The sequence below is a fragment of the Budorcas taxicolor genome, chromosome 4, assembly GCF_023091745.1.
Source record: "Budorcas taxicolor isolate Tak-1 chromosome 4, Takin1.1, whole genome shotgun sequence".
Classification (NCBI taxonomy): Eukaryota; Metazoa; Chordata; class Mammalia; order Artiodactyla; family Bovidae; genus Budorcas; species Budorcas taxicolor.
Genome location: NC_068913.1, coordinates 11,208,952 through 11,452,890, shown reverse-complemented (window position 1 = coordinate 11,452,890; position 243,939 = coordinate 11,208,952). Strand labels below are relative to the sequence as shown.

The 243,939-nt window shown below is 38.8% G+C and overlaps 3 protein-coding genes across 5 annotated transcripts; 2 read left to right on the top strand and 1 right to left on the bottom strand.

The window, feature by feature from the left end:
- The first annotated feature begins 4,588 nt into the window (after positions 1-4,588).
- LOC128046414 (lanosterol 14-alpha demethylase) lies at positions 4,589-70,251 on the top strand. 3 transcript variants are annotated; one of them, XM_052638493.1, is made up of 10 exons: positions 4,589-4,603; positions 57,533-57,631; positions 59,911-60,087; positions 61,297-61,423; positions 63,193-63,367; positions 64,247-64,366; positions 64,759-64,954; positions 65,975-66,070; positions 66,627-66,795; positions 69,936-70,251. In XM_052638493.1, the coding sequence occupies exons 3-10, from the start codon at positions 59,935-59,937 to the stop codon at positions 70,112-70,114; spliced, it is 1,215 nt and encodes a 404-aa protein (XP_052494453.1). In that variant the 5' UTR covers positions 4,589-4,603; positions 57,533-57,631; positions 59,911-59,934; the 3' UTR covers positions 70,115-70,251. The 3 variants fall into 3 exon arrangements, with proteins under 3 accessions (XP_052494453.1, XP_052494452.1, XP_052494451.1); XM_052638492.1 differs by lacking the exon at positions 4,589-4,603 and adding an exon at positions 55,422-55,588; XM_052638491.1 differs by lacking the exon at positions 4,589-4,603 and adding an exon at positions 55,422-55,705.
- On the top strand, positions 19,989-38,211 carry LRRD1 (leucine rich repeats and death domain containing 1). The gene is made up of 5 exons (XM_052638490.1): positions 19,989-21,935; positions 28,288-28,486; positions 34,843-35,004; positions 37,265-37,382; positions 38,025-38,211. Exons 1-5 carry the CDS (start codon positions 19,989-19,991, stop codon positions 38,209-38,211), a joined length of 2,613 nt encoding a protein of 870 aa, XP_052494450.1.
- Positions 70,252-73,562: 3,311 nt separating the features above from the next.
- Positions 73,563-226,764, bottom strand: AKAP9 (A-kinase anchoring protein 9). The gene is made up of 51 exons (XM_052639055.1): positions 226,624-226,764; positions 217,271-217,525; positions 203,822-203,866; positions 193,197-193,250; positions 192,666-192,836; positions 191,716-191,871; positions 190,858-191,055; positions 185,639-188,017; positions 182,095-182,308; positions 180,034-180,110; positions 177,399-177,537; positions 174,954-175,039; positions 170,352-170,466; positions 169,844-170,042; positions 163,000-163,096; positions 161,914-162,006; positions 151,582-151,932; positions 149,956-150,180; positions 148,723-148,863; positions 148,186-148,289; positions 145,479-145,684; positions 134,859-135,085; positions 115,105-115,267; positions 114,098-114,310; positions 112,927-112,965; positions 111,297-111,529; positions 110,227-110,346; positions 108,499-108,675; positions 107,779-107,883; positions 102,689-102,841; positions 102,153-102,332; positions 100,124-101,200; positions 98,797-98,937; positions 97,821-98,309; positions 97,345-97,408; positions 97,133-97,254; positions 96,394-96,585; positions 95,938-96,126; positions 92,195-92,339; positions 87,848-88,067; positions 86,605-86,755; positions 84,577-85,245; positions 84,157-84,362; positions 83,748-83,853; positions 82,098-82,280; positions 80,648-80,848; positions 79,568-79,800; positions 77,630-77,715; positions 76,165-76,315; positions 75,196-75,335; positions 73,563-74,098 (listed from the first exon to the last, which is right to left on the bottom strand). The coding sequence occupies exons 1-51, from the start codon at positions 226,762-226,764 to the stop codon at positions 74,064-74,066; spliced, it is 11,856 nt and encodes a 3,951-aa protein (XP_052495015.1). The 3' UTR covers positions 73,563-74,063.
- Positions 226,765-243,939: the final 17,175 nt, after the last annotated feature.

Here is a 243,939-nt window from a genome sequence, read left to right as displayed (position 1 = left end):
GTTGCCATTTCCTTCTCCAGTGCATGAAAGTGAAAAGTGAAAGTGAAGTCGCTCAGTTATGTCCAACTCCAAGTGACCCCATGGACTGCAGCCTACCAGGCTCCTCGGCCCACGGGATTTTCCAGGCAAGAGTACTGGAGTGGGGTACCATTGCCTTCTCCGTCAGTGGCTTCTGTTATTACCAAATACTCTGTTGACTCCCAGACCTAAAACTCTAGCCTCAACCTTTCTTCTGAGTTCTTGATCTTAATTTCTTGCTATTCCAGCTCCCCGTCAGTGGTTTGGACAAGGAACATCTATTTCATTGTAGCTGGAAGCAGTTTGTTCCGTCTCCTGCCCCATTCTCTCCGTATGCTTGTTATTGTCTGGTTAATGGCATCAAACTGCATGTGGCTGCTTAGCCTGGAAATTTGGGAGTGTTCTATAGCTTTTCTGCCTTTAATCATCCTATACATTCCTCTTACCAAGTTCTGTCAAATGTCCTGTGAGTCCTTTCCTGTTCCCTGCCTGTGTTTGCACTGCAGCCACCATAGTTCAAGTCCTTGCCGTCTGTTCCTGGGCTCACTGTAGTGTCTTCCCCTGGCTTCCCTACCCAGAGTCTACATTCTGCCCACCTGTTTCTCCACAGCTCTCTCATCAGTCAGTTATTTCATTACCCTCTGAAAACCCTCCTCACTGCACGTAAAGTTAAATTTCAGTTCCTTCGTACTGAATATGCTAACCTGCCTATCCAGATTAATATCTGTCCATTTCCCTCACACTCATTCTGTGCTTCCAGCCCAGTGTTTCCCAGCCCTGGCTCTGCAGTAATGTCGTATGGGGAGTTTTACTACTTTATGACTCAATAATCTGAGGTAGGGCCCAAGCATTTCTGTATTAAAGTATCCCAGGTGATTTTTATATACAGCTTAGGGTTTAGAATTGCTGTTCTAACTCACTCTAGGAGATAGCCAAATGCTTTCTCTTTCATAGAGGGAGGTGAGGATACATTTCTGCTACCTCAAATAACTCCCTCCTGTACTTAATCCCACGTACCCTCCTGGAGTTGTACAGTATGGCAGCTCTGGGAAAAGGGAAGAGGAAATTATTAGAGCAGCATGGCTATTAAAAGCTTAAAAATAAACAGCATTAAGTCAATTTCAAAATTAGTAGGGATAAAATGCATTACTGTCAGACCATAACAAACCAGAAATAATAAAGGGGAAATGCAGACAGCATTTAATGAGTGCCTAGGAGTATGTGAGCACTGAGGGTGAAAGATACTATTTTCCTTTTCATCATTCTTTCAAGAAATTTGATTACCTCTTATGTGCCAGGGAGCCAGTGGTAAGGAAAAGTCTCTGCCTTCAGGGATTGAAGTTTAATGAGAGAGGCAAAGTACTCATATAAACTATAATATAAAAGTTAAAATTACTATTTAAGCAAAATGAAGGAAACTTGATAATAGCTCAGAAGAGGATTCCTCGAGCCAGCGCTGCTTGAGCTGGTGTCCAAGGGATAAGCAGGAGTGAATGGTGTGAAGACAGCTGAGGGGAGAGGAGATGAGGTAAGGTGTTTTGACCTTAAGGATGGTCTTGGAGAATTGATGAGAGGAATTACAATTTTCTCATTTTTAGCTAAGAAGTGAATTCAAACTGTTGTTTTATCCAAATCGCAGCAAATGAATTTCCATTATAGAAATAAAACCAGAATAGGTAACACTGTGTATGATGACTGCATTAAAAAGAAGAAAATGTACTGAAGAACCACATCGTATAAGATTATGGACTCTAGAAAGACTTGATGGAAATATTTAACAAAGTAAAACTACCCACAGTTCTTGATCAAATTTAATAAAGGATTACATAAATAAAATTTAGATTTTATTTGATCCTGAGGAACTCAATAGCAAAAACTAATCAGAAGAATTTGCTATATGGAAAAAAAACTGACTTATTAATCAGTTTCTTACTTTATAACAGAAAAAAACACTTCCAGTGAAATTATTTCAAGTAAGATGAAAATGAGAAGAATTTAAATTGTTTTTGCTGTACTGTGTGTATAGAAACTGAAAAGTTGGTGTGAGTACATGCAAAAAATAGTACCTCAACAAAAATTCATCTGTGATGGTATGATTCCTCTTTAATGTTGTATTCATAAAGCCAGAATGCCTCTATGATCATACTTGATATTTGAAGAGGCAGGGATAAGCAGACTGGAAAGGACCTAAAGCAAAAGAGGGGTAAGCCCTGGAAGTTCTTAGAAATAAATAAGAGTGCTTGAGGCAAAGAAATGTATTTTGGACATGTTAGGGTGTAGATGAGAAAAGCAATTTCAATACATTCGGACAATTTCTATGACAGGAGGAAGTACTGGTGGTTCAGAATCCATTGGAAGGGCACCAAAGATAAGCAGAAAATTAGGCACCTACTTCCCCATTAGTTAAATAATACAAATAGCTAATACTTTAAAATGGTGTTTACTATAGGCCCAGCATTATTCAGAGCACTTTTAGATATATTAATTCATTTAATCTTGATAACAGTCACTGAAGCAGTTACTATTATTCCCATCTAAAAGATGGAAAAACAGTTAAATAGCTTGTGAAAGAACGTATCTAGCCGTGGAGCTGAGATTCATATCAAGGCAGTCTGGTTCCAAATACAAATGAATTAGAAACATACATGATCATAATAAAGACAGTATTTGTTTTCTTTTAAAAAGCCTGAGTCAAATTTCCTAACAGTAATGTAAATGTTTTCATTTTCTTATACTGTGTAACCTGAGTACAACCACGTATTTAGAGGTTATGTGGTTTCATATTTCACTTCAAAGTGAAAGTCGCTCAGTCGTGTCTGGCTCTTTGCAACCCCACGGACTATACAGTCCATGGAGTTCTCCAGGCCAGAATACTGGAGTGGGTAGCCGTTCCCTTCTCCAGAAGATCTTCCTGACCCAGGAATCTGCCTGCAATGTGGGAGACCTGGGTCTGATCCTTGGGTTCCATGGGTCACTCAAAGACAATGCTTAAGACAGGGAAGGGAGGAGGAGGGTTTGAAGAAATGTTGAAAATCCTGGTGCCTAAGGGACATGTAGGTGGAGATGCCCCTGGCCTGAAGCAGGAGTGGCAATTGAAACGACAGGAACAGATTTAAAGCCACCCAGGAAGAGTAGAATGAGAATCAAGCCAAAGAATGCCATTTGAGAAATGGGCAAAGGAGAGCAACCCACAAAGCATCTTGTTAGGTACATGGTTATCAGTATGGAAAAGAAACATCTTGGCACCATCCTGCCCATAAATTTCATATAGGCAAAAATTAAGAATTAAAATAATTTTTAGGGAATTCTTTTTTTCTTACCTTCATCTTGGGGGGGTTGCTATGCTGGGCCTTCCATGTGGTACTCGGGCGTCTCAGTGAGCTAGCTTCTCTCTGGGGAGCATGGGCTCCAGATGTGGCTTCAGTAGTTTTCGCCTAGAGGCTTAGCTGCTCTGTGGCACACGGGATCTTCCCGGAGCAGGGATCAAACCCATGTCCCCTGCACTGGCAGGCAGGTTCTTAACCACTGGGCCACCAGGGAAGTCCAAGGACGACCCTTTTAACATTTTTTTATTTTCCTTCCTTTTCTAAAAGCTCTTTGATCTGGTTCTTCAATTACATCCTCATATTCTACAAATGTTTCTGGTTTTCTGATAATGCTGTTATATTGGTTATATCAGGCTAGGACTAAATTAGTCATATAACTCTTCCTTGTCTTGTTGTCTAGATGATGAGGTTTGAAAGGAGGTCACACTCACCTCAGGACCTTTCTCAAAGCTCAGCCACCTCTCCTGCCCATATTCATTCCCCAGTAGGCTTCTTGGAAACTTCAAAGGCAGCCCCGCCTTCAAATCAATTCCTCTGGGTCTAGGGGACCCCGTTAAACACTGGTGCAGTCGCCACCCCCGGAGTTGAGCATACTGCTTTATCCAGAGCTCCAGTCGCTCACCTTCAGCCTGGTTCATGGTCTGGGAGCCCTGTCCGGCCCCAAGAATGGCCTGGAAGTAACTGAAACAAAACAGGGTGGACTCCACGATGCCGTTTGGTCAAATCAAATGAGATGGTTTGGTGACAAGCTGCGTCCTCCGTGTTACTAAATGCCATTGTCCCCACCCCCGCCGCTCCCACGTATCGCCTGCCGTTTACCGCGCAGGCACGAAACCAGGCTGGGGAGCAGCACCTCAGAGCACGAGGCCGCCAGGGTGCACCAGGGTGGCTTAGCGGGCGGGAACCTCTGAGGGCCAAGCCCTACCCAGTGACTTTCCCCTCCCGCTGCTCCTTAGAACCGGAAGCCAGGGCCGCCGCCGACCCGCTCAATCAGAGCCCGTCTCCCTGGGAAAGGCCAGTGCTCATGCCGAGGGCCCAGACGCGCGCGCTCGGCTCCGCACGCGGCGGCCGGCGCGCGGCCCCTCCGGGGGCGCTCGTGTGACCCGGGGCCAGCTCACAAACGCGCGGGCGCGGCGGAGCCCAGGCGCCGGGCCCCTGTCGCCGCGGGCCAGGCTTGCGACCGAGCCGAACAGCAGGCGCATCCGCCGCGGGACTCTTGGCATGCGACCCCTCTCACCACTCTCCAGGGGAAACTCCAGGTGACCCGAAGCTCTCTGACTTCACATCAGCGACCCTCTAAGCCAAATCCAGGTTATCTCCCTCTCCGTTTCCCAACACCTGCAGCTCTGCGTGTCCTCCCTTTGTTCCATGTTTCTGGGATACCCACCTGGAGCACGTGTGCATCCTGTCGCACGTCGCTTCTTTCACAGTCTAGGAAGTAATTTGTCCAAGCTGCACTGTGTCTTTCAGCTCTGTAACAAATTACATTGGGTCACTGTTCAGCTAATTAATATTTAAGATAACAGAAGTTGGGATCTATTTTTGCCTATCAAATTGGCAATATTTAAGATGAAACTCTCAGTGATTGTGATAATGAGGGGGAGACTATATCCTATAGCTTTTTAGAGTGCTATTTAGTTGTGTGTGTCCGTCTTAAAAATATTCACATAGGAATGGTCAAATAATTGATGGCATATCATTCAGTGGGATATTTTTCAGGCATGAAAGATTAACTTTCAAATATTTGATAGCAAATCATGGTATATTAACTATGATTTATATTCTGTGATAATGTAAATGTTTCATATCCGAACTGTTCAGTAAGCGAGTCAGCACTTAAGGGTAATCAGCCAGTCAGTGGCTTCTCAGCACTTGAAATGTGGCCAGTATACTGAAGAGTGAAATGTTAATTTAATTAAACCTAAACTGAAATAGCCACATGTGGTTACTAGCCACCACACTAGATGATGATGCAGGGTCTCATTTTGTTTTTTCAAAAATGTATGATATTCATCATTGTTATCTCTAAGAAAGGGACATCATAGTTGCTTCTCCAGCATCTAATCTTCCTTTGGGTTGCTCTAACTCCCTGATATGTGTATATATGTGTATATATATATTCACACACACACACACACACACATCTCACTTCTGAGTCAGTTTCTCCTCCAATGCCAGTCCACACTGGGGGCAGTATTCATGGTCAATCTGTAGGTGCCTTCACGTGGAGACCAGAGCCAGCAACCCTGTCCAATTCTGTATCTTTTAAAAACAACCCTTTTGTTACACACAGCAATGTAAATGTACATAATGCTACTAATTGTACACTTTAAAATGATTAAGCTGATAAATTTTACGTATATTTTACCACAATGAAAACAAAAACCAACCCTTTTTCAGAAAAACAGCCAGAAACCTGAGGATACAACTACCATAAACCATGATGACCCATCAATATCACGACCCCAGGTCTGCCGTGCTTACTAAAGCACAAAAGCTAAAGCCACTTGAGGAAGCTATCCCCACAAAAGCCAACTGCACAATCTGGGCTGCTATAAAATACCAAGGTCAAAACTCTAAAGCTATAAAACATGAACCCTCACCACCCCATAGTCTCAATTTCTCTAGTTGCATTTATTTTTCAAAATGTTCAGCCAGTACACCAGATGTTGCAAATTGTGGCAAAGAATGACACCCTTTTTCCCCCTCCCAAGTTCTTTATCATTAACGATAACCAAGTAGAAAAGAGTCAAAGTGACACAATTGTTACTGGTAAAGCAGTTTAGAGATAGTGGTTTTGGTGTGCAGCTAAGTGAACTAGTAATAACTCACCAATGAATTCGACATAATTACTTTGTCATCACACAGATGGACAACCTCGGCTCCCCCAGCAGTTATGCAGCACTCTTATTCTATGGAAGACAACCGCGAGCGTGCATGCTAAGTTGCTTCAGTCGTGTATGACTCTTTGTGACCATATGGTCTATGGCTCACCCAGCTCCCAAAAGGAGCTGAGCTCATCTGTCATCCAACTCTTGTCTTGTCTATAGAGGAGGTATAGTGGAGGAGACTCAAGGCCAAGGGCATTGCATGAGTAGTTTCTTCCACATGGAAACCTGAGGTCAAGAGAAAGCAGTTACTCCCCCACATGTCTCAAGAAGAAAAAAAAATTTGGACAAACCAATAACCATTAAATCAAATGCATGAGCAATGACGAAGCAAATTTTACAGAACCTTTAGGAAATAGATTATTCCTATAATATTCAAAATGCTTTAAGAAGCAGATAATTCGTATGCTACCCAGTTTGTTTTACGAGCATGGTATAACCTTGACAGTAAAATTGAACAGGAACAGTACAAAAAAGGGAAACTGTTAGCAAAATTACTCTTAAAAGCATAAAAATTCTGAGTAAATGTTATATTTAATTCAGAAAAAGTAATCTATCATGACCAAGTCTGATTTATCCAAGAAATGCCACATGTTCAATAAAGAAAATCTATTAATATACCACATTAGCAGATTAAAGTAATAAGATAGATAGCAGCTGTCATTTCTCCACATGGTGCTGAAGGGCTTAACAAATGTATTAAGACCATAACAATAAGCAAAAGTCAGAAAAGTGGAAAAGAAGAAACAAAAATTGCCAATATTTATTATATTGTCCCTATAGAATATCCAGGAGAATGTGTAAAGTTATTAGAGCTAATAAGAGAGCCCAATCAAATTGCTGGATACAAAATCAACATACAAAGATTAGTAGTATTCCTATATACCAATATTTTAAAAACTGAAAGAAGAAACATAGGAAACATATCATTCCCAATAGAAATAGAGCTATATAACATTATTAACTAGGGAGACGTAATGACATAAATACATCATTTTTTCCCAAATTAATTTATAAATTTAATTCAATACTTATTGAAGTATAAGCAAGAGATTTTAGGGAACTTGATATACTTATCTTGAAATTGATCTGGCAATGTAAACAGCTTGTGGGATCTTAGTTCCCCAACCAGGGATTGAACCCAGGCCTTCAGCAGTGAGAGTAAGGTCCTAACCATTGGACTGCCAAGGAATTCCTTGCAGTTTACTCACAATTCTGGGTTAGCCATTCAGGGTTGGGTCAGCTGAACAGTTCCTCTGATAGCCCTGGCAAGGTTCCCCCACGAATTTGTGGTCAGGTGGGTCACTCTGCTTTGGAGTGTTGGCTGGTTAAAAGCTGGAGCGACAAGTCAAATGTCTCTCATCATCCAATAGGCGAGCCCAGTGTTGAGAAGCCAGTTCGTAAGTTCCAGTATCTGTCAAAACTCTGCTTGCGTCATGTTTGCTAATACTCCATTATCCAAAAATAAGTCACATGGCCAACCTGAGACTCAAGAGGTGGGGAAATGGATTCTACTACTTGGTGGACATACAGAGTTAGGAAACATTTATGACCCTTTTGAAATTTCTGATTCTGCTTTCTGCCCTCGGGTCTGAACTATATGGACATCGTCAAATGTTTCTCATGCTCTTTGGCTTCCCCTGGGCTCAGCCAACGGGAACAGCAGCACAAAATAAGTGGAGAGTGAGATTGAGGATTTATTCCCTTGGTTCTCTTGCTGCAGACTGACTGGTTCCTCCAGCCAAAGGCCCAGCTCCAATCAGGTGGTTTTTCTCCTACAATGTGACAAAACACCTTGTAGAAATAGAAAATTATAGACCCAATTACTTGGGCTCAGCCATAATTGAGATTATAATTAAAGCCTTAAGCCATACATTTTGAGAAACTTTGAGTAGAAATCATCTGGACAAGGACTATTTTAATAATCTTTAATACTCAGGTGTTTTGTTAAAGTTCAGTGAGCAGATAGGTGACTCAGATGGTAAAGAATCTGCCTGCAATGCAGGAGACCTGGGTTTGATCCCTGGGTTGGGAAGATCCCCTGGAGAAGGGAACGGTTACCCACTCCAGTATTCTTGCCTGGAGAATCCCATGGACAGAGGAGCCTGGTGGGTTATGGTCCACGGGGCAGCAAAGAGTCGATTATATTTGGGCTTCGCTGGTAGCAAAGACGGTAAAGAATTTGCCTGCAATGCAGGAGACCCCAGTTTGATTCCTGTGTCGAGAAGATACCCTGGAGAAGGGAACGACTACCCACTCCAGTATTCTTGCCTGGAGAATTCCATGAACAGAAGAGCCTGGCAGGCTATATAGTCCATGGGGTTGCAAAGAGCTGGACACGACTGAGTGACTCACTCACTTCACTAATACTCAGTTCAAGCAAAAGCCAAAAGTGTACTGATTAAACCCCAGTCCAGTCTGGTGTGGTTATGGTTCTATTGAAGTTAGATCTATGCATGGAAATAATATAATTTAATATGTATCCTATTATGGACCTCTATGTTATTGCCAATCTATTACTATCACAAACAATGCTTTTTCTGTCCACTTAAGAATTCATTCTCCTTTAATCAAAATAATACATTATGATAAACAGTAAGGATTCACTGCATAGCACAGGGAACTATATTCAATATCTTGTGATAAATTATAATGGAAAATAATTTTTTAAAAGAATATATACATATATATAACCAAATCACTTTGTTGTAGACTTTTTAAAACTAAAATGATAGTGTAAATCAACTATACTTCAATATAAAAAGTAATAGTAAAAAGAATTCACTCTCTGTTCTCATGTCATGGAGACATCCTCTTAATATCATGTACTTAGAAGTCTTACTGTTTTACTTTTCACATTTAAATCCATAGTCCACCTAAGACTGACTTTTGAGGATGGCAAGATAGGGGGTCAAAAATCTTTCCCTTTCTGTATGGATTCCCAGTTGACCCAGAATCAAAAGCCATTCTTTCCCCATTATTCTTAATGCCATCTTTGTCATAGATGAAGGTCCATATATGCATGGATCTCATCCTCTTAATGTCAACCTTTCTGTGATCTTATACTTTAGAATCATCTTACATAAAGAACAATTAAGTTTTGTTTCTTTTTTTTTTTAACAAATTGGTTCCTTTTTCCATTCATCTATTTGATTATCAATATATTTAGACTGGATATTCAATTCTACATTGATGGTGACGTTCACCAAAGTTGCTAGGAATTCTTTTCTCATTTTGGTATTCCTTTTTGTTCAGTGTTCCCTCCCATCTGGTTGCTCTCGTGATATTTTCATTGCTTATAATGTTCTATAATTTTAGGATAAAGCTTTTTATTTATTCTGTTTTGGGTATTGTTGTACATCATGGGTATTGTTGTACATCATGGATCTGTGGATTCATCTTTTTCATCAGTTCTGGAACATTCTTAGCCATTATTTTTAATTTTTTCATAATTTTATGTATTTATTTTTGGCTGTGCTGGGTCTTTGTTGCTGCACAGGCTTTTCCTCTAGTTGCTGCGCGTGGGGGCTCCTCTCCAGTTGTGGTGCGGGGGCTTCTCATTGCCGTGGCTTCTGTGTTGCAGAGCATGAGCTCTGGGTGCAAGGGCTTTGGTACTTGTGGCACATGGCTCCACAGTTGTGGCCCCCAAGCTCCAGAGCACAGGCCTAGTAGTTGTGGTGCATGGGCTTAGCTGCTCTGCAGCATGTGGGATTTTCCCAGACCAAGGATCGAACCTGCATTGGCAGGTGAATGCTTTACCACTGAGCTACCAGGGAAGCCCTCATTATTTTTAAAATATTGCTTTTGCTTCATTGTCTTCACTTTTTCCTTTTGAACCTCTAATTAGATATATGTTAGCCCATTAAATTTTCCATGTGCTGACTTATAATTTCCATCTCCTTATCTCTCCTTACTACATTCTGGATATATCTTTCATATTTTCTAGTTAAATAGTTGTCCAGTTGTTCTAGCACCATTATTGAAAAGATCAGTTTTTCCCCAAAACTACAAAGTCCCATCTTTTTCATAAATCAAGTATCTGTATGTCATAATCAAATGTCTGTTTCTGGGACTTCTATATTTTCTACTGATCCATTTGTATACTCTTGTACCAATTCCATATCCCCTTAATTGCTGTGGCTTCATAATGAGTCTTAATATCAAACAAGCAAGTCCTCCCACTTGATTTTCCTCCTTCAAGAGTGTCATAACTGTTCTTGGCCTTTTGTTTGTCCAAGCAGTTTGAAAAATCAGCTTGTCAAGTTCCACAAAAATAAGGTTAGGGTTTTGAGAACAATTTTACTGAATGCATACATCTGGGGCAGACAGGTCCTGGGGGAAGACTGCCACAGGGGCAGTCCAGAGCCCAGGCAGCTGCAGAGCCACCTCAGTTCTTGCAGCTCTAATTCCCTGACCCCAGCACTAGGCTACTACACACCATAGCCTTGCACTAGATTTGGGACAAACACAACAGCGGAAGGGATGCAACCTTGGGTTTCTTCTGTGTGGAACTGCAGATGCCTACATAGGCAGCACATAGGTTTGCTGTGACCACATGTGCCTCCCTTGCTTTAGCAATCATCTCCTTTGGAGCAAGGCACACAAACAAGGGCAATGGAGTCTGATCAAACTGGGCCTGCAGAGCTTCTCCTCCAACAGCTGGGGAGCAGATCCCATCCCTAATAGGGCAATGACAGCCACAGAGGAAGCCCCACTTCACATCCAGCACAATCTCTAAACACAACATCAATCACACTCCCTAGCAAGGGATAACAGTCAGCACACTCTGAAGAAAGACGTGGTTGTTATCTATACCAAAACCAACCTTTACACCCAAAATACTGAAAACACATAGTATTCACAGGGATGCTCTCACATAAAAACACCCCTTTAAGACCACAGGAGATAACTATTTCTCCTAAATTCTGGGAGACTTAGAGTTAAGTAAAATGAAAAAGCAGAGAAACTACTTTTAATCCAAAGAACAAGAGAAATCCCCTGAAAAAAATAATGAAACAGACCTCAATAGTCTACCGGACCCTGGGTTCAAAAAGCAAGCAATAAAAATGCTAAAGAAATTAAGAAAGGTTATTGATAAAAATGTAGCTCACTGTAACAATGAACTAAAAACTATAAAGATTAGTCAATCAAACAATTCAACTGCTGAAATAAAAACCAATCTAGAAGCAATGAATAGCACTATATGACAAAGAAGAACAAATAAGTGATCTGCAAAACAGAATAATGGAAATCGTGCTGTGGATAGCAATATATGGGGTCTATGTGATAATCTAAAGTGTGCTAACTTACACTTAATAATAGGACTTCCCGAAGAAAGAGACAAAAAAGCGGGGATCAAAAAGGTATTGGGAGAAATTATGGCTGAAAACTTTCCAAATGTAAAGAAGGAAATAGATATTCGAGTACAGGAAATACAGAGAATCCAAAATGATATGAACCCAAACAGATCTGTAGCAAGACACATCATAATTAAAATGCAAAAGTTAAAGAGAGGATTCTGAAGACAGCAAGAGAAAAATAAAGATTAAGTTATAAGGGAACTCTCATAAGGCTATCAACTGATTTCTCTGCAGAAACTTTGCAGGCCAGAAGGGAGTGGCTTGATATATTCAAAGTCATGAGAGGGAAATACTGTAAACTACACTATTCTGTCCAGCAAGATTATCATTTAAAATAGAAGGTGAAATAAAAAAATTTCACAGGTAAGCTAAAACTTAAAGAAGTCAGTAATACTAAACCTACCCTAAAAGAAATACTGAAAGGTCTTCTCAAAATAGAAAAGAAGCAAGAATCTATAGGAAGTGGAAAATCATGATAAGAAAGGCAAATGAATAAAAGATTTGAGGATATTTAAATAAACCAGTACATAGTTTAAAAAACAAACAAAAAATTTTTGTAAAAGTGATTATAACTATTACAATAAACAGCAAACGGATAAGCATGAAGATATGAAGCAAGACATCAAAACTGCAGAGTGTGGGGAGAGAAGTATAAAAATTAGATTTTTAGAATCTGTTTGAACTTGTATAACTGTCAGTTTAAAGCAAGTGGGTATAATCATGGGTAACATACTTGAAAACTAGGTTAACCACAAATCAAACACATACAACAGATTCACAAAAACCAAAAGAGAAGGAACTTAAGCATACTACAAAAGAAAATCATCAAACCACAAAAATAAAAACAAACAGAAGAAGAAATGAGTAAACTACATAAGCAAAGTTTAAAATGGCAATAAGTACATACCTACCAAGAGTTACTTTAAGTCACAATGGAATAAGAGCTACAATCAAATGACATACAGTAGCAGACTGGATTAAAGAAATAAGAATCTACAATATGCCACCAACAAGACTCTCACTTCAGGGTGAAAGACACACACAGCATAAAAGTGAGGGAATGGGAAAATATATTTCATGCAAAGCAAATGGAAATTATAAGAAAGCAGAGGTAGCAATACTCAAATCAAACAAAATAGAGTTTAAAACAAAAGTCATAAAGAAAGATAAATAAGGGTATTAGATAATGATAAATGGATCAATACAACAAGAGGATATTATACTCATTGACATATATGCAATCAATATAGGAGCACATAAATATATAAAACAAATGCTAACAGACATAAAGGGAGAAAACAATAGCACTCCACCAACATTAATGGACAGATCATCTGGACAAAAATGTCAAGAAGGCAACAGCGGTCCTACATGATACACCAGACCAGGTGGACTTAATTAATAGCTATAGGACACTATATACAAAAAAAAGTGGAATACACATTCTTTTCAAATGCACATGAAACATTCTCTAGAATGGACCACATACTAGGTCACAAAACAAGTCTCAACACATTAAAGAGGATAGAGATTATTTCAAGCATCTTCTCTGACTACAATGGTATAATACTAGAAATCAACCACAGAAAGAAAAATGGGAAAAGGATGAATGCATGAAAACTAAACATTTTACCAAAACACCAATGGGTCAACAATGAAATCAAAGAAGAAATCAGAAAATACCTCGAGACAAAAAAAAAAGAAACTACAACCTAACAAAAGCAGTTCTAAGAGGGGAGTTCACAGTGATAGAAGTCTACCTCAAGAAATAAGAAAAATCTCAAGTAAACCATTACACCAATCACCTAAAAGAATTATTCAAAGAAGAACAAACAAAACCCAAATGCAGAAGGAGGAAGGAAATAATAAGATCATAGGTGAAATAATGAAAATAGAGATGGAAAAAACACTAGAGAAAATCAATAATACCAAGAGCTGTGTATGAGTCTGTGTGTGTGTGTGTGTGTGTTTAAAAATAAAAAAATTTACAAACCTCTAGTCAGGCTTCAGTTCAGTTCAGTTCATTCGCTCAGTCATGTCCGACTCTTTGTGACCCCATGAACCGCAGCACGCCAGGCCTCCCTGTCCATCACCAACTCCCGGAGTCTACTCAAACCCATGTCCATCGAGTTGATGATGTCATCCAACCATCTCGTCCTCTGTCGTCCCCTTCTCCTCCTGCCCTCAATCTTTCCCAGCATCAGGGTCTTTTCAAATGTCAGCTCTTCACATGAAGTGGACAAAGTATTGGAGTTTCAGCTTCAGCATCAGTCCTTCCAATGAACACCCAAGACTGATCTCCTCTAGGATGGACTGGGTGAATCTCCTTGCAGTCCAAGGGACTCTCAAGAGTCTTCTCCAACACCACAGTTCAAAAGCACCCATTCTTCTGCACTCAGCTTTCTTTATAGTCCAACTCTCATCCATACATAACCACTGGAAAAACCATAGCCTTGACTAGACGGACCTTTGTTGGCAAAGTAATGTCTCTGCTTTTTAATATGCTGTCTAGGTTGGTCATAACTTTCCTTCCAAGGAGTAAGCGTCTTTTAATTTCATGGCTGCACTCGCCATCTGCAGTGATTTTAGAGCCCAGAAAAATGAACTCTTGACACTGTTTCCGCTGTTTCCCCATTTATTTGCCATGAAGTGATGGGACCAGATGCCATGATCTTCGTTTTCTGAATGTTGAGCTTTAAGCAACTTTTTCACTTTCCTCTTTCACTTTCATCAAGAGGCTCTTTAGTTCTTCTTCACTTTCTGCCATAAGGGTGGTGGCATCTACATATCTGAGGTTATTGACATTAGCTTGTGCTTTTTCCAGCCCAGCGTTTCTTACGATGTACTCTGCATATAAGTTAAATAAGCAGTGTGACAATATACAGCCTTGATGTACTTCTTTTCCTATTTGGAACCAGTCTGTTATTCCATGTCCAGTTCTAACTGTGGCTTCCTGACCTGCATACAGGTTTCTCAAGAGGCGGGTCAGGTGGTCTGGTATTCCCATCCCTTTCAGAATTTTCCACAGTTTATTGTGAGCCACACAGTCAAAGACTTTGGCATAGTCAAGAAAGCAGAAATAGATGTTTTTCTGGAACTCTCTTGCTTTTTTGATGATCCAGCAGATGTGGGCAATTTGATCTCTGGTCCTCTGCCTTTTCTAAAACCAGCTTGAACATCTGGAAGTTCACAGTTCACGTATTGCTGAAGCCTGGCTTGGAGAATTTTGCGTTATTACTTTACTAGCGTGTAAGATGAGTGCAATTGTGCAGTAGTTTGAGCATTCTTTGGCATTGCCTTTCTTTGGGATTGGCATGAAAATTGACCTTTTCCAGTCCTGTGTCCACTGCTGAATTTTCCAAATTTGCTGGCATATTAAGTGCAGCACTTTCACAGCATCATCTTCCAGGATTTGAAATAGCACACTGGAATTCCATCATGTCCACTAACTTTGCTCATAGTGATGCTTCCTAAGGCCCACTTGACTTCACATTCCAGGATGTCTGGCTTTAGGTGAGTATGAGTGATCACACCATGGTGATTATCTGGGTCGTGAAGATCTTTTTGGTATAGCTCTTCGGTGTATTCTTGGAGAAGGAAATGGCAACCCACTTCAGTACTCTTGCCTGGAAAATCCCATGGATGGAGGAGCATGGTGGGCTACAGTCCACAGGGGCGCAAAGAGTCGGACACGACTTCACTTTCACTTTCACTTTCGGTGTATTCTTGCCACCTCTTCTTAATATCTTCTGCTTCTGTTAGGTCAAGACCATTTCTGTCCTTTATTTGCCCATCTTTGCATGAAATGTTCCCTTGGTATCTCTAATTTTCTGGAAGAGATCTCTAGTCTTTCCCATTCTATTATTTTCCTCTATTAGTTTGCACTGATCATTGAGGAAGGATTTCTTATCTCTCCTTGCTATTCTTTGGAACTCTACATTCAAATGGGTATATGTTTTGTTTTCTCCTTTGTTTTTTGCTTCTCTTTTTTTCTCAGCTATTTGTAAGGCCTCCTCAGAGAGCCATTTTGCTTTTTTGCATTTCTTTTTCTTGGGGATGGTCTTGATCCCTGTCTTTGGTATAATGTCACAAACCTCCATCCATAGTTCATCAGGCACTCTTTCTATCAGATCTAGTCCCTTAAATCTATTTCTCACTTCCACTCTATAAATGTAAGGGATTTGATTTAGGTCATACCTGAATGGTCTTGCGGTTTCCCCTACTTTCTTCAAATTAAGTCTGAATTTGACAACAAGGAGTTCATGATCTGAGCTACAGTCAACCTCTGGTCTTGTTTTTGCTGACTGTATAGAGCTTCTCCATCTTTGGCTGCAAAGAATATAATCACTCTGATTTCAGTGTTGGCCATCTGGTGATGTCCATGTGTGCAGTCTTGTGTTGTTGGAAGAGGGTGTTTGCTATGACCAGAGCATTCTCTTGGCAGAACTCTATTAGCCTTTGCCCTGCTTCATTCTGTACTCCAAGGCCAAAGTTGCCTGTTACTCCAGTTATTTCTTGACTTCCTACTTTTGCATTCCAATCCCCTATAAAGAAAAGCACATCTTTTTTGGGTGTTAGTTCTAAAAGGTCTCGTAGGTCTTCATAGAACCGTTCGACTGCAGCTTCTTCAGCACAGACTTTTCCTGGTCAGGGTATAGACTTGGATTACTGCAATACTGAATGGTTTGCCAAGATGAAAAGAGAGGGAACCCAAATTCAACAAAATAAGAAACTAGGAGAAATAACAACTGATACCACAGAAATACAAAAATAATAATAATGCTATGAATAATTATATGCTAGGAAACCTAGACGAAATGGACCCATTTCTAGAAACACATAGCTTGCCAAAACTGGGTCAAAAAGAAATGGATAATTTGAACAGACCAATCACTAGAAGTAAAACATAATCTATAATAAAATTCTGTGCAAACAAAAGTCAGGACTGAACAGCTTCACTTAGGAATTCTACCAAACATACAAAGATCTTACACTGATCCTTCACAAATTATTCCAAAAAACTGAAAAGGAGGGAAATTCACTCCATTAAGTCACTATTACCCTTATGTCAAAACCAGAGAAAGACACAACAAAAAAGAAAATTACCAGTCCATATATTTGATGACTATAGATGCAAAAAGTAGCAACAAATATTAGGAAACTGAATCCAACACTACATTAAAAAGGATCATACACCATGATCAAGTTAGATTTATTCCAGGGTCACAAGGATAGCTCAACATATGTAAATCAATCAGTTGATACACCACCATCAACAGAAGAAAAGACAAAAACCACATGATCATCTCAACAGAGGCAGAAAAAGCATTTGACAAAATTCAGTATCCATTCATGATAAAAACTCTTACCAAAGTGGGTAGAGAGGAACACATCTCAAAATAATAAAAGCCATTTGTGAAAAAACCCACAGTCTACATAATATTCAATGGTGAAAAGCTGAAAGCCTTTCTACTAAATTCAGAGACTAGACAGGATACCCACTCTCACCACTTCTGTTCATTATAGTATTAGCAGTCCCAGCCACAGCAATCAGGCATGAAAAAGAAATAAAAGGCATACAAATTGTAAATGAATAGGTAAAATTGCCACGATTTCCAGGTGTCATGATAATCTATGTACAGAACCCTAAAATATCCATACAAAAATTATTAGAACTAATTTGTGAATTCAGCAAGGTAGCAGAATATAAGATTAATATATATAAATCTGTTGCATTTCTTTACACTAACAAGGAAATGCCAGAAAGAGAAAGTTTTTTAAAAATCCTCTTTAGAAGTAACTTAAGAAATACCTAAGAATAAACTTAACCAAGAATGGAAAAGATTTATACAATGAAAACTACAAAACATTGATAAGGAAATTGAAGGTGAGTCAAAGAAATCAAGAGATACCCTATGCTCTTGGACTGGAAGAATTAATACTGTTAAAATGGCCATACAATGCAATCTACAGATTTAATGCAATCCCTATCAATATATGCATGACATTTCCCACAAACTATAATAAATAATCCTAAATTTTATATGGAGCCACAGAAGACCTAGAATTGCCAAAGCAATCCTGAGGAAAAAGAACAAAGTTGGAGGCATAACCCTTCAAGACTTCAGACTATACTACAAATATACAGTAATCAAAACAGCAGAGTCCTGACACAGAAACAGACATATGGATCCATGGAACAGAATAAAGAGCCCAGGAACAAACTCACAAACTCACCTATAGTCCATTAATCTACTACAGAGGAGATAAGAATATACAAAGGATAAAAGACTCTTTTAACAAGTGGTGTTGGGAAAACTGGACAGCTACAAGTAAATCAATGAAATTAGGACACTGTCTCACACCACATACAAAAATAAACTCACAATGGTTTAAGGAACTAAATATAAGACATGATGAACAAAATATGGACAAGACATTCTGACATAAATCATAGTAAGATTTTCTTAGATCAGTCTCCCAAGGCAAAAGAAATAAAAGCAAAAATAAACAAACAGGACTTAATCAAACTCAGAGCTTTTGCAAAGCATTTAAGAAACCACCAACAAAATGAAAAGGCAACATACAGAATGGGAGAAAATATTTTTGAATAATGCAACAAAAGATTAATATCCAAAATATACAAACAGCTCATATAACTCAACATTGAAGAAAACAACCAAACCAGAAAAAAAAAACAAAACCAGAAAGCCTAAATAGACATTTATTCAGAGAAGACATACAGATGCATAAAAAATGCTCAACATCTCTAACTATTAGAGAAATGCAAGTCAAAACCACAATGAGGTAGCACTTCACATTAGTCAAAATGGCCATCGTCTACGAATAATAAATGCTGGAGGGGATGTGGAGAAAGGAAACCCTATACATGGTTGGTGGGAAGGTTAATTGGTGCAGCTGCTATGGAAAACAGTAGGGAGGTGTCTTAAAAGATAGCTACCACATAATCCAGCAATTCCATTCTTGGGTATATATCTGGAAAAGATGAAAACTCTAATTAAAAAGATACACACACTCCAATGTTCACGGAAGCACTACTTACAATAGCCAAGACATGGAACTCATCAACAGATGACTCCCTTAAGATGTGGTGCGTGTGTGAGTGATGGAATAATACTTAGCCACAAAAAAGAATGAAATATCACCAGTTGCCGAAACATGATGGACCAAGAGAATATTATTCTTAGAGAAGCAAGTCAGATAAAGACAAGTATTATATGGTATCACTTACATGAGGAATCTAAAAAAAAATACAAACAAATATATATACAAAACAGAAATAGACTCACAGGCATCAAAAAACAAACTTATGGTTACCAAAGGGGAAAGGTGGCAGAGGGAGATAAATTAGAGGAGTATGGGACTAACAGATACAAAGTACTATACATAAAATAGATAAGCAACATGGATTTACTGCATCACACAGGGAACTATATTCAATATCTTGTAATAACCTATAGTGGAAAATAATCTGCAAAAATATTACTGAATCACTTTGCTGTACACCTGAAACTAACACAATACTATAAATCAACCATATTTCAATTAATAATAATAATTTGTTAATATAGGGAGTTGTGTAGACAAGTATTGGAGTATTGAAAAGGTAAAGGTGAGATGGTAGCAACAGAGACAATAAATATAAGAAGTAGCTACCACCCCTGGGGATGCAGATTGGGTTGTTAAAACCCATAAACTTGACAGAGGGACCTACAGAGATCAAATTCAAACCTCTTGAGGAGGTTGGTCCCTAGCTGTGAAGGTTCCTTAAGAGTTACACAAAAGACTTAAAGTCAGGCATTAATCCTTGAAAAGGTGGTTTTACCTCTAGTTTACTTGCATTGAAAGCATTCCCCCTTCCTTAAGACATTTTACTGTCACCTATTGGAGAACTGTCATACGCAAGAATTTGTTGGGACAAGATACTTCAATACCAGATGTAAATCTACCAGATGTAGACAAACCCACAGTGAGAGTGATAGTCTCTACCTGTGGCATGAGGGAGTCTCTGGCTACACCCTGTCTTCCAAAAACTTGAGTTCTTTCATTCCCTTATGCGTCCTTTCTCATTTTCTTTGATATTTTTATTCCTTTCTATAATCTTAATGTGATTTTAAGAGTATCATGTGATAAATGCATCCAATCAATAAACTGTCTTTAGCCAGTAATTATATAATTATAAATGTCTGTTAATGATTATGAAATTATTCATTACAGAATAAAAATTATTGTATTAAAATTCTTTTGTAACTTTAACATCTTTATTATATCTCTTAAATCAACGTTTGTTTTGTAGGTTCAAAGGAAAAAATTAAACATGAAAATTATAACTGAGTTACAATCTTATATTGGTATAAAATATACCCACAAATAAGATGTCTGAAAAGAAGCGTACTTCAGAAGAGCTAGAGGATATCATTAGTCGATTTAGAAAAGAATCTAGATCACGGTCAGTGGAGGAATCTGGACTCACTAAAGAAACATCCGACTTGTTAAAGGAAGATTTTGATGAGACATCTTCCAACCAAATTTATGAAAAGCATCCTAGAAAGAACACATTTGCTATACATGATGATGCATCAACATCCTCCTCTGGAAGTAAGTCTAAGATAAATGAAGAACAAAGGAAAACTCTCCAATTTTCTGAAACAATTGTTACATATGACAGCCTGCAGTCAAAAACTGGAATTTCACAAAGTTCATCATTATCAGAAACCGAGATGAGGGCTGAATATCAGGCTTTTGTTGACTCCCTCTCTCATGAAACATTAGGAAAAATTAGTCCACAACTCTCTGAAGAAAATCAGGAAGGATCTGGCTTCCCATCAGATAACTTTACAATTAACCTCAAAGCCAGGGGTTTACAAGAATTCCCTAAGGACATTTTAAAAGTCCAGTATGTAAAATATCTGTATTTAGATGAGAATGAAATCAAAAGTTTTAAAGGGGCAGACTCAAGGGATATGCTAGGACTTGAAATTCTATCCATACAAAAAAATGGGCTATCAACACTTCCATCTGAAATTCAGTTACTTCATAATTTAAAACTATTAAATGTCAGTTACAATCAAATATCACATATACCTAAAGAAATATCACAGCTTGGGAATATCAGGGAACTATTTTTAAATAACAATTGCATTGAGGATTTTCCTTCTGGCTTGGAAAGTCTTAAAAACTTGGAAATTTTAAATTTGGCTAAAAATAAGTTAAGACATATACCAGATGCCCTGTCTAGTTTGAAAAATTTGAGGGCTCTTAATCTGGAATATAATCAGTTAACAATATTTCCTAAAGCTTTGTGCTTCCTTCCCAAGTTAATTTCACTAAATCTTACTGGAAACCTGATAAACAGTTTGCCAAAAGAAATTAAGGAGCTTAAAAATTTAGAAAAACTTTTACTGGATCACAATAAACTTACTTTTTTGGCTGTGGAAATTTTTTTATTGCTCAAAATGAAAGAACTCCAACTGACAGACAATAAATTGGAAGTTATTTCAAACAAAATTGAGAATTTTAAGGAACTTAGGATTCTAATGCTTGATAAAAATTTACTGAAAGACATGCCAGAGAACATTTCCCACTGTGCAGTGTTGGAATGCCTTAGTCTTAGTGATAATAAATTAACAGAACTTCCTAAGAACATCCATAAGCTTAAAAATTTAAGAAAACTCCATATAAACAGAAATTATCTAGTGAAAATACCTGAATATATTTCACATCTTAATAATATGTTCAGCCTAGAATTTTCAGGAAATTTTATCACAGATTTTCCCATTGAAATAAAAAACTGCAAAAACATAGCTAAAGTTGAATTGAGTTACAATAAAATAATGTATTTTCCACTAGGTTTGTGTGCTTTAGATTCACTTTATTATTTGAGTTTCACTGGAAATTATATTTCAGAAATACCTGTAGACATATCTTTCAATAAACAACTGCTTCATTTAGAATTGAATGAAAACAAACTCCTTACATTTTCTGAGCACTTATGTTCTCTTATTAATCTTGAATACCTGGATCTTGGTAAAAACAAAATAAGGAAAATTCCTCCTTCTATTTCCAACATGGTATCACTCCATGTTCTTATTTTATGCTATAATAAGTTGGAAACTTTCCCCACAGAAGTGTGTGCTTTAGACAATTTGCGAGTACTTGATCTTTCCGAAAACCAAATACAGACTATACCTTCAGAGATCTGTAACTTAAAAGGAATCCAGAAATTAAACATCTCAAACAATCAATTTATATATTTTCCTGTTGAACTTTGCCACCTTCAGTCACTGGAAGAATTGAATATAAGCCAGATAAATGGGAAAAAGGTAAGGGACAGATAGCTTGGGCTTTGTGGGGAAGGGAGGGCTGAGGGGATCAGAATCTAAGCTGCAGTGTGTGTGTGTGTGTAATTTAGCTGGAATGTTTTATTTTTTAACCTCAAACATGGCTTACAAATAAACTTTTCAACACAAGAGTTTAACAGGAAAACATTTCATTAAAATGAAATACCAAGTAATTAAAGGTGACAAATTTATAGATTTATTTTCACTTAACTTACAGATGTAACATAAACACATTATTGAAAATTTGGAAAATTGACAAAAAAGAAGTAAAAATAAATTCCAGAAGCATACCATCACAATATAACTACTGGACATATATTGATACAACTTACTTTTGCTTTTCCTTATTTATAGGATTTTATAAGCAATTGTGGAAATACTGTATACTCAATTTTAAAGTCTTCTATTTTCACTTAACATATAAGAATTTACCCAGAACATAATCTTCCCAATAATTATTATAACCAATGCATGATATGTGTAAATAATCCTCCGTTGTTAAGCATTCTGTGATGTTTTAATTTTTCATCATCATAAATAATGCTATGATGAACTTCTTCATAAATGTAGCCTTTTCATATTTTACTATTTCCCTATGGAATTTCCCCTAAAGAACTGCTAGATCCATGGGTATAAATGTTCTCACAGCATTTCAGTTTACTCAACACTGACTGAATTTTATGGAAATATTTTTTAAAAGTCAAAGAATTTGATTTATATATTAAGATCTGATTTATATATTAAGATCTCAGTAAACAAGTGAAAAGGACACAGCTATTACCTAGCTATCTTTGACTGCCACAGTCAAATTAATTTGACAGAGGCTGGGACTATTATCTGGAGAGGGGACAGGCCACCCACTCCAGTATTCTTGGGCTTTCCTGGTGGCTCAGCTGGTAAAGAATTTGCCTGCAATGCGGGAGACCTGGGTTTGATCCCTGGGTTGGGAAGATCCCCTGGAGAAGGTAAAGGCTACCCATTCCAGTATTCTGGCCTGGAGAACTCCATGGACTGTATAGTCCATGAGGTCACAAAGAGTCAGACACAACTGAGCGACTTTCACAAGTCACACAGGTCACAAGGGACTCTTATGGACAGCAAGATTTCCTAGTATGTGTCATGTGTCCAACTCTTTGCAACCTCATGGACTAGAGCCCACCAGGCTCCTCCGTCCACGGAATTCTTGCTCCTCTGTTCAGGCAAGAATACTGGAGTGGGTTGCCAGCTCCTCCTCCAGGGGATCTTTCTGACCCAGGCCTCAAACCCGGGTCTCCCAGAAGATTCCAGGCAAATTCTTTACCGTCTGAGCCACAAGTGAAGCCCAAGATTTTCCAGAGTCTGTTACTGAAAAATACTAGGCCCATGAGCTTTGAGAAGCACTGGGCTCTTAGAGAATCACAATGCATTCAGCATATTAAAAGCTCTCAAGTGTCCTGCACAAAGAGATTGGTTTATCTCTATTTAACCTACATTTCCCAAAGTCATTTGACTTTTTAAACCTATCTGCTATATATACTGGAGAAGGAAATGGCAACCCACTCCAGTGTTATTGCCTGGAGAACCCCAGGGATGCGGGAGCCTGGTGTGCTGCCGTCTATGGGGTCGCAAAGAGTCAGACATGACTGAAGCAACTTAGCAGCAGCAGCAGCAGCAGCTATATATACAATTTCCAGAAAGACTACTCCAGAAAATACTTGCTTAAGTTTGTACAGTTCTTCTGTGTATTCTTGCCACCTCTTCTTAATATCTTCTGCTTTTGTTAGGTCCATACCATTTCTGTCCTTTATCGAGCCCATCTTTGCATGAAATGTTCCCTTGGTATCTCTAATTTTCTTGAAGAGATCTCTAGTCTTTCCCATTCTGTTGTTTTCCTCTATTTCTTTGCACTGATCGCTGAGGAAGGCTTTCTTATCTCTTCTTGCTATTCTCTGGAACTCTGCATTCAGATGCTTATATCTTTCCTTTTCTCCTTGGCTTTTCACTTCTCTTCTTTTCACAGCTATTTGTAAGGCCTCCCCAGACAGCCATTTTGCTGTTTTGCATTTCTTTTCCATGGGGATGATCTTGATCCCTGTCTCCTGTACAATGTTATGAACCTCAGTCCATAGTTCATCAGGCACTCTATCTAACAGATCTAGTCCCTTAAATCTATCTCTCACTTCCACTGTATAATCATAAGGGATTTGATTATGGCAAAAGTGAAGAGGAACTAAAAAGCCTCTTGATGAAAGTGAAAGTAGAGAGTGAAAAAGTTGGCTTAAAGCTCAACATTCGGAAAACGAAGATCATGGCATCTGGTCCCATCACTTCATGGGAAATAGATGGGGGAACAATGAAAACAGTGTCAGACTTTATTTTTTGTGGCTCCAAAATCACTGCAGATGGTGACTGAAGCCATGAAATTAAATGATGCTTACTCTTTGGAAGGAAAGTTATGACCAACCTAGATAGCATATTGAAAAGCAGAGACGTTACTTTGCCAACAAAAGTCCATCTAGTCAAGGCTGTGGATTTTCCAGTGGTCATGTATGGATGTGAGAGTTGGACTGTGAAAAAAGCTGAGCGCCGAAGAACTGATCCTTTTGAACTGTGGTGTTGGAGAAGACTCTTGAGAGTCCCTTGGACTGCAAGGAGATCCATCCAATCCATTCTGAAGGAGATCAGCCCTGGGATTTCTTTGGAAGGACTGATGCTAAAGCTGAAACTCCAGTACTTTGGCCACCTCATGCGAAGAGTTGACTCACTGGAAAAGACTCTGATGCTGGGAGGGATTGGGAGCAGGAGGAGAAGGGGATGACAGAGGATGAGATGGCTGGATGGCATCACTGACTCGATGGACCTGAGTCTGAGTGAACTCCAGGAGTTGGTGATGGACAGGGAGGCCTGGCGTGCTGCGATTCATGGGGTTGCAGAGAGCCGGGCACGACTGAGCGACTGAACTGAACTGAACTGAGATGGAATGAATAATAATACGTGTTATGTTTTTAAAGTTTCTCTTATACTAAAAGACACGTATTTAGTTCTGTACCATAATCATCAACTAATTCCTTGGCTGATTTAAAATCCTGTCTTTCTCTTCCTATACCTTACTATGGAAATCTACAAGGTTGTGTCTTTAATTTTCTCTTTATTAACTGCTTCCTAGACCTCAGCATGCACATAACTCTCAGATCCACATATCTGGAGCTAATCTTTTACCAGTGCACTAGTATCACAGATTCCCAGGGTATTCTCTGTTCTCCTATTCTTCTATTGTCTCAAACTCAATATAACTTCAAAATCAAGCTCACCTTCCTTTCTAAGGCAAATCCCTTCAAAATTTCCCCATTTCTGTTTGTGATGCCACTTTCTTCTGACCTGCCAATCTAGAAATCATGGAAACATCACCAGGCATACTGAATCTTACACCAAAGCAATTTCATTTTTCCTCTGAAAAAGCTCTTGGATCCTCTCTCTGATTTTCCAGTGTCACTGGCTCCATCCTGGTCCATGCTCATTGCTCAGTTCATGGCTAGACTACTCTGGGAAACTTCTGCTATTCTCTTTGATTCTGTCTCCTTCCTTTTCTCAGGACTCATCAAAACTATCAGCCTTCATTTCACAGGGCCATTCTTGGGAATCTAGATTCCTTGCCAAAGACACCATTCCAAGTCATCAAAACATCAATTTGAAGGTCACCAAATGAGAAAAATGATTTATCAAAACTACTCTCAAAAGGAACATCCTCTATCATTGGAAAGATCACTTTGATAACCCTTTTGGGGTGAAGGTAATATACTCAAAAGATTAATCTATAGAACAGCATATATTCACTGAACAGTCATCTGAAGAACAGGAATCAGGTTAATTACAGGGCTTTTATTTCGCTGAGTGAAGGATGCTCAACAGGAATTTTCCTTTCAGAGTAGCTCTCTCATCACACAGTTCTGAGGCACTTCCTCTAAGAAATGCTGAGCAAGTTGTTCAAGATTTGTTTGAAGGAATGTGAAATTGTAGACCTAGCTATTTTGTGTTGATCAGATTCCTCCCAATAGGACCAGATTTCAAGTCTTGCCAGAGGCTCGTTCCATATTCCTTCTCTCAAAATATCTCCTGCTTCCTATCACCTCTTTACTTGGCCATTTTTATGCGTGATATTTGTCTTGCCTGAAGTGAAGAAGTGAAGTGAAGCTCAGTCGTGTCCGACTCTTTTCGACCCCATGGACTGTAGCCTACCAGGCTCCATCCATGGGATTTTCCAGGCAAGAGTGCTGGAGTGGATCGAACCTGGGTCTCCCGCATTGTAGGCAGATGCTGTACCGTCTGAGCCACCAGGGAAGCACTGCAAGTGTCCTGTAACTTCTATTCAATCCTGTTCATTCTCAAAAGGCCATTTGAGTCCCGCCTGCTACATGAAGCTTCTTTTTTGTTCTCTGATTTATGCTGATATACATTCCCTAAATTCTCTCTCTATATTATAGTAAACATTATTTTGGCACTGAATTACTTATTGATTAGTGCTGATTTCTGTTTGTTTCATATGTGGATATTTTGGGCTTCCCAGGTGGCACTAGTAGTAAAGAACCCACCTGCCAATGCAGGAGAAGAGATGCGGGTTTGGGTCCTGGGTCAGGAAGATCCCCTGGAGGAGGGCACGGCAACCCACTCCAGTATTCTTGCCTGGAGAATCCCATGGACAGAGGAGACGAATATCAGGTTACAGGGTTGCAAAGGGTCCACAGGACTGCAAAGAGTCGGACACAACTGAAGTGACTGAGCATGCACACACATACATTTTGTTCCCAAACTGAATTTTAATCTCCCTGAAGTTAGGATCATCTATTATGCTTCTTTTATACATAGAAGAACACTGAGCTCCATATGTAGTATTTACCTTGTTGTCTGATTTTTTTTGAGGGACCCACATATTCAAAACACTTTTTTTCACTCACAGGACTTCCTCTATTTCAGAAGCCACTTGTGATGACTTTATTTTTTCTGAAGATGCATATTTCTTCTTTGCCTTAGCAGAGTATCTTAATTCCTGTTACTTTGCAATACTTTTTGTACTAGGAATTTTCATTTGAAGCTACATTGCCAAACTGTGTGTGTATATTACAAGGAATTTACTGAGCACTTACTCGAAATGTATCATGATTGGGAACATGTATTCAGTCAGTCAGTCAGTTCAGTCGCTCAGTCGTGTCCGACTCTTTGTGACCCCATGAATTGCAGCACACCAGGCCTCACTGTCCATCACCAACTCCTGGAGTTCACTCAAACTCACATCCATTGAGTCGGTAATGCCATCCAGCCATCTCATCCTCGGTCGTCCCCTTTTCCTCCTGCCCCCAATCCCTCCCAGCATCACAGTCTTTTCCAATGAGTCAACTCTTCGCATGAGGTGGCCAAAGTACTGGAGTTTCAGCTTTAGCATCAGTCCTTCCAAAGAACACCCAGGACTGATCTCCTTTAGAATGGACGGGTTGGATCTCCTTGCAGTCCAAGGGACTCTCAAGAGTCTTCTCCAACACCACAGTTCAAAAGCATTAATTCTTTGGTGCTCAGCCTTCTTCACAGTCCAACTCTCACATCCATACATGACCACTGGAAAAACCATAGCCTTGACTAGACGGACCTTTGTTGGCAAAGTAATGTCTCTGCTTTTGAATATGCCATGTAGGTTGATCATAACTTTCCTTCCAAGGAGTAAGGGTCTTTTAATTTCATGGCTGCTGTCACCATCTGCAGTGATTTTGGAGCCCCCCAAAATAAAGTCTGACACTGTTTCCATTGTTTCCCCCATCTATTTCCCATGAAGTGATGGGACCGGATGCCATGATCTTTGTTTTCTGAATGTTGAGCTTTAAGCCAACTTTTTCACTCTACTCTTTTTTAAAAACTATAAAACATATATTATGTCATTTAAAAATCCAAGGAGAATACATACACAAGGGATTAATAAAAAGCTCTGTTGATGAGAGTAGGAGGAAAGAGATCAAATACGGAAGAGAATAGTTTAGAAAGACTTCAGGAAGAAGAAATCAAAGCAGGGTAAGCTTTAGGGACAGAAGGGATAAGGTGGCACTGAACATCAAGTGTTGGGAGAGTGAAAAAAGTAGTTAGTAAGCCACAGGGTTGAATAGGCAGCATTGGTCAGATGGAGGAGATATTTGGATGTTACACAATTTGTTGTGGGTTTTATTAAGGAAGGGAATCACAAAGACTTTGTGACATAGTGAAAATATCTCCTTTTTTGAAACAAACAAAAAATCTCTCCTTCCCTTTTATTTCAGAAAAAGTTTTCATCATAGAAATATTTATTAAAAATATAACTGTTTAACCTTTGTTACAGCTAACAAGACTTCCAGAAGAGCTGTCTAATATGACTAAACTTAAAGGACTTGATATCTCAAATAATGCAATCAGAGAAATGCCAACAAATATAGGAGAACTGAGAAGTCTGGTTAGTCTAAACGCAGACAACAATCAAATAAGATCTCTGCCACCATCTTTTCTATCTTTAAATGCTCTCCAGCAGCTAAACTTGAGTGGTGAGTGTCAAGTATAATCAATAAGCATTATCAATAAGTTGAGTTTTAGTTTCTAGGTTGCAAATTTTGCTGACAAGACAGAATGGCAAACAATCAACCCCATGTATTAAGTGCCCATCAGAAGGAAGTGGCTACTGCACATACAGAAAATGAGAGCAAAGCCTAATGTCCAGTTCCTTCCCTGGAAGAGGTTATGATCTAGCTGGGGAACCTGAACATATTTTCATTTCTTTTCTGTCTTCTCTGCCTCTCCTAATCATTGAGTATTTCTTCCCTTTGTGAACCTGACCTCACTTTCCCTCGCCACACACAACCTTAGGTCAGCATTTTCTCTATTTTCCTTTCCTGCTGGCTACCCTGAGCCCACTCCTACACCCTATAGTAATCTAATATCTTACAGTCTTTTACAAAGTAAATCACTTCAATTACAACAACAAAAGTAAGTCATTCTAAAAATATAAGAATTCTCAAAGCTAGGCTAGTATTTTTCTTAATTTTTATTATAAAGTATTTCAAGCTTACAGAAAAAAACACCTATATGCTTACTCTCAGCTATAAGGAATCATTCACTTGAGATTTTTTTTCCTTCTTTTTTTAAAATTAATTATTTATTGAAGGATAATTGCTTTACAGAACTGTGTTGTTTTCTGTCAAACCTCAACATGAATCAGCCATAAGAGGGGATACATGTACACTTGAGATATTTTTGACTGTTAAGAAATAAAACAGAATCGAAACTTCTTTTGTAGTTCTCCCCAGACTAGAAGTAGGGCCAGGTGGGTCACTAGTAAAAATCCACTGCCAATGCAGGAGACGCAGGTTCAATCTCGGGTAGGAAAGATCCCCTGGAGAAAGAAATGGCAACCCACTCCAGTATTCTTGCTTGAGAAATCCCATGGACAGAGGAGGCTGGCAGGCTAACGTCCATGTGGTTGCGGAGTCAGACATGACTTAGCAACTAAACAACAACAATCAAACTAGAAGTAACCACTGTACTGAAATTTGTGTATATCTTTTTTCTACCCATTTTTTCCATCCTTGATAATCATACCACATACTTTAAAAAAGCATATTCTGCAAGTGTTAGGTACAGTCTTTTATAAATATCATATAAGTACTGGTTGATAATCTTGTTGGAATATTCTGTCTTTATTGGTATACTGTCTTGTATTAGTTGCTTTGGAGAGGCATTAAAATCTACAAGTAGGACTGTGGAATTTGTATGATTTTTGCTTTAATTATCAATTTTATTCATGTATTTTGAAGGACTAGTATTAGAAAAACACACAAATATGATTGTTTTTAATAACAAAATGGTATTGAATTTTGTCAAATGACTTTTCTGTATCGTTGAGAGAATCGTGAGTTTTCTTCTTTTTTCTCTTAATATCAGGTTACACTGATTGATTTTCTTATATCGTACCATCCTTGCATTTCAAGATAAATCCCACCTCACAATAGTGTATAATCCTTTTAATATTTTGTTAGATTTCATTTGCTCTTATTTTGCTGAGGATTTGTGCAAAAAGGATATTGATCTGTAGTTTTCATTCCTGAAGTGTCTTTTTCTGGCTTTGGTATCAGGGTGATGGTAGCTTCATGAAATGAGTTATGAAGTGTTCTGTCCTCTTCAATTTTTTGGAAGAGTTTGAGGATTGGCATTAGATGTTCTTTAAATATTTGTTAGAATTCACCAGTGAAGCCACAAGGTGTAGGGCTCTTCTTTGTTGGAGGGTATTTGATTACTGCTTCTGTCTTCTTTCTAGCCATAGACCTATTCAGATTTTCCATCTTTCTCCATGATTTAGCCTTGGCAGGTTTTGTGTTTCTAGGTATTTGTCCATTTCCTCTAGATTATCCAGTTTGCTGGTATAATAATGGTCATAGTACTCTATAAACTTTTACTTCTGTAGAATCAGTAGTAATGTTTCTACTTTCATTTCTGATTTTAGTAATTTGAATCTTTTTCCTTAATCCATTGAACTAAATTTATCAATTCTGTTGATGTTTTCAAAGAACCGGCTTTTGGTTTTGTTGATTCTCTATTTCATTTATATCTGCTCTGAAAATTCCCAGTGGCTCAGTGGTAAAGGATCCGCTTGCCAATACAGGAGATGCAGGAGACGCGGGTTTAATCTCTGGGTCAGGAAGATCCCATGGAGTAGCAAATAGTAACCCACTTTAGTACACTTGCCTGGAAAATTCCATGGACAGAGGAGCCTGGGGGGCTACAGTCCATGGGGTTGCAAAGAGTTGGACACAACTGATTGACTGAACATGCTTGCAATCTTTATTTCCTCCTCCTCCTGATAGTTTTGGGTTAATTTACTTATGTTTTTCTAGTTAATTTATATATAAAGTAATTACATTGATATTCTTTTTTAGTGTTAGTATTTTCAGCTATAGATTTCATCTTCAGCACTGTTTCTGCTGCATCTATAATTTTTGGTTATTGTGTTTTCATTTTATCTTTACATTTTATAATTTCCTTTTTGATTCTGCCTTTGACACAGTGGTAGCTTAAATTTGGCATGCTGCTTAAATTAGTAAATTTTCCAGTTTTCCTTCCATTATTTTTGGTAGTACCATTCCACTGTGGTCAGAAAAAGATATACTATTTGGCTTTTTTTGAATCAATCTTAATGAGACTTGTCTTGTGCCTTAATATACAGTCTATCATGGAGAATGTTCTATGCGTACTTGAGAAAAACATGTATTCTGCTGTTGGAATGTTATATGTATATCTATTGGGTTTAATTGCTTTATAGTGCTGTTCAAGTCCCCTAAATGACTTTTTGTCTAAATGTTCTATCCATTACTGAAAGTGAGGCATTAAAGCTTCCATTTATTATTGTAAAACCACCAGATTTTCCCTTCAATCCTATCAGTATTTGCCCAATATGTTTTGGGGCTCTGTTGTTTGGTTTGTACATGCTTTTAATTGTTGTATCTTCTTGATGTAATGATCCTCTTATCAATATATTCTGTCCTTTGTCTTCTATAACAGTTATTGACTTAAAGTCTCTGTTATCTGATATTACTAAAACCACCCCAGCTCTTTGGTTAGTATTTGTATGGATATTTTCTTCTGTCCTTCAATACCCAGAGCCATAAAAGAAAATACTACTTTCCCAGTCTTTGCAGTTTAGCTCTAAGCTGGGGCACTTTAACACTAAGCCAGGCCACTTATGACTCTGTCTTAGTCTTTTCCTGATTGTATGAAGCCCAGAAATCCACCTCAGATGCAAGCCTAGGATTCTCTCAGTCTTCTTCTGAGCATGTGTCCAGTTCTGAATATGCTTATTGCATTCCATTTTCCCCAGAATATACTGTGGCCCTTCTGAGCCCTAATTCCCCCAAGAAACTGCCTCCTCAGCCTTCTCCTTCCTGGGCTTTTGAATTTGTCTATTGCTTTCTTTGTCTGCTGTTCTTTGCTCCCCTCCCTTGTGGGGGAGGGGGAGACAGACAGTGTATGTCTTTATACGGGACAACAACTGCCACCAGGGAGGCTGCTCCAGTCTGAGCCGGGGGAGCAAAACAAAGGTCATTCTCTGTGCCATTCCGTCAGGAAATCAGCAGACAGGCCAAAATGCAAACGCACAGTATTCAAAGAACGAAGTCTATGTTGGATCTCTGATACCAGCACGCTGCACCAGGAATGCAGGCTGCCCCAGCTTGCTCTGACTGCTGCTGCCTGGGAGGTGGAGAGTGGCAGGGAGATGAGTGAAAAAGTCACAGCGCTCTCTTACCAAAACTCTTCTGCCGTTTTCTTCGTCGAGCAGGGTCCTACTAACCGTAAGATCCTGGAGTAAATGCCAGAAGTAGGAAAAAGCTGATTCTGTCATTGCTTTCCAACTTTGGATTGATTCAGTGTAGGACTTGACTTTTTAAGAGGATTATTCTGAACTTTCTGTGACATTCATTCAAGGTGTGGTTTTCATGTTTATTTATACTGCTTGGATTTTGCTGTTTCTGGTCTGAATATTTTACTAAATTGGGGATTTTTAACCTATTTCTTCAAAAATTTTTTCTGCTTCATTTTCTCTCTTCTCTTTGTAAGATTCCAATTACCTTTACATATTGTCTTACAAATCCTTAAAACTGTGTGTGTGTGTGTGTGTACACACACAGCTTTTAAGCATCTCATATTGATCTGCCTTTAAGTTTACTGACTTGTCTATGCTCTCTATCCTGTTACATCTGTCGAATTAATTTTTAATTTCAGATACTAAATTTTTCAGTTCTAGAACTGCCATTTTTCTTTTCATAGTTTATATTTCTCCTCCAAGATTTCCCTTTTTTCAATCATTTGAGACTATCTTTCTTTATATTCTTAAACTTCATTGTGTTAGCTGCTTTAAAATTCTTTTATTGTTAACTACAACAATTGAGTCAGTTTTTTTCTCTTGGGAGTGAGCCACACTTTCTTGTTTCTCTGTTTTGAATCCTGAAGTCTATCTTCAATTCTCTCTCTGTCCAAAGAAAGTTGATATTTGTTCTGGTAGCTATTGTTGCTTCATCAGGCACTTAAGTTGCTGGACTAAAAATGCAAACTCCTTCCCTGCAGTTGACAGCTCCTTAGATCTCCGTTCAGTACTTTCAGCTGGTAGCTGTTATATCGGTTATCTTTTGCTGTGTGACAAATTTCCACAAAATTTAGCTTCTCAAATTAATAAAATATTTATTTCACACAGTTTCTGAGGGTCAGGAACCCAGAATGTGTTTAGCTGACTTGCTCTGTCTCAGAATCTTGTATGAAACGGCAGCCAACCTCTTGGCTGGTACTACAGACAGGCTTGATTAAGGCTAGCAGATTTGCTTCAAAACTTATTTAGGTGGCTACTGGCAGCAGAATTGAGCTCCCTGCCATGTCAGCCCCTTTAAGACATGGTAACTAGTTTTCCCCAGAGCTAGTAGTATCAGGGAGAGAGAATATACATAAGTCAGAAGCAGCACATACTCCAAAAAACAATGAGCAACCTAGTACCCAGATCTTGGTTTCTAAAACCTTCCTTCACTAAAAGGAACCAGGTTCCTTTATTCTTGGCTAAAATAACACAACCATAAAATATACAAATAACACAAAGGCAAACTTTAGGCCAGTTCCTCTTGAAATGATTACAAATTCTCTGTCAGTAATCACAGTTTTACTTTTTATGTCGTTTATATTATCGATAGATTAAGATGGTTTTGAAAAAATTACATTTAAGGAAGTGGAGCTTACTCTCCACTCTTTGAGGACGGACTAGACTTTATAATCCCGTTCTAAAGAACAAAGTAAGGAAGGGAGAAAATCAAAACATTACCTTGCAGAAACCTGGCAAACACGATTTTAGCCAAGGGGTCAAGGTTAACATGCCAGTGATGTCTTGTGGATGTCAGGTATCCCTGAGGTGAAGCGAGCACTCAATCTCTGTGGTGTTCTTTCCAAAAACCCATAACCCCAGTCTATTTATGAAAAAATATATCAGATAAACTCATATTAAGAAATATTCTTCAAAATCCTAACCAGTTCTATACAAAACCATTAAGATCTTGAGAAACAAGGACAGGCTGAGGAATTCTCACCGACTGGAAGACATACCTGTATGCAGTGTGCTATCCTGGAATAGATAACTAGAACAGAAAAAGGACATTGATGGAAATATAATGAAATTCAAAAGCATCCAAAGCTTATTTAATAGTACTGTGTCAATGTTAGCTTCTTGGATTTAAAAATGTGACATAGGGGACTTCCCTGATAGTCCAGTGGTTAATACTCTGTGCTTCTACTGTAGAGGGCACAGGGTCAATTCCTGGTTGAAGATCCTGCACACTGCATGATGGGCCAAAAAAAAAAAGTAACATAATAATGTGAGATGATAACATCAGGGAAAACTAAGACTAGATGAAAAGTATTCAAGACCTCCATATAATTTTTGCAACTTTTCTGTAAATCTGAAATTCCTGGAAACAAGAAGTTTATTTTCAAAAATTACTGAAAAAAAGTACCATCACACTTACTCTGTAAAGTCCATTCTGGTGTTGCAAGAGGAAAGCCTCCTATCTTATTTTGTCATTCTCGATGAGAAAAAAGAATCCTTGCCCTGTTTCTATACGTCCTCCTTTTCACTCCTAGCAAGTGGACAACAGTAAGAACTTGAGGTTTGCCAGCACCATGAGGCTCCTCCGGCATTGCGTCGGTGAGACACCACAGACGCCCTTTCGTTGTTGCTGTTCAGTTGCCGTGTTGTGTCCGACTCTTCGTGACCCCATGGACTGCAGCATGCCAGACCTCCCTGTCCTTTACATGGTTGTTATTTGTCTCCATAGTTTTCCTTAAAAGGATGTAATTAAATTATTTTTTTTTCTGCTAGGAAATAATCTTTCAGTTCTGCCTAGTGGTATCTACAACCTTTTTTCACTGAAGGAGATAAATTTTGATGATAACCCTTTGCTGAGACCACCAATGGAAATCTGTAAAGGAAAACAGTTGTATACTATTGCACGCTATCTACAGAGGGCAGATGAAAGAGATGGTAGGTAATGAGCGAGTGACCAGCTAGCTTACAAGTCATTTTCTGGTATGTGTATATTAACAAATAATTTGCTTTAATCAGAGGTTTTCAGTCTGGCAGAGACATTAAAGTATTTATTATCTTCCCTTTTCTGAAAGCTGGGAGTTTATTTAATCTAGGTCTTTACATTTTGAACCATTAAAAAAAAGGTAAATTTAAGTCACAGATGAGTTGCTCCCCATCTATTAGCCTTGATGCACTTCAAGAGGTTGTGGCCATCATGATCGCGGCCAGACTCAGAGAATCTACATATTGAATTTTTTATCAGTTCTGGACTATATCACCATATACAGTTGTTCCAAAAGTCATGTTTGGCCTTGAAGGAAGTTCACAGATCAGGTTTACACTGATGCCAGTCAGTTCTTGGCCCATTACAATTACTTGTCTGCAATCCTTAGGTAATCTTCATTCCTGCTGTTCTTAAGTACTCCTCTGATTACTTCAGAGGGTGGGTCCCTTTTCTTTAAATGCCCTTTCACCAGATAGAGACTGGTTTCTCCAAGTCTTTGGATGGAAGTTTCACTGTCTCATTCTTTCCCTGGGTTTGGGTTCCCAACATCTAAGCTTTTTCCTGGGACTCTGAGTTTGCCATTCACTGACAATCCTCAGAATAGATCCAGATTTTTGTCCTCCAATTTAATGCAGTTTTTAAGTATTAAATCAATTTAATGACCCAGAACTAGGGAAAGAGAATATATACAACTATCCCCCCAAATCATTATATTATGTACCCTGTCTGTGTAATCAAGAGGTTTATACCATCATAATCCTTTAATCTGTTGAGATGGTCACTAAGACTGCACAGTCCTCTGTAAGCCACAATATGTATGGTTACCTTTCTGAAGATTATACAAGAAGGCCTCATTGATGGAAGGAGCCTAAACAATAAAGTCACAGTTCTTTTCTCTAACTTCCTATACAAGTTGGTTTTGCTATCATAAAAGGGGATATTTAATAGTAAGTTTACTTCCCTGGTGGTGCACAGGTTAAAGCATCTGCCTGCAATGTGGGAGACCTGGGTTCTATCCCTGGGTCAGGAAGATCCCCTGGAGAAGGAAATGGCAACCCACTCCAGTATTCTTGCCTGGAGAATCCCATGGACGGAGGAGCTTGGTGGGCTACAGTCCACGGGTTGCAAAGAGTCGGACACGACTGAGCGACTTCACTTTACTTTTGTAAAACAAAGCTTTTCTGAAAAGCCTTTCTAAAGATCTGTGTTATTGCTAGGTTACAGTACTTTAGAGAAGGGCTGTAAAGGTACATGACTGAACTTCCTTGTTAACATTGTTACGCAAATTCCCGAGGATAGAAGGTTCATGTGGTTCTAGCCAATGGAAGGGAAAGTTCAATGGGCAATGACAGTAAATCAAAGTCAGCAAAAACAAGAGAATTCAAGTCATTTATCTCCCTTCTTTATTCCCATGGGGCCCTCGTACTGCAGGCTTGGCGCCACAGAGAATGACGAGGAAGTCATCATGGGAGACATATTTATTCTGCAATTAACAAGGAACATAGGGGTCTCTTCCTTAAAATTTCACTTAGGAGACTTTTCAATTATATCATTAACATGCAATCTAGCCTGAGTGATTAATGGTATGGATACATATTTTAAAACAGGAAGCACTGAACATATTTGAGATGACTATAGAGGGGTGGCAGATCTCTAGTTTTTGAAAATTCTCAAATTACCTTGGTTAACAGAAAGATGGATCTGGTTCATATTAGCTAATAGCTTTTTTAAAACTAACACTCATAATACATGATGTGAATATAAAACAAGCATATGTATGTGTGTATACCATATTTATAGTAGTTTTAAACTTGGTTTCTCAGGATAATACCCAAAGAGGCATATTAAAAAGCCAGAACTGAAGGAAGGAGTTAAATTTGTTTCAAATCCTGAAAGAATTAAAGGGTTTAATGATCACTTTGAAGTTGCTTATGATATTCTTCTAAATAGACATTTTATGTGAAATTGACATTTATGTTATTTATGTTTAGGGTTATTCAGAATTTAGAAGAAATGGACTAAGTGGTTCAAATTTCTATTTTGTTATCTTCTCAAATTTCAGTTAGTATATCTGTACTTATTTTTCAATTTTGTTTGATATATACATTGTATAAGAGCACAGAAGTAAAAAACCTAGCTATAATATTAACTCAAAATAGAGTACATTTTTCAAAACAGATGGCCTAAATTTTCTTTTATGTTCCACTGTAGAGAAAATCTTAGCGAAAATCTTCAAGATAATTGCCAAGAATATTACTGAAACAAATTTTCAATTTTTGTGTCAAAAATTAAACCTGACAATCTCAGAAAGTGATAAGTCTGCACTGAGGTATGTATAAATGACAACATGTAGTATAAGCCTATTCTCATGTTCTGGTTTATATCATATTGATATTACATGCTTCTGAAACATTCATATTAACATGAACTCTAATTTGTTATAAAAGACTGATTTTAGTTTACCATATGTTTGAGATCCATATGGTTACAGTAGTTTAAGAGCAAGTACTCTGAGGATAGACTGCTTGGCTCTAAATCCCAACTAGTTTTGTGACCCTGGATAAGCCCTCTAACTGTTGTATGCCTCAATTTTCCACTAGTAAAATAAACAGATTTACCTGAGAGAGTTGCCATGAAACCAAGTTATAAAGCATGTAGTGCAGAAGCAGTAATGCACTGGTCTACAGGAAACAGGCCACGATTAGACTGAGGTCTTGAGTAGATCTCTCTTAGAGTCAGATGTTAATTGAATTGTCAATGTTGTACAGGCAACAAGGGCTGGCATAGGACGGACATTCACTTACTGTGTATGTGTCGAACTCTATGCTAAATTTTTATATAGACTGTCTTCACCGGTTAATTTAGTCACTCTGGTACACTAGGTTGAAAACCTAGATATACAATATTGATACAGTCTAAAACAATGTTCCTAACTGATAATTAAAATAATTATTATTTAAAATATTTTCAGCACTGTTTCACTAAGTGAGAGAGTCCACCGAGTACTTGATAAATGGAAAACGGAAAAGAACAACTTGTCAATAACCACTGCTGCCTTAAGAGATCAACTAACTCGGGCGCTAACTATGATAGGAGCATATGAGATTATGGACAAAATAACAGCTTTAAAACTTGTTTCATGTGCAATTAAATTCTGAACAGTGTATCTGCAATAAGAACTGAGAACATAGGATGCACTTAGATAATTGAAACTGGATAGAAGAGAAATGCACGTCATGTCTCTTTTTATGAATTCCTAAGGGATGATAAATTTTGGCTACCACTAGTGTCATCATAATAAAATATGACAGACACTATTTTGTGTATTAGTTCTGTTGTCTCTCTACCCTCCCTTCAGAGATACAGATATAAAGACAGCTATTCTTCAGTTCAGTTCAGTTCAGTTGCTCAGTCGGGTCCGACTCTTGGCGACCCCATGGACTGCAGCACGCCGGGCTTCCCTGTCCATTACCAACTCCCGGAGCTTGCTCAAACTCATGTCCATTGAGTTGGTGATGCCATCCAACCATCTTATCCTCTTTCGTCTCCTTCTCCTCCCACCTTCAGTCTTTCCCAGTATCAGAGTCTTTTCAAATGAGTCAGTTCTTCGCATCAGGTGGACAAAATATTGGAGTTTCAACTTCAGCATCAGTCCTTCCAATGAATATTCAGGACTGATTTCCTTTAGGATTGACTGGTTGGATCTCCTTGCAGTCCAAGGGACTCTCAAGAGTCTTCTCCAACACTATAGTTCAAAAGCATCAATCTTCAACGCTCAGCTTTTTTAGCAAATATAAATCCTTAGGCACTCTTGTTACTATAGGAAAAGTTTAAAGATAGAGAAGGACTGGAGACAGGTGCTGTAGTTGGGAACCAGTATTTCATGTTGCACTTCCAAAACAACAACAAAGACAATAAAATACACGGTGTTTAAATCCATGTACTGTGTTTAAGTACCGTGTTTAATTTGGTCTCACAGCACAAAGTGTCTTTATCTTTTAAATAGAAAGTTATTTTATAAAGTTAATAAAAACTGTACACTGTCTAGAATATTCCCAAGCACTTGGAGACTCAGGTCACACTAGCTTGTTGTTGCCGTTCAGTCCCTAAGTTGTGTCCGACTCTTTTGTGACCCCGTGGACTGTAGCCTGCCAGGCTCCTCTGTCCAAGGGACTTCCCAGGTAGGAATACTGGAGTGGGTTGCCATTTCCTTTTCCAGGGGATCTTCCTAACCCTGGGATCAAACCCACATCTCCTGCATTGCAGGAGGATTCTCTACCACCAAGTCACTCAGGTAGCCCCCCACGAGCTTAAGTCAGTGAAAAATGAGGAATCCAGAAGTATTTGTTTCACCCGTGGTTGGTGTCGATAGTTAACATTCTCAACTGGCAGCAAAGTATTTCCATAGAATATTAAAATAGGAAGGATCTCAGAAAACTATTATTTTATAGATAAGAAAAGTAAGACCTAGAATAATTAAGTGACATAGACAGATTCTCTATCCTTCCTTCAAAGATACAAAGACCAGAAAATTTTCTTGGGAAAATTTTAGTCTGAAAGTGAGAGAGAGAAGAAAACTGGATAACATCAGAACAACATCACAACTTTCACTGTGCCCAGTTCTTATCTTTTGCCAGACTGCTACAACAGCCTTTCAAACGGATCTTTTATCATATTTGTTGTTGTTTAGTTGCTCAGTTACGTCCAACTATTTTGCAACCCCATGGACCCCCCAATGAGACCCCATGGAGCCTTCCAGGCTCCTCTGCCCAGAGGAGTGGGTAGCCATTCCCTTCTCCAGTGGGGATCTTCCCAACCCAGTTATTGATCTGCGTCTCCTGCACTGGCAGGCAGATTCTTGACCTCTCACCCATCAGGGCTTCCTGTCCCACCCATAGACTCACCCAGAGCTCACTCTATTTTGCTGCCAGATTTATGTTTTAAAAACACAGATCTAAGCATATCAACCTCCTGATCAAAATTTCAAATTATCCCTTTTATAGTGGAGATCAAGGGCAGCCAGTCTGGCAGAGAGAGAGGTTCAGGTCACTGTCTTCCTGAGTTTGTGGGGCAGCTGAACTCCCCCAACTCCTTGGTCCTTTGGCGCCACCTCAGGAGCAGGGAACAACTCTGACTGAGGAAGGGTCGAGAAGGTTCCTTGGAGAGACTTCCATAAGAGAGAAGTGGGCTCTGAAGAGTTTTAGCATCATTCATTCTTCCAATGAATACTCAGGGTTGATTTCCTTCAGGATTGATTGGTTTGATCTCCTTGCAGTTCAAGGGACTCTCAAGAGTCTTCTGAAGCAGCACAATCCTTTATACATACTGTACAAGGAACCATTTTCTAATCCAAGATCATGAAGATTTACACCTAAGTCTATATTAATAGGGCTTATACCAGTGTAAATCCTTTTGTTTCCACCAGTGGCTGTTCAAATGCATGTGGTTAGTTTTCAAAGCTACTGCAGGAGAAGGATGGGAGAAGAGTAAGTTAAAAATACTTGAAGCTTGCTGTTCTTATCAAGATACAGCTGCTTTTCTTTAATAAATGATCCATGGATTGCTGACAGGTTTTGACTAATTTTCAGAGTTCTCAAAAAATTGATTCTGACAGATTTTAGGTCTATTTTCTTGTTATTTTAGAGGGGAGAATTCTAGGAATTTTTGATTGCCATTTTCACTGACATCACTCTATATGTTTAGTTTTATATCAATCATCTTATTACATGTTTTCCATTTGTCTCACCTTCTTGTGTTTATTCTCATTATCTGTCTTAATTTGACCAATCATTTTATTATTTTTCTACTGATTTTATTGCTATTATTTTAGAGATTACGTTAGAAATCACAACATTCACATAGTAAAATACACAAGATCTAAAACTTCCTAATGCATGTTCTCCTCTCTTCATTTGTTGGGTTGCATTTTTAATTCTAAATTGGCTAACTTTATAATCATTGGTTTTAAAGTTAATATGTATGCATATATACACATATATATATAAATTATTTCTCCCAGGGTTCTTCACTCCTTCTTGCATTTCTATCCTTCTGTCTAGATCATTTTCCTCCTGCCTAAAGAATTCCCTTTAATATTTATTTTAATTCAGATTTTCTCATGATGAATTTTGTTATATTTGACCAAAAATAGTTTGGCCTTCAGAAATTCATTTTAACAATGTTAGTACATTACTTCTTACATGCTTCTATAGTGGCCTCTTAGTTTTTCTTGAAACTCTCAAAGAAAAACTCCCAATTATTTTGGCTCTCCCAAAACTGAAATGATTCAAGAGTCCCATTTCTCCTCAGAGGAGTTTGTCTATACTTAAATTCAGTCTGCTTGGTTGTCTTATGATTGCAGCTCTCTAACAGTTTCAAAATAAAGCTATGATTTTATAAATTTTTTTCTCCAGGAATTTAGATTTAAGATGGGGGCAAGGCCCTCACGTGGTTTTCCTCATCATAAATAGAAACAGAAATCCTAGTTTCTTTGTATATTATTCCCGGAATGCTTTTCCATCTCTTTGCTAAAAAAATTATAATATTGGTTTTGGACCAGTGCTTCCTGCATGAATCAAAAAGCGGGATGAGTTTACTGAAGTTTTCTTCCTTCATTTTGAGTTCCTTAGTTTAAGTTTCTTCCCAGTCTCCTATATGGTGGTGATTGGCCTAAGGTCCAAAAATACCCTATTAACAGAAAATGTCTCCTCCTTCGGGGTAACTAACCTCCATCTTACTTTTCCTTCCCTTGAGCAAATTATTTGTTTATAGTTTGTAACTGGAGCCTTGCATAAACTTTAATGTCCTCATTTTGCATGTTTGTGCTTCTGTCTAGGAACTCACCCCTAGGCATGGCTCTGCTGGAGGATGAATGTTGCTACTATCACTTCTCTACGTTATTCTTTTTGCACTTATGTTTTGCCTTCTAGCCTCAACTATGGCAATGTTCTTTCTTCCTTCATTAAATCTTTAACCTCAACCTAAATGCAGAAGAGGTGATAAAACCTCCTCAGAGTCAGGCTGGCACAGTGCTTTCTGTTATGCCCAGTGTCCGAGTCCCCAAAACTGAGAGAATAAGACATCCACAGCAATGCAAAAGCATAAAGGGGGTTTATTGCTAGCTCGAGCTAGGGCTCAAGTCTCATCCAGGGCAGTGGAGTCTTGACAAGAGCCCCAAGCTCTGAATCACATCTACTTTTATACAGATGGTTCTTTGTTCCTGTAACAGCATAGCTGATTGGTTAAACCGTTCGCACAAGCGGGACTTTTAACCTCGCATCCCTATCCGGATTGGCTCAGGTCTGGCGCGGGCAGGGGGGCTACGGGGATTTTTTTCTGATTGGTCAAGCTACACTGCCAGCGGGGAGTTCCCAGTGCCTCAGCTTTCCTAGAGACTAAACCTCAGGCCTAGCCTGCCCCTTAGAGCCTGTCCTGGCTTCAGTTTGGTCCTAACTCTCCCCCCCCCACCCCACCCCCCCCGCCCCAGTCTTCAGCTACATAGAGGAATCTTCCTCTTTATTTTAGGGCAGGGCCTGATACCGTTGCCTCAGTACCATCAGTTGGACGGTATTGACGTGGTCTTTTACAAAGGCAACAAGCTTAGTTATTATGCATGGACCAAAAGTAAGTATTAATAGTAGCACTATTAGAGGGCCCACCAGGGTGGAAATTAGCATTGTTAACCACAGGGACTGTTGGAACCAGGACTCAAATCAATTTTGAGACATTTTTCTTTCCTTCTTTCTTTTTTTTTTTTTTTTGATTTAGCCCTTCTCTTATCTTGGCCAGGGACTCCCTGATTACCCCTGAGTGATTCACATAAAATCAACGTTCTTCCCCTAACACAGCACATAGGCTCCCTGAGAGACTTCATACTCAAGATACTTTTTGGGAATTGGGGTGGAGGTCTCTTTCTTCTGTAACTTCTTCCTGCTGTGCATGGGCGTAGGCCTGCCTAGCAGAGCAGAAGTCTCTCTACCTGATCTAAGTTGGGGTTTTCCACATCTGAAACCAGCTTCTACCCTTGTAGTTGCAGCAATTTAGTTGGCCCCTCTCAGAGATGAAATAGACAAGGGCCAAACAAGAGACCTAACAGGATGGTCATTTCCGGTCCCCAGAAACAGAAGGCAACATTTGGGGTGAGGGTTACAGGGTCTGTGACCCCTTCTGATTGGTTGGTGGTGAGGCAACAGAGCAGTGCTCCAAGAATCTTGTGTTCAGTCTGAAGTTACCATCTTCCACGCGGGTGGGGGCTCAAAGACATTGTTATGCATATTTCTTTGAGTAGGAACCAGGACTCTGTCTGGAGGCTGTACCAACCTTTGATTGTTTCTGTTTTTGTATCCCCTCCCTTCCCTGATTAGCAATTGTTTGAATCCATGCTTTGGAATTCAGGGAAGGCCAAGGAGGCTGAACAAAGTCTATATCCTACAGATAAGAAATGGAGAACACAGAGCAGATCTGTACTCCAGAGCCCCAGAGAGTCCCGCTTAGTTTTAATTTTAGGGAACTAGGCAACAATGACTATGATAACTTCCTGTCAAAATGGGGCATAGGACTGCCCCAGCTTGGAGAAATACAAGCTCTATGAAAGTACACCCATAGCATTACCTAGTTATTTTCCAGGATATCTGAACCGTAGCTACTCTATTTTGACTTTTAATTGTAAACTATTTCTTAATAGCCAAAGCAGATTTCACCGTTAATGACGTCAGTGTTTCTCTAGATATGAGAAGATACAAGAACTGGGACTCATAAAATCTTCTCCTGAAAAGATCTAACTATCTGACAGCCTGTTCTGCCAGTTTTTCCCAGAGCACCGAGTGCCTCATTTTTGATTTTCACCCTGAACTCCTTTCAGGGGCGTTCAAAGTCAGCAGTTGCAGCGGCCATGATTTAATCTTTGTAGATGCAGATGGCGAGTGTCAGTCTTCAGTTGGCAGAGCCCCTTTTTGCTCATAAACTTGACCATGATTATGAGGGGGGCACTTCATGACCATTTTATCCCATGGTGCTGAGAATGCCCATTCTCAGATTTGGCAAAGATTCTGTTGACAGGCCACTCAATGTGCTGTTACTGGATTAGGCCATAAAACAGTATCCAAAATTCTCTGGACCACCTGTCTTACTAGCTTCTTGGTCCAGGAAAATATTCCCTCTTGTTGCTTCTTGCCATATCTAGAGTTACACTGTTACCATCATCGATCTCATATGGGACTATATATTATTCTATTAGAGGCCTCATACACACATTTGACAGTGTAAGAAACAGCAATTTTGTAAGACAGGGGAAATACAAATAACAAAGCCAGCAGTATTAGTAAAGTCACAAGTAAGACTTATGTTAAGAACTTCCATTAGATGTAGCCCAGTATATCTTCAGGTCATCTGACTTAGTCTGTCCTGTAGAATCTTTATCTTTCAGGGAAATTATATATTGGCACCATCTATAAGGCACATAGCCCAGTTTTCTAGTGTTACTAGACTGATTATCTTTAGTATGATTTACTTACTTATTTATTTTTTCCAACAGAGGAGACTTTAAACTTAAGTTATTGTAGCCTGGTATTATCTATATAAATCCATCCCATAATTGTGGGAGATTTTTCCCTTCTTTGTGGAAACTTTTCTTGTTCTGACTGAGCTTGGGTAGTAGAAAAAAGCTAAACTTTATAGCCAGAGTCAGAGCAGGCATTATTAATTGGCCCGGTGAGGGGATCCTATCTAGTAATACCATAGTGACCTGAATATGACTATAATTTTTAAGTAAATTTTTTCAGGGCCAACCAGTTAGAGTCTGGTAGAAGAGAAATTTACCAAGGTAACCCAGAACTAGACACAGGTAATTGGCCACAAACCCAACAATTGGATTGATTTTTAAAACCAGCATAGGATCAGGCCTATGATAGAAAAGCATTCGACTTATATGCAAAGGTCTAAGAAGTCAAGAAAACATAAATGATCATATGAATCAGGTCCCGCATCTCGGGGAAGCTGTCTCCCTCTGATGTCGTCGTCTTCCCATCCTGGTGTAGTGTAGTTTCTCCTGATAAAAAAAGTCCTTCCATCCATGTTGGAGACAGTCCCTTAAATTATGTCTTTTTCCAGTCCTGGTTGCAGGTCATGAGGCATCTGATCTTCATCCAAAGATAGATTACTGAGATAAGCTTCAGAAACAAACTTAGGGTGTTTTTCAAGAATTCAATTAAATTTTACATCAATATCACGTAACAGCAAAGAACTATCTAAGAGATGAGTCTTACTAGATGCAGACCTCCATTAACAAACTGGGATTTAACGTTTTGAAATATCTTTTTCTCCTTATAGTTACCCTTATCTTTATTAAATATAACCAAATTAAGGCTAGTTTATTTGCAAAATAGGTCTGTTCTCACTGATTTTGGTCTGATGATTTTTATAACCATAATTGATTATAGGCTTTTTATTTTGCTGAAACATTTATAAAGTCTCAGACTGAACTTTTAAAATAAAACAGGGCTGGGAAACTGACACCAAAGGCTTATCACAGATTCTGCCTAACAAATCTAGGTGAATTCTTCCCTTTTTAAGGTCTCAAAAATTTCTTGAGATTTTTGTATGTGTGAGATAACCTTCTTAACACATTTGATGAACTTACTGGAAACCTAAGAACTCCCAATTTTTAGAGGAGTCAGAAAATATAATTATTTTGTTTATAACATTTAATTTTACCAAAGTATTTTCATAATTAGTTTGAGAGGAAGATTTTCCCTACTCCCTGAAAACATAAGATTCAAACCCATAATTTTTCAGATAGAAACCATAAAAGTTATAAGCATATTTACTGGTTCATTCAGTCCTTTTGCTAACTTTTGTGAAGTCATCAGGTTTTCCATTAAAATACCAGGACATATCAGAATGTTAAAAACTCCATATAATTTCTAGGATATCTGTATTAGTTAATTTACCATACATTATAACATGAGCGGATTTATTACTCATTTGATAATCTTTTCCATGTAATTTAACCAACCAAATAAACACAGTTTAATATCTCTCCTTGGGATGTTCCAGGGGCCCTCTGAAGCACCCTAAAGTTAGCTAGAGATATAAAAGCTCATATCTCATTTACATTTTTAGAAGTTTCTTCACTTGAGGTAATTTCCTTGTTGACAAACTTGTAACAGATATAATATTTAACTTATATTAATCCTAGGTACAATGAAAATATTCTACTTAACGTTAATTATTTTAAGACATGTCTATATTAGATAGGTCAACAAACAAACATTAATATCAGGTATTTAACATTGAATATTTCCCAGTTCACATGAACCTGGAATTTATTGTTTAATTTAGAATTACTTGATTTGTAAGCGCTTATCCTTTTTTTTTAAGCCAAATAAATAGAGCTCATATACATATTAACCACAAAAATATTACCAAGACATATTTAGACAGACACAGTGCAAGATCTAGCTTTAAGTCTTTTTCTTTTTTTTTTTTTCTTTTCCTTTTTCCTCGGTGTCAGGAGTTGGAGATGGTCTAGATAAGTGTTCCTGAGAGCCCTGGTCTCAAGGCACAGGGAAAGAAAATCAAGTTCTAACAAAATGGTGGCAGGTCTAAACCACATGGTGGCCAAAGCAAAATTTCCTTCTCCAGGGGATCTTTTCGACCCAGGGATCGAACCCAGGTCTCCCATATTGCGGGCAGATGCTTTAACCTCGGCTCCACCACAGAAGCCCTTAAATACAAAAATACAGTCTCTCAGGAAACCTCCTATAGAGACACAGAACTTCAGATCTAGGTACTAACATCAAAGATTTCAAGGGAGGAAAGGAAGCCAGGTTGAAAGAAGAAGGGGGAGGAGGCAGGAGAGGGGGGCAAAAGGGGTGGCCTTACAGACATCTCCTGCCACCTACAGATACCCAGGCGTTACGGGACTTTTCCCTGGGCCTCCAGAGAAGGGAGGACTGGAACTCGGCCCTACCAGAAATCAGAACCAGAATTTGAGTTCTCTGCCAAGAGGAGGTGATCAGTCTCCAATCCTCAGCTCAGGCTGAGGGCCCTTCGACCAGATTCCTTCGTCCAGGACCGGGGGAGGGACTAGAAAAACAGGGAAGGATAGGAAGGGTTAAGGAGGGGAAAGAGAGAGGGGAGGGGAGAGAGGTTAATAAAGTCTCTTGTTCCTTACCAGTCGGGGCACTCTGGCCAGTTGTCCATGTCAGGAGGAGACCAGGGACAAAAGGGTCCCGGTTGCAGCCGCTGGGTCTGGTCCATTGGCAGGCAAGCTGGCCCCTGAGTACCCTGAGTGGTCAGGATGTCAGTCTCGGCTTTTTCACCAATAACGATAGATTTTGCGCCCTAGATTCAAAATCAGAAAAATGGTCAGTCATAAGGGACAAAGGAGTAGAAGTCGCTTGCCCCATGATTACAGAGAAGAACACAGGAGACAAAATGAACACACAAAGAGCAGAGACAATGCCGGCACTCACACAGACACGACAAACAGGTAACAAATACACATCGGCCGAGAACACAGCACTAGGTCTTCCTGGGCCCCCCTGAAACTTTCTTTCCCTCGAGGTAATCTTACCAACAAGGTGTCCACAGAGCCAGCCGCCTCCCCAGCACGATGCCAGGCCTCGGCCTTACGCTGGTCTTAACCAGAGAACAGAGCCAGCCGCCTCCCCAGCATGATGCCAGGCCTTGGCCTTACGCTGGTCTTAACCAGAACTAACACCGGTGTTCAGATATCTCTCCTCCTAGTGAGCAAACCCCTTCTGCCGGGAGAGTGTTATTCTTCCCAGTTAACGGGATCCTGGACGAGCCCCCAAATGTTATGCCCAGTGTCTGAGTCCCCAAAACTGAGAGAATAAGACATCCACAGCAATGCAAAAGCATAAAGGGGTTTATTGCTAGCTCGAGCTAGGGCTCAAGTCTCATCCAGGGCAGTGGAGTCTTGACGAGAGCCCCAAGCTCTGAATCACATCTACTTTTATACAGATGGTTCTTTGTTCCTGTAACAGCATAGCTGATTGGTTAAACCGTACGCACGAGCGGGACTTTTGACCTCGCATCCCTATCCAGATTGGCTCAGGTCAGGCGCGGGCAGGGGGCTATGGGGATTTTTTCTGATTGGTTGAGCTACACTGCCTGCGGGAGTTCCCAGTGCCTCAGCTTTCCTAGAGACTAAACCTCAGGCCTAGCCTGCCCCTTAGAGCCTGTCCTGGCTTCAGTTTGGTCCTAACACTTTCACTATGTTACTCCAGCATTTTGACAGTAAGGTACATGGGTTTATTTCTAATTATCCCCTATTCTTTATAGAACAAATACCCAAAAGCATATTGGATAGCATGCATATATTATTTTCCCAATTTCAAAGTCTGGCTTCTTACAGAAATTTGAGTTTCCACTTCTTTTGAAATTTATCTGAACATAATCTTGCTCAGTGCACCAATACTGTCAGAAATACTATATTTTTTGTTTTGATTCTGGTAGACGATGGTAGCCAACAACAGTTTCAGGTGAGTGAGGGTTAGTTACATCCCCCTAGAACCTTACTGTATCAATGAAGCAAGTCTTAAGACAATTCTCTCTCTCTCTCTCTCCCCCCCACACACACACACAGACATAGAGTTATGTAATCTGTAAGTGCAATGAAACCCCAGCTCTGTCATTTCTTAATATGCTAACCACACCTATCAGGAAAGATACACTGGGTGCAAATGTGACAACATACTAGAGATAAGATTCGACTAATCTGATAGTCTATTTTAGCAACCAGAATCTTCCAAATCTCAACCTAGACAAACAACAGTTGTGGGATTGAGCTGGAGAGTCATCCTTAACAGAAGAGACTACCGGGCTGGATGGAATTTTTTCAACTGTGGTAAAGCACACATAAAATTTATCATCTTGATCATTTTTAAGTGGGATTAAGAACATTGACACTGTTATGCAACAATTGTTGCCATTCACCTCCAGAACTTTTTCATCTTCCCATACTGAAACTTCAAACCCATTAACCCTTTGCCCTTCTCCTCAGCCCTGTAAACACCATTCTACTTTCTGTCTCTAGGTATTTCATAGAAATGGAATCATATAATATTTGTCTTTTTATGTCAGGCTTATTTCACTTAGCATAATGTCTTCCGGGTTCATCTATGTTGTAGCATATATCAGAATTTCATTCACTTTTAAGCTTGAACAATATTCCACTGTGCATTTATGCCACGTTTTGTTTATTCATCTATTGATAGACACTTGAGTTACTTCCACTCTTTGGTTTTTGTGAATAATACTGCTATAAACATGGGTGTACAAACTTTTGTTCAAGTCCCAACTTTCAGTTCTTTTGGATATATATCCAGAAGTGAAATTGCTGGCTGATGGTGTGTGTACTCAGCCAACTCTTTGCAGCCAAAGAGTTGTCCAACTCTTTGCAGCCCCATGGACAGTAGCCTGCCAGGCTCTTCTGTCCATGGGGTGTTCCAGCTAAGAGTACTGGAGCAGGTTGCCATTTCCTACTCCAGGGGATCTTCCCAAACCAGGATTGAACCTGCATCTCTTGCGCCTTCTGCACTAGCATCACCATGGAGAAACTGCTGGATCATATGGTAATTCTATGATTAATTTTTTGAGGAATCACCATGCTGTTTTCCAAAATGACTGCACAATTTTATATCCTCACCAGAAGTGCACAAGAGTGCACTTATCTTAGTAAGACTTGTTATTTTCTGTATAACAGCCATTCTAATGGATATAAAGTGGTATTTCATTGTGGTCTTGATTTGCATTTACCTAATTGATGCTTTTGAACTGTGGTGTTGGAGAAGACTCTTGAGAGTCCCTTGGACTGCAAGGAGATCCAACCAGTCCATTCTGAAGGAGATCAACCCTGAGATTCCTTTGGAAGGAATGATGCTAAAGCTGAAACTCCAGTACTTTGGCCACCTCATGTGAAGAGTTGACTCATTGGAAAAGACTTTGATGCTGGGAGGGATTGGGGGCAGGAGTAGAAGGGGACGACAGAGGATGAGATGGCTGGATGGCATCACTGACTCGATGGACGCAAGTCTGGGTGAACTCTGGGAGCTGGTGATGGACAAGGAGGCCTGGCGTGCTGCGATTCAAGGGGTCGCAAAGAGTCGGACACAACTGAGTGACTGAACTGAACTGAACTGAACTGAATGATTAGTAATGGTGAACATTTTTTCATATGCTTATTGGCTATTTGTAAATCTTCTTTGAAGAAATATCTATTCGAGTTCTTTGCCTGTTTTTAAAGTTGGGCTTTTTGGAAAGAATTTGTATATTCAGGGGTGTCTCAAATATTTTAGCCAATGCAATATATACATATAAAATGTCACTATTTTTTACAGTTAAAAACCCATATAGTATTTTATTCTATATTTATATACTATATATAATTTTAGCAATGAAAACACATTTCTAACTTTCACTCTGAAAATTAGGAAAATTAGGAAAGCCTCTGGTATCTAGCTTTTATTGGCTGTCTCTGATATGGCCTTTCTTATTCAAACTCTAGCTGACCATCCTGAGAATTAAATTCCATATTGTTGCAATTGCCTGCACATACATTAACACATAATACCATATAATTAACGCATTGCTATGTTGAAATATTTAAAATTTAAATTAAATCTCACACACCATAGTTGAAAGCTCTATATCTGGTTCTCTGGTTATGGTGCTTATCTTTCTGCCCTTCACCCACCATTCCCAGTCACATACCTATTCTGCTTCTTGAACAGCCAGTTTGCACTTTCCTAACCCATGGTCTTTGCACTTGCTGTTCCTTCTGCCTAGAATACTCTTCCTTTTGATTCTCTCATGAACTTACCCTTGTCACTATCCAGGTCTCAGCTCAAGTGTTATCTCCTTAACGAAGTCTTCCCTGATCCCCAAACTACAAGTAGCTCCTTTCCCCCAAGTCTTTCTCAATCAAATTGCCCTGCTTATCTTAAACTTATGTCTTTATTAGCCCCATGAGAAGAAAGACTTTTTATTCAGAACTCTGTACCCAGTACTAAGGTGAGTGCTTTGGTCTATGGTAAGAGCTCAATAATTTTTTTTTTTATATTCACATGAATGTTCGAATACTTAAGAGTGTGACGTGAGTCATAATAGAGATAAAAAGAAAGTACTATGAGAACACAGAGCAGGAATACATAAATCAAAATTCCAGAACAGGGTAGGTGAGAATGTCCTAATAAGTATATTAGTCAGCATGGGCTGCCATAACAAAATACCACAGACTGGGTGTAACAACAGAAATTTATTTCCCACAGTTCTGGAGGCCAGGAAGTTCAGGATCAAGACACAGAGTGATCTGGTTCCTGACGAAACTCTCTTCCTGACTTGCAGGCGTGTCCTCGCATAATGGAGAGAGCACGCAGATGACATCTCCTCATCTTCTTATAAGAACGTCAGCCCTATCAGAGTAGGGTCCCAACCTTGTAATCTAATTTAACCATTATCTCTGCCTCACAGGTCTTAACTCCAAAATCAGTCGCATCGGGGTTGGGGCTTCAACGTAAGAATTCTGGGGGCATGCAAACATTCAGTCCATAACAAAGAGCTATATAAAGAAGGGCAGGCATTGCTGGGAGACACTCCTTCATGCATCTCTTACACTCCTGTGCATTTGCTGGGGCATGACAAGAATGAGGGCACTTCTGGGCACAGTGCTAGGTCATTGAAGAGAGGGCCTTCCCTTGTACTTTGAAAGGTTGTTTCACTCATGCATGATCTTGCAACATTAGGTACTGGACATTTGAAAATATGGGCTCTTTTAACTATACAAAGATTCAATATGTAGACACATTTTATTACACAAACAGCACTTGTTACTAAATTTCCTCTATAGAGAAGTCTCAAGAATTGGTAAGTTGTCAAGTTCCTATAGGTAGATATAAGTTTTCTAAAATTCTTAATTTTTATTTGAACACTTTAATTTTATCATTGACAACAAATACTGTCAGTGGTTTTCCTTGAAAGAAGAGGCTGACTTCATTTTCAAGAAAACATCAGTCAAATACCCAACCCTGAATGACCAAAGTCTGTCACTTGTTCTTTCAAGCACAAATGCCATTGCACAGAAAAAGGAGCTGGGGCTTCCCAGGTGGCTCAGTGGAGAAAGACCGTGCCTGCTAATACAGGAGATACCAGACACAGGTTCAATCCCTGGGTCAGGAAGATCCCCTGGAGGAAGAAATGGCAACACACTTCAGGATTCTTGCCTGGAGAATTCCATGGATAGAGAGGAGCCTGGCAGGCCACAGTCCATGCAGGTGCAAAGAGCCAGATGTGCCTTAGAGTGTCTCAACATGCATGCAGGCACAAAGAAAGCAGCTAGTTAAAATACCTTTTTAAAAAGGAATACTTATAATTTCATCAACATTCTTAAGTGAAGAAAGAAATGTTTTTCTACTGCAAGTGCATGGCGGTGAAGAATAATGACTACTAGAGTTTAGTGCCCACGGAGAAGGCAGTCGCACCCCACTCCAGCACTCTTGCCTGGAAAATCCCATGGACGGAGGAGCCCGGTAGGCTGCAGTCCATGGGGCCTCGAAGAGTCAGACACGACTGAGCGACTTCACTTTCACTTTTCACTTTCATGCATTGGAGGAGGAAATGGCAACCCACTCCAGTGTTCTTGCCTGGAGAATCCCAGAGACGGGGGAGCCTGGTGGGCTACCATCTATGGGGTCTCACAGAATAGGACACGACTGAAGCGACTTAGCAGCAGCAGCAGAGTTTGGTGCCACTTATCATCAGTTTGTGCTAAGGCCCCAGAATTTTATTTACTACTGATTTGACACCATACATGGAACAGCAGGCTGGTTCCAAATAGGAAAAGGAGTACGTCAAGGCTGTTTATCGTCACCCTGCTTATTTAACTTGTATGCAGGGTACATCATGAGAAACTCTGGGCTGGAAGAAGCACAAGCTGGAATCAAGATTGCCGGGAGAAATATCAATAACCTCAGATATGCAGATAACACCACCCTTATGGCAGAAAGTGAAGAGGAACTAAAAAGCCTCTTAATGAAAGTGAAAGAGGAGAGTGAAAAAGTTGACTTAAAGCTCAACATTCAGAAAACGAAGATCATGGCATCTGGTCCCATGGGAAATAGATGGGGAAACAGTGGAAACAGTGTCAGACTTTATTTTTTGGGATTCCAAAATCCCTGCAGATGGTGACTGCAGCCATGAAATTAAAAGACGCTTACTCCTTGGAAGGAAAGTTATGACCAACCTAGATAGCATATTCCAAAGCAGAGACATTACTTTGCCAACAAAGGTCTGTCTAGTCAAGGCTATGATTTTTCCAGTAGTCATGTATGGATGTGAGAGCTGGACTGTGAAGAAAGCTAAGCATTGAATTTATGCTTTTGAACTGTGTTGTTGGAGAAGACTCTTGAGAGTCCCTTGGACTGCAAGGAGATCCAACCAGTCCATCCTAAAGGAGATCAGTCCTGGGTGTTCATTGGAAGGACTGATGCTGAGGCTGAAACTCCAATACTTTGCCACCTGATGCAAAGAGCTGACTCATTCGAAAAGACCCTGATGCTGGGAAGGATTGGGGGCAGGAGGAGAAGGGGACGGCAGAGGATGAGATGGCTGGATGGCGTCACTGATTCAACAGACATGGGTGTGGGTAGACTCTGGGAGTTGGTGATGGACAGGGAGGCCTGGTGTGCTGCAATTCATGGGGTCGCAAAGAGTCGGACATGACTGAACGACTGAACTGAACTGACACCATCACTACAAATTCCAGCAGTAAAAAAAGTAAATCACGTATTATTATAAAGAGCTTTGACTTTGCAGACACCCCTCAGGTCCTGAATATACCCAGAAGGCCATGAACCACACTTTGTGAACAGCTATGAATCCGAATAAATGCAGAATATAAAAAACAGTTGAGACACGTTCCCTATTCTTAAGTTCATCTGGTAACAGAGGAAACTGTTGAAGTCAACTGCAACACAACTTTCGTGACAGGAGAAATGGTAGCCTTTGTGGAGGGCAGATTAAAAGACAAGGACTAGGGTCCAGTTAGTCTATGTCTGCGGTAATGCAGACAAGCAATGACCAGGGCCGGACTCAAGGCAGTGGCAAGAATGGAGCAACTTTTAAGGCGGTGGAATTACAGGACTTGGTGACCGATGAGATGTGATGCGCAGCGCAGGAGGGCAGTTTGGTGGCCACTGGTGCCCCTCCTACAGACGCAGTATGGGAGGAGCGGGTTGGCAGCCAGGTGAGTGAAGATTTATGAGTTTACTTGGCGTTACTGATACGATCTCCAGACAGAGTCAGAACAGGCAACTGGTTGTTTACTGCTCCTTCCACTGGGCCAAGCAGTTTCTCATTCTCTGCTGTATTCCCAGTGCCAAGCACAGCAGCCAGCTCTTAACGTTGACTGTATAAAGCAATGAGTCTGGCCAGGGGCTGGTGACAGTTACCTAACAGGAGGATTCCACTGGGCGGTCATTTTACATGCATGTTTTCGAAACCACAAGCGTGGATGAGCTCAGATTGCGTGTAACAGGAGGACCGAAGTTCCGTTTCAAAATCTGTCTGGTCCTAAACAGCCAGAATAAGTGGCGTTCTTGGGAAATATTGCCTCAAACAGGTCACGACGGCCTGTAACACAGATACCTAGCTTGCAAAGTTTGCTTCTGTCAGACGCAGAACCCCCAATAACCACGAGATGTTACCTCTATCACTGCATATGAATACCTGTCTGGTTTTATTCGAGGTGAGATGGGAATGACCTCAGCGTCCCAACCTTCAGGGTGTAGAAGGCGTCTTTCACAATCTCCCTTTACCGCGGATACTTGGAAGTCTCCGATTGCCCAGGACGCGGCCCTCCAACGGGTTCAGGTGTGGCGCCTGTCAGCGCCCAGGCAGGGGGCGGCGCCCCGGCCACCCGCCCCGCTGACGCCACATAAGCTGAGATCACCTCAGCCGCGCGCGGTGCAATCACCGAACCGCGCCGCCGCCGCCGCCACGCCGCAACCCTCCCTGAAATCCTTCCGCCCGCCCCATTGCGGTGTCGTGTGCCGGCGCCCCGCACCAAGGACACACAGGCTCGGGTGGCCCGCGATTCTTAGGGGTGGCCTCCTCTTAAGCCTATGTTTCTCTTCTGTCTCTGCACTCCCCGTGCCACAGGTGCAGCCTGCTTCTTCAGGGCCTCTCTCTCTCCGCGCAAGGAGACTTCGGCATGAAGGGGTTCCATTTAAGGGGCGTGGCCAGAGGCAGGCCCCGCCCCATTCTGTGACGTTCAGGGTGGTGTGGGAACGAGCCGGTAGTTATAGGGGGTGGGGCTGGGCTTAGTAGGAGACCTGCTGGCCGGGGCCACTTGCTAACGCCCATCTGCCAGCTTCTCTTCCTCGGTGGATTCGGAGGAGCCGCGGCAACCTCGGCCTCCGGCGTCTCTGGCAAACTGACGCGGGGGTGGCGGCCGGGATGGTGATGCTGGACTTACTGCAGGCGGGCGGGTCAGTGCTGGAGCAGGCGATGGAGCAGGTAACGGGCGGCAACCTCCCATCCATGCTGCTCATCGCCTGCGCCTTCACGCTCAGTCTGGTGTACCTGCTCCGCCTTGCGGTTGGCCACCTGGCCCCACCACTGCCGGCTGGGGCGGTACGTGCACCCCTGGGGGTTCTGGTGGGGGGGACGCTGCGACCAGGGCGACCGAAGAGCTAGCGAAGGGCTGGCACCGCGGTGGTGCCTAAAAGTGGCGGCGGGCACGCTGGAGGCTGGCGTTGGGAGGGGGTCGAGAGGCAGCAGCCCCGATTCTGGTGGCGCGGGCGGTCGCGACTGCCCTGACCTTGCTGAGCTTGGTGCTGGGTGCCCTGATGTCGGTCGCGTGCCTCGTCCTCGTTGGGGTCGTGTTTGCCGCGACTGTGGTCTTAGAAATGGCTCTGTTGACCGACGCACTACCGGTAGCCCTAATGGCCAGGGTCGGGGTGGCGGCTGTGGCCCTGAGCGTCCGGATGACGGTACTGGCCCCCGTAAGGGGTGTTTCAGCTCTGGTGGGGGCCCTGTTGGTGGTGGTTGGGGCAGCTTCGGCCCTGGTGGTCGTCATCCTGGGTGGCTACCCTTGAGTGGTTCAGTGGTCTATGGGCCGATTTTACATCAGTTTGGAGAGGAATGTGTTCAGTTTGGTAGAGTGAGCGTCATGAGTGTTGCAGGAACCTTCCTATGATGCTAATAAAATACCAGATTCTCTAACTTAGAGCCTTTACTGACCACTGGCTTCTGTTTCCCGAATATATGTGATGAATGCGTTTTTAGCCAAACCAAGTAGCACTGACAATAGAATCCATTTTTTACTGACAGTGGAAATCACAAACTATTGACCAAGTAGTTTTTGAAATGAGTTTTGTTTGACCTCTAACAGGCATGAGGAAGTTTTTTTTTTTTCTCCTCCTATGTGTGGTATTTTTGAGGAAGTGCTATCTTTGGAAAGACAACTGTACTATTTTAAGATTGCTGCTACTATTGTCCAAAGAGTGAGTTTGTAGAGCTCCTTTCTCTTTGAGACTACGAAAGATATGAGGACTATTGTCCTTTTTCATAACTGCACGTTTGATTTCAGGAGACTTGATGCTGTAATCTGTGAGTCTCATTTTGAGGCATCTGAAGTACACTTGAAGCCAGCGTGCTCAGTGGTTCAGTCGTGTTGGACTCTGCAACCCCATGGACTATAGCCTGCCTGGCTCCTCTGTCCATGGGATTCTCCAGGCAAGAATACTGGAGTGGGTTGTCATTTCCTCCAGGTGATCTTCCCGGCCAGAACCTATGTCTCCTGCTTTGGCAGGTTGATTCTTTACCACTGAGCCATCTGGGAAGCCCAGAAATACCTTTTATAGTGAGTGCTAAAATGTTCCTGCTAGAACTGATTTTCTCTCTCTTTAAAATCAATGGATCTAGATCATTGCTTGAGAGAGGCATGATAATGTGTTCTGTTCACCATAATGAGGAATGTAGCATCTTAAACATTTCCCTTCTTTCCCTCAAGTTACTCTGTTTTTTTCCGATTGTGGGAGTAAAGATTTAGGCAAGATTTGGGGACTAAAATTGTGAGTGGTAGTAGAAATAAGTGCTCAAGAAACCATAGTTTGAGTTTAGTGTTTTTTTTTTACTTACGGTTAGGAAAGTTGCCTAGAGCCACTGATAATAGTGGGCATATTCTAGAAAGTGTTCAGCATTTATAATTGCAGTACTGTGATGTTTGTCTGGTCATTCTTCTTATACCAGGTTTTGAGTTTCTCTTCTTTTTCCCAAAGCTGCTCTCTCTAAGGTATTTGCGATTTGCTTGTCGTGAAGTTACTTTTGGTGCTTCATCTTTTGGTAACTCCTTAATATTAAGGACAAGTTTCTTTCTTTTTGAATTGTGAAACTAAACTGAATGTCTTATAATAGGAAATGTAAACTTGAAGTTTTTTTGTTTGTTTTCTTTTGCAGAAAAGTCCACCATACATTGTCTCTCCAATTCCATTCCTTGGACATGCTATAGCATTTGGGAAAAGTCCAATTGAATTCCTAGAAGATGCATATGAGAAGGTAAGTGTTACAAGTCATTAAAGGAAAAGAAATTAGTGCTTTTCCAATTTTCTTTTAAATGGTGGAATATTAAAAAAAAATGTAATCTTATGCTTATCCCTAGTACAGGTAACAGATAAAATTGGAGCTGCTCTGGATTAAGAACTCAGAGGTCTTAGAGACCCTCTTATGTTTTCCTTTGTTCTGGGATTATCTCTGAGGAAATTTAGTTCTGGCAACTATGGTTTAAAAACCACTGGCCTCAATTTTGTATTCACTGATCACAGTTAACATGGATACTATTAATAATTGACCCTTTTTTTTAAACCATGCATCTGTGGAATTTTCTAACCCCCTCTCTTGTCCCTCCGCCTTCAGCAAGTTTCTGTACTTAGTCTCTATTTCCACACCTCCTCCTTACTTACTCTTTAGTCCACTCGAGTCTGTCTTTCAACCCCTTCACTAATGAGTACCATGTCCTAATATAGTGAACTCAGCTGTATTTGTCAGTGATAACCACTCTCACCTTAGCTGTGGCTTCTCTCACTTTTTCTTCTGCTTCTGTGAATGCTGCTTTCGTAACTCATTTGTGGGCTCACGCTTGGCTATTAACTGTTGAGATTCACTGAGGTTCGGTCCTTGGCCTTTATTCTTTCCTAGCTGATCTTGTCTCTACCTGCAGCTTCAGTTTTTAGCCACATGAAGTGAAAGTGTGAAAGTGTTAGTCCCTCAGTTGTGTCTGACTCTTTGTGACCCCGTGGGCTGAAACCCACCAGCTTCCTCTGTCCATGGAATTACCCAGGCAAGAACACTGGAGTGGGTCGCCACTCCCTTCTCCAGGGGATCTTCCCAACCCAGGGACTGAACTGCATCTACTGCACTGACAGGCGGATTCTTTACCTCTACGCCACCTGGAAAGCCCAGCCAGATGTAAATGACACCCAAATTAAAGTCTCCGGTTCAGGTCTCTTCTTTGGTCTTCAGACCTGGATATCCACCTCCCACATGATTTTTTCTTAGTTGTCCAAAGTCACCTGAAAGCAAACATTAAAAAATCTGACCCTGTGATTTTTCTCTCTAATCCTGATGGTCCTTCCTGTTCACCTTCCTCATCATTGTTCTACCAGTTTTGCAGTGTACCAGGAGCCTAGGATTCACTCTTGATACTTCCTGCTCCATCCATCAATTCATTGCCAAGCCTGCAGATTTTCTCTTCAGAATAATTCCACATCCTTCTGCTTCTGTTTCCACTGCCTCTCCATTACATTGTCCCGCGTGCTCATCATCAGGCTCCCGTAACAGGCTTGCTGGTCGTCTGGCTCTCCTTCAGCTCCTATCCCTCCCTCCTCTCCATCCAGGAGCCAGAGGGATCTTTCTTTTAAAATATGCACAGATTAGTATCTTTCCCATGCAGTTTAAGACCTTCCATCTCATTCCGTTGCTTGCAAGGATACAACTCCCTGAATGTGGCTTATAAGGCTCTGTATGGCCCTACTAGGTAGACTCATCACATCCTTACCTTCTCTTTTACCTTTAGAACTCTGCGCATGCTCTGCCGTCAGGCTAACTACTACCCCTCTGCATGCTTTAGGTCTCAGCTCTGGTGTCTTTCTCTCTTTTTAGTCCCTTTTATCGGTTCTCTCATCAAAGAGTTGCTTTCCTTCGTGTAGTACTTGTCACATTTGTAATTTTACATTTGTTAATGTACTTATTCAATTGAGTTGTATCTTTTTAAATAGACTGGAGTTTCTTGAGTCAGAGACAGTATTTTTCTTCATGATTGTATCCCCAGTAACTGAAATCTTTAATAGTAATCAGAAAACTGCAAAGCAAAGCATTTAGCACCTAACCAGATTAACAAAAAAATTAAAAATGAGATCATTCAGTATTGGTGAGATAGTGGTAAGACTCATAACTAAATAAAATTTTGGTATCTTCACATAGCAAGGACTTTAGGAAAGGCTATATTCTTTGGCTACTCCTGTAAAGTTACTTTAATCCAAGGGAAAAAATATCTACATTCAAACATCAACCATAGAAAGAACAGTTGATATGTCTGTGAAAGATAGAAAATATTTTCAATACAAGGAGTGAAGAAAGCAGAATAGAGAGTTTTATTTATATTTTATTTGGAACTGGATGAACATAATTATACATTTGGACAAAGATGGGGGAAGAATTGCATTAAGGTTTGTGAATGTTTTGGTCTTCAACAGTGTATGATTTTATTGTTTAAGATGAGTGTCTTAGTGCTTACAGATTTTATGGTAACGTCACTGTGGGTATTTTTCTCTCTTCAGTATGGACCCGTATTTAGTTTTACCATGGTGGGCAAGACGTTTACTTACCTGCTGGGGAGTGAGGCTGCTGCACTGCTTTTTAATAGTAAAAATGAAGACTTGAATGCCGAGGATGTCTACAGTCGTCTGACAACACCTGTGTTTGGGAAGGGAGTTGCCTATGATGTGCCTAATACAGTAGGTGACACTGTTAGCTTGAAGAAAGACAAACCTACACTATACAATTTATAGCTAGTCGTGTAAGCTGTATTGCTAAAGTGTAGAAGAGATTATTCCTTGCCTCAAAACTCTGAAGAATCAGGAGGCATTTATAAGAAGGAAAACCAAGGGTAGCTGACAGAGAATGGGTATTTTGCTTTATAGCTGCTGGTGTGGACTAAACAATTTTAAAGGGCTTCCTGTGCAAAGCAATATTCATAGAATCAATGAGAACTTAGCGTGTTAACATTTGATTTGAAGTAGTAAGAAGGAAAAACTTATTTCATCAGAAAGGCCTCCTATTAATACTTTCCTACCTCCTACCTGAAATTCTAGGGTGAGAGCTCTTCTGAGCTAGATGTTGTTGGTTTTTGAAGTTTGTGTGATTTCTTTGCTCCCCAGAAGGCAAATATTTAAGTGCTGCAACTTGGTATGAAATGCAGATCCGATAATTAGCTTAATTACTTGGTGCAGCCTCTGGCTAGCAATGTACCATGCATTACCCAGTCCTCTAGTATAGCAGCTGAGAATTGACATTAAGTGTTGCTTCTGGGGATTGAGGAGGTATGGAGGAATGAACAGCTCTCCTTAAGACCAAAAGTGAAAGCCTAGGTTAATCCCTCTCGTTGGATATATCTAACATAAACCCTTTGGGGAAGATCTACTTTAAGAACTTCCCCAAAGGGTTTATTATCTCAGTGTGAATTTATTCCCACTGTATAATATTCTAATTAAACTTTTGGAAGATAATGTGAGTGAGGAATGTTATTTGTTTGGGAATAAATGGTAGAATATGTAAGAGGATAAAAATATTACCAAAGCATAATGGACCTTTGGGAGACTGTGTTGGCATCTGGGTTGGGTTGGAAGACTAGAATATAATGGAATAGGAGGAGGCAGCCTTGGAGTCAAAAGTGGGGAAAGCAGGTATGCATAGGAGGGAAGGCCAGAAGTGGGGTTCCTAATTTATCGTTTGAATTGGACCTGCATAGCATGTGTCTACTACATGTTATTTCAGATAGAAGCATGAAGTTTTATCTGGTATGGTGAAGAAAATAATTTTATCTTTATTTTCAATTGTTTAGAAGATTGCTTTCTTTAAGTATTAAAGAGTTATAATAACCCAAATGAGTCTCATGATAAGACAGAACTGTGTTTTAATACTTGTGTACCCTTAATATTTTAAAGGTTTTCTTGGAGCAGAAGAAAATGTTGAAAAGTGGTCTTAACATAGCCCACTTTAGACAGCATGTTTCTATAATTGAAAAAGAAACAAAAGACTACTTTAAAAGTTGGGGAGAAAGTGGAGAAAAGAGTAAGCGCAATATTTTGGTTTCTCGTTTGTCCGAATATGTCTGCTTTTCTGTGACTAGAAATGTTAAGTGTGTGTGTGTGTGTGTGTGTGTAAAGAGCACACTACAACACGTGTAAAACCACCTTGCATGCCTGCATGCCAAATCGCTTCGGTCGTGTCTGACTCTTTGCCGCCCCATGGACTGCAGCCCACCAGGCTCCTCTGTCCAAGTGATTCTCCAGGCAAGGATACTGGGGTGGGTTGCCGTGCCCTCCTCCAGGGGGTCTTCCCGACCCAGGGATCGAATCCACGTCTATTATGCCTCCTGCATTGGCAGGCGGGCTCTTTACCACTCATGCTACCTGGGAAGCAAAACCACCATATGTTTAATGAAAAGAACATGTTATGGAGTTAAAAGACTTGAGAGGAAGTAATTATTGTTGCTCACTTAGCAAAATCTTAAAATATTTTAATTAATTTGCATATTGTTTAGCTCAATTACATAAAAATGATTCATGATTGAATTTTGAAAGAAACCAAATGTAAAACTTACATTCAAGGTCATTTTAAGATAATATATAAAATAAAAAAATTTGCCTTCCATGTCAGCAAGTTGAAGTCTAAAAGATTGAATTATATATGTAATACATTTTTTCTAATGTTGTATGGTAATGAGTTATTTCAACAAAAATGTAAGATTAAATACATAAGCTTGCTGTACTACCAAAAGAGCGATTTTAGCTGTTCCCAATAGAAATGTTTAAAAAATGTTATGTGCTTTCTCGCATTATGTAGGGAATATATTGAATGTAATGTAACATTCTTTGGACTCTGTGAATCTAGTTTTTATCCTGGACTGCAATTAAGTGTTGCCATCGGAACCACTGCCATAGCCCTAGCAGGAGGCAACATTTATCTACAGGGCAGTGAGACTACTGTGTAGGTCATCACATTCTGGATCTAGTCTTCAGCTTCTATAAAAGGTCCAGGAACCTGGTTTTATTTAATAGACCTAAATTTTATGTGACATACTTGCTATTCTATGAGAAGCTGATGTATAAATGAGAATGCTAACTGAATAAGTACAAATGAGATGCAATTATGGGACAAAGAACAGCATAATATTTGCTGCACTTCTCTTTATTGGCAATCTAATTGGAAAGCCAAATGACAACTAGAAGTTCGTTTGGTGAACATGGAATCAAAGAACAGGATATCGACTGGGTAATTGTTGTGACTTTTAAAGTGTCCTCCAGGTGTTCTTACCTGATGCATCTGTCTCTAATGTTTGCATATACAAGATGGTAATTAGTTAGTTTTCTTTTAAGACTTTTTCAAGACTTAGGTTTTTTTTTTTCCCACTTATGCATTTCCCACTTTTGATCTGGGGAATAATCCATTCTTCAGTCTTTGGACTGCTCTTTCTTAGAAAGCACCTTTTTATCCCCTTATGTTCTAAATAACCTTTTTATTGCCTTTATTATACTGTGACCAGATAACCACATTCATTTCCATCTTTTTATCTTTTTGAGATGAAGGGCTCATGAGTCTGAGTGAGCTTTTAGTTACCTCTGTGGCATCTATCTTGGCTCTCCAAAGAGATGGGCTGCCTTTGGTTTCTCTTTATTGTAGCCTGTCTGCAGGCTTTTCTCGATGGTGTGAAAAGGGTCTTGTTGGTTAGAGTTAAATTTTTATTCTCATTTCCTTCACAGTACTTTTGCATCTCTAAGAAAACAACATTTCAAAAGAATTTCGGGCAATAGTAATGGGAATGATGTTTTTCCCTCTAGATTTGTTTGAAGCTCTTTCTGAGCTCATAATTTTAACAGCCAGCCATTGTTTACATGGGAAGGAAATCAGAGGTCAACTCAACGAGAAGGTGGCACAACTGTATGCGGATTTGGATGGAGGTTTTAGCCATGCAGCCTGGCTTTTGCCAGGCTGGCTCCCTCTGCCTAGTTTCAGGTATGGATAAAGAGACGATGCTTGGTCATTTCACTTTGTGTTTAATTACCGTACTATTGGTTTGCTTTGCATTAACAAAAATAAAAATTAAATATAGGAACAAACAAATTGGGGGAGATTATTAGCCTCCCTTCTTCTGTAAGAATTCAGCATTTTTTTACATAGTGAGCTCATTTAACATTAAGTTTCAGTTTTAGAAAGGTTAATTTGACTGTCCTGATAGTTTAAAACCCACTTGTCCCACATATTCCTTGTACTCAGGAATGTTCCTTAACTCTACCTAGAAGTGATGCAGCTTTCTAAGCACCTGAAAGTATTTTGACTAATTTGTAGTTTATTGTGAAGTTTCTGTGTTTTGAAGTATCCATACCTTTCTTTGTCTCCTTGTCAGCTCTGTTGTGATCTCCTTAAGAGCAATGATCATCTGTGATACAGAGAAACACTGCTCACAGAACTTGACATGTAGCTTAGTGTTTTGCCTATTAGTAGCCTTTATTGATTAATTTCTGTTTGAGGAATGGGAGTTATTCAAATTTTAAATCCTGTAGAAGAACCAGAGTGAGTCTGTCCACTTCAAGAATTAATTTGCTTAGAATTGGAATTTCCTGTTAACATAAAGGTGTATTTCTGCTTTCTTTTAAAATGGAAAATGGTTGTAAAGGAGTAATCATTTGAGTCTTCAGTTACAACATAGGTAGTGTGTTCAGAATCAGGGATATGTATGTTCTAACACATTTCCTGTCCTTAAGGACCTTAGAAATTCCTAACAATATAAGATTTTCATGGATTCTTTTTTTTTCTCTTGGTTCTGAGTTTTGTCAATTGATACCTGAAAGTATTGCTTAATTTTTTAAAGTCATCTTCATGTTTGAATTATAGACGCAGGGACAGAGCTCATCGGGAGATCAAGAATATTTTCTACAAGGCAATCCAGAAACGCAGAGAGTCAGCAGAAAAAATTGATGACATTCTCCAAACTTTACTAGAGTCTACTTACAAGTAAGAGCTCTTCAGATCACATATTAAACTGAAGCAGGAAATTCTACATAAAAAACATAGTTAAATAATATGTACATTTAAAAAGTAATAATACTGGCAAAAATTAGTAGATATGACCTTTGAACTTCATAAATGGATGAGACATAAATTACTGGGATCCTGTGCCTTACTGGAATTTAGTACCGTGCATGTGAAAAGTTTGCTAGTAAACTGCAATGAAGTCTTTGTAATCAATGTCATAGTTTTTATTGGCCTCTCTTCTCTAAAGGGGAAAAAAAATTGGACTTTTGATGGGCAAATGCAAGAGGAAAAATGAACTACTTTTTATGTAAAGGTTGGGGCATGAAGTGCGTCTGCAAATGTTACATTTGTGTGCGTGGTCCATTCTGTAGGGATGGGCGTCCTCTGACGGATGATGAAATAGCAGGCATGCTTATTGGACTGCTCTTGGCAGGGCAGCATACTTCTTCAACCACTAGTGCCTGGATGGGCTTCTTTTTGGCCAGGGACAAAACACTTCAAGAAAAATGTTTTTCAGAACAGAAGACAGTCTGTGGCGAGAATCTGCCTCCTCTGACTTATGACCAGGTTTGTGAGATTTTCAGCTTCATTGCTGCTTATGATACTGAGTGTGTGTGGCTGATTTTTAAAGGGGACAATTTGGGATCTTCTACGTACTATAGAATAAATTGATTATTTTTAGAAAATTCATCATAGCCTCCCCTGAAATGTCCTATTCCTGGATCTGTTTGCTGGTATTTTGTTGAGGACTTTTGTCTTCCCTTTTTACAAATCTATTCAATTTCTTTTTGAGTTAGTTTTTAGCAGTTTGTGTCTTTCTAGGAATTTGTTTCATCTAGGTTATCTAACTTGTTGGCAAACAGTTGTTAAAGTATTCTCTTATCATTCTTTTCTATTAGGTCAATAGTGATGTCTCCTTTTAATTCCTAATTTTAGTAATTTTTACAGTGATAGTTAATTATATACTATAAAATCCACCTATTGAAGTATATAATCCACTGGTTTTTAAAAATATTTTCAGAATTGTGAAACCATCATCAGAGTTTCATTTGAAAATATTTACACCACTTCCAAAAGAGGGCCACGAGCAGTCCATTTCCCCTGCCCCTGGCAACCGCTAATGTATATTTTGTCTTTTTGTATATGCCTATTTGGACATTTCATATGAATGGGATCATACAGTATGTAGTCTCTGGTGACTAGCTTGTTTCACTCAGCATGTTTTTAAGATTAATCCATGTTATAGCATGTATCAGTACTTTAGTCTTCTTTATTGTGAAGTAACATTCCATTGTGTGGTTATACCACTTTCATTAACCTCTTCATCAGTTGATTGACATTTGGATGCTATGAACATTTGTGCACAGGTTTTGAAAAAGCTGAAACTAATGATTTTTGCTAATGTTCTCATGCTTTAGATGGGTAGCTTTTTGCAGGCCCTTCCCTGCCATTCGTCAGAGTGATCTGTTATCTTGGCTGACCACGGACAGCAATAAAACTGTTTTTATTCAGCCACTCTGAACTTGTTTGTATCCTGTTGCAGTATGTTAAATGTTTTTAAAACCTGGAAAATGTTTCTCTTTTTAGCTCAAGGATCTCAATTTACTTGATCGCTGTATAAAAGAAACATTAAGACTTCGACCTCCTATAATGACCATGATGAGACTGGCCAAAACTCCTCAGGTGAGTCTCCTGGCTAGAGGTTTTCCTCTGTGGCCCCAAGTTTTATTTATCAAAAAGAAATAGTGTAATATCAAAGAGAACTTTTTAAAGATGTAGAATAATCACTTGTACATAATTTTCAATTTTACATATTCTAGATATAAATATTTTTACGTAACTGCAGACAATATACAGGCTCATCCGATCTCCCTACATTTTAACAATTAGGGCTTTTACAATGGAAGTGTATTTTTTCCTTGGTTTTTAAAAAATAACATATATGTAGTTGTAAGTAATTGTTTAACTGTGGAACTGTATAAATTGGATTGTGAAAGGCTTCTTGAAATCCCATCCCCAGCCCCATGGCATTATTTTTTTAAATTTGTGTATATCCTTCCTGCCCAATGTTGTGTAATATGGAAATCATCTTGAGTTAAAATAATTTTTAATTGGCCTACTAGCCAGTTTTAAAATATATGTATATTTCATGCATATCAGTGCTTTATTATACAATGATCTGATTATTTGGTAGACTATTTTAAAGTTATCTAATGAAATGTATTGCTTTCATCTGTAGACTGTGGCAGGGTATACCATTCCTCCAGGACATCAGGTGTGTGTTTCTCCTACTGTCAATCAGAGACTTAAAGACTCATGGGTAGAGCGTCTGGACTTTAATCCTGATCGCTACTTAGAGGAGAGTCTAGCATCAGGAGAGAAGTTTGCTTATGTGCCATTTGGAGCTGGTAAGATGATTACGCTTCATATTTGAATAGTTACTTCTGGTAACATATTTGTTAAATAATCCATGTGGATTTTATTTACAAATATCTTCCCCTTTTCTTATGGGTCCATGCTTGCAGACATTTGTAGGAGTATAATCTCTGCAGGTTGGAAGAAATGTTTCATTGCTACTAAAGGAGACAGTTCTGTGAATCCTTACATAGTGTTCTGTTGCCTTTTGTAACCTATCTGGTTTTATAGTTCTCATTTTTGGAGTCTACCCTGTTTTCCCTTATCATGCTATTTAAAGCTCTTTGTGAATTCTGTTTTAAAGAACCGTTGAAGTTAGCACACCATTTGGGCATTTCAAGCTAAATATGCTGAGGTAATCAGCATTTCAGAAAAGAGTAACGGCACGGAAGCTTTTCTGGATTGTTAGTGAGCTTTTGGTTCTTTGTCTATGTATTCTTATAATGTTCTTTAAATTTGGATAGTAGTCATGTATGGATGTGAGAGTTGGACTATAAAGAAAGCTGAGCGCCAAAGAATAGATGCTTTTGAACTGTGGTGTTGCAGAAGACTCTTGAGAGTCCCTTGGACAGTAAGGAGATCCAACCAGTCCCTCCTAAAGGAAATCAGTCCTGAATATTCATTGAAGGACTGATGCTGAAGCTGAAACTCCAATCCTTTGGCTACCTGATGCAAAGAACCGACTCATTTGAAAAGACCCTGATGCTGGGAAAGATTGAGGGCAGGAGGAGAAGGGGATGACAGAGGATGAGATGGTTGGATCGCATCACCAACTCCATGGACATGAGTTTGAGTAAGCTCTGGAAGTTGGTAATGGACAGGGAAGCCTGACGTGCTGCAGTCCATGGGGTCGTGAAGAGTCAGACATGACAGTGACTGAACTGAACTGAAATTTGGACAGGTAGTGCCTAACTGTGCAAACCTATGCATTTCGAATAAGATCCTAAAATAATGCAGGCTGACTGCTTTTCCTCCAGTAATTTCTCTAGTCATTGGTACTTTGTACAGATAAACTGTATTCTACGACATTTGATTTCTCCAAAAAGACTGTTTAAGTGACATGACTTGTTTATCATTGGTCACACCTTTTCCTCACGTAAATCAAAGTATAAAGTCCTTTGGGAACTTTAGATCTTAATAACTATTAAGACCCCCTCTTTGAGCTTCCATAATTTGTTAGAATGGCTCACAGAACTCCAAAAAGTTTGCTTACTGACTGATGGTTTTAGTTCAGTTCAGTCGCTCAGTCGTGTCTGACTCTTTGTGACCCCATGGACTGCAGCACGCAAGGCTTCTCCATCACCAACTCCTGGAGTTTACTCAAACTCACGTCCATCAAGTCAGTGATGCCATCCAACCGTCTCATCCTCTGTCGTCCCCTTCTCTCCCTGCCTTCAATATTTCCCAGCATCAGGGTCTTTTTGCATCAGGTGGCCAAAGTATTGGTTTCAGCTTCAGCATTAGTCCTTCCAATGACTATTTCAGGACTGATCTCCTTTAAGATGGACTGGTTGGATCTCCTTGCAGTCCAAGGCACTCTCAAGAGTCTTCTCCAACACAGTTCAAAAGCATCAAGTCTTCGGCGCTCAGCTTTCTTTATGGTCCAACTCTCACATCCATACATGACTCCTGGAAAAACCATAGGTTTGACTAGATGGAACTTTGTTGGCAAAGTAATGTTTCTGTTTTTTAATATGCTGCCTAGGTTGGTCATAACTTTTCTTCCAAGGAGCAAGCGTCTTTTAATTTCATGGCTGCAGTCGCCATCTGCAGTGATTTTGGAGCCCAAGAAAATAAAGTCTGTCACTGTTTCCATTGTTTCCCCATCTGTTTGCCATGAAGTACAGGACCAGATCCCCTGATCTTAGTTTTCTGAATGTTGAGCTTTAAGCCAACCTTTTCACTTGCCTCTTTCACTTTCATCAAGAGGCTTTTTAGTTCCTCTTCACCTCACTTTAGTTCCTCTTCATCTGCATATCTGAGGTTATTGATATTTCTCCCAGCAATCTTGATTCCAGCTTGTGCTTCATCCAGTCCAGCATTTCTCATGATGTATGCTGCATATAAGTTAAATAAGCATGATAACAATATATAGCCTTGATAACAATATATAGCCTTTTCCTATTTGGAACCAGTCCGTTGTTCCATGTCCAATTCTAGCTGTTGTTTCTTGACCTGCATACAGATTTCTCAAGAGGCAGGTCAGGTGGACTGCTGGTTTACTGCAGAAGTATACAACTCAGGAATAGCCTGACTGAAGAGCACAGAGCAAAGCAGAAGGAAGGGGTACACAGCTGCATGCCCTCTCTGGGTGTGCCACCCCCACCCCCAAAAGTCACCTCATGTTGCAAATTCAAGTTGTGGTTCAGAGGGGCTTGTTATGGATAACAAAAGGCTCTTTTCTTCTTTGACCTTTATTGCTCTCTTCACTTAAGAAATTCCAGTGGTTTGAGGAACTCTGTGCCAAGAATGGTCGACTAAATACATATTTGTTACAAATCACATTATCAGAGGTTGTGATACCTCTAGTAATGAAGGCATATTTGAAGCCTTAAGTCCTGTAACATGGTTCTCCTCTTTCACGGTTGCTTTGGAGATCTAGTCCTTTGCATTTCTCTCTGCATTTTGGAATCAGCTTGCCAGTTTTTATACATATATGACCCTTTACATCTTGATGTGTTGCTATTTTCAGTGTATTAAATTCCTTTTCCATAATCATTTGAAATGGCGTTTAAAGTTTTGATCGGAAGGTTCATATTATTAACTTTTAACTATGGGTCTCTTGGAAGAGATGTTCAGAATATTCTAGTTTATCTCCAAACTTGATTACCACTGTGTGTTTCAAACGTTACATATATCAACCTAGATAGATGCTGGGTTTCAGGAAAAAAACAATTGGAAAAATCATTGTATAATACCCCTGTGCTGCTTCCCCTAACAGACATTAAAAATCTCTTGGGATTTTTATGGTTACTTACACTGTTATGAAAAGAATGTCTCTTTACTATAGTATCTGTATATCTGCTTTCCACCTTTAATTAACTGTAGATAAGCAAATTTTATCACTCCAGACTCAAAGAGATGAGAAAGAATTCCAACCAATTGTTATGGAAACTTTTTTTTTCTTTTCTAGGGCGTCATCGTTGCATTGGGGAGAATTTTGCCTATGTTCAAATCAAGACAATTTGGTCCACTATGCTTCGTTTATATGAATTTGATCTCATTGATGGGTATTTTCCCACTGTGAATTATACAACTATGATTCACACCCCTGAAAACCCAGTTATCCGATACAAACGAAGATCAAAATGAAAAAGGCAGCAGGGAACTAAAATCTGAACATCTGTAAACTGCGAAAGCACTGAAGAGAATGAAGTTTATGATACAACTCCCAGTATGCTTTTTTTTTTTTTGAGTTTGTAATTTTAAATAAAGTTTATTTAAGCTTACGGTTTTTATGTATTAACTGAACAGCACCATCAAATCCAATGGCATTTCAGAAATTTCCTAATAGTTTTATGATGGATACTTCATATGCTCTCTTTAAGGAAATCAAGCTCATTAGTTTGGGGGTAAGGATCTTTGGTAACTGGCAGATTCTAAATGACACAATTTCCAGGTGTTAAGAGCATACATAGCTCTTGGCAAGAAAGTTCAGAGTATTCAGATCTTGTACTAGATCTCCAAGTATAAAAGCCCAGTGAAATATCTGGAAGCCTTAGGTTTTTCATTCATTTATTGGGCAGTGTATGTATATGTAAGGATGGGTGGGGAGGGAATAAACACATTTAAAGCCTTGGATAAAAGAGAATCCTATTGTTTTGGTATGATGATATTTAGCAATGATGGAGCTATATTGTAGGAAAATATAGCCTTTGAAATAGCTGGAAGCACTGTCCGTAGGAAACAGATTTCTGACAATGACTAATTATATTTCCTAAAAAATAATTAGTACAAAAGACTGCTCGTGTGACTTGACCTAATTACCGAATATCACATATTTATCTGCCTGATAAATTTGTATCTGGGTCCACACAGTTCCATCTGTGTGGAAGTCCAAAATAAAGTACTTCAAGGATGTTTTGTTCTCTTTGGCCCAAGGTGATTTCCATTTCCTCTCTAGAATCTAATCAGGGGTTTTTGTGATTAGTTCTGTTAATTTAGGTTAACAAGCTTTGTTTTTTCTTTGTTAAATACAAAACCTGAGATCAGGAACTGTGGCTTTAAGACAAGGATAATACAGTGCAGGGTTTCTTGGGCGTGTATTTCACTGGTCAAATTCTGTGAAGCCTGTGTTCAAGAATCAACTCAAATTATAACTGGAGATGCGACTGTGTATTACAGCTCTGTTTAAAAGGTTAGATGTCTCATGTTAAGCTATTTGTGAAGGCAAAATCTGTGTTGAGTTTTTCACATTAAACTATCTTTGAGAGTATAGTCTGTATTCACAAATTGTGAAGTGTGTGGTTCAATGAGAAAAATTCAGGAATCTAGGAACTGGGATGGGAAAAAATAGTGCCATTTTTATTTGTACTAATTTCAAACCATAGTATTTTCTTTATTCATGAATTTAGGTAACCACATTAGTATCAGCAGTATCCATGATTCTGCAAACAGAAATCATATACTTTTCATATCACATTATAGATAGATGTCTTGTGACTTTATCACTAAAATTATGGTATTATAAGTCTGCCAGATCTGTTAGATCTTATTTCTTTACTCACCACAAAAATTCTTTACAGTATGTCTATATAACTGGTTCCCTTGCAATTCTATATACTGTATGTTTTTAAAAACATTCTTCTGGGGACTTCCCTGACGGTCCAGTGGTTAAGACCTCACCTTCCAGTGCAGGGGGTGCAGGCTGGACCCCTGGTCAGGAGCGAAGTTCCCGCATGCCTCGGGGCCAAAAGACCAAAACATAAACCAGAAGCAATACTGTAATAAATTCACAAAGATTTTAAAAATGGTCCACATCCAAAAAGCATTATTTTGAGAAGGGATCCATAGTTTAACGAGATTGCTAGACAGGTTCATGGCACAAAAAAGTTAAAACTCTGTGGTAAGGCTGGTTCATGTTTAGTGAATAGTTATAAGATTTAACAAAATTTAGTTTTCAACTACAGGGTAATTATTAAGAAGCATTAACAAGTCTGACTGTGGAGGCCTAATGTTATAAGCAAGAGTACCTCTATGAGAGCATCTTTGAATTGGATAGCAGGAATGCTGCTTCACTGCTGAACTATGGTTAATAAAATTTAAGATTTTGCATCATCTCTGGGCATGGCTTTGAGGAAACACCTTTGGATACAAATAACCCTAAATTTATATAATTAGGTAAATATGGATTAATCACAAAAATACCCATTTGGCTTCTAAATGACACTGTATGTAGACTTAAAGTTGATACAAAGGCACAGAGGAAAACTCTTCCTCGATGTGGAGAAAGAAAAATCCCGGTAATATTTAATTCTAAAATTAGGACAACTTTCTGAATCTCTAAATACTACATATTTGAGATAAATAAGGTGATATGTACTTCCATAGGCTGAATGCTTGTGTCTCTCCAGGTTTGTATGGTAAAGTGAACCCCCAATTTGTTGGTGTTTGTAAATGGGGGAGGTGATGAGGTCAAGGGGGTGGAGCTCTCACGAGTGGGATTAGTGCCCTCATAAGAGAGACTTTAGAGATTACCCTTGCCCCTCTGCCATGTGAGGACACAGAAAATAACAGTCTACGAAACTAGGAAAATAGACTCTCACCAGATAGCAAATCTGCTCAAATCTGCTGGTGCTTTGATCTTGGACTTTCTAGCCTTCAGAACTGTGAGAGATAAATTTCTATTGTTGAATAAACCACCCAGGCTATGGTATTTTGTTACAGCAGCCTGGAGAGACTAAGACATGCGCTGAGAACTAAGGCTCGTTAAAAATGTAGAAGGTTCTTTTTGGCTGCACCTTGGAGCTTGCAGGGTCTTAGTTCTCTGACCAGGAATTGATCCTAGACCCTGGACAGTGAAAGCATAGAGAAAAAATAAAATAACATAAAAATGGGCTTTAAAAAAAGAAGTGAGATCCTAGTATTTATGGGAAAATAGCTTTGAGGCTAGATGCTTTATTGATTTTCAACTTTTAAAGTCAAGCTATGGACAAAAACATAGCAGATATGGTGCTGATTGTAAGATACATGGAGATATTAACACCTTTGACACTATGATAGGAAAGTTTGGCTTCAGGAGATTTTAGGGGAGGGGGAGGGGGAACCTTAATATCTTCATCTTTTGAACTGGAAAACCAAAAGTTACCATGAAAACTTGATGAAGAAAAGAAACGGAAAGGTTTAAGATAGTCTCTCAAGTTATAAAAAAAATCAGAGCAGACAAAAATTAGCTATAGTATTGATATTGAAAGGAAAGGAAGTCCAATGTTAGAAAATTAAAGGTTAACTGTCTTATTGGAAAGTCAATAGACCATACTGAGTAAAATATATCGAGAGTTGATATGTCTGGAACTAAAGGTATTAGCACATACTGCAACTGTAATTGTTGTCTATCAAAAGAATTAAAAATATCAAAACTATCCTTGAGTCTAAGGTTGGAGCAGGAAGGATGGGGCAACATTAGCTTTGCATCCTAAGCTCTTGTGAACATTATAATTTGTAGAAGTGGGCATGTGCTGTAAATATAATTTTAATAAAAATGTAATAAAATGTTAAATTATAAAAAAATGAAGAAGGTTCAAATACAGTGTAGTTAAAACGGTGAAGTCATTTTTATTTCAGTACTTGACAAAATACCCCATAAAATTCAAAACTTCTACCATTATACAAAAATAGGTCTCTACAAGTGATATTATCTGTCTTCATCACCAGTAGCAAATATATTAGGCAGAAACATGTAACTTCAGTAGCCTTATAAGAAAAGTGCAGGACACCTCAAGCTACACATTCAACTGTATCATAATGCCGAAAGTTTAATCTTTTCACCCATTAGATAAATAACACAATGTTTATAATTTAATCATTTAAATTAGCATTCCACAAATATACACGTAATTGAATGATTATTGTGCATGAATACATACACAGTGCTTATATGTACAAATTCCAGTTTGTTTTCATGTGCTGGCAAGGGCTTTGTATACAATCATAAGCTGTGTTCGCATTGGTCCCATTGAATGTCCACAATACAAAAGCACAAAAGAACCATTGACTTACAAAAGGAAATCTGTTTAAAATCAATTCATGATGTTTCAAAGGATTATCTTCTCATGCCAGCATGAAACTGAGTTGAGCCTATAAGACAGGGACAGGATAGTTCAATGACTTCAGATCAGACTGTGACTTAGACTAACCAGCTCATGACGGGCAGAAGGTTAGTCCCTGCCATTAAAAAAATGCTTCGTTTGCTCTTAAAGGAGTTTTATTCAGATTTGATTTTTTTAAAAAGAGATTTTGAATATGTATATTCAAAAGCATCTGTGGCTGTCTCCACAGCATGCTAAGTGAGATTAACATCAAGATTCTCTGTAAAGTGCCCTGTGGGCTGAATGTTCTATACGACATTTTGCTCTTCAAAATCCTGTGAAATTTAGATGCTCAGACCAACGAAGTCCAGCTATGATAGTAAGTTTCCTATAGCAACAAGTTGTTTGGGTTGGACAATTTCTTGTATGAAGAGATAAACTATTAAAAATAACCAGTGATGAGTCCTATCTATTTTGTAGGAATAGCAGGAAAAAGGGTCTCTAATAATAGTTATATATATATATATAATATATGTGTGTCTGTGTGTAGGAAAGTTGACCTAAAGGTCATTAAATTGAAATGACTGAAAACCTTTGAATCAGGAGTGAACTGAAGAGAGGGAAAGAGGTTTTTCTCACAATCCACTTTTAAGAATGAAATTTTTTGTGTGTTTTTGAGGAGGACAAATAAAAGGTCATCCTTACAGTCTTTGGACTGGGATGGCTTCCTCGCATCATACATAAAAGCACAAGGTCAGAACAAAGATTACAGCTGCACTAAGTGATTAAAGAACCCCTGTCTTCCTCTCGCCTCCCTATGCCTTATCTGCATGCTCAGAAATGACTGCTTTGGAACAAGCCCTCCAGCAGTCTCTGGAAGCTTCAGAGTATCTGCACATTGGTGCTCATCGTGCATCTCACCTAATCTTCTCAGTGAGACGAGCAGGGATTTTTTGGGGGAAGAGTGGGATCCAGGGTGATAAATCCTGTTTTGTCTTAAATTCCTAAAGTGTAGCCTGATAACTCATCCACTGAACTAGAAAATTTGATTAATAGTGAGGAAAGTCAAAGAATTTCAAAAAGAGAAAGAGTTCCAGGTCTATCTAGCACTGTGGTGCTGCCAATACTTGGTTAAGCTGAGGGTACCTGACTGTACAGTTCCAAGTCGTCTTTGCAGTGCCTCTAGCCGAGTGATGTAATCTGTCAGGGCTCTGTCGGGATCATAATTCTGAAGCTGAGAACATGCTAAGGAACCAGGGTTTAAATCAGCTGGAAGGCCTGGGTACCTATGAGATTAAAAATATGAAGATGAATCCAGATTATCCAGAAACAATGCAAGTAACTTACCAACCTACCTCCACCCTGCCCTCACAAGGCAGACCACATGTATACTCCCCAGTCTATATGTATCCCCCCACCTCTGAGTCTGCCATGTGTTAAGGAAAAAACTTGTCAATAAATTCAAAGCAGTCACTAAGTCATCAAAAGAATGTCCAACACAACTGCTATTGCAGAGAACATCAATGAAGGCTGCATACGTATAAATGCATCTTGTCCTGCAAACTTCAGAGTTTTTTTTTCATAATTCCAAAGACTCAATTTTAGTTAATGCCTTTCTTAATGTCTAGCCACAGCACATATACTGAATAATGCTTGATCAGCTCTGTTTCCTTTACCCCTGGAAACCAATTACAAATTCAAAAACTATTTTTGGTTCTGGGCATTAGCTTATGTAAACAATATATAACTAAAGACATGTTTAGCTATTTCATTGCAAAGAAGTCAAAGACCCAACAGTGTTCTTCATTCTCTGTTATTAGGACTGATGCTGAAGCTGAAGCACCAATACTTTGGCCACCTGATGCAAAGAGCTGACTCACTGGAAAAGACTCTGATGCTGGGAAAGACTGGGGGGGCAGGAGGATAATGGGGTGACAGAGGATGAGGTGGTTGGATGGCATCACCAACTCAATGGACATGAGTTTGAGCAAACTCCAGGAGATAGTGGAGGACAGGGAAGCCTAGTGTGCTACAGTCTATGAAGTCACAAAGAGTTGAACATGACTTAGTGACTGAACAGTTACAACACTGGTATAGATTTTATCAAACTCTTACCTATTCTGAAACGGCAAAGGAGACCTTGGATAGTCCAGATCTGATCTTGAGCGGTACGCAGTATGTCTTGGTTCTCCATAGAGCTCCAGCCCGCCAGAAGAATGATAAAATGTGTCAGTCTTTTCTGCACCTAAAGTAATCCAAAATGTACCTTGTAAAGAAAAGAAAAATACCAAGCCCTTGAAAAATTTCTACAAAACAGATAAGGTTCAAAAGATTGCACTATACTACACTATCTCCTATTTATAATCATTTTCAATTATTCTTGCTACAGAAATAGCAAGATAAACTGCTAGAGAAACAATAGTATAGCTTATTGTTTTTACCTTTGAACATTAGAATTTCTGATAATCTGGAACTATACCTCTAAGAAAAAATTTTACTTTCTTACTCTGAGTGAGGAGTGTCTAAGTGTGTGTGTTATGAGAAAAGGCAATGTGGATGAACAATATTAGACTGTTAGTGTTATTAAGTCCTTTCATCACTCTATTCTACTGACTTTCATTGGAAAAAACTGGAACCAAGACATACTAACTTACAACACAGAATTCGTTACGGTTTAAATTTCAGCTGTTTCAGTATAAGGATGTGTGTGTGTGTGCTCAGTCATGTCTGACTCTTTGTGACCCTATGGACTGTAGCCCTCCAGGCTGCTCTGTCCATGGAATTCTCCAGGCAAGAATACTGGAGGGGGTTGCCATTCCCTTTCCCAGGGATCTTCCTGACCCAGGGATTGAACTCGCATCTCCTGCGTTAGTAGGGAGCTTCTTTACCACTGAGCCACCGGGATGCATGTTTCAAAAACACTTCTTTTAGAATAATACCAAACCTATTTCTTCTGCCTCTGGACAGAAGATGAAAAGGTGGTTCACTACCAGTGCATGTCAGCTATGCTGTGTGTCTATAGCTCTGTGTGCTCCCCAGCTTCTGATCTCCTCCTTTTGCCTGAAATGCTGAAGCCCTAGTGTTTGAGTACAGAGAGAAGGAATTTTAACTTTTATATTACCTATTGGTAAACCCAGAAACCTGTTTACTATTGCTAAATTGTGAAAACTTCAAATTGAAACTTCCACATAATAGAGTAAGAGCAATCCAATCTCAAACCAGAACCTAAAATGCAGCTGAACAAAGAGTGGGCTCTGGAGCCGACTGCTAGGGCCACCATTTCCTACCAGGTAATTTGTTGCAAATGACAAAAGTTTTCTGTGCTTCAGTTTTTCATCCATAATTTTGCTTACGTCACAGAATTGTGAGAATACATGGAAAAGAGTGGGGCCTAGTGTGAACTAACTGTGCCATAAAAATCAGCTCTTTTACTATTCTTCAGAACAGCAAGGTCCTCAGCTTTGTTAGTTATAAGGGCTCTGCCTTTGGACAACACAGGTCCCAGAACACATTACTTGGAAGGTATGCAGTAATTTTAGAGAAATCACCAACATAAGAAAAAATTCTATTTTGACTTCACCTGGATTCAATCCAAAGCCATCCCTGTTAATATTGATGGAACCAGAACTTGTGACTCGATGCCACCGTCGAACCAAAAATTTCATTCTAAAAAAGATTCCAATGGAAAATTTCACAGAACATCTATAGTGTAAGAGTATAGACACACACTTTCTACAGAATTCAAGTCATACATTTAAATATTAATGCAGATCAAATTTCAACATAATCACATGGTTAATATTTTGTAAATGTCCCCTGGTCTGTGATGAAACTAACTGAAACAGAGCAGGGCTTTTCCCGTGAGACACAGAGGGCTTCTGCTGCCAGGACCACGTTCTGGCTTTAGAGGAACACGGGACACAAAGAGAGGAAGAGCAAACGTAACAGAAAAGGGAAGCTGGACGGGCAAACAAAGGGTGAGGAAAAATGAAAAGAGGAGGAAAGCATGGAGCCCAAGGGCAGAGGAGATGGAAGGAGAACAGAAAGATCCTTAAGTTGGCAGTGAGAGCGAGTGGGGAAGCAGGAAGAGGAGTGAGGCCATGCAGTCAGGGATGAAATACAGTGCTGGCTTCAAAAGGAACAGGGGTTGCTATGTCACAACTCAGCTGTAGCAAGTTGCTGCCTGCCCCATTCTGTCCCCAAGAGCTCATGGAGCACCAGTTTTGATTTCTTATTCCAACTAGTTTCAAGGCTCGGTTTTTAGGACAGTCAAAATACAACGAACATACGAGAGAAGAAGAAAGACAGTGACAGTGTGAAGTCCTTCAACGGTAACTGGCTCTCAAGGAGCCTTCCCGAGTCCTTGAAACGGAGATGAACAGCTAACTCTTGTGACCTCTCACTTACTGCCTGGAGGTCCGTGCATATTGCTCTGCCCAGGAGACAGTGAGCGGCCTTTGGCCTTCAAGGATTAAGTCTCTTTTCTTTGTCAACGCACCTCCCAGCACTTAACCCTGTATAGGCTGTACCAGGTAATGAAGGGAATGAAAAGAAGGAAGAAAGCTCTTTGCTTTCTCCAACCCTCTAATTCTTGTACCAGTGCTGAGAAATGTCAGAACCAGACAGGAAGCCATCTGGGAGACACAGTCTGCAGGCTGTAAGGTCCTGGCAGTGTGGAGGCCAGCTGAGAAGGGCAGTGAGGAGCTGAGAGATAGCACATGGTCCCCAGGACACAAAAACACTAATACCACCTCTTATTCTCCCTCTGCGGCCTTCTGAGGTACTTGTGAGTAACCTGAATACAATGGGATTGGATAGTACTTTAAAAATATGTCCTTTGAGACTGTCTGCCTCCTACAGAAGCAAAGGGAGGGGCAGCAAGGACAAAGCATCGAGGTGTCTGGGTGCATCCAGCCAGGTGAGAGGGCGGCGGGAGGCTGGGTCGTCAGGGGAGTCAGGTTCTTGGCTCCACTTCAGCCACATACAGAGTGAGCACGGGAGTGCCTAGCTTGGAAGGGCCAGAAAAGGAGCAGCAAATGCCCCAGCAGAGCCCAACACAGACTCAGGCCAGGGATTTCTACAGCTGGGCTGCTGGAGGGGCTGTGGTGGTAGTGCAGAAAACGAAGCTATGTCAGCCGAGGTAACTTTTCAAAAAACAGTTTTCTCCCTTATGATCTCTCTCCTTTATACGTCTGAACTAGTTCACGGGCTTATTTAGATTAAAAAAAGAGAGAGAGAGGGACCACCCAGACCGGATATTCCAGCTGAGTCACTGGCTGGCTGCCTCTGGGAGGGCCCTTTCTGTAGGGTCTGTCTGATATGAGGTGAAGTTCCCCTCCCTTACTAGAGGATGAAAACTTGCACAGAGGGAGGCATGTTTCAGTGACGGCAAGTGACTCCTACTGGATGACGACAGGGCTCAGGAGGCAGAGCAGAGAGAGAGGTCGAAAAATAACCAAGTTTCTCAGAATGCGAAAATGCATTCTCTACTCAATGCCTTTTTTCTCGACTACCTCACCTGGAAATCGCCATGGACACTCTGACGGCTGACCGAAACCTGGTGAAGCCCTTTGGTCGGTTGGTGATCACCTCCAGGTCTGTGAAGGCCGGCTGTCCCCCCATGCGGGCCAGGAGGGCCAGGGTGGCCTCCTCACACTCCTGGAACCCGCCCAGTAACAGAAGCAGGTATTTCTTCTGATAAATGAGAGCTTTCCGAAAGCTTTCTGCCCTCAGGTATTTGCCATAAATCCTCTGTGTTTAAAGGGAAGAGAAACAGAAGGACATTATTCAAACCGTTCTGCAGGGGAGGATAATCTACTCTTTATTTTTAAAAAGTAGCAGGAGTAGAACCGCTGGTACCTCATCACTGTTTTCTATTTTACCAGCAAAGTGAAAAGTAAAGCTAGACCTTGATACTTTCCACTTCCATTTAGTCCATGAATTTTAGCTCCTATTAGTCGTATTTAATGTAAATATTTTTGTCTCAGCCAAAAATAGTATAGAGCTTTTAGAGTACAGAGTATAATAATACAGAGCTACTTTTATTATTATCACCACATTTAACTTTTTCAATGTTAATATTTTCTATCTCTTTAAAAGTCATAAACTTACATTCACGCCATAGCTGGAATAAATATTACAAACATTTTCTTTTTTCTGATTTTAAGTTAACTGATTAAGGTAGTTGGATTATTAATACAGTATTCATTATGAGTCATAAGAGACGCTATTTAGAGGGCTTACCATTACCGAGCATGATCCTCTAATATTGACAGTAGTAGAGCTTCTATATGGAACTGAAAAGCTAACTTCCTGTTGGTCTACTAGGGATGAGACTGTGGGAATGGGGACCATGAGCTCAGGGTGCTGCTTCTGTGACCTCTGTGAGCTTAATCTGGTCCCAATCCTGGGCATGCTTTACCACAGGTTTTTTGTGACTAGCTAGAGACCTCATTCAGGACAGACTGAGACACCCGGAGAAACCACCTCCGTGTGGCCTAAAATTCTTTAGCCTGACCATTAGGGTTAGTGAGAGACGAAGTTAGGCAAAAGCAGAGGACCGACGTCAGGGTATGCTTAGCTGGAGGATGTCCCCTACCTTTATAGTGGCGTGCTCGGAATCAGGGCTCAGATTCTGAAGTAAAGCTTCATTCCTCAGCTCAGCTTTTAGTTTGTACACTTCAGCTTCTGCCCTCTTCAAGGATTTCTGGAGAGCCAGTTTTTCTCTGTTCCAGACTTCTTTTTCTGAGGTGATGATGGCTTCAATGTTGGGGCCACCACTGAGCGAAAACCTGGAAGACTGCAGAGGCCAGAGCCTACTTATGTGGTTTTAAAGAACAAGTCTCTGAGGAAAAATCTGAATTTAACTTATTAAAGGTATCCCTATGGGAGATACAGAGTAGTATTCAGCTTTCCCAGATGGAGAAGTTCAAAGCCAATCTCAACTGACATCAGGAGGCTCGGATGGTAAAGAATACGCCTGCACTGCTAGAGATCTGGGTTCAGTCCCTGAGTCAGGAAGATCCCCTGAGACAGGAATGGCAACTGCAGTATTCTTGCCTGAAGAATCCCATGGACAGAGGAGCTTGGAGGGCTACAGTCCATGGGGTTGCAAAGACGTGAACTCGACAGACTGACTAATAGAACAACATTAACTCTTAAGTTTATGGCCTTGCTGAGGAGATTAACTTTACAACTACAAGTCCCTATGAAAGCCTGGACCCAGAGATGTTTAGATTAGTAGAGTACTCAACTAAAAAAGTCCACAGTCTTTTCTTTTTGGCTGCACCATAGGGCTTGAGAGATCTTAAGTTTCCTGACCAGGGACTGAACCTGGGCATGGCACTGAAAGCACTGAGGCCTAACCACTAGACTGCCACAGAATTCTTTCTGTTGTTTTTTGAGAGTAGACCTTCAAAATGGACCATCTGGGTCCAAATGCCGAGCCTGTTCCAAAAGCAGTACACTGGAAAAGGTGGGGGGCGGGGGGGGGGGGGGACCAGCATGTACCCAGGGAAGCGGGTCTCTGCAGAAGCTGTATCGATGTGTGACCGTGTGTCTGACCACAAAGCCAGCCTTACAGGTCTTTCCTGTCTTCATACTGATGCTAACAGAGCTGACACGTTAGTATTTTATAGTTCTTAAATGGGAAAAATGTAAATAAATTCCCGAAGTAGTTTATTAGACTGAAATCCACAATGTAAGAGCATTTTCACTTGAGTTGTGAACACAACGAGTGATAAATAATCGACAAGAACAGGCAGAACACACATTTGAACACCTCTTCACGTGTGTCTGCAACTGGCCCATGGGTAGGAACTTCCTGGCTTTGAAGATAAATGTGTCTTGGTTTGACTACTGACCTCAGTTCTCTCATGTGCAAGGCTGGGTATGGATTAGACATTCTGAACATACACAACCCAGAATCTGGCAGAAAAGATTCCCAATCAGTCACTCAATAAACAGCTACTACGATCCCTATACAATTTTCTAATGATCCTACTACACATCAGATGCGAAGTATGCAACCATGATAAAAACAGACGTACGTAATCTCTGCCATCTCCTGCCTGTCGATACCACCTGATCTGCTCCTCCAGCTTCATGATCATGTTTCTTAAATCATTCTTTTCTTCAGTCAGGTGGCTGATATGTCCCGTTAGCTCAGTGTTTTGTCTCAGTAGTCTTTCAGTTAACGAGCCACAAGAAGCACCTGGGGACATTAAGGTAGGCTAAAAGACAAAACAGCATAAGGTCATACAAGCACAAACGTTTACGAATAATGCAGATAAAATGTGAACTCACCGAGAACAACAGATTTCATGAAGAACCATGGCTTGTGCTGAGTCTTTAATAATAACCAGGACCTCACCAGGGAGGAAAGAAGGGCATATTAAGTAGAGACAACAGCAAGTGTAAAGGTACAAGGCTTGAGTGAGTGTGTTACCTTTAAGGAGTTTCAGACATGCTTATTAAGACTGCTTATAAAGGCTGCTTTCATTATACAGATGACGGACCTAGATGTAGGTAGTGAAGACCAATGAAAGGCTTAAGGCTGGAGCATGCCATAAACAAAACTTATGTGTGACAAAGAATCCTTCGACGGTACTCTGCAAAGTAAAGTATATTAGAAAAGAAAGACTGTGTCGCCAAACTGTGACAATCAGGAAGTTATTGCCCATAGTCTAGGTGAGGAATGCTGAAGGCCTGAATGCAGGCAATGACCGAAGGCACAGGGACAGACATTTAGGAGCCAGAAGGAACAGACCCTAGCGACTGCTTGGGTGTGCACGTAAGAGCAAAGGAAAGTGATCTGTGCTGACTTTCAACTCTATCCCGGGTGATACCATGACCAGAAATGCGGGATTAGGACCGGAAGGAGGAAAGGAAGACGATGCTCAGTCTGGTCTGTGCCTGTGAGTTTCCTAAAGAGGTCACCACGGGGTATGTTTCCCTAAGGAAAGGTGTTGCGTAAATAACTGAAAATATAAACCTGGAACACAGGACAAAGGTCTTGACTAGAACCACAGTCCACAAGAAGCTAAGCTACATAAGGGCAAGATCCTTATCAGATTTGTTCATCGTAGCCTCAGAACCCAATATAGTACCTGGCACGTACTAGGTGCCCAATATAAGTATTTGTTCAATAATTAAGTCTACTGAGAATTCAGGCTTTGGGAATAAATGAGCTTTCACAGTAAGAGGACAACAATGGACAAGCATAGGAAGAAGAGGAACTCTTGAAGGTGAATGACGAAAGAAACGGAAGAAATGAGAGAATATTAACACAAAAGGTAAGGAAAGAGGATATTTTAAATGGAAGAGGTCAAAAGTATCAAATGCTACAAAGAAGCCAAGAACTACAGGGACTGAACAGATTCACCGCGTGAGTCAACCGAGTGCACTGGCAGCATCCCGAGCATGGTCTCACCAAGTGCTGCAGATAAAGGCAGCCTACTGCTGCGAGGAGCTTCAGAATGTAAGTAAGAGGCCACCACAATTTCTCAATAATGCTAATACTGCTTCCCCTCAAACTTTCACTATCTTCTGTTGGGGTAAGGCAAACGTTACTAATATTTTAAATAAATGAAACGATAAAAACTCTTTTAAAAAATGCAGTGTCAGTATCAAACGATCCGTGTAATTTCCATCGTAGCTTTGCTCTCGATACTTTAAAAAGTGTTTTTAAAAAGTCTTACCTCTTCTCCTGGCTGGTCAGTTAATTTTTGTAGTTGTAAAATAATTCTATCAATATTTTCCTGAACCCAAACAAAATCTTCATCATCTACTGTTTCAAACTGTAGTCTTCAAAAAAGAAAAAAAGGGCAAAAAGTCAAAACATATCAACTCAAGGAGCTGTGTTCCTAACACAAACATTGCCGGTCAGGCGACACTACTTCACCTCTTTTTTCTCCTTTACATAAGTGTTCTCTTTGCCTGAGTCAGGGTGTTATGAGAATTATTTTCAGGTATATGAGTTCTGTTAAAGATCACCTTCTAATGTAAACATGCATTAACTTTAAAATTTCACTAGCTACTAGTGAGGGACAGACTCTGCCCAGCTTGCCTAAGAATGCCATTTCCAAAAGCTAGCCAGAAAACTCTAACCTATTGGAGGCTTTCTGGGCTAGATGCTGTAGTTTTGAAGCCACACACTGAAGTTTTTGTCTGATTATTTCCAATTCATGATTATAGCCAGTTCCTCCTCCATTCATCTCAATCATTTTAGGATAGCTTGATTCCTTTGTCTCTCCCATTTTCTGCTGAAGAACCCAATTTCTGGTTCGATCATTGGTTAAACTCCATGTGGTTGGCTAGAAATTTTGGACAGAAAAAGAAAAATGAAAATTGTACCACAAATAGCACATCACATTCTTTCTTAAGGGAACATAATTACTGTTTATATTCCAAATAGACTTGTATAGATTTATAAATGATAGTACCTCATTTAATCCAGTATCAAAATTATATCATCACAGGACTACAATATTCTTCTAAAAGGTATTTTAAAACAAAATGTCAATTTACCTCATTAAGATTCTGATACAGAATTCTTCTACTTTCTCGTTTTTCTTCTCGTTCTTGTTCTTGCTTCTGGAATTCCTGCATAATTCCTTGCAGTCGTTTTCCTTCCAGGTCTAGCTTATAAACTTGCTGCCTTTTCTCTTCCAGTTGGCGCTGAAGGTCTTCCACCTTGGACTGAAGCTCGTGCATTTTCTTCTGTCCCTCTGTGTTGGCCTCCTGTTCTGTCTGCAGCGTCTTTCTGTGAACCTGCCTATCCTTTTCCATTTGCTGTCTTGTTTGCAAAGAATCCAGTTTGTATTTCTCAGTCTCGTTTAACAGTTCCACGATATGACTGTGTTTCTCCTCTAGCTGCTTTTGGAGCTCCTTAAGGAGGTCCTCGGAGGGTAAGCATGGCCGGGGCTGCCCACCGTCATCGCTGCTCTGCAGCTGTGCACGCAATTCCCGCTCCCGATCCAGGGTACTACTCATTTCCCGAATCCGAACTTTCTCGGATTCAAGAAGTACCTGAAGCTCTAAGTTGCGGCCTTGTTCTTCGGCTAGCTGGGCATCGTATAGCGCCCTTTGTGATTCTATCTTCTGCTGCGATTCATTCAGTTGTTGTCTCTGTTGTTCCAAAAGTTGACTCAGTTGGATATTTCTTTGTTTCTGACCCTCAAGTGAAAACTTCAGATCCTTGTAGGAGAAAGGTGAATTTGAGAATTTGTTCATGTTAATATTAGTAAAAATACTTCATAAGTATACAATTGTGCCCTTATGCTTTTATTAATACTAAGTTGGTAGTATTTGGTAAAAGAACTGACGACCATTTTGCTAATTTATATCTTCAGTAGTTAGAGTGTAAAATTATTTGGGCAGCCAGTTGATGTTCATCAAACAATATCAACAAACGAGAGTTAAGCTAAATAACACTTTCTCTCCCAACATTAATCATATCTGGTTAAGGAATATGCAGCAGATTAATAATCTTTAAAAATAAAAGTATCATATAATGTGATGGGAGTTCCTGAAACTCCTTGAATTTTCCCATGCATTACCACGTAACTAAAAATAATTGGGCTTATGGAGAAGGCCGGGGGACAAACTACTCAAACGCTATAAACATCTATGATGAAAAAAATATTGATAACTGAAGAAATAAAAGTCCTTGCTAGGCAGAAAGCTCACAATGCCTGGTGGCTACCATGGTGGACCCTAGGAAAAAAAAAACAAAAACACATGTAGCAGGGCAGAAATTCTGGTTAGGCTTTCCAGGTGGCGCTAGTGGTAACGGATCCACCTGCCAATGCAGGAAACACAAGAGACATGGGTCTGAATCTTGGGTCAGAAGATCCCTGGAGTAGGAAATGGCAACCCACTCCCGTATTCTTCCCAGGGAAATCGCACGGACAGAGGAGCCTGGGAGGCTACTGCGGATGGGCTCGCGAACAGTTGGACACAACTGAGTCACTGCGCACAGAGAAATTCTGGCTGCATAGTTTTTTTTAGCACAGAGCTAGCAAATACTGGCCTTATGCAGACAGAAGGGCTCAAGGGGAACTCTGAAAACGGCACTGCATGTAGTATGACCTGCTGTCAGCTGTGCGAGGCTGGGGTGTGCCTCTCTGGGAGAGAGCCCAGCATCAAGGGCTTCACTGTAAGTTTTCATAACATACAGTAGCAAGGGCTCTTGCTCCCAGAAAAGTACCACTGCTCTCCTTTCCTAGGAGAAAACAGGAACTGAAACCACTTCTGGGCTAAAAAGATACGACTGCCGTGTTTATCAAATTGTATATATGCTAATTCAAATTCTTAAAACACATGCTGTAGCAGAAGAGTCTCTATGCATCCTTGCGTGCAGAAGAAGAAAAAAAGGATCATACCATTAGCAATTTCTAGTAATACTTTAGATAACATTGTAAGAATATTCAACACATAGTAAACAATTTATTCCACCTGATAAAGAGTGTAAGGCAGACACTGTAGGAAGAGGAACGTCTCTCTTCTATCACTGTGGATTCTTTCACAGACATTTACAGATACAGAAAACAGTACCTCAAGTTCTTCTTTGTCCCGCTCTTCACTGCGTCCCTGCTTGGCTTTCTCTTTCTCCAAAGCCCACTGGAGCTCTCTGGATTTCTTCTGTTCACTGGCTAACGTGTCATTAAGCAAATGAACTTCATCTGTTTTATCTTTAACTTCCAACCTAAATGAGAGAGACAAATGAACCGTCATAAAACTACGCTGACCAAGTATCTATTGAGAGAGAGAGAACAGCATCCACGGAAACGTGGTGGCATACTGTAAGTGAAGTGAAGTCGCTTGGTCGTGTCCGACTCTGTGTGGCCCCGTGGAATGTGCCCGCCAGGCCCCTCCATCCATGGGATTTTCCAGGCAAGGGAACTGGAGTGGGGTGCCATTGCCTTCTCCATGTTATAAACTAATAGAAAAACATACACCATATCAAGATTCAAGATTTTTCACTGTGGTTCACTTCCAATTAACTGTTTCTAGTAATACAACTATTAGTTATTATTTACCATTGTAAACAATTTAATGTTTGGAATGGAATAAGGATTTCCATTAACTTTTACTGAACATAATAACCATTTGTGTGTGTGTGAAAAAGTTCAAAATAATGACTATACTTATAATGTGCCCGTGGCAAGCAGAATATCACAGTATTTACATCAACAAACTTATCCTTCTTAAAAGCATTATCTTTCTAAAATTTTGCATATTTTACCTAACTAGACCATGAATTCCATTGAGATCATAAATATCATTTCACATTACTTGATGGTAAAATGAAGATCAAATTTATGTATCTTATACAACAACCAGTCTCAAACAGAACTGAAGCCATGGAGAGAATATGCCAATACCTAATCCTCAGTTTATCATTTAGAAAAATCTGTAGTGTTTCCTTTCCACTGTAGTTTTTTGTAAAAATAACAGCTTCATGGTATTTAAACATAATATATAACGTCATATTTTTGTAAGATCTGCACAGTGTCTGTGACACAATTATTCCAAGTCCTTCACTAATAATGGCTTTCCTGGTGGCTCAGACGGTAAAGCGCCTGCCTGCAGTGCAGGAGACCCGGGTTCAATCCCTGGGTTGGGAAGATCCCCTGGAGAAGGAAATGGCAACCCACCCCAGTACTCTTGCCTGGGAAATCCCACGGACAGAGGAGCCTAGTTGGCTACAGTCCATGGGGTTGCAGAGAGTCGGACGAGACTGAGCAGCTTCACTTTTCGCTAATAATACAGGTTTGCATCAGGAAGTCTGGCGCACCTGAATGCCTCTAACTCCTTGAGGTGCTTGTGCTGAGCCTTCAGTGTTGTTTCTAGCTCCAGTTTAGTCTGTGCGAGCTCGCTTTTCAGCTCGGCAACCACCATCTTCTCAGAGCTCAGCTGCTCCTGCAGCTCTGTCGCTCTGTCCTTCACACTGCCGAGCTCCACCTGCATCTCCAGCATCTGAGACTGCTTCTGCTGCATGTTACAGTCGAAGAGTTCTACACGAAAAAATGTTAGTATTTAGAATACGATCCAGCAGCTGGTACTTCGTTTATAAATATTCTGTTGACAATAACAGATGTGTTACCTAGGAGATTACTACAAAGCAAATATGAAATGATTACAGCCTGTGAAGTTAGCAATTTATATAAATACATGAATATGTAGATTTTCCTCATAGTGCTAAATCCTCAAGATTTCAGAACTATGAACATATAAGGATGATAGAAGTTTAACAGAATTCATTACTGGATACAAGACTTGAAATAAGCAAAAAGACTTAATACCATAAATAGGAACTTGTATTTGTTCATTCAGAATTTCGATGGCTCACACAAAAACATTCCAAGTTTCTGACAGCCGAAGTACTGGTGACTCCGATCACAATGATCAGCAACGCCTGCTGGTTTTGCTCAGCCCTCCTCCACAGCAGTCCCTAGGAACTTCATTGTAACAGAAGCGGGAAGGCCAAAGGCCAACCTCGATTCTGGTTTTGTCTTTAAAAACAGACCAAATCCTTGCTACATGTGTATTGCAAGAAAACACAGTAAAATATTTAAATCTCTAAGTGGAAAAAAGTTAATGAAATATTTATCAGGATCCATCTTTATAAAAAATATAAACTTATGTACATATGCACAATGAAAAGGTCTGAAGACATATCTCCTGGGTGTAAACAGTCATTTATTTCAGGATTTAGGAGATTCCAGGGTGATTTTTACTCTGTTTTTTGTTTCTCTGCTCTACCATAAACGTATTTCTATTTATTTTTGGCTGTGCTGGGTCTCTGTTGCTGTGCGGCCCTTTTCTCTAGGTGTGGTGCTCAGGTTTCTCATTGCCGTGGCTTCTCCTGCTGCAGAGCCCAGTCTCCAGGATCGGGGGCTTCAGTCACCGTGCTCCCAGGTTCCAGAGCACACAGGCTTAGCTGCTCTGAGGCACGTGGGACCTTCCTGGACCAGGGATCAAACCTGTGTTCCCTGCACTGGCAGGCCGATTTCTTACCACTGAGCCACAGGCGAAGCCCTACCATAAGTGTATTTTTAACTTAAAACAATTTTATCAAAGCTCAGCAGCTCCTATTAGAAGTCATATTACTGGTGTCAGGAGATAGGAATAACATTGACTTTAGACTATTCATGTTAATTTAAGCTTTTGAAACTATTTCTTAGGGAGTAGAGTCTCAGGATTTATATATATAAATATGTATATATGTGATAGTAACTAAGCTTTCAACGGGGCTCTATTTATTTAAATGAAGTAATAGCAATAAATTCTCTAAAAATAATCTTCAATTAATCCTACGTCTAAACATAAGGAATATATTTAATTTGTGGCCTTATTACACCTATTTTATCTAAAATATTTTAAGATATTTAAATTCTTCAGCTTTTCAATGACAAATGTGAGACTGATACAAATTTCAAAATAGATAAAAGTATAGATGTTTCTACCTTTATATTAAACCAAAATGAAAACAAAGATATGTATTCTCACTACATATGATGAAAATTCAAATTTCACTTTAATTTCTAATGATTTTGAGAGCAATCAGCTCTAATGAACAGATACTCCTCTTGAAAAGTGAAGAAAAGATCTGAACAAGCACATCACAATAGCACAAATCCAGCTAACCAATGATCATATGACAAACTTAGAGAAATGCAAATCAAAACCATAACAGCAATCATGCTCACTGCATGCTCACTAGACGGGCAAGCAATCAAGGGCTGACATCATCAACTTCTGGCAAAAACATGAAGCAACAGAGAGCTAGAACTATACTGCTAGAAAGTGCACAAACTGATATGACCGTGTCGGTAAAGAGTCTGGAATTATCTAATAAATCTGAAGATAAACATTCTATGACCTAGCAATATACGTATCCAGAAGATTCATGCAAGAATGCATCAGAAACACAGCATAACAATGTGCAGAACAGTACTGAATTAAATAGCCAGAAAGCAGAAATAACCTCAATGTTTAACCACAAAATGAATATATAAATTGATATATATTGTGAAGTAGTCACACAAGGAAATTCTATATAGTAACAAAAATGAACTAGAGATAAAGGTAACTCAGAAGAATGTTATAGAGAGGTGAAAGAGGTAAGACACAAAATACATCAGAGTGATAAAAAGTTTAAGAGCAGGAAATACTTTAAACTTATGTGGTTTAGGAATGTATAAAAAGGCAGTTAAAAAGGCAGGATAATGGTTACCTCTAGAGTACCACAGAGGAACATGTGTTCTCTATCACTACAGAGTAACAGAAGCAGGCTTCTGGAACAATTGATATGGGTGAGGTTTCCACAGGAACTCATTTCAGAGTGTTTATACTGTATATTTTTTTCATTTTGTACTTTTCTATATATATGTTACAGTTTGCACATACAAAAAAGGTATTAAAAAAGAAATGGTTACTTCCATTGAGGATTTCTTTTTCTTTTAGGTTATCCTCACACAAAGCTTCAAAACAAAGAAAGATAATGAGCTTAATAACTAAACAACCTGATCAAGGCAATGCCTGCTCATTTTAAACTAAAATTAAATATATCTGTTTATATGGGCTTCTCAGGTGATTCAGCGGTAAAGAATCTGCCTGCCAGTGCAGGAGATGTGGGTTCGATCCCTGGGTCGGGAAAATCCCCTGGAGAAGGAAATGGCAACCCATCCCAATATTCTTGTCTGGAGAATCCCATGGACAGAGGAGGCTGGTGGGTTATAGTATATGGGGTCCCAAAAGAGCTGGACAGCAACTAAATAACAACAATCTGTCTACATGTCAGAAAATTTCTGTCTCTTGGATTAAAGTATTCTGTAAGAGTTACCATCATTCTCTCTCCATATGTAGCTGTTGCTGCTGCTGCTGCTAAGTCGCTTTGGTCGTGTCCGACTCTGTGCGACCCCATAGACGGCAGCCCACCAGGCTCCCCCGTCCCTGGGATTCTCCAGGCAAGAACACTGGAGTGGGTTGCCACTGCCTTCTCCAATGCATGCAAGTGAAAAGCGAAAGTGAAGTCGCTCAGTCGTGTCCGACTCTTCGTGACCCCATGGACTGCAGCCTACCAGGCTCCTCCACCCGTGGGATTTTCCAGGCAAGAGTACTGGAGTGGGGTGCCATTGCCATACACAGCTAGCTAAAGTTAATTTCAACTTCTGTAGAAGATGAAGGGCTTCCCTGTTGGCTCAGACGATAAAGAATCCGCCTGCAATGTGTAAGACTTGGGTTTGATCCCTGGGTTGGGAAGATCCCCTGGAGAAGGGAACGGTTACCCACTCCAGTATTTTTGCCTGGAGAATCTCAAGGACAGAGGAGCCTGGTGGGCTACAGTCCGTGGGGTACAAAGAGTTGGATACAACTGAGGAACTTTCACTCAGCCATAGGAGATAAAAGCAAAGTCCTCTGCTATTTTAAAGCATGTCCTTACCAGCCTGTTTGGTGCACATAGCATTTTTTCTCTTGCGACTAAGCAATAACTCCCTTACTTCGACTACTGCCGTACACGCCAAGTCACTTAAACCATGTCTGACTCTTTGCAACCTCATGAACTGTAGCCCTCTATGCTCCTCTGTCAAGGGGATTCTCCAGGCAAGAACACTGGAGTGGGTGGCTATGCCCTCCTCCAGGGGACCTTCCCGACCCAGGGATTAAACCCAGGTCTCTCAAGTCTGCTGCACTGGCAGGCAGGTTCTTTACCACTAGCATTCACCACCACCACCTCCTCCCAATTTCAAGAACTATCGCTTTTTTTTTTTTTTAAGATGGAGCAATAAGCTTAGATGGCATAGCATAACTGAGCATTTTTTATCTCATTCCCAAAGCTGAGTATGAGTTTTTGCCTGGCTAGAAAACCCTAATGTAAACAAATATATTTCAATTCTAAAAAATATTTTAAGTATTATACATGTGTGTTCTATATATCTTTTATACATATATCTTAAAACAAACTGTAGACCTCTTTAATCCCTAGAGTAATTAATGCAAATTAACATATTGATAGGAGAATGAGGAAAAAATGTGACTAAGAAGAAATGTGTTTTAACTGAATAATAACAAGGGAAACCAAATGAAACAGTTTCTTTCACCCATTTATGTCACCATATGAGCCTGTCCTATAGCATACCTTGGCTTGGCTGATCAATCTCTTGCTCTCTTTTCAGAGTCGTTTTCTTAATATTCATTTGAGCATGCAGTGCTTGAATTTCAGCTAACAAACTCCTTCTGTCTGCTTTTTGGAGGCACTCCACAGCTGCTTGATATTCAATACCCTGTTTAAAAAAAAAGTCAAGAGGGTTGTAAAGACAATAACATTAAAAACCAGGAAGTCTGAAGAAGTATGACATGCTAAAATTTTGGGAAAAGTTATTAATTTTCTCTTCCTGATCATTAGGATTTACTTTTCAGATTATTAGTCTTTGCATTTATTTCAAAAATCTTTACACACACAATAAAGTATGATGAATAATATACTTATTACTTAGCACATGTACTTAGCCCAAGAAATAGCCCCTATACAGCTGAAGTCCCTTGGGTGCAAGTCTGTGAACACACCCTCCCCTGCACTATCTGCTCAAGAAACAACTAGGTTCTAAGTCTGGTGTTACTTTCACGCACTCTGTATAATACACTATATACACACACACCCCCCCTAAAATATATACAGCTCTGTCTTACATGTTTTAAAATTTTATATAAATGGCATCATACTGTATTCATTTTTGCTTTTTTCACTGGATACATTGGTGAACCATCCTGGCTGACACACACAGCTCTACTTCACACTCATTTCAGTGTCATATAGTATTGCCTGGTATGAATAATACAGCACGTTTTATTTGAGCATCTTTTCATATATTTATTGGATACTCTTTTCTTTCTTTCATGAGCACATACTTTAACACCTGTCCATTTTTCCATTGACTGTTCTATTCTCATTTAGTTCAGTTCAGTCACTCAGTCATGTTTGACTCTTTGTGACCCCATGAATCGCAGCACGCCAGGCCTCCCTGTCCATCACCAACTCCCGGAGTTCACTCAGACTCGCGTCCATCGAGTCAGTGATGCCATCCAGCCATCTCATCCTGTCGTCCCCTTCTCCTCCTGCCCCCAATCCCTCCCAGCATCAAAGTCTTTTCCAATGAGTCAACTCTTCGCATGAGGTGGCCAAAGTACTGGAGTTTCAGCTTTAGCATCAGTCCTTCCAAAGATCACCCAGGACTGATCTCCTTCAGAATGGACTGGTTGGATCTCCTTGCAGTCCAAGGGACTCTCAAGAGTCTTCTCCAACACCACAGTTCAAAAGCATCAATTCTTCAGCACTCAGCCTTCTTCACAGTCCAACTCTCACATCCATATATGACCACAGGCAAAACCATAGCCTTGACTAGACGGACCTTAGTCGGCAAAGTAAAGTCTCTGCTTTTCAATATGCTATCTAGGTTGGTCATAACTTTCCTTCCAAGGAGTAAGCGTCTTTTAATTTCATGGCTGCAGTCACCATCTGCAGTGATTTTGGAGCCCCCAAAAATAAAGTCTGACACTGTTTCCACTGTTTCCTCATCTATTTGCCATGAAGTGATGGGACCGGATGCCATGATCTTCGTTTTCTGAATGTTGAGCTTTAAAGCCAACTTTTTCACTCTCCTCTTTTACTTTCATCAAGAGGCTTTTTAGTTCCTCTTCACTCTCGGCCATAAGGGTGGTGTCATCCTCATATCTGAGGTTATTGATATTTCTCCCGGCAATCTTGATTCCAGCTTGTGTTTCTTCCAGTCCAGCGTTTCTCATGATGTACTCTGCATAGAAGTTAAATAAGCAGGGTGACAATATACAGCCTTGACGTACTCCTTTTCCTATTTGGAACCAGTCTGTTGTTCCATGTCCAGTTCTAACTGTTGCTTCCTGACCTGTATACAGATTTCTCAAGAGGCAGGTCAGGTGGTCTAGTATTCCCATCTCTCTCAGAATTTTCCACAGTTTACTGTGATCCACACAGTCAAAGGCTTTGGCATAGTCAATAAAGCAGAAACAGATGTTTTTCTGGAACTCTCTCACTTTTTCGATGATCCAGTGGATGTCGGCAATTTGATCTCTGGTTCCTCTGCCTTTTCTAAAACCAGCTTGAACATTTGGTTTGTAGATTTCTTTTCTTGTGATATTTCTGTCTGGTTTAAGAGTTAGAGCAATACTGGCCTCATGGAATGAGCTGGCAAGTGTTTCCTTCTTTATTTTGCCAGAGTTTGTTAAGAACTAGTGTTACTTCTTTCAACATTTGGGAGAATTCACTCATGAAGCCATCTAATCCTGAGCCCTACTTTGTGAAAAGTTTTAAAACTACTAATTTAACTCTTTGTTATAGGTCTTCTCAGATTCTCTACTTTTTCATCAGTTTTAGTAGTACTTATACTTTTAGGGATTTGTCCATTTGATGCTACTGTAAATAATTATTTCTAAAATTACATCTGGGGCTTTCCTGGTGCCCATGGTTAAGATTCTGCACTCCACTGCAGACGTGCAGGTTCGATCCGTGTGTGCCTGTGTGCTTAGCTGCTCAGCTGTGTCCAGCGGACTCTCTGAGACCCTCTGGAATGTAGCCCACCTGGCTCCTCTGTCCATGGGATTTTTCAGACAAGACTAGTATGGTGAGTGGTGGTTGCCTTCTCCAGGGGGTGTCTTCCTGATGCAGGGGTCAAACCCGCGTCTCCCGCGTCTCCTGTACTGCAGGATTCTTTACCTGCTGAGCACCGGGGAAGCCCTTTGATCCCTGGTGGGGGAACTCTAAAAGTCCACAAGCCTCATGCTGTGGCCAAAACTTAAAGGGTGTTTTACCGTTTTCTTTACCTTAGTCTCCAGAAAACCCTCTATCTCATTCACCTTTCAGAGAGTCAGGCTTTAGCTTTTCTTCCTCTCTACTGTACCAGTGTATCCACTTCATTATTTTTTTTATTACAGTTGAGCCTCATTGTTTGTGGATCACATATTTAAGAATTTGTCTACTCATGAAAATTTATCTGTGACCCTAAATTCAATACTTGTGATGCTCTTAACAGTCATTCTCAAACATGTGCATAGAGCGGCAAGAAATTTAAATTGCCACATTCACATGTTTCTAGTGGAAATCGAGCAAGGTGATATTTTGCCATCTTTTATTTCTTATACTGTAAACAAGTGTCCTTTCTGTCATCCATTTAGTGCCGTATTTTTGGGTACACTTGTGCTTTTTATTGACGATTTTGCTGTTTAAAATGGTTCCCAAGCATAGACATGAAGCATTGTCCAGCACAACAAGGCTGAAAGATACGTTTCAGAGAAAATGCATGTGTTAGAAAAGTTTTGTTTAAGTTACACTGCAGCTGGCCATGAGTTCAATGTTAATGATTCGACAATACATAATCAATAGGGTGTCTTTAAACAGAAATGCACATAAAACAAGATTATATATTGACTGCTTGACAAAAATGTCACCGCCAGGGACTCACAGGCATTCCCCTGCTGGCAATGGTTCAATAGTCACAACAGCTTTACCAATCTTACTAGTGCAAATAAAGAGAACTGATGGTATTTTATTCTTTCTGTTTTCTTTAGACTTATTTTGTTTCTCTTTTTCTAACTTCCCAGATTGGCTGATTAACTCATTAATTTTTAGTCCTGCTTATTTTCTAACATAAGAGAAAATATCTGTAGTAGTACTTTTTATCCTAAATATTCTTAGTGGCTCCTGTTAAAATTTGAACCTTAAGACTTACTTTAAAACTAATAAACAACTGTAAGTATTTCTAATAAATAACTAATAAAAGACTCATTTTCTCATTACTACTAAAAAGCACTCTTTGTTTTAAAGTTCTTCTTACAGTCTCATTTTGATACCTGTTCTTGTATTCTCTGCTCCAAACAGTGTAATAATTCAACCGCATCTCCTGTACCTCGAGCTGTCAGTTCAGTCTGAAATGCGGCTAGTAAAACACTGTGCTCCTTTAAGAAAACCTGCTGAAGAGCAAGCAGCAGTTCACCTCGCCAGTCGGAGGAGCTCTCATGAGGTTGAGAACTATCAGAAACCTAACAGAGTACAAAAAACAAAAGTTAGTTTTCAAATACACTAAGAACCGTTCTAGAAATGAATCTGTCTGCTAACCAAAATCAACACTGGAAGTCTAAGGGGATACAAGTTTACTTTCAAGTGTGCAACTTGGAGCATTTAAACAATACATAGAAATTTATGTGAAAAACATCATAAAAAGACAACAGTTAATTTGGCAAACAAAGTGCCTCATTATTGATAAACATCATATAAGGCTACTTAGATGCACAATAGTCTTTGAGTACCTTGGCTTCTCTTTGCACTTGCATTTTGGTGATTAAATCCTTAAGAGATGAGATTGTACTGAGGTAAGCTCTTCTCTCTTCCAGCCACGACTCTGATGTCTGCTGAGCAGAATGGTCTTCTCCGTCACTACAGGGAGACTCGGTGAGCGAGAGCACCTGCATGCCTTCATTATGGACAGCTCTCAGCAGCCCCTAGAAGCCACAACACAAAAGCCAGAATTCAGACATTTTCAGACATGAAGAGAGGAATCCCAGTTAGACAGATTTAGGAAGGCCACTGCAGAAAGGGAGTGCCAGCCTGCCATGACCGAACGCTTTCTTCCTGCGGAGGGGCACACCGATCCCGGAAGACTGCCTATGCCCTTACGTGGCGTTCATCTCCTAGGTTCTTTCTATTTATCTAACGTGCTCTTCTTGGATTTATATCAGGCACTAATTTGACCAAAAGAAATATGGAGAAGATAGGTTCTAGACTTTGAGACTGCTTTAATAATTTGGCAAACAAAAATATTAGGAATGGAAAGTTTAAAAAATCTTTATACAATTAAATATACTCTAATTATCTGTAAAATATAGAAATAAAACTAGAGCTGCAAGTTTCCTTCTAGCTATGAAATTCTCTCTTCAGAGAGATCTTAATATAGTAAGATCTTCTATACTAACTTCTAATTAAACTATTATGTTCAACATAGAAACTACACTCACTAAGTTTTACTCAAAGTTGGATGCCTTTTAGTACCTTTATTTTCTTTGGAAATGAATCTCCTGAACTTTCACCTTCTTCTCCTTGGCCTTCCGATGCTGTGTCAAATCCTTGACTTTGTGAAAGATAAATTCCCTGACCCCAGTCTGATCCAGAATCTAAAATAAAGAAAACCATTGACTATTAAAGAGAAACAAACTCTTTTTTAAGTAAGTACTATAAAAATTCCAGAAGTTTATATAACTTACCACTGGAACATATTTCTCTAGTTTGGTAAGCATCAGCATGTGTTAACTCAGGAGTTGAGGAGCCCTGATCAGAGAAAACAAAGAAATAAAACACTTATTGCTTTATTAAAAAAAAAGGTCCAATGAACATTTTACTTTTTTGGTAATGCTGTCAAACAAACAAATATGTCACACCTTTCAAAATAAATAAAACTATCCATGGTTTACAGTAAGGCTTTAATTTTTTTCTTCAGGGATATTACCATAATAAGAGATATTAATAAACTAAGGAATGATAACATCAGGTTTTAAATCTGCATAGGAGCTTTGTAGGACATTACTATTTGACTGTACACAAAAGAAAGATTTTAAATTATAGTTTTATTATAAGGAAGAAATTGCCCCCAAATTTGTCTCTTAACAACATAACATTTGGGGGGAAAAATAAAAAAACCAACCACAGAATGCTGAAAAAATACACTGTGAAGACCAAATACCTCTTTAGACCTCAGACACTGGATCACCGCCTTCAAGGTACTACACTCCTCTGTCAGTAACTGGATAGCAACATAGTGATCCCTCTTTAAGGTTTCAGCTTCTGAAATGTGTCTGGATTCCATATCCAGGATTTCGGCAGCATGTAGTTCTTGCATCTGCTCAATCTTTTCAGTAAACTGATTAATTATTTCAGTGACTTCTTCTGATGAACATTCCCTCTGTAAGTCAACCTGGATTCCTGCATTTCTAACAAGAACTTGTGGAGTCTGATTGCTGCTGCTGACCTTGAGGGTCCCATCTGTCTGGGATGCGGAGCTCTGACCCACTTTCACAGGAAGTGGCTCTAATGTGCAGACCTTTCTGTCTTCTTGTGCCTCAGTATTATCTTCTCTTTCTGAGAAGCAGGCTAGTTTTGCTTCTGCCTTTTTGAGTTGATCCCTAACTTGGCTTAAATCTTTCTGGAGAGATGCCGTATATGTTTCTTTTACCTAAAACATAAAACAACAGTTTAGAACATTCAGGTAAAAATATCACATGTAGAATTTAGGGTTGAGAGTATAATTCATGTTAATATGCTCATTTTCCACAGAATAACATGGAAAACATTTCAGAAACAGAGTTTTCATACACATCTGCATATATGTAGAGTCACAGATTAACACAGAAGTGAAATCATTTTATCGGACTCTATTTTTGGTTCTCAGGGGTTAACATCCATCTTTCTCCTTTTTCATTAACTAGACTAGAAGATTAAAAGCATCCCCCTTTTAAGAGACTAAAAGATTAAAAGAGATTCCAAGTAAAACCAAACAAGAAAGATGAGAGCAATGAAATTTATAATAACTTTTCATCAAATTTATGAAAGATTTTTAAATCCTAGCTGTTAAGTTATAGATCTGGGATTGTTTTCATATTGAGAGAATATACACTTTGAAATAAAATAGGTAGAAATAGAAGCTATGTTATTAATTTTACCAAAAGCTCTTCTTGAAGTTTTTCTGCCTTCTCTTTGTAACTGGCAAGTTCTTCTTTGGTAGCTGCTGACTCTGCTCTAACAGTCTCAAGCTGACCCAAAAATCCATTTTCTTCATTGGTATGAATCAGCTCAGCAGTTGTCTGAATGGTAGTGGAAAACACAAACACGTCATTTTCAAAAAACAAAGCCAAATTCAAGGTACTTGAATATTTCAATAAAGCTTTTTCAGGAACAACTGCCTATCAGATTAAAGGGGTTAAAATGACCTATTTTCTTTCAGCAAACAGGGAAACTCTTCAGAACCATGATTTTATATTCTTGAGTCAGTACACACACATACACACACACACACACACACACAGAATGATTTTTCTGCCAATGAAAGGTAAATCATGTCAATTGAATATATCCTAAAAAATTTTATAATTAATGAAACAGTTTCAGATATCTATTCAAAAAATTTTCATATCACTCTCCTCAAAAGATATGAGGTGGTTTACTAAGATATTTCTTAGATATAATAAAGTCTTACTAAGATATTTCAATCATATGGAAAGTCACATTACTATTTTAAATATTATTTACAGTAATTTATATAGTGTCAGTTAGCTAGAAGGAAAAAGCCTAGCAAATGCAAAGAATTACTACTCTTTGACAAATAAATATTCATAGGAACGTAATATATCAGTTAATTTCTGGTGTTCTGTATAAGACTACACATTACTCAAAATTGCAAATATATAAAGTGAGAATCTGAAAATTAAAGTCCTTCCACATCTGTCCTATGCTAAGAAACACCTACGCTTTCAGAACTTTACATAAACAGACTTTCAGAGAAGAAAGGATGAAATCTAACAGAGGTATCTATAGAATCTGTAAAAGCAAATGATTTATCACTCATACATTAATGCACTAGAACACTAATATATTCTGATATTTTTCATTGTGTAAAAGGAATGGTAACACTTAACATGCATGTTAGAAGAAACAGGGAAGAAATCCACACAAGTTCCAGAGGACATGTGCTACACTTAACATTTCTGCGTTTCTTGGGACTGCTCTACTTACGACTGCTCATAATGACTATGGCAGTAAAATAAACACTGTGATTTTAAAACTATACAAAATACAGTCTGTATCCATTATTCTAGTGATAATAATATGACCGTCCAGAATGGCAATTTTTTTTTATAAAAACCCTTTATATATGGAATTGCTAGATATAAAGAACATTGTATGAATGTAATAAGTTAGTAGTAAGTTTAAAGAAAAGGGAAAAAGAGTTTCTTAAGGTATTTAAGTGAAAAAGATCAAATACAAACTAACCTTGAGAACTTCAAAATCTCCTGGAGGGCTTCTTTCCCTTTCTTTGCTTCCCTGTTTTTTCTCATTGTCCTCCAATAGCTTCTGCAGTTCTAGCAGCTTCTTTTCTTTTTCCAGAGCATTTTTTTCTGCAATTTCTATCTGTTCTTTTTCTAAAATCAAACTAGTCTGCATTTCAACCACCTGGCTTTCTAATTCTGATATTCTCAAGGTCAGTGCTGACACATCTGACTCCATTTCATTTTCTGTTAGTTGAGTCAAATCCTGTACATTTGTTCTCTCAGGTTCTGATGAAGCTGATTGTTTATCTTGCCAGAATTTTGCATATTCTTTAACTGCTTCAAGTTGGACTTGACTCACAAGAGCAGCAGCAACTTTTTCCTCAAGTATATTCTGTAGGTTTACAATCTTCTTTTTCAACACTTCTTTTTCAGACTGGCCTTGCTCCTGCAGGTCCTTCATCTGCTTATGACACTGGGTAAGTTCTAAGTCCTTTGCGCTCACAGTGCTCTCAAGCTGCAGCACCTTTGTTTCCAAGCTGCTTATGGAAACTTTGCTGTTTTCTTCAAAACAGTTGAGGTGAGTCTGATTTTCTAGGGGCTGAAGAGCATCCTCAGGAAAGACTACCTCTAGTCCTGCTTTGTTTTTGTTCAGGTCATCTATAGCTATGTTAGCACTTTTCTCTGGTATGCTATGGATTTTTCCAATATTTTCACGTTCTCTCTTTAAGTTGTATAATTCTTCTGTTAGTTGGTTCATTTTTAAATTGGTTTCTTTAAGGGCGTTTTTCGTCAACGCCATTTCTTCATTAGTGTTTTCTACTTGCTGTTCCAAAGCCAGTTTTTCAGCTGTTACCATATCCAACTGATGTTTTAAACTATCTGCTTCTTCTGGAAGAGAATTAGCAACCACTGATGTCTTTTGTTCAATATTTGCCAATTCCTGTTGAAGTTTTTCAATCACTTCATTCAGCTGCTCGATTTCTTCTTCTCTATTTTTCTTCACACGTTCTTGATCACTCAACAAACATTCTATCTGGGTTTCAAGATCCCTTATAAGTTCATTTTTCTCTTCAATAACCTATCAGTTAACAAAAAAACAACAAATGTAATAACTATGTATTTATATTTGGGGAATTTTATTTTACTAAGGCAATATTTTAAAGTATTGATCACATACACAAAAATAATATACTTCTCAGAAATACTAAATTTTCATATAGACCACAAGTCTTACATCAGACCAAAAATGACCTTAATTAGAACTTCTTTCAGAAAATTATTAAATATAGAGTAATTTATGCATTCAATAGCTGATTTCCTATAAGTAAAATAGTATCAATACAAAGGATGAAAGTATTAAAATAAAAGTCTATAACAGATAGTGCTTAAATATCACTATCTTATTTAAAAACTTAACATAATAGAAGAATTTTGAAGTTTTTAATATTTCAGTTAGAATGATATGATGAAATCTGAGTTACCAGAGACTATGAAACATCAAAAATGTTTGACAATATTAGGATACAAATACACATAGCTTGTTAAACTAATATGTCTTAATAAATTAAAATTGATGGATGAAAGAGAATTAGGTTTTATTTGGTTTTTACATTCAAAGAGAAACTGAAAAATAACAATTTTGCCCTTTAAAATTCTAGCTTAACCACTATGAAAAACAGTATGGAGGTTCCTTAAAAAAAGGAAAACAGAACTACTCTATGATCCAACAATTCTATTACTGGGCATATATCCAGAAAAGGCAAGAAGTCTACTTTGAAAAGTTACACACACCCCAATGTTCACAGCAACACAAATTACTATACATAAAAAAGATAAGCATGAAAGGATCACTGTATAAGCAGGGAACTCTGTTTAATATCTTATAATAACTTATAATGGAAAATAATCTGGAGAAAACTAGGTCTGTTTGCTATACACCTGAAATTAACACCATAGCGTAAATCAACTACTTCAATAAAAATAAAATTCTCATTTAAATAGTTTCATATAGTAATTTTTAATTAGTATACCTTGTTATCTGTTGTCATTTTAAGTTGATGCTGAAGTTTCATAATTTGCTCATTCAATTGGTCAATTTCTACCTCTTTTTCTTGCATTATTTGAGCAAATTTCCCAAACAGTACATGTTGATCCGGATTAGAGATAGCATCAGATTCCTTTATGATAAATCCTAGTTTCTCCATTTCATCCTAGGAACAAAGATAACCATTCCAGATGATAGAGCATTACATGTGATCTTTAGACCATTCTGTCAATTAACTCTTACCAAGCTATAGCACCCAAAACGTTCAAAGCTACTATATAATTATTGTAAATCAATAAATCTTAAAATGTTTTGATAAAGGTCTCCAAAATTTTTCGTATCTGATGAATTCAAACGTTTATGTTGGGTTGAAGATAAACTCTATGTAAATCCATTTGCAGCTATTATTCTTCTGTTAAGCATTATGTAGCAGCTGGATTTAGCAAATGCTTAATACTACGACTATACAAGACAAAAAAAACAATGAATTATTTAGAGGCAAACTTTTCCTTGAGCAATTACCTTAAATAATTTGTTTTCTTGTTCAAGTTCTTGTAGGCGGGTAGTAGATTCCTTTTTCTGTATTTCTAACTGCATATGTAGTTGCTGGACTTCTTCATTCTTATTTTCCAGTTCTTCTCTGAACTGTTCTAACTGCTCTTCTAAGTTTGTGATCTTTGATACCAAAATTATCAAAGGGAAAGAGAAAAACAACTGTTCATATAGATGTTTATTTGCCAAGAGAGAATGAAGCCTGCTGGATTAAGCTCTACAGGATGCATGCTTAGAACAGGTGAGCCATGAAAATAAAGGAAAGGGGTTTCTCTAAGCCAGCTATAATTGCGTGGTTTCCAGACATTTTCAAACTAAACACTTTAAAACTATCCTTCCTTCAGAGGAAGGCTACAAGGAGCCATTTCCTACCAAATATTATCTTCTGATAGAGCATAAAAGAGTCATGAGAGGAAGGGAAAGAATCCACATTCTTAAATCTTATTTTATGTTAAATTAACTGCTATCAAAAAGGCTCAAGAAAGCTACAGAATTAAGTCAGTTATTTTAGCCACCAAGTGAGACTAACTCGATTTAGTCCATATTAATACTTAAGGTTTGGCAGCGACATGCCTTATTTGGGCAGAAGGGAGCAGAGGCAGACTCTAAGACCAAGAGATACTTAGGTCTGACATACAGAGACTTACAGAGTAAGTTAGTAAAATCATTTTAGGAGAAAACTAGAGTGTTCCCATGCGTAAGACAACTGAAATTCAGCTCTGAGCGCAGATTACCACTAATGGTAAAGCAACTGCTCTTTGATAGTTATATAGAGATTGAAACTAATGGTGAATAGTAAGAGCTAATTATATTTTAAAAATTGGGCTTGCTGAGGACAGGAAGAGTTGTTTACCTCAATGCTTTGCAAGTTCTTAGTACATTTTTAATGAATGGATTTTCAAATGTTTATTTATCTAATGATCAAAACTGCTGCATTAAGACCAACCTAAGATACAAGGGCAGCATTTAGTGGCAGGGGGCCCAGAGAACACTTATAAATTATTCATCATCTTAGAACTTGAAAGGGGGAACATTCTGATGACACACCAACATGTAGTCAGATGGAGGAGGAAATGGCAACCACTCCAGGACTCCTGCCTGGAGAATTCCATGGCCAGAGGAGCCTGTAAGGCTACAGTTCATGCGGTAACAAAGCGCTGGACACGACAGAGTGACCGAGTACAAGCAGTCAGAATTATATCTTAGCACTAGCAAAGCAAAGGCCTTCAAAATCATTTAAGCTAATATTTCTGTAATAGAAATCGTATTTATACTAGTGATAAACAGCCATCATTCATAGCTTCCCTGATGGCTCAGATGGTAAAGAATCTGCCTGCAATGCAGGAGTTTCAGGTTCAATTCCTGGGCCGGGAAGATCCTCTGAAGAAAAGAATGGAAACCCACTCCATATTCTTGCCTGGAGAGTTCCATGGACAGAGGACCCTGGCAGGCTACAGCCCGTGGGGTTGCAACGAGTCGGCTGTGACTGAGCAACTAACGCTTGCAGGCCATTTACTGTTAAGACACTGCATGATACGCTTTATATGTATTATTTTTTAAAAGCCCTGTAATGACTTTATACATCTTTACTAGGATTATCTCCATTTCAGTGATGAGGAAGGGAGTCACTGAGACAGGAATCCCTTGTTCTGCAGTCACAAGGCTAGTATGTGGAAGTCACTTTTGAACCTCAGGAGTTTACCTCTGGAACCTGACATTCTTAACTATTATTCATCCTACTTCTAATAACTAATGTCTAAGACCTACATTTAAATAATTTTCTTTAATACTGGTATTAAACTGAATAATAACACCTGAAATATAGTTATTACTTGCACACATATAATTATCAGGTTAGTCTCCTGAAAATTGTGATGATTATATCTTCTTCAAAGTTACCTAATAAATGACATTTACATTTCTTCTATCCTCTATGACTACTTTCGGTGACAAGGTATTATTTCAACCCATACATAGATATTTAAGCTCAAAATTGCTGCCCTTGCCTGTCTCACCTCATACTTATTTTCTTTTTTGATAAAATAGTTTACGGTTAAATTCTTAGCCTTAATATTCAAAGTGTAGTCCCAGGAGGAGAATTAGCATCACATGGGAACATGTTTGAAGCACAGATTCTCAAGCCTCACCCCGGGCATACTGAATCAGAGTCTTCATTTTAAAACGATCCCTAAGGGGATTCATAGCGCATTCAAGTTCCAGAAGTACTCATCTAAAGCACTAACATTCCCATCATGAGCAGCTGAACTTGAGGCATCAAAATAGAGACTTCAATTCCCAAAATGACACTATGAGGCATTCTTTCCTCTTCTCAGCCAGACTTCAGTTTTGGTCCCTGGCTGTCTTATTACTGAGGCTATGACAACCAACAACCAGAAAAATATTATTAAGGTTTAAAAATAGAATGGCAGCTTTTTGGTTTAACCTTGTTTAATTTAGCTACCAAATGATATCTAGATTGTCTGGATTACATTAATTAGCACCTATTCGTGTTTTAAGAATTTTTTTTCTTTCAAATGTGTACACACACACGGGCTACACACACACATGCACGCACACACATACACGCGCGCTTCCCACGTGGCACTAGCGGTAAAGAACCCTCCTGCCAATGCAGGAGACATGAGACACAGGTTAGACCCCTGGGTCTGGAAGATCTCCTGGAGAAGGGCATGGCAACCCACTCCAGTATTCTTGCATGGAGAATTCTATGGACAGAGGAGCCTGGTGGGCTACAGTCCACAGGGTCACAAAGAGTCAGACACAACTGAAGCAACTTATCACAGTCCAGCACATACATACATATATATATCCTAATTAGACACAAGATTCCTTGAGACTGGTGCTGGTTTTAAAATGGGACAGTGGTGCTCTACAACAAATACTGAATGACTATCTATGATAATTTCTCATCAGCAAGGCAAAACGTGCCTGGATGTTTTGGCAGTAAAGCATCACAAAGCTCCAGAATGAGAAAAATTGAGGAGGAATTCTTGTTCAGCCACTTACTGTGTGAACATGAGCAAGTTCCTTAACCTTTATTAAGATCTGGTTTACTCAAGAATAAAGTGGAAACACCAAAAGAACCTATCCTCAGGGAGAGCATAAGGTTAAGGACACAAGGCATTAATTAAAATACCGACCACGTTCTAGCACAGACCTCAACAAAGTTAACTGTTATTATTTACTATTGTCATTTGTAAGTTAGATCTCATTGCTGCTGCTGCTAAGTCGCTTTACTTAAAACCTATACTACTGAAAGCATCTTTTTCTTGAATTCTTCTATTTCTCTCCACATTATTCTCCTTCTCTTATACAGCCTGAAACCCTTATCTTCTAAGGTTTTCTTTTCTTTCACTCCGATTTCTAAATATTATAATAAACTTTTAAAAAAGTTGTACACAAATTTAGGCTATGAGAGTAGTGGGAAGTATCTCAAATATAACAACACATAGACATCCTACGTTTATACCATCAGATATCTGAAAACATTTGTCTAGTGCAGGAGAGAATGTTTAAGAACTTATTTTCATTAAAAGATATGTTTCAATTTTACATCCCTATCTTTCAGTCTCCAGTTACTGAGTGACTGGGTTCTGAGAGAACACGTGTCACTGCTATTCAAAATTAGTAGACCAAGTTTGTTGTTTAGTCACTAACTTATGTCTGACTCTTTTGTGACCCCATGGACTGTTGCCCGCCAGGCTCCTCTGTCCATGGGATTTCCCAGGCAAGGATACTGGAGTAGATCAAGGTTAGCTGTCAGTTTAATTCTTTACTCATTCAACAAGTCTAGCTCTGTTTCATCTGTAAAAACTGGCAGCTAGTTGATACAAGCTCTCTAAGGTCTCTTGCAATTCCAACAAATATAATTCTAAGTAAGCAGGAGACAGTTAATGGATCCTTACTTCAAGAAATTAAGCAGTTAAGTAGTGTTAAATAAAATTCAAATGACAATATAAAATTTTACTATATTTAATCAATTATTTCTGCCTTTTGACCAGTTTTGGAGTCCCATCTTTTTAGAAAGCAGATCGTCTATTTGACTATTTAGTGTAATAGAAATCTTTAAATGTTAATTCTTTTTGAAGCACACATCAACGAAAGTAATTATATGTCAACAAAAGTGTCCCCAGTCACTGACATAAAAGCCAAAAAATAAGATAAGTAAGAATCTCTCAGATAAGCATTAGTTAGTACTATGGGATAATGAGAAAATAATTTTCATGAAAATAATCATTTCCATTATTTATATAGATGACTTTTTTCTTCTCTAAACTACAAGTTCTCTGAGCTATAGTTTTAGGTGACATCTAAATCAAACTTCTTTTTTTCAAAGTACTCATTAACATTTATAAACTGTTTACACTCAATAAATACACATCAAATGTTCTGAGAAAATAATATGGAAAGAGATAAAAATGCAATTGAAACCTCTGAAACATTTAAAATGATATGCTATAGCTAGATAGTAAGGTACAATATGCCAGAGAAAAACTGATGAGAGACAAAGGTTCAAATAATTAGGACTTGAAAATGATGGCTGTTTTAAAAGTGCATCTTCTGGTTTTCTTGGGCTAGGGGGAAGGGAGGGAGCAGAAAAACATAAAAGAACTTTATAGAATTAAGAACATGTTTATTAGTACACTGTAAAAAGGCACTACTATCTCCCAGGGAAATATAACTTTAGAAAAAACAAACTCCACAGGAAAGCAGCAGTAATTCAAAGCCTATGGCAAGGCCAGGAGGAAGATACTTCCTTGTGCCCCAACACTAGTCTCTCTCCTCTCAGCTTGATTTAATTCATACTTACCAAACTGGCCACATTTTTGTCCTCAAAACTCCCTCCTCTGTCAAGGCCACTTGCCCCTCTTCTTCATTCCAGTTTACTCGTTCAAATGTTTACTGTCTTCAACGGCAACTTAGGCAATGAGCTAAGAAACAGTCTATATACTTTGGTTTCACACCATAAACTCCATTCTAATCAAATTAAATTTTCTAAAGTAATTCAAGCCACATTTTGTCATTAAAAATAAACTCACCTCTTTTTCCTTTCTGTCTATGGCATCTCGCTCTGCCTGCAATTGTATCTCCAGAGACAATTCTGCTTTAGCTTCTACAGCTCCAAAGTGTTTCCGGTCCTCTACCTTTAAATATATAAAAATTTTCCCAAAATTTCAGACATTAAATCCTAATTATCCATTTTAATTGGAGAAGTAACAATTCTGTTTCTTGAATTAGAAGTAGTCTACATTAGTGAACAATCGAAAGTTACAACATTCACTCTTGAATGCACTTTATATAAATTAAAACAAGAATGCCTGACAATCTTAAAATTCATTTCTCAGGTAAAATGAAAGCTAACCCCTCATCTCCTCCACTCCCAAATGTCCTTATCCTGCTCTTCTTTAGCATAATAGGAAGAGATCTCACTGCTTCTTAGTCTGGGGCACGGCATCAGCCTGAACTGGTGCCTACCGATTTTCACTTGGCTGTTATTTTAGAATCTTATTAATGCTTAAAAGGGTAATTAAGTCTTCTGGCTTAATTAATCTTTCTTAATCAGGACTCAGTATGCAAGAGATATTTGGAGAAAAGAATAAACAGAAATGGTTATGATGTTAATGAAGACATACAGATACATTATGCAATAATATCAACAGAGTCCTTAGTAATTTTTTTATGTAAATAAAGTGTTCATGGAACTAAGCGTAATCTGTACTAAAACACTAGATAAAATTAACCCAAAGAAAATGTCACACCTTTTGAAAAGTGTCTGCACTAACGAGTAAGGCTTGCTCCAGCTCTCTTACTCTGAATTCCAGTTTCTCAATTTCTTCATTCCGCTCCTGTATATCCCTCTGAAGCTGCTCTTTAGACAGCAAAAGCTCACTGCACTTGTCTGTTTTTTCTTTCAGATGATTTGTTAACTGCTCAACCTGGAAATATAATAATAAAAAACTGTAATGTTAAAATATGTAAGGATGTTAGTAATAAATCTATCCTCCTTTCAAATTTTTTTAGATACTATGCTTAATGCTTTTTTGATAAGGATGGCACTATCACCTCCAACTATAGCAGCATTTTCTGAGTTGATGCATCTAAGCAGCACTAGTTAAAGAGAAATAATATTGCTTTCACCAATTCTTTTAAGAGCTCTGTTAAGACTAAGGTTTTCCCTGCTAGGAGGAAAAAATAAATGCATTTTTGAATAATGTTGAATTGTAAGCTCTAATGGCACAACCACACTAAAACCTAATAAAGAAAACAAGTTTACACAGTACTTACATTCATATGTGAGATACAATGACCTAAAAAAACTTCCACGGATTATACTTTTCTTTCCACCAACCGTTTATCAACACATATAATAATACAGTGGTTCTAAAATACCATAGGGACAGAATTGAACTGGGGACCCTTTTCTAATACAGTTACTTGGAAAAAAGTAACTTTTCAGCTCACACATTCCACCAGCCTAGGAGAGGGATCAGGATGCCAGGCAGTGCAAGGGATCCATGTGCCCCGAAAAAGTGGTTCGGTTAAGAAGCAGACGGAAGGATATAGGAAAGATCAATAATAGAGCTTGTGAAATTAGTTCTGCTCAAATGGAGAGAGAAAGCTTATTTAAAAAAAGAAATATGATGGTAAGAAAAAAGAAACTCTACCTTATTTCAGTGAGATTCTTAGAGGAAATTATCTAAAAATGGTAGTTCTTCCTTAAAACATTAAAAGAAATGCTAGCTTACCTACAATTAGAGGTTGAGAAAGGACAGTAATAAAGCCTGAGGAGAAGCCTGAACAATAAAAGGTGGACTAAGACTTGGAGTGAGGTTAAAGGAGAAGACAACAAAGCAGGCATAGCAAAATGGCACCGTGTACTGCTAACAGCTCGGTGTTTCTGTTTTTGGTTTTTTGATCCTGAGAAAATCAGAAGCTGGAGAATCAGATCTGGCTAAAGAGGAAGAGAACAAATGGATCACAATGTTTTGGAAGAAAATCAAAGACGTACTTTCTTGTTAGTTTCCTTAAGTTTTATGAATGAGGCAAATCACTCTTTTCAAATGTAAGGAAACAAATAGTAGGAAATGACTAAGTTCTAGAGCTTAAATATTCTTTTGAGGCTCAACAAACACACAGCTATTTTTCAAAATATAGAATATGTCAGGAACACAACGAATGACTACAAACTCAGTGGGGATTGCTAACTTTTCTACTGCTCCAGTAGATAACGCTTTTCTACATCAGATTCCTTCTGGCTTTTTGTTTTAAAGATACCTTTTGTTAAATAAGACTGTAGATAACATTATATGACAATGAGTTATAGGTATTTTATACTTCTTTGGTATCTTTACCTTCTCATATTGTAAGTTTCTGATTTTGAAAACTGATATACAACAGAAAGAATTCAAGTTTTTAAAGATATGAATCTTATTTTATACATAATATACAAATTAATGCATGGAAGACAATATCAATAAAAACATTACCTCTCTAGTTTGGTGTTCACTGATAGGCTGGAATCGAGGCATGACCTTAAGTTGTTGTTCTAGTTTCTGTATTTCCTGTTGGAATACATCTCTCTCGTGTTCTCTATCAACAGCTTGCTCCTAAAGAGTAATAATGATAGTAACTGAAGAAATAATATTTATTGATGTTATTATTTCCCTTACTTCCCTTTAATTGTAGGTACAGTTGTCTGTTTGAAGATGAACAACTGATGCTCACAGAAATGCTCCAAACCAAAAAGGTTTAAAAAGGTAACACTTGTTGCATGGTACATAGCAGCTACTAGTAAGGCTCCTGTTGTATGATACATAACCTAGGGCTCTTCAGCAAAAATGCAAGCACTTAAATGTTATCTGAAGCACGACATTTTTTTAAATTCAAGTAATATTAAATACAAAATGAAATTTAAATGGTCTCCTTAAAATGAATTTACTTTTTTTGGAACAAAGGAGGACTCCCAGTATTTAAGCTATAGTAGAACAAACTGTGTTGTAGATACATTTTTTTCATTTTAATCTAGGTTTTTTTAAATACCTAAAATTACAAAGTGTGTTAGAATCTGATTCTCTGATCTGTGAAGATAACATAAGACCTAAATGAAACTCCAAAGAAGAAAATCCACATGAAATTAGAGATTTACCATCTTTTTTGGAAGACAGTAATGACAGCATGAACACAGCTGTAGTTCATTGCTTCCAGGGCACACCGTTACTTGTGTGTATACATTACGTTTTATGGGTGAAATGGTGGACAGTTAGCTCTTAGGATCCTTACTTGCTCTGACTACCAGCTCAGAAAAAGACTCGGACAAGCTTCTTAACTATGAGTCTGGAGAGGCTAACTGGTAGGGCTTATTCATAATCTGTTCATACTGCTTTTAATTCTGAAAGCCGCATAATAAGAATTTTTAATTGAAATAATACTTTTGAATTAATTAATGACACAGATAAAAACAGTAGAATTTAAGTATTTTCATAATTTAAAATCCACAACATAGAATAGTAGCAAGTAGCATTCCAATGAAAAAATTATTAAACTGAAGAATACTTACATCTAAAAATTTTCTCATTTTTTCTAACTGCTTTTCTAGTGCTTGGTTTTGTTGTCTTAAATCCATTAGCTCAGCATTTTTTTCCTGTTCCAGTTCTATAAATCTACTGACTTGTTCTTCAACATCTATTTCTAGAGCTTTCACTTGTTTTTGAAGGTCATCACGCACTTTTTCAGCTTGACACTGTACCTCTAGTTTTTCCTTCATCAGTTTTTCTGTCTCCTGTAGTAATTCTGTTCATGAATGCAAAAATATACTACATTAAGTCACAATTAATGATGTTGTGATAGGGAAATCAGCCATAACTATGTTCAGATTTTAACTTCATGAATTTAAGGGGCTGAGTTTCATTTCAAAAACATGTAAAAAAGGAAAATGCTCATTTGAAAATATCAGAATAACATATTCCGATATAAGTAAGCAAGCTAGTACCAATAAAATCATACAGAATTCAAAAAGAATTATGTCCTATCACTAAGAACAATAAAAGAACACAGCAAATGACCCCCTCAAAGTCCACTTTCACTACAAGGAAACGAGCAAAATCTAACCAAATTCAAGCCCAGAAATAACTCACCTCAGGTGAAAATCAATCCATTCTAAACCTGTAAAGTCATTTTTATATGCATACACAACACACACGAAAATCAAATACTGTAAATCTTTAACCAAGGTAAGTAAGAGTTACAGAAAAGAGGCATAACCAGAATCAGAGTTTCCTGTTAGTCTTACTCCTTATTTGACCCACATTCCCGAGTTAGTCTTACATGTTCACGTGTGTGTATCAAGGGAAAACTGACAGGTATGAGAGGCAGTGTGGTGCTTAGGTGCAGAGACTGTGGGCTAAGGTCCTAACTCCACCACTTCTGACATTTAATATGATGTCCTTCAATTTCCTTGTATGTCAAATGGGAGTTAGTAACAGTACTGACCTCTGAGTTATTTCCCCACAATAAGTTAATTTATAATATGTCAAATAATGTATCAATGTGTGAAAAACAGTGCCTAGACTATGTAAGCACTACATATACATGTAAGTGTTAGCTATTATTATTATTATTAATCATACAATAATAAATTTTATACAGCAAAGTAAAACAATTCTCTAATGAAGAAAATGGAATGAATATAACTCCAGAGTCTACACTAACTGGTCTGTCAACACTGTACTCAGGATTAGGAATCCACAGAAAGCAGCTTTCCTTTTAAACAACACTGATTTAGATGTTAATACAAAAGTAATCAACCAGAAAGTCTCTTCACTGAATTTCACTGATCTTGCTGATACCATCATCTTAGATACTGATTTAGAAAAGAGTACTGTAAAAAGTCATAGGTTGTGAGAACTTAATATATTCGTCAAAGAAAATAACTTTTAATTTATATTATATTGCCTACCACTATTTCATCCATTTTCTTGAAAAAACTGAAATAGTCTTAAGCTCTGTGGGAATAATATGATGATAGTCACTATGAATCTCAGTTTTTAATTCCAAATTTTTATTGTAAGAAAGTTTTTTTGTTGTTAGAAAAACTTGTAAGTATGAAACACAGCAGCAAAATTAGAGATATGTTAATTGACTGAAAAATCCAAGGGTCACCCAATGGCCATGCAACTGTGTAAACACACCTGCTCCAGGCGCTGCATCGACTGCAGCATCTACTAGTCCTATTAGGAAAAAACACACACACACAACAGAACATGGTGATTTACGTGTCAGCTACTTCCTAAAACAGAGTAATACATACACACACAACAACTAGGAGTAAAAGCTGAACATACTGACGGTCACAGGTTACATTTTGAGGTGTATTCAAATTCCTTGAATATTTCACATGCATGATAAATATACTTTGCACATGAAAGATGCCAACCCTAAACCTGTATTAAATAAATCTGAGCAACCAGAAAAGCTTCACCATATTATAAGAATGTATGTTGTATCTCTAAATTGATAAAATTTAATTAGTAAAACTACACATTTATAATTCTAACTGCATGTATAATATAAAGGTGAAAGTGAAAGTCACTCAGCTGTGTCCGACTCTTTGCAACCCCATGGACTATACAGTCCATGGAATTCTCCAGGCCAGAATACTGGAGTGGGTAGCCGTTCCTTCTCCCAATTCAGGAACTGAACCGGGGTCTTCTGCATTGCAAGCAGATTCTTTACCAACTGAGCTACCAGGGAAGCCATAATATAAAGGTGACAGGATATGACTAAAAGGATTTAAAGTTCCATTGTTACAAAGACTGACACCTATTTTTTAAACCACTAATTACCTAATTTCTCATTTAAGAAAAGATTAGAGGTTATCTGTAAACTTATTTATTCTTTGAACTCCTGCTTATATTCAACTAAATGTCAGCCTGCTTCTAACAGCCTTTTCAATCTATTATCTTGCAGGCTGAAATCCACCCCACCCTGCTCACAACTAGTGCCTGATCAGTGCTCTTAGTTAATCCAGGCGTACATTTTGCTGCGTTTCTGCAATTAAAAGAACTAAATCTCATACAACTTAAAAAAAAAATCCTGCTTCATTATATCCAGCTTTCTCTTTAGGCAGAGGCTGAGGAGATACAAAGAATTATCCTTCCTGTTATCATATGCCAAAGGAAAAAGGAAAAAAAAACCAAACCTGATTCCACATGGTTGGCTAATAAGACAATTACTAGTAAGGCAGACTTTCTTATTATTTTTCAATCCCTACAGAAAACATAAATAATGGCACTGAAAGGGGAAAAAGAAGTCATCTTGAACTTTTAAGTAACAGTTCATATAAAGTCGAGAAATACGTACGCTGTTCAGCAGGGCCTGCCTCTGCTTTCATAGCCTCCTTCTGCCTCGACAGTAATTCTCTTTCTTCTTGGATCTGCTGTTGCTCTGCTTCTAGTTCTTGTAATCTATTACCTGCACATAACAACTCCTGCTCAAGACGATCTATTATATCAGTTTTTTCCTGAATTTGCCTTTCAAAAAGTGTTTTCTCATCTGCATAGCCATCAATGACACCTATAAAATAAACAAAGAATGCAATTATTATTTCAAATTTTGCTTATATATTTATATAAATAAAAAAGGTGTACTGTCAGTAAATTTTAAATCATTTCAGCCTATTAAAAATCTTAAATCAATTTGCTGCTCATAATAGTAGCAACTATAATGTGTTCAATACAGTATTGTTATTAGCCATTGTGTTTAAATATGAAATTTCTCTGAATTTTCTCTTACTTGTTATGCTAATTTATCACATCATGTTGGTATAACATATTTTATTAAAGAGATAGGTTCCTGGAAAGCTTAATATAAACCAAACGCCTGTGAACTGAATCACATTTTAAATATACTAGAGAAAGTTGATACTTTAAGTGATTCTAGAAGCCTGTCCCCCACAATAGCATGGTATGATATAAATAGCATGGGGCTTCAGAGGCTTAAATCCTGGAATCAGCATTTAAAGGTGACTTCGAACAATTTATTAGTATCTCTGTTCCAGTTCCCTCATCTTTAAATGAAAAGAGCTGTCTTAGGATGGAGGGATTATGGTAACAACTCACTATCATTCACTTTTGTATTTTCTAAAATTTTAAATACTTTCATATAATTCTATTAAGTACTTTTATAATTAAAAACTATATGTAGTTTTAAAAGCTGCTTAGAGGAATTTTGAAGACAAGCTACAACTATTTTTCAATGGTCATTTGAAATTAAAAGTAGATTGCTGGTTTCCAAACTTGGCTTGCACCAAAATCTATTTTTAGACTTGAAACTTCTCCATCCTCAATAGCCAACAGCAGGGCACTCACCCTCAGCCTTACTGAGCTCCACAGCCAGCTGCTCTCTGGCCCTGGACTCCTCATGAAGGCGCTCTCGCAGCTCTTCTTGGCATTTGAGGGACTCAGTCACTTCTTGTTTCTGTCTAAACGACTCACGCATCAATTCTGTCTGTGTAACTTTTGCATGTTCCAGCTAAAAAAAAGAGGGAAAGCATACACGAAGGAAGACAAAGTGTTAAGAATATCAGTGCCATTCTCCATGAGAGCTTTAAAAAAATTTTTTAATGAAAATAAAGATATACTGTTGAACTGTAGTCATTTAATATTTCTAGTGCATGCTAATATTAGTAGATAGCACAATTCCGTAGATACTTTAGCTGTGCACAAGAGATGTATAAAGAGATGTATTCTAACTTAACTGAACAGAAATAATTGCTTCTTACTGCTAGCACCTGCTTTCTCTGTTTTTACTGAAACAACTATAAGGGGGAAAACTGAGCTCAAATGTTTCTAGTACTTAATACCACCATTATTAAATTGAAAAAAATTTACCACAGAATTTTAAAATGTACCATAGAAAATACATTTTAGAGTTACTAAACAAGGCTTTTGGTGGTAACTTTTTGTTTTTGGATAAATCAGTATCCAACCAGCATGTAACTAGCCTTGTTTTAAATATCATTCATAACTTATTACTGGAAAATAATATGAACATACATTTAAGAGTCATAATTGAATATTAAAAACATTTTAATCACAAAATATTTTCTAAAATATCACTAGTAATATGCTGTTACCTCAACAAAGATAAAAATTCATATATATACATTTTTACTTTTGACTGGCAAAAGATTACTTTCCTCTAATGTGGATAACCAGTACATATTAATTTTTAATATTAAAAAGTGATCATAAAATATGAACTATTTATATACAGCATGCTTCTGTACTTATAGTCAGAGTCAATATTTTAAAAATAAATCAACCGCTTCCACATGTAATTTTTTTCTGTACATTATAAAATGGCTGCCTGGTAAATATATGAATCTCTAAGAGTTCACAGCTTGAAGTAACTAGGATATGAGCTTTTTCTTTCTTCAAATTTACTATACAAATACAATACACTTACAACAAAATAAATACTTTCTTTAGAAAAAATTTTAAAGTTTGCTTCTATATTCTATCTCTTGACAAGGTATAAAATTTCATTAAGATGCATTTAAATATTACTGTAAAGCCTACAAGAAATATCAGTAACTTCAGTTTTACAAAGCAAAGCAAAAAAGTTGGCAGGGACTCAAACACAGTAGATCCAGCAAACCAATGCCATTTATTACAGCAGAGAGCACCAACACCTTACTGGAATAAGAGATTCCTTCAAATATTTATGTAAACATTTTAAATGTTAAAAAATCTCTTCTATCTAGGTAAGGTACAGTTTATTCCTAATATTTATGTAATACCTATACCTAATAATGTGAAATATATAAAGATATCATATTCAGTATTTTCAAACAATTTTAAAACTACATTAAAAGTACTTATAAACAATTAGTAAATATTTTGTCACTCTAACATGTAAAAGCTTCAGGGGAGGTAATGAAACTATTCTGAAAGCATCTGAAATATAAGGGAGTACATCGCTAAAGCCATGAAAGTCATTAAAAGGGCTGAATAACTTGGAGTAAATCATTCACAGCATTTAAAAGTCAAATGAACCTGAAAGATTAACTATGCTAAATACTCTTAACACTGTTCACAATATACATTTCACATAAAAAGCAGGAAAACGTATTTTCTCACAGGATTAGATGACATATTAAATATAAGTTCCTTGGGCAGTTAGCAAAAAAACTGAAATTAGAACCCAGGAATTCTTTTTTCGTTTCTGGAACTAGAGCCAATATGCCAAACGACTGGCTCAATGACAATTCACTTAGCTATTTTAGGTGTGAGAATGCCTATTCCCTCAAATACAACCAGCCTGCTTTTACTAAAGACTGGCATCATAAACACAGAGAAGTCAGATTCTTAAGGACAAGCAGGATCTTTTTAAATAGCTTGTCTGGCGTGGCAGAACTGAAATATTATCTCATTTAGCTTTATGGAATTAAACACATTGCCAAGTTGGGGCTTGTGGATGAAATTTTGCCCTTCAATACATTAATCATTACAGATGAATGAACCAAACAGGAAAACAAGATTCTATTCCATTTACCCTTACCAAAGACATTTAAAGTTCATTTCTCATTATAGCTTTTTTCACTAAATATATAAAAAACTGACAGCATAAAACTATAAAAAAACCAAATTTTTATACTTACTGAATAAGGAGGGGTAGGCAGGGAAATTTTAGAAATAAGCTTTAATATGTGTCCATTTCTTTTATGAATAATATGAAAAATAGAAGTATTAATAATTACTGAGTTATTTTCATCCAAATGTTCACACAGAGGAAAAGGATGTGGTAATGGTACACGGGATTCAACCTCAAAGATGTCTTCATCTTGTTCCTCCAACCACGAGTCACTAAGTTTGACAGCTGCCAAATAGGTCTTGTACGAATCCATTCTAGAAGTTATAGCTGCTAATTTTCCTTATTTGCTTTACCAGTTTTCCACTACACTAAAAAGTTCTGTTTACTTTATAAAGATATACCATAGCAATATGAAAATTTTTCTTTAGCACTATCAAATAAACATAAAAATTAATTCATACAACTAAACAACAAAAGAAAAAAAACCCACAAATAAGAAAAATTAGGTCCCCACCAGTCTTCAGCAAAACAAAACAAAGAAACCAGAAGAAAACAAAAACAAATAAAACAAAACTAAAAGCAAGTAAACATGTTTTTAATTAGAATAATGACTAAAATGTTGAAGAATGAAAGAATGAAAATATAAATATCTAATTAGCTAAGCAATAAAACTGCTCTCGCTATCAAATATGTCTGTGGAAGTAAAAGCCTTCCAAGTAAAACCTGGCAGGGAAAGTCAAGTTTGAAGTCTCCATAGCAGCAGTCTTAAGAATCGCAGTTGCAACATTATTTCCCTTGTTCTTGCTGCTTCATTCAATGCTCTTCTGAACTGAGCTATTCAAATAGCCTCTCATGCTGAGCCAAAGGATTCTAGTCAGTGTCCCCTGAGGAAAGGTCAGAACACAGGGTGTGGTTTAATGTCTGTACCTATAGGTACACTGACAGGTGGAATCTGAATTAACACGCCCACAAAAAAGCCTGCCTAACAGGATCTAAGGTCCACGTCAGAGCTCTGAAAAGGATATTTAGATAAGTTTATAATACTTCTAAGATAAGCCAGTGTTTTTCCATTCCATTAAAACATGTTTTAATTTAAAAATGTAAACTCAAGAAGGTGTGAATCCACATTATCAAGAAGGTCTGAATCCACATTATCAATCAGTTCTTCAACTATACCCAATAACTGTAACTCTTTGTGGAAAACTAAGTATTTCCTTTTGATATTTCCTTAAAATAATACCCATTCTTTTGAGCAGTCATTAAAACTAAATATAGATGGTTCGGTTATACCCTATTTCTACACTGAATTATTTACAGAGTAGTTGTTAAGGAAAAAAAAAAAACCCTCTTTTTAAAAGCTGCACTGTATAATGTACAATAGCTGATAACTATACCACTTAACCCACACTATGAACTCTGACTAAGATTTAACAGCACAAGTTGTATATAGTGGCCCTCTGGTACCTTCAGAAACCTCGACAATAGTTAATAAGCCAGTTACTCGGAATTTTTTTTTAAATTTAAATTTATTTCTTTTAATTGGAGGCTAATTACTTTACAATATTGTATTGGTTTTGCCATACATCAAAAGCTGAACAACATGAAAGTTGTTTTAAATAAATGAAAACTCTTTCACTGTGGTGACTTCTCTCTCCCCAGTAACTAAATATCCTTAACTCACAAAACCTTATCTGCTATGGGAAAATCCCACACTAAACCAAGTCTACCAACAAAAACCCATTTTTATAGCCACTGTGACTACACAAAATATCTTCAGAGGAGTCAATACCCAAACTCTTCACAGTTAGTTAATAATTAGGAGAAAATGACATTTTTTACAGAAAGCTCAGAAATCTATAGCAATATGGTTTGGGATGGGGGAGGAGCACTGCTGTCTAAAATTCCAGACAGTTCAGTTCAGTCACTCAGTCTTGTCCACTCTTTGTGACCCATTAACCACAGCACGCCAGGCTTCCCTGTCCGAACCAAATCCCAGAGTCCACCAAACCCATATCCATTGAGTCGGTGATGTCATCCAACCATCTCATCCCCTGTCATCCCCTTCTCTTCCTGCCCTCAGTCTTTCCCAACATCAGGGTCTTTCAAATGAGTCAGCTCCTCACATCAGGTGGCCAAAGTATTGGAGTTTCAGCTTAAACATCAATGTCTTACCAATGAACACCCAGGACTGATCTCCTTTAGGATGGACTGGTTGGATCTCCTTGCAGTCCAAGGGACTCTCAAAAGTCTTCTCCAACACCACAGTTCAAAAGCATCAATTCTTCAGCACTCAGCTTTCTTTATAGTCCAATTCTCACATCCACACGACCACTGGAAAAACCATAGCATTGACTAGACAGATCTTTGTTGGCAAAGAAATGTCTCTGCTTTTTAATATTCTGTCTAGGTTGGTCATAACTTTCCTTCCAAGGAGCAAGCGTCTTTTAATTTCATGGCTGCAGTCACCATCTGCAGTGATTTCTGAGCCCAGAAAAATAAAGTCAGCCACCGTTTCCACTGTTTCCCCATCTATTTCCCATGAAGTGATGGGAACAGATGCCATGATCTTTTTGTGCTGAATGTTGAGCTTTAAGCCAACTTTTTCACTCTCCTCTTTCACTTTCATCAAGAGGCTCTTTAGTTCTTCACATTCTGCCATCGGGGTGGTGTCATCTGTATATCTGAGGTTATTGATATTTCTCCCGGCAATCTTGATTCCAGCTTCTGCTTCATCCAGCCCAGGGTTTCTCATGATGTACTCTGCAAAGAAGTTAAATAAGCAGGGTGACAATATACAACCTTGATGTACTTCTTTTCCTATTTGGAACCAGTCTGTTGTTCCATGTCCAGTTCTAACTTGCTTCCTGACCTGCATAGAGGTTTCTCAAGAGGCAGGTCAGGTGGTCTGGTATTCCCATCTCTTTCAAAACTTTCCACAGTTTGTTGTGATCCACACAGTCAAAGGCTTTGGCATAGTCAACAAAGCAGAAAGAGATGTTTTTTTGGAATTCTCTTGCTTTTTCGATGATCCAGCAGATGCTGGCAATTTGATCTCTGGTTTTTTTGCCTTTTCTAAAACCAGCTTGAACATCTGGAATTCATGGTTCACATATTGCTGAAGCCTGGCTTGGAGAATTTTGAGCATTACTTTACTAGCGCGTGAGATGAGTGCAATTGTGTGGTAGTTTGAGCATTCTTTGGCATTGCCTTTCTTTGGGATTGGAATGAAAACTGACCTTTTCCAGTCCTGTGGCCACTGCTGAGTTTGCCAAATTTTCTGGCATATTGAGTGCAGCACTTTCACAGTATCATCTTTCAGGATCTGAAATAGCTCACCTGGAATTCCATCACCTCCATTAACTTTGTTCATAGTGATGCTTCCTAAGGCTCACTTGACTTCACATTCCAAGATGTCTGGCTCTAGGTGAGTGATCACACCATCATGATTATGTGGGTTGCGAGGATCTTTTTTGTAGTTTTTCTGTGTATTCTTGCCACCTTTTCTTAATATCTTCTGCTTCTGTTAGGTCCATACCATTTCTGCCCTTTATTGAGCCCATCTTTGCATGAAATGTTCCCTTGGTATCTCTAATTTTCTTGAAGAGATCTTTCATCTTTTCCATTCTAGTGTTTTCCTCTATTTCTTTGCATTGCTCACTGAGGAAGGCTTTCTTATCTCTCCCTGCTATTCTTTGGAACTCTGCATTCAAATGGGTATATCTTTCCTTTTCTCCTTTGCTTTTCGCTTCCCTTCTTTTCACAGCTATTTGTAAGGCCTCCTCAGACAGACATTTTGCTTTTTTCCATTTCTTTTCCTTGGGGATGGTCTTGATTCCTGTCTCCTGTACAATGTCACAAACCTCCATCCATAGTTTATCAGGCACTCTATCTATCAGATCTAGTCCCTTTAATCTATTTCTCACTTTCACTGTATAGTCATAAGGGATTTGATATAGATCATACCTGAATGGTCTAGTGGTTTTCTCCATTTTCTTCAATTTCAGTCTGAATTTGGCAATAAGGAGTTCATGATCTGAGCCACAGTCAGCTCCCGGTCTTGTTTTTGCTGACTGAATAAAGCTTCTCCATCTTCGGCCACAAAGAGTATAATCAATCTGATTTCGGTGTTGACCATCTGGTGATGTCCACGTGTAGAGTCTTCTCTTTTCTTGTTGGAAAAGGGTGTTTGTTATGACCAGTCTGTTCTCTTGGCAGAACTCTATTAGGCTTTGCCCTGCTTTATTCTGTACTCGATGGCCAAATTTGCCTGTTACTCCAGGTGTTTCTTTACTTCCTGCTTTTGCATTCCAGTCCCCTATAATGAAAAGGACATCTTTTTTGGGTGTTAGTTCTAGAAGGTCTTGTAAGTCTTCTTAGAACTGTGCAACTTCAGCTTCTTCAGTGTTACTGGTCGGTCTATGCCCCAACTGACCAATTCCAGACAAGGTAATGACAAATCCCTATTTATTATGACTTCTTATATGAGGGTTCCAATAAGTTTTGAGAAGACACCTTAACGTGAAGATAAATCTGACTTTCTTGGGGTTCGGCAGTTACAAAATCATCAATATCCTAGATTTTCAGCTTTATGAACTGGCTGGATCCTTGCTCAGCATTTCAAACACCTTTCAAAATACTCTTTCTCAGCTCTTTCTGCAAATTACAGTTTACTTTGATAATCTGGCCCAATTTCTCTTATTTGAAGCAAAAAAAAAAAAAAAACGAAACAGAACAACAACCCTGAAAGTAAGACATATCCTTTTATAAACAGAAATATTTAGGTCAACGCAAGAACTAACTACAAAGAAAAAAGAGAAAAGCTAGGAAAAAAACCCTCAAAAAAGCAGCAAATTAGGATGACTTAGAATGGGGCAAACAGCCCTCACAACAAGAGTACATTAACTGATGGCATAATTCATGTTCAGTAAGGTGACCCTGAAATAAAATAATTCACATAACAGTATGTTTGTAAGAGTGCCAAACAGCTCTTCCCCAAACAGCATATTAATGGATGGTATATTACATATATTGATGTTCAGACAGGTTACTTGAATTGGAATAATTCAAATAATATATTCTTTTTCTTGAAATTTTAGAAAGTACAAAACACCTTTTGCAATCAAAAACAGTTCAAATAATTTCAATCTTTAAAAGCCCACCCTTTTAATTTTCTAGACTAGCTCATTATTCCCTGGTTTCAGGTAATCAAGATCTGCAATATAGGTTTGAAGGCTATTAATTTGTGGAACAGAGTTATGTTTAGCTTTACTTTAATTGTACAACATCAAGCCATTTAACTTTTTTCCCCAGAAATATTTCCCTCCACTTGTAAAACACTTCTGTTGCGCTCCTTTGTATTTATTTTATTTTTCTAAGTTATTTAAGAGAGGCTAAGTCCTGGCTACAGTACCCTGACAGAGCCCTGACTGATGCTGATAAAATACACAACAGGAGCAACACCTAACAGCAAATGTATTTCAACACTTTAGTACAGCTTATGTTTAAGACATAACAAAATGACAAAACAAAATCTTAACAGTACTACTGTTTCATCCTCAGAAAAACGCTCCTTTCTGGAGAAAAATATAGAAACATGTACCTTAAGTTCCATCTTCTAAAAATGATTATTTATAAATTCATGAGAGTTGCCTATAATAAAAATCTTTCTTTGGTAGTAAACCCCTCATTCATTGTTTTCTTCTAACACTGAAAGGAATCTCTGGGTAAATAATCTACAGCTCTAAACTACCTCTGGATTCTAGAAAACTTTAATTGCTAAAAGACTATTTCCACAGAACAGACTGATTGCTATTTGTACTTGACCCAAAAATCAAGAATCTGAAACCACAGTCTCACAGACAACTTTTCTGCAGAACCACAAAGAGACTACTAAATAAAGACCAGGTTAAAGAGATTAACTTTCTACCGGCTTCAGAGTAATCTCTCAGCTCTTTACTCCTAGTCCAACAAAAGCTATCCCAACCTGGGACCTCCCTGGTGGTCCACTGGTTAAGACTCCATGCTCCCAAAGCAGAGGGCGCTGGTTCCATCCTGGTCAAGGAACTAAGATCCCACATGCTGCACTGCATGGCCAAAACCCAAAACCAAGCAAGACTACACTTTAACACAAATGCTTAAAAAGCAAAAACAAAGTTATCCTAACCAACAGGAACTATAATAGGCTGAATACAAGCCTGAATATATGTATAGTAGCCTGTCTTGGCAAAAGAGAAGTGAAATCCATCCCAGAAAATGTATTATTATATGGATTTGGACATACCATGGGGCAAATCACTTGTGAAATCTAATACATAAAGTAAAACGTTCTTCACAGATACGATGAAATCAGACTATAAAGGTAGATATCCTGATACTTCGTAAGGAAAATGATTACTTATTATTTTATTAAAGCAAGATACATCTATGGAACCTAAGTGAAAGTGAAAATGTTCGTTACTCAGGTATATCCAACTCTTTGCAACTCCACGAACTGTAGCCCGCCAGCCTCCTCTGTCCATGGGATTCTCCAGGCAAGACACTGGAGTGGGCTGCCATGCCCTCCTCCAGGGGACCTTCCCAGCCCGGGGACTGAACCCAGGTCTCCCACACTGCAGGCGGATTCTTTACTGTCTGAGCCACCTGGGAAGCCCATGAAACCTAGTGTACCCTCCAAACTTCAAGCTAAGTATAAGGCTTAATCACGATTTCCAATAAAGTTATATAAAACCAAGCCAGTTTAAAAAAAAAAAAGAACGAACGAACCTTGAATATTTGAAAATATTTACTTATACTACCGGGCGTTTTCACTGAAACTCCTCCCCAACTCCAAACAAAAGCCCACAACCCCAGACAATAATCTCTCTATCCATCCTAAAGGCAGTTTAATCCCTCTGACCCAAAGGTCACATGTTCCCCTTGTGTTCTGGATTCCATCCTCTCCCAGCCCAAGGATCTGGCTTCACAAGGCCCATCCCCTCCAACCTGCACATTCTACTTTTCCACGGCTACTCAGTATTAACATTTGAACAGTAAAAAAAGCATCCTGCCCCTTTCAACTGTTCTGTTTTCTTCACAGCCAGATGTCATGAAATTGCTGTCTCTATTCTTCACTCCATTTCTGTAACTGTCTGAACTGTGAATTCCTCCTCTATCAACTCCACAAAACTGTTCTCATGAAGGTCACTAATGACACCTATATTGAAATATCCAATGGACACTAAATTCTCAGCCTTCATTACCTTTCCATGGTATCTGACATTTACAGAAAATCACTCCTCACCTGGCTTTTAAGACACTATTCTCTAAAAACAAAACAAAACAAGGACATTATTCTCTTGATTTTCCTTGCTCATTCTCTCAATCTCTCTTGTAGATTGATATACCTTTATTCCCTTTTAAATCTCAGCACTCTACCAGCACAAACATTTAGTTCTCTACACTCTTCAAAACCATAATTTCAAATGTCTTTAAAAGTGACGCCAACTTCTAATCTAGTCTCCCAAACTCTCGACTCTAGACAGTATCTTTTCCCTCTATGCACTCTAAAGCTGCACTCATTCTTCATTTCTTTAGTATCACCCATCTCAGTAAATGAAATATACCAATGACAGCTGGTCAAAGATCTACATGTGGTTTCTTTCCTCTTCCATTCCTTATCCCCCACATGCAAAGTCACACCAATTTCTATCAAACTCAACTTCCTGCAAGTCTTGAAATCACTTCCCTCTTGCCCTACCTTGATTTCTACCCTCTTCACTTGGAGTATTTTAAGAGTCTCCTGTTTCTGCACATTCAGCATCTCTCCTCACTCTTTTCCAGCCCATCTATCCACCACATTGCTACCAGAGGAAATCCCTGTAAAAAAACAAATTGCAGAGTATTTTCTACCAAAAATATTTCAGTTTTTCACCACACTTTTCAGCATAAACTTAAAACTTTTCAACTTGGCCCTCAAGGGACGCTGTGCGGACCACTGCAAGCCTTCGACCCTCTGCTGCCCACATTCCATCCTGGGCGCTCTTAACACAAAATGACCCACTATCCTCAAACACATGTTGGCTTATGCCAACATGCGATGCCCTTGACACATTTTCTTCTTGACCTATCCACTTAGTTTCTACTACTAAGTCTTTTTCTTAAGACTCATTTTCCCTTGAAATACGATTTCACCTTCATTACTTCATGCAAAAAATGGGCTCAATAAAGGACAGAAATGGTATGGACCTAACAGAAGCAGAAGATATTAAGAAGAGGTGGCAAGAATACACAGAAGAACTGTACAAAAGAGATCTTCACGACACAGACAATCACCATGGTGTGATCACTCACCTAGAGTCAGACATCCTGGAATGTGAGGTCAAGTGGGCCTTAGAAGGCATCACTACGAACAAAGCTAGTGGAGGTGATGGAATTCCAGTTGAGCTATTTCAAATCCTGAAAGATGATGCTGTGAAAGTGCTGCACTCGATATGCCAGAAAATTTGGCAAACTCAGCAGTGGCCACAGGACTGGAAAAGGTCAGTTTTCATTCCAATCTCAAAGAAAGGCAATGCCAAAGAATGCTCAAACTACCACACAACTGCATTCATCTCACGTGCTAGTAAAGTAATGCTCAAAATTCTCCAAGCCAGGCTTCAGCAATGCGTGAACCGTGAATTCCAGATGTTCAAGCTGGTTTTAGAAAAGGCAGAGGAACCAGAGATCAAATTGCCAACATCCACTGGATCATCAAAAAAGCAAGAGAGTTCCAGAAAAACATCTCTTTCTACTTTGTTGACTATGCCAAAACCTTTGACTGTGTGGATCCCAACAAACTATGGAAAATTCTTCAAGAGATGGGAATACCAGACCACCTGACCTGCCTCTTGAGAAACCTGAATGCAGGTCAGGAAGCAACAGTTAGAACTGGACATGGAAAAACAGACTGGTTCCAAATAGGAAAAGAAGTACATCAAGGTTGTATATTGTCACCCTGCTTATTTAACTTCTATGCAGAGTACATCATGAGAAACCCTGGGCTGGATGAAGCAGAAGCTGGAATCAAGATTGCCTGGAGAAATATCAATAACCTCAGATATACAGATGACACCACCCCGATGGCAGAATGTGAAGAACTAAAGAGCCTCTTGATGAAAGTGAAAGAGGAGAGTGAAAAAGTTGGCTTAAAGCTCAACATCCAGAACAAAAAGATCATGGCATCTGGTCCCATCACTTCATGGGAAATAGATGAGGAAACAGTGGAAACAGTGGCTGACTTTATTTTTCTGGGCTCCAAAATCACTGCAGATGGTGACTGCAACCATGAAATTAAAAGACGCTTGCTCCTTGGAAGGAAAGTTATGACCAACCTAGATAGCATATTGAAAAGCAGAGACATTACTTTGCCAGCAAAAGTCCATCTAGTTAAGGCTATGGTTTTTCCAGTGGTCATGTATGGATGTGAGAGTTGGACTATAAAGAAAGCTGAGCGCTGAAGAATTGATGCTTTTGAACTGTGGTGTTGGAGAAGACTCTTGAGAGTCCCTTGGACTGCAAGGAGATCCAACCAGTCCATTCTAAAGGAGATCAGCCCTGGGTGTTCTTTGGAAAGACTGATGTTGAAGCTGAAACTCCGATACTTTGGCCACCTGTTGCAAAGAGCTGACTCACTGGAAAAGACCCTGATGTTGGGAAAGATTGAGGGCTGAAGGAGAAGGGGATGACAGAGGATGAGATGGTTGGATGGCATCACCGACTCAATGGACTTGAGTTTGGGCAAACTCCAGGAGTTGGTGATGGACAGGGCGTGCTGCGGTTCATGGGGTTGCAAGGAGTCGGACACGACTGAGCTACTGAATTGACTGACTGACTGACTTCACTAAAATTGCTCTTGTCAAGTAAGCAAGGCACTCCCCTCAACCACTTGCATTAGATTTTAGAATCCACTCCTCAGGGTGAAAGTTGACCTGTCAGCATTAACTGACAGAATGATTCACTCCTTTCATTTCCAAAGGTCAGAAAAAGTGCCAGTCAAGAGCATGGTGTCTGAAGTCAGTCTGCCTGGCTTCAGTTTCTAACTGACACCCACCTTATAAGTCTGGGGAAGTTCTCTGGTTTCTATGCTTCTGCCCTGCACCCCTCCATCCCCTCAGTCTCTATTTAACAAGGTGGTCAAAGTGATCCTTTTGAAAAATATAAGTTAGATCAGTTACTGAAAAAACATCTAATGACTCAAAGCTGGAAACAATCTGTATGTCTTCTGGATAAACAAAGTGGTTCATACTCCTTGGCTCTCAAAAGAAACAAACTATTAACACACGTTGATGCATCCTACATGCATTTTGTTAAGACAGTGAAAGGAGACCCAAAGAATGCATAATGCATGACTTCATTTATGACACTCTGGAAAAGGCAAAGTTATAGGGACAGAACGTAGCTAATAGTTGTCAAGAGCAGGAGGTGGAGGAGGGGCTGCCTGAAAAAGAATGGAGGAGCGCCAGGGAACTTTGTGGAGATGGAACTAGTTTGCATAATGTTTGTGGTGGTAGTTACATAACTCTACGCATCTGTCATAACCAAAAGAACTGTCTACACACAAAATGAAATTTACTGTATGTAAAATTAAAAAAAAATTAGCTAAAGTGTCAGGGAACCCAAAATGGAATAAAAACTGTAACAAATGATCATAACTGTATTAAAATGGATAACAAACCTACACTTCAGGGGTAGGGAGAAAAGATTAATCTAAAATACTCTGAAAAACAGTACTTTCTTTACTGTAAGGCTAAAGACAAAAAAAGTCAATCAGTTCAGTTCAGTCACTCAGTCATGTCTGACTCTTTGTGACCTCATGGACTGCAGCACACCAGGCTTCCCTGTCTATCACTGACTTCTGGAGCTTGCTCAAACTCATGTCTGTCGAGTTGGTGATGCCACCCAACCATCTTATCAAAAAAAGTGCTATACATAAATACTGTACTCTAGTTAGTAAAACTGTCTTTCCCAGGGGTATAGGTTAGCAACTGTAAAATTACTTTATGGGTATATATGGGTATGAAATTACTTTATGGGTATATATGGGTAACAAATAAGTAAAACTACTATAGATCATGAGAGCCTGGTCTCTCATCTTTGGAGAGCAAAGTTACAAAGGAAAGGGGAAAGGCTAGAAAGAATGCTGTGGTAGCAGTGGTACTAGTTGGGAACTGGAGGTCTCAGAATGAACTTATACTTTTATTATACATACAAACAGATACAGAGAAGAAACAGATGCAAACGCTTTTTCAAACTGTCTGCTGAGAGGACCATGACACCTTACTAACAATAAGCACATAGAGCACCCAGGTCCTGGTTTCAAAGTATCATCCTCTAATAACGGGAACGTCTAATAAAATAAAACTTCCTTGGAGAAGGGGCTGGGGCAGGGAAAATACAAGATGGGCCTGGAGACTGTGATAGTGCGAATGTTCAAAGGAGGAAGCACCATGGAAGTGCCCAAGGGCCAAGCTGAGAGACTTCTTCACATCAAAGCTAGGACACAACTATTACGTACTTGATTATAGATAACCCACTGAAAAAATTAGTAGCTATGAATCCATACGAGGCCTGGTTAGTGAAAATAAATGGGAGTGAAGAAATAGCTCTTACAGAAAAATTCCAGTCAATAAATGAAGAACGGTGACTGATGACAGAAAGTCACCACTAGAACATCACAGTAACAACGGCACAGGCAAGATCTACCAGTGGGTGCTAAGACTAGCGGGTAGAAGTTTGAAGAGAAACAGGACATCTGCATAGTATCAAAGTACCTCCCCCCAAATATCTGTTAATTACAAGGGGAAAGTAATAACAGAATGCAGAAACCCAGTAGATACCACAAGTAATTGAGAATAACACCACTAGTAATAAGACATATGCCTTTAACTTTGATACACAGAGAAGGGCACATTCCTCCTGTGGTGTTCTTGTTAAATGCATAAGCTTCATAGAATCATGAGAAAATATCAGACAAAATCAAATCAAGGGACATTCTACTAAGTAACTGGCTAGTTCTCAAATGTCAAGGTCATGCAAGGCAAAGCAAGATTCAGGCACAGTCAGTCTGGAGAAGAAGATGACGACACGAGAATAAATGCACGGTGGGATTCTGGAATAGATCCTAGCACAGAAAAGGACGTTAGCGGGAAAACTGGTAAAATCCAAACAGCTTATAGCTTATAGTGATGCACCACTTTTTATTTCTAAGTTTTGATAATTACAGTATGGTTACACAAGATGTTAACATTAGGGAAAATTGAGCAAAAAGCACATGGGAACACTTGGTACTACTTTTCTTTTCTGTAAGTCTAAAATTATTTCAAGGGCTTCCCTGATGGCCCAGTGGTTAAAGAATCTGCCTGCCAATGCAGGAGACACGGGTTCAATCCCTGATCAGGGAAGGTCTCACACACCATGGAGCAACTAAGCCACAACCACTGAGCCTGTGCTCTAGAGCCTGGGAATCGCAAGTACTGAGCCCGTGTGCCCCAACTACTGAAGCCCGTCCGCCCTAGAGCCCATGCTCCACAAGAGAAACCGCCACCGTGAGAAGCCTGTGCACAGCAAAAAGAGGAGCTCCTACTCGCCACAACTAGAGAAAAGCCTCTGCAGCGACCCAGCATAGCCAAGAATAAAAATTTTTTACAAATTATAAAAAATAAAATTACTTAAAAATAACAAGTTAAAAAATTGTACCCGAAGACTCCACATCTCATTATGAATTAAATTCCAAGTTCCCTGTGATCCAGTCCCCAGGCATCACTCTGACCTTGGCTCCCATACTTTTCCCATTCTTCTTGTTTGAGCTGCAGGGCTTCTGTCAACCATAGAGAGAGCCAGCACTGGACCACTTCAGGGCCTATACTCACTACTCCTTTGCCTGAAACATGCTTTCCCAACTTACCTACCGGCTGCCTCTGCTTGCCTATCACATTACCAGAGAGGTCATCCTGAACTTTCCTATGTAAAATGTTCTCCCCGCCATCACGCTCCATCTCCCCTATTTTAGTTTTCTTCACAGCAGGTATCACCATCTGGCATACAATGTTTCTTTATCATCAGGCTCCACCAGGATATCCTTAGCTCTATGAGACTAGAGACTGTGTACATTTTGTTCAATGCTGTACCTCCAGTATCCAGAAGAGCAACTGTTACATACTAGGTGCTCAATAATGACGAGTGAGCGACTCTTCTCAAAGCATCAAGCCCTCCAGTAAGCTTTACTTGCTCTCACCTCACCCTAAACTTTCAGATGCTGCTCTCTTTTTTCTAGTCTCAGGGTACCCTATGCAGAGCTATTTTCCTGAAAGTCTCTTTCACTGCAAAAAGGCACCACAGCAGTGTCGGCTCTGTTTTAGATTTTTATGACAAGTTAAAAAAAAAAACAAACACACAAGATAATAGGGAAATATTCCATGATGAAGAAGAATCAAATAATGCCTCATTAAAAGGGAAATGGAATACCAGTTATTTCACAAAAAGAACTATCCATTATTTTGGAGTTAAAATAATTGGTAAAAATATTCATCATGTTAAAAATAATTTTAGTTATTAATGAGAATATCATGAAGTCAATGTCTTTAAACAGCTCTCATGGAAAAGCAGTAACTGAACTAAATTTAAAGAAAAATTTTCAAAGTTTCCATTCCCACTGCCTTAAAAATGTAATTCATCTTAGAAATACCTGACTTTTATATCAAATGTTAACAGCTACTTCAATTTTTTTATATAACAGGTTGTTTGTAGAACACTTCAGAATTCTGCAAGAATGTGGATATGATAATAATAATTCTGAGGCCAGTGGTTCTCAAACTTTAGTCTGTATCGGTGTCACCTAAGGGACTTGTGAAAACACGGGTTCTGGGGGCTCCGTCATTCACTAAGGCTCGGGCAGGGCCTGAGAATTTACACTTGTAACAAGTCTTTAGTGATGCTTGTGTTGCTGCTTTGGAGACTGCACACTGAGAACTACTTATTGATCTAGGCAAAATTTCTGTGCTCTATTCAGTGATACTGTAACTAAAAAGATACAAAAAAATCTACATGACATATCGCTGCTTTAGTACTTAACAAATTGAGAATAATCAGGCTCCTGACGCGCCTCAAAGGGCCCGCCCTGGTCACATAAGCTTATTTGATAAGCTGTAATCTTAGCCTGGGAAACAGCGTCAGGTGGATCTCTGCTGCCAGTGTTAATGGATTATGGGAACATTTCTCTCCAGTAGCCTGAAAGAACAAGTCCAACCACTCATCACTCCTGATTTATTTACCCTGGTTTATTTACCCATGGAGCTTTTCAAATGCCAAATATATTGCACTAACAAGACTGTCTATAGACACAACTCAGTGACTTCACTTTCAGTTTTCACTTTCATGCATTGGACAAGGAAATGGCAACCCACTCCAGTGTTCTTGCCTGGAGAATCCCAGGGACGGCGGAGCCTTGGTGGGCTGCCGTCTACGGGGTCGCACAAAGTTGGACGTGACTGAAGTGACTTAGCAGCAGCAGCAGACTGTCTATAAATTACAATGGGTATCAGGTAGTAGCAAAAGTACTAACAGAGCTCAAGACTGAGGTCACAGTATTTAATAGTGGTCAAAAGCCAAAAAGTATTAACAGCTGTTCTCATGGCATAAAGATAAATACAGAAATTAAATATCAATATGGCTGAAATAATAATTTAAAAAAAACAAAAAAGAAGGATCATGTGGAAATTCAGTACAGAATTATCTCTACTACACAACTTTCACAGAATAAAATAAATAATTATGATGCATATGCATTCAGGCATTAGAAGTGCTGAAAAACAACAGTTGAAAATGCTCCAAGTGGCACAGTTGATTCAGTAGAGCAGCATGTTGTTCAAGTGGCTTACACATAAGCATCTTAAAGAAAGCCAAATCCAGCACTTACATTAATTTTGTTAAAGACTTCAAAAGATATCAAAAACTTAGTAGAAAATACGTATTTTAAAATTGTAGCTGCATTCATAATTTCAATGCTCGACCTTGAGCTGGTTACACCTGAGGGAGATGAAAAATTCAATAAACATAATTCTTTGATACAAAATTATGATTTAATGTCTTATCAAGTTAATAACACAGCGAGGCTGGTTTTAATTGATGCCATTTCCTTAACAGTACTCAGAATGTCAAGAATGAAAACTAACTCATTTTGATTATCATGAAGATGGGACCCCTATCATTCTTTGTGTAAATAATCATCCTTGTCCTGGCTATTATAAACAGTGCTGTAATCAACATTGGGGTACATGTGTCTCTTTCAATTCTGGTTTCCTCAGTGTGTATGCCCAGCAGTGGGATTGCTGGGTCATAACGCAGTTCTATTTGCAATTTTTTAAGGACTCTCCACACTGTGCTCCGTAGTGGCTGTACTAGTTTGCATTCCCACCAACAGTGTAAGAGGGTTCCCTTTTCTCCACACCCTCTCCAGCATTTATTGCTTGCAGACTTTTGGATCGCAGCCATTCTGACTGGTGTGAAGTGGTACCTCATTGTGGTCTTAATTTGCATTTCTCTGATAATGAGTGATGTTGAGCATCTTTTCATGTGTTTGTTAGCCATCCGTATGTCTTCTTTGGAGAAATGTCTATTTAGTTCTTTGGCCCATTTTTTGATTGGGTCGTTTATTTTTCTGGACTTGAGCTGCAGAAGTTGCCTGTATATTTCCTAGATGTCCATCAGCAGACGAATGGATAAGAAAGCTGTGGTACATATACACAATGGAGTATTACTCAGCCATTAAAAAGAATACATTTGAATCAGTTCTGATGAGATGGATGAAACTGGAGCCTATTATATAGAGTGAAGTAAGCCAGAAAGAAAAACACCAATACAGTATACTAACGCATATATATGGAATTTAGAAAGATGGTAATGATAACCCTGTATGCGAGACAGCAAAAGAGACACAGATGTATAGAACGGACTTTTGGACTCTGAGGGAGAGGGTGGGATGATTTGGGAGAATGGCGCTGAAACACGTATACTACTATCATGTAAGAAACGAATTGCAAGTCTATGTTCGATACAGGATACAGGATGCTTGGGGCTGGTGCATGGGGATGGTCCAGAGAGATGATATGGGATGGGAGGTGGGAGGAGGGTTCAGGATTGGGAACTCATGTACACCCGTGGCTGATTCATGTCAATGTATGGCAAAACCAATACAGTATTGTAAAGTAAAATAAAATAAAAATAAAGATTTAAAAAAATCATCATCCTTTCTGATTATAAATATACAAAGATTTGAGTTTTCAGGAATACCACATGCTTTTTGGTTCTTTGTGGATGCTCAGGAAAATTTATGAGTTACTGAAATAAAGGTTTTTCAGTCCTTATGTAAAGCAAGCTTCAGAAAAACAAAAATTACCCAAACATAACAATTTCTTCTATACTATATTTATATCTTCAGAATTTATCTATGAAAACATTTCTGAGACCTATTTAATTGCACATGAGTACTTTAGTTGGTTCAGACAATCAAGGTACCATCCAGAAGTTTAACAGTAGATATATGATATATTCCACTGGCCAATCAGTAAATTCTCACTGCAGTGTGTGGCAATGTTAGGATTCTTCTGCTCTCAAAGATAGAGCCCATACTCTGTCACAGAAGAAAATTTAGACTGTATTCCAACAAAGAAGAATGAATCTGAGGAAAACTCTAATAGCTGAAAACTATTAAGAGATTAAATATTTCACTGGAAATATATATTGCTTTGATAATGCCTTCTTAGTTTAATGCCAGTAGCAAATTACCAAAAGGGAAAAAAAAAAAAAAAAGGATTGATAATGATGTTAACCAAAGAGTAGGTGGTTAACAAATTATTTCAACGGTCACCAAATAAGAGATGACTCAAAAATGGTGTATAATCACTGACTTAACATAAAAAGAAATGAATCTTGCATTAAAATATATACAACAATATTTGTCAAACTTGATACATCTAACAGTCAATGTTGCTGCAGAATGATTTCTTGAAGGAAAAAAGTGGCATCAATGGAGCCCAGACATCAGCAGAAACAAGAGATCAAACATATCCTTTCAACTTCTCACCTTCTGTTTGAAATGCACATGGATTTAGAACATGCTGAATAAAGATATCAGTGAAAAAATGTTAACAATACTGGCCCTGCAGCTGATGACAATGAGGCACTCATCTGATTGACAAGACAGCTATGATTCTACAGGTAAATTAAATATTTAAAAAATAAGTGAAATTTCTTCACTTTAAAACAGCAAATAATTTTTAAAATTCTGCATAGAGTACTTAAGAGACACTTATACAGGGTGTAAACATTTTATAGACAGAAGGAACTGCAAGTTAAGGTAAAAATACAGTGGCTGTCACAAAAACTACAAATTATTAAAGGGGAATCAAACTAGATTCCTGTGAGACAGAGGAGAGAAAACATTTAGCCGTAGTTCCTGAGCTTAAAAGAAAACCTACTTCCAACTCGGTGTGTACTAGCAATATAAGGAGGTTACCTGACTACTGGTTTCACTTATGGCTTCCAGGAGTTTTTCAACTGCTGCTTGTAGTCGAGAGCTGATATTCAGCATGAGTTCTTCATTCTCAGGGTCTATCTCGGGCCCAGTGAAGCCACTCCTCACGAGCCGCTGTGACAGCTCTGTCCCCTCCTCAGCTGCTTTGCACCACATGCTACTGTCACTTCTTGGTATGTCGCTTCCAGAATAAGAGGGTATAGATTCATCTGTAATCAGAATTATTTTGAAGGTATAAATCAATTACAAGGAATCATTTTAGTAAAAAAACAAAAATTACAAAATAAAATCAAATTAAAGCTTGAAATCACTGGAAAGAAAGTGTTATTAAGAAAACACTGTAACAAAACAAAATAGGCAAATTAAGAACGTAGTATTATTTGATAACCTACCAGGTATAAGAATGGGAAGAATAATGCTATACTAATAGAGCTTTGCATAAATCAATACTTGAGAGTTAGTAGTTTTCCTTTGATAAAAAAATCTTAAAATACCTTTCAATAGATATTTACTAAATGCCCACCGTGTAGGGTTTACTAAGTAATGCAGATGTATAGGTGGCAAGATGTGGTTCCTACCCTCAAGGGCATTACACACAAGTATAATGAGAAAACAAATATTTAAACAACAACATAAAAGGAAAACACTGTGCAATGGGATAATCCAAGTATATGGAAAGACGAAGTGCTTGATTCTGTACAGAGAAAACATTCTGATTTCTGAGTACGATCCTGGGCAGCATCACCTGCTTGGCTAGACAGTAAAAGGGACTAAGACCTTTTTGTAACTGGTTACTCCCAGGTGGCTCAGTGGGTAACAAATCTGCCTGCAATGCAGGAGACACACGAGACATGGGTTCAGGAAGACCCCCTGGAGGAGGGCAAGGCAACCCCCTCCAGTACTCACACCTGGAGCATCCCATGGGCAGAGGAAGCTGGAGGGCTATGGGTCCACAGGGGTGCAAAGACTCAGACACGACTGAAGCAACTGCGCATGCAGCACGCATACCAGGAAGAGGTTAGACTAATACACAGTCCCAATTTAAACTGCGGCCTTGTGTTTCCACGCTAGTCTTTTTTCTTATATAAAGAAAACTGAGTTTACATGGGCAGAGATAAAGCTCTGGAAGTGTTTTCTCTAAACTGAAATAAAAGCATAGGTTATTTATCACTTCCATGGAATACTGTACTCATCTCTGGCAGCTTGCTACAATCCAACAATGAAATTCCCTGAAGAGGAACTATCTATTCTTTTATTAACATGTAGCACGTATTTATCAGTAACTGCAAAGTCAACAAATTAAAAGCAGAAGCAATTTTAATTTCCAAGGTACCTGGAGTAAATACTCAGTTTGATACAATCACCCAGGAGAATAAGAGCTATTCTTTAAAATGTTTTGCTAAAGTAGCTGGTGCCATATGGAAGTCTCTCAATCTCACGCAGTAAAAATATCAGATGCAGTTTCAGATACAAGATCTGAAATCAGCACAATTCAACATTCTCTAAGCACCTCCTCTGTATAAGTAACTAGCTGAAGAATCCAAAACTGTATCCCAGAAAAAGACTGAAAATGTTTGCTGTTATGTAGTCGTGGTGGTGTAGTCACCAAGTCGTGTCTGACTCTTGCCGTTACCGGTGCTGTGTGCTCAGTCACTCGGCAAAAGTTAGCAAGTTAGAAGTTAGTTTATTTCTAACTTCATGGCTGCAGTCGCCATCTGCAGTAATTCTGGAGCCCAAGAAAATAAAGACTGTCACTGTTTCCCCATCTATTTCCCATGAAGGGATGGGACCAGATGCCATGATCTTCATCTCTTGAATGCTGAGTTTTAAGCCAGCCTTTTCACTCTCCTCTTTCACTTTCATCAAGAGGCTCTTTAGATCCTTTTCAGTTTCTGCCATAAGGGTGGTGTCATCTCCGTATCTGAGGTTACTGGTATTTCTCCCAGCAAACTTGATTCCAGCTTGTGCTTCATCCAGCCCAGCATTTTACATGATGTACTCTGCATGTAAGTTAAATAAGCAGGGTGACAATACACAGCCTTGACAAACTCATTTCTCAATTTGGAACCAGTTCGTTGTTCTATGTCTGGTTCTATCTGTTGCTTCTTGACCTGCATACAGATTTCTCATGAGGCAGGTCAGTTGGTCTGGTATTCCCATCTCTTGGAAGAATTTTCCACAGTTTGTTGCGATCCACCGTCAAATGCTTTGGTGTAGTCAATAAAGCAGAAGTAGATGTTTTTCTGGAACTCTCTTGCTTTTTCTATGATCCAACGGATGTTGGCAATTGGATCTCTGGTTCCTCTGCCTTTTCTAAAACCAGCTTGAACCAGTTCTTGGTTCATCTACTGTTGAAGCCTCACTTGGAGAATTTTGAGCATTACACTGCTAGCATGTGAGGTGAGTGCAATGGTGTGGCAGTTTGAACATTCTTTCGCATTGCCTTTCTTTTGGATTGGAGTGAAAACTGAGCTTTTCTAGCCCTGTGGCCACTGGTGGGTTTTCCAAATTTGCTGGCAAAGTGATGCAACACTTCAACAGCATTTAAAGTAGGAAATCAAGAGATACCTGGAATAACAGGCAAGTTTGGCCTTGCAGTGCAAAATGAAGCAGGGCAAAGGCTAACAGAGATTTCCCAAGAGAACACACTGGTCACTGCAAACACCCTCTTCCAACAACACAAGAGAAGACTCTACACATGGACATCATCAGATGGTCGACACCGAAATCAGACTGATTTTATTCTTTGCAGCCGAGATGGAGAAGCTCTACACAGTTAGCAAAAACTAGAACGGGAGCTGACTGTGGCTCAGATCATGAACTCCATATTGCAAAATTCGTACTTAAATTGAAGAAAGTACGGAAAACCACTAGACCATTAGGGTATGATCTAAATCAAATCCCTTACGACTGTACAGGGGAAGAGACAAATAGATTCAAGGGATTAGATCTGATAGACAGAGTGCCTAAAGAACTATGGACAGAGATTCATGACACTGCAAAGGAAGCGGTGATCAAATAAAATGTGAATGTATTGATAATAGGGACTAACAGTTTATAAGTACTCATGAGTTCAAAATGACCTTAGAATTCAAAATGAGTTCAGCTATTGTACAATGTATATTACGAAGTCACTAAATAAAATTAATGTAGCCTGAAAAATGAATGATATGAAATATTACAACTGGTGTTCAAACTAAAAATACATATATCACATCTTTAGCTGAGGAATTAAATGCATTCTACTGACATTTTCTTTTAATGGATACAGAGAATTTAACAAATCTGAGGTAAGATGATGGTCTGATATGATGATAAGTCAAGGCTTTGTGGAGTCAGAGAATGTGGAGAAGCAAGAATGAGGTCAGGACAGAGAACTGAGAAAAGGTAGCTCAAAGTAGGGTGGATCCAAGTTGTGAATGGCTTTAAGTTTTAAGAAACTGGGGGCTTTGTTATACATACTGGGGAAGTAAATAGTTGACTTCCCTGGTGGTTCAGATGGTAAAGCGTCTGCCTACAATGCAGATCTGGGTTCGATCCCGGGATCGGGAAGAACCCCTGGAGAAGGAAATGACACCCCACTCCAGTACTCTTGCTTGGAAAATCCCATGGACGGAGGAGCCTGGTAGGCTGCAGTCCATGGGGTCGCTAAGAGTTGGACACGACTGAGTGACTTCACTATCACTATCAATTCTATGAATCAGGAAGCAAACTGCATCAATGCAGAAGGAGGGGTTAGAAAAGAAGAGTCTGGTTAGAGAGCTATTTCAATTCTCCAGATGAGAAATGATAAAGATAGACGAGGGCTGGCTACAAGTTGGAAAAAAATGGAATGTGTAAGACAAGGAAGAAAGGAAAGCAGTAAACGATGACTGGGTTTTTCCAGCTAAGATGACTCTCAGATGACAGAACAGTCTTAAGAGAAATACTAAAAAACTAGGAGAAAGTGTGTATAGTAAGCATGAAAAAGGATTAGTCTGAAGTGCTAATGGGCTACATGGAGGAGAGACGTTAACTTTTGGAAATTTGGGAGTCATTTGTAGAAAGGTGCCATAATCTTATTTTTCTGAATGTTGAGCTTTAAGCCAACTTTTTCACTCTCCTCTTTCACTTTCATCAACAGGCTCTTTAATTCTTCCTCACTTTCTGCCATAAGGGTGGTGTTATCTGCATATCTGAGGTTATGGATATTTCTCCCAGAAATCTTATTCCAACTTGTGCTCCATCCAGCCCAGCGTTTCTCATGATGAACTTGGCATATAAGTTAAATAAGGAGGGTGACAATATACTCATTGACATACTCCTTGACATAAGCCTTGACATACTCCTTTTCCTATTTGTAACCAGTCTGTTGTTCCATGTCCAGTTCTAACCGTTGCTTTCTGACCTGCATAGGGGTTTCTCAAGAGGCAGGTCAGGTGGTCTGGTATTCCCATCTCTTCAAGAATTCTCCACAGTTTGTTGTGATCCACTTAGTCAAAGGCTTTGGCATAGTCAACAAAGCAGAAAGAGATGTTTTTCTGGAATTCTCTTGCTTTTTCCATGATCCAGCAGATATTGGCAATATGATCTCTGGTTCCTCTGCCTGTTCTAAAACCAGCTTGAACATCTGGAAGTTCACGGTTCACGTATTGCTGAAGCCTGGCTTGGAGAATTTTAAGCATTACTTTACTAACGTGTGAGATGAGTGCAATTGTGCAGTAGTTTGAGCATTCTTTGGCATTGCCTTTCTTTGGGATTGGAATGAAAACCTACCTTTTCCAGTCCTGTGGCCACTGCTGAGTTTTCCAAATTTGCTGGCATATTGAGTGCAGCACTTTCACAACGTCATCTTTCAGGATTTGAAATAGCTCAACTGGAATTCCATCACCTCCACTAGCCTTGTTCATAGTGATGCTTCCTAAGGCCCACTTGACTTCACTTTCCAGGATGTCTGGCTCTAGGTGAGTAATCACACCATGGTGATTATCTGAGTCGTGAAGATCTTTTTTGTACAGTTCTTCTGTGTATTCTCGCCAACTCTTCTTAATATCTTCTGCTTCTGTTAGGTCCATACCATTTCTGTCCTTTACTGAGCCCATCGTTTCATGAAATGTTCCCTTGGTATCTCTAATTTTCTTGAAGAGATTTCTAGTCTTCCCCATTCTGTTGTTTTCCTCTATTTCTTTGCATGATTGCTGAAAAAGGCTTTCTTATCTCTCCTTGCTATTCTTTGGAACTCTGCATTCAAATGGGTATATCTTTCCTTTTCTTCTTTGCTTTTCGCTTCCCTTCTTTTCACAGCTATTTGTAAGGCCTCCTCAGATGGCCATTTTGCCTTTTTATATTTCTTTTTCTTGGGGATGGTCTTGATTCCTGTCTCCTGTACAGTGTCATGAACCTCCATCCATAGTTCATCAGGCACTCTGTCTATGAGATCTAAGATCTAGTCACTTAAATCTATTTCTCCCTTTCACTGAATAGTCATAAGGGTTTTTGATTTAGGTCATACCTGAATGGTCTAGTGGTTTTCTCCACTTTCTTCAATTTCACTCTGAATTTGGCAATAAGGAGTTCATGATCTGAGCCACAGTCAGCTCCCGGTCTTGTTTTTGCTGACTGTGTAGAGCTTCTCCATCTCGGCTGCAAAGAATATAATCAATCTGATTTTGGTGTTGACCATCTGGTGATGTCCATGTGCAGAGTCTTCTCTTGTGTTGTTGGAAGAGGGTGTTTGCTATGACCACTGCGTTCTCTTGGCAGAACTCTAATAGCCTTTGCCCTGCTTCATTCTGTACTCCAAGGCCAAATTTGTCTGTTACTCCAGGTATTTCTTAACCTCCACTTCATGGCAAATAGATGGGGAAACAATGGACACAGTGGCTAACTTTATTTTTCTAGGCTCAAAAATCACCACAGATGGTGATTGCAGCCATGAAATTAAAAGATTCTTGCTCCTTGGAAGGAAAGTTATGACCAATCTAGATAGCATATTAAAAAGCAGTGACATTACTTTGCCAACAAAGGTCCATCTAGTCTAGGCTATGGTTTTTCCAGTGGTCATGTATGGATGTGACAGTTGGACTATAAAGAAAGCTGAGCGCTTAAGAACTGATGCTTTTGAACTGGTGGAGAAAACTCTTAAGAGTCCCTTGGACTGCAAGGAGATCCAACCAGTCCATCCTAAAGGAGATCAGTCCTGGATGTTCACTGGAGGGACTGACATTCAAGCTGAAACGCCAATACTTTGGCTACCTGATGTGAAGACTTGACTCATTTGAAAAGACCCTGATGCTGGGAAAGATTGAGGGTAGGAGGAGAAGTGGATGACAGAGGATGAGATGGTTGGATGGCATCACTGAGTTGATGGACATCGGTTTGGGTGGACTCCGGGAGTTGGTGATGGACAGGGAGGCCTGGCGTGCTGTGGTTCTTGGGGTCGCAAAGAGTCGGACACGACAGACACTGAACTCAACTGTAGAAAGGTGAGAGGTGAACCTTGGAAGAAGACACATTTACTCTAGGAGCAATGTTTAGTGAGAGAAGGACAAATAGTTGGCATCTCTGAATAGAATAAGCCAACAAAAGATCTCTGTAAAAAAAATTCACAGAAAGACAGGAGCAAGATATTCCAGAAGACAAGGAGACAACATTTTAAAAAGAGACTTCAATAATCCTGTTTGTCTAGAAAGTCAAACAGGACAAGAACTGAGATGCTACTGGATTTGTCACTTGGAAGGTCACTGTTGTTCACAGGGAAAGCAGCTTTAATACTATACAAACAGAAACCCAAACTGTTAGAAGCCAGTGTTGGTTTGATCTCTCATAGTGTTTGTTGTGCTTTATCTTCAGGAGAGGGCAAAGTTGAGAAAAATCATTTTCTCTGTAATATTATGAAGATACCAGCAAGTTTTATGGTATAAAGAAGGAATCAATTGTAAGGAAAAAAACTGAAGATACTATATATAACACTGGAGCAACTCTCAAAAAAATACAAAGGATATATTAAAAACGTGGCTTATAAAAAGCCACTAAATGTTAATTTTTTAACAGCTAATAAAAAAAACATTAAAGTACCTAATAAAGATGAAGATGTGAACCAGCTTAATGTACTTTACTGATGACATTTTGAAGATATAAACACATAGATAATCTCAATCTGTTCCAATGAAGATTCAGAACTTTGTTTATTCCAATAAAATAAAGGAATGAGAACAATATCAAACTTGTATTTATAATAAATAGTCTTTGGAAGGAAAGATATAAATTGGCAGGGCAATTTTATTAAACGCCAGTAGAATTCTCAGAATGACCAATTTGATGAACAGAATCATGATTTCAGACTGGCCAACCACTCAGACCTCCATCTGAAACATGGTAGACAATAGTTATCCAAAAAGTCTTTAGCCATTCATTCTGTGGATTATACCATGTTCATTCTATAGAGATAGCAGTCAGCTTCTCAGTTTAAGCAGGGCCTGTGATAGGATAGAGCAGTCCCCTGCCCTGGCCTGAAGATATCTAGGGCTCCACCTGGAAACCCCTGGCTCTAGTCTGACTTTTGTACCTGACAGATAACTAAACTAGAAGCCTCAGGAGAGTAAGAGGCTTGCCCAGGGCCACAGTGAGCTAGAAGAAGGACCTTCTCATTACTAATCCAGTATTCCTGCTATAACGTCGCACTGCTCCAAAAAAAAACAGCTGCAGCAAATAAGATTCAGTCCCTGGTCTTCTAAGGGGGAGGTATAGGTATTTTACCACTGAACCATCACAGTGTAGGCCTACAGGACATTTTCTTTCAATACCTAAGGAAATTCATTTTTATGAACTAGTCTAATATTCACTCAAGTTCAAGCAATTCCACAATGGCTCAAAATTTCCCTTCACTTTCTTATGAGGAAGCAAACATTAGCAAGTCAATTATTATTTTTTTTTAGAGAGAGAACAAGTCCACACACGCTTAAAATCTAAACAAGTTTAGACTTGAGAACTGCGAAGAGATTACAAGTGCTACTACCCACAACAAAAAGTCATATATAAAAACTGAAGAGCAAGAGTTGCTTTATGGAGAAGGAATGGCAACCTGCTCCAGTATTCTTGCCTGGAGAATTCCACGGTCAGAGGAGCCCAGTAGGCTACAGTCCATGGACTCACAAGAGTCAGACACGACTTATCAACCAAACCACCACCACCAGTTGTCTTATAATCAGATTAAAACTGAACTTTTTGTTATATTAAATAAGATACAAAAGAACTATTTTAGAAGTTCATTTTAGTTTTTACAATAATACTCCCATTAAACATATAAAGAAACACCAGAAAACAATCTTATATATGGAACATGGTATCAGTATTTTAAAGACTGTACTTTCTTCGGTTTTAAATTATAAATTCTTTAAATGCAGTATTTCCTTCAAGATGTAAAGTGAATCTAAGTACCCCAAAATGATACTAGTGATCTTCCTAATTTTGTTACTAAGACTACCATATCATTGCCAACACAACAACATAAAAACTGATTAAATGGAAATTATACATTCTAACACCAGTAAAATTCTTATCTCTGCTTTAATAGTCTTTATACCATATTTCTTAACAGTGGGTCTAATTTTTTCTCTTGTATCTTAGTACTATTCATTCAAAATCTATTGATAATTAAATACTTAAATATTTATTTTAAAAGACTTAATCGATTCAAACATGTAGAAAATGGTATTAAGTAAAACATTAAGTACCATGATTTTATTTTGCCTTGAATAGAAATTTCTGTACCTTCTTCACTGGACTGAGAATTGTGAAGCAGAAAGAAAAAAAAAAAACACAACAAAACTTTTCAATAAATGTTTGTAAAAGTGAACTGATAAAACCACTTATACTGAAAAACTACTCTATTATTGGATATCTTAAAATAGTAGCTAGATATATTTAATTTATATTTAGAGATTTAGAGGACTATGCAAGAAAGTGACTTCCCTGGTGGCTCAGATGGTAAAAGCGTCTGCCTACAATGTGGGAGACCTGGGTTCGATCCCTGGGTCGGGAAGATCCCCCTGGAGAAAGCAATGGCAACCCACTCCAGTATTCTTGCCTGGAAAATCCCACGGACGGATGGAGGAGCCTGGTGGGCATAGTGCATGGGGTTGCAAAGAGCTGGACACAACTGGGCAACTTCATATATATGCAAGAAAGCAGGCCAGCTGGTCAGATGTCCTTTTAGGGCTGCTTTTTCACAGAAAAGCAATGGAAACACAATCCTCTACACATGAGTCAAATTACTAAGCTATTTCTTTTCAGAACTATGGGAGCACTGCTCTGGAGATGAGTTTGCTATCTTTTAGGAAATGTCGTTTGCCAAACACCTCAGCAACCACTTTCAGAAATGTCTAGGAGAACTGCTAACACACAAAAAAACTTCCTGTCATGTAGTGAACATTCCTCAGCGTGTCTTTTGGATATGGTGGAGTTCTTACAGCAAAATGCCCTTTTCCCAGATGGTTAGGTGAAACTAGCTTATGAAATGATTTTTTTTAAAAAAGCATGATTTGATAAATACTTTTACAATGAGATCAACAAATTTTACCTAATTCTCTATACATGAAGATTCATATGCAGAAAACAAACAGCCCTTGATCGAGAGCTTAACCAACAGTGAAATAAAAAAAACATTTCTACAAAGTTTGAAACAAATGAAAAGAAAATTTAAAGTTACAGTATCATTTCACCTCTAACTTCACTAAAAGTAGTTTTTAAAATTATCTTTGAATTCAAGTTAAGTTTTTAAAATCAATTTTAATTAAAACTCCAAATCAAGCTTTTCTCTGCATTAGAAACATTAAGTAGCCAACCTATAATTAAGCAAAGTTTCCCTAAGTGGGATAATTTCTTCTCATTTTTCCACATGAAACTTAAAACAGTGAAGCGAAGTTGCTCAGTCGTGTCCGACTCTGTAGCCCACCAGGCTCCTCCGTCCATGGGATTCTCCAGGCAAGAACACTGGAGTGGGTTGCCATTTCCTTTTCCAGGGGATCTTCCCAACCCAGGGATCGAATCCAGGTCTCCCGCATTGCAGGCAGACGCTTTAACCTCTGAACTACCAGGGAAGCCCAAAACTTAAAATAGAATGTTCTCAAAAACTGCATAACTGGCATTTTGATTTTTAGATGACTGGTCTCCAACTAGGGAAAAGTTCTTGGGTATGGAATGGCAGTGAAGGAAGGCCTTGATCATCTGGTCCAAGTGTCCGGACCCTATCTTTCCCCATATGACAAGAACTTTCCCCTTTAGAGGGTGGTTTCAGGACATTGCTTATACCATGGTAATATTGGTAAGAGTCTTGAGTGGTGATATGAAATTTTTCTTTTATTGGCAGTGAAATTAAACAGCCTTTGATTTATGTAGCACAATAATAACCCTGAGTATGTGTAATGACAACTCTAAGACACCCATCTGCAAATGCTAAACAGTAATGGTGTTTTGAGATTAGCTCTAGTATATTTGTGTTTGAAGGATTTTTATTAGAAAATAATATTCTTTCTTCTATATTTTTAGCACTAGCAATGTGCTTGAACTCAGCAAGATTTACTGAAAATAATTATGATAGTTTCAACAGCATATAAAACTCACCTCCTGTCTGTTCCTCATGGACACAAGACTTTATTGGTGGCTCTGCTTCTGACCTCCGAATCAGGCTGGCAGAAGCCTGGCCTTTACTAGATCTATCTAAAATGCCCAGGACGTGGCGACCAATTGTTTCTTCAACAGCTGCTGTTGTCTTTACCACTTCTAAGAGGATCTTCAGAAGTCTGTTATTAGCTTTCTGGAGTGCATACCTGTACAGGTAAGGAAACATTCATTGAAATGTTTAATCTTTTTAAAGCAAAAACACTTAGGTCTACAAAAGAAAAATACACTACAAAACATCTGACTTAAAAAGCAAAACTTCATACGATCCTGTTAAAAATAATATGCAGTAGCACCTGCAATGAAGTGCTTTTTGTGTTTAAATGATAAAATTTGTTTTCTTCTGAAAAATTTTCATCAGTCAACTAGTTTTTGAAAATGTGCAGCATTTTACCGACCTGAAAGAAATCAAATAACTAAAGTTTTAAGCTAGTAGCTTCTAAATTAGAAGAAGATTTTAGGGAGATGCAAAAGTTAAGTTTCAGAAAGTGTGCACAACACCTAATCATAAGCAAGTTATTGAGCTGGTAATTCTGTTCATGGTTACTCTTATGTATTTTAACCTTTGAAATATCTTTTTGCATGTTGAACAACATATTCTAAAATAAATTCAAAAATCCCACCAGGAAAAATGTTTGTGTTTCTAGAACTTAATGATGATGACCTACGTTGTTAAATTACAGAAATAGGCAGAGACCTGTTTTTAATAAAGGTCTACAGTACAATCTCACCATCTGCCAACACCAGAGGGTTAAAAACCTCAGGCTGCTGATTATTACATCTGCTCCAGAGACAGAAACTTCTCAAGTTACACATACCACACTCATTTCAGTCAGCAGAAGGAACCTATTTTCAACCAAATGGAATTAATAGCTCCCTCTCTCTTTTTTAACAAGCGATACATTATTATTTTAAAAAATTAGAAAATGCTCCTACCCACCCACCAAAATATCTTAGTACTCAGAGATAATCATGGTTAACATATTAATGCCTAAGCATTCTAGGCATTTTCCTTCCTCTTGCTCTCTCATAAATATATATACACAAAACAAAAATGGGATTATCCTGGACAAAGTGTTTTTTACAAGCTTTCTTTTGTCTTTAGCACAAACATCTTCAGGTGTCAAGAAATTTACTGCCATAAATGGTGATTCAGAAGGTTATTTGATTAATCTTCTGAATAACTAAACTCTCTTGTGCTAATAGTTTAATTCAACAAAGGTACTATGGTGGCAAACTATATATTTAATACATGTAGACAAAATAATAAGAGACTTTCATGGGAAAAGGTCCTCTGACTGAAGACACTTTCTCTTCAGCTTCACTGTGGGAGATCACCAACAAACAGGTTAAGGGGTATCTGTTTTCACAGGCACATGACGTGACTATTTTAAGACAAGGTAATAAACGGAGCAGTTTTCCTTCAGCATTTGTCAAGTGAAAAAGACAGTTCTATTTTTACACTGAGATCAAGTTCTCTGGTTACATAAGGAAGGATATTAAAAATAAAACTTTAAATAATTTAGTTAGTAGGAAGTAGGTAAAGGGTTTATTTCTTTAACTTTTTATCAGGTTTTGTTTAAGCCTCAAACACCCCAGGACTAGGATAATTTGAAAATATTCCTACATAAGAGAAATAATTCAAAATAAAAGGATGGTAAAAAGAAATAAACAGGAATACTCATTTATCAACACTCACTACGAAGATTCCTAAAAAATAAACGCTGTATAATTTTAAAAATATACCAATTTAGAGATAAATAATATAAAATAAACATTGTGTTTATTTTATATTGCCATGGTAACTCCAGTTTTCGTACACTGTCTTTCTTGTTTGAGTTCCATACTGACTGTGTTCCATACTGATGATCCAATGGGGAAGCCAAAATCTTAGGGGCCAAATTCCTCCATGCAAGCTGAGGAAGCAGGTTGGGAGGACACAGAGGGTTGGCAGTAACAGAAATTGGAAAAGGAGGACATTAAGTTAGCACGCATTGACTTTAATTTAAAATTAAAGAAATGCTTTTCATTTGAACAAAACAGATTTTAAAATATTGTGCCTAAAATCCTTAATATTAATGTGGGGCAACTATTCTCATTTTTACATCAATCTCTACAAAATCAAAGTAAGGGAAAGTTTTGTTAACATCGGATTATGAATTTATTTCTCCATAAAGGTGGGATATAGATTAAAAAGTCTCATCTGTTATACAGTAAATGCATCAAAGAAGTTAAATGTATACTATCATATTTAATCATTTAATTTTTTTTGTCATAAACCAGGGGGTGGCTTACACTGGATGCATGTCTGAACAGTGAAGGAATAAATTGACATGTACAATTTTGTTTTTTAGGATAAAAAATGGCATGTGAGCAGAATAAAATTAATCAAGAAAGACTCAATAACCAAATAACCTCAGCCTTATCATTTATTGAGTTAAGTGCATGCTCAATAGCCAATAAAATTATATATAAGAGAGTTAAAAAAATTTGTCTATTAATGTTAGGAAAATGATCATTCTTTACATACAGAGCACAGTGTACAAATAAAATAGATGTACAAGATAACAATAAAGACCAATGAAGTTTGTAACACCAAAACAACCATTTTAATTCACTTTACATTGAAAAAAATACACATTCTGTATACCTTTCATTGGACACAATTTCAGGAGGCACCTCTTCAGGTTTTTTGTCCAATACCTTTTCTTTAAAGGTCTGTTCTTCAACTTCTCCTTGGTTTTCATTTCCATTCTAAGTGTGCGTAAAGGTAGGGAGGACAAGACAGAAAACCTGTCATCTTGGAAACAGCATGTCATTCTTATATTGTTATAAGGTGAAAAAGAAACCTCTGCGTGCAAAACAGATACTATCTGAAATAACATTTAACTATATTTTATCAGAAGATTAGCATTATCAAAAAAAGGCATGCTATAATATGACAATAAAGCTTGTTTGGTTACTGGGCTCCCTGGTGAAACAACAGTCATTGCTAAATCACTGTCAGATTTGAATTACCTTAAATGGAACATAAGGCATCTTGACTCCACCTACCTTCGATATAAACAATCACAAATATGGTAAGCTCAGACCTAAAAAAACACACATTTCACACCAACAACAAAGACACACAGATCCTACTGCATTGTGGATCCATTGCTCCTAGGTGGGCCAAAGTCCATACTACCTGTGTTTGCGTACTGCTGTTGCGCAGCTCACAACACAGCTTCTCTCTTCCAGCTAGAGACAGCTGCTTTAGTGCTTCCAGCTCCTCTAAAAGCACCCTCTCTCTCTCTGAAACCAGGTTTTCATTATCTATTGAGGATCTCTAAATAAGAAAAAAGGTCATGAGAGAATATTGTTTGCGATAGAAGGGAAAGGCAGGAATATTAAGCAGATTTTCTTTTAACCCGCTAGAACCAACAGGCCTTGGTTCTACCCTGATTCATATTCCATGATTAGGGGGTTAAAAGCATATATCAAGTTCAATGCAAAATTTGAAACTTAAAAAAAAAAAAAAAAAGCTAATTAGGCCTAAATATTCATGAATTTTCACAGCTTAATTAATATTATTTTAATATGGTAGTTCTGCATTGAAAATTCAGAAGTTTCAAGTCACAAAATGCAATGAAGAAAAGCAAAATTAATTCCAAATGTCTTATGTTCAACTCCCAATTTTCCTATTATTCTATATCTGAAACTATATTTCAAGAGTTCTCTGTTGTCTTTTATTTTAGCTTAACTTTTCAAAATAAATTGAACAGACTTGTTTTTATAGGAATTTTTACACAAATATTTGCTTTTCTACAATGATTTTGTGAGTATATTACATACAGCAATTGATAAGATTTCAGTTCCCAAATACCAAGGAGTATGTAAATTTAGTCAAGAAAGTGGTTAAGAATGTTATGCAAATTTGCATTTCTCAAATCAAGAAGAGATGTTTCCGTGGATTAAGTTCCAGAAACATACTACTTCAGACTTCCATTCACAATTAAACAGACAGATTAAAGATAGATAAAGGCAAACCATGGAGAAGCCAATTGGTAGACTCACAAATCTATAAATAAAAATGGGAAAACTGAGTATCAACTGTACCTCAGCACAAAGAATTTCCCCAATTGCCAAAGTACTTTTGCCACGTATATACTCAATGGAATGGCTAAAAACAAAAACCTGAGAACCACTTTTTCAGTGCCTGAAAAGGCAGATAAGTCAAATGGTAGAGAGACAGTGCTCCCCCAAGGTTGGGTTAGGCACCCTTAACAAGATCTTAGTCTCCTGTACTGGTGGAGTCTGTTCCTGATGTTAAATATTCGTGTTTATTCAGATCTCAGCAATAATTCTGACTTACAAAAACAAAGCTCTGTAAAGAACACTGCTGTTTAGTTGGGGAGGGAAGGGACTCTTGGTCCCACACCTGAGCCAGCTGTCTATTCAGCCTCTGAATCTCTTCTTGCAGCTGTTCCTGGTCTTCTCGCTGTCTCTCCATCTGCCGCATGTGTGCCTGCCGTAGAAGCTCTGTTGCCTGTTGATGCTCCTGGTACTGTCGTACAAGCTCCTGCCTCATATCTTCCAACTGTTCTTCATTTAACATCAGTTGTCTAGAAGCATCCATGCTTGATACCAAAATCTCATCATGGAGCTGTAATAGTTAAATTCACCCGTAAAACATTCTGTGGAAACCTGTCAGCATTGATTTTTTAAAATACATAGGAAAATAATTATAATACTAACCCCACAAAGCATGTCATTTTAAACTTCACATTATTAAACTAAAACATAAATACTTTTAAAAATTTGTCTTTATAATTTCAAATCAATGTGAAGGTAATTATTATTATACATGTTGTTCTCCAAAAGCAAAATAACTATCAGTTATTTTAGATGTAGTCTAAATCAAAGGGAGGAGAAGAATAAGGAAAGACACTCAAGATTCCTCCTATTCATAATGAATAACTCTATTATTCCTCTTGACATTTTATGAGGAAATATAAATGGAATTCTTCTATTTTAAAATTTAATTTACAAAATGAGAAATGTTATCTCTTTATATTATACAGCATTCATCAGAGTACTGTAGAGAACTGCTTGATAAGAAACAATCTTCAGTAATGTTTATCTGGAAATAAAAGCCTTGTATTCCTCTTTCTCAAACTTGTAAGAAGTCAACACCTTACTGGATTTCAACAAGTCCTGAAAAGGTACACTGAAACAAATCATTCTGCCTTCAACAGTTGCTGGCAAGTTAGAGAGATTTTGCACTTCAAAAAGAGTTGACATTTTATTTGAATATGTCTCTAAAAAGACATAACCTGCCATGAATATTAACAAAAAATCTGAATTAAGATAATTTTAAAAGAAGTAGAATTTACTATGCTCTGTTAAAGGCACAAACAGTTGAGGTACAGATCCTCCATTGATGAAAAAGTAAAGGGTATTAGTATATATATAGGAGACTGCTTTAAATTATCTTAAGCAGGCAGCTCTTTCCTTCTGCTATTATCCTATTAAGCAAATATTTTATCATACATATTGCCAAATTATAGTATAATAAGTTGAATTGACCGAAAATTAACGTGAGTACAACTTACAGTGAGGTTTTACCATGCACAATGTATATAACACAAACAGAATTATTAGGAATCCGACCAGTTTCATCTAATAATAATATTAAACCATTTATTCATACACTTTAAAAGTCACTTTTCCCTGGTGGCTCAGACGGTAAAGCGTCTGCCTACAATGCGGGAGACCCGGGTTCAATCCCTGGGTCAGGAAGGTCTCCTGGAGAAGGAAATGGTAACCCACTCCAGTACTCTTGCCTGGAAAATCCCATGGACAGTGGAACCTGGTAGGCTACAGGCCATGGGGTCGCAAAGAGTCGGACATGACTGAGCAACTTCACTCTCACTTTAAAAGTCACAGGTCAAGTCTGAATCAAATACTTATCTTCTCCATTAAGCAACATTACTGTTAATATTTTTATAGTGAGAAAAATCACAATTTTTAAAATAAATTTTTATACTCAAGGAAGCGTACTTACAGATTCTCTGACCATAAATGTTCTATCTTTGGAGGACATTTCTTCTGAAATAGTCAGTTCACAGTCCTTTGATTCTAGTATATCGTTGAGATGATCCTTGCTTGATAACAGAACTTCCTTTCCATCTTCTCCTAACTCCTTACTAAGTGGTTTACATTCTTCTCTAAATTTCCTGTCTGTTGCCTCAAAAGTCTGAAAACCAGCCTGACCTTGTGATAATTTCATTTCATTTAAGTAATGCTCTTGCTGATAGAGAGTAGATGCTTCTGATGATGGAGTATCTTCTTTTTCCCCAGATATTCTAGACAGTTCAGTTTGCTGAGCAAATGCTATACTCATTGACACAATGACCTGAAGAAATAAGGAAATCAAAAAGGATTCAGTTCAATAAAGGATTAGATCTGTAAATACTAGCAGGAATTACAAAACCAAGTTTCCTCTTAAAAACTACATAAATTAGTAAAAAAGATGGCCTTGTGCTTTAAACTAAAGGAAATCTTAGCATAAAGTGATAAGAAGATTCTGTTTTAAAATGAATCAAATATCAAAGTGTTTTACTGCCTGCCTTTTTAAAATCAATAATTATAAAAAAATTCTCTTACTATAACAGCAGTAAATGTTTAGCACAGAAATTAAAAAGGAAATAAAAGCCCTTATATTTCTTTCCTCCAAGAAAAATCACTATTAACACTTTAATACATACATTTCCAAATCTTCTTCCTCTTCTTTACATTTAGATATGGATATAAATAGATATAGACAAACATTTTTCTTAGTCATATTCTAATACTATAACCTGTTTTCATAACTATAGTAAATATCTTTTCAAGTCAATAAATACATTTCTATATAATTTTAAATGGGCTTAAAGTTTCATATTATACAGATGTACTATAAATGTACTTAATCAACTATCTATGTTGGACATTCAGACTAATTCATCCTTAAGGCTATTTTAAACGGCACTGTGATGAAATCTTTGTAACCACATCATACACATATTCTTTCCAATTTTCTTGCAGTAAATTCCCAGAAGCATAGCACTAGGTTTGTGTGATTAGTGAAACTGAGCGAGACCCTGTGGGGTTCCCGGGCATGGAAGCCTTTTTTGGTCCCCATTTCCTGTAGGCAAAACTCCAGACTCCATGACCTTCCCTGAGTTCCAAAGGGCAGATTTGAATAGTTGTTAGTCAAGGAAGGAGCAGCCAAGAAACACGCTCAGGCTGGTTAACAGGACCAGAGAAGCTCTTCAAGATAAGGAGACCAACCACCTGAGGAGAGATGAAGGGAATGCAAGCCCAGCTCACACCCTCATCTTATCAGAAACGCCATCCCTGAAACCACTGCTATAAATAGCATCTCCTGCACTGGCAGGCGGAGAAGGCAATGGCACCCCAATCCACTACTCTTGCCTGGAAAATCCCACAGGCAGAGGAGCCTGGTGGGCTGCAGTCCGTGGGGTCACTAAGAGTCGGACACGACTGAGCAACTCCACTTTCACTTTTCACTTTCACGCACTGGAGAAGGAAATGGCAACCCACTCCAGTGTTCTTGCCTGGAGAATCCCAGGGACGGGGGAGCCTGGCGGGCTGCCGTCTAAGGGGTCGCACAGAGTCGCACACGACTGAAGCGACTTAGCAGCAGCAGCAGCACTGGCAGGTGGATTCTTTGCCACTGCGCTACCCGGGACGCCCCATTGCTGTAAAACCCCGCATCAAACCCTCCTAGATTGGGACACACAGCTTTCGAGGGCAGGAGCCTGCTCTGTCTATTGCCTGGCAACGCAAGAAAGCTATCCTTTTCTCTTTTATCCGAAACCCTGTCTCTGAGGTTTGATGTATTACTGGTATGCAAAGAAGAAGAGCTTTTGGCATCATTGGTAAACATGATGATACAATTCAATCTAATCTATTTCACTTTCCACTTCAACTATGATCCTTAATTCCTGCTTATTTTAGTTCCACCCACCATAGGTACCTAGAAATTGTGTTCAGCAGCCTTGGCTCTGAGAAGTCTAAGCCTTTGAGAACCAACTATTGTTGTTCAGGCACTACAGTCCTGTCTGACTCTTTGCAACTCCATGGACTACAGAACGCCAGGCTCCTCTATCCTCCACTATCTCTTGGTGTTTGCTTAAATTCATGTTCACCTGGTTGGTGATGCTACCTAACCATCTCATCCTCTGCCACCCCCTTCTCCTTTTGCTTTCTTTCTCAGCATCAGGGTCTTTTAGAATGAGTCGGCTCCTTGCATCAGGTGGCCAAAGTATTGGAGCTTCAGCATCAGTCCTTCCAATGAATATTCAGGACTGATTCCTTTAGGATTGACTGGTTTGATCTCCATACAGTACAAAGGACTCTCAAGAGTCTCCTCCAACACCAGTTTTCAAAAGCATCAGTTTTTCGGTGCTCAAACAAAAGTCTGACCAGATGTTAAGTCACAAATGAAATTTTTAAAAAATTGGTCATTATAAAGATCACTTCCATTTGTATATATGTTTAGAATATAAATGGATAACAAATAATTAAACGAACCGTGTGTTTTAGAAACTAAAAAACCAACCAACCAACCAAATAAACATAAAAACCAAGCCTAGACTAACTATCTTGTAATTCTCTCCTTTCTATTCACCACCATACCATCTAACCAAATTCCACCTGTGTTTACAATTAACTCTGCCTAGTCAAGATTGCCGGGAGAAATATCAATAACCTCAGATATGCAGATGACACCACCCTTATGGCAGAAAGTGGAGAGGAACTAAAAAGCCTCTTGATGAAAGTGCAACAGGAGAGTGAAAAAGTTGGCTTAAAACTCAACATTCAGAAAACGAAGATCATGGCATCTGGTCCCATCACTTCATGGCAAATAGATGGGGAAACAGTAGAAACAGTGTCAGACTTTATTTTTTGGGCTCCAAGATCACTGCAGATGGTGACTGCAGCCATGAAATTAAAAGACGCTTACTCCTTGGAAGAAAAGTTATGACCAACCTAGATAGTATATTCAAAAGCACAGACATTACTTTGCCGACTAAGATCCGTCTAGTCAAGGCTATGGTTTTGCCTGTGGTCATGTAAGGATGTGAGAGTTGGACTGTGAAGAAGGCTGAGCACCGAAGAACTGATATATTTGAACTGTGGTGTTGGAGAAGACTCTTGAGGGTCCCTTGGACTGCAAGGAGATCCAACCAGTCCATTCTGAAGGAGATCAGCCCTAGGATTTCTTTGGAAGGAATGATGCTGAAGCTGAAATTCCAGTACTTTGGCCACCTCATGCGAAGAGTTGACTCACTGGAAAAGACTCTGATGCTGGGAGGGATTGGGGGCAGGAGGAGAAGGGGACGACCGAGGATGAGATGGCTGGATGGCATCACGGACTCGATGGACGTGAGTCTGAGTGAACTCCAGGAGTTGGTGATGGACAGGGAGGCCTGGCGTGCTGCGATTCATGGGGTCACAAAGAGTCGGATACGACTGAGCGACTGAACTGAACTGAGTCTGTGTCTGTGCAGCTGAACTTAACTGAAGAGAAAAATGAAAAAACAAGCTGACTGGTCTTACTTTAACATCATGACCACTATCCTTGAAATGAGCCCTTGGTAATACTGGGCGATTCTGCCCAATTTCCCTTGTCTTTTCCATTTCTTCTTCCTTCTCTTAGCCCTGTGCTTTCTCCTTAAAGCTCCAACATCATCTCTTCATTTCTCATTCTCAGGTGCTGAGTTCACTTTTTACTGAGAAAAATCAAAGTAATCAGAAAAGAACTTCCACAGTCTCCAAATACTTCATCTGAAAACATACCTGAATCATGAGTCAACTATTCTTACCTTCCTTTCTGTTTCAATGAATTAAACTACCATGCTTCGATCTAATGGCAGCTTTTCAGGGGATCTGCAACTCTTCTCATCTGCTCAAGGACACTGCTCCAGCAACTATTCCCCTCTCTCTTTAAATCAGCTATTTTTTTCCCCTTCTCTCCTCAATCGCTTCTGTCAGCATAGAAACACAATGTGGTATCTTTCATCTTAAACAAAAACAAAACAGCAACAACAATCTACCACTCAATTCCCTACATCACTCTTTAGTTAGTACTGTACTTCTCTCCCTTTAAAAACAATTCAGAATCATTCATTTCTTCATTCTTCTCCTTCAGTTCAGTTCAGTTCAGTTCAGTTCAGTGGCTCAGTCGTGTCCGACTCTTTGCGACCCCATGAATCCCAGCATGCAAGGCCTCCCTGTCCATCACCAACTCCCGGAGTTCACTCAGACTCACGTCCATCGAGTCCGTGATGCCATCCAGCCATCTCATCCTCGGTCGTCCCCTTCTCCTCCTGCCCCCAATCCCTCCCAGCATCAGTCTTTTCCAATGAGTCAACTCTTCGCATGAGGTGGCCAAAGTACTGGAGTTTCAGCTTTAGCATCATTCCTTCCAAAGAAATCCCAGGGCTGATCTTCAGAATGGACTGGTTGGATCTCCTTGCAGTCCAAGGGACCCTCAAGAGTCTTCTCCAACACCACAGTTCAAACGCATCAATTCTTCGGTGCTCAGCCTTCTTCACAGTCCAACTCTCACATCCATACATGATCACAGGAAAAACCATAGCCTTGACTAGACGGACCTTAGTCGGCAAAGTAATGTCTGTGCTTTTGAATATACTATCTAGGTTGGTCATAACTTTTCTCCCAAGGAGTAAGCGTCTTTTAATTTCATGGCTGCAGTCACCATCTGCAGTGATCTTGGAGCCCAAAAAAAAGTCTGACACTGTTTCTACTGTTTCCCCATCTATTTGCCATGAAGTGATGGGACCAGATGCCATGATCTTCGTTTTCTGAATGTTGAGCTTTAAGCCAACTTTTTCACTCTTCTCTTTCACTTTCATCAAGAGGCTTTTTAGCTCCTCTTCACTTTCTGCCATAAGGGTGGTGTCATCTGCATATCTGAGGTTATTGATATTTCTCCCGGCAATCTTGATTCCAGCTTGTGTTTCTTCCAACCCAGCGTTTCTCATGATGTACTCTCTCTCTCAAATCAAATCAGTTTGTCTCTACCATTCCATCAAATGTGTTCTTGTGAAAGTCACTGATGATTGCACACTGTAAAATCCAATGGTTAATTTGCAGTTCCAACCTTTCAAGACTTTATCAGAAACACCTGACAAAGCTGAATACATTCTCAACAATAAACCTTCATCATTGGCTTCTCTGACGCAATCTTCTGTCACTCCCACACATAATGTGCCACTTCTTCATGTCCTTTGTTCCTCCTCACTTCTCTGCTCTCAAACAGTGGCCTCCTCTAGGCTCAGTTTCCAGACCCCTTCTCCGTTTACACTCACTATATTAATATTTTTCAATATTTCTTTCTGAAACAATGGTAAACATACACATACAACAACAAAAATAAAACATTTTATACTGTGACCCAAAGCACACACAAGTTCTTGTGTGTCTGTTATTATATAATTGAATGTTTCCATTAATATCAAAATCCTGTACCAAACCAAATTAAATTTCATGCCTTAAGAAGAAGTTATAACATCACAGTTTGAAAAACACGACTCTAAATACTACCGTATTTCCATGTCGAGTTTTATCTTACTTCCTGAACTCTAGATTTATACATCCAAGCATGTTCTCATCCCTTATATTTACATAATTCATGACTGTTTTTCATTTAATGGATAAAAATTTGAATATTAAGTTACCCACTCCTCTTCAAAAACTACTCCTTTGTATTCGTTTTGAGCCCACATTTAACACCTAAGTAACTCCATTCTTCCAGTTGCTTAGATCAAATTACCTGCAGTACTATCTTCCCTTGAAGGGGAAGTCCTTGCCCCTCTTTCCCTGCATTTCCTCTTCCCGTATCCAGTTACATCTGCTGAGGAAATAAGTCTGTACCAGGGTTTCACAATATTTCTCCAAATGGAACCCGTGAGTACAAAGGTTGCAGGACTGAATCAAACCATCCTCCAACTTGGCAATGCTGGCAGCTGGGCAGGTGGCTTCCAAACTCTCGCCAGTTCTCCGTGGACACCTCTTGGAGACATCCACTGGAAAACGGCTGACCTTCTCTTTGGCATCCTACTTTCCTAAAAGGTGCGCCATCTATTATCTTTACGACTTACTCTCCCACTGTCATCTGGACTCTCCCCTCGTGACAGTTCAAGAGTGACGTCTTCTGTGATTACCCTAAATAAAATAAAAGCACCTCACTCCCCACGGAATCTTCTAGTCTTATTACCTTGGTTCGTTTTTCTCTTCATAGTATCTATTACTCTTGTACATTGTCTATTTGCACCAACTGGATTAAAAGATCAGGGCTTCACAGGTAGCTCATTAGTAAAGAATCCGCCTGCCAGTACAGGACTCGTGGGTTCAATCCCTGGGCTGGGAAGATCCCCCAGAGAAGGAAATGGCAACCCACTCCAGTATTTGTACCTGGGAAAGCCCATGGACAGAGAAGTCTAGCGGGCTAGAGTCCACAGGGACACAAAAGAGTTGGACATGACTTAGTGACTACACAACATCAACAGATAAGGTCAACAAGAGCAACGATTTCATCTATTTTCCTTCTGCTATATGCTGCACTCAGAATACTGCTTGGCAGTGAAATGAAATGTTAATGAATGTCTATTTTTTCAATAGTACATACCCAAATCACAGGTTGAATCTAATGTTATCTATGTCAGCAATCACTACCTCTACTGGTTTCTTCTATATACTCTGTGCTTTTAAAAGAATGTTTCTCAATATTTTTCTAACTTCTTATAGGGTCAGCATAACCCCATCTATCCTGGTGACTAATATAAACAATCTGTCCTATTCTGGGGCTTCACTGGTGGCTCACATAGTACAGAATCTGCCTGCAATGCAGAAGACGTGAGTTTGCTCCCTGGGTCAGGAAGATCCCCTGGAGAAGAGAATTGTTACCCACTCCAGTATTCTTGCCTGGAGAATTCCACGGACAGAGGAGCCTGGCAGGCTACAGTTCATTGGGTCCTAAGTATAGGACACCACTGAGCAACTTTCATTTTTCATAAACTATTCTAGGATCAAGCTGGGCCATCATGTGTTGTCTCTTGGATCACAGTATTGGGTTGGCCAAAGAGTTCATTTGGGTTTTTCTGTAAGATGTTATGGAAAAACTGAAAAAACTTTGTGGCCAATTCAATTCCTTGGCTGCCTCTGGAATGGTCTTCATTGACCTGTGCTCTAGTGATCTGCTATACGCTTGATGAATGATGCCCCACAAAACATATTTATGTCATCACCATTATCACAGTAGTAAGACTACTTTAAAAGATGTCATTTATGAGTCTTTATTATCTTCTAGGTGTCTTATGGTATCCAGTCTCATCACTTCATGGCAAATAGATGGGAAAAAAATAGAAAAAGTGACAAACTTTATTTTCTTGGGCTCCAAAATCACTGCAGATGGTGACTGCAGCCATGAAATTAAAAGACGCTTACTCCTTGGAAGAAAAACTATGACAAACCAAGACAGCATATTAAAAAGCAGAGACATTACTTGCTGACAAAGGTCCATATAGTAGAAGCTATGGTTTTTCCAGTAGTCATGTATGGATGTGAAAGTTGAACCATAAAGAAGGCTGAGCACCAAAGAATTGATGTTTTTGAAGTGTTGGACTTGGAGAAGACTCTTCAGAGTCTGTTGGACTACAAGGATATCAAACCAGTCAACCCTAAAGGAAATCAATCCTAAATAATCATTGGAAGGACCGATGCTGAGCCTGAAGCTCCAATACTTTGGCCACATGATGCAAAGAGCTGACTCGATGGAAAAGACCCTGACGCTGGGAAAGATTGAAGGTAGGAGGAAAAGGGGACATCAAAGGATGAGATGGTTGGATGGCATCACGGACTCAATGGACATGAGTCTGAGCAAGCTCCAGGAGATGGTGAAGGACAGGGAGGCCTGGTGTGCTGCAGTCCATGTGGTGGCAGAGTCAGGCACTACTGAGAAAAATATAACACAAAATAGGTGCCTTGTATGTATTAGCTCACTGAACCTTCACAAGAACTACTATTACTTCTATTATTCTCCTCTTTCATCATGGAGGGAACTGAGACTGACTAGTTAAGTAACTTTCCTAAGCCTGAAAATCTAATCCCATCCCAAACCTCACATTCTTAACTGCTATACTAGGATGCCCCGCTACAGACATCTCACTTGAGAAATTTATGGAAGAGGTAAGTAAAAGAGAAAACTCTGCAACTCTCTAAAAGAACTAGATAGTGAGAACTGTATAAAAGTGATGGTGCTTCACTTTTTTTTTTAAAGGTTTTTTTTGACCATTTTAAAAGTCTTTATTGAATTTGTTACACTGTTGTTTCTGTTTTCTGGTTTTTTGTTTTTTTTTTTTTTTGGCTATAAGGCATGTGAGATACAAGCTCCTTGACCAGGGACTGAACCTGAACCCCCTGCACTGGAAGACTTAACCACTGGACTGCCAGAGGCGTCTTGGTGCCTCACTCTTCACTTTGAACAAAACTATTCAATTCAAATATGGAAGTGAGTAGGCCCACACATTATGGCCCACATATTTCCTTGAGCATTGACCACCTCGTCTAATTTATGTTTAATCTAGTTCTTTATGCATTTCCTGTAAATTCTACCCCTCCTCCTCCACTAAAACGCATATACTCCAGTAGGGCTGTTACACTAGAACAGTTTAAATACTATGAAAAACAAGCAAGACAAACTCAGAATCCAACTATTCCAAAATAAGAACCCAAACAGGAATATGCATTTTAAAAGAGAATTCAGAGACAAAGAAATGGAATCATATGGTATAATAGCTAGTACACGTGGTATTCAGGAGTTTACAAGAATAGTTCTGGGCATAGCAACTAAGAGCATCTATAGTCATAAACAGCACAGTCACTTCTGTTTTTCATTTGTTGGTTACTTTGGACTCAGATCTAGTACCCTAAGTTCAGTGGTTCCCTAAGCAGGAAAAGGTGACACAGTTTCTACCTGCTAGGTCAGTGGTGCCGGAGAAGGCAATGGCACCCCACTCCAGTATTCTTGCCTGGAAAATCCCATGAACGGAGGAGCCTGGTAGGCTGCAGTCCATGGGGTCGCTAAGAGTCGGGCACAACTGAGCGACTTCACTTTCACTTTTCACTTTCATGCATTGGAGAAGGAAATGGCAACCCACTCCAGTGTTTTTGCCTGGAGAATCCCAGGGATGGGGGAATCTGGTGGGCTGCCGTCTACGGGGTCGCACAGAGTCGGACACGACTGAAGTTACTTAGCAGGTCAGTGGTGCAGAAGCAAGCAGGCTGCAAGCCCCCCAAAGAGGCACCTGGAGGAAGCCTCATGGCCCCCTGGACTCCATGCATCCCCCAGGTCAAGCTCAGGAAAGCCACAGTCTACCTATTCAGTTCCCCTTGGGCTCTCAGAGAAAGAACCCCACACTTACAGGAGACCACATCTGATCTCCCTTCCGGGGTCCAGACGCGTTTCTGAGCCAAGCTTTTCCAGAATCCATTACTTTGTGGCAAGCAGGAGATTGATTATCTTCGGTTATACATTCTACCTGCAGGTGAAAATTCTCTCCATCAAAATTCCCACAAAGCCCAAAGCTCTCTTTCCTATGGACTACAGCAGCCTTTTTCCCTCAGGAGAAGGATGAAGGAATGAAGTTGGGTACAGGCTTCCATCAATCCCTAAATAATCCCTATGTTTCAGGAAACAGACTTTCCAGATGGTTCAGTGGTAAAGAATACACCTGGTAATAGAAGAGACACAGAGATGTGAGTTTGATCCTTGGGTCGGGAGACCTCCTAGAGGAGGAAATGGCAACCCACTTCAGTGTTCCTGCCTGGAAAATTCCATGGTCAGAGGAGACTGGCAGGCTACAGTCCACGGGTCGCAAAGAGCTGGACACCACTGAGTGACTGAGCATGCACACACGTACTATTTCTCCGGGAGGAGGTAGGCAAAACTAACGTTTTAATATAAAAGACCAAGCATTTCCTTTCTCATTTCCTATCACACCTTCTACCTTTAAGGAAGGCCAAAATCCTGCCTATGGTGCTACTCACAAGGTAATTTATAATTCTGACAAGTTTCTAACTGCTATTCTACATCAAGAGAAGAATGCTTTTCTCACAGAAAAATTCACAGAACATTCCATTCTAAGTCAACTGCGGATAGTTACAGTATCTGACAACTTAAAGCAGCTACGTGTAAAATTTACAACAAAAACCAGTGCTTTATCATCAATAAAATCTATATTTTTTGAAGCCTGAAAAAGAATAAAGACAACAATATTATCTTTCAAATAAACTATTAACTTACCTTAGCTACTTCTTCTTCTAATCGTTCTTGGTACTGTTTTTCCAGCAACTTAACCATATTTGTTTCCTTTTTCACTCCACATTCACCAGAATACTAAATTAAAAAGCAAATATGACCTATTTATTTATAATAATTATACAACACTTATTTTTAAACTTTTCTCAAAAGATTTCTATTCTTTAGAAAGTTTCTTAAAAGCTTTAATAAGTAAATAAATTGCTGCTCAATTAAAAGCAACAGTCCTAGGGAACAATTCTACTAAATTAATTGTACTTACTATTGTGAAGTTTAAAATGCAAACTGAGAACCATGCTTACAATTACTAATGTACAGTTATAGAGTGGGGGAAGAAAAGATACTACTTAAGAACTAAAAATTTATTGAATGAAGCCCAGGGTTTTACAGTTATGTTTGGGAAAAGTGGCCACATGGGAATATACACAGTGTTGAGGAGAGGCAAAAGGTGGTTTGGCTAGATGAGATATTTTGGAAAAGATGAGGGGCTTTTCTATACTGTGTGGCCCATGCTGAAAAAAGCCTAATCCAATGTCCTAGCCCTAGCGTATTGAATTTTGGGAATTCCTAAAGAATACTCTACAGATATTCTAGTTCAACTTCTCATGGTAGGAAGAAAAGCTGTTTCTCTTTTTTGAAACTAGTTTGTTGTAAAGTTCAGGGCACTGAAATTAACTCGCTATATATAGCCCATGTTATATAAAACAAGACAAATTTTAAACTAGAATATATTTAGGGGGAAATAAAACCTCTTAAAATTTTAACTTTTTTGTGTTTTTCCTATGCTATGAAAGTACATCAGGCTTCCAAAGTGGCACTAATGGTAAAAAACCCGTCTGCCAATGCAGGAGACTCGGGTTCAATCCCTGGGCTGGGAAGATTCCCTGGAGGACCCAATGGAAACCCATTACAGTATATCAAATTTCTTCACTTATATATTCTTCTGGATCTTTACTCTCATTTTTACATTACTTAATTCTCAGCAACTATTTATTGAATAATTATTAAATCACAGACATAAAAATGACAGTAACAAAAATACAACTAGTGTACATAACAGTTTAAAAATACCTCTGTAGTGCCATCAATGTTCTGTTCTAGACAACTTGCTGGGTATGTTGCTTTCTGTACATCAGACTCAGTAATTACCACTGAATCAACGAAGAAGCTAAATATAAACAAAAGAGGATGAAAGGATTAGTGTTGTGTGTGAATTTTACTGCTAGTAAATTTATAGCATGCATAAAATGTGTGGTGGGGCAGCAGGGCATTGTAACATAACTCATTATTTTTCACTAATTTTTTTCACTTAAAAGTAAAGCAGCAGAATTACATGAATACTGAACAGATTATCCCTGAATTTTATGCCATTTTATAAAGTCTACAACAAATGTATGACATGGAGCTGTTCATAAGTATAGATATTTTTAAAAAGTTACCTATGCTATTATCGAGGAAGCAAGTTTATAAAATCTAATTTTTATTAAAACTTTACACACACATGCAGAGTGAAAAAAGTCTGGAAGAATACATATCAAGAGTAACAGTGATTGCCTCCAGTGGAATAGGGGCGTAGTGACAGTGAGAAGCAGTCTCAGTTTTATTCATAACTACTTCTGAAATGTTTTGTTTTTCATGTATTCATGTATCTTTTGTATTCACGTCTTTATTCTGTATTGTACTGGGTCACTTCCAAATGTTCACTACTACAAATAGTGCTACAATAGAGATCTCATAAATGTATCTCTGCATACATCTATAGATGTTTCTACATGATAAAATCTTATAATTTTAATTTTTAAAATTTTAACATGCCGCCATATTTGAAAAAGTTACATTAATTCCATAATCATACCATTTAAGTATTTTCTCAAAACTTCAACAACAGAGAGTCTCAAGGACCTTAAAACTTTCTTAGAAGATGTATGTCTTTATTTTTGAGATTATACATTCTTTCAAATAGGCATGTACAAAGAAGTAGCATTCTTTGTGCTACTGGCCATAAAAATTTCTTCTGTTGTGAACTCCCTATACATCTTCTATATTCATGTTAAATTATCTTAAAAACTCATTTTTCTTGTCTTTATTCTCTGCCCTTTCCGGGTTTGTTTATCTTTTTTATCATTTCATCTGTATCTTCATAGCTTCATGCAAACACTGTTCTGATCCTTTGCTTCATGTCTCATTTTCACAGCCCATGAAAGATCCCCCTGATTATTTATTTATCCAGCATTAGAGACTCAAACTAAAAAAAAAAAAAAAAGTGCTGCCGAGTTCACAATGACTCAACTCTGTAGCTTTATAGCCTTTGAAAATGTTTATCCCAAATTCAAAAAAATAGACTAGCTAAAATCAAATTCACTGTTTCCATCTTATAATTAAGGTCCTAACCTTCCACCTGCATGATTTCTTTACTCATATTAACACATCATAAGCCTTCATATTCTCTAGCTCAAACAATACAGGTCATCTTTCCTCTGTTTTGCTCCAAAGATTCCTTCCATCCCAACATCTCACAGTCATCCCTTTATTTCCATTTCCCCTGGAGCCACTGCAAAAAGCATCATTACAAAAAAGTGCAGCGATGGGCACTGAAAAATGCCACACACTCATGGCTTTGTATTCCAGCACTTTGGCTGTCTCATCACATTATATTCCCTAATCACTAAAGAAATTATTGTTCTATGAATAAATATCATTTCAATGATTGGCCTGAAGTCCCTTGAAGTAAGCGAAGTGAGGTGTCAGTTGCTCAGTTGTGTGTGACTCTTTCTGACCCCAGGAACTATATCGTTCATGGAATTCTCCTGGTCAGAATACTGGAGAGGGTAGCCGTTCCCTTCTCCAGGGGATCTTCCCAGCCCAGGGACTGAACCCAGGTCTTCCACCCTGCAGGCGGATTCTTTACGAGCTGAGCCATGAGGGAAGCCCAAGAATGCTGGAGTGGGCAGCCTATCCCTCTCCAGGAGATCTTCCTGACCCAGGAGTCAAACTGGGGTCTCTGTACTGCAGGCAGATTCTGTACCATCTGAGCTACCAAGGAAGCCCCTTGAGGTAAAGGGTGACTTTACAAACATCTAAAGTTTTCTCCACAACATTTAGCCAAGTCTCTTTCCAGTCACAGGACTAGAAAAGGAAGCTTTCATTCCAATCCCAAAGAAAGGCAATGCCAAAGAATGCTCAAATTACTGCACAACTGCACTCATCTCACACGCTAGCAAAGTTAATGCTCAAAATTCTCCAAGCCAGGCTTCAACAGTACATGAACCGAGAACTTCCAGATGTTCAAGCTGGATTTAGAAAAGGCAGAGGAACCACAGATCCAACTGACAACATCCACTGGATCATAGATAGAGCAAGAGTTTCAGAAAAATATCTACTTCTGCTTTACTGATTACGCCAAAGACTTTGACTCTGTAGATCACAACAAATGGTGGAAAATTCTTCAAGAGATGGGAATACCGGACCACCTTACCTGACTCCTGAGAAACCTGCATGCAGGTCAAGAAGCAACAGTTAAAACTGGACATGGAACAACGGACTGGTTCCAAATAGGGAAAGGAGTATGTCAAGGCTGTATATTGTCACTCTGCTTATTTAACTTACAAGCAGAGTACATCCTGTGAAATGTTGGGCTGGATGAAGCACAAGTTGGAATCAAGATTGCCGGGAGAAATATCAATAACCTCAGATGACACCATCCTTATGGCAGAAAGTGAAGAGGAACTAAAGAGCCTCTTGATGAAGGTGAAAGAAGAGAGTGAAAAACTTGGCTTAAAACTCAACATTCAGAAAACTAAGATAACGGCATCCAGTCCCATCACTTCCTGGAAAATAAATGGGGAAACTATGGAAACAGTGAGAGATTTTACATTTTGGGGCTCCAAAATCACTGCAGTCATGAAATTAAAAGACACTTGCTCCTTGGAAGAAAAGCTGTGACCAACCCAGACAGCATATTAAAAGGCAGAGACATTACTCTGCCAACAAAGGTACGTCTAGTCAAAGCTATGGATTTTCCAGTAGTCATGTATGAATGTGAGAGCCGGACTGTAAAGAAAGCTGAGCACCAAAGAATTGATGCTTTTGAATTGTGGTGTTGGAGAAGACTCTTGAGAGTCCTTTGGACTGCAAGGAGATCAAACCAGTCAGACTAAAGGAAATCAGTCCTGAATATTCACTGGAAGGACTGATGCTGAAGCTGAAGCTCCAATACTTTGGCCATCTGATGGGAAGAACTGACTCCCTGAAAAAGATCCTAATGCTGGGAAAGATTGAAGGCAGGAGGAGAAGGGGATGACAGAGGATGAGATGACGGGATGACATCACCAACATGAGTTTGAGCAAGCTCTGGTAGTTTGTGACGGACAGGGAAGCCTGGTGTCCTGCAGTCCATGGGGTCACAAAGAGTCGAACACGACTGAGCAACTGACTGACTTTCCAGTCATGGTTTCTTTTAACCCTCATGGTCTTAAGGTAGTTTTTATCCTCAATATTACTTAGACATGGGTTTCAAAGAGGTGGCTCAGTGGTAAAGAATCCACCTGCCAATGCAGAAGACGTGAGTTCAGTCCTTGAGTTGGGAAGATCCCCTGCAGAAGGAAATGGCAACCATTCCAATATTCTTGTTGGAGAATCCCACGGACAGAAGAGCCTGGTGGTCTGCAGTCCATGGGGTCACAAAAGGTTGGACACGACTGAGCACAGCACATATTACTTAGAGTTGTTTAAGTATCTGCCTAAGATGAAATGGCGGCTCAAGGGTCCAACTGGGAGTCAAATACAGGTTTGTCTGATTCTAAAGCCCATGGCTGTTTCAACTCCATACTATTGCCCCAAGAGGCTTCGAGGATAACATTACTAAATATTTGTTAAATGAATGACAATTATTTTTCATAAACTATTTCAAGTCTATATTAGAAGAACAGTATACTCTTTATTCAAAAAGTGCTATAGCTGTTTCCAAATATGTAGTGGTATTTCACAAGAAATAACTTTAATTACATGTTCATAGGAGAAGGCAATGGCAACCCACTCCAGTACTCTTGCCTGGAGAACCCCATGGATGGAGGAGCCTGGTAGGCTGCAGTCCATGGGGTCACTAAGAGTCGGACATGACTGAGCGACTTCACTTTCACTTTTCACTTTCATGCACTGGAGAAGGAAATGGCAACCCACTCCAGTGTTCTTGCCTGGAGAATCCCAGGGACAGGTGGGCTGCTGTCTATGGGGTCGCACAGAGTCGGACACGACTGACGCGACTTAGCAGCAGCCGCTGCAGGAGAGAATATGGCAGTCAATATGGCAGTCACTGGTGGGGTCTGAGAGAAAACTAATGGTTTTGGTTGAAAGGTACTGTTAACACATTTCGATTGTGCATTTCAGAAACTCTGAAAAGCACAATAAGCTCACAAAATCCCAAGTGTAGGAACAGCGAAGTATATCTACTCTTCCAGAGCTCTTCCTTTTCTTCATGCTTCAGAGAGAAAACATCACTAATTAAAGGAAGGCTACTTGAAATACGTTAAATTGTTATGAGTTCTTGTTATTTACCTATTTTCTTTCATATCAAAAAATCTAAAGTAACAGTTTCCAAATGTCAATCTATGGACTGCCTGCCTTAGAACTATCTTGTTATAAATACAAATGACCAGAATCTATGTCAAAGCTATTGAATTTACTCATGCTTCAAATGTGAAATCCAGTAATCTGCAATCTTACGTAGTCAAAAAATAGTTTAAATTTCAAAAACTTCCAATGTTTTCGATGCATCATAAAGTTTGGGAACCAATGACCTCAAATAAAACGGAAGCTTTGTAAGGCTGTGCCAATGTGGGATAAATAATTCCAAAGCCTATATACAGACACTGAATGAAAGCAGCAGAAGCAGAGTGCTTCCAAAGAAGTGAGGAAACTCAGTGGTTTGTCTTCAACACACACACACAACAAAACACAAAAACTCTGTCTTCAGGTTTCAGTAACAAGTACTTATGGAGACATAAGTGCTAGAGCAGCAGAGCCAGTCAGTTAGGTTAAAACTCTGAGGACTTTATAGTGAAGTCGCTCAGTCGTGTCCGACTCTTTGTGACCCCGTGGACTGTAGCTTACCAAGCTCCTCTGTCCGTGGGATTCTCCAGGCAAGAATACTGAAGTGGGTTGCCATTTCCTTCTCCAAGGGATCTTTCCGACCCAGGGATTGAACCCAGTCTCCTGCATTGCGGGCAGACACTTTAACGTCTGAGCCGCCAGGGAAGCCCGAGGACTTTATAGAGCTAGTTAAATACTACAACACGTTTCCCAACTAAATTGTAAGTTGTTCAATCATTTTAACAAATATTTACTGAGCACCAACTATTCATAGGGAATTATTATAGGATTTGGGATATAGGAAATTACATAGACAAAAATTCCCTTAACAAAGTTTGAAGTCCAACACAGGGGACAGAAAATATAAACAAATATATAAACATTCCCTCCTATCTATCTATCTATATATATAGACACACATATACATATAAATACATATATATACACTTATCTTTATAGTTACATATATATAAAACACACTTCCCAGGTGGCTCAGTGGTAAAGCATCTGCCTGCCAAGCAAGGGATGTGGGTTTGATCCCTGGGTTGGTAAGATCCCCTGGAGGAGGAAATGGCAACCCATTCCAGTATTCCTGCCTGGGAAGTCCCACGGACAGAGGAGCCTGGCGGGCTACAGTCCATGGGTTGGACACAACTTAGTGACTGAACAACAACAAAATATATGTAACATACATTAACACTGGAGAAGGAAGTGGCAACCCACTCCAGTATTCTTGCCTGGAGAATCCCAGGGACAGGGGAGCCTGGTGGGCTGCAGTATAGAAAAATGAAGCAGGAAACTGATGTGTAGAGTTCTAAGGGGTGATTTTAGTTTGAATCAGGTGAACAGGACAGGCCCCATGAGAACATGGCACCTGAGCAAACACTCGAAGAGCTGAGTGTGTTGAGCATGCAAATAACCTAGAGAAAGATCAACCCAGGCAGAAGGGACAGCAATGAGAAGAGAGATTCACAAGCAGGAGCATCCTGACAGCTTGAGGATCTCGAGGAGACTACGAGGAGACGATGTGGCATTACAGTAGTAAGGCACAAGCAAGGCAGCAGGGCACAGATTCAGAGACAGGTCCCAGTAAGTAAGGATCTGGTAAAGGACAGGAGAGCACTGGAGTAACATGACTTGTCTTAAATTTTAAAAGCAAAGCTTTGGAACTGTAGAGAACAGACTCTAGGGAAGAGTTAGGATAAAGGCAGTAATGCAAGTGAGACAAGATGATGGCAGGGACTAGGGGCCTGGTGAGAAGCGGCACAGTTTAGGTTTGTCTTGGAAATAGAGGTGACAGGGTTTCTTGACAGACTGGAAGAGTGGTTTGGAAGGGGAGTCACCACAGAGGGAGTCAGATGGCTGCCGAAGGCGCAGATTTTGAGGGGAGAGTCAGAGTGGGTATTCCGGATGTGGTGAGTCCAAGGATGAGACGACCAGGCGGAGAAAGTCTAGCTATCACTGGAGTGATCACACCTTGTATCCTTTGTGTATCGCCCATATCAAAGTAGCCAAAACTAAGCACACAATAAAAAACAAACATGTGCACACCGCCTGGTGTAACTCAGCATATTCATAACAAAGAGCCTCTTGATAAAATAAAGCTGTAATTAATATTCCTATTATAAAATATATCTTGTTTACACTCACCTTTACTTCACACATTTCAGAGACGAAGAATTACCTCCTGTTCGTATTTCTTGACAATGCTACAGCTTGTCTCTTTCAAGCAAAGTTGCATAAGTTACATTTTTTTCTTAAAACGACCATATTATGACTGCTACTAAACTACAAATACTACTGAATGAACTTAAAGGTTGATGGATACCTTGGCTGAACTGTGGACTCATTAACAGCTTGAAGCCTTTCCTGCAAAGAATGAATCTCTGCCTCATAATTTTCTTCAGTTTCTTTCAATAGCTGCTGCAAAGAGGATACGCGGCTTTCTAATTCTTGAACCTGTCCTTCAAGTTGTTTCATTTTTTCAGTATCTTGCAGCGTAGATAACTTGCTTTTATGACTAACATCTAAGTTACATGAATAGAAGAAAATACACATTTCAATAAAGATTTCTCAATGAAATACCAAAACCACTTTTTTGAAGTAGGGGAATATACATTCTTTGAAAGATAATGTTTTTTAATAGTATAACTCGGGTATCAATTTAAACTCATATAGACATGATAAGAAAACATGAATCGTGTGAATCAAGATCATTTTTCTATCTTCATGGCAGCAATACCACTACATCTACCAATTTTATGTCTTTTTACTGAAGTCAAATTACTGAACATTTGATACAAAAAACCACATTACGGTATATAATCCAAATTTACCAATGTCTTGCAAACTGGTCATCTGAGGATGAGTCGATAAAAAGTCTGTCTGCTTTTTTGGCAGGTTCACTTCTGCAAATTCAAGTTTCATATCACATGCCTGCTGTCTCTTAATCTATGAAAAATAACAGAAGAAAAACAGTGACATAGATATATGACTCAGGATTGTGGAAACTATACAAAGCAACTTTATCTTTAAAAAGGTATTTTTTTCTTCCCCAAATCACCCATAACTGTACCATTCTGATACAGATATTTTCCCTTCCACATTATTCCACACTCTGACACAGTGACTCATATCACATTCCCTTCACAGGGACTGAAATTATATTACTAAATATAATGTTCCTTCCTATCTAGAAGGAATGTGATCTAACTATAAAAACAGGAGCCACACAGAATTTTGGTACAACGTTCATAAAAATATTTAAAACATGACTTAATCTTTGAAATTTCAATTCATACAGAGTAAATTGTATATTATGAATACTTGATAACATATCTGCTATTAATATCCGAATGTAACCTACATACAATCAGGCAGCTGACAAATGTGTGCCACTCTTTATACAAAAGGAAGGAAACAGCAAGAGCAGGTAAACCTCAGCTTCCTCCCTGAACCACTAACCTAGGCAGCAACCTGTCAGACGTGCATGCGTATTACTTCAGTCGTTCCTCAGCCATTTAAGTCTCAGTCTACCAGGTGGCAAGCACCGTGACAAGGGAGAGTAAGAACATAGGATCAGTGGGAAAAACGCACACACATACACACGGCACATCTGCCCTCACAGAATCTATCAACTAATTGGGGAAGTAAAATCAAATAATTAACAATGCATTCAACTATAACATGTGACTAAAGGGTGATAACACAAGAGACTGGTAGGGGTCTGATAGAGGAAGTGAAATTTGGTTTGGGCCCCCATCGTTTTGGTCAATGATTAGGAAAGGTTCCAAGGAAGAACGAGTAGGCGCCTTCGTGAAAGGGTGGCCCGCTATCAGTGGTGAAGACAGCGGTCCTGAGGGACAGGGGACACTGTGTACGCTAGGGGAAGAAGGCAGACATAGACGAAAGAGCGCCTTAGAAGCAAGGTCAGAGTGCGGATCTGCTATACCAGGTGAACAAAGAATTCTGCAGACGGAGGCGAGCACCGGGATTAAACGCACTTCCCAAGAAGGCCATTTCAGTCGGTACTACTTTCCTCAAATCTCTACCTGACTCCTAACCCCATGTACATTTCCACCAAGAATCTGCCTCCAACTTTCCAGAGAAAATAAAGCCCATCAGGTAAATACTTCAGTCTTCAGCTCTACCTTTCAACACTGTCAATTCATTCAGCAAACGCACAGTAAACCTTTACCATGTGCTACACAAAGCACTGTGCTAAGAGGAAATGAAAATCAAGAGAAGACTTCCTGACTTTGAAGGATGTAGTGGGGTTTAGCCTGGTGGACATATCACATGTCGTCACACCTGCATACACCATAATTAGTGGATCAAGTAGAGATTCTTGGTGACTGTAAGTGGGAGGGCAAAACCCACAATGAAGGCTTTAAAAGCCACAGAACTAAAGTTACATAAATTAAGGGAAGAAAATATTCTAAGAGAAGAGCTAATACTACAAAATAAAAAATAAAAGTAGAATTAAGAAATTGGGCTTCTCTTGTAGCTCAGTCGGTAAAGAATCTGCCTGCAGTGCAGGAAACCTGGGTTTGACCTCTGGGTCGGGAAGATCCCCTGGAGAAGGAAATGGCAACCCACTCCAGTATTCTTGCCTGGAGAATCCCAGGGAAGAGGGGCCTGAGGGGCTGCTGTCCATGGGGTCGCAAAGAATGGGGCATGACTGAGCAACCAACACTTACTTACTTAGCTGAAGGTACACTGAGTATTTGTTCATACCTAAGGTGGTAACGTAGAGATCTGACTTTCATTCCTGGCTACAGAAGTGTTCTTTTGGGTACCAAACAGTTTTTCTTGTATTTTTTTTTCCCCTAATTGCTTCCTAATTAGAAAAAAAATTTTTTTTTAATTTTTAATCTTTCCCAATATTTAAAAAGGCAGAAAGACTTCATATAAGATTCAATCCTAAAATCGATGAACTGAAAGAACAAACACTAGGCCCCATTCCTACATGTGACAGCATGTGAAGCCGAGCAGCCTCTGTCCCCTTTAAATGAAGTATGTTTTCTCCAGGTTTCACTTTCCCAGCTTTCACTTGGCCTTCTTCATTTATTTTATGAGCTGAGCCCACGTAGGCATTTACGTTTATGATCTCTGACATACACCTCTCCTCTTTCCCCAGGACTCAATTAAAATGACAATGAATCTGTAAAAGATAAATCCATAATAAACCAAAAACTGAAAGAGACCAGTAGATTTCAACAGAAAAGGGTGCAGGAACGGCGATTAACCAAGAAGGAAGGGGGAAACAGCAGCCTAAAGCACACCTGAAGGGAGCCGCAGGTATAGGAGACAGTTAACTTGCCTAGCAGAACCCTAGAAAGACCCCAGGCTCAGAGAGATCAATGACAGGCAGAGATCAGAAAACGAATATATCAACCCTTAACTAATCACAGCACAGCCTTTTCTGCTGACCCAGCCAGGCAGACGTCTGGTGGCAGGTAAAAGTTTTTCTAAAGAGAAACTGAAAGAAGTGTCTGGGGAGAACTAAGGAGCCGAGTGTGGGTGTCTGTTCCAGAGCAGGCTCCCACACTCCAGCACCAGGGAAGGGACACCTGTGACTCATCAAAAGAAACCGTTTCCCACTCACTGTCTTCAGAGCAAAGAGGCAAAATGACAAACATCACTGTAGTTACTTGTTTACTGCCAGTCCTCCTACACTGTTTAATAGTCTCCACTATGTACTGTCATCAGGAAAAGCAACACATTTTTAAAAGAAAGAAAGAAAACAGCGAAGGAAGGTAAGAAAGCAGAAAGGACATTTGATGATTAAGAATTCACTGGTAACTTCTGCTGAAGAAAGTTCAGCGAAGCATGAGCTGGGAGCTTGTTTACAGGTGGGCAGAAGAGATAGCAAGAGGTGGGAAACTGCAGTCTCTTCTTTCCTTCAAATAATATGGCAGTGAAGGAAAGAGAACCACAAAGAAGGTACCGGATTCAGGGAAAATTGGTTATGTTCTGAACAGTGGCGGCAAGAGCAATATGGAAGGCAAATGAAGGACAGAAACAGACAAACAAAGCACCTGAAAATAAATACAGAAGGGACAGAAGAAACAGGCTACCAATCTTAGAGGAGGTAGAAGGGGATGTTAACAAAAGCACAGAAAATAAGTTAACCTTGGTTGTGAAAAGGGACAACTTCTTCTGAGACAGAGAAAAACAAATTAGGGTATTTTCACGTTTAAAGAAATGCATATTGGTCCACAGGTAGCAAGGTGAGATAGCTTATAATTGTTAAGTTTAATACCAAAAAATGGGAAATAAGGCTATCTGTGAAGGAAAAAAAGGGGAGCAGAAATGGAAAGAATGACTTTATAACTAGGGAAGTTGTAAAGTTAGGTAACATCTACTGAGGAGACTATGAGAGAATGAATGACCACATAAAAGAACTGTCAGCAACAGTCAGAGACCAAGACTGCAGCGTCACCGAGCCATATCACCATCTCATTTTTTACCAGCCCTCAGAAACCCAAGCATGAGTGGAGAAAAAGGGCCTCGAGAGGTAGGATAAGGGCAGCAGAAAAACAAGAAGTCTACACTACAAAGGGTACTGGTATGAAAGTTGTACGATGACTCTGAATAGGGCTAAATATTCTAGCTACGAATGGAAGCAATGGTAGAGAAAGGTAGAATTAAAGAAGGGCTTTTAGCCTATCTGCCTGTCCTCCTCAAAGCTATCTGAAAAATACTGAAATAGGTTTACATCTTTTATAAAAGACTGAATAAGGTTGTGCTTTAATGGCACAGAAAGAGGAAGAAAGAGGGGGGAAAGGAGAAACAGGGGAAAAGGAGGAGGGGAAGAGAAACAGGAAACAGAAAGAGAATTTTAGCCAGACTATCAGCAATATAACTTTCAATCAGTTACATCCTTCAACTCTGCCCAAATATTTTAACACAATGACGTGAAAAAGTACCCAAATAAGCAAACAGAGATTTTTCTGGTACTTTTTTCATACAACATGAGGATTACAATACTTAATCTTTGCTAATGTATGTCATTTTTCTGAAATAGCTAATAAATTATATGACGCCTCTATACTCTCTTACATAGCTTTTTATAAACACATTTCTAAATATATATAACATGATGTAAAACTAATTAGCTATGTTCTAAACAGCTAATTATTATTATTGTTTAAAAGAGACTCACTGCTTTAAAAAATGTTATTATGTCAAATTAAATGCAACTGTTTAACAAAGTTTACAATTTGACATTTTATAAATATTTTAACTGTATCTTGATTTTAAAAGCTCCCTAAAGGGGTAAAGACTCCCTCAGCTCACTGACACTATAAACATATGTCACTTTCCCCTAATTTTCTTTTCATGTTCACTCATTTTAGAAATTTTCGGTTGATAAAGTAACTCACAAAACAGCAGGTAATACAAGAAATGCAAACATTATTACACATTTTCCATACTTTACTTAATCGTGACTGAAGTACCACGAGTCTGCTGTATGCTTCTGCTGCTTTGCTGAGAAGAGTTTGCATATTTTCTTGAAAATCTAAATGATAAAAAATTATAATAAATTCACTTACAGTAAAAGTCTGCTTCTTTCAATAAGCATTATTCATCTATTCATAACTTTAAAAAAATTGCCTGCTGGAAGTAAAATTCATGTATTTAGTAACAAAAATCTCATTAATGTGGAACACATGCTACAAAGATTAACAATTTTATATCAAAATATTGTAACTTCTATTGGCATTCATTAACTTGTACACATTGGTTCATTATTCATACCAACTGTTGTTCATTATTCATACCCTTTGAACAAGAGTAGGAAACATTTGTGAAGGGATCAGTTCAGTTCAGTCGCCCAGTCATGTCCGACTCTTTGCAACCCCATGGACTGCAGCACGCCAGGCTTCCCTGCCTATCACCAACTCCTAGAGCTTGCTCAAACTCATATCCATTGAGTTGGTGATGCCACCCAACCATCTCATCCTCTGTCGTCCCATTATCCTCCTGCCTTCAATCTTTCTCAGCATCAGGGTCTTTTCCCATAAGTGAGTTCCTCCCATCAGGTGGCCAAAGTATTGAAGCTTCAGCTTCAGCAATGAATATTCAGGACTGACTTCCTTTAGGATTGATTGGTTGGATCTCCTTGCAGTCCAAGGGACTCTCAAGAGTCTTCAACACCACAGGTTCAAAAGCATCAATTCTTCAGTGCTCAGCTTTCTTTATGGTTCAACTCTCACATCTGTACATGACTCCTAGAAAAACTGTAACTCTGATTAGATGGACCTTTGTCAACAAAGTAATATCTCTGCTTTATGCAGTCTAGGTTGGTCATAGCTTTTCTTCGAAGGAGCAAGCATCTTTTAATATCACAGCTGCAATCACCATCTGCAATGATTCTGGAGCCTAAGAAAAGAAAGTCTGTCACTGTTTCCATTGTTTCCCCATCTATTTGCCACTAAGTGATGGGACCAGATGCCATGATCTTCGTTTTTTGAGTGCTGAGTTTTAAGTCAGCTTTTTCACTCTCCTCTTTCACTTTGATCAAGAGGCACTTTAGATCCTTTTTGTTTCCTGCCATAAGGATGGTGTTATCTGTATATCTGAGGTTACTGATATTTCTCCTGGCAATCTTGATTCCAGCTTGTGCTTCATCCAGCCTAGTGTTTCTCATGATGTACTGTGTCTGCATATAAGTTAAATTAGCAGGGTGACAATATACAGCCTTGACATATTTCTTTTCCAATTTGGAAGCAGTCTGTGGTTCCATGCCCAGTTCTAAATGCTGCTTCTTTACCTGCACACAGATTTCTCAGGAGGCAGGTCAGGTGGTCTGGTATTCCCATCTCTTTCAGAATTTTCTACAGTTTGTTGTATTCCACACAGTCAACAGATTTGGTGTAGTCAATGAAGCAGAAATTTTTCTGGAACTCTCTTGCTTTTTCTGTGATCTAACGGATGTTGGCAATTTGATCTCTGGTTCCTCTGCCTTTTCTAAATCCAGCTTGAACATCTGGAGTTCTCACTTCACATAGTGTTGAAGCCTGGCTTGGAGAATTTTGAGCATTACTTTGCTAGCATATGAGATGAGTGCAATTGTGCAGTAGTTTGAACATTCTTTGGCATTGCCTTTCTTTGGGGTTGGAATAAAAACTGACCTTTTCCAGTCCTGTAGGCAATGCTGAGTTTTCCAAATTTGCTGACATACTGAGTGTAGCAATTTAACAGCATCATCTTTTAGGATTTGAAATAGCTCAACCAAAATTCCATCACCTCCACTAGCTTTGTTCGTAGTGATGCTTCCTAAGGCCCACTTGACTTGGCATTCCAGGATGTCTGCTGTAGGTGAGTGATCACACCATCATGATTATCTGGGTCATTAGATCTTTTTTGTATAGTTCTTCTGCATATTCTTGCCACCTCTTCTTAATATTTTCTGCTTCTGTTAGGTCCATACCGTTTCAATACCAGTTACTGAGACTGCAAGTTGTAAAAATGAACTAATGTAGGATTTCTATTAATAAAGATAACTGAATGTCTTATTCTTTTTATAAAAATAAACCCCTGACATAAACTTATTCAACAAATACAATGACTTTTAAAGGTTTGGATCTATGGTATAAAATTAAGAATTATAGCGAGGAAAAGATGGAAATAGAGGAACAGAGGATAAAGAGGCAAGAAAATTTGTAGACAGCTTTGGTTTTCTTTTTATCATAATTACTGCATTGTAAAACTAAAAATGTACATTAAAGGTAAGATTTCATGAAGCTGAAAAAATATGCTGAGATAAACTCAAATCAGCTAAGTGATTAAATCAAGAATTAATGGAAATAGTTTATTATCAATTCATTTAAGAAAATTAAATACTCTGTTCAACAATGCAGTAAAGCCTTTATTACCTTGGACTTCACATCTATAATCCTGCAATCCCAGTTCTTGATTTTCAGAAGTGTGAACACTGGAAGTCTCTTTCTCTTCTCCATTTACTTCACATTTTAAGGCAGGAGTATAATGTTCACCATGGACACTGCAAAAAGTCTGTCGACAATAAAATTAGGTATTTTATGAAATAAAAGTTTTGATTTCTGCCTCTAGAGATTATTAAACATTATTTCCTATGTGCAAAACACAGTCAAAATGTCACAGGAAAAATCAGTAAGAAAACACTTCCATGTATCAAATCAATCTGCAAAAGAATAAACAAATCTAAATCTTTCTCTCTCCACATGCAAGACCTGAATTCTTCTCACATCAGGAAAATATGACATCCTTATTATAATATATATCAAATATATATGTCTAAACGGTAATATTTTTATTTCTTCCTAATAATGAATATATCCTGTACTTCACCACTTTCTAGTATGAATTCTATAGAGATATTCCCTCTGTAGTGTCAACTACCCATGAAAAAAGGTGAAAAGATGAGGGCAAAAGTTCAAAAATGGTGACTAGAAAGCAGTGTATAAATTCTACAGCAATTATAACATATAAAACAGGAGACCACATTCACAAACTTTAACTCAAGAGAATGCTATTCATGGTTTATACACAGAAGAAAATAAAAAGTATCTGACATATTATTCTAGTTTTTCTCTTGAGCAATGGACAAGTCTATCATTCCTTATAAACAACATATACCACATAATCATCTGACAAGCCTAAAGAAGTTTCTAAGTAAGTCTCACCTTTGCACCTCATGCAATTGGAAATAACAATCAACAACTTCTAGACCTAACCAATTTGTTTACTGTTGCTATTTCTTGAGATTTGCCTAAAAGTGAAACTATACTATTAATTGACTCTATTAAATTTCCAACATAGTTTCTAAGGTATAATTTTATCAAAAATTAACTCAGGTTGGTAGAAACCTGAATGATCAGCCACTTTACAAATAAAGCAAAAGACTCAGAAAGATGAAGTAACTAGTACATAGTAACATCAATGATTAGGGACAAAATTAGATTCACGATGAACTGCAAGGGACCTCTCCATTACAACAAGCTGATTTATGTTTCAACTTGAGATTAGGGGTCAGGTGAAGACACTACTAGAAGAAAAAAATATATAAAGTCAGCTTATAAATGAACTATTACGACTTTGGAGAAGGAAATGGCAGCCCACTCCATTACTCTTGCCTGGAGAATTCCATGGACAGAGGAGTCTGGTGGCTAAGTCCATGGGGTCACAAAGAGTCAGACATGACTGAGTGACTAACACACACACACTATGATGTGGGCCCACTTTATATTTACAGACCATCAACAGTGAATATGAAAAGGCAATGCCTGAACCTGTCAGCAGAGTGGAGGCCCTTAGTGTGGATATTCCTGACTTTCTTTTGTATTTTTGAATACTGTTTCTGAACTATTCCATAGGTAATTAGAACCAGTAAGGTAGCTCTACCTTCCCAACTAATATCACCCTCCCCACACCTTCAAATTATAAATACGCTGGCTGAGATGGAAAGCTGTGACAAGCCTAGGCGTGTATGTCAAATTTTGAAATATTTCAAATATGCAGAAAAAGTTCATCTATTACCTAGCTATAATAAATACTAATAATATTCTGTCATATTATATCCATATTTTAAAATATTGAATATTACATACAGATTTGAAGATTTCTGAGTTAAGTACTGCTTATCTATTTCATTACCTCTCTGTCAGAGAGGTGATTATCTAACATGCATGTTTTTATACTTTTTCCTTTTGAGATTTACTGATGGAACAAAGACACTCTTGCAATGAACATATCTGGCTATGCACACATGTGAACCTAAGGAGAAGTAAATGTTGGACTGTGTGCCGTACATAAACTCAACAGTGTACCTTGGCAATCTGCTTCTCGAGGTGGCACACTCCCACCAGGGGTACAGAAGTTCTGTTTCACCTGATCTTCACAAATACGATTATAGTTGGTATACTTAGTCTTTAGACTTGGCAATCTACAGTGTGAAATACTGTCTCACTAGTCATGTGCAAGACCCCCAGCTAAGTCATCAAATTCATTCAACCACCAAAGTGGGCAGGAGTGGGAAACAGGGCCCGCTTAAGGCTCTATTGGTCGGCTTTTTAAAATTAGGCAAATCTTCTGTAGAATCTACTACTGAGATAATTCACCTCAGTGATTAATCAGGAAAACATTTAAATACTTATTTTAAACTTAAAAACTCAGGAATATTTTCTAAATACAGTTCTGAAGTAAGACTGTTCAGTTCAGTCGCTCAGTCACGTCCGACTCTTTGCAACCCCATGAACCGCAGCATGCCAGGCCTCCCTGTCCATCACCAACTCTCAGAGTCCACCCAAACCCATGTCCATTGACTCGGTGATGCCATCCAACCATCTCATCCTCTGTCATCCCCTTCTCCTCCCACCCTCAATCTTTATCAGGGTCTTTTCAAATGAGTCAGCTCTCCACATCAGTAAGATTGTAGGGAAAAGTAATTTGGATGAGTCTGCTAAATCAAAACAGTAGTAACTTAAAATTTAGCATTTCTTGTCTAAAAGTACTTTTTAACTAATGTCTTACCTGTGTAAAATGAGAACATTCTTCAGATACTGCCTTGTGAAGTTTTCCAATAAGCATTTGTAAAGGCTTCACTTCACCTAACAGAATAGGTAGTGCATTAAAAATGTTCAATTTACATGCTTAGAAACTATTTTCATATTTAATTTACAACAACTGGAAGCTTCCTGGGAATAAGATTAGTTTTAAGTTCTTTATTTCTTTCAATGTTATTTTGTACTGCTCAGTGTTAACTGTATAATTTATAGGATTTTCAATTTATATCCCACAAAATGGTACAAAGCAGTGATGCACAATTTTTTTGCACTACAATCCAATCCAAGAACTGTATCACACAGCATAACCCATCTGAGCCACCAGGGAAACTAGTCTACATATATTCACCCATATAAAACTGAAACAAAATGTCACAAATATTTAGTCTTTCTACATCCTATGCACTCCAATATTTTCTGTTCTACTCTATTATTTAAAAAAAAAAAAAGCTGGTCATTACTCACTGAACTAACTTCATCACCCATTAATGGACCCACTAATTAACTTGTAGGGTGAAAAACTACAGATTCTATCTGAAGAGGATACCAATACAAACAACATACGCTTAAAATCTTATTCAATTCAAACCCAAAGAATTCCTTTTTCCTGAAGTGAAAAGGATTATATTCTTACTTAAGCCATGCTTTAAATTCTGTTCAAAAGAAGAATTCCAAACTTATGAACCATCTCATTCATAAAGGTAGATCTGTCAAGAATGGAGGTCTAAAGATACCTTGAACAGAGAAAGTCTAATTGAATAACTGAATAATTATTAAAGATAAAAGTTAACCACAACTAGTCTTCCACTTAAGGTTCCTTCAATATTGTTGCTGACAACAGTGCCATCTTAGTCTTTTTGCTCACTCTACAGACTTCCAAGAAGTCTCATTCTTGTCCTTGGCCTCAAACGATCTCTTGACTTACAAATCTTTATCTTGAACTTAAACTTCCCCCTTATGTTTCAGCCTTTTTTCCACTGCATACTAGGTATCACTTTTCCAAAGTCATCAAGTATTTTTAACTCAATGTTCCAAGCTAAATACACTACTTTTCCCACAAATCTACTCCTCGTGACTGGAGTCACCATCAATCCAATTACTCAAACTAGACACTCAGGGATCATTCTCAATTCCTCCCCCTTACTGCTAATACTAACTGCAGATTACAACCCACCTCTTTAACTCAAACTTTTCTTCCAATGACATTTTAGCTCAACATCTTAATGTTAACAGAATAACTGCCAAAGCTGCTTAACTGGTCTTTCCATCACTTATCAGTTCAGTTCAGTTCAGTCGCTCAGTCGTTTCCAACTCTTTGTGACCCCATGGAGTGCAGCACACCAGGCTTCCCTGACCATCACCAACTCCCAGAGTTTACTCAAACTCATGTCCATTGAGTACATCACTTATCACCTCCCTTAATTTGCTCCAGTGATGTCATCTTAAAATAAAAATCTTACTATGTTCCTCTATTTGAAATCCTGCATTAGGTCTTACAACCAACAGCATAAAGGGTAAACATGTTTCAGTCAGGGTATATGAAACCTTTTCTGATCAAGCTTCTGACAGTCTTTGTCCCTCACTACTTTTGCACACACCTTGAACTCTCAATTCTCCAAAATGGATGTCATCTCTCACATCTCTAAATTTAAGACTCAAGCTCCTTTCCTAAAATTCCAACCTCCCTACTCCTGCCTACTGCCTCACTCTTCCAGGAAGTATTAGACTTTTCTCCTCTCTCCCTCCATTCTTTCTGTTTATTCTTCCATTACAGAAAATTTCCTATTGTTTTCTAAGAGTTTATTTTATATTGCTTTTCCACACGACTGTTGATTTCTTGGGGAAAATAATTCAGTGATTTTTAAACTTCTCAAGCACTTATACATACAGTCTATGATTGTATGAACAAATGAGTCTAGAACTGGGAACTCCCAGTCATGTTCCTCCATGGGGTCTAAGTTAGGAACAGAATCACGAAGTGGTGGGCTCTAAGTGATACTTACTTAGAATTTTCTTAGAAACCATTTACCTCTTTCTTGTGTTTTTATATTCTGTAGCTCTAGCTGGTGTATTTTCTGAAGTTCCTTGATCTTTTCCTCTTGAGCAGAAATAAGCTCCTGTTTAAGACTGCAAAGAGCTTTATGTTTTTCATTTTCCATATATTCACGAACTTGATCCACATGAGTTGAATAGACCAGAGACAGGCATATACGTTGGGCTTCCATCTGGAGCCTTAAATCATTCTTAAAGTGAATTAATGTGCAGGTTAGAACAATTTAAAATGACTAATCAAACAATTTAACTTATTTTTGCATACACCCATTACGGGTGGGGGGGGGGGATACATGAAATTATAAACTATAATTGAGTGAGAAAAAAATTAAACGTCACTTTTCTTACATGAAATTATTTTCTCATTCAATCTGTTGCACTGACCTAGGAACAACTTTTTCAAGGAAAATAACACAATATTTTCATCACTTCCTGGTAAAGTTTGACATTTGGTAACATTAGGATGGCCTGCTCTTTCATTTTTGTTCAAAAATAACATTTTTAAACAAATATGGGCTTCCCTGGTGGCTCAGCTGGTAAAGAATCCACCTGCAACGTGGGAGACCTGGGTTCGATTCCTGGGTAGGGAAAACCCCCTGGTGAAGGGAACAGCTACCCACTCCAGTATTCTGGCCTGGAGAGTCCATGGGGTCGCAAAGAGTCAGACACAACTGAGTGACTTTTAATAAGCAAATATAGAGAAATACAAATAATAATGAAATAAACACTTATGTACACATATCACAAAGTAATAAATACAATCATTTTATCTTTGTTATTCATTTCTCTATTATTTTGGTTTAGAAATGAAATATAGATAAAACAATCTATCATGCTCCCATTCTTCCCCAGAGGCCACCATATTATAAATTTGATCATAAATTTGCTGCAAATCCAGTTCACTTCTTACACTCTCATTTCTCAATCCATCTATAAACAGTGCATATATTTTACATTTTAAAGAATTTACATAAATGGTGCAAAATGGCATTTATTTTGCAAATTACTCTTCTCATTCAATATGCTTCTGAGATCTTTCCATGTAGATACACATAAATTTATTTTAACTTGGTGCTATATATATGAATATTACAATTTGTTCATTTCCTTTTTGGAGATCAAATGGATTATTTCAAATTTTAGATATTTCAAAAAATGCTGCAATAAATTCTTATATATATGCCCTTCTACATATATGATAATGTTTCTCTAATGCACATGTGTGCTAAGTCCCATCAGTCATATCTGACTCTGCAATCCTACGGACTGTAGCCCGCCAGGCTCCTCTGTCCATGGGATTCTTCAGGAAAGAATACTGGAGTGGGCTGCTATGTCCTCTTCAAGGGGATCTTCTTGACCCAGGGTTCAAATCCATGTCTCTTGTCTCTTGCACTGGCAGGCGGGTTCTTTACCACTAGCACCTCCTTGGAAGCCCTTCTCTATTGTAGTGATTCTCAAAACTGTAGCCCAAATCAAAATCACCTGGAGTGCTTATTAAAACAGATTTCTGGGCCCCTACCCCTGAGCTTCTACCTAAAGAGGCCTGGTGTGAGCCCTAAAATTTGAATTTTAACTTTTCAAGTGATGCCGACACTGCTGGTTAGGGACCACAGGCACTGCCAGTAGAAATGTGAACACTACATGGTAGACCATGTATATTGCATCAATATTAGATCTTAGCAAAATTTTATATGCAAATACACAATTTTACACTGATGTATTTAATAATGTAGGTGAATGCTCATCTCCCCACATCCTCATCACACTTCTTATTGTGAACCTTATTTTATCAAACTGATAGGTATAAAATGCTATTTCACTGTTGTATCAATTTATAATGTTGAAAGCATCTTTTCATGTTTATTAGCCAATTAGTAGAAGTATTTTTGTGGCTGTAGTATTATTTCTAAGCACATTTAGATTGCTCTTTGGTGTTACTGTTGTGTAAACTGTTGCTCAATTTCTTCATGAGCTTCGTTCCATAAACACACACCTCACTGTTCTCCCCATCACTAAGGGGGTTTGTCTTGGCAGTGATGTGTACGTCAGGGACAGCTTTTGCGTTTGTCTCTGTTTACTTTATAGAAGTTAACATCAAGGAGATGGTATCTAAATGTCACTGAAAGTGTCTTCAGTTAGAAAAAAAAATCGTTTAGTGAGAAAAATCAGACCATTTTGACAACTTCAAATTTGGGTCCTCTCCTAGTAATGCCTTTAAAAAATTTTTTTAAATGATCTTTTGACATTTTTAAGAGTGATAAAATTAAACCTAATTATGGTTTTGAAAACAATTTCAGATATTTAATAAAGCATTAACAGTTATATAAGTAGAACTTAACTATTTAGGTTATTAAAATGTAAAATCTGATATAAGATCATAAATATGAGCACATTTATTAACAAGTAGAAAGAAAAAACTTTCCAAGGGCTTCCTACTATATAGAGGATAAAATTTCAGCTTCTTACAAAGTCTGTAAGGCTCTCCAAGATCTGTTCTTTTCCTTCTTCAAACTCTTTTTCTTCCCCTCTCTTTCCCTCAAACTCAACCAAACAGGTCTTTATTCTGTTCCTCAAACTTATCTCTGCCATCGCAGTTGCTCTAATTTCCCTGTGGTAGACTCCTCACTGTCATTCAGATGGCAGTTCAAATGTCAGTTCCTCCTAGACCCCTTTCCTGACCACCCTATTTAATGACTAACCACCATTCTCTATCACATTATCTTTTATTTTCTTTATAAAACATCACTATTTCTTAACTCTCCTACTTACTTCTTCATTTGCTATCTGCCTCCCTCACTAAAATATATGCTCTGTGAGAGCTAGAACCAATTCTTACTCTTGTTCACCACTGTATTACTACCTGGCAAGAGACTCTATAAATACTTGTTTAGAAATGAATAAACACACATAAAGCTCTAGTTAACGCCATTATACAATGTGCCCAGTGGGATCTTCCTGCTACTTCTAATTTCAGTGTCTATCAAATATAAATTGTCAGGAATGATCTAGTATTACTCATTATATGTATTCTTTAATTGTATTTAGAATTAATATTTTTTTCCCCTTTAGGTATAATAAGACTGAGAAAACTAGGATTTAAATCAATATCTTTTTATCAGGGAAATAGAGTTTCATAACTATTGAACGACTACATGAAGTACTAAAAAGTTTTAAGAGTTAATCTTCAGTTAACCTTGAAAACACCAATACAAAAGGAGACTCTGAAACCGATCTTTGGAATTGCAACGAAATATTACAAAATAATTATTTTAATGCTCTCTCAGCAAAGTTATTTAAACTTGCTTTTTCAAAGAAAATGTGTTCTATTTCCTGAGCAGACTAAAAGAGAGGTAACATGGTTTAACAAAAAACAGATAAAAGAAATGTACATGATAGGTATGAGAATTACATCACAGGGTTAACTTTCATTCTCTTGTAAGGAGGTTAATTTACGTTGTATGAAGATGAAAAGTTTCGGTATGAAGTGTACACTTTAGTGTATACACGTTAAGTAAACATACCTGTTCTGATTTAAGTACGCTGAGCTCCTGCTGAAGTTTATGGTTTTCACCTGGATCAGCAGTCCCAAGTGATGATTCATTTGTCACTGATGGCAAGTGAGCAGAAAACTGTTCTTGTTTGCTTTCTTTTTCCAGAGTCATATTTTCAAAAGGAATTTTATTTACCTCCGTTATTTTTGATTCTTTACCAAAATCTTTACTTATTTTAGGAACTGACCCTCCAGGATCCCTGCTAGTTGAAACTCCATCTTTCAAAGAGCTTGAATGGACATCACGCACATTTACACTTTCTGTCCTACTGTGGGCAATTATGATTTCTAGCTCTCTACATCTCAATAGAACTTGCTCTTTATCTTGCCTTAAAGATTTAACTTCTTCCATTAGAAAACTTATCTCGTCACGTTTCTGTTTTAATTGCTCAGAAAGATCAGACAGTCTCTCTGACAGCTCTAACTTTTCTCGCTTGGTTACCTCCAGTTTTTCCATAAGTTCTGTTGTGTCTTTCTCAACCACCTCACCAATTTCCAATGGTTCTGCTGTAAAAGTCTTGTCATCGTCAAAGACTGAACTTTTCATTTTCACTATACTTGGGTTTATCCTTTGCAAATGATGGAGCTCTTCACTAAGTGCTTTCAGCTTACTTTTATACTCCACTTCTTGCTTATTTTTACTGTCTTCTAACTCACTTTTTACCTTGAGAAGGCAAGCATAATCCTCCTGTAATTCCTGATAGTTAACTTCAAAATTTTTTTCAGCAAATGAAAAAGTGTTCCTTTGCTTTTCAATCTCTTCAGTTAGCTGAATACATTGCTTTTTGAGGTCCTCATTTTCCTCTGTAAGTATTTCTATCTCTTTTTGCCAGCTACAGTCTTTGGATTGGGACTTAGCGGAGTCTATGAAAGTTAACCTTTCTTCTTGGTTAACAGGAGTATGTATTTTTAACACGTCTTCAAGGGCCTTCTTTTCATCTTTAAGAATGCTAATCTCTGCTTCAAGTTGTGCAAATTTTTCTTGAAAGTCATCCTCTTTTTCCTTCATTTGTTTCTCCAATAATTCAGTTTTAAGTTGCAATTCTTGAACTTCCTGTTCAAGTGTACCCTTTTCCTTTTCTTCTTGTCTGAGTATTTCTATTTCTTTTTGCAGTTCATTGATCTGAAGGGTCATTTCTTCTGATTTTGTATTCACGAGGGACTGCTGTAAATCTTTTAGCTTTGAAATTTCCAAAATCAGTTGGTTCTGTTTAGTTATCAAATTGTCTTTTTCAAATTGCATGGTTTCTATCTTTTGACTCATTTCATTCTGTAAGCCATCTATCTGCTGTTTATAGTGAATGCCTAAGTTATCTTTAAGCTTTTCAATATTTATTCGATGTTCAATTTCCAAATCTTCCTTCAGTTTGGAAAGTTCTTCCTCATGACTAAACAGGAGCTGTGTCCTCAGCCTCTCCAGCTCAGCTTCCTGTGATTCAGCCATTCTGTCCAATACAGCATTCTTTTCTCTTTCTAACATTTCAAGCTTTATCTTATAATTTGTAACTTCTGCTTCATGCTTTAATTCTAGTTCTTTCCTGGCTTCAGAAGCAGAAACAATCTCAGCTTTCAAATCTTCCACTGTACTAAGGGAGTTGTATGCTTCACTGAGTTTACTTTCTTGCTCAGCTATTGTCTGTCTAGCCCTTTGAATTTGGTCCCTTGAAAAGCTCAGTTCTTCAAAAAGGTCTTCCAGCTGTCTCTGGAGAGCAGACTTTTCTCCTGAAATCACTCCTATTTCTTCCTTGAGTTTTTCCTTTTGAGAGTTAGTATCTTGCAATTTTATATTCAGTTCATTTATTGCCATATTCATTAACTTTATTTGATCTTCATTAACTGTAATGCTTGGATGTGGTCTCAGAGCATTCTCCAGTTCCCCCTTATGTCGTGTCCTAAGTTCATCTATCTGTGACATGTGTTGTTTTATTAATTCTTGTTTCATCTGTACTATCTGCTGCCCATACATCTCATCCAGCTCTGCCCGCAGTTGTTCCAACTTTCTTTGTGTTTCTTGTTCCATTCTTTGTAGGATATCTGTTTCAAGTTGACTGTCTTTATGATTTTTCTTCTGAAGTTCCTCAACTGTCCCCATTAATTGTTTTATTTCTTCAGAACACTGTCTTTCCTTTTGCTTGGAATTAGTCAATTCTGATTTCATATTTTTTATCTCTTGGTTCTTCTGTACAACCTGCTCTTGTAATTCTTCCAGTAATTTATCAGCAGCTGTTACTTTATCCTTTAGGTCAATAGTTTTTTTTTCTTCTTCTATTATTTTCGTATTTAATTCTTCAATGACTGCTTCCTTTTCCTGTATTTCTTTATTTGAGTTTTCTACTTTTTTATCCTGTTCCTTTATAAAGAAAAAATGAAAACATAAAAATGGGATTTTTAGTTTCTGGTTACTTATACCCCTTAACCCCATCACCAAAAAAATTGATAGAAAATTGCTTTTTACATTATTCTATAAAAACTAACGGCTGAGCCTGCTCCTTCATTTTTCTTACATCAATGAGACACAGGACTTGTGTAGCCAACACTACCTATGAGCAAATATCATAGCAACGTTGATCCTCTTGGGGGGAAGAGATTTGTCTTGCATTGCTGTGATTAAATGTTTTAATTAAAAAATTTAGTGGGATCAAAATATGTCTAAACCATTATATTTTCTTCTTTCTTATTAACTGATCAACATTCTAAGTATTTGGTATTTGCAACTGCAAGAGGACTACATACCCTTTACAGTTCTAGAGATAATCCTAAAAAAAATCAAGGTTCTTCCCATACAGTATTTTAGTGACCTGAAGGTTTGGTGGGCAGGTGCTATGAAAAGAGTAAAACAACAAAAACAGGCTCCTAAAGGTCAGCCTTAACTTCACTCCTAAGGCTAAATGAATCAGAAGTTCAGGGATATGCCACGCTTAAGTGGCTGAATTGCAAGTGACACGCAAGACAATTATGCCATTTAGAGCATATCAATTTGATTCTACATCTTGGGGGTAAACAGAAATTTGAAAGCAAGATGGATGTTTTTTTACCCCTGTTCTGATTTAGGACTTTATTTTGGAACTGCAGATGAATCAAAACCCAAAACACATGCCAAGGCATGTCCCCAGTCACTCACAGAAGTGTCACAGCATGAGACAGTCAAGTAGAAGCCCTGGAGACAAAGTTCTGTCTCTGTCATCTACTTGCCTGAGTGGTTAGGGTGCTGTCCCAAGGACAGAAAAAACAGTAAAATTTACAGATCAGAATATACTTAAGTAATTAAAATCACCTTCAGAAGACAAAAGCCCCAGGTCAAGAGGACTTAAAGGCACCTCAAATGGATGTGTTAACTTACCTTTAAAAAAAAAAAAAAGAATGTCAAGGCCTAGGGAAAAAGAACATCTGAGAGGGGAATAGTGGCAGTGCCCATGCAAGAATGGTTCAGGAAAGAGAATCAAGGTACCAGGAGACTTTGGGAATCCTAATCCCTCTGGGAAAGTCACACCTAACCTAGAAAGCAAGGTAGGGGGCTGCTGTAAACAGAAGTAAGAATTTCAGTCCAAAGGCATGGCCATTCCTACTGTGAGATGGACATATGAGGTTATCATAGCCTAATCGGCTTTGGCTTGGTATCACATATCCCGTCAATGTCACCATGCCTTATTGTTGATACTGAGCCTTCTGGCCTAGACTACCTTCTGGCAGTCTACTAGGCCTAAACTGCCTTTCTCTTCTTACCTCCTGGAAAGACTCATTTTCAAAGACTATTGTTTTCTAATCAAACTATTTTTTGACGCTGATAAAACATTTTTAACATGGTTCAACCTGGGTCTTTATGCACACTCCATCCTGTTTAAAATGTCCTCTCATCAGTTCAGATTCATAATTTATTCACCGTTTACCAAATAAGTACTGAAGAGCTTCTATGTGTCATAGATTGTACCAATTATGAAGAAAACAAAATTCAATGAAAGGGAATTGTTCTAATTTACAGACTCACCTCAAATATCACTTCCCTGCTAAGCCTACCCTGAATCACTTCCCTTATGAAGCCAGACCTGCCCAGAATTTCCAAAACACTTTTTACCCATACTTAGCCTTGTCTTGGGGTGCCTTGCATACCATGAGTTTTAGTGAAGAAAAAAGCACATTTAAGCATCACTATCTCTTACAAGAGCCTGATGCAAAACAAGTGTTCTACAAACATCTACATAATGATTTTTAAATTACTTTGGTTGTAAATCATGTATATTTTATAATTTCAGTATCTTAAAATTGTACATTTCTAATTTCCCTAAGCAACAGTCTCTGGAATCAGACTACACAGATTTGAAAGCTGGCTCTACCAATGTATTACCTGTATACCTGGGCAATTTACTTCATCTTGCTTTAACTTCCTCATCTGAAAAATGGGGGTGATAACAGTATTTACCTCCTAAGATTGTTGTGATGATTCAATGAGATAATATAATATGTGTAAGATGCATTGAGTATTTCCTGATACCAAGTAAACAAAACCAAATGAAACCTAATACTTTTATTGTTATCCAAACAGTAGTCTCGTTGTGCTAATTTCTCAACATCCTGCAGAAGAACTCCCTAAACGCATAAAAAATACTGTACTGTATGTATAGTCTGTCCTCATTATTCAAGGATTCCAAATGTGTGAACCTGCCTACTTGTTTAAATTTACAGGTAACTCCAAAATCAATACTCAGTCATTTGTAGAAGTGCACAGCGTGGTAAAAAATTTAAGCTGCTGGACATGCATGATTCAAGCTAAGATGATGTCAAACAAGATGAGCAAGGTGAGAGAACAAGGAAGGAGACAATGAGGATGGAGGTGGCAGGCAGTAGTGGAAGGTACTGTAGAAGTTTCTGGCTCTGCGCTAGCCCAATAGGGTTTGAATCGCAATTAGGAGGAGGGGGGTGGGGTGCTACCTTTAGACCAGTCACTAACACTTTTGACTTTCATGTCTCTTTTGAAAATTAAACAAGCTATAATCTACCAGAATCTTTTTAGGATTTAATATTACAATCTGTATGATATGCACAATGTTGTAAGTCAAATATACTTCAATAAAATTAAAAAATAAAATACAGTGGAAAGGGTAAAACAAATCTATATGATATGTGTGTGTGCATGTATGTATGTATGTACGTATGTATGTATATGTGTGTGTGTGTGTGTGTGTATAAACATACCATTTCATATGCTCTAATTTTCTCTTGCAAGAAACTAATTTGCATTTTGAAGTCTTCTTTCTTTCTGTGATAATCTTCTAATAGGTGGTCTTGTTCTTCCAGCTGCTGCTGATGAGTGAGGATCTGCTGCTTGGCTTGTAGTAAATCTGCAGCTGTGCTACTATGCGTGCTGTTTCTCAGAGTTTCGCTAGCCTGTAACTTGAAAATATAAAGAAACCCCAAAATATTAAATTCTTAAACGAGTGCACCAAGGAATGGACATCCTTTGTGGGTGTTGCTCAGCTAATAGTTGCTCTCTGGGAACTGTGCTGGATTCAGAGGTTTGAGACTCCAGCCAACGCGTTTCCATAGCTGATCAGATAAGTATGGGTACATTATCTAAGCAGACAGATTCCTCCCTTATCTCAAATTATTTTCTGTTGCTCATCATCAGAAACCTTGATTAATACAACTAGTTTCCTATGAATCTTATTAAAGGTAAATGGAATATATTCAATCAAGTTACATTCCAGAACCTAACTAAAATAAAGTCACACCAGGGTATGACTTCAGACATCCTTTAGACAAAGGATATAACTACAGGTTAATTTCTGCAAAAATTCACCTTATCAAACTTATAAGATTTTAAAATATAGATAAGGAAGAAGTATAAAGAAACTAATAGCATAAAACCGCTCAAGAAGTATGAATTAAATTCCTAGTTAATATAACAAGTATTTACCAGTTTTCTCAACATAACACATTACATAAGCAAACATGACCTTTAAAGAAATTTATATTTGTTCTACAAAATATGAGAAAAAAAATTTAATTCATTATTAAAAATTTAATAAAGTTTCTTCTACTAGTAATACTTACATGCTGGAATTGAATCTGTAATTTTTGACTCTGCTCTGTCAACTCTAAAAATTCTCTCATTGTCTCATCCTTTTCTCTTCTTGCTTGTTGTAAATTAGCAGTGAGCTGGGTTATGATGCCATCTCTCTGCTTAATGGCAGCTTCAAATTCTTGCAACTAAAAAACATCAGTGAAAATTAAAAGTGCTACACTTATTTAACAAAAAATTAAATATTAGCACAGGTAACTTCAAAAATAAGATATTCAAAATGCACTGGCAGAATTATTACAATTTGTAAGCAATCTTTTCCATATTTGAAAGCTATTATCTTGCAATCAGTTTTACTTCAAAACCAACTCTAAAAAGATTATCTGAACTAGGGAACAAAATACATTAGATTTGACTTACCCATATATCTACTTCTAGAAGGACAAGTGTCTTTATATTTAGGGATGCTCCAATGTTTGTAGGTATTACCATGATAGCCACACTTAAGCCTTACTTGTTTCTAGAGAAGGTGAAACTGAAATATATTCTGTCGTCCCCATCAACGTCTTACTTCACCTTGTTTTCATAAATGACTGCCACAAACTAACAGATGTCATTTTAACTATAAGAAGTTATTTACAAAGACCTGCTGACAGGTTTAATGAGTCTAAGTCATAACGTATTGACGTGGTTTACAGTAAAGTTTCTCTCAGGCTGACTACAGAAATATCCATCCATACTGAAGTGATTTCATTCTAGCTATCTCATAAAGTTTAATAAAATATCTATGCTATATTTAGGCTTATTAATGGACTAGGTTTAACCAATGCTGTTTATGACATATATAAGGACAAATGTCACGAGGCGGCTCTAAGTCTCAATTTAAAAATCCCGTCTTTAAAGAATGTATCTATACTGCCATTCAAATTTCCTGTTTCTGTTCTGTGAGTAACAAAACAAAAGCCACATAAGGTAAACACACCTGCTTCAGTCCTTCGGTCCCATAGGCAGCCCTCATTTCTTCTAGTTCTCTGTTGAGCTCGTCAATCTCATGTTGTTTCCCAGCCAATTCACTTTCCATCATCTCTAGGTGGGTCTGATTGTACTGTGCTCCATGTTCAGAACAAGAATCATCAACACCAAATTCTTCTTCCTATGCCAACCCAGATTTTAAATAATTCAGTACTAGCAACATTTTCTCGGGAAAAGAGATTCAAAAACTGAATCCCACAGCAAAATCCACTTTAAACATCACTCATCACCTGGGAATTTAACAACATGACAACCTACTTTGTTGTTAATGTGATAAATACCTCAAGAGCAAAAACAAGATATCTGCAAATTCTGTTACAACTGAGTTTTACAACAAAAGGTGGATAATTTTGTTTTGTTATACATTAAAAGCATTTAGAAATCACACACAGAAAGAAATACATGCAGGAAAAAGCTCTGTTAGTAACCAGCTTTAAATAGAATGAAACATTAGTATCATAAGTAGTTTTAAATACTGTACCCTTAATAATTCTGTAGGCTTTCCTGTTCTCACCACAAAACTGCAACCATTTACCTGTACAAAAACAATTTCCTGAAATATTATGATTTTAGAATTTTATTTAAAGCTAAAAATTGATTTGTGCTCACTGTATCTATGCTTTTCTTATGCCTAAGGAAAATGCCACACTGGCAAAAACAAACACAGTGATTAAATTTAAGCATCTAAAAAACATTTTGCCTGTTTCAAATGCCACTGACTCCTCATACATTTGAGTGCTCACAATGAAAATGACACTGTGCTACACACATTTCCATCTAAGTGAGTTAAAGCGCTAAGCACAGTTTCTCTTCTGTCCCAGATCCTCCTCTACAAAACACCTAAAATCATGTGAATAATTGGTTTTTGATAAAGCCCTATTGATTTAAAAGTGAAACTGTTTGCTGGTCTAAGTCTACTGGAGAGCAAGTGAGGAAGGAAGAAGGAGATGAAGAGCTGAGGAAAACCCCCCCAGGAACTTTCGCCTGGGGGTACTATGAGAGCCTTGCCAACTCTGACAGACGCGGAGACTCTCCACAATACAAATGCCTCTATCACCGACATTTTGCGGTAGGAGGAAGAAAGTTGACAGAATAGGTCTCTGAGGCCGACCTGGAGGCCGATTAATTTCAAATCAATTAAGCTAGTCAATAATCCCTACTTTCCCCCTAACAGCAAACAACTGAACTTCATTCTTGCTTACATCTTAATTTTTCACATTCTATGTTAACAGAATCCAAGTTATGAAGCTTTTAATACTGAAATACATAGCGTATCCTAGAATTAGGATTAGATCTATATGGATCACAACACTATAAAAGGGGGGATGATCCTAATTAAGAGTTCTTTATAAAGTCTGATTCCTTTGTTTTTTCGCCAAGGATAATTTCAGAAAACAAAACCAAAGTTTAAAAAAATTCACCTTTATGGCAACGCATTATTGCAATTGTGAAAACTATCAAAACACAGCAGTACTAACTCTATTAAGATTATTAATAAAATCACTTGTGATAACTTTCAATTAAATTCATCTAAATTTCAACTAGCTTTCTTTGATTTTTTAAAAATTTATTTATTTTAATTGGAGGATAATTGCTTTACAGTACTGTGATGGTTTTTGCCGTACAGCAACATGAATTGGCCATAGGTATACACGTGTCTCCCCCAATCTGAACCTACCTTCTACCTTCCTCCCCACCCGTTTACACAGCACTTTGATAAATGTCTACTAAAACTTTTTCTTTAGGGTAACAGAGTAATTAAATGGATTTTATGAATATTTTCAAATATCATACTAAGCAAAGGATATTCCTTTAAGTAGTGATGATATCACTATTACATAAATTAGTTATCTATTTATTTTAACTGTATATACAAACATACTACATAGCCAACATTCAGCCTAAACTTTCTGTAAGCTGAGCACATTTTATACTTGAGCTACTCATATGCATTGGCTTCTATGCATAAAATACTACATGACTTTTCAAAACTTAATTGTCTTAGTATAATAAATATAAAAATTCTGCCAATAATTTTTAAAAATTCAGTATCATGTAAATGGGTAATAAAAGATTATACACCAGAACTAAACTAAAACAAACCATACTTCAAAGTTAAAACAGAAACATTCCTCAGAATATTAGGATCGTTAATAGCAATAAATTATTATGTTTTTAAAACTAGATAATTACTTCACTGTACCTAAAGGGTAGCGCATTTGTCTCATCCTCTTACAATAGCCTTTTAAAGCAATACCTTGTAAGCCATAATATCAAAGTACATTAATAACTTGAAACATGAAGATTAGATGAACAGACTCCTTCAACTAAAAAATAATAACTTTTCTTAATGTCCTTCTTCACCGTGGCATCTGTCAAAATTATTTAACCTTTAGGTTATACCAATATAGTTTTGTTGAATTCACAAGTTATTCCACCTGTGTAGACAATGTGAAGATTTGGGAAAGTACATAAGATGCATTCTAAATTTTAAAATGTTCTATAGGGTACCATTTCCTAAATATACTGCTATTCAGAAAAAACTCAGAGGAAAGATCACTCTTATAACTATGTTCTTCACACAAAAACTTTTCAGGGAACATCAGTTCAAAAACAGAAGAATAACATCTTTTATTGATGATTAATACTTTACTCTTATACTTAATCTGATGTGTGTACAAAAATTTGAATAATGGATGTTTTAATAGAATCTGATAGTTCAAAAAGTTCATAAAAATTACAGGACTTCAGTGTGCCTAGCTGACTCTTGGGTTAGAGCCAAGAAAGTAAGGAGGCTAAGATCATTCATTCAAAGGTAAGTATCAAGCACCACGTTGCACACCTTCAATAAACACAGGTTCAAACTGCCCATTATACCTTCATAGAGCACAGGCAGGCAGGGGGAAAATTTTTAAATGGCGAAGTTAAAAAAAAAGGAAGAAAGAAATCCAAGTCAAAGTTGAAAGGCTAAGTTCACATTACTCAATGGCTGGCTGTAGTCTGTATCTCCAATCCCAGTCAGTTATTTTTGGTTAGGAAATACTGAATAATGGAATCTGAATAATGAAATCCATAACGACACTGTATGCTCTCCCATCATTTCATCTTTCTACACACAGCAAAGCATATTTATTTGTTTTATCTCTATGTATTGCCTGTGGCATTTCTGACTTTTCCCAAATAACCCTGCTCAAAGGCTGTCAATAAAAATATTTTATGTAAATATGATATTTGAGATATGAAAATGTCCCTTCTCCAAGAACTGAAAAGATTATGTATAATTTGAGTTAATTTGTAAAATGGGCATTTTCCATTTAGTCTGATTTCACTAGTACACATAATTGAATATCTTTTAATACAGAACAGATCTTAGGTAGGTCATAGGATAAATTATCTGACTAATGCTTTCTAGACCTGAATCCATTTTTTAAGCCAAGGAGAATACTAATCATACAAGTCAAGAACATTAAACACATACCATATCTACCAAAATAAAATTTCCAAGCTACTTTTAATTAAACATATAATTGGAATCTGAAATCCTTCTGAGAATAATTTGTTTAAAAAAATTCATTTGTTTCTTACAAACTTAGTATGAAGAAAAGCATACTTCCATTGAAGCACTGTAAAAAAATTTCATTTGCTGATTGTTTTTCATGTATCAAATATTATATTAAGATCACCAAATAACCCTCAAAACAACCCTATGAGATAAATACTATTTCCACCATTTTACAGGTAAGGAAGCTGTATTTCGGAGTTTAAGTGAGGTATCCAGCTTCAAACAGCTCAGAGATCAGAAATCTAAACACACACTTTCTGGGCTCCACAGCCGCTGCCTTTTTATATTACCTTATTTCCCTATGCAGCAGAAAAATGACAGTGATATTTAGACAAAATACAACATAATTATGTGTCTTCTGATTAAAACTATACAGTTTTGAAATTTTAAAATTAATCGAATGCAAACCAAAACAGCCAAGATTATCAAACTTTGCAAATCTGTAATGTGTAGTTATGTGTTGCTTAGAAAGGAATTTCATTTTTGAGGGGTATAATTCAGAAGTAATCTCTAAGAGTTCTAATATGAAGAGTATTATGTGAAATTTATTCCTTGGTTTATTTTTTATTGAAATGCATTTAATTTACCATGCTGTGTATTCCTTAGTTTACAAAACTGAACTACTGAAGATTTTTCTGTCTTCTAACACAGGGAATATGGATTAGAACTTCCTTGAAATTCTATCTCGGTCAAATCAGTCCAATATAATTAAATCAACTGGCTAGACCTAAAACTAGTCCAGAGGACCATGGATTGAAGCCAGTATCCATTTTAGCAATCTTGACATGACATCATCAAATATTTCACAGATTATGAATTTTTCTACTGTATTCTATAGACAAATTAAGATATGTAAGTTTTTCAAAGTATAATCCATTATGAATTGAGGCCCCGAATGGGTAATATTAAAAGGATTATGATTCAAATCTGTCGAAGATTATTTGATAATTATCTTTCAATGTGAACTTCTAAATCACTAATTTTTTTCAAACTATAAATCACCTAACTGAGCTTTAGTGGTCAGCATCAGAAAAAGTATCAGAGGACTGGTCACACAGTAAAAGTAACTTTTCCTGAAAATCTGGTTTTAGAAAAATATATATGTATGAATTGGTATATATTATGTGCACAATTATTCACATATATTGCTTTTGCTCAGTCACATGGTTGTATCCCGCTCTTTGAGACCCCATGGACTGCAGCAGGTCAGGCCTCCCTGTCCCTCACCATCTCCTGAAGTTTGTCCAAGTTCATGATCACTGTATCAGTGACACCATCCAGCCATCTCATCCTCTGACGCTTTCTTCTCCTTTAGCTCTCAATCTTTCCCAGCATCAGGGACATTTCCAGTGAGTTGGCTGTTGGCATCAGGTGACCAAAATACTGGAGCTTCAGCATCAGTCCTTCCAATGAATATTCAGAGTTGATTTCCCTTAAAATCGACTGGCTGGATCTCCTTGCAGTCCAAGGGACTCTAAAGAGCCTTCTCCAGCACCACAAGTCAAAGGCATGAATACTTCAGCACTCCACCTTCTTTACGGTCCAGCTCTCAAACCGTATGTGACCACTGCGAAGACTATCATAGCCCTGACTATATGGACATTTGCCAGCAGAGTGATGTCTCTGCTTTTCAACACGTTGTCTAAGTTTGTCATAGCTTTCCTGCCAAGAAGCAACAGTCTTCTGATTTCATGGATACAGTCACCATCCACTGTGATTTTACAGACCAAAATGAGGAAATCTGTTACTGTTTCCCCCTTTTCCCCTTCTATTTGCCATGAAGTAATGGGGCTGGACAACCCACTCTAGTGTTCTTGCCTGGAGAATCCCAGGGACGGGGGAGCCTGGTGGGCTGTTGTCTCTGGGGTCGCACAGAGTCGGACACGACTGAAGCGACTTAGCAGCAGCAGCAGCAATGGGGCTGGATGCCATGATCTCAGTTCAGTTTTAAGCTGGCTCTTTCACTCTCTTCCTTCACCCTCATTAAGAGGCTCTCTAGTTCCTCTTTGCATTCTGCCATTAGAGTGGTATCATCCACATATCTGAGGTTGTTGATGTTTCTCCCACCTATCTTGATTCCAACTTGTAACTCATCCAGCCAGGCATTTCTCACGATGTGCTCAGTATATAGGCTAAACAAACATGGTGACAGCGGGCAGCACTGTCATATTCCTTTCTCAAGCTTGAATTAATTAGTTGTTCCATACACAGTTGTAACTGTTGCTTCTTGACCTGCACAGAGGTTTCTCAAGAGACAGGTAAGACGGTCTGGTATTCCCATCTCTTTAAGAGCTTTCCACAGTTTACTATGATCCACACAGTCAAAGGCTTTAGTATAGCTGATGAAACAGAGGTAGATGTTTTTCTGAAATTCACCTGCTTTCTCTATGTTCCAGCAAATGTTGGCAACTTGATCTCTGGTTCCTCTCCTTTTCTAAACCCAGCTTGGCCATCTGGAAGCTCTTTGGTTCACATACTGCTGAAGCCTAGCATGCAAGATTTTAAGTATGACCCTACTAGCATGGGAGATGAGTGCAACGGTATATTCATGTGTATAACTATACGTATATATGTAATATCTATGTGCTGTGCACTTAAGTCACTCAGTCGTGTACGACTCTTTGAGACCCCATGGACTATAGCCCGCCAGGCTCCTCAGTTCATGGGGATTCTCCAGGCAAGAATACTGGAGTGGATTGCCATGCCCTCCTCCAGGGGATCTTCACAACCCAGGGATTGAACCCAGGTCTCCCGCATATAGGCGGAATCTTTACCATCTGAGCCACTAGGGAAGCCCTATGGAACACATATGTAAATATATAAAATAACTTGTACATATGTATGTAAAATATAGTTCTTACTGTTGAAACATGCTCAGTATATTCTAACTTTTATCTGTAAGACTTACATTTAAAATTATTTTTACCTAACTTTGAAACACATCATACTTACTAGGTATCAGATATACAGTTTCAATAAACTATTCTTGACCTAATCATAATTCCCAACAATTTTTTTAATGTAAAATATTTAGGCAAAAATTCACAGTAATAAGAATTTTCAATATTATTAGCTTAGATTTTCATAAAGAACCTGAAAATCACATTTTTTAAGTCTTCGGTTTTGAATCTATATTAATAAAAGCTACATTTTATTTTCTTAGCCCACTATGAGGAAATGGCTATACAAATTTTAAACAAATTTCACAGGCATGGATCAGATGGTCAGCTCTGTCATGACTTGGATTATAAAAAATTCACTTTGTATACTATCATGTAAGAATTGAATCGCTAGTCTATGTCTGACGCAGGATACAGCATGCTTGGGGCTGGTGCATGGGGATGACCCACAGAGATGTTATGGGGAGGGAGGTGGGAGGGGGGTTCATGTTTGGGAACACATGTAAGAATTAAAGATTTTAAAATTAGAAAAATAAAATAAAAAATAAAAAATTAAAAAAAAAAAAAAAAAAAAAAAAAGAAACAATTCAAATCCACATTGTAAAAACAAAGAGTACCAGTAAAGATAATAATGTAATTTAAAAAAAAAAAAAAAAAAAAAATTCACTTTGGTAAAAAGAAAAAACAACACCCTGTTGTGGACATGACTGGTGATAGAAACAAGGTCTGATGCTGTAAAGAGCAATATTGCATAGGAACCTGGAATGTTAGGTCCATGAATCAAGGCAAATTGGAAGTGGTCAAACAGGAGATGGCAAGAGTGAACATCGACATTTTAGGAATCAGAGAACTAAAATGGACTGGAATGGGTGAAGTTAACTCAGATGACCATTTTATCTACTACAGTAGGCAAGAATCCCTTAGAAGAAATGGAGTGGCCCTCACAGTCAACAAAAAAGTCCAAAATGCAATACTTCGATGCAATCTCAAAAACGACAGAATGATTTCTATTTGTTTCCAGGGCAAACCATTCAGTATCACGGTAATCCAAGTCAATGCCCTGACCAGTAATACCAAAGAAGCTGAAGTTGAACGGTTCTATGAAGAGCTACAAGACCTTTTAGAATTAACACCCAAAAAAGATGTCCTTTTCATTATAGGGGACTGGAATGCAAAAGCAGGAAGTCAAGAAACACCTGGAGTAACAAGCAAATTTGGCTTGGAGTACAGAATGAAGCAGGGCAAAGGCTAATAGAGTTTTGCCACGAACACATGGGTCATATCAAATACCATCTTCCAACAACACAAGAGAAGACTCTACACATGGACATCACCAGATGGCCAACACCGAAATCAGAGTAATTATATTCTTTGCAGCCAAAAATGGAGAAGCACCACACAGTCAGCAAAAACAAGACCGGGAGCTGACGATCATGAACTCCTTATTGCCAAATTCAGACTGAAATTGAAGAAAATAGGGAAAACTACTAGACCATTCTACATGACCTAAATCAAATCCCTTATGATTATACAGTGGAAGTGAGAAATAGATTTAAGGGACTAGATCTGATAGACAGAGTGTCTGATCAACTATAGACGGAGGTTTGTGACACTGTACAGGAGACAGGGATAAAGACCATCCCCAAGAAAAAGAAATGCACAAGGCAAAATAGCTGTCTGAGGAGGCCTTAAGATAGCTGTGAAAAGAAGAGAGGTGAAAGGAAAGATATACCCATTTGAATGCAGAGTTCCAAAGAATAGCAAGGAGAAATAAGAAAGCCTTCCTCAGTGATCAGTGCAAAGAAATAGAGGAAAATCATAGACTGGGAAAGACTAGAGATCTCTTGAAGAAAATTAGAGATAACAAGGGAACATTTCATGCAAAGATGCACTCAATAAAGGACAGAAATGGTATGGACCTAACAGAAGCAGAAGATATTAAGAAAAGGTGGAAAGAATACACAGAAGAACTCTACAAAAAAGATCTTCACAACCCAGATAATCACGATGGTGTGATCACTCACCTAGACGCAGACATCCTGGAATGTGAGTCAAGTGGGCCTTAGGAAGCATCACAATAAACAAAGCTAGTGGAGGTGATGGAATTCCAGTTGACCTGTTTCAAATCCTGAAAGATGATGCTGTGAAAGTGCTGTACTCAATATGCCAGCAAATTTGGAAAACTCAGCAGTGGCCACAGGACTGGAAGAGGTCAGTTTTCATTCCAATCCCAAAGAAAGGCAATGCCAAAGAATGCTCAAACTACCACACAATTGCACTCATCTCTCATGCTAGTAAAGTAATGCTCAAAATTCTCCAAGCCAGGCTTCAGCAATATGTGAACCATGAAATTCCAGATGTTCAAGTTGGATTTAGAAAAGGCAGAGGAACCAGAGATCAAATTGCCAACATCCACTGGATCATTGAAAAACAAAGAGAGTTCCACAAAAACATCTATTTCTGTCCTACTGACTATGCCAAAGCCGTTGACTGTGTGGATCACAATAAACTGTGGAAAATTTTGAAAGAGATGGGAATACCAGACTACCTGACCTGCCTCTTGAGAAACCTATATGCAGGTCAGGAAGCAACAGTTAGAACTGGACATGAAACAACAGACTGGTTCCAAATAGGAAAAGGAGTACATCAAGGCTGCATACTGTCACCTTGCTTATTTAATGTATATGCAGAGTACATCATGTGAAATGCCAAGCTGGATGAAGCACAAGCTGGAATCAAGATTGCCGGGAGAAATATCAATAAGCTCAGATATGCAGATGACACCACCCTTACGGCAGAAAGAAGAACTAAAGAGCCTCTTGATCAAAGTGAAACAGGAGAGTGAAAAAGCTGCCTTAAAGCTCAACATTCAGAAAACTAAGATCATAGCATCCGGTCCATCACTTCATGCCAAATAGATGCTGAACAAGTGGAAACAGTGGCAGACTTTATTTCTGGGGGCTCCAAAATCACTTCAGATGGTGATTGCAACCATGAAATTAAAAGACGCTTACTCCTTGGAAGGAAAATTATGACCAACCTAGACAGCATATTCAAAAGCAGAAACGTTACTTTACCAACAAAGGTCCATCTAGTCAAGGCTATGGTTTTTCCAGCAGTCATGTATGGATGTGAGAGTTGGACTATAAAGAAAGCTGAGTCCTGAAGAAACGATGCTTTCGAACTGTGGTGTCGAGAAGACTCTTGAGAGTCCCTTAGACTGCAAGGAGATTCAACCAGTCCATACTAAAGGAAATCAGTCCTGAATATTCACTGGAAGGACTGATGTTGAAGCTGAAACTCCAATACTTTGGCCATCTGATGCAAAGAGCTGTCTCATTTGAAAAGACCCTGAGGCTGGGAAAGATTTAAGGCAGAAGGAGAAAGGAACGGCAGAGGATGAGATGGTTGGATGGCATCACCAACTCTATGGACATGAGTTTGAGTAAACTCCGGGAGTTGGTGATGGACAGGGAGGCCTGGCGTGCTGCAGTCCACGGGGTCACAAAAGACACAACTGAATGACTGAACTGAACTGCTAAAGAAAAAAATGCACTTTGTGGAATCGTAGGCTGCCCCAGAGTCTCCAATGGTTCAAGTATCAAACCATCTTAAACTTTCAATTGAGAAGCTCTAGAAGTAGGTTATTATAGAAGAGAAAAGCAATGTTTTCATATCTAAGATCCATATTTAAAGTCACAGAGCAGATTCTCTGAATTGCAACCTGTAATTTAAAACTGAGATATTACCCATAAAGCCAACTTTATGTAGCTTAAATTAGGAAATTATTTATTTATTTAACATTGGTTAATTATTTTCCTGGTGAGAATCACTAATAAGTATATTCCCAGCTTTCAATCACCTTAAACTTTTGAAATCTAACAGTTCTTTCTCCCATTAGCAATCCAAAACAGTATTAAGTTAATTTAAGAACATGAAGTTTTTTTTCTGTTAGACAACTACAGTAAACCAAAACTTATACGAGGTTTGACAGAAAACGACAAAATTCCATAAAGCAATTATCAAATAAATACATTCAAAGAAAACTTATAGAATATAATGAGGTGTTCAACCATTCAGAGTAAGAAAGTTTTCCACGTCCTCAAATATTGGACCAAAAATAAATGACAATCATGTCTAAAGGAAAAAGATAAACAGCAGATTTATTAACACATAAGGAAAGTATCTCCTAAAGTGCCCCATGCCCACATTAGCCTTTATCACCTAAAGTCACTATTGCAACATTAATTTCCATAAATGGATTTACATAATTAACTAGAATTCAAGCATTTGTAAAATAACATTACACAAAATAAAATAGCCTATATTATAAAAGGTTTACTGTGTTAATTATAACCTTATAACAAAACCCAATTTCAAACACTTTCCTAGAAACTAAAACAAGGTCTGCATCTAATTAAGGACCACGTTACTCAAAGATTTAAGACTTTAATTAATAATCTGAAAAAAGAAGTCAGGAAAACATAAACTTCAAGTTCTCCAGGTTATTTACATCATACTACGCTAATTTTTATTATATTTACAAAATAATAAAAACATGTGAGTTGTAAGTAATAAAAAACTAATAATCAGCAATAATTTTTAAAAATATAAAATGTTAATCACAATGCTACTTATTCTTACCTCTGAACTATAATCATCTGCTGTGGTTGAAATTTCACTTTCCGGCTAAAAAAGAAAGCAAAAACTGATTATTTAAGGTCTTTCTAAAACTCTATGGGGTCTATGGGGTCACACTAGTCGGACATGACTGAAGCGACTTAGCAGCAGCAGCAGCAGCATGGCAAAATAACATCTAAAATTTATGACTAGACAATTTTCTAAGTATAAGAGTATCAAGATGCACTTTCACACAGGTTTTTCACATAGTACAAATCACTTCTAAGGAAAGAGGACCAAATAAGATATCATCCTTCTAATTCCTATACTTCTTTTAAATAAAATAGTCCTAAATAATTACTCAAAAACGTTCAATTTCCCTAATATAAAGAATCATCAACCTTGGTACTAGAAAAATAGTAACAACTTGAAGAAAATTACCAACTTCTGTTGTTATTAACACTGTTGCAGATTACAAAAAATTTTAAAACATTTCTGCCTCATCCTCATATCCCTGGTATTTGGGTAAGAAGTGAGTGGCTTTTCCAAGCTTCCCTCAGCTTAGAAGTACTCAGAAGAGTCAAGGAGAAAACCCAAATTTTCACTGCTTTCACTGTCTAAGAATCTAATTTTAGAAGTGAAAAAAGAGACCTAGATATTTCTTTTTTCATTCAACAAATACAAACCATACCTGCACTCAATATAGGAGCACCGAAATGAACAGAACAAATACAAACAGACATAAAGGGAGAAACTGGCGGAATATAATAATAGAAGACTTTAATGCCCCACTGACATCAATGCACAGGTCTTCCAGGCAGAAAATCAAAACACAGTAGAGATCACAAATGACGCAACAGAACAAGTAGACTTGATTGATATTTTCTGGACAATACATCTCCAAAATACACATTCTTTTTTCAGCACATATAAGCATTCTCTAGGACAGACCACATACTAAGACACATGGTAACCTTGGACAAGGGACATCAAGAAGATCCAACCAGTCCATCCTAAAGGAAATCAGTCCTAAATATTCACTGAAAGGACTGATGCTGAGGCTGAAGCTCCAATACTCTAGCCATCTGATGCAAAGAACCGACTCATCTGTAAAGACCCTGGTGCTGGGAAAGATTGAAGGTGGGAGGAGAAGGGGACGACAGAGGATCAGATGGTTGGATGGCATCACCGACTCAGTGGACGTGAGTCTGAGGTAAGCTCCGGGAGTTGGCGATGGACAGGGAGGCCTGGCATGCTGCAGCCCATGCATGGGGTCACAGAGTCAGACAAGACTGAGCAATGGAACTGAACCGAAGCCTAAACATATTTAAGAGGACAGAAATTATTTTAAGCATCTTTTGTAATCACAACAGCATGAAATTAGAAATCAACTCCATCTTTTTTTTAAATCACAACAGCATGAAACTAAAAATCAATCACAGAAAGATAAAAGGGGAAAAAATGATTATAGGGAGACTGAACAATATGCTGACATAAAGCAGGAGATGGTTAAGACTGAATATCTACATCTTAGGAATCAGTGAACTAATATGGATGGGAATGGGTGAATTTAATTCAGATGACCATTATATCTACTGCTGTGGACAAGAATCCCTTAGAAGAAATGGAGTATCCCCCAGAGTCAACAAAAGAATCTGAAATGCAGTACTTGAGTGCAACCTCAAAACTGACAGAATGATCTTGGTTCACTTCCAAGACAAACCAACCAAAATCACAGTAAACCAAGTCCATGCCGCAACCTCTGATGCCGAAGAAGCTAAAGTTGAACAGTTCTATGAATACCTACAAGACCTTCTAAAACTAACACCAAAAAAGATGTCCTTTTCATCACAGGGGACTGGAATGCAGTAACAGGTCAAGAGATACCCAGAATAATGTGCAAGTCTGGCCTTGGTGTATGGGGCAAAGGCTAAGAATTTTGTCAAGAGAACCCATAGGTCATACCAAATACTCTCCTCCAACAAAACAAGAGACAACTCTACACATGGCATCACCAGATGGTCAATACTGAAACCACATGGATCATGTTCTTTGCAGCCAAAGGTGGAGAAGCTCTATATAGTCAGCAAAAGACCTGGAGCTGACTGTGGCTCAGATCATGAGCTCCTTATTGCAAAATTCAGGCTTAAATTGAATACAGTAGGGAAGACCACTAAGCCATTCAGGTATGATCTAAATCAAATCCCTTACACAGTGGAGGTGATGTATAGATTCATGGGATTAGATCTAGTAGACAGAGTGCCTGAAGAACTATGGACAGAAGTTCTTAACACTGTACAGTAGGCAGTGACCAAAACCATCCCAAAGAAAAAAGAAATGCAAGAAGGCAAAGTGGTTGTCTGAGGAGGCTTTACAAGTAGCTGAGGAAAGAAGAGAAGTGAAAGCCAATGGAGAAAGGGAAAAATACACTCAACTGAATGCAGAGTTCCAAAAAACAGCAAGGAGCGATAAGAAAGCCTTCTTAAGTAAATAATGCAAAGAAACAGGAAAATGATTGAATGAGAAAGACTATAGATATTTCTTCAAGAAAACTGGAGATCTCAAGAGAACACTGCATGCAAGGATGAGCATGATAAAGGACAGAAATGGTAAGGACCTAACAAAAGCAGAAGAGATTCAGAAGAGGTGGCAAGAATACACCGAAGATTTATACAAAACAGATCTTAATGACCCGGACAACCATGACGGTGTGGTCACACACCGAGAGCCAGACACCCAGGAGTGTGAAGTCAAGCGCATCTTACAAAGCATCACTACAAACAAAGCTAGTGGAGATGATGAAATTCCAACTGAGCTGTTGGAAATCCTAAAAGATGCTGCTGTTAAAATGCTGTGCTCAATATGCCAGCAAATTTGGAAAACTCAGCAGTTGCCACAGGATTGGAAAAGGTCAGTTTTCATTCCAATCCCAAAGAAGGAAAAGAAGGTAGAAGGTAGTCACTCAGTTGTGCCTGACTCTTTGCGACCCCATGGACTGCAGCCCACCAGGCTCCCCTGCCCGTAAGATTTTCCAGGCAAGGATACTGGAATGGGTTGCCATTTCCTTCTCCAGGGGATCTTCCCAACCCAGGGATCAAACCTGGGTCTCCCGCACTGCAGGCAGATTCTTTACCAACTAAACTACAAGGGAAGCCAAAGACGAGCAATGTCAAAAAATGTTCAGACTTCCATACCATTGTGATCATTGCATATGCTAGGCGAGGTGATGCTCAAAATCATTCAAGCTAGCCTTCAGCAGTATGTGAACTGAGAACTTCTATATATGCAAGCTGGGTTTCAAAGAGACAGAGGAACCACTGATTAAATTGCCAACATTTGCTGGATCACGGAAAAAGCAAGGGAGTTCCAGAAAAAACATTTATTTCTGCTTCACTGACTACACTAAAGCATTTGACTGTGTGGATCACAACAAATGGCGGAAAATTCTTAAAGAAATCAGAATACCAGATCCCAACACCTGTCTCCTGAGAAACCCACATGCAGGTCAGAAGCAACAGTTGGACCTGCACATGGAACAATGGACTGGTTCAAAGTCAGTAACGGAGCACATCAAAACCATATTGTCCCCCCGCTTATCTAACTTACATTCAGAGGACATCATGCGAATGCCAAGCTGCATGAATCACAACATAAAATCAAGACTGCTGGGAGAAATATCAGCAACCTCAGACGTGCAGATGATACCACTCTAATGGCAGAAAGCAAAGAGGAACTAAAGAACCTCTTGCGTGCTTAACCGTTCAGTCATGTCGGACTCTTTGTGGACCCATGGACTGTAGCCCGCCAGGCTCCTCTGTACATGCAATCCTCCAGGCAAGAATACTGGGTGGGTAGCCATTCCTTCTTCAGGGAATCTTCCCCACCCAGGGATCGAACCTATGCAGGTGGGTTATCACCACTGAGTCACCAGGGAAGCCCCCAAAGAACCTCTTAATGAGAGTGAAAGAGGAAAGTGAAAAGGCTAGCTTGAAACTCAACATTCAAAAAACTAAGATCATGGCACCCAGTCCCATCACTTTGTGGTAAATGGAATGGGAAAAAGTGGAAGCTGTAACAGATTTTATTTTCTTGGAATCCAAAATCACTGCGGATGGTGACTGCCGCCATGAAAGTAAAAAACACTTGCTCCTTGGAAGGAAAGCTGTGACAAACTTAGACAGTATCTTAAAAAGCAGAGACATCACTTCATTGGCAAAGATCCATGTAGTCAAAGCTGTGGTTTTTCCCACAGTCATGTTAGGACGTGGAGCTGGATCATAATGAAGGCTGAGTGCCAAAGAATTGATGCTTTGGAATAGTTGTGCTGGAGAAGACTCTTGAGAGTCCCTTGGTCTACAAGGAGATCAAACCAATCAATCTTACAAGGAAATCAACCCTGAATATCACTGATGCTGAAGCTCCAATACATTGGCCACCTGATGTGAAGAGCTGACTCACTGAAAAAGTCCCTGATGCTGGGAAAGACTGAAGGCAAAAGGAAAAGGGCGTGGCAGAGGATGAGATGATTAGACAGCATACCAACGCAGTGCACATGAGTTTGAGTAAATTCGGGGAGATGGTGAAGGACAGTGGAGCCTGGCGTGCTATACTCCATAGCGTTGCAGAGTCAGGCACGACTTAATACTGAACAATAACGACAAAATAAAATGCTTCTAAAAAACCAACAGGCTTCCCTGGTGATCCAGTAATTAAGGATTTGCCTGCCAATGCAGGGGACACCAGTTTGATCCCTGCTCCAGGAAAGATTTCACAGGCCGCAGGGCAAGTAAGCCTGTGTGCCACAAGTACTGAGCCTGTGTGTGCTCTGGAACAAGAGATGTCACCACAGTGAGAAGCACACATGCTGCAACCAGGGAGGAGACCCCCACCTGCTGTAAGCAGAGAAAGCCCTTGCATTGCAATGAAGACCCAGTGCCGCCAAAAATAAACATAAATTTTAAAATTTTTAAGAAAAGTAATGGCTCAATAATGAAATCGAAGAAATTAAAAATACTTGAGACATCACTTCTTGGCCTTTTGGCTAAGATCAGGTGTAAAAAAATACCTCAAGACAAATACAATGACCACGCAACCACGAGATACAGCAAAAGCAGTCCTAGCTAACAGTGACACAGCTTCCTCAAAAACAAGAAATTTCTCAAGTAAACAACCTGCCACCTAAAGGAATAAGGAAAATAAGAAAAGCAAAACCTAAAGTCAGCAGACGGAAGGAAACAGTGAAGATCAGAAATAAAATAAATAAAATAGAAATTTAAAAAACAGAAATAATAAAACCAAGAGCCGTTTTCTTGAAAGGACATGATCGACAAACCTCTGGCAGGGATCAGCAAGAAGAGAAAGGACCCAAATAAAATAAGAAATGAAAGAGGAGAAATAACAACTGATACCACAGAAACACAAAAAACCTTAAGAGAACACTACCAACAATTCTATGCCAACAAATTGGACAACCTAGAACAGACTAGTTCCTAGAATCATACAGCCCACCAAAACTGCATCAAGACAAAGAGAGAATCTGAACAGACTTATCTCCAGAAGTCAAACAGTAGCTGTTAATTAAAAAAACAAAGCAACATGCCTGCAAACAAGCTGGATGGCTTCACTGGGGAACTGGTAAACAAGCTATTTACACCACTCCTTCTCAAACTCTTCCAAAAGATTAAAAGGAGAGGAACACTCCCAAAGTCACTGTTTTGTCACACGAGTGTATGTTCCTCGGTTCTTTGTCTCGTCACAACAAAGATTTGGAGCGATGGACGTTAAAGCCCTCAGCGCGTCACAGCTCTCGGGTCTTGGACAAACTGTGTTATAGCTCCTAGGCAAATCAGTGTTACAGCTCTATTTTATTTAGAAGCCAGCAGGAGAATCCATCCTTGAAGCGTGAGGGCATGCCAACCCAAAGACTCGAAGAGAAGAGAGCGGAGGAGCACATGGGCGAGATAGAGAAAGAGAGGGAGAGAGAGAGAAAGAGTGCTCACATGCGGGAGAGAGAGAGAGAGAGGGAGAGAGAGAAAGAGCACGCGCACACGGGACAGAAAGGGAGAGAGGGAGAGAGAGAGAGCGCAGGCATGCGGGGGAGAGAGAGACAGAGGGGGAGAGAGAGAAAGAGCACGCGCACGTGGGAGAGAGACAGAGAGGGAGAAAGTGCCGTGGCTCCTCCTTTTATGTTTTTTTCCTCCACCTGGGCCTGCCCTATGCAAATTGGGCTTAGCCAGGAGTGCTGCTTGTTCTACCTGAAGTCTTCACTCTGGTCCTCGGACCTTCCTTGTCTTTTAGCCACCGCCATTTTGGACTCCTTTTCCCTATTCTACCTACCTAACAGTATGAAGCCACCATTACCTCTACACCAAAACCAGACAAAGATACAAAAAAGAAAATTACAGGACAAGACCTTTGATGAATTGCCTTCCCAAGGGATAAAAAGAGAACATTTCATGCAAAGACGGGCACAATAAAGGACAGAAATTGTATGGACCTAACAGGAGCAGAAGATATTAAGAAGAGGTGGCAAGAATACACAGAAAACTGTACAAAAAAGATCTTCATGACCAAGACAATCATGATGGTGTGATCACCAACCTAGAGCCAGACATTCTGGAATGTCAAGTCAAGTGGGCCTTAGGAAGCATCACAATAAACAAAGCTAGTGGAGGTGATGGAATTCCAGTTGAGCTATTTCAAATCCTGAAAGATGATGCCGTGAAAGTGCTGCACTCAATATGCCAGCAAACCTGGAAAACTCAGCAGTGGCCACAGGACTGGAAAAGGTCAGTTTTCATTCCAATCCCAAAGAAAGGCAATGCCAAAGAATGCTCAAACTACCACACAATTGCACTCATCTCACACACTAGTAAAGTAATGCTCAAAATTCTCCAAGCCAGGCTTCAGCAATACATGGACCGTGAACTTCCAGATGTTCAAGCTGAATTTAGAAAAGGCAGAGGAAACAGAGATCAAACTGCCAACATCCGCTGGATCATCAAAAAAGCAAGAGAGTTCCAGGAAAACATCTATCTCTGCTTTATTGACTATGCCAAAGCCTTTGATTGTGTGGATCACAATAAACTGTGGAAAATTCTTCAAGAGATGGAAATACCAGACCACCTGACCTGTCTCTTGAGAAATCTGTATGCAGGTCAGGAAACAACAGATAGAACTGGACATGGAAGAACAGACTGGTTCCAAATAGGGAAAGGAGTACATCAAGGCTGTATACTGTCACCCTCCTTATTTAACTTATGTGCAAAGTACATCATGACAAACACTGGGCTGGGTGAAGCACAAGTTGGAATCAAGATTGCCGGGAGAAATATCAATAACCTCAGATATGCAGATGACACCACTCTTATGGCAGAAAGTGAAGAAGAACTAAAGAGCCTCTTGATGAAAGTGAAAGAGGAGAGTGAAAAAGTTGGCTTAAAGCTCAACATTCAGAAAACTAAGATCATGGCATCTGGTCCCATCACTTCATGGGAAACAGATGGGGCAACAGTGGAAACAGTGTCAGATTTTACTTCTGGGGGCTCCAAAATCACTACAGATGGTGACTGCAGCCATGAAATTAAAAGATGCTTGCTCCTTGGAAGAAAAGTTTGAGCAACCTAGACACCATATTAAAAAGCAGAGACATTACTTTGACAACAAAGGTCCATCTAGTCAAAGCTATGGTTTTTCCAGTAGTCATGAATGGATGTGAGAGTTGGACTATAAAGAAAGCTGAGTGCCAAAGAATGGATGCTTTTGAACTGTGGTGTTGGAGAAGACTCTTGAGAGTCCCTTGGACTGCAAGGAGATTCAACCAGTCCATCCTAAAGGAGATCAGTCCTGAATATTCATTGGAAGGACTGATGCTGAAGCTGAAACTCTACTACTTTGGCCACCTGATGCAATGAACTGACTCACTGAAAAAGACCCTGACACTGAGAAAGATTGAAGGCAGGAGAAGGGGACGGCAGAGGATGAGATGGCTGGATGGCATCACTGACTCAATGGACATGAGTTTGGGTAGGGTCCGGGAGTTGGTGACGTACAGGGAAGCCTGGCGTGCTTCAGCCCATGGGGTCACAATTAGTCGGACATGACTTAGAGACTGAATTGAACTGACCTTTGACGAATATAAATTTTAAAATTCTCAACAAAACAAGCAAACCAAATCCACTAACACATTAAAAAGGACCATGCAACGTGTTTAATTTGGATTCATCCCAGGTTCACAAGGATGGTTCAACAGACGCAAATCAATTAATGTGATACACCGCATCACAGAAAAAAGACAAAATACGTATGATTATCTCAACAGATGCAGAAAAAGCATCTGATATAATTCAACATCCATTCTGTTTTTTAAATTTTTGACTATTTTATATTGGATTATAGTTGATTAACAATGTTGTGTTAGCTTCAGATGTACAGCAAAGTGACTCAGTTATATTAATATAAACTCACGCATCCGTTCTTTCTCAAGTTCTTTCCCATTTAGGTTATTAGAGAATATTGAGCAGAGCTCCCTGTGCTATACCGTAGCTCCTAGTTGGTTGTCTATTTTAAATGTAGCAGAGGGTACACGGTAATCCCAAACTCTCTCTCTATTCCTTCCCCTCACACCAGTCAGAAGAGCCATCATCACAAAGTCTACAAACAGAAAATGTAGCAGAGTGTGTGGAGAAATGGGAACCCTCCTACACAGTTTATGGGAGAAAGTAAACTGGTAGATACTATGGAGAACCATATGGAGGCTCCTTGAAAAATTAAAAACAGAGCTACCATTAAGATCCAGTAATACCACTTCTGAGCATATAACTGCAGAAAACCATGGTTCAAAGGATACAAACACTCCAATGTTCACTGCAGTGAAACTGCCAAGACATGGAAGCAACCTAAATGCCCACTGACAGAGGAACGAATAAGGAGGATCTGGGCAGCCAGTTCAGTCGCTCAGTTCAGTTCAGTTCAGTCACTCAGTGGTGTCCGACTCTGCGACCCCATGAATCGCAGCACGCCAGGCCTCCCTGTCCTTCACCAACTCCCAGAGTCCACCCAAACCCATGTCCATCGAGTCGGTGATGCCATCCAGCCATCTCAGCCTCTGTCATCCCCTTCTCCTCCTGCCCTCAATCTTTCCTAGCATCAGGCTCTTTTCCAATGAGTCAGGTCTTCCCATTAGCTGGCCAAAGTATTGGAGTGTCAGCTTTACCATCAGTCCTTCCAATGAACACCCAGGACTGATCTCCTTTAGAATGGACTGGTTGGATCTCCTTGCCGTCCAAGGGACTCTCAAGAGTCCTCTCCAACACCACAGTTCAAAAGCATCAATTCTTTGGTGCTCAGCTTTCTTCACAGCCCAACTCTCACATCCATACATGATCAATGGAAAAACCATAGCCTTGACTAGACGGACCTTTGTTGGCAAACTAATGTCTCTGCTTTTCAATATGCTATCTAGGATGGTCACAGCTTTCCTTCCAAGGAGTAAGCGTCTTTTAATTTCATGGCTGCAGTCACCATCTGCAGTGATTTTGGAGCCCAAGAAAATAAAGTACATATATGTAATGGAATATTACTCAATCACCAAGAAGAAAGAAATAATGCCCTCTATGCCAGCTCTGATGGACCTGGAGATTATTATACTAAGTGAAGTTAGAGAAAGACAAATACCATACGATGTCACTTTTATGTAGAACCTAAAAAATAATGATATAAATGAATTACAAAACAGAAGCAGATTCGTAGACTCAGTGATTATAATTTGGTATCTTCTGACTGGTATGAGGTGCTATCTTACTACAATTTTGATTTACATTCCTCTAATAATTAGTGATGCTCAGCATCCTTTCATATGTCTCTTAGCCATGTGTGTATCTTCTTTGGAGGTATGTCTATTTAGTCCTTTGCCTAGGTTTCATTGGTTTGTCTTTTTGGTATTGAGCAGAAAGCTATTTATAAATTTTGGATATTAATCCCTTATTGGTCACATTATTTACAAATATTTTCTCCCATTCTGTATTTTGTCTTTTTGTTGTATTTATGGTTTCCTTTGCTGTTCAAAAGTTTCTATGCTTGATTAGGTCCCATTTGCTTATTTTTGCTTTTATTTCCATTCCTCTAGGAAACAGATCAAAAAAGATTGCTACAATCTATGTCAGTTTCTGCCTACATTTTCCTCAGCTTTATAGTACCCTGTTTAATATTCAGGGTCTTTTATCCATTTTGAGTTTATTTTTGTGCAATATCCATTCATGATAAAAACTCTTATCAAAGTGGGCTATGACAAACCCACAGCCAACACAACACTTAAGATGATTACCATACGATCCGGCAATCACACTCTCGGGCATGTATCTGAAGAGAACTCTAATTCAGAAAGATACGTGCATCCCTAACGTTCCCAGCAGCACTATTCACAACAGTCAAGACACGGAGACGACCTAAGTGTCCATCAACAGAAGAATGGATACAGAATTTGATACACACACATACACAGAACACAGAATATTATTCAACCATAAAAAAATGAAGTAATACCATGTGCAGCAACATGGATGGGCCTTGAGATTATCTTACCAAAAGAAGTAAGTCAAACAGAGAAAGCCAAAGATCATACGATACCACTTTTAAAAAGACATAAATGAACTTATTTACAAAATAGAAGGGAACTCATAGAACACAGAAAACAAACATGGTTACCAAAGAAGGCAGGAGAGAAATTAGAAGTTTGAGATTAGCAGATACAATCTACTATATATAAAATAGACAAAAAACAGGTCCTACCGTGTAGCACACAGAACTATATTTTATACCTTGTAATAAACCAAAGTGGAAAAAATATGAAAAAGTGTACCTAAATATATATGTATATATATGTATAACTGAATCACTTTGCTGTACACCAGAAACTACACAACACTGTAAATTCGCTATACTTCAATTAAAATAAATTTGACTCATGGGTTCCACCCAGACTTGCTGAATTAGAAATCTGCATTTTAAAAAGATTGCACACATGATCTGTATACACACTGAAGTCTGAAGAGTATTCCTTCAAAATGGGGAAAGATAACAAAGTACCTGTCCAATGACCCCCACAAAAAAAACACCCAAAAAACAAAACAACAACTAAACAACCAAAGAAACCAAAACCCATAAACAACCAAATATAAAGCATCACTGTCTCCCTTCTCACCTACACTTAGAGAAATTTTACTCAGCTCTCAAGACCAAGTTTCAAGTCCATCTCCTCACTGATGTAGTAACTGATGCCAGGAACAGAAATAATAAGCTTACTCCTATTCTAAAATCCTGTAACTGACATTCGTGGCCCTCTTGTAAATCTAATATACTTTCATGATGTATGCTCTCTTGGTTTGTTCACTCACTGAAGTCTTTTAAATGGACTACTGACTAAATGCATGAAAATGAAGTTCCTCAGTCGTCTCCAACTCTTTGTAACCCCATGGACTGTTACCTATCAGGCTCCTCCAACCATGGGATTTTCCAGGCAAGAGTACTGGAGTGGGGTGCCATTTCCTTCTCCATGGGATTTCCCTAACCCAGGGACTGAACCCAGGTCTCCTGCACTGCAGGCAGACACTTTACCACCTGAGCCACATACTGCGTACTAAACACTGTGCTACTGAGGATAAAATGGTGAACAAGACACTCTGTACTGGAAATGCTAAAATTCCAGTGAAGGGCCCAGGTATTGATTTGTCCAGCAGAAAATGAAAATATTCTTCAAATCAAATCAAGCACCCCAGTTGTCATATTTTATTACATAAAAGATCCAGACTTCAAAAAAAAATTATCCAGAAAAAGGAAATCTGGCCCATATCCAAGAAAAACAGGAGTCAGTAGAAACTGTCCCTAAGGAAACATAGATATTGCACTTATTAGACAAAGATTTTAAGTTACATATTTCTTAAGTCACATAAATGGAGGAAACAATGCCTAAAAAAACTAAAGAAAATTATAAGAACAATGCCTCACTAAATAGGGAATATTAACAAAAAAAGAACATATAAAAAAACAAATTCTGAAGTTAAAAGTAAAATAACTGAAATGTAAAATTTACTACAGGGGTTTAACAGCAGATCTGAGGAGGAAGAAGAATCAGTAAATTTCAAAAAAAGTTCAACTGAAATTACCCAGTTTGAGGGAAAAAAAAGAATTTTTTTAAAAAAAGAACAGGGACTTCCCTGGTGGTCCAGCGGTTAAGAATCTGCCTTGCAATGGAGGGGACATGGGTTCAGCCCCTGGTCAGGGAAACCGAGATCCCACACGCTGGGAGGCAACCAAGCCCGTGCACCCTGGAGTCTGTGCAATGCAACTGGGAGGCTGCGTGCCACAGGGGGAAAGCCTGCGTGCTGCAACCACGACCCGACGCAACCGAGTAAGTAAATAAAGAGAACGATCATCAAAGGTCTGTGCAACAATACCAAACATACTAACAGATGCATAATGGAGACGCGGAAGGAGAAGAAAGCGTGGGAAAGGGTATTTGAAGATATAATGGCTGAAAACTTCCCAAATCTGATGGAAAACATTCATCTACGTATCCAAAATGCTCAAAAAACTCTAAGCAGAAAAAACTCAGTAAGATCCACGCCTATGATGAACAGCAAATCTCTATGACATCTCTGACTCTTGACTGAGCCTATACATCTAAACCCTATCTCCAGCTAAGTACGGCAGCGCACAACCCACCCTACAATCGTCCTATGCCTTGGCCAACACTCTTCCTCCTTAGCATCCCACAGTTCTCTAAGCTCGGTCTTAGTTGGAGTACCACCATTCCACCCACCACCCAACCCACTCTTAACCTCTCCCTCGTCTCCTTATTCTTGGAAATTCCATCATCAATGGGGGGAAGGAAATTAGCATTTATTGAGGAAAACTTCCCATGGGCCAGGTGTAATCTCCCCTGCTTCACCCTTACCACCACCCTAAGGGGTCACTTGGATATCCATTTAAAACTAAACTACTTAAGGCTTCCAAAACACATCACACTGTTTCATGTCTTTGAGAATGCTGATTCTTTAGCACAAAGGTTGTCTGTCCTACTTCTTTGCCTCTAGCTAATTTGAACTCACACTTCAAGACCTGGTTCTATTATTTCTTCCAGGAAACTTTCCCAAGTAACACACACAAGACCAATTTGGGGCTCCCCCACATCATGGCACTTTAGGGCACCATATGCATTGCTGTTAGCACAGCTCTCGTCAGACTACTTAACCTGTCTTACGTCTACCTTGCCCACTAGACTGACCTTCCTAAAGTACAGAGACTGTCATATTTATCTTTGTATCCTTTGTGCTCAATCTTTGGTGTATTACAGTTGCTCAATAAATGTGTATTGAATCGAGCTCACAAAAATCACACAGGATATTAATGAGTGATGTTATTACAATAACTTTATACTTAGAATGCTACTGTTTAAAAATCGAGATGAATACTTACTTCAACAGAGAAGACCTGGTCACATTTAACTATTTCTCCACTGTGCAGAGTTCTCGTTATTGTGGATTCAGGAGGCACGGCTGTTCCTGATCTCTGAGAATTACTTACACACGTCTCATCACTCTGCGTTTGCTCAATGTTTATAGCATGGTATGCTGACACGTCATGTTTACTGCTTGAAGTTTTTCTCTTTTTTTTCTGCTTCTTAGGATTCTGCCCATCAGACTGAGCTTTCCTTTGTCGAAACTGGGCCAGCTACAGAAAAAAAAAAAAAATCATTGTTGTCAAAGATAATTTTTCTTTATCACCACTAAGAAAAAAGTAGCTTTGGAGTCATTTTCTTTAAAGGATCAACCCATCACTAAAATGATGATAAAATAAAGGACAATGGATACTATCTTTAATATAAAAATGACTGCTGAATTGCAAAGAAAGCAGGTATTTCTGAATGAATGCTATTCAAATACTGAGAAGAACTGAAAATATGTCTAAAGAAAGAAATTAGCCCAGAGTTGGGGAGAATAAAAAGAACAAAAAACAGGTGCCCTCATTCATTGTTCAGTAAAACTATAATCTCTGGATACGAGATTATATGAAAACACAGGAAATCTAAATGCATTTGCCCTATGGAATTTCTGCAAATTCTACTTACATATTCTAGTAAATGTAATTATTTTATGCAAAAAGCTTTAGCTATACAAATGATCAATGTAGTCTTATTTATAGTGGGAAAAATTATAAATATGTTTATCAATACTACTGTATCAAACAATAGTGCCTCCCAGCCCTTAACCATCTGCATACCATATTCAGGGTTTCTGTCATATTCCAGTTGTCACCTAGACTTACCACTGACTTAATATGTTTAACTAGTGTATTTTTCTTATTCAGATTTATTTTAAAAGGAGACTTTGAATCCTTGACATAAAAGACAATGTCATTTGAGTTAAAAAAATAGAAAAAAATTAATACAATAAAAAATATAACTATATTATTAAAATTTTAGCTAGACATTGCTGAAGGTTCTAAGAGAAAGAGACAAGTGTTAGTGAGGTGCTAAGAATCTATTAGTACCAGACAGACTTTTGGCTTGTCATAAGCAGATAGATTTAAAGAAACCTAGAAAGTAGTTAACCTTTTTTTAACACTACTATCTACTGTTATTTATTTAATGCTAGATCAACAACATATCACCTAAAATATCTCATCACTATCTAAATCAGAAGTATAGATTATACACTTTGGCCAATACTGGATTAATTAAAATAATACTAATGTTCAGTTCAGTTCAGTTCAGTTCAGTCGCTCAGTTGTGTCCGACTCTTTGCGACCTCATGAATCGCAGCAAGCCAGGCCTCCCTGTCCATCACCAACTCCCGGAGTTCACTCAGACTCACGTCCATCGAGTTAGTGATGCCATCCAGCCATCTCATCCTCGGTTGTCCCCTTCTCCTCCTGACCCCAATCCCTCCCAGCATCAGAGTCTTTTCCAATGAGTCAACTCTTCGCATGAGGTGGCCAAAGTACTGGAGTTTCAGCTTTAGCATCATTCCTTTCAAAGAAATCCCAGGGCTGATGTAAATCATTATTAATATTAAAATATTAATGTAGATCATTATTAATAAATGTTTAGACACAGCAGTAGTAAGAGGAAAATTATGCGCATCTCTTTTAACAAAGATAAGAGAGGCCTCAGGCTCATCACCTTCAACAGTTTTATCTACCTTAAAATTTAATAATATTATATATATAGGAATAAACACTGGAAGAATATAACCATAACAACTTTGGTCTATCTCTAGAGATTACAGCTATTTTTCCTTATGCTCACATGAAATTTCCTTTTTGCTGCAGTAAGTCTTCTAAATTTTATATAAAGCAACTATTAACTACCACTCAATCATATGAACTCAATCATTCTGAAAGAAAAGTATAAGAACAAGTGTAAGCCCTTTTGCCTTAAAAAGAGGAAATAGATGAACATATTAATACATAAATTAGAACAATTGCAAAGATGGTCAGTAAATGTCTAAGGATATAAAGTATTAAAGAAATCTTGATAATGCTTGATATCATTAACTATCAAATTATGTGACAGCTATTAGGATAACATATAGCATATGTTATACTTTTGTTTGCTGTAGATAAAGAGAAGTTAATAGATAAGTACTATTTACTTAACAAATGTCCAATTAGTAAGTGAGAAATATCTAATCACTGACCTTGTAGAACATAAAAATACACCACATTTAAAATTTTCCCCCAGCTGTTGAGCAACTATTCAGTTATTCTGCTATCTGCTTAAGGAATAGATGCAAGACTAGCTGCCTCTATTTGTACACTATTAAGCTGTTGGAATGCATGTAAACTACTTTGGATAGGAAATTCATTCTTAAAAGTAATTCAACTGAAACACTATTACGTATTATCTGTAAATAGAATCAGAAGTCTAGGCATATCATTTTAAAAGGATCCCTCAGAAAGAATGCAAAAGCAAAAATGTGTTAATAATGACATTCTTGATATTTAAAAAAAATATTCAGACAGCAGAGGATACCAGGACAAAGATGATTTTGCTTAAAATTCTATCTCTGTAGGGTTATATATAAAATTTATACTTAATGTTTATACACACAAATATATAACAAAAGAAAATTTTTGTTAAAATAATGTACTATAAAAAGATTTTTAAAAACCAAACAAACCTCTGAGACAACAGTATCCATTATTAAATGATTCTAGTGAAAAAGTTAATAAAAGATAAGGAATAAAAAGTAGAAGTTTTATTACTGTGTTTAGAACTAATCACTTCTAAGGACAAAAAATTACCAAACACTGTTTCAGGTCTATGTTATTGATTAAATGAAGTCATATTATTTTTTCACAACAATTAACCAAAAGGTAAACTCCATGAAGGTAAGAACTTTTGTTCACTGCTATATATTCAAAACCTACAGCAGTACTCAATAAATAAAGGTTGAGTGGAAAAAAGATTATGCATTTTTTTTTTACAGAAAAGTTAACATTGAGGAATCATTTTAAGCACTGGTCCACAGAAACTAAGATGATATAAAAGATTCCACTACCTAAAAAAGTTCCATGGTCTCAGAATTCGAAGTGGTAATTAAATGAATTAAAACATAAAATATTCCCTCTCACAATAATCTCTGTACTCCACTAAACAAAACAAATAGAAAAACCAAACAAACAACAAAATTAAATTCTCAGAAAAAAAATACCCATAATAGCCTTTTAGGAAAACTTCTGTTTGGTAAAAACGTGAGAAAGAAAACAAGATTACATCATAAATAGCTATCAAAGTTATTTTTTATCTTAAACCTTAAAAATGGCAGATAAGCAAAAATCAGAAAGTCTATTCAATTGCTAATCATCTGATGCTGAAATGATACACTTTATATTACTGGAAAAACATTTATTCTAAAACATGCTGGAAATTCAGACTACAGCCATCTGTGTTTGTCATTTGGAAGCCAAATATAAAAATGTTAACATATGTAGGCATGGAAATAGCTGCAAGATTTACTGGAAAGAGATTATGTCCATATACACTTGTCTTTCAAAACTAATTCGGATCTCAGGCAAATGTCTTACCCTAACCAGAACACGAATAAATGACTAAACAAAAATGACTAAGAGTTTATTCCATAAACTCAATTTTTATTTATAAATGAATATTCTCAATAAAACAAGGAGATTTTTAAATGATGTTTAAAAAAAAATGCCAAGTTTCTATAAATGTCACTTCAAAAAAAGTACTAACTGGAACTGTTTTTGTCAGATATGTATGTGCGAGGCACTAAGCCAGATATAAGTCAAAACACACAGTCCTAACTGTAGGGTCTTTTAGTCTAGGCCAGTGTTCTCGCCTGGAGAATCCCAGGGACAGAGGGGCCTGGTGGGCTGCCGTCCATGGGGTAGCACCGAGTCGGACACGACTGAAGCGACTTAGCAGCAGCAGCAGCCTAATATTCCACAGAGCTGTGAGAAACAAGAGAAGAGTTAAGAGTACAGTTCTGTACACTCAGCAGTCCTATAGATCTACAAGGAGGTAGTATGGGAACATCTCTTGTCCTGATTTTCTCAAAGAAGGCTTTCTGTAAGAGGCGAGGTTGCAGAGTTTTATAGCTGCGAAGGAAATAACTTGGTATGTGACGGACAGTAGTGAGTCGTTCATTTACTTAAAAATATTTATGGAATGCCTACCACATGTCTGCCCTGTGCCAAAGGCAGAGGAGGCAGCGATGAGATGACACCAGCCCCGCTCCCCTGAACTGTAACCCAAGGAGGAAGAGCAAATAAGCAAATGTAGACAAATACAGAAATGTATCACTTCAAGAGACAGAAAGCGTTTAGAAGAAAAAGTTTAAGTACCAAAGAAAGTCTAAAACAGAAAAGACTTCATTTGTATGGGAATGCAGGGAGGAGTCATGAAATATCTTACAAAGAATTTGAAAGCTGAGATTTGAGGACAAATATGAGTTACTTCTCCAAGAGTAAGGAGCAAAACAGAACACAAACATGTGATTCCAAATTCAGTATTCTTTCCATTATACCAATGCGCATCACATGCATTCACTCTTTTCCTTCACTGGTCTACATGTGAAAACACTTAAAATAAGCAGGTGACATACAGTTTTGTACTCCCTTCTCAACTTTGAACCAGTCAGTTGTTCCATGTCTAGTTCTATGAACAACCACTGCTTCTTGACTAGCATACAGATTTCTCAGGAGACAGGTAAGGTGGTCTGGTATTCCCAACTCTTCAAGAATTATCCACAGTTGTAATCCACACAGTCAAATGCTTTAGAGTAGTCAATGAAGCAGAAGTAGATGTTTTCCTGGAATTCTCTTGTTTTTTTCTATGATTCTATGAATGTAAAGTTGTATACTGTCACTCTGCTTATTTAACTTATATGCAGAACACATCACGCAAAATGCCAGGCTGGATGAATCACAAGATGGAATCAAGACTGCCAGGAGAAACAGCAACAACCTCAGACAGGCAGATGATGCCACTCACACGACAGAAAGTGAAGAGGAACTAAAGAGCCTCTCGATGAGAGTGAAAGAGGAGGGTGAAACAGCTGGCTTGAAACTCTACTATCCTGGCATCTGATCCCACCACTTCACGGCAAATAGAAGGGGGGGGGAGGAGGAAGCAGTGACAGATTTTATTTTCTTCGGCTCCAAGATCACTGTGGACCCTGACTGCAGCCATGAAATTAGGACGCCTGCTCCTTGGAAAGAAAGCTATGACAAACATACACAGCATATTAAAAAGCAAAGACATCACTTTGCTGACAAAGGTCCATGTAATCAAAGCTATGGCTTTTTCAGTAGTCATATATGGATATGAGAGTTGGACCCTAAAGAAGGCTGAGCATCAAAGAACTGATGCTTTCGAATTTGCGGTGCTGGAAAAGAGTTGGGAGTCCCTTGGAATGCAAGGAGATCAAACCAATCCATCCTAAAAGAAATCAACCCTGAATATTCACTGGAAAGACTGATGCTAAAGCTGATGCTCCAATATTTTGGCCACGTGACACAAAGAGCTGACTCACTGGAAAAGACCCTGATGCTGGGAAAGACTGAAGGCAAAAGGAGAAGGGGCAAGAGAGGATGACATGGTTAGACAGCATCACCAACTCAATCAACAAAAATTTGAGCAAGCTCCAGGAGAAAGTGGAGGATAGAGGAGCCTAGTGTCCCTAGGGTCACAGAGTCAGACAACTGAACAGCAACAATTAAAAACAGTAATATTAAAATTAGAACAGGAGGTTAAAGGCATGAACAAATGAAATCAACAAAATAACATATACTTTTTTTGACAACACTAGGGGAAAAATACACACACACACACACACACACACACACACACACATATGCACCCCCAAAAGATTATAAAGTGTTTTAAAAACACTATCAACTTTCTCTAGTTTTCAAAAACAGCTGTAAGTAGAGTTATTTTCTATATTTTTACTGTAGAAAATTTTAAAAATCATTAATTCTAATTATGGTGACTATTTGTACTTGTTGGTATGGTCTTTAAATCTTTGTGATATTCCTTAATGAATGCTGCATAAGCATGCTGTACAAGCTATTACAACAAGACTCCACGGGCTTAACTATGAAAACAAAAAGAAGATGAACACAGTTGATGGAAAGACAATTCGTATGCAGAGCTGAAGTGGAGCAACTGAAAGCAAAAAAGACAAAGGCAACGGTTTAAAGACGCGCTGAAGAATATTTTCCAACACCACCACAAAGATGCAAACTGCTGGACAATAACAGTGCCAAACAGGCCCGAGGAGATCAGATGTGAAGAAGACCCGTGGAGCCAACAGGCTAATTTATACCCTATAACCTCATTCAATGCAGAATTTTTCTTAAAGTTTTGGAAAACTTTTGCATCTAAGAAAAAAGATTCTGCAGCCTAAAAAGTTTTCTTAACTTTGCACATTTTACCATATTTCACCGTCTGCCACACAGTAGGCCCAGATACTTTTTTGAATGCAAGTAATGTTTCAAGAAGAATACAGACTACATACAATAGAGTACTGGACTGTTGTGTCTATACAGACTCTGAGAAGCTAGCTGTGCGACACTGGACAAGCCACTTACCTCAAGAGAACTCAGCTTTTTCAACTTACAAAGAAGAGGAAGGACAGAAGGATCTCTTAAGACTTCTTTCAGTTTTACCATATAATCAGAACAAAACAAAAACACTAATTCAAAAACATACATGCACCCCAATGTTCTCAGTAGCATTATTTACAACAGCCAATATATGGAAGCCACCTATGTGTCCACCAACAGAAGACGGGCTAAAGAAAATGGTGCACACACACACACGGCTAAAGAAAATGGTGCACACACACACACACACGGCTAAAGAAAATGGTGCGCACACACACACATGGCTAAAGAAAATGGTGCGCACACACACACACGGCTAAAGAAAATGGTGTACACACACACGGCTAAAGAAAATGGTGTACACACACACGGCTAAAGAAAATGGTGCACGCACACACACGGCTAAAGAAAATGGTGCACACACACACACCACACGGCTAAAGAAAATGGTGCACACGCGCACACACACAGCTAAAGAAAATGGTGCACGCACACACACGGCTAAAGAAAATGGTGCACACACACACACCACACGGCTAAAGAAAATGGTGCGCACACACACACACACGGCTAAAGAAAATGGTGCACACACACACACACGGCTAAAGAAAATGGTGCACACACACACACACAGCTAAAGAAAATGGTGCCCACACACACACACACACACGGCTAAAGAAAATCGTGTACACACACACACACAGGACTATTACTGAGCCATAAAATATGGACTTCTGCCATCTGCAACAACATGCATGGACTAGAGGGTGTTACGCTTACTGAAATAAGTCGGAAATAGACGAATACCCTAGGCTATCACTTATATGTGGAATCTAAAAAATAAAACAAACAGATGAATATAACAAAACAGAAACAGACTCAGATACAGAGAACAAATCCGTGGTTACCAGAGGGGAGAGGAACAAGATACAGGGGTAGAGGATAAAAAAACGTACAACTACTGTAAGTAAGACAAGGATGTGTTGCACAGCACAAGGAATATACACAATATTTTATAATAACTTTAAGTGGAGTATAAAAATACTGAATCTCTCATGTACACTTGAAACTAATATTTTAGATCAACTATGTCCATTAATAAAATTTCTTTCAGTTTTTAATGCCTATTTTAGAAAAACTTCTTTCAATTGTTTCTTTTTCTTCTTATTCCCTGTACTATCACTTAATTATACAAGAGAAAAACTACAATTCTACATTATAAGATTTTAAACCATTGTTTGAAAAAGCACTTCAATAAACAATATCTATTACTAAAAGATCCCAAATGAAAAAAAAAAGATGGAGAATAAAAAGTGGAATGATTACATTATAGAGTTTAGATCAAACTTCTACGTGTATAAAATTATGAAAATACTGTTTAGGCTTCATACATATGAAGTACACGATGTAAAATTATTACTACAGAACAAATAACCAGAAGACAGCTCCAGGAGGGCAGGAATTTTCATCAAAATCAAAGGCTACTCTAAGTCTCAAACAGTGCTTATACACAGGTTCTCAATAAACAAACACCTGTTGAGTCAAAGAAAAAAAGGTTCCCTTATACACAGGTTCTCAATAAACAAACACCTGTTGAGTCAAAGAAAAAAAGTTTTCCTTTTTTTTTTTTTTACACAAAACAGAGGCACCAATAAGCAATAATTTTAGGTTTATTCCTAAAAAAAAAAAAACTAAACTGATATATCAAGTCCATGGTTACATTACTGTACAATCATACAAGTAATATTATGCAGCTGACAAAGACAATGTTTTCCTAAAAAATTTAATGTGAGAGAATGCTCTCAACATAAAGTCAGGGGAGAAAAGAAGCCAAAATTACATACAGAGTATGACACAAGTTTAAACATATACACAGAAACGAAGAACCAACAAACTGTCAACAGTAATTAATTACAGGTCATGAAAGTATGGGGAAACAGTGACAGACTTTATTTTCTTGGGCTCCAAAATCACTGCATAACGGAGACTGCAGCCATGAAATTAAAAGACGTTTGCTCCTTGGAAGAAAAGTTATGACAAACCTAGGCAGCATATTAAAAAGCAGAGGCATTACTTTGCCAACAAAGGTCTGTCTAGTCAAGGCTATGGTTTTTCCAGTAGCCATGTAAGGATGCGAGAGTTGGACCATAAAGAAGGCTGAGTGCTGAAGAACTGATGGTTTGGAACTGGGGTGTTGGATAAGACTCCTGAGAATCCTTTGGACTGTAAGGAGATCAAACCAGTCAACCCTAAAGGAAATCAACCCTGAATATTCACTGGAATGACTGATGCTGAAGCTGAAGCTTCAGTACTTTGGCAATCTGATGCCAACAGCCTACTCATTGGAAAAGACTCTGATGCTGGGGAAGATAGAAGGCAGGAGGAGAAGGGGATGACAGAGGAGATGGCTGGATGCCATCACCGACTCGATGGACATGAGTTTGAGCAAACTCCAGGAGCTGGTGATGGACAGGGAAGCCTGGCGTGCTGGATGGGGTCGCAAAGAGTCGGACATGGCTGAGCAACCGAACAACAACAGCAACAAATGAGAGTATGGGTAATTGTTTCCTTTTTTAAAGATTTTCACTGCCTCCCTCCCTCCCCCAAAGATCTGTAAAGACTATTCATGATTAAAACTTTGGGCCCATATGTTAATATCATTATTTTTAAATGATATAATACAATTACACATCTACCAAAAATTTCATCCCAAAAGACAGAAATAAGGCAGAAGTCCCAGGAACTACAGTCTCCTGCACCTGACCTCTTTCATCAGCCTCTCCAGACACCCTCACATCCCGCAAGCTGGCTCCTAGCAGTGACAGGCGGTTACACATCGCTGTTCAGATGCTACCTGGTGGCGGTGGAGGTTCAGTCGCTCAGTCGTGTCTGTGACTCTTGCAACCCCAGGGACTGTAGCCCTTCAGGCTCCTCTGTCCATGGGATTCTCCAGGCAAGAATACGGAGTGGGTTGCCATGCCCTCCTGCAGGGGACCTTCCCGACCCAGGGATTGAAGCCGGGTCTCCTATACTGCAGGCAGACTCCTTACCACCTGAGCCACCTACTTCTGTCTCACTTCACTGTCACCGCATTCACTGCTAACAGTGAATGGTGAGAACAACAGCACTATGCCCAACCTTATCTAGTCTCTGCACAGTATAAAGTTTAATCTCATTAAAAGCAAATACATGAATAGCAGTTCATGTAAAGGAGAATCTCTAAGACAAGATACATCTGTAATGGATGCCATCATGCTCAGCAGCATAAATACATCCCAGACTATCACCTGAGGTTTCTTCATTTATGAACCATAAGGAATGGACTATTCCCCTTCATGGATCACAGCTAGCATGGTTATGTTCACGATCCTTCAAGCTAGGCTTCAGCAGTATGCGAAACAGGAACTTCCAGATGTACAAGCTGGGTTTTGAAGAGGCAGAGGAACCAGAGATCAAATTGCCAGCATTTGCTGGGTCATGGAGAAAGCAAGGGGGCTCCAGAAACACATTACTACTTCTGCTTCATGGACTACACTAAAGCCTTTGACTGGGTGGATCACAACAAACTGTGGGAAATTCCTAAAGATATGAGAGTACCAGACCACCTGACCCGCCTCCTGAGAAACCTGCATGCGGGTCAGGAAGCAACAGTCAGAACCGGACACGGAACAATGGACTGGTTCCAAATTGGGAGAGGAGTATGTCAAGGCTGTGTACTGTCACTCTGCTTATTTAACTATGCAGAGTACATCACGGGAAATGCCAGAATGGATGAAGAACAAGCTGGAATCAAGGTTGCAGGAAAAATATCACCAACCTCACATATGCAAATAATACCTCTCTCATGGCAGAAAGTAAAGACGAACTAAAGAGCCTCTTGAGGAGGGTGAAAAAGGGCTTGAAACTCTACATTCAAAAAACTAAGACAATGGCATCGGCCACGCCACTTCATGACAAATAGCTGGGGGAAAAGTGGAAGCAATGACAGGTATTATTTTCTTGGGCTCCAAGATTACTGTGGATGGTGACTGCAGCCATCAAAGTAAAAGGTGCTTGCTCCTTGGAAGAAAAGCTAAGCCAAACCTAGACAGAGTATTAAAAAGCAGAGACATCTGCCGACAGAGGTTTGTCTAGTCAAAGCTATGGTTTTTCCAGTGGTCATGTATGGATGTGAGAGTTGGACCATAAAGAAGGCTGAACACTGAAGAATTGATGCTTTTGAACTGTGGTGTTGGAGAAGACTCTTGAGAGTCCCTTGGACTGCAAGGAGAGCAAACCAATTAATCTTAAAGGAAATTAGTCCTGAATATTCACTGGAAGGACTGTTGCTGAAGCCAAAGCTCCAATACTTTGGCCACCTGATGCGAAAAGCTGACTCACTGGAAAAGATCTGAATGCTGGGAAAGACTGAGGGCAAAAGTAGAAGGAGACAGAGGATGAGATGGTTAGATGGTCACTGACCAAATGGGCATGAATCTGAGCAAAGTGGGGCTTCCCTGATAGCTCAGTTGGTAAAGAATCTGCCTGCAACGCAGGAGACCTGTGTTCTATTCCTGGGTTGGGAAGATCCCCTGGAGAAGGGAAAGGCTACTCACTCCAGTATTTTAGTCTGGAGAATTCCATGGGTTGTTATAGTTCATGGGGTCAAATACTGAGCAACTTTCACTTTCAGGGAGATAACCAAGGAAGGGGAGCCTGGCGTCCTGGCGCCCATGGGGTCGCTAAGAGTCAGACACGACTCAGCGACTAAAAAACAACGATGGACTATCAATCTCTCTTATATGCAGTTTTTGTAGGAAACACTGACTTAAAAAAATAAAAGAACTGCCGTAGCTGGTCACTTCAATGGCCCACCTTGTGAGGTACCCGGTACACAGCAACAGCTCCAGGGGATACGTCAGAGCTCATCCGTGATGAAACTGGGTGCACAATAAACACACAGACACCAGCTGGCTGTTGGTTTTGTTTCCTCTTCCCATCTCATTCCACAACACAGTCACTACTCTCCGCGGCCTGAAGGACCATGGGGTTATGATCTCTGCACACCTCTAGGCCCCTGGCACACGCTATGCCTCAGAAAACGAGCTCAAGTTAACACAGCACCAGTGTTTGTAACAGTGAGAAAAACTGCAAACAACCCAAATGCTCATTAGTATGAGAATGCTAAATGAGGTAAATTCTTAATAATGGAATAGTATGTGCAATACTGAACAAAAAGAAAATCTCTGACTGCTTATAATATCGTTAAGTTCAAAAACAGCAAAACTAATACAATGTTTAAGTAAACATATGTAGTATAGAAAAACAAGGCACTAATAAAGAAAATTCAGAATTGTGATTGCCTGAGGTGGGGAGGGGGTAAGATTAGGATGGGAAAGGTTTCAGAAGTATTTAAATGTGCATATTCCTTAAACTGGGTGATAGGCATAGAGGTAGTTTTTTAAAAAATCATTTTCTTATCCATATATTTTATACGTATTCTTTTGTAGGTGAAACATATTTAAGTATTTCTGAGGAATGCAGAATTTCCTGCTGAGGAAACCGGCCAGTGCTCAGAGATCTTACCGCCCAGGACACCCCAGCTGATCCTCCCCCTCTTGATTTGATGAGAAAAGAGGCAGTTGATGAGATTTTTCTCTTGGAATTAGAGAACAAAGAGTTAGAAAAGATGTCTAGAAAGTAACAGGGAGGAGATGAATCTTACTGAAGGATCCTACAATCAGTGCATGATGCAATAATCAAATAAATATCCCTAAATCACTCACAAAGTACATTTATGTATCAACCTACTAGTCATGTTGCAGACTGAAATATTTTTGTTCTCTATCAACAAAGACAGATTTTCCTTCTGACATGAAATCATCCACACATCTTTAGTTGCACACCAAGTAAAGTAGCTGGCATATAAGAGTTCACGATGTATAATCAACTTAGTTTTGCAGAATCACGCAAAGCAGCTTTGTCAAGTGGGACCCAAAATTTATCGCATATTGAGGATCTTTATAAAATAGCGAGTCCTGGCTCGCACCCCAGATTTTCTGATTTGGAGATGGAGTGTGACTTAGGCTTTGAAACTGTTTTAAGCTTTCCAGATGCTTCTGCTACTGCTGCTGCTGCTAAGTCACTTCAGTCGTGTCTGACTCTGTGTAACCCCATAGACGGCAGCCCACCAGGCTCCTCCGTCCCTGGGACTCTCCAGGCAAGAACAGCAAAGTCTGGGAACCGCTAAGCTAGATGCTTACTCTATGAACTGATCTGGTTCAGTTCAGTTCAGTCGCTCAGTCGTGTCCGACTCTTTGCAACCCCATGAATCGTAGCACGCCAGGCCTCCCTGTCCATCACCAACTCCCGGAGTCCACCCAAACCCATGTCCATTAAGTCGGTGATGCCATCCAACCATCTCATCTTTTGTCGTCCCCTTCTCCTCCTGCCCTCAATCTTTCCCAGCATCAAGGTCTTTTCAAATGAGTCAGCTCTTTGCATCAGGTGGCCAAAGTATTGGAGTTTGAGCTTTAGCATCAGTCCTTCCAATGAACGCCCAGGACTGATCTCTTTTAGGATGGACTGGTTGGATCTCCTTGCAGTCCAAGGGACTCTCAAGAGTCTTCTCCAACACCACAGTTCAAAAGCTTCAATTCTTTGGCGTTCAGCTTTCCTTATAGTCCAGCTCTCACATCCACACGACTACTGGACAAACCATAGCCTTGACTAGACAGACCTTTGTTGGCAAAGTAATGTCTCTGCTTTTTAATATGCTGTCTAGGTTGGTCATAACTTTCCTTCCAAGGAGTAAGCATCTTTTGATTTCATGGCTGCAATCACAATCTGCAGTGATTCTGGAGCCCAGAAAAACAAAGTCTGACACTGTTTCCACTGTTTCCCCATCTATTTGCCATGAAGTGTTGGGACCGGATGCCATGATCTTCGTTTTCTGAATGTTGACCTTTAAGCCAACTTTTTCACTCTCCTCTTTCACTGTCATCAAGAGGCTCTCTAGTTCTTCTTCACTTTCTGCCATAAGGGTGGTGTCATGTGCATATCTGAGCTTATTGATATTTCTCCTGGCAATCTTGATTCCAGCTTGTGCTTCCTCCAGCCCAGCGTTTCTCATGATGTACTCTGCATATAAGTTATATAAACAGGGTGACAATATACAACCTTGATGTACTCCTTTTCCTATTTGGAACCAGTCTGTTGCTCCATGATCTGGTTACACTATAGAAATAATTTTTCTTTTCCTCTTCTTTTAAGTGTCCATCGTGGAAAACAATTCCACTGAATAGAACAGATCTGGGAATTCATCCTGTAATTTTTCATCTTGTACAAACTGAGGTACAAGGAGAGGAAGTTGATTTGCAAAGAGAAGGGTGTCAGATATTATGAGGGTGAAATAAGGTATGACAGAATGCACTGATTCCAAATGGCTTTTCAGTTTCACATGAGGCCCAACTATACTTCTGTTAGCTTCCTTTGAAATCTTTCTACCTTTTCAATTACCCTCTTTTTCTCTTCTTCATATAACTGATCAGTTTTGGGGAACAAAGTGCCCTGCTAGAATTAGGGTGCTTACATTTGGCTATTTGGATCAATTAATATTTCATATTAAAACACACACAGTTTACTGCTTCACCTGTACACACACACGCATGCATGGTTTCACTGCTCCATCTGTGTGTGTACACTTTACTGCTTCACCTGTACACACACACGCATGCATGGTTTCACTGCTCCATCTGTGTGTGCACTTTACTGCTTCACCTGTACAGCAATAACAGACACTTGCCGCCTGGTGGCAGCATACCAACCTGAACACGGCATATAATATTTTCTGCAAATGAATAACCTCTTCAGAGCTTAAACATGTGACATACACATTCTTTCACAGTTTTTGGCTACTTTTAGGGTAAGCTCCACACTCTGTCAGCTGACTTATATGACGCCTCATTGTGTGGTCCCAGACTACTTCTCCCATCTAATTTTCTGCTGTACAGTTCAAGCCTCTATGCTCCAGCATGAGAATGATGATATTGACGATGGCTAATACTTCCTGTAAACTTCTTGTAATTGGACAATGTTCTAAGAGCTTTATATGTATAAGCTGAATCCTCACAACAACCCCAACGCAGATGATATCACTGCTCTTATTTTCCAGATGGGAAACAGCAGTACTGAGAGGTTAAGTAACCTGCATACAGTCACTAAGATAAAAAACTGCAGAGCCAAGATTTGATTCCAGACTGTCTGGTCTAGTCCAAGCTCATAGCCACTAGTATTACAATGCTTTTTACAAAAAAAAAGAAAAAAAACTTTGAAAAAGTAGGTAACATTCACCATGGTTTCCTGATTCACATTCATTCCCCATCTCACAATAACCTGAATTACTCATATCCCTTTCTGACCAACTATTGCTAGAGGTAAAGGTCACTTTTCAAGTCTTCATCACACTTGGTTTCTCATTTTTTACAAGCGGCCACTCCTTATTGACATGCTTCCCTTAGTTTCAGACATCACCATCTCCTAGCTTTGTAAATAGTTTGCATCTCAGTGTTCTCTGCGGATACTTCAGTTCAGTTCAGTTGCTCACTCGTGTCCAGCTATTCACAACCCCATGGACTGCAGCACATCAGGCCTCCCTGTCCATCACGAACTCCCAGAGCTGTACTCAAACTCATGTCCATTGAGTCGGTGATGTCATCCAACCATCTCATCCTCTGTCGTTCCCTTCTCCTCCCACCTTGAATCTTTCCCAGCATCAGGGTTTTTTCAAAAGTCAGCTCTTCACATCAGGTGGACTTTCAGCTTCAACATCAGTCCTTCCAATGAACACCCAGGACTGATCTCCTTTAGGATGGACTGGATGGATCTCCTTGCAGTCCAAGGGACTCTCAAGAGTCTTCTCCAACACCACGGTTCAAAAGCATCAATTCTTCGGCGCTCAGCCTTCTTCACAGTCCAACTCTCACATCCATACATGACCACAGGAAAAACCATAGCCTTGACTAGACGGACCTTTGTTGGCAAAGTAATGTCTCCGGAGGGCCCTTTTCTCTTCACACCCTCTCCAGCATTTATTGTTTGTGGATTTTTTATGACCACCATTCTGGCTGGTGTGAGATGATATCTCACTGTAGTTTGATTTACATTTCTCTGATAATCAGTGACCCTGAACATCTTTTGATGTATCTCTTGGCCATCTGTATGTCTTCTTTGGAGAAAAGTCTATTTAGGTCTTCCACCCATTTGTTGATTGGGTTGTTTGTTTTGGGGCTATTAAGCATCATGAGGGCTTCCACGGTGGCTCAGCTGGTAAAGAATTCATCTGCAACGTGGGAGACTGGAGTTCGACCCCAGGGTTGGGAAGATTCCCTGGAGAAGGGAATGGCTACCCACTCAACTATTCTGGCCTGGAGAACTCCATGGACTGTATAGTCCATGGGGTCGCAAAGAGTCAGATACAACTGAGTGACTTTCACTCACTCACTCAAGCATCATGAGCTGTTTGTAAATTCTGGAGACTAATCCCTTGTCAGTCACATCATTTGCAAATATTTTCTCCCAATCTGTGGGTTGTTTTTTTGTTTATTTGTTTATTTCCTTTACTGTACAAAACCTTTTGAGTTTAAGTAGATCCTATTTATTTGTTTCTTTTTATTTCCATTAAATAAGAGCTCTAATATTTTCATTAGGAGAGGAATTTATATAAATTAAAAATTAAGTATCAGTTTGGTAAAAATAGATAGTTTTACATTAAAATATACTCAATGTTTAAGTTATCTTTGAAAGGTTTCTGTAACTTCCAGCCCAAACCTATAAATTCCCAGCAGATATTTTTAGTTATAATTGGTCCCTGTCCCTATTTTCCCTGGGGAAACAGTAAGGCAATATCAACTTGAAAAAGTGAGAGCCCTGAGGAATAACGACTGTCTAATCAGAGTCCACAATGAATGATTCTTAGTAAACAAGGAATTTTGTTTACAAATTCTGTGTGCTCAATATCAAGAAGGAAAGAGATTCTTGACCTTATACCCAGTTAGTTGTTCAAAGCTCTGTAACTGGAGAACCTAATTCAATTAACACAATTTATAAATTCAAATCTTTATAGATGAGGATTTTGAATATCAAAGTTTAATATAGTTCTTATTAGTAAAAAAAATAATAATTTGGGGGTTTGATAAATGATCTCTTAAAAGAACTGACTGCAGGGGCTTTAAGAAATGATTTCTTAAAAGGAAAAAAAAAAGTTAGACTCACAGAGAAACTTTTATACCACATAAGAATCTCAGTGAATAGCAAACCACAGTAAGAATCATAACCCTGGTGGCAACGGAAAACAAACAGCACACTGTTGATGAACAAAGGGGATAAAGGAATTTTTCATGGTACAAAACAATCTATAGATTTAAATAAACAACCTAGGCAAAATCACTTCTGGAACAATTCTAAGTTTTTGAATAGCACTAAATCCATGGGCAAATCCACCACAGCTTCATGCAACACACCTAAATGAGCTTTAAGTATCCTAAGTGACATTTTGGTGACCACGGCCACAAAAACTCTACAAGTAAAAGGGGAGTCACTGTGATAACAGAAATGTCTTACGCTAGTAAAATACCTGTACAGGTCTGTTGTGGTCACATATGCAAATGGCAGGGTCTTTTGCTACTAAGGAAGATGAGGTTATTTTCTCCCACGGTGAAAAAGGATCGGTAATAATCAAGCCAGAAACCCAACAAGTGCCCCCTGGGCCAACTGCATGCGCTTGTTAAACAGCAGCCCATAGAACGAGAGGACTCACTGGCCCACACAGAACTCAGACCTGAGCACCATGCTCTAGTCAAACTGAGAACGGAAAGGAAGGACCAGTTTAAACTTTGGCAGAGAGCAGAAGGCCTAAAAAAAAAAGATGGAAGATAATCCTACTGAAGATGTGCATCTCTCTCTGTCTCTATCACCTGCCCGAGCGCATGTTTCTCACTCTTTCGCCCTCTCAGTATATAAAAACATATATGTAACAGTAATATTATGCAAACGAAGTTGGTAACAGTCCTATTAAAAAATGGGCAAAGGACATGCACAGACACGTCAAAGAAGACAGACAAATGGGCAATAAGCACATGAAAAGAGGTTCAACATTCTTAGTCACTAGGAAATTAAAAAGCAAAAGCAAAATGAGATACTGCTTCCCACCCAATCGAATAGCTGTAATTTTTAAAAACTAGAAAACAATAAGTGTTGGTGAAGATATGGAGAAATCAGAACTCTCATACACTGCTGTTGGGAATGGGTATAGCCACTCTGGAACAAGTTGGGTGGTTTGTCAAAAACACAGAATTACCATATGATTCAGAAATTCTACTCTTAAAGCTCAACATTTAGAAAACTAAGATCATGGCATCTGGTCCCATCACTTCATGGGAAATAGATGGGGAAACAGTGGAAACAGTGGCTGACCTTATTTTTCTGGGCTCTAAAATCACTGCAGATGGTGACTGCAGCCACGAAATTAAAAGTCGCTTACTTCTTGGAAGGAAAGTTATGACCAACCTAGATAGTATATTGAAAAGCAGAGACATTACTTTGCCAACCAAGGTCCATCTAGTCAAGGTTATGGTTTTTCCAGTGGTCATGTATGGATGTGAGAGTTGGACTGTGAAGAAAGCTGAGCGCCTAAGAATTAATGCTTTCGAACTGTGGTGTTGGAGAAGACTCTTGAGAGTCCCCTGGACTGCAAGGAGATCCAATCAGTCCATCCTAAAGGAAATCAGTCCTGGGTGTTCATTGGAAGGACTGATGTTGAAACTGAAACTCTAATACTTTGGCCACCTCATGTGAAGAGCTGACTCACTGGAAAAGTCCCTGATGCTGGGAGGGATTGGGGGCAGGAGGAGAAGTGGACGACAGAGGATGAGATGGCTGGATGGCATCACCGACTCGATGGACATGAGTTTGGGTGAACTCCAGGAGTTGGTGATGGACAGGGAGGCCTGGCGTCCTGCAATTCATGGGGTCGCAAAGAGTCAGACACGACTGAGCGACTGAACCGAGCTGAGGTATATACTCAAGGGAAATGAAAACTGGTACTCAAATACTATATATGAATGTTCACAGGAGCACCATTCACAATAGCCAAAAGGTAGAAACAACTTAAATGCCCATCAATGAATAAACAAACAAAGTGTGGTATGTACCTACAACAGAATATTATTTCGCCATAAAAGGAAATGAAAAACTGACATATAAATACTGAAGCACAGTGAAAACACACCAAGTGACAAAAGGCGCCAGGGGTCAAATCGTACGGTCACATCTACATGAGGCACCTGGAACAGGTAGACTTGCTGAAACAGAAAGCAGACCGGCAGCCGCTGGAGGCGGGGGAGAAGGGAGCGAAGGGTATCTTCTTACTGGATAGAGGGCTTTATTCTGGGACGATAAAAATGTGTTGGAACTAGACGTAAGTTGTAGCTGCACAATGCTGTGTATGTACTAAACGCCTCTGTAGTGTTTTAAGATGGTTAATTTTTACATGACTTCCACCTCAAGTTAAAAAAAAAAGAAAAATAATAGCTTCTTAGATCTAGCACCAGAAGAACTCAAAAGCTTTCAATCATTAACACATTTTTTCTTCAAAACACCTGTTGAGAGTCATGGACTGTGACAGGATTTTTCCCGCAGACAATAAGGCACAGAATTCATCACAATTTAAATAAGTGCTTGACAAGTAAAAGTCCATAGCTGCAGCTGTAGGCGTTCAAAAATGTTGGTTGAACAAATAAGCAAATGTCTTTTTTTGTACGACAAATAGCATATAAATACAGAAGCTCCAAATGCAAAACAGCCCTTTTATAAGCTTATAAATAAACTTTGAAACATTCTGAAGCTTTCCAAATTAAAGTTTTTAAAGAGATGCTAACAAATGAAATAAGATATCCAATTTCAATTTCAGTAGAACTGAACAGAGATATAAAAAACGTTCCTCATCATTTAACATTTAACAATTTACCATGAGAACCTTTTCTAGCTTTTGTATTAGAGGAAATTCACTTACAGTTCAATAAGCAGTAGCCTACAACAGATAAATACTTCAGTCATAGTTTAATTCTTACTACAAACTTCTAATATATAAAAATAAGAGGTGTTTTGTTTAAAAATAATTTTTGCTGTAATCTTGTCATATTCCAGTCACCTGGATAGATCCTATCTTTTCCACTTTCTCTTTTTCATGAGCTTATTCAACTTTCAGTTTCACTAACAGGACACCACAGACCTCCTTTCTGAGTCTCTCTTTGTCGGATCTTGAGGCTCTTTTACCCAATCACTGCTCTATCCCTGTTCCTGCCATGTCCCTGGATTAGCCTTCAAAACCTCTCTTCAATACACACTTCAAGAAACCTGTTCTGCTCATTCTTTCCTCCATATTCTCTCGTTAAAGCTCACAAACCAAAAATCACATTTTGCTTTTTTCTTCCAACAAATACTAAAGGTCATGAGTTGGTTTTTAAATCGCAGACAATGCACCACTCTTACAGTAAATGTTGAAGGTATCAAACTGCAGTATCTACTTTGAAAGCTAAGCAAGCTATGTCACAGATAAGAATAAAAACTAGAAGGTATAAAAGAAACAGGGATGGAGAACAATGCTCTTAGTGGTGGAGGGGAATGTCTGAAATATGCAAAGAACAACTACACACCATGACTAACTTCGTCTATCAGAGTGGAAATAACAATTGAAGAGTCCTATTATCAATAACCTAATACACAACTTGCAGAGAGCACTGTCCTTTTTTTATAGAACTAGCACTATTTTTCAAACGGAAAATCCTCATTAAACAATCATATAATTATTACTTACTGAATGCAACAGGCAAAAATTTTTATAATTATTCAACAATGTCAATTATATTAAATGCTGAATAGCTAATAAAAACTTTGGTTTTATAGAATTCTGCCAGTAGAATGTTAAAAAGTATACATTCTGTGAATATGCAGAAGTAATTTTATACTAAATATACAACTGTCCTCTAATTCTGTTAGCTAATATTACAACACTTTCTTTTCCATAAAATTGTAGATAATTTTACGTGGAAAAAACTGAAGTCACTTCAAGTGGAGTTAGAAGTCTGGATCAACACAAGGACAGCCTGTGTAGCGCTGTCCTTGTCAGCTCCTTGCAACGAGGTTAGCCTGGTTCTGAAAATATTTACTTAATGCAGTAATGTCTCATGTCTCCACAGGTCATGCGTCTTACTACCTCCGTACTGAGGAAGTAATTGAGGACCCAACAGCAAATGAAAAAACCAACAAGGAGCAGAGGAACGAAATAGTCATAAAGCGCATTCACAAGGCTCCATCAGTGCTTGGTTGTTACAAACCATCCCCTCAAGCTACTCACAGGAAATCTAAAACAGCAAATAAGGGGAGGAGGCAGGTGAGATGGAGATAGGCATGTTCATGGCAATGAGAATCGACAGAGAAAAAGCGTAAGATCTACAAAACCAGAAAGGAGATATATAAATGTCTAATAATAGAGAATCCCAACTACAGAATGGAAACAGCACTGGAGTAAGAACTGTAGTTCCAGAACTACACTGATGCCAGGGCCCTTGGGAAGCCTAGTTACCCTGGGGCTCATCTTCCTGTTCTGTATAATGATCGAACAATATAACATTCTCTTCAACATACTATATTTGATAAGCTTTTACTGTTTTCAAAAATGGCATGTAAACATTTTTACTGGTCATAAAGGAAATATACGGCAGAGAATCTGGAAAATACTAGGAGTGTAAAGGAAATTAAGACTGCCTATAACCCACCACCCAGAGATACCCATTATTTATATCTTGGTGTATTTTTTTTCAGGTGTCTTCATATATAAAAATTGTATATATACTTTTTTTTGGTAACATTTTTACCAATCTGGTGTTATTTGGGGGCATTTTCCCAAATCAGAATGTTTCTGCAGAATGATTTTGATGGCTACATATATGGCAATTTGGGCTTCCCTGGTGGCTCAAACGGTAAAGAATCCACCTGCAATGTGGGAGACCTGGGTTTGATCCCTGGGTTGGGAAGATCACCTGGAGAAGGGCATGACAACCCACTCCAGTATTATTGCCTGGAGAATCCCATGGACAGAGGAGCCTGGTGGGCTACAGTCCGTGAGGTTGCAAAGAGTCGGACACGACTGAGCAACTAAGCACAGCACACATACGAAATTTATTCTTCTATCATTGTGAAGTTTGGTTGGTATAAACACATTTTATAAAGTATACTATACTGAATTCACAACAGGTCATCTAAAAAATGATCATTTATAGATACAGAAAGGAAGTAAGTTTTTCAATGAATAGTTTACCAAACACCAAGAAGAAAATTTACAAGTTGTGGTCTGTAAAACTAAATTAGCGAATACAGTATTTAAATTCAATGAACAAACAAGACATTTAGAGAACCAAGTATCTGAATAAAGTTTTAGAAATGGTTGTTTTAAGTGATCTCTAATGCCAGCAATGAGACTTCCAATGACAAGAATTCTGAATTACTGTTATTAAATTACAATATGCTAGTCAAGCAGCACACATTAACAGCTCAGTCACTCTGCTCATTCATTCACTAAGCAAATATTTACTGCATACTTACTATTTGATAGGTGTCAGGCTAGACTGCATTAAATATCAGTATCAAGAACCTTCTTTGCAAAATAGTCTTAAAAATGAGGCAGCAACATTTAACACATTTTAACAAATGACACAATTCGCCACAAATCCTATAATACCACCTCCCTCACTGTACTTAGTACCCAGTATCTGTCCTGCTAAACTTTGAGCAACTTCAGAAAACAGACTGTCACCATCTCTGTATTTACAGCGCTTGGTGTAAAACAGGAGTTTGACACAGGTTTGCGTAACAACCCTACACTCACAACCCAAAGTTAAGTCCTAATATAAAAGCATACATTTATACAAAAGAAGTAATGTATACACTATTTTCGATGTCCATGTTCTTACTGTCCATGTTCCTATCAGTCTTTGTAGCCTTAATGGCTGAAAAATATTCTATCATGCTTAAATAATATAGTTTAGAAAGTGATTCTCCTAACATTGTCTTTGAAGGTTGCCCAGTGTTTTTATATTTTGGTGCCAATGCTCCAGCAAACACATATTGCCTTACATGTCTTGAATTCTTTTCTGACTAGAAAAATTCAGCTCAATTCTAGAAGATAATCTTCCACAATGAAAGTGAATGTTAAAAGGATAAGATTTTTATACCATAGGCAGAATTTTGAAAGACAAAAAACACACATACACACAAAGAAACTAGAATTCTTTTTTTGCCAAACCAAAGCAATTTAAATAAGTCCTCTGTTATGAGAGGTGTTGTCCAAAGTAAACTATGTTTTTTGGACGGCTTCATATATATTTAGGAGAGATACTTCAGGAGGCAGGTAGTAAAAATACTGAGGTAACAAGCAAACAAACAAAACGTCGAACTACAACGTCAATGCTTCTGGAAGGAGGTGCACACTTTTCCTCCACTTTCTTGGATTCAGAGATTGTGCTCAGATCCTCAAGACTGCAGAAATGTAAGCAACGTGAGATCTTAAAGATGCCTTGATTTCCTTTCCCTGTGTATAGACCCTAATAACAATCTACCTGATACAAACACTTAAGGTTCGACCTTAGATAATACAGAGATAGTTTATACATTTATATTAAATGAAGAAACTTAGGTTCAGCATCTACAATTGTATCTTTGCAGTGTGGTTCTTCAGTGATTACTGAAATCAGACCCAGTCTCGTTTTGCTTATTTGGAGGGAGAAGACAGAGAGGAAAAGAAACAGTTAAACTATTTATAATTTAACTGAGATGCAAGTATGACTGTGAACAATCATCTCTAATAAAACAATATACAGTAAACTGTAATTTCATCATAGGGAGGAAGGGGTCCTTTTGGCCAGTCCTTTGGGCCAGTCAAAAAATATGCTCAAGCAAGTAATTTTAACTTCTATTTCTTTTAATAGTATTAATATTTAATATTAATATTCTATTTCTATTTAATTTATATTTCGTCTATGTCAAATTGTTCATGAAACCCAGTGAATAATAAAACCTTTTCCATTGTTTCCTTTACAGTCTTTTTCATACACACATACAAGATAGGGACTCGACAAGAAAGCAAGAATTCTATAGGTGATGCTAGGAATATGGACCCTTTCGTCCCCATAAGTTCCATTCACAGACTGCGGTAACATTCCACACAATACAGGGCGCATGCCGTGACAAAGACCTCCAAACACAAACATACAAAGCCATGCTTCTAAAAACGCCCCTACAGCGAAGTTCACAGCTGGCACTTGTGGCACACTCAAGCCACGACTGAGGCAGCTGTCACAGGCCAATCACACACTCAAGAGTGCCAGCGTGCCACCTAAGAAAGCCAAGCCGATGATGAGCGTACAAATCCCCACCCGAATAAAGAAGAGCCCCAAATCCCCACCCTGAAAAGCACAATGTCTGCACAACCCAGAAAACTCCCTCAAAACAAGTCAAGGGTTGGAGATTCAGAAGCAAGCTGTATCAGCTTATACAGTAAAAAGGAGAGGTTTTATTTGGGCATTCACGAGAAAGGAGCCACACCACCCAGTCATCACGGAAATAACCGCTAGGTAGTGTCTCACCAGGCTTTTTCAACTAGAAAAGGGAGACGAGGGCAGGGCGACGGCAGACGCCGCCGCACCTCCGTCCCAGGCAGCGCGCCGGGGCTGCCAAGCTGAGGCCTCCGCCTCGCAGGACCCCTCCCAGCCCTCCCCGGCCACCGCCTCCCAGCGCAGGCCGGGCGGCCTCCGGCTCTCGCACCTTGGCTTTGCCAGCCTCCAGCTTCTTCTGTCTCTCTTCGTCCTCCATAGCTTCGGCGGGGAAGGCTGGGGGAACACAGGCAGGGGGTCGGGGACGGGAAGGCAAGGTCGGTTCCGACGGGGGTGGGACCGCAAGCTCCGCGGCGCAGGGCGCAGGGCCGGGCCGGGCGCTCGCCCCTCCCGGAGCGGAACCAGTCTGCGCGCTCACTGGCTGACCGTCCTCAGCCGTACGGGCCGCGTCGCCACCACCGCCGCCATCTTCGTCTCCACGTAAACACTCGGCGGGACGGGCGGGGGGAGCACGTCGTCTGCGCAGCCGCCGCGAGTCCCGCCGCGCCGGGCAGGTGCGCCGGCCGCCCCGCCCCGCCCCGCCGCGGCCCCGCCCCGCCCCGCCGCGGCCCCGCCCCGCCCCGCCGCGGCCCCGCCCCGCCCCGCCGCGGCCCCGCCCCGCCCGTCGCGGCCCCGCCGGCCCCGCCGCCACCGCGGCGACCCCCGCCCGGCCTCCCGCCGGCGGCGCCCACCGGCGGAAACCCGGCTCTCGGGGGAGCACGCTTTCCCCGGGGCGCATGCCGCTCCGCGGGTGGAGGCCTGGCTGAGGAGGTGGGAGAGAGGGCGCTGTGTCAGGGGCACGGGTCGGACCCCCACCGTCGTCCAAGGGACTCAGTGGTCGTTTTTAGAACAGTTGAGATTTTTCAAGTTTCAGAGCAAAGGAGAAAGTACAGGTGCCTAACGCTGAAATTGGTGAACGCTGAAAAGCCCCAAAGGAAAAGACGGGGGCGAAGAAGGGATTGGGTTGGGGAAGTGATCCACTGGATGACAATTTTTCAGCCTAGATTGACTGGTCTACCCGGAGGACTGGCAGGGCGGCCAGTAGCCTTCACTCCTTCCTGAGCCGAAAGTGCCTCCCTTTTTCCTCACATGAGGCTGCCCAATCGCCTGTTCATCTTCAAGGCCCACCTCACTCGCCGCCCTGAATAGCTTTTCTGATCTCTTTGTTTCCTCCTGTCTTAACTTAATCCCCTCCCACGAGCTTCCCCTTAGCTATGGTGCCCTGAAAGGATCTAGGCTTTGCAACCTGGGTTGAGGACAAAGCCAGTATAGACTTTTTCACTTAAATGACCTTGAACAAGTTACCTATCCTCCTCTAGCTTACCTGGAAGTTTTGGAAGGCTTGTTAACATATGTGAGTTAACGTATGTGACTCCACCTGGCATATCAAAATATCCTTAATGTCAGTTCTCTTCTCCCTGTATTTCCTTTATGTACTCTGTGTTTTAATAACAACTTGTGCCCTTCTTAATTGGAGAAGGAAATGGCAGCCCACACCAGTATTCTTGCCTAGAGAAGCCTGTGGATAGAAGAGCTTGGTGGGCTGCTGTCCACAGGGTCGCACAGAGTCGGACACGACTGTAGCGACTTAGCATGCATGCATGCATTGGAGAAGGAAATGGCAACCCACTCCAGTGTTCTTGCCTGGAGAAGCCCAGGGACGAGGGAGCCTGGTGGGCTGCCGTCTATGGGGTCGCACAGAGTCGGACACGACTGTAGCGACTTAGCATGCATGCATGCATTGGAGAAGGAAATGGCAACTCACTCCAGTGTTCTTCCCTGGAGAAGCCCAGGGACAAGGGAGCCTGGTGGGCTGCCGTCTATGGGGTCGCACAGAGTCGGACACGACTGAAGCGACTTGGCAGCAGCAGCAGCCCTTCTTACTTCACCTCCTACTCCCAACTCCTTAATGGCAAAGATTGTCTTGCTCACCTTGGCATTACTAAAAAGACCAGGGAAATGCTTTGCACTCAATAAACACTTGTTGGATTGAATTGAGCCATTTTAATAAATTTAGCATGACTCTCCTTCCTTTTTCATATCTTCCCTCATTATTTCCTTTTTCTTCCCCATCATCTTACCTTCAAATCTATTCCTGGGATGAACTAACTACACTTTTTAATTTCTCTAGTTGATCATGTTTCTCCTTTGTTTTGGGCTAGGTTGGACTGAAAAACTAGTATGTGTGAACTGGAATAAGCTATGCGTTAAATCATACAAGCGGTGTTGAGTGAAATATGGGTTAAAAAAAGGAAAAAGAAGAAAAGCAAAGATCTTAAATCTACCACAAATGGAGGACCAGTTTTGAATAGTCCCGATTTAGACATT

Coding starts and splice junctions, on each gene's coding strand:
- AKAP9 (XM_052639055.1), bottom strand. CDS start 226,764: ATGTGTAACCGCCTGTCACTGCTAGGAGCCAGCTTGCGGGATGTGAGG. Junction 151,933..161,913: donor TAGAAGAAGAAGTAGCTAAG/GTAAGTTAATAG, acceptor TTATTTCTTCAG/GTCATTGTGTCAATGAGTAT. Junction 80,849..82,097: donor CAGGAGATGGCAGAGATTAC/GTACGTCTGTTT, acceptor TGGCCTCTGCAG/TCTTCCAGGTTTTCGCTCAG.
- LOC128046414 (XM_052638491.1), top strand. CDS start 55,529: ATGGTGATGCTGGACTTACTGCAGGCGGGCGGGTCAGTGCTGGAGCAG. Junction 55,706..57,532: donor CACCACTGCCGGCTGGGGCG/GTACGTGCACCC, acceptor TTTCTTTTGCAG/AAAAGTCCACCATACATTGT. Junction 64,367..64,758: donor TTACTAGAGTCTACTTACAA/GTAAGAGCTCTT, acceptor TCCATTCTGTAG/GGATGGGCGTCCTCTGACGG.
- LRRD1 (XM_052638490.1), top strand. CDS start 19,989: ATGTCTGAAAAGAAGCGTACTTCAGAAGAGCTAGAGGATATCATTAGT. Junction 35,005..37,264: donor GAGGGCAGATGAAAGAGATG/GTAGGTAATGAG, acceptor GTTCCACTGTAG/AGAAAATCTTAGCGAAAATC. Junction 37,383..38,024: donor AGTGATAAGTCTGCACTGAG/GTATGTATAAAT, acceptor AAATATTTTCAG/CACTGTTTCACTAAGTGAGA.